Source organism: Nomascus leucogenys, chromosome 1a (assembly GCF_006542625.1).
Source record: "Nomascus leucogenys isolate Asia chromosome 1a, Asia_NLE_v1, whole genome shotgun sequence".
Taxonomy (NCBI): Eukaryota; Metazoa; Chordata; class Mammalia; order Primates; family Hylobatidae; genus Nomascus; species Nomascus leucogenys.
Window position 1 is genome coordinate 86,877,866 of NC_044381.1, and position 201,884 is coordinate 87,079,749.

Consider the following 201,884-nt stretch of genomic DNA (forward strand, 5'->3'; position numbering starts at 1 on the left):
CCCATTTTGTGAGAGTTGTGTTTACATTGTCAGAGGACATAACCATCACATGCTATCCTGTCTCACTTTTAATCCCCGTTTGGTCTTATTTGTATAGGCAAGTGCATCCTTAATGTCTACCATCAGTACTTACATAGGAAACCTTGCAGTCATTTTTTGTTTCCTGAAACTAATTTTCTAGTTGATTGCTCAGGAAGGGATTATGGCAGACATATTCCTGAATTCTTGCATGTTATTAAAAGTTTGTCTGTGGGCCAGGTGTGGTGGTTCATGCCTGTAATCCCAGCACTTTGGGAGACTGAGGTGGGTGGATTGCTTGAGCCCAGAAGTTCAAGACCAGCTTGGGCAACATGGCGAGACGCCCTACCCCAACCCCCATCTCTATTAAAAAAATAAAAAGTTTGCCTGTGGCCTTTGTGCTTAGAGATCATTTTGGCTTAATATAAAATCCACAGCTCATATTTTTTTCTTGAGTATCTTAAATATGTTATTCCATGTGTTTTGGCATAAAGCATTGCTGTAGAAAAGTCTGACGAGAATCTCGTTTTTTCCTCTTATAAGTGATTTGGTCTTTGATCTTGGATATTCAAGTGATCCTTTTCTGTTACTAATTTTTTTAAGTGAATTGGGTACTTTTGGAGAAGAGGGTTGAGTCAGGAGAGCTTTTCTAGCTTCTTGGCTCTAGAGCCTCCTCTTCTGTTTTTGCAAAGTGATAAAAATATGGTCTGGTGTTTTCTGAGATCTGTTTCATCTGTTCTACTCTCTTATTTTTATTTCACATTTCCTTTTTTTGAGATGGAGTCTCACTCACTCTTTTGCCCAGACTGGAGTGCAGTGGTGCAATTTCGGCTCACTGCAACCTCTGCCTCCCAGATTCAAGCGATTCTCCTGCCTCAGCCTCCCGAGTAGCTAGGACTATAGGTACACACCAGCACCACCACACCTGCCTAATTTTTGTATTTTTAGTAGAGACAGGGTTTTGCCATGTTGGCCAGGCTGGTCTTGAACTCCTGACCTCAGGTGATCCACACCCCTCAGCCTCCCAAAGTGTTGGGAGGATTACAGGCACGAGCACCCGGCCTTATTTTACATTTTTTATCCTTTACTCCTATTGTCTAATCCAGCTCCATGTGGGTACTATTTGCGGTACTTTCTCTTTAATGTGGGGCTTTTTTTTTGGAAATGAGCTTATGCTTGTCAGTCCTGAGAGTTTATAGGGCCCAGGCTACTCCAGCACCATGAGTCGTTATTGCGTGGTGGTCCTCCTGCCCTGACCCACAGATTGGATCTCACAGAAGCACCATTCTACTTCAGCTATTCTTCTTAGATTGACTCACCGTATTTTCCGGTGAATTTGGGGTTTTTCTGTTCTCAGAACCTTTCTTCTGCTCCTGCTCAAGCAGCAGATTGCAATACCATGCAAGTCTCATTCTTTTGAAGGCTCGTTCCCATGAACACGTACTTAGTGGTTTGTAGGGAGACTCTGTCACTTAATATCGTTGTAGATGTTGCCTGTGGGTCTTTGATTTTGCTATCTTGGTTGCTCTCTCCGTATTTGGGGGAGATTAAAAAACTATGCTGTTGCCATCATCTTTACAGAATCCACTTGCTTACCTCCACTTTTTAATAAACTTTATTATTTATTTTTTTATTTGTATTTATTTTTTGAGACAGGGTCTCACTCTGTCACCCAGGCTGGAGTGCAGTGGTGCGATCACGGCTCACTGCAGCCACAATCTCCTGGGCTCAAGTGATCTTCCCACTTCTTCCTCCTGAGTAGTTGGGACTACAGGCATGCACCACCACTCCTGGCCAATTTTTAAAATTTTTTGTAGAGACGAGGTCTCACTGTGTTGCCCAAGATGGTCTTGAACTCCTGGGCTCAAGTGATCTTCTTGTCTTGGTCTCCCACATTGCTGGAATTACAGGCCTAAGCCACTGCGCCTGGCCAACAAATTTTATTTTTAAAGACAGTTTTAAACTTATGGAAAAATTGCAAGGATAGTATAGAGTTCCTATACACTCTGCACCTAGGTTTCTCTATTATTAAAATTTTACATTAGCGTGCTATATTCAGTATAGTTAACAAATGATATTGATACACTATTATGAACTAAAGTTCACATTTTTTTCATATTTCCTTAGTTTTTACCTAATGTCCTTTTTCTGTTCTAAGATCTGATTGAGGATACTATACTTATTTATTTATTTCTGAGACAGAGTCTCACTCTGTCACCTAGGCTGGAGTGTAGTCACGTGATCTCAGCTCACTGCAGCCTCAACCTCCTGGGCTCAAGTGATCCTCCCACCTCAGCCTCCTGAGTAGATAGGACTACAGGCGCACGCCACCAGTGCCCAGCTAATTTTTGTATTGTTTTGTAGAGATGCGGTTTTGCCATGTTGCCCAGGCTGGTCTTGAACTCCTAGGCTCAAGTGATCCACCCACTTCGGCCTCCCAAAGTTCTTGGATTCCAGGTGTGAGGCACCGTGCCTGGCCTACGTTATATTTATTATATACAAATTATTATGTTTCCTTAGCTTCCTCTTGGCTGTGACAGTGTCTCAGACTTCCCTTGTTTCTGGTGACTTTGGCAGTTTGATTAGTACTGGTCAGGTATTTCAATTAAGGTCCCTTAATTGAAATTTGATGTTTTTCTCATGATGAGACTGGAACTGTGGGAGTTGGGGAGGAAGACCACAGAGGTAAAGTGCCACTCTCCTCTCCTTATATCAAGGGTGCATCCTGTCAGCATGACTTATCCCAGTTGCTGTTGACCTTGATCATCTGGCTGAAGTAGTGTCTGTCAGGTTTCTCCACTGTGAAGTTATTCTTTCTTCCCTTTCCATTCTGTCCACCTGGGAGGGAAGTCACTGTGTATAGCCCGCACTTGGAGAGTGACAGGTTAGTTATGCTCCACCTCCTGGAGGGTGGAGTGTCTACGTACATTACGAAAATTCTGCATGGGAGATGTGTCTCCTCTATCCCATTTATATGATTTATTTCATCATTTATTAACGTCAGAATGGAACCTGAATATTTATTATACTTTGGGTTTTAATTCAACACTGCTTTATTTATTTTGTTGCTTAAACTGTTTCAGCTCGGGGCATTGGAGCTCTTTCAGCTGGTTCCTGTGTCCCTTTGATATACCCCCATTATTATGTCTATGTGTGTGTGTGTGTGTGTGTATGTCTATGTGTCTGTGTGTCTCTCTGTGTGTGTATATATGTCTGTGTGTGTCTCTGTGTGTATGTGTATGTATGTGTCTGTGTATGTGTGTCTCTCTGTGTGTATGTGTATGTGTCTGTGTATGTGTTTCTCTCTGTGTCTGTCTGTGTGTATGTGTGTGTGTCTGTGTGTGTATGTGTCTCTGTGTGTATGTGTCTGTGTGTGTGTGCATGCGTCTTTGTGTGTGTATGTCTGTGTGTGTGTCTGTGTGTATGTGTGTGCATGTGTGTGTCTGTGTCTGTGTGTGTGTCTGTGTTTGTGTGTCTGTGTTTGTGCCTGTGTGTGTCTCTCTGTGTGTCTGTGTGTCTCTCTATGTGTCTGTGTATGTGTGTGTGTCTCAGTGTGTGTCTGTGTATGTGTGTCTCCGTGTGTGTATGTGTATGTGTCTGTATGTGCATTTCTGTGTGTGTGTGTGTGTGTATATGTATCTGTATGTGCGTTTCTGTGTGTGTCTGTGTGTGCATCTGTGTGTGTGTATGTGTCTGTATGTGCGTTTCTGTGTATGTGTGTCTGTGTGTGTCCGTGTGTGTGTGTGTGTGAGCACTTCCTTACTTTCTGGCACTACAAGATGCTCCAGGCTCATCATTTCCCAAGTCCTGAACCAACCATATTTTCCAAGGAGCCCTGGTTCCTTTGATTGGAGAACGGTATTAGAAATTAAAAGCTGGGTGCTAGGGATGCTTTCCCTCTCTTTTTACCCATAGTGGTGACCTCTATTTCTGGGCCTCCCCATTCCCTCAGGGCCCACTTCTTTCCTGCTTCGCTGCCTGTCTGGATTCTACAGCTGAGCTGCCCTCGACACTACCATCCCTTGTCCATGCAGTGTACTTGTCCTCCCAATTCACAATCTTGGACCTTGACTTTGGTCTTGTCCTGAGGTTGTGAGGTGCTGGGAGGTCTGCGGAGCTCTCTGTGTCGCTTGGAAAACTTACCACTCTCTAAGACGGCCGTTCCCCGCCCCTGCCCTGTGTTCCGTCCTACCTACTGCATGGGTAGCAGGGGCCATAGCCTCCTACTTCACCATGAAAATGGAGACCAATAGGGGTTCAGACCCTAAATTTCCCTCCCTACAATTCCAAACTTAGCTGACTCTTATATCCACCTGCTCACCTTTTGTTTTTCCCTTCCTTTCTGTTTTCCTTCTGTCATCTCAGAGAGTGTGTGTTTTTCCTGCCTTCCTTCCAGGCCAGTCTTTTCATTAGCTCAGATCACCAGGAGGTTTCTCTTTCCTCTAATCTTCTCTAGAATTTTGCTCCATCAGTGATCTAATTTTGTGTGTCCTGAAATGCCCCTTCAACACTGCTTTTTTCTCTCTGCCTACGAACATGTGTAAATGTCCCTCATCCTAAACCCCCCCCTCCCCTTTTTACATGACCGCTCCCCTTCACCGTTTTGCTACTTCTCTCCTCTTCCCTTTCTCCATTGCACTTTCGGAGAAAGACAACTCTGAAAACTGTATTGGCGGCTGCCCTTCCTCCTTTGTGCCCACAAACTTGTTTCTGCCTTATCTGCCACTTTCCTGGAACTCTTCTCTGAAAGAATCACCATAACCGGTGGTCTCTTCTTCACTGTCCTATATGACCCGTCTTAGGACAGCATTTCCCCTTTGGTTCTCTCCTTCCCTCTTGGCCTTTCCTGTACCTCTGGCTTCAGGGAGGGATGCTCTTCTATCCTGGCTCTCCATTTTCCTCCCTCCCTGCTCTGTCTTGGCTCCTTTCACTGGCTCCTCTTTCTCCCTTCCCTTCACCTCCACTTCCTACCTGGGGGATACTGTCAACCTTCAAGATGTAGCACCTGCCCATCCATGGTTCTCGTCCATGGCTGTGCATCAGAATCACCTGGGGGGCTTCCAAAAAGTATTGACTTCCAGGCCCCTCCCTTAACTCATTAAATCAGATTCCCTAAATATGCAATCTGGGTGTCTCTGTTGATCAAAGCTCCACAGAGGCTCTGGTGAGCAGTCAGGATGGAGACCTTTAATTTCCGTGTTAATGATTCCCCAGGGGATCTCTCCACTTGTGTCCCTCCACTGAGCCCCACGCGCATATTTCCATCTGCTTACTGGAAGGCCACACACAGAAACTCCAGATCAACAGGGCCGAAGTAGAACTCATGTTTCCCCTGTCCCTCTGCTTTGCTGCAAGCCTCACTCTTCTCTCTTCCCCTCTCTAGGGCTACTTCCATCTGCCCACTCAGGCTAAACAGAAGACTCATGTTTGGCTTTTCCCCCACTCTCATATCCGTTGGTGAGTGTGCCCTGCTGACGCTGAGATGTTGCTCTTCCTTCCCAGCCTCCCTGCCACTGCTTTAGTTCAGGTCCTTGCCATCTGGCATCTGAACTGTAGCATTAGATTCCTAATTGTTCTGTTGGCCTCCAGTTTCTCCCACTCCCTAATTCAACCGTCCCTAATTTTCTTTCTAGAAGGCAAATCTAATAATCTTCCACTGTGAAAATCCTAGCACGGTCTTTCAACACCTGGCTATGCTTCTCCACGTGGCTTCTTTAGCCCTGTGCATCAGAATCACCTGTGATGCTTGTTAAACTGCAGATTCCAGGGGTAACCCAAGACCTATGAAATCAGAAAACAGAAAATGGGAGTCTGTATTTTTGAATGTGCTCCCTAGTAGGTCCTGATGTGTAGTGATGTTTGCAAACCCTGGCTCCAAGCCCTGTAGCTGGCACCTAATTCCTTTCTACCCCTACCTCTACCCCGTCTCCAGACAATGTGACCTTCATGAATCTCCACGGTCACCAGATTATCAAACCCAAGTATCACCTGAGAAAGATTAACGTCTAGCCCTTCTGATCTGCTTCCCTTCGTCTAAAAATGCCTCTCCCTTTGCTGCCTCTGTTTCCTTGCTTGTTCCGATCCCTCTGTCCAGCTCAGAGAAACCAAGACTCAGGGTGGTTATTCTTGAGTAAGATCCCAGAGTCAGAAAGTGGCAGAGCCAGGAATCAAACATAGGTCTGCCTTACCTCAGAGCCTGTACCCTTAACCACTCTGCTGTGCTGGTTCTAGGGGCTGATTAATGAATTTAGCAAAGGCCCCACACCACCCTCTTTGTTCTAGTTCCAGCACTGTCCCCTCCCTCCAGAGCCCCTCTCACCAAGGGGTCACGTATCCCCTTTCATCCTTGTTTGAAATGGAAGACAGCTACTCTTCCTCCCTGTCCAGAGGCCAGGCCATTTCCCCCTTGCTCACCTCCCCCCATCAAGCTGCAAAGAGGCCCAGTGATGAATGGGAGGGGAAAGCGGAAGGTAGGGAGGAGGAGGAGGAGGTGGAGGAGGTGGAGGAGGTGGCAGTGGCGGCAGAAGCAAGGCAGAGTGGGATGGAGTGTAAGCAGAGTGCCAGAGCCACAAACCTTAATTTAATCACAGGGCCCCATGCTCAATTTAACAGACACAAGGGCTCAGAATGGGGTCCCTGTGCGGCAGTGGGGCAATCAGCCCGCTGCAGTTCCTGGGAAAGCATTAATTGCGGATGACAATGTGTAAACAGTGGGGATGAATGGAGTGTGCAGGTGTGAGCACTGGGGCCAGCCCAGGCTGTTTTCACACGAGCTGCGGCCCCTCCACTGCTGACCTGCTCCCCAGAACAGGATTAGTGGAAACAGTTGGGAAACCGTTGATGGTGCTGGAGCTTGGCATACAGCAGGTGGCCGAGAGCAGAGTGGAAGCGGGGCAGGGGCTGGAAGGCAGAGGCCTGGGAGATGAGCTGTGGGGTGCGCATGTGTGTTGTGGACTGCCTGCGTGCAGCCTAGCCCCCAGCCAAGCCACGGACTCTCTGGAAAGGAAGGCTGGATTTTCAATAACAATGAAGGGGGTCAGACCTGTGCAGCTCGGGACTGCGCTTGGGCTTGCCATCCACCTGGGCAAAGCCAGGTCATAGGGAAACTGAGAGATGCTCCAGAGCCCTTGTCTTCTCTCTCCCAACAGAGCCCCAAGATGTGCCTGGGGAAGGCCAGGCAATGTTGAACCAGCCCCGGGGGCCCCAGCCTGATCTGAGTGGGAGAGGAGTCAGGGCAGGGTGATGGGGGTGGTGAGGAATTGGAAGAGTGCTGAGACAAGTCCAGAAAAGCCGAGATATCTGAAGATCTTTCATCTGAGAATCTCAAAGCTGCTTTCCAAAGCTGTTTCCTATATTTCTCTTGTCTTTTCAGTCCTGTTGTGACTCTGAGGATAAGGGCAATGCCCCTTTTTCTCGTCTCTTTCCCACGATCCCTAGAATGAGCTGGGCCCTCGGGAATCCCAGGAGTTCGGGCTTTATCCTGCAGGCAGTGGGAGCCCATGTACTGTTTTAGGTAAGTGATCATCATAGGGTTTCAGGAGGATAATACCGGCCACAGGGTGATGGCTGAGCTATGGAGCAAGGCCTGGGAGGTGGAGGGGTTTGACGGAGTTGCAACAAACCAGGTGAGGAGAGTCTGACCTGTGACCGACCGGCAGTGGAGCTGGGGAAGAGAAGGCACATTTGAGAGCCATCAAGGAGATGAATTTGCAGGACTTTAGGACTGGTTGGCTCTGGGGTATGCAGGCACAAGGTTCCGGTCTGAGCAACCTACTTGATGGTGGCAGCAGTGTCTGTGTGCCCAGTGGGGAACACAGATGGGGGAGCACTTTCACAGTAGAGGATAATGAGTTGGATTTGGAATGACTTTCTTTCTGATGATTACTGTGGACTCAAGGCTATAACGCTGAAGAAGTGAGGGCCAAAAAAAAGAAAAAAAAAAAAAAGTCCTATGGCGATTTCCTGAAAGAGGGTCAGGATACTGGGTCCCCACATCTACTGTTGGCCAAGAACCCTGGGCCAGGCTGCGTGTCCCTGCAGGGAGTGCTCCCGCCTGGCAATGCCAAGCTCATCCTGAACACCCATGGGGGCTCAGCCCTGGAAGCAGGCAGTGTGAACTGGCCATGCAAACAGGTGACAGGTCAGAAGAGGAAAAAGTCAAGTTGGCACTTGAAAATTTCATGCATAAGCCGGGAAAAAATAACATACAGATGCAAATTGAACCCACTACCTCGAATCTGTGTTTCCTTCGGATCCCAGTTCAGTCTCTCCTGCTGGCTTGTTTTTATTTTCTGTTTAGAGAGGGAGATTATTTCTTTTTTCCCTGCAGGATTTAGGCACTTGAAGTAAAGTTAAAAGCTTAAGTGACTTTCCCATCAAAGGAAAGTTAATGGTAACCTGGATTTAAAAAGTGGGGTGAGACCAGGCCTAGTGGCTCACTCCTGTAATCTCAGCACATTGGGAGGCTGAGGCAGGCAGATTACTTGATGCCAGGAGTTTGAGACCAGCCTGGCCAACATGGTGACACCTTGTCTCTACTAAAAATACGAAAAAATTAGCCAGGTGTTGTGGTGCACACCTGTAGTTCCAGCTACTGGGGAGGCTGAGGCAGGAGAATCACTCGAACCCGGGAGACAGAGGTTGCAGTGAGCCGAGATTGTGCCACTGCGCTCTAGCCTGGGCGACAGAGCGAGACTCTGTCTCAAAAACAAAACAACAACAACAAAAAAAACTGGGGTGAGAAGCTGGGTATTAAACACTATCTGTATTTTGGGGTCATTTTCCTATTTTATTTCTTGATAATGGTTTCTAGTATAGTTCTGGATCCAGAGCCTGGGATCAGATCCCAGCTCAATCATTTGCCAGCTGTGTGACTTTGGGAAAATTTACTTAAGCCCTCTCTGCCTCAGTCTCCTCACCTGTCAAATGGGGATAATAATACCTAGAACATGGCACTATGGTGGGGATCAGATGGGTTCATGCATGCACTTGCCTTGGAGAGTGTCTGGCTCATAGCCAGCATGACCATATATTATTACGACAACAGGTGTTTCCCTAACCCTTCCTGCTTCAGTCGTGGAGCTCTTTGGGGGAGCCCTGTGGGTTTTCTGCTCTATTGGTCCTTGTCTAGGCTGTCAGATCAGTTTCTTGGGCCCTCATGACGAAGCCCTAAAGAGAGGTCTGGATGGTTTTGCAATTCACTGTTCCTGCTCTTTCACCTGCCATGCTTTAGCTCCACAGCCAGACTTGAACAGTGGTTCCTTTATGCTGCCATTTCTTGAATCAGATTTAAAAATTGATGCCTACAGAGTAGCTAACGATTTTGGCAAGTAAGGATATTAAAGAGTCATCATCAGCATTTCATATATGGACATACTAGTGCTACAAGTGTTGAAGCGGGTATTGGACGTCGATTGTTTTTTGCCACCTGACATCCATTCACCTGCTTCAGGTGACAGCCCCCAATTTTTTGGTGCATCCATCGCTCCCTCACAATCAGGCCCCAACTTAGAGCTGAAGCAGGTGGCAGGTGGAAGCCAGTCAGGGCTTCTCATTCCTCTGGCTCCAGTAATTGAGTATGTGGCTCAGCCAGAAGCAGTGAGGCACACAGAGTCTGGCAGAAATTCTGGGAAAGACATGGCGGCTCCTCCTGCTGAACTCTAACCAGAGAGGATGTAGTGGTGGAGGTGCTCCTGCCGGGCTGCTGTCACATGGAGCCTGAGGCAGCACGGAGGAAGGCAGAGTCAAACAATGAGGTCATCTGAACTCGAAGTCCAATCACCCTTGAAGCCCCTGGCTTTTTTTTTTTTTTTCTAAATAAACTTTTTGTTTTATAATAGTTTTAGATTTACAAAAAATTGTGAAAATATTAGAGTTCCCAGACTCCATACCCACTTTCTCCTATTATTAATATCTTTTTTTTTTTTTTTTTTTTGAGACAGAGTCTCGCTCTGTCACCCAGGATGGAGTACAGTGGTGTGATCTCACCTCACTGCAACCTCCACCTCCCAGGCTCAAGCGATCCTCCCACATCAGTTTCCTGAGTAGCTGGGACTAAAGGTGTGTGCCACCACACCTGGCTAAATTTTGTATATTTTGTAGAGACAGGGTTTCGCCATGTTGCCCAGGCTGGTCTCAAACTCCTGAGCTCAAGCAGTCTGCCTGCCTCAGCCTCCCAAAGTGCTGGGATTATACGCATGAGCCACTGTGCTCAGCCCTATTATTAATATCTTCTATCAGCATGGCACATTCATCACAATTAATGAGCTGATATTGGTACATTATTATGAAATGAAGTCCATATTTCATTCAGGCTTTCTTAGTTTTCCCCAATGCCCTTTTCTGACTCAGGATCCCATCCAGGACACCATGTTACATTTAATCCTTATGTCTCCATAGGCTTCTCTTGGCTGTGGTGGTTTCTCAGACTTTTCTTGTTTTTGGTGACCTTGACAGTTTTGAGGAGTCCTGGTCAGGTATTTTGTAGAACGCTCCTCAGTTGGGATTTTCTGGTGTTTTTCTCACAATTAGACTGGGTTATATGTTTTTGGAGGAAGGCCACAAAGTGCCACTCTCATGACATATTCAGGGTCCCTCTTGTCCGCATGACTTATCACTGTCGATGTTGACCTTAATCACCTGGCAAATGCAGGGCTTGTCAGGTTTCACCACCATGAATGTGTTCTTTTTATGGCTCTTTTCATCCTTTCCATGCTGTAGTTTTTTTTTTTTTTTTTGTATTTTTAGTAGACAGGGGTTTCACTGTGTAGGCCAGGCTGGTCTCAAACTCCTGACCCCAAGTGATCTGCCCGCCTCGGCCTCCCAAAGTGCTGGGATTACAAGCGTGAGCCACTGTACCCAGCCTCCATGCTGTACCTTCTGGAAGGAAGTCACTATGTGGAGCCCACGCTTAAGGAGTGGGAGTTATGTTCCCTCCCCTTGAGGGTGCAATATCTACATAAATTGCTTGAAATTCTTCTGCATGGAAGATTTGTCTCTTCCTCTCACATTTATTTATTCAATTGTTTATTTTTGTAAGTATGGATTCCTGGCTATTGATTTTATACTTCGGGTTATTATCCAATACTACTTTATTTTGTTGCTGAATTTGTTCCATCTTTGAGCATTGGGAGATCTTTCAGTTGGCTCCTGTGTCCCTTTGACAAACCCCCATCAGTGTGGTCATCTGGATGTTTCGGTTGACATGAGCTATCAATTTCTTTCTAGTCTAAGTCAGTTTAGTTCAAAGGTTTTGTCATGTGTAACCAAAAGATTATCAACAAATCTTGGGAGTCCTTAGGTTGCATTATCTGTTGAAACTTTCAGATGTCGTCCACATTTTTCTTGTGTCAATGCAGTTGAATGAGAATTTTACCCTGGAAAGCACAGATCCTCCCTGGGGCTGCGGTGGTCACTTTGCTGGGCACTGTATTGGGGACTTGGGATCGTGGGCCTGGGTGCGATTCAAGGGCCAGTCTTGTGATCTTAGACAAGTCACTTAACCTCTGAGCTATAAAAGGGGTGCAGAGATGGGAGGGGATTAGGTGACACCACATCATTGTGATGTGACCCAGACGCCAAGACTGTACCTCTGATCTGCTGAACCAGTTGCTGGGGAGTGTAATGAAGCCTCCAAATTAGGGTTGCCAGATAAAATATAGGACACCCAGTTAACTTTGAATTTCAGATAACTACTGAAAAATTTTATTATATGTATGTCTCAAATATTACATGGGGATATACTTACACTAAAAAATCATTTGTTGTTTATCTGGAATTCAAAGTTAACTGGGTGTCCTGTATTTTTATTTACTAAACCTGGCAATGTTACCCCAAATGCCCTCTCATTTTTAGGTTTCTCAGGGCATACACTCCAGAAAAGGTGACTCTGCCACTTCAATTTCAATGATAAAGGAACCTGAGCCATGTAGTGTCCTGGGATGAACAGGACTTTGTGGTCAGAGTCTCATGAGGTCAAATCTCTGCTCCATGGCTTTGGGAAACTTGTTTGATCATTCTGAGGTCAGTCTCCATCCTCTGTTGTACAATGGGTTGATAATTCACAGACGCCATCACAACATGTTGCAGGGTCTGACATCTGGGACTCGGTCAATGGTGGCCACTGCTATTGATGTTACTCTTATTTGGATGAATGAACAGAAAGTCCTGAGAGAGGAGATCGAAAGCCATGACAAGGCAGCCCCCTCACTCCCACCCAGTCCCCTTCTCTGAGCCGGGGAGACTGCTAATGCCAGAAGCAGAGGCTGGGGGTATGGAGGGGGTTTGGGGTGCTCTGTGAGGATCTCTTTGGGGCCTGGGCTTTTTGCTCGAGCTCAGTATCTCATCTGGGATCCTGTTTTCTGAGGGCTTAGGATTCCTCCAGTGGAGCTGGGCCTGAGGTTGGAAGGAGAACCTGTACTGATAGGGTTTGGAATGGGCTAGTTGTGGGAGATTAAAGAGAAAACTAGTTGGGGTGGGGGAGCTGACCTTACTCTTCACAGGCAGGGCAGGTAGGTGCACAATAATGATAGCTAAATTTACTGAGTTCTTACTGTGTGCTAGGCATAGTTTTTTGTTTTTTTAATGTATTACTTCATTTAATCCTCGCAACTCCCCATTTTATAGGTGGGGAAATTGAGGCGCAGAGGGACTAGGAAACTTGCCCAAGGTCACACAGTGAGTAAGTGGGACAGCCTGGCAGCTGTGTCCTAGTCACATGCTCAGCACATTGTGAATCTTGTTTCATTTAGTTCTCACAAGAGCCTTCTGAGGTCAGAGTGATTGTATCTTCATTGTGTAGCTGAGGGCACTGAGGGTTATACAATTTGCTGAAGGCCATAATTTACAGGGGCCATGATTCAAATGTGAATTTCCAACTTGCAGGTGCCTGGAGGTGTCAGGCAGGGGAGGAGGAGGCCAGTGATGACCTTTCCCCTCATGCCAGCCCTCAGAAGAGGTGGAAGTGCCTGCCGTATGCCTTTGATTTACAGTGGGGCAGGGGTTTAGATCCAGCTGTCAACTTGGGAAGCCACGTGAGCATTCTATTTTTAAAAATGGCCTTGTAATTATAATAGTGGGGTAAAAACCACCACCACCATCCAAGCAAACAGGAAAACAACCTGAATGTCCAACAGTGGGGGAACCAGTTAAATCATTTATGGTACAAGCCCATGATGGCATATTTGGCAGTTGTTTAAGAATCTCACATTTTCAGAGACTCTTAGCATAGGATAATGCCTCCAGATATAACCAAAAGCAGGATATAAAACTGCATAACAACCTGATCCCAATTGAAAGGTAATTTTGTATATGACTTCTTATACAGAGAAAACGACTAGAAGAAAATAGAAAGTTGATGGTGGTCATCTTCAGCAAAATTAAAGACAATTAAAATTTTCTGAATTATTCTATTATGTACTTGCCACATGCTTTACAAATCAGTTCGTTGACTCACAGACCATTAATCAGGTGGCATGCAATCATGGCGTTTTGAAGATGGGGAAACTGAGGCCCAGGCCAGGGAACGCGGTTCAGGCTGGCCATGAAGCCACGTGTGTTTGCCCAGCTCGGACGTGTGGCCCTGCCAGGTGTAGGGGGTACACCCATGCCTCCAACACGCGTAAGGGGGTGACTGTGTGGGGGTCGTGGGGCTCCCTCCCCCAAGGGGCACAGCTAGAGCAAAGCAAAGAAAGGAGGGGGTGAATGAAGGTGGGGTGGGGGCTGGGTGGAAGGGAAGGGTTGGGGAACCTTTCAAAAATGGAAACCAGATGAGCCGTTCAAAGAGGAGCAAATTCTCCACGGCGCGCTCCTTTGTTGCGAGCGTGTGAGGCGGCAGCAGCTGCGTGCCTCGCCCCCAGCCCACGGCCCGATGAGGCGGACACGGATAACTGCATTAGATGCACTCAGCTCTTTTCAATAAAACGCCCTTGTTGGAGGCACAATAGGGGGAACAGGGCAGCAACCCCAGGTCGGGCCAGGGGCGCCCTGCCCTCCTCCCGGAGAGCGCAGACCGCACTCATTTTTCAGGGCTCGGCTAATTGACGTTTGGCGCTGCGTGGTTCAAAAGAAAAGGCCGAACTCAAGTCCACTTCCACCGGAAACCAGGCGGCCCCTCCCCTGCCGTCCTGCCACGGCTGGGTCTCTGGGGGCGCAGCCAGGGACCACAGTGCAGCTGGCCGCAGGCGGCGCGGAGGCTGCTGTGACTCAGAATAGGTGTCCTGAAGGCTTCTCCCAAAAAGACTCCGTGCGCAGGCTTCTAGTTTCTGTGTGAGAAGAAGACAGGTGACAGCAGCAAGAGCAAAGGGCAATTTCAGGGCTGGAAGACTTCATTAGTGATTACCCAAATGCCACATGCTTTTAGTGATTCTAGTAAAGATAGTCCAGAACATTCTTTTAAGTTAAAAAAAAAAAAAAAGGAAAGATTACTATTTCTTGAACCCCTCCAGTGAGTTAACTGTGAGCTAGGTTTTTACCATCCCTGGTTTACAGATGTGGAAACCAGGACTTAGATTACTGGCCCTCTAAAATCGCGCAGCTAGGAAGTGGTAGAGCTGGAATTTGAGCCCAGGTCTGTTTAACTTTAAAGCAGGGTTTTTCAACCTTGGCACTATTGACATTTTAGCCTGGATAATTCTTTGTCGTGGGGCCTGTCCTGTGCCTTGTGGGATGTTTGTAGCATCCCTGGCGCTATCCTCCAGATAGGATCACCTAAAATGTGGCCAGACATTGCCAAATGTTCCCTGGGGAGCAAATTTGCCCCCTGTTGGAACCACTGTTTTAAAGCATCCCTGTCATGCTACACGTGCTGGCATGCTTATCTTTGCTGGGCTCAGGAATTTAATCTTTTGGGAAAACCAATTGACTGGCCATGTGGGATTCTTTTCTTAAAGTTCGGCCCCACATGGTTCCTGTGGGTGAGGCAGGAGAAAAGTTGGCTGCATCAGACAAGGTTAACCTCTGTGTACCAGCACCTGAGGGTCTGTGGAGTGCTTGAGGCATTTTAAACCGGGTGTCTGTTTGTCTACATTTCTTGGGCCCCACTGGGTTGGGAGTGGTTCTAGTTTCTTCAACTATGCTTCCCATTTCTCTCTGCCAAGACTGTCCCACAGAGGGTGAGCCGACACCCTGCCCCCTTCCCCCCGCCCCGCCGTTTCACTATGCCAGGTGGCAAGAGTAGCCTTGGCCACTGGAATTGCTAAAACATCAGGGAAAACAGCTGGTGAAGGAAGGGGATGTTGCCTATGCAAAAATGGAGCAGGAGCCTCATCTTGGAATGAGGAGGGAAGGGCTTTGTTGCAGGCAGCTGGCCCCACCACTGGCCCGCAGTGCTGGGGAGGTGGCTTCACCTCATTTTCATTTTTGGCTGCAACTTGTGCATGATCCTGCCTCTGCCTTCACAGCATACTGTGGCCTTTTGCTGCTTTGGCTTATGAAATGGTTCCACTCCCCAGTCCCCAAAGTTCAGAGGCCACCCAAATCCAGCCTCAGGCTCTGGGGACACACTGAACGGAGGCCTGTTTCAGTTCAACTGCCTCCTTCTCACATAGACAGAGTTGATTTATAACTGGGCTCCATCATATTTGTTTTTCCAATTCTGGCCTTCTTACTCCCCAGATTGACTTTTTACTAGAAATGACTTTTACCAAAGGTACCTCTTGGAAGAGTGTCAGGTCCATAGGGAAGTTAGAGGCATCAGGGCCTGCTGGACTTCAGGCCTGTCCCCAGCACTGTCCTGGGTTGCACTTTATTGGACGTGCTCATGGGTGGGGGGCTCAGAGACTTGGGGATGGGGCTTATCTTTTTTAATGGAGCCCGCTCAAGAGAACATAGAGGATAAGGGCTTGAGGAGCTCAAAGAGAGGAACAGACATCTGGAAAGAAAGGAAATAGGAAACTGGGACAGTAAAAAGCAAACAGCATCTCAGAGGATGACGGATTAGGACTTTTGATAACTGAAGTTTGTCTCATCTCTCTTTTCCTTTAATATGCTCATAAGCTTTTGAGGGGTTAGCATAGAAACATACATGTGCATGCACACATCCTCAGTTTAGTTCGGTATAGCATACACGTTTTTTCTGCTTTCCCTCTTAGCCAGTGATACATATTTGGTGGCCACAACTTCCTTCTAAAAGTACCATTTAAGAAAAGGAAGATATGAAAGTAAGCATGTGTGTGAATATGTTTGTGCCTCCACCATATGTAACTGCTTTCTTTTCATTTCTTTCCTTTGAGTGTCTCCCCGTCCCCTGGGTGGTTTACATTTGCCCTCCTTTTGCTGAGATAATTTGCACTCTCCAACTTCATTAGCTGCAACCCCCTCCTGCCCTGGGACAAAAAATAGGGCCAAACTCTTCAAAAGAACACATGGAGACCCCATTAATGCTGGCCCTAATTGTGCCAATTCAAACCCCTCAATAACTCTAATTAAAACCTGTCTTGTGCAAGGCGCTGAGTGGCAACACAGCTGTCATCCCAGACAATCACATAACAGCTATGAGAAAAAGGGTCTCTCTGTGCAATTTTTGGTGGTGGTTGTTATGGAAAGGGTCAATGCAGGAGGATTAAGACAGGGGTGCAGTCAGAGTGGGGAACCTTGAAAAAGCCTTCGATGTCAGATCACAGTTTGAAATCGGAAGACCTTTAGCTTTTTTCCTTTAGCTGCCCCCCCCTTTTTCCCCCCTGCCCCAGGCAGGAACACCTGCAAACTGCCTGGAAGGGGCCATGACCACCAGACACATGGATACCACAAGTTGACTGAAACATCTGAAAGAAAAGGAGCCCCTCCCCTCCCCCGCAAGAGCGCGACCAGCAAAACCACACACCAAAAGCTGAGACAAAGTTTTTCCCCTGCTTCCAACTTTGTCTTTCAGGATCCAGCTGCACTTTGCTGGGCACCATAAATAACTCTGCAATTATATTAATTGGTTGCATATTTGTTGACACTGAAAGGGAAGCCTTAAGGTTGGGGGAGGTGGGTTTCAGCTGCAATTTTCCACTCTTTCCCTTTGCCGTCTCTCCATGTCTGACTTCCAACCACCTTGCTTAGTTTTCCGGAATGGAGGGAAGTGGTGGGCTGATAGGCTGTTTTCAGAATAAGCTTTGATGGCTTTCAATCAGACTTATCTCTCTTCTCTTGGCTGTCCCTGGATCTGTTAATCCACTGGGTTTAGAAGTTATGTCCCACTGTGGGAGAACTTGAGATGGGTTCCTGGCAACACTCGATGGAGTTTGATTTCCTCTGGAGGCAGGGTGTGGGGTGGGCTTCTTTTCAGGCTTATTGTTTGGATCAAAGGAGAACTGGCTAGACTTTTGCCTGAATCCCCAAACCCATCTTGGATTCTTCCAAAAGCTTGGCCCACCTTGGAGAGTGTCTTGAATTCATTCCTTGGGAAGCTACGGGATCTTAGTACCTCATTCACTCTACCTCAGTCAATGGGCAAGACCTGGAGTGTTCAGGTTGAAAACCAGCCCATTGGCTGGAGGACTTTGCAGAGTGGAAGGTGACAGGGGGTGGGCAGCAGACTCTGAGTCCCAGCTGACAGCTCAAAGTAGGCTGATGACCCGGGACTCAGAATTCATTTTCCCTCAGAGCTGAGCCTGGAGGAATTCTTCTGGGTCCTGGCCTAGGGCTGGAGGGGGGAATGACAGCGCATGGAACATGCCTTGGAAGCTGCCCCACCACTGGCCCTGCTGAGTGGGCAGAGCCATCCTTGGGAGGAGGGGCCATGCCTGCTTTGCTATCACTGTTCCCTCACAGTACCCAACATGAGCCTGGCACACACGGGAGGCTCCCAGCTAATGTCTGATCGGGGGGATGGCTGAGGACCTGGTGTCCAGGTGCTCTGAGCTCTTAAAAAAGGAAGGAATTACCTCAATATGAAATCAGATGGTTCCCTTCCACATGGTGTGGTGGAAAGAGCGTAGACTTTGAGGCCCACAGACTGTAACTTTAACATACCGACTTTTCAGAGCATCATAAGGATAAATGCACTTATGTAAGTAAACACAAGAAAAGTGACTTCCTTTTCCTTTCTCTGTGAAACCAGTGAGAAGAATAACTTTCAGAATATAAGCTGATTTCCTCACGCCAAAATAAGGACAACACAGTCCTGCAAATTAGCAAAGGGAGAAGCAGACTTGAGAACCTAAAAGCTTGAGCGAGACCGAGTTCCAGGCTGGCTCTCACGCTTACTGCCTTGCATTTGCTGTTCCCTCTGCCTGGAACGTTATTCTCCCAGATTGTTGCATGTCCCTCACTCCTTTAGGCCTCTGCTCAAATATCACTTCATCAGAGTGGGCTTCCTTGAGCACCCTATCCAAAATGGCAACCTCCCCTCCCCATCTCTGTCTCCCTCACCTGCTTTATTTTTCCTTATGGTACATGTCATCCCCCAACATATTATAAATGAGTTGATTTGTTTGTTATCTATCTTCTTTATTACATTCTGAGTTTATGAGAACAGGAACTTGTTTTGTTCATTTTGTATCCACAGCACTGAGAACAGTGCCTGACACGTAGCAGATGCTCAATTAGTATTTATTGAATGAATGGGTTCGGGGATGGCAACACCTTCTCATCAGCTAACAGGAAGAGAATACCTGCTCCTAAATATTTGTCAGGTCAAGTTACTCCATAATAAACATGTTGTAAAAGAGTGGCCCTTCTCTCATTTCCAACCTGCGGCTCCTAGAGTAGGAATTAAAGTCATGGCCTTTGGAGCCAGATAGTCTTGGCTGTACCCTCCCACAGCAAGGGGAACTGGGGATAATTGCTGAGCACCTCTGAACTGCAGTTTCCTCATCTGAAGGTAATAATGATTGTTACCTCATAGGACTCCTGAGTGAATTGAGATAATGTTTGAAAAGTGTTTATGGGGGTTTTTGGCACAAAGTATGTGTACATCAAAAAGTGGATGCCATTGCTGTTGTGATCATTGTCATCCTCATGATCTTGAGGCTGAGACCACCCCCCCTCCATCCTTAACTGAGAGTGGGGCTGATCTAAGGACTGGCAATGCCATGAGGCAAGCGTAGACTTTTATTTTGAAATAACCTCCCCCAACTAATCATACTTAGGGAGGGGAGAGCTAAGCCCTGTTTTACTGCTTTTATTCCTTTGCTTTTTTGTTTTTGAAACTTGCCCTTGGTTGCTCATCACATAGTCTTGTAGATAAGAAGGATCACAAATTCCTCATTGAGTTTATTTCCTCAAGCTTGGACAGCTGATGCAGAAGGTCCCCAAATGGTATTTGGGTCATTATCACCTTAACAAGGAATCTGATTTCTTTTCAAACCAGAAGAGGTTTCTAAGACCAGAGTAAATATCATCCCTTCAAAGAGACCAAACAGATGAGTCACAAGTAGACAAATCTGAGTCTTTTTTTCAGTGTTGCTAGGATGTTGTGAGTGGGCATACCCTCATTCTCTTTCCAGGCACCAAGAGTCGGTGTTAGGTGTTGGCAGAGTGACTGCCCGCTCCAGGGGCTCTCAACTTGTCTGCCCGTGTTTGGACCTAGGACTTTTCTGGGGCCGTCAGCCTTAACCTATTGCAGTTGTTTATCTACTCAAGTGCCCTGTATTCAACCATATTGTATGACGGTATATATGTATGTTTATGTGCACATATGCAAACACGTGATACACATACAAACCATACTTATTCCCTGCCTTTGGAAAGTTGGAAACAGTATGAGATTTGGAATCATCTAGACCTCAGCTTTAAATTCTGGCTTTGTCCTGTAGTTGCTTTTTGACCAGGTCCAATGTGGTCCCCGCTATGTGAACACCCTATGCACACCAATAGGAGCCTTTCTTCTTCTTTCTCCAGGCAGGAGAATAAGGGTTGGCTGGGCAAAGACTGCGTTCCTGGTAGGGAAAGGGAAGGGGACACATGTTTGGAGAAGGGAGGGACCAATTAAGGATGGAGAGTGGTTGTGCAGTGAGAGAGCAGTGGAGAAAGAGATCTCCATGTGCTCTGGCCCGCTGTGTGAGGCTGGAGTCTGGGGCCCATCTATGTCCAAGGGCACTAAGTGCTGCTCACCCCATATGCACAGCCCTTCACAGTTTGTAGACCTCAGTGCAAGTCATTGCTTATATTGTCTTTGCTTACTTCACGAGTCGGGAGTGCTGACCAGCAGCAGGTGAAATGAAGAGCCCAGAAAGATTCCAGCTACAGAGACATTGGAGAATCAAAGAATGACTGATGAGGGATCCTAGAGTGGTGGTCACTAAAGGGTGGCCTCAGGGCAATCCTCTGGATGGTGGCAAAAGAATGGTTAGAATCCATTTCTATTTGTAATCTACTAAAAACAAGAAACAAAAGTGCTTATTAATGTCTACTCACAGACTGGCTCTTATTCCCCAACTCAGTCCATTCATCAGACAGCACGACCACAGCGGACGTAGGAGTGGGAGTCCCTGGATCAGGGGTAGGGGGTGGGGTGCCCTCATTCTGTCCTGTGCTTTGAGCATATTGTAATGTATTACTCAGTATATTTGTGCCTGTTGGTATATCGTTTAGTTGAATGCCTAGCCTCACAAAATAGACAGCCTAAAAAGTTCATTTTAAAAGCAAAAAAATGGTTTTGTAGACAGTATTAAAACTGCAAAATATTAAAACAACAATGATGGCTGAGTTACCACCTCCAATTTCTTATATGAACTCTCTTTTTCCCACACTGTGAGGTACAACAATGATCTGGTAAGAAATCAGCGACTAAAGCAAATTGAAGTGATTTTGAAATCTACTAGACATATTGATTGATAGATTGATTGATTTTTTGAGGCACAGTCTCACTCTATTGCCCAGGCTGGAGTACAATGGTGCGATCTTGGCTTCCTGCAACCTCCACCTCCTGGATTCAAGTGATTCTCCTGTCTCAGCTTACCAAGTAGCTGGGACTACAAGGCATGCACCACCACACCTGGCTAATTTTTGTAGTTTTAGTAGAGACCAGGTTTCACCATGTTGGCCAGGCTGGTCTCAAACTCCTGACCTCAAGTGATCTGCCCACCTTGGCCTCCCAAGCTACTGGGATTACAGGTGTGAGCCACCGCACCTGGCCTGACATGTGGATTTACAGCAATAATCATTAATGATGTCTTGCTTTACATAAATATTTTGCCTTTAAATATCAGCGAGTGATAAATTCAAACTGCCATGATTAATAACATAAAATATCATTTATTTTGTTTGTTTTTATTTATTTATTTATTTTTTGAGATGAGTTCTGGCTGTGTCACCCAGGCTGGAGTGCAGTGGTGTGATCACAGCTCACTGCAGCCTCACCTGCCAGGGCTCAAGCAATTTTCCCACCTCAGCCTCCTGAGTGGTTGGGACTACAGGTAAGCACCACTGCATCTGGCTAATTTTAAAAATTATTTGTTGAGATGGGATCTTGCTATGTTGCCCAGGCTGGTCTAGAACTCCTAGGCTCTAATGATCCTTCCACCTTGGCCTCCCAAAGTACTAGGATTACAGGTGTGAGCCACTGCACCCAGCCAATGTTTATTTTAGCCTTTAAATTTTCTAGACATTGTGTATATTATATGCACCCAGGTAGCGCACTGTAACTAGTTTTACATACAGTAGGGATGAATGCTCAAAACCTTTTGCTGTTAGAGGCATACAATAAAAAAAGTTGGAGTCCACTGATTGAGTAACCTTCTAATTGTATAGATGAAGTAAGTGAGGATAGAGAAATAAACCGTGTGTCCAGGGTCTCAATGTGAATTAGCCTTGGGGCAGAGAGCAGGCACCAGGACTCAGGTGACTGCCTGTCCGGAGCTTTTAGTGATATGGGATTTTGTTGTTGTTATTAAGGATACAGCGTCTCCCTGCCCCAAAGCATTGACTTTGGATCATGGGAACAGCTCTGAGGGTGTCATTCCCCCACTGTGTATTTTAGCTATATCTGTAAACAAAATGGAGCGGGAGTGTCAAGGCCAGGATTATGTCTGAGAAATGTTAGTCACCTCAAGAATGAAGGCCTTTAATGGTAACACTTGCCCACTAATAACCAATATATAAATTATACTTGATTGGTACCTTTTAAAGACTTTTAATGCTGTTATCCATTACCTCTCTTAGTAGGTAGTATGTATTTCCAGAGCCTAAGAAAATAGAATTGCTTTTTTTTTTTTTTTTTTTGAGATGGAGTCTCACTCTGTCACCAGGCTGGAGTGCAGTGGCACGATCTTGGCTCACTGCAACTTCTGCCTCCCCAGTTCAAGTGGTTCTCCTGCCTCAGCCTCCTGAGTAGCTGGGACTACAGGTGCATGCCACCACATCCAGGTAATTTTTGTATTTTTAATAGAGATGGGGGTTTCACCATGTTGGCTAGGCTGGTCTCAAACTCCTGATCTCAAGTGATCCGCCTGCCTTGTTCCCCCAAAGTGCTAGGATTATAGGCATGAGCCACCGCACCCAGCCGAAAAGAGAATTTCTTTAAAACTATTCCATTCATCAGGATTTTCAGTAATTAGCCCGCTCTTCCTTGAATTAGGGAAGATGGAGAATTTTACTAGTGCTCAGAAAGTGCTGGGAACAGAGAGGAGGCTGCTGGCAGGAGGGCGAGAGGGGAGAGATGGACTGGAGAATAGCAGGGAGTGCGGAGAGGAGAGAGCTGAGCTCCGAGGTGAAGGGGGCAGGTGGGAGGAGGGGCATCCCGGGAAGAAGGGCTGTGGTGCTCTCCACTCCCTGCTTCTATTAATCCAATTAAAGTGTTGAAAATCAGATCTCATGTAAAGCTTTGAACATGAACTTTTCATTACAGCACCGGGGTGGAGGTGGGGGTCGGGGTGGAGGAGGAAGAGAGGAGCAAGGAGGCACGGGGAGTCATGAGGTGGGGGTGGAAAAGCCTCCCAGTCTTCCCCAGAACAGAGGTGCAGATGTGACGCTGCTGGGCCTAGGCCCGCTCTTCTGGGGCCCAGAAGACCAGAAGCTTGAGCTTCCTCCTCATGCACCTTCTGACTGATTTTTATTATCTTTACCTCCTGACAACCCCATTCTTTGGTGCTTGGCAGGTGAGGTCAGAAAGAGGGTGCCTTGAAGGCCCCCTTCTGTGGCCTCAGAAACGACACCCCTGCAGTCCCCAGGCTCCCCTCAGCATGAGGACACTGGATCCAAAGGCAAAGGAGAAGAGTAAGAAGCTGGGGGCCGATGCCGTGCAATTAACCCCCAAGTTTGCTTCAAAACTTGGTGTAAGAAAAAAACTGAGGAACCCCAAGCACTAAAAAGTATCCCTTTCCGACCCCGAGAAAACGGGTCGCCAGGGACGGAAAAGGTGTGCTCCGGTGGGAAGGACAGCCTCATTCCCTGCAGCGCTTCCTCCCTCCCTCCCTCCCGCGCATTGTCCATGCTCAACTCATTCGTTGAAACAGTATTCAGGGCTCCCTGAGCCGACGCCTGGCTCTGTGCCAGCTGCTGGGTATCCAGTCTGACTTTCTGGTGTGGGTGAGACAGACAATGAACAAGTCAGCAAAGAAACGTGCTCCCTGCAGATTGTTCTAAGTAGGACAAGGGAAAGAACCCAATCACACATCGTCTCTGCCTTTTCCGTCTTGGTCTGTGGCCTCTCTGATTGGAAAGCAAGGCAGATGGCCCAGCTGTGGCTCAGCAAAATCGGCTAAGCTCGCCGGTTTAGCTGGTAGGTCTGGGAGGAAAACCCAAAGTGTGCCTCCTTTCTGTCACCCCCACTCCCCCTCAGACTTCCCCTGCAAATTAAATTTGTTATGTGGCCAATACATTGGTTTAGATTTTAAAAAAGTAGAAGGGGAAGGCACATTTCACTGCATTCAAGATTGTGTGCTGCTTCCCCCCTGCAGCCTGGTCTTTGACCTGCTTGCTGGGCTGACTGTGATGGACAAGACTCTGGGCTCTGGGTGGATAGGAATTAGGGGCGCAGGGCGGCTCTCTCCTTGAACTCCCCTCTCCGTGCTCAGCTCCTCTTCTACACCGGGGTTTCCCTGGGCCGTCCATTCCCAAGAAGGGGGCCCTCCCCTGCCGCCTGGGGTTTAATCTCCGCCAGGCCTGTGCACCGCTGGGCTGCTGGTGTGTGGTCCTTCTCACTCATGTGCCTCAGCAGCTGGAAATAGTGAGGCGGGAAGGGGGACCTCGAGAGCATAAAACCCTAACACTTCTCAAAACAAAACGAACAACTCCAGCTTTTAATCAGCGTAGGGCAGGGGCGGGAGAATTGTGTTTGATTTGACATAGACAAAGCCCTTTTTAGGTCTCTGCTTTCCGAGGAATCTGTGACTGCCCTTTCTGCAAATGGCTGCAGAGCCCTGGGCTGGAGACCCTGGGCTGTTCAGCAGGGCCTGGGGAAGAGACTGGACCCGCTTGGCGCAGGGTAGGGATTTGGCGTTTATTAGCCAGACCCCTCTGCAATGGGAATGGTATCTATTAGCCTCCTCTTCTGCTCTTGGAAGCCGGAAGAACCATAGCTTTTGGGAATGTGGTCTGTCCTGCCTTGAGCTTTGACAGGTGGGCTCCTTCAAAGATGAGACTGCGAATTTGAGTTTTAAAAATGAATGTCTATGTTATGGTTAGGGGAACTTGCTATGTATAGGACCCCAACTGTGAAAGAATAAATTTGCAAAGTGAAGAATCCTATCCCATTCCTGCTCCCATCCACTGCCCTGACCAGATTTTTAGATACCAGGTTATTCTAGAGTCTGCATCATCCTAAAGTGACTTAGTATAAAGTCCTGAAGGATGAGGCATGCCTCTGGCCTAGGATCACCAGATTTAGCAAATAAACATACAGGATGCCTAGCTGAATTTGAATTTCAGATAAACAATAAATACATTATTAGCATAATCCATGCAATAAGGCAGGGTTATGCAATATTTGGGGTGTACTTGTACTAAATATTTTGTTGTTTATCTGACATTCAGATTTAACAAGGCATCCTGTGTTTTACCCAGCAGGTGTGCTCCGGCCCTTTTCCATGCAGGTCTTGGTCCCTCTTCATCTCCATTAGGCCCTCCTCTTTTCTTCCTGGGTGCTTTCTGGACTTAGGTCTCTCTGGGGCCCTGTACTCCATCCTTCTGTCTTGTTATAATCCCCTCACTTCTCAGTCTGGGATAGCTCTCCTCATCTGCTCTCCATTTTCTCCTGGTCCAATCTTACTTGTCGGCCCTGGGTTTGTCAAGATTCAGCCACTGTGTCTGAGGACTAAGAACAGTGGTGGTACCTTGTCTACAGTTTTGTCACTCCCTGGCTTCCCATGTGCCAGGCCCTGTTGGTTGCTTTACCAATGTTAATCATTTAACACTTACAACAAAACTATAAGGAAGACTTTTTTTTTTTTTTTTTTTTTTTTTTACTGTGGTGAAATATACATAACATAAAATTTACCATTTTAACCACATTTTAGGTGTATAGTTTGGTGGTGTTTAGTATATTCACATTGTTGTACTACCATCACCATAATCTGTCTCCAGAACTTTTTCTTCTTCCCAAACTGAAACTCTGTACGCGTTAAACCCATTCTCCTCTCCCTCCAGGCCCTGACAACCACTATTCTATTTTCTGTGATGAATTTGACTACCTAGATGCCTCATGTAAGTGGAATTATACAATATATCCTTTAAAATGTGTCTTATTTCACCTAGCATGATGTCTTCAAGGTTCATTCACATTGTAGCATGTGTCAGAGTCTTCTTCCTTTTAAAGGCTGAATCATATTGTTTGTATGTAGACACCACATTTTGTTTATCCATTCATCCATCAATGAACCCTTGGATTGTTTTCATCTTCTGGCTATTGTGAATAAGGCTGCTATGAAGATTTAGTGTACAAATATCTGCTTGAGTTCCTGATTTCAGGTCTTTTGAGTACATACCCAGAAGTGGAATTGCTGGGTCGTATGGTAATTCTATGTTTAATTTTTCGAGGAACTGCCATACTGTTTTCCATAGCAGCTGTATCATTTTACATTCCAACCAGCTACACACAGGGTTCCAATTTCTCCACATCCTTGCCAGCACTTAAAAAAATATAATAGCCATCCTAATGGGTGTAAACAAGGAAGGCACGTTTAATTATAATTACTATTTCACAAATGAGAAAACTGAAAACCGAGGCTCAGAGAGGTGGAGAGACATGTCCATGGTCAGCCAGCAAGTCACAGAGGTGGAATTTGAATCAAGGGCTAACTCCCAATCTAGGACTCTTAACTATTATGTTATATTTCCTGCCTCTGATACAAGCATCCAAATGCAAATTTTTCTGTCTTTGAACACATGTCTAATTGTGCAAGACATCTGGTAAAGGCCCAAACCTAGGAACAAAATATGTCGAAGGAGTTTTTACATGTTCTTATTCAAACTATACCTCTCACATGGGAAAAGAGCGATTACAATTTCCCCTTAATTTGCATTTCATCCTAGTTATTGAAAAATAATAGATTCAATTTGGCCTCCCTGTAATCTTTCACCCCGATATCATCTGGCTATTTTAATGGCCTAGCAAGTGGGTTTGGGTATGGCCTTTGACCTTGTTGGAGAGTGGGAGGATAGAGAAGCTAGATGATAGAAGATAAGGACTTTAATCTCGACATGTTTGAGGTTTAAGTGGCCAGAGAGATGTGGCCATCTAAGAGGCGTTATCCAGCCACAGATGCATGGACCGCGGGAAACACTGGGTTGCTAGAAAGATGAGCAGAGGGGCTAAGGCCAAGGGGCAGAGAGCAGCAATTGCAGTGCATTTGTGACTAGTGGAGCGTTCTCCTGGCTGAGGGCGATGCTGCCTCTTTGGCTGGGTGCAAGGCCTGGCATGACTCCATGAAGTGCAACCTGGAGAAGGAGGCTGCTATTGGTATTGCCCTACCTCTTAGACTCTAGCTCCTTTCTGAGTGCCACTTTGCCCAAGGCCAGAGCCCTCAGATTGAACCACTGACTTTGAACTGTGATCCCATGGAAATGGCCTGGCTCCGGCCTCTGGTGCCAGCTGAGCCTTTACATTGATTCTTACGATAAGCTCCAAAATCTGGTAGTCCAATTGTTCTAACACAGGGTGGCAGCAAAGAATGTGGACTTGCTGTCAGACGTGTTCAGGTTGGAAAACAACTCTGCCACTGGGGCTTGTGGGACCATAGGAAAGTTTCTTAGCCTCTCTGAGCTTCAGTTTCCTCATTTGAAGTATGGCAATAATATGGGAGATAATATGGTTGTCATGAGGATGGAAGGAGACATTTATGAAGTGCTTAGCGTGTAGTAAGTGCTCAATAAGTAGTAGCTATTAAAAACTCATTTTCCTATGAGTTTTTTTCAAGCTACTGCTAAAGAGCTACTCTCTCTCTTTAGTAGTAGCTTAAAAAGACTCTTAGGAAAACCTACTAGATTTGTATTTATTTCTCCTCTTTGTGGAGCAGTTTGTCAATTTGGCTATATTATCATGCTTAACCTCTGCAGAAGGAGGTCAGTTTCCTTGTTGAGCAGGAGAGAAGATGAACTAGGAAGGATGGATGCTGAATTCTGCAATGTGTGTGCCTTGCTTAGAGCAGGTGCTCACTCATGTTGTTGGATGAATCAATATGTCAGTTGTAATGGGGGGTTCCTGATGGGGAGCCATGAGAATGAGGGGTATGGAATTTAAAGGCTCAGTGTGCAGTGGGAAGGCAGAGGGGCAGAGGAGACTGGATTTGATCATTCCTTCCTATATTTTAAATGACAGTTCTCACCTTATCACAAATATAATGTATGGACATTTAGAAAAAATAAAAATTATAGATAATTAGAGATCTTTGAACAGGAAAATGATACAATGGAGAGAATGTTTGATGATTTTTTTTCCCCCAGGAAACCGTTGAACCTTGGGAAAACCATGTAGCAGAGCGGGGACCACAAACATGGTAACTGCAAATCCAAGGAAAAGTGGTAGGATTTGGAAGAGGTGGGGTGGGAGCGCTTCTGAGCCTGGAAGAGCAAGTGTCTGGAGGCACTGTGGGTGGTGGTCCAGGCATGGGGGTGAGGTGAGACTCTGAGGGGGTGAGGAGATCCCGCACTCTCTGCATATGCAAGCTGAAACCAAAGAGGGCCATAAAAAGAATAGGATTGAAGAGTGGAGGAGGTGCATGGGCTGCAGGCATTAGTTTGAGCATCACCAAAGCACAAGAAGTTACTGAGGCTGTGACAGTAATAGAGCCTCCAGGTAAAGGGATTCCATGTTGGTGAAGACGGGCAAGGCCAGGAGCTGGTGACACTCCAGTGAAAGGAGAAAGAGCAGGAGGCAGTCAGAAAGGAATGAGGTGTGAAGGAGGGCAGCAGGCTTAATAACACCCTCACTAAAGATGTCCACAACTTAATCTCTGAAATTTGTGAATATGCTACCTTACATGGCCAAAGGGACTCTTTGTGTGTGATTAGATTAATAATCTTGTAATGGGAGATTATCCTGGGTTATCTGGTGTGCCAATGTAATCATAAGGGGACTTAAAAGAGAGAGGCAAGAGCATCAGAGTCACAGAGAGATTGGACGATGCTATGTTGCTGGCTTTGAAGACGGAGGATGAGGCTGCAAGCCAAGGAATGCAGGAGGTCTCCAGAGAAAAGGCAAGAAAATAGACTTTCCTAGAGCTTATGGAAGTAATGCAGCCCTGCCAATAGCTTGATTTTAGCCCACTCAGACAGATTTAGACCTTCTGACTTCCATAACTCTCATATAATAAATGTGTGTTGTTTTAAGCCACTAGGTTTGGGGTAATATGTTATAGCAGCAATAGGAAACTAACACATGGATGGAACTGACCAGGCACAGTGACGACGCACAGTGTGGGGGATTCACCAGGTTACTGAGATGTGTTAGTACAGTTTGGGGTATAGAGACTGTATCAGTCAGAGTTCTCCAGAGCTAGAGACCCAGGAGAGCCACTGGTGTAGTTTCAGTCATCTTCAGGCCAACAGGTTTGAGACCCAGGCAAAGCCAATGTTTCATTTCAAATCCAAAAGCTGAGGTCCCAGTTCTAATGCCCTGAGGCAGAAAGGAATCTCTTTATTCTGGGGAGGGTCAGCCTTTATGGTCTATTCAAGTCTTCAACAGATTGGATGAAGCCCACTCACATCAGGGAGGGCAAGCCACTTTACTCGGTCTACCAATTTAAATGTTAATTGCATCCAAAAACACCTTCATAGAAACACTCAGAACAACCTTTGACCAAATATTGGGGCATGCCATGGCTTAATCCAGTTGACACATAAAATTAACTCTTCTATGCTTGAGGCTGTGATGCACAAGCCCTCGCCTGCTGGACATGGATGTAAGACTCCAGATGAGGCCTCCCTCTTCTTTCCCACTATGCACCCAGGGATCCCTTGGTGCTTGTGACCTTCACATGGGGAGGAGTCATATTTGCCTCTTATGCTTCTCCATGGCTGACAGTGATCAACTGGCCAGGGTGGCCAGGACCAACGCTGGTAAGAGGGTAACCCTAGTGCTCTCATGGGTCAAGTCCCTAGAATGCTGGCCTGTGAGCAGGAAGGTCAGGTGCTGTTGGCCATGGATGGCAAGGCATCAGAGTGCTGTTTGTGGGTGAAGTAGGCAGCTAGTGGACAAGGCAGTGGCTTCCTCTCTGTAGCAGCCAGAGGGAAGGGACATACCAGCTGAGCTGGTGAAGGAGTCCTCTAAGGTGAAAGGCAGGGCCTGGGTGCTGGTGAGTCTAATCTTGCTGCTGCTGTGTGTATGGAAACACCTCCATGGAAGGCGCCTACTTCCCCAGCCATGCACAATGTGGTGGGGCTGACCCTTAGAACTGAGTTCCGGTATTCCAGCTCTTCAAGCTCTGGTTCCATCATGCAGCCAATCCCAGGGTGCAAGCAGCTCCAGGAGGACTGCAAGTCAGAATGTCCCCAGCTCGGCCACTGCACAGGCCCAGAACCAGGGTCCTTCTTCCTCTCCAGGGATAAAATTCTTCTAAAGGAGGCAGACAATTTTAAAAAGCTGCTTACTGTACAAAAAAGTTGTTATACCCTTCTCCCAGGACACAAAGGCCTGCTTACTGACCCTTCACTTACAAATTGATGGATTTTTCCAAAACAAAGAAGACCTGCCTTGAGGGTCCTTTTTTTCTTCTGTCTATACCCTAAGGTAGCTGGAAAATTATGTTGCCAAAGATTAAAAACACAAGTTTAAAAGGTGATAGGGCATTCTACTGTAACCCATGATTGATTTCATTTAGTACTCTCCGCAACTTCGGGAAGTCTTTATTATCTCCCTTTGGTAGAAGTGGCAATTGATGTCAGAGGCCTGGATTGGAATTCAAGTCTCCCATCTGCAAGCCCAGGGTTATTTCAGTGCCTTGGGCAGTTTCTTAAATAAGATCAAACTGTCCATCTCCCCATCACCAAGTCCATTCCAACTTTTGTTTTCGAATGGGTAAAGGATTTCTGATGGTTTTTGGCAGCTCCTCATTTCGATGACCTCTAAAAACCTGAAAAGCATTCTTTCTTCTAAATTGCCATCTACCCTACTTGCTGTTTTGCTTGCATCTGCCTACTTTGCTCTGCTCTGAGTTGATGGTGTCTATGGTGAGGTCTCCTGATAAACAAGGATAGCCCTACCAATGATGTTTGAAGCTGTGGCTGCTTTATCATGATGTGGGCTTTCACTGTGTGTCTTGGTTTAGGTACTTCCAATAGCAAATTCTGAGACAAGCAATTCTAGTGCAGGTAGTTTATTTGGAGGTGACCCAAGGAAGTAGAGTAAGGGAGTGGGGAAGTGTAATAGGGAAGGGAGAAAAGCCGATGAGTGGTTCATTAATGAGAGGGCTACCTCTGTGGGTGACTGGGGCTCAATCCTGATGGGAACCCACTGAGAGACTGTGTGAGACACACCTTAGAAGTGCCTTGCGGAGGAGTGAGGAAGCTGGGGAATTTATCTGTGAATTCTGGTTCTCCAGTGGTTGAGGTCGTTTCTGAGGTTATCACCTTTGAGGCACTTCTGGCCTGCCCATGCATATGGTCAGCATGCACCAGTGGCCAGATGAAGCTGTCAGGCAGAAGGAGGGAGGTATGTGAGGTTAGAAGCCACTAGAGAACTCTTGGTCTGAGGGATCTGAGTCTCCTTCAGGTCATGCCAGTGCTATCATTTCTCCCAAATCCTTAGACTAATTATGTTAATACCATTACGATCCCTTGGACCCAATTTTAGTTAATTTTTAAAAGCATTTCTCACAATATTTTTTGACATTTTTCTTTCTTAGATATCTTTCAAAAAGTATGACTATAAAATTTACTCATTTTTTAAAAGAGAAGAAAACTCATTCTAACTTGTAATTGTGATATTGGACCCTTTCATAAATGTAAGATACATTATGAGATTTTAGTGATATTATTCTTTCCTGTATCTTGAAACATGTAATTGAAACCACCTTTGAAAAATTATGACAGTAAGAGAAATCTGACATGGTTGACTCTACCTTGCTTCTGACATCAAAGCTGTCCGTGGTCATCTCTGGGCATAGGCCAAGCTAACTTTGGGAGGAATTTAGTTTATAGTTTAAAATTAAAGCAAGGATGATGATGGTCCTTCCCAAAACTAAACCACCCTTGGAAAACTAATGAAAGGCCACAAGGTTAGGATTTTGAGAGGTGCCTGAATTCTGCTAAAATGTAAGCATAGTTAAATGATAACCAGCCATTGTGCTGGAGGTCAGAAGATTTGTAACTTCTCCAGTTGCTCCTATAGATAACATGACTATTGTAGAACCTAAGATCAGCCTTTTGATGTTTTTGCAGGCTTTTGCATTCTGGCAACTGATGGACCCCACTGGGACTCATGACCAATGACTCAGCTGGTCCTGTGGACCCCCATCAAGAGGTAGACTCAGCAAATTAGGACCATTTTCCACACCCCTATGATGGCATCCCCAACCAATCAGCAGCACCCATTTCCTAGTCCCCTGCCCACCAAACTATCCTTGAAAACCCTAGCCTCCAAGTCTCTGGGGAGACTCATTTGGGTAATAACTCTATCTCCTGCGTGGCTGGCCTCATGTCAATTACACTGTTTCTTTACTACAATACCATGGTCTCAGTGAACTGGTTTTGTTTGTGGAGTGGGCAGGAAGAACCCATGGGTGATTATGTAGTTAGTTTGTCATCTTAGGAATCATTTCATCATTACTTATCAATTAATCCCAAAATGCTAAAAAAAGACTAAAATAAGAACACTGAAGAATGATAGCATCATCTAGAAAGATGATGCAATGTAGTGTAATAAATCATCAGAATCTCATCATCCTTCAGTTTTCTTGCTTCATTGCTTAAAATGTTACATTATCTTTAGAAACATATAAGACTGAGGATACTTTGTTGTCTGCTTTTAGTTTTTATTAAGAAGTTCAGAAATACGGATTTTTCACTTTCTGTCTGTTATGACAGAGAGGAAAAATGATAGGGAAGAGGTTACATAATTATTAGATAAACAGAAGATGAATTCATAGAGACAGTAGAGTCCAGACAAATGCTGGCAAAATTGATTATGTGAGACATAACCTAGCCTATGAGTCTTCAGATGACAGTAGCCTAGAAGATTTTTCTCAAACTTGAGAGTTAATGAATTTAAAAAATACATACTTCTTTCAAAAGTTTCAGAGGGTACATGTGCATGTTTGTTACAAAGGTGTATTGCATGATGCTGCGGTTTGGAGTACAATTGAACCTGTCACCAGGTAGTGAGCATAATTCCCAATTGGTTGTTTTTCAACCCTTGGCTACCTCCCAACTTTTGTATTTCCCAGTGTCTATTGTTCCCGTCTTTATGTCCATGTGTACCCAAGGTTTAGCTCCCCCTTATAAATAAATGAGAACATGGAGTATTTGCTTTTCTGTTTCTGCATTAGTTTGCTTAGGATAATGGCCTCTAGCTGCATCTATGTTGCTGCGAAGGATATGATTTCATTTGTTTTTATGTCTGAATAGTATTCCATGGTGTATATGTGCCATATTTTCTTTAGCCAATCCACCACTGATGGGCACCTGAGCTGATTCTATGTTTTTGCTATTGTGAATAGTGCTGCGATGAACATATGGGTACATGTGTCTTTTTGGTAGAAGGATTTATTTTCCTTTGGGTATATACCCTGTAGTGGGATTGCCGGGTTGAATGGTAGTTCTATTTTGTAGTTCTTTGAGAAATCTCTAAACTTCCTTCCACAGTGGCTGAATGAATTTACGTTCTCATCAACAGTGTATAAGCATTCCCTTTTCTCCATAGTCCTGCTAATATCTGTTATTTTTTGACTTTTTAATAAAAGCCAAGGAACGTATTTTTAAAGACAAAAAGGAAATATGGTATTTTCATCCAGTTTGTCACTCAACATGATGAACTTAATTACACAATATTTTAGGAAAAATCCTAGGTCTTCCAATTTTGCTAAAAAGATATATGGTAATACTCTAATTTTTAAGTTTTTTGTGGAAAATTTACTTGAAATGGACAAATGCTGTAGGCAGGTGTGTACATAAGGAGGAAATAGTGTAGAAAGGAAACTATTAATTGGATTGAAGATTCAAAATTGTGTTTGTAGACCTAAGAAAGAAAAAAATGAAAATGTTTTGCAATCATTAGGGAAAGAAGATGAGCATTCTCTCTTCAACAAAGTTATGAGCCACTAAAGCTTTCAAAAGTATTGTGTGTTGATTATTCAATTACAAACAGAAGAACCGTAAGGAATAAGTTAGAACCAATTAGAGATACATTTGAAATCTGGAATCAGTAGTTATAAGATGAATATGTTTCAGGTTTATGACACTGGATGAATGAATGATTTTAGTCAAAGTTTGCTTTCTATTTCAGGTATGCTATATTCTTTATTATTATTATTTTATTTTATTTTTTGTAGAGATGGGGGTCTCACTATGTTCCCCGGTCTAGTCTTGAACTCCTGGCCTCAAGTGATCCTCCTGCCTCAGCCTCCTAAAGTGCTGGGATTACAAGTGTGAGCTGCCACCATGCCCAGCCTCAGGTATACTATCTTCAAAAGTAGGAAAATGAATACAATTTGTGTTTATTATATTTAAATTCTTATTAACATTTCTAACAAAGCTGGCTTTCATTGTCTGTGGTAGTCAGCCTCCAAGATGGCCCTACATGATCCTAGCCTCCTGCTACTCACACCTTGCGCAGTCTCCTTCTACATTGTACCAAGGTTTGTCAGTGTGACCAACAGAATATGGCAGAAGTAATGTGCCATGGTTTGAATGTTTGCCTCCTTCAAGGCTCATGTTAAAATTTAACCACCATGAAACAGTATGAAGAGTTGGGACATTTAAGAAGTGATTAGGCCATTAGGATTCCCCCTTCATGGGTGGGATTGGTGTAGTTATGAAAGAGTGAGTTTGTCTCCCTTTAACCTTGCCCGTCCTACTTCCACTATGGGATGACATATCCAGAAGGCTCCCACTAGTTGCTGGCCCATTGATCCTGGACTTCACAGCCTCTAGAGCTGTAAGCCAATAAATTTCTGCTCATTATATATGACCCAATCTCAGGTATTCTGTCACAGCAGCAAGAATGGGCTAAGACATGATGCTACATCACTCTTGAGATTAGGTTATAAAAGACAGGTGGGCTTTCTCTTTCACCATTCCCTCTGGGCAGGAAGTGAGCTATCCTGTTGTGAGACTCATGTGGAGAGGAATGGAGTAACCATCCAACAGCTGGTGAGGAACCAAGGCCTGCTAATGACCATGTGAGTGAGCTTGGAAGAAGATCCTCCAGCCCTAGATGACTGTAATACTGGCTGACAGCTTGAGTGCAACCAGGACTGGCTACATAATTTTAAACTGTGACCCAGTGCAAAATGAAAATTGGGGCTCCTTTTTCAAAAATTACTAAAAAAATCAAGACAGCAACAGCAGAGTATTAAGCCAAGTATGGTGCCTTTTGTGCTTGTACCGTTTGCCTGCCCATGAAGCTGGCCCTGACTGCAATCTCATGAGAGACCGCAAGCCAGAACCACCAAACTAAGCCACTCCAAGATTCCTGCCACAGATACCATGAGATGAGAAATGTTTGCTGTTTTAAGCTGCTAAGTTTTGGGAGTAATTTGTTATGTAGTAATAGGTAACTAATATACTATCCCTTTATTACTACTTCTATAAATTATTTGTAAAAGGATTTTAAAATACCCATATGGTGAGATGAATTTTAAAACTATTCTCAGTAAGAAACTTTCTACTCACACAGATCACCAGGGGCGTATGTGATTTATCTAAAAGAAAAAAAATGCCAAGAAAGATGGAATTTTACTTCCCATTTTCTCCTGGGTCCTATTTAATAAATGGATTTTCAGCTTGTTCTTGGATATTGTGACTATAGACAGAACCTCGTTTCAAAGTGGTGAAATCAATTTACCTCCTAATCTTTTACAAGGCCCTAATTCTTCTCTTTATATATAGTTTCCTATGAGCAACCATGAAAATGAAAAGAGAACAGCTATATAAAGAAAGTCATTTTGAAGAGAAGGAGACTATGAAACCTCAAAGCACCCTCTCTTTGTATTGTGAAAGTTGTCAGATTCAAAATGGAATCGCGAATGTTAAGAAAACCCTGACAAAGCCAAGGAAGGCCACGAGGAGTGGGTTTTTATATTTGTATGTCTGATCATAAAAGCTATAATAAAAGACCATAAAAAGAATGACCTTGTATAAAGGCCACATTTTTGTGAGGACATCTGTCCAGTAACTGTCTGTTTAACCTTGAACTGGTGTTATCTTTGTTACTGATCTTTATAGTCAAAGATAATTATTTCAGAGCAATTATGTAATCAAAATTTAAAAAATACTCAGATGGTAAATGGTTATAACTATTTTTCCTGAGCTACTAAGGGTTAAAGGGGTAAGAGTGATTTAGTTAGTCACAGACGTAGTTTCATATTCTCTCCTACCTCAATGCCTTTGCATATGCTGTTTGCTATGCCTAGTATACTCTTCCCCTCATGCTTTATCCAGCTTAAATCAGACAGCCTTCAGGTCTTGACTTAAACATCACTTTGGCAGGGCACAGTGCTCATGCCTGTAATCCCAGCACTTTGGGAGGCCAAGCAGGGAGGATTGCTTGAGCCCAGGAGTTCGAGACAAGCCTGGGCAACATAGGGAGATCCTGTCTTTACAAAATAAAAAGTTAGCCAAGTGTGGTGGCGTACACCTGTGGTCCCAACTACTTGGTGGGCTGATGTGGAAAGATTGCTTGAGTCCAGGATGTTGAGGCTTCAGTGAGCCGTGATTGTGCCACTGCAGTCGAGCCTGGGCAACAGAGTGAGATCCCTATTTCAAAAAACGCCCCCCAGGACATCATTTCCAGAGGAAAATTATTACTGACTCTCCAGACTGGGTTACATACCTTTTAAAATAAAGTCCCCAAACACCTGTGCCTCCTTGCAGTACTGTGGATACTTGTAATTAGTGAATTAATTGTTGATAATTAGTTGCTTAATATCTGTCTTCCCACTAGACTATAAGTTCCTTGATGTCATTTGCCTTTTGTCTTTGTTCACACTGCATACCTAGACTCTGGTGCGGTGCTTGGCACTCAGTAGGAATGCAGTAAAATTTGTCTGATTGACTGGTTTGCCTCTATGTCAATGGATTAGGACCACATGATGATGATTTATGATAGAGTATTAAACCACAGGCCGAATGAAGTCGTTGCGGTAATGCTTTCTCTGAAGCATCTAAACATGGTGGTTCTGGTCCTGAATACAAGGGTAATGCCCCTTTCCAACTGGACTCTTGTATAAATAACACAGACTATTAAAGCAGGTGAATGGGGAAAATTCATACCCATGGATATTGAAGTTAGCCTTCAGCAATGAACAAAATAGCATGCACAAAAACAGTATGTGCTTCTGACTCTTAGGGGTGAGAGATTTAACCCATTTATGCTGGAGATTGCAATTTTTTGAACTGCATAATCAGACCTTGGCGATGACCTTGAGAAGTAGGATATAAATAACCCTGACATGCTCAGCATTCCAATAATGGAACACTAGGCATAAGTGGGTTAAGAGGATGCCAAATTTTTGGATGTGAATGCGAAATTTAAGAACTGCCCTTGGTAAATTTGACCTTTGTGGTTAAGCCTCAGTTCCTCATCTATCCAACGGGACCAATAATAATGACCTCATAAGTTGGGTCTGAGGATATGAGATAAAGTAGGGAAAGTGCTTAGCAAAAGGTTAGCTTTTAGGACCCTCCACCCTCATAACAAGGTGGATTGGGGTTTGGTTCTTATTCTGCTCTTTGTTTCTGGCTATGTGAGTTATTTAACCTCCCATAGTCTCAGTGTCTTCATTAGTGAAATGGAGAAAATAATGCTTCCTACCTCGTAGAGTAAGTGCAAGAGTGTACACTAAGGTCTTCATTTTTGGCATTTGCTAAGCCCTCATAGTTACTACCACTATTATTATTAATTTTGAAACTAGGTTACAGAAAAACAACTCAGTGAAGAGAAAGATCCCTTTATAGGTGGAAGAGGGAGGGGAAATAAATAAAAACAGAAGAATATAGACAATTGCCAAAAATATTTTCACAAGATGTGCATTATTCCCAGTGACCATAACTGACCACTGGTCTCTTTAGGGGCTTATTTCTTGCCAGCCTTGCACCACATGGCTTGAGCTTCATTCCAGTATGTTCTCAGTTCCTCCCACTTGAATGTGCCTAAGGGAAATACCAGAAGGAAATTTTTGTGGCCATGAAGAGTCTGGGTGTCTGGCAGTAAGGCCAATGTCTTGGTCAGCTCAGGCTGCCTTAACGTAGACTGAGTGGCTTGCAAACAATAGAAATGTATTTATTACAGTTCTGGAGGCTGGAAGTCCAAGATCAGGGTGCTGGCATGGTTGGGTTCTGGTGAGGCCAGATGGCCAACTTCTCTTTGTATCTTTGCATGGCAGAGAGCAGAGAGAGTAAGCAAACTCTCTTGTGACTCTTATAAGGGCACTAATCTCATTCATGAGGGTTTCACCCTCATGACCTCACCTAATCCTTTTTTTCTTGACTGCATATCATCATCATCTAATCATAATTACCTCCCAAAGGACTCACCTCCTAAGGCCATCACATGGAGCTGGTAGACTCTCAACATATGAATTTCAGGGAGACATATTCAGTCCATAAGGGCCATTAATATTTTTGAGTACCAGGGAGCTGGGTCTGCAGAACTAGAGGTAAACCACAGCTTGGATGCTGTAGTATTCTTTTGTTTGGCAACTCAAGGATGACTCATGAGGATGGCCTCTACTTCTAATTGTGTCCCAGAATTGTATCCTTTCTTAGTAACATAAACTTTGATTTTTAGCTGTACACATGTGGTCACCTCCAATTAGGATTACATTTTTTAAAGCCCTTTTTTGCTGAATGTGGTCATATGACCAAGTTCTAGCCAATGAGACAAAATGAAACGTGACTTCTGGGAGGTGTCCTTAAAAAGAGGAGCATGCTCTTCTTTCCTCGTTTTCCTTCCTGTTGGCTGGAAAATAGATATGATGACTGGGGCTTAAGCAATCATCTTGTACCACCAGCTAGAGCTGCTTATTATGACAGAGAAATAATAGAAGGAGCCTGGGTTGGAGGAAGCTGCCTAAAACTTTGAATGGAGTTTGTGTACCAAAGACAGAACTAAATTTCTAAATTGTTTGTCACTCGAATTATTTTTGTCATGTGTATTTAAAGCTTAAGGAGTGACTTTGGTAAGGTTAAATGTCTGCGGGTAAACTTCATTTGCACAGTGGGACTAATAATACTTACCTTAGCCTAATGCTAAGGTTACAGCAAGTTAGTCATAAATCTAAAAGCAGAACCCAGGAATCTTAATGTCTCAGGCTTCTAAGCTCACTAGTGTTTTTGACAAAAGTCTTGGACCTTAGATACAGTGTACCTCTTTCTGTTGGTAGCTGTTGTAACAAATGAAGCAAATATAAATCAGGATATATTTATATTATAGAAGCACTCTGCTCCAGAGCCTCATCCAGAATCTACCTCCATCATGAGACCTTCCTGCCCATTAGGCCTACAGTGGGTCATCTCACTCTGAGTTCCTACAACACATTGCAGGCTTTACTTTTTTTTTTTTTTTTTGAGACGGAGTCTCACTCTGTCACCCAGGCTGGAGTGCAGTGGCGCCAACTTGGCTCACTGCCACCTCCGCCTCCCAGGTTCACGCCATTCTCCTGCCTCAGCCTCCCCAGTAGCTGGGACTACAGGTGCCCGCCACCACGCCCGGCTAATTTTTTGTATTTTTAGTAGCGATGGGGTTTCACCGTGTTTGCCAGAATGGTCTCCATCTCCTGACCTTGTGATCCGCCTGCCTCGGCCTCCCAAAGTGCTGGGATTACAGGCATGAACCACCGTGCCCAGCCATATTTACTCTTAAATATGGTCTCCAGGTATCTCTCTGGTCTGTGTCTTAAATTAGATGGTAACCTCTCAGAGGGCTGGGTGTGCATCCAAAGATCCCTCATAATAATGAACATTGTGCAAGGCATAGAAGGAGATGCATCAAAGGGCTTATTAAAAATGAATGAAAAGATTCTATTCTGAATATGAAATGAGGAAAGAATCCTCTGGATTGTATAGAAACACAGATATATATATATATTTCTTTTTTTCTAGATGGAGTCTCGCTCTGTTGCCCAGACTGGAGGACAGTGGTACGATCTTGACTCACTGCAACCTCCGTCTCCCAAGCAATTCTCCTGCCTCAGCCTCCTGAGTAGCTGGGATTACAGGCGCACACCACTGCACCCAGCTAATTTTTCTATTTTTAGTGGAGATGAGGTTTTGCCATGTTGGCCAGTCTGGTCTCAAACTCCTGGCCTCAAGTGATCTGCCCACATCAGGCTCTCAAAGTGCTGGGATTACAGGGGTGAGCCACCACGCCTGACCAGAAACACAGATATATTTGAAACTGGCATTTCTAGTTAGTACTAAACATTTGAGGTCTTCAGACCTCAATCTGTGATACAAAGTATTAATTTTCATCTACTGAAATATCCCATTGCAAATACAAGTCCCGCAAGACAAGGAGTATGACTGAAACTGGACAAACCAGATGCCAAGATAGTTAGATTTATTTTTGGACCATGAGTCTGGCCTCCAGGGAAAGAAGAAACTTGTCAATTTTACTTTTTTTGCTTGGATCAGAAGATTAAGCCTGGCAGAGAGATACTGTTTGGGACTAGTGGTTCTCTGGAATTCCTAACCTTCTCTGGGCTTGGGAGGAGTTGGGAGAAGAAAATGCATCATCTGAATGATGGCCATGGTTACAACAGGCCTCGTATGCCAACCAGAGGGAAAGAAAATACTTGCTGAGCAAAGTAACTGGAAAGCGGTTGCTCATAGTTTGAACTAAGCTACATGATTGAAATCCAGAATAATGTAGATTTTTGGACCAGTGAACACTTGGAAATAAGCTTTCTGGCTGGAAAGCAGCATTTGGTGTTAGGGATGGAAAGGGCTATTGCAATGCTTTTTCCCTGGGCACTTTGTGCTGCCAGATACTCAGGGCCAGCTGAAGCATATTTACTTATTCCAGCAGATTTCTCAATAGTTCCAGCAATAGGAAGGAGTTGACCAGCTTGATAGGTGCATGTAGCCAGGTGGTACAGTCAGGAAAAGCCTGTCACGCTGCTGAGCCCGATGGTAACAGTTCCATCCTGTTGAGCCCCTGGAGGGTGAACACTTAGGCGGACACATGGATATTGATGTCAGTGCTGCACAGGGCACAGTACTGGACAAGTGTCACAAGTCCAGCTGGGCAAACTCCAGGATGCCAGATCACAAGGGCTGTTTCCAGGAAGGGCTGACCCCTGATGTTTACATCCTTTTCCTCTGAAGCTCAGTGGAGCTCACCAGTCTCAGTTCACCTTGTAGGCCACTGAAGAAATTCTCAATTAGCACATAGGAACGTCCAACCCTATGGGATTTGAGACTGGAGATTGCAGCCATCACATGACGGAAGCAGAATTAGACTCCAAAAACCTTGCCTTGAGTCTTGGCTCTGTCATTTGCCAGCCAAATGAGGCCAGGCAAGTCACAATCTCATGGAGTATTCATTTATCTACCTGTAAAGTAGGGAATGTCTGACCTATTTCAGAAGATTGTTCTGAGGATAAAATGAGATGAGGCATTTGTCCTGTCCTCTTCAAATGCCATATTGTGATACGTTTCACTTAATTATTTTAAGGGCTTTAAAGACTCCATCTCCTTTAATCTTGACAACATCTCATGGCAGGGGATACTATTTTTATCCCCATTTTACAGAGAGAAAAACGGGACCCTGGATGAGTCAAGTGACTTGTTCAAGCTTATACCACTAGGTGGCAGACCCAGGATTTGAACCCTGCTGTCCAGCTCCAGAGTCTGACCAAAGCACTCATTCCCAGTGGAGGAAAAGATAGACCATTCTTTTAGAAGTGCTCTTCATTTTTGTTTGGAGAACCACAAGTACTTTGTTATTGTTCCAGCATCCAGTCTGAGCTTTCTTGTCTGAGGGCACTGGGGAGAGGGGAAGTCGTTTAAGCAGGGAATGGTGAGTTCCGGTTTGCTGCTTAAAAGGATCACTGGCTTCTAAATAGCAAATAGACACACTGGCTGCCGTGTGGAGGCTGGATGGGGCCAGTGTGGAGAGAGGGCAAAACTGAATTCAGGAGTCAGGTGGGAGGCTGGTTCATGGAATCCAGGAGAGAAGCCCTGAGGGAGCAGAGCTAATCTTAGGACCTCTCAGACCAGATAGGGAGGAGGAGTGTGGCACTGATGCTTACAATCAAATTATAGAAAAGAATCCCTCCCTGCGAAGTAGCCCATACTGATGGAAGTAAGCACTAAAGGTTGTTCTCCACATAAGGAGATCGCTCTGGGTTTCATTTTGCCCCCCTCATCCCTGTGATTTCCTGGAGATGTCAGTCTCATTGAAGGCAGCAGAGCACCTTGCTCTATTGAGGAGCCAGTGTGATGCAGCTGTGACCATTCCCAAGATGGCCCTCCGGGGATGGCCCTGGGCAGAGCCCCCAACATCTGACTGAAGCTCCATTGAGCTGTCCTCTCCAAGTGGGTCGGGCACTCGGGAGAGATCTCCTCTCCTTTTTCTACCCCATCTCTGGGATCTCTGCATCCTCAGACTGCCTCCTCCTCATCCATGCTTTTCCTCCTTGTCTCCCATCAGGGGACCAGGGCCTCTCTGCCCGCCTCTGCCAGAGCTGCTGGGCTATAGAGAGGCTGCCCCTTGCCCTCCAGTTCAGAGTGGGAAGGTAGGATGCCTGAGTTCCAATCCTGGATCACACGGACCGTAGGGCTGGGAGGTGTGTGTGTAGGGGGTTACCGTACCCAAGAGGCCCTCCCCAGCGGCCAATGCCCAGCACACGCTTCACCTTGTCCCTTGCGACTTCTCCCGGGGCAGCTGCTGTGAGACTCAGGATGTCACCTCCCAGGGAGGTCTTTGAAAGAAGTGGATGCTCCCATTCCCCACTCCAACGCCACAGCCCACCCCGTGCGGGTCATCCGGCGACTTCCCAGTTGCTCTTCCCAGATGGAGCAGAGAGGCAGATCTCTCGGCGCCTTTGTGTCACAGCATTCTCGTCTGATAAATGGGGCTAGGAGTATTTTCCCTGCCTACTTCACCGGGCTGTTGGGACAATCACGAGATTGAGCTAAGAAATATACATGCTTAAGGCATTATTATTAGCCAGGTGAGCCTTCTGGTGGGTGTCGGCTGCTGGGCTCTCTCAGGCTTCCTCCGGCAGGAGTGCCACGAGAAAGTTACTCTTTATTCCAGTCTCTCCCGGGGCGCACTCCCGCGGAGCTCCTCGGCAGGGGGTTGACCACGAGCGGCTCCTCTTGCCCCTCTCCCATTGGCTTTCACCTGCCAGAGGGTCGGCTTCAACAGGCCTCTTGGCCCGTCAATCAGGCCCGCCGTGCTCCGCCCCGCCCCTCCCGGGGGTTTATAACGGGAATTCCCATGGCCCGGGCTCAGGCGTCCAACCTGCTGCCGCCTGGGCCCCGCCGAGCGGAGCTAGCGCCGCGCGCAGAGCACACGCTCCCGCTCCAGCTCCCCTCCTGCGCGGTTCATGACTGTGTCCCCTGACCGCAGCCTCTGCGAGCCCCCGCCGCAGGACCGCGGCCCGCTCCCCGCCGCCGCGAGGGCCCCGAGCGAAGGAAGGAAAGAAGGCGCGCTGTGCGCCCCGCGGAGCCCGCGAACCCCGCTTGCTGCCGGCTGCCCAGCCTGGCTGGCACCATGCTGCCCGCGCGCTGCGCCCGCCTGCTCACGCCCCATTTGCTGCTAGTGTTGGTGCAGCTGTCCCCGGCTCGCGGCCACCGCACCACAGGCCCCAGGGTAAGTGCGCCCCCAGCTTTGCGCCCACCTGCGGAGGGAGGCGAGGTCGCTTCGCCCCTCATCCCTGGGGGCAGGAAGAGGGGGAAGAGAGATGTCAGAGACCTGTTGTCCTCTGTCTACTACCAGGTCCCCTGCGGGCTTGGTGAAGTTGCTGAAATATTTTTTTTCTCCTATTGGAGCCACCACCACTCCCTTTCTTGCCCCACCATCCCTCCCCTGCCCCCGAACTGTCACTGGTGGGTTTTCTTTCCCAATCTCTTCTCCCCTGCATTTTGCTCAAGACCCTCAGAGGTGCCTCTTGCGTCGGAGAGAAGTTTGCTCTCCACTCATGTAGGGCTTCCCTGTGGTCTCACGCTTCGCCCGGTCCAGCGCGCTGGCGTTGTTGGCAGGCGGCGGGGGTTCGGACGCAGGCGGGTGCAGCTCTGCCTGGAGAGTTTTAGGTTACCCGCGAGCCACACAAGGACCTTGTGTTGTTGTTTTAAAAAGCGATCATTGCTTGTAAAACCCACAGCAGATAATTTTAATGTCCCCTCCTGCCGGGCAGGCACTAGAAGAGGGTCAGAGGTGGGGTACTGTAGAGAGGTGGGAGGGGAGAGTTGCGCAATGTTCAGGGGTCTCTTCCCCTGGGTTCAGTGCTGGGAGGTTGAATAACTTGTTGAACCTTGGTCTGATTGGAGTTTCTGAACTACATGAAACCTGCCAATTCTGTGCACAGGACAGACTGTCCAGGGCATTGTAAAATCTCCTGGAACCGACAGTATTGTGTTCATTTCTGGTCTAGATTATCCCCGCAACGCCCCCCACCAATTGGTCTAATAAAGAATTTCACTGCCTTAAAACATGTACTATTAAACCACCTAGTGGTTCTTTTGACCAAACTTAATCCAGGCAATCTCTGGCCAAGCATCAGTTTATGTCAGGGCAATTGCCTCTTAACTGGCAGCCTGAGAGTCCATGTGAAAGTAGTTAGGATCTTTGCGAAAACGAGGTTGGCTCAACCCACTCGTGCTTTCTTTCTTGAACATCCTTGGGCCTAGCCCTTTACCACCTGTTCAGATTGCAGGTTGTTTATTCATAGCTTTTGCTATATGAGAATCATCTTTATAGCTGTCGTGTGGAAGAAAAGTCTTGCAATGCTTGACAAGTCTTAATGATTGCCCAGATGCTGGGTTGATTACATCCAAGCCCAGCTATCACTGTGAGATCAGATTTGCAGCCACTTAGGAAAGAAAAGTGTTTGTCCCCGTGTTGGGCCAGCCCTTGCTTTTATGACCAGATGTGCAACAGCAGCAGTTAAAGTGTGGCAGATTAGATCCAGGGAGTGTCATAAATCCTCGACAACAGGCATTCCCAAAGCTGGGGCAAGTAAGGGCTCTGGGAGTGACTTTTATGGATGCAGATGAGGATGCCTTTTAAATGAAGCTGCTTGGTTTGATATTAGGACACAGAGCTCTTAAACTCTGAGGTCAGGCGAGCCATGCGTTCCCTCCAATAATTAGGAACAGTCAAGACAGAGATGCAGACCAGAGCACCCCGACTGAAATCTGGATGGCCGCCCACAGGAGGGTCGAAAGGAGAGAGGCCCTGAGACAAATGGTGGGGGGCTCGTTTGTTTGCTGCTGGGCTTGTCTAGAGTCTCAAGCCATATGGCTCTCTTTCCTGGCCTCCTGGAATCAGAGGAAGCAACCTTTAGGGGAAAGCTAGGGACTTGAGGGGAAATCAGGCAAGGTGGTTAGGTTCCTTCCAGCTCCTCTAGTTTATTAATTTGATAGAAGTGATGGAACGTAAGCAGGAATTGTAAATAGGCTGGTGTATGTCCAAGCTGCTTCACACTCTCTCTCCTTCTTTCTTTTTTTTCCTATTTCTCTCTCTCACTCAAATACACACGCTTACAAACACACACACACATGCGCACACACATCTTGGTGTGTTTAGAAAGTACCAAGGAGAAGGTGCTGTCTCGAGCATGTGGTTACCTGGTTGTGTTTATAGATAGTAATAAGAGCTACCACTTATGAACATCTGGGCTGGGCACTTTACATGATCTCTTATTCGAACGAGAACAAGAAGGTGGGTCTTTTAAAAGCCATTTTACAGATGACAAAGTGAGACTCAGCGTGGCCAATCGACTTGCCTGAGCTTCCAGTTTATATGGATTGGAAGGTTGTGTGCGCCCCCCCCCCCCACCAGCTGTAGTGAGTGTTCATCCAAGTGATGCTGTTTCTGTGAAAGAAAGAGATGGCTCCATGAGAAATACAGAACCGGATACATCAGGGGAGTCTGCAGAGAAATTATTAATAGTTTTTTGGTGTCTGTATCACTTAAGGTAAATGACTGAATTTCAACCTATCCTCAAAGACTCCAGTTCTTTCCTATGGCTTATTGGGGGCCTCAAAAGTGTAGCTCTGGTTGTTGAGAGCGGCATCATCCGAGGAGCAGAAACATCTGGCTTGTTGCATTATTCCCTGTGGGTGCTCCTAAGTCTCTTCTGTTAATCTTTTGAGTGACAGAGGCTTAAGGATTGGCATCTTTTCCAGCTGGCTTTCTAGGAAACCAAGAGCATGCCCTTTCAGTTTAACTTTATCTGGCTCACTAATTGAGCTCCCCTGAGGCCTAGACCCCAGTCCTTGCCCCCTTATTTGCTTCCTGCCTTCCTTCATAAAATTCTTGACATTTGTTTGACTCTGGAAACCAGCGGCTATCAAGTATCAGATTGGAGGCTATTATGTAGGAAGCACCTGATTTTGGGATCTCTCAAGTCTGAGTGGCCAATTGGCTAGCTGGGACGTTGGTCAGGATTCTTTTAATTACTGAGGAGGCAGCCGTTTCTTTAATCCTGCACAATTTACTGAAAAGGTTTCAGGGGAGGATGGGATGGGGGAGGGGCTCTCCCTGGCTGATGGCGTGTGGCCGATGGTCAAGCCAACTGCCTGTCTTTGTTAAATTCTGTGTCTCCCTTGAAGATGGAAAGCTGGGTGAAGGCAGCAACTGTTTCTGTCTTGTCCAGGGATTTATCTCTGGAGCTCAGCAAGGGGCCAGACACCTGTCGGGGGGGGGGGGGGGGGGGGGGGGGGGGGGGGGGGGGGGGGGGGGGGGGGGGGGGGGGGGGGGGGGGGGGGGGGGGGCTGCAGTGGCGAGATTCGATGATCAGTGGGGAGAGAGATGTAAAAAAAAAAAAAAAAAAAAAAAAAAAAAAAAAAAAAAAAAATTATTCGTTGGTGTGGTGAATGAACAAATAAATGCAGATAATGTGTGTTTGAGAGTGATTACAGGTTCCACTTTGACTGGAGGCAGGAACTAGATTTAAGAAATGTGAGAAATAGGAGATGATGCGAAGATCAAGAGGTCTGAGTCAGAAATGGATTTTTATTTTTTAAATTTGACAGCATTGTATGTATTTATGGTGTACAACATGATGTTTTGAAGTATATATACATTGTGAAATAGTCAAATCTAGCTAATTAATGATGGCATTACCTCGCATAATTATCATTTTTGTGGTGAGAGCACTTAACATCCACTCTTTGCATTTTTCAAGGATACAATAACTTGTCATTAACTATAGTCACTTTGCTATACAATATATCTCTTGAATTTATTCCTCCTCTCTAACTATAATTATGTACCCTTTGACCAACCTCTCTCCTTCCCCCCTCCCCTCTTCCTTCCTCAGCCTCTGGTAACCACTGTTCTACTTTCTACTTCTATGAGACCAATTTTTTTAGATTCCACATATGAGTGAGATTATGTGGTACCTGTCCTTCTGTGGCTGGCTTACTCTTCTTAACGTCCTCCAGGTTCATCCACATTGTTGCAAATGATAGGACTTCATTCTTTTCTATGGCTGAATAGTATTCCTTGTGTATATATACCGTATTTTCTCTATCCATTCATCCACTGATAGACAATTAGGTTGATTTCATAACTTGGCTATTGTGAGCAATGCTGCAATAAACATGGGAGAACAGGTATTTCTTCAACATACTGATTTCATTTCCTTTGGATAAATGTCCAGCAGTGAGATTCCTGGATCATATGCTAGTTCTGTTTTAAATTTGAGGAATGTTTTTACTGTTTCTCATAATGGCTGTACTAATTTACATCCCCACCAACAGCGTTTAAGAACCCCCTGTTCTCCATATCCTTACCAGCACTTGTTTTTTGTCTTTTTGATAATAGCCATTCTAACTGGAGTGAGGTGGTATCTCATTGTGGTTTGAATGCATTTCCCTGATGATTAGTGATGTTGAGCATTTTTAAATATACTTGTTGCCCATTTCTATGTCTTCTTTTGAGAAATACTATTCAGATCTTTTGCCCATTTTTTCATTGCATTGTTTTTTGTTTTTTTTGGCTATTGAGTGATTTGAGTTCTCTGTGTACTTTGCATATTAACTTCTTATCAGATATACAGTTTGTGAATATGTTCTCCCATTCTCTAGGTTATCTCTTTACTTGGTTAATTGTTTTCCTTGCTGTGCAGAAGCTTTTTAGTTTGGTATAATTTCGTTTGTCTATTTTTGCTTTTGTTGCTTATGCTTTCGAGGTCCCCAAACCAAAGTCATGGAGCTTTCCCCCTATGTTTTCTTTTAATAGTATCATAGTTTTGGATCTTACATTTAAGTCTTTAATTCATTTGAGTCAATTTTTGTATATGGTGAGAGATGAGGGTCTAATTTCATTCTTCTGCATGTGGATATCTAGTTTTCCTAACACCATTTATTGAAGATTTTCCTTTCCCCATTGTGTGTTTTTGGTACCTTTGTTGAAATCAGTTGGCTGTAAATGTGCGGATTTATTTTTGGGCTCTGTCTTCTGTTCCGTTGGTCTATGTGTCTGTTTTTATGCCAGTACCATGCTGTCTTGGTTCTATAGCTTTGTAGTTTATTTTGAAGTCATATAGTGTGATGCCTCCAGCTTTGTTCTTGTTACTTTTTACTTTGCTTTGGCTATTCAGGGTCTTTTGTGGTTCTACAAAAATTTTAGGGTTGTTTTTTCTATTTCTATGAAGAACATCTTAGTATTTTTATAGGGATTGCACTGAATCTGTAGATTGCTTTGGGAAGTATAGACATTTTCACAACATTTGCTCTTCCAGTTCATGAACATGATGTCTCTTTCCATTCATTTGTGTATTCTTCAACCTGAAACTTATTTCTTAAATGTTTTAGGTATTTGTTATTTCTTCTCTTGCCTCTTGATCACTTGATTCATCCTTCAAAACCCCGTTCCAACATTACTGTCTAGGAACTTTTCTACAGAGCATTCTTTTTGCTTAGGAACGATTACTCTCTCCTTTGAACAACTTCTATATCTGGTCCACTTGTATTCTAACTTGTATTAATCCTCCTGCAGTGAGCATCTTAATATCAGGCCAACATCTTCCTCTTCTTAGCATGAAGCTACCCCTTTAGCACTCCATGCATGATCTGTTTTGTTAAATGAACAAATCTGCAAGCCCCTTGAAGGCAGAATAGAGACCTCATTCTTCAGGTTGCTTGTCACATTGTAAAGCATTCTGTAAATATATATTGAAATGAAGTGGACTGAATAATGATGTCCAACCTGGACTCCTGCTGTTTTTTAACTCTGAAATTGGTTACTTACCAACTGGCTTTTCCATTTTTGGGTTTTTGTTCTTTGTTTAAAAATAAGCGTGTTTCGTAGTTACAGGAAGGTTGGGGGAAGAGAGACTGAACAGGCAAATTTGAATAGGGAAACTGGCTTTATAGCTCCTCCCCAGTCCTTTTTTGTATCTTGCATTTGCCAAGAGTGAAACAGCTTCTAAACTGTTTCCTTCCATTTGACTAGCCCACCCCAGCATCTGGTCCAGGGTGGGTCCTTGTGTCTGCTTAGATGCTTTTCCTATTATCTGTGCCCCTGACAAGAATCCTTTTCCATATGGGGGGATTTAGCTGAAGTGCTACTCAAGTGTTAGGCCGAGGACCAGATTTAAACATTTTGGTAGAGCTGACATGTGAAATTTATAGAAACAAAATTGAGGAGGACAGGAAGAGGAAAAATCATCTTAGAATCTCTAGGAAATGCAATCAAAATAGAAAAGAATTGATATGATCTAATTATCTTCTGAAGTTGAGTATTCACATTTCTTATGGCCCAGCAATTCCACTCTATGTGCCCAGGAGAAACTCATGTCCTGTGCAACTATGTTTATAATATCACATGCCTGGAAAGAGCCCAGATGCTCATCAGTGGGAGGGCAGATGAGTAAACTGTGATGAATTCACAGTGTAAAATTATACTCAGCCAAAACAAGGGAACAACAGTGACATGCAAAAATATGGATAAATCCTGGCAATATGACATTAAGTGAAAGAAAATTACCAAAAGATACAGCATGACGTTTAAAAAATAAACTCATAAATAACTAAACTTTAAACAACTTTTTAGGAATACATACAGCTATAACAAAATGCTATGAAAAGCAAAGTAAAGTAATGATGGATACAGATTCAGGGTGAAGTTAGGGTGAGGCAGGGGGATAGAATGGGTAAAACCATATGGTTGGTGTGGGTTGGTGTTGATACTCTGCCTTTTTGGGGGAGAGGGAGGATGGGCCTAAAAGCATTTGTTCATTATTCAAGATCTAATAGCTGATAAAAAAGTGAGCCCTGCATAAACCAATGTTGAGTGTATCATGAGCCAAAGGTTAAAATTAATTCAATTCTTTGCATGTGAGGTCAAACAAAAGTTCCCAGAGTAAGGGACTCCTTTCTTGCCACCTTCTGCTTCCTCCCCCCTCTTTCAAGATGTGCATGTGGCTCTATCTAAAATAACCCCACTGGGGAGTGATTTTGGCTTCTAGACCCAGAGCAGACCCAGGCCCTGGCATAAACGTCTGCATCAGGTGGCCTAAGGGCTCATTTGTAAAGCTAAGCTGGCAGTGGGCAGTCTTCCCTTTTCCTTGCTCGGGGTGATTCACCCTGCGGAGTGGGAAGTGTTCATGAGCTGATGCTCGGGTCAGAAACTTTATTTGCCAGTGAGGCCTGTGGGTGGAGGTAGTGTCTGTGCTAGGGGAAGGCCTGTTTCTAGTTTGATGCCTGTTTTCCTTCCAACCTCCCCTCACCGCCTTTTGCAGGAGCTGGGGGTGGGACGCATGATCCTGCTTAGCAGGTACAGGGCACCCTTTCTCTCTGGGCCACATAGAGATTTACAGTTTAGGCAGCCAAGTTCTGGTATTGCGGCTAGTGGTGGAGGATGTCAGTGTGGAGGGCCCCCTCCTTCCATATTTGGGGAGGACAAAGGTTGAGTTGCAGATGAGAAATCAATCGGAGCTGCTTGTGAGGCTGCCAAACAGGGTTAGATTTGTACAGTACGTGCTCTGCGTGGATCATGAGTCACTGAGAGGTTCAGAGATTGGATTGCCATGAACCCTTCCAACTGTCCCCATGAAGACCCCAAAGCAACACAGGTGACTATAGGGTTTTCTTTTGCATCCAACATCATTCGGAATTCAGTTGCTAGATCACAAAATAATCTTACCTTCGGCCACATCTAAGCTTGTTAGGTATGGAGCTCTGCATACTTCCTGGACGTCACCTTGGTTGATTTCAGCATCCTTTTTTTGAGTCAGAATGGGGCAGCCTCTCTAAGACAGGGAAGGTAGTTCTCATCTCAGTAGAGCCTTTCCCACCACCAGGGAGCACTGGGACTGAGCAAAGTTCCATGAGGTCAGGTGTAATGTGTTTTGAAACCTGACAAATTATCTAGAGATTTGAACAACTGTGCCTCGCCTCCTTAAAAACTATTTTACACTACAGTGTTGATTGGATTCTATAAGATAAGGGCTGAAAGCCTTTTTTTTTCTTTTAAAGTATTGACAGTGGGGAAAAATTGGACCTACTTCCCAGAGTGGTTTATTTTTAGAACTAGATATGCATTCTAAGGCAGTGTTGGGAGTTTTAAATAATTTTTATGGATGTTCATTAGGCATTTATTCTTGAAACTTCTGCCAAGCCCCTGGGGAGAGGACACATTGTAGATAACAAATAAAAGAGTGAGATAGGGAGTGTTACAAAAGGACATGTATTACTCCTTCACTTCTTCCTTCCAAAGTGCCAGTGACCTGCTTAAAAACAATGATGCCTGTGATTTCCCTTCATCCACAGAACTTTATACAAGGATGGACATGTTTTATAACTGCACTGTCCAATATTAGCCACATGTGGCTATTGAACATTTGAAATGTGGTTAGTACACTGAGGACCTGAATTTTAAATTAAATTAAATTAATGTAAATATGTTCATAGCCACATGTGGTTGGTGGCTATCATATTGGACAGTGCCGGACTCTGACCAGTGTGTCCAACCTTACCTTCTGCTGGATACCCCCATGTGCCCTAGACCTCAGCGGGGCTGAACCACTGTACTTCTTGATCTCTCCTTCCTTTCCCATTTCTGTCAGAATCCTGCCCATCAATCAAAAGGTTCAGATGTTACCTCCACGCAGTCCTTCTAGATTGGTCCCAGGAAGAATTCTCTCAGTTTCCTTTAAGCAAAGAATCATTTGCTTACCCCATGATGGCATGTGTCACCATCTTCCCTGTATCCCAGCCAACCAGGAGCAGCCTCAGCATAGGCTAAGAGGCAGACAGACTTAAGTGTGAGTCTCGCTCTGCTGTTGGGCACCTGGGCTAGTAATCCGGCCTCTTCAGTCCTCTGTTCCCTGATTTGTCCAATGGAGGTCACAGCACCTCTTTTCCAGGGTGGTGGGGAAAATGGATGATGTGCCTTGTATTAGCTTCCCATTGCTGCCATGACAAATGAACACAAACTTAGTGACTTAAACAACACAAATTTCTAGAGATCAGAAGTCTGACACGGCTCTTAATGGGCTAAAAAAATCAGCAGGACTGAGTTCCTTTCTGGAGCTCTAGGAGAGAATCTGTTTTCATGCCTTTTCCAGCCTCTAGAATCTGCCTGCATTCCTCAGCTTGTGGCCCCTTCCACCTTTAAAGCTAGCAATCGTTGGCCAAATCTTTCCTTATGCTGCCAGGGTCTCTCTGGTTCTGAATTTTCTGTGTCCCTCTTGCAATTTAAGGACTCTTGTGATTACACTGGGCCCACTCAGATAATTCAGACTAATCTCCTTATTTTAAGTTTAGCTGATTAGAACAAACCTCCTTGCCCTGTAACATAGCATTATTAGGATTAGCACATGGACATCTTTGTGGGGAGTGTGATTCTGCCTACCACATTCATTAAGGGCCTGGTACAGTGCCTGGCTCATAGAAAGTGCTTTACAATTGAGGCCATCATTATGACCAGCATCTGTTAGTTTCTTTCCTTTAGGGTAGGAGCCTCTTAATGATGAAGTTGCTTAATTTTCTTTATAGACTCCATCCTGCCCGAAAGCAGGTGCTTAATAAATGTTTATTGAATAATAGAATTTTCAATAAAGGTAGATGATGTCTTTTCTTATGAAGATATATTGGATAGTAAAAAGAAGTAATACGCAAAAAAGGGAATAGATGATCCCTTTTAGGCAAAAAAGAAAGTTGGTTTATGTGTTAAAAAATTAGGTAGATTATATGTCATGCTGTTGGTGGTGGTGATCATGGGGATGTTCAATTTCCAAGAGATGCATTTTGGTAACTATTAACACAATTTTGTTTACAATGAGCATCTTTTAATCTTAGAGCAAAATAATAAAGATTCAAACATGCATGACTGAAAAATGCCCCTAAACCTGCTTCAGTCCAGCCTGATTCCTGAGTCACCCTGGGATTCAGTCTACATCTGACACAATTGGCCTGTATTCATGTTGGGCTAACTTTTAGGGCTAGTAACTATTAGTGCCAGGGCTGCTCATTTTCAGCATGCTTTGAGCTCAGACTGCTTTAAAGGAGAGTTTTCAATTAACCTCAGCAGGACATAACTGTAAAAAATATATTTATTGCTGCTGGTGGGAATATAAATTAGTATAACTTTGTAGAATTACAGTTGAGCTTGTACACACTGTTTGACCTTGTAATTCTGCTCTGGTACATACCCTGGAGAAACTCTAATGTATATGGAGAGATAAGTTCAAGACTGTTCATAGCAGCATTTTCTGGTGGTAGTAAAACATTGGAAATTAGCTAAATGACCACCAACAGAAGAACAGAAAAATAAAATATATACAAATAATGGACTATTACACAGTACTGAAAACAACTAATCTAAAGCTATACTCATTATTGCAGATTAATTTCACCAATGTTGCATGAAAAAGGCAAATTGCAGAATAATACATAATGCTATTATTTACATAAAGGTTGAAAGCATGCAAAAGCTATATTGTTTAGATGTAAACAATGTAAAATAAAATTAAGAGCAGTGATGAATGCTGTGTGGAGCTCACGTTAATGGTTAAGTAGGGCAAACTGGAATATGTCAGAGGGGACACATAGAAGGCTTGGATTGAATGGTAATATTGTTTGTCTTTAAATTGGGTGGTGAATACATAGATTCTTAAATTCCTTTTTGTATATATTAAGGAGTACATTATACATTTTTCATAAGATATTAAAATGCATTTACATAGAGCACAAACAGGGTTTAAGAACAAATATTAAAAGTGATGCTTCTGGAAGGGGTTCTCAGCTGCATGAAGCTGAGCATGCCTTTCCTTTCGTCTGAAGGACAGGCTCAGGGGTGTTTAACCAAAGTTGCAATCCCTCTTCCGTCCCTATGCCCTGAATTGCATCTGCTGGCCTCTCCCTCTTACCCTCCTCAGGGCCAGGAGGGGCTGCTGCTCCCTTCTCCCGGCCTGTGCCTGCCAGCATTAGTGCTCCTCTCTGCCCTCCCCAGGCCTCTGCTTGCCTGTCGTCCTTGCCCTCCCTGGATGATCATGAATGAGGTTCTTCTTCATCTTCTCCAAGTTATTCACCATCAGTTTAAGATTTCCAAAGTTGGAAAATAAAAATACAGAATGCCCAGGTAAATTGGAATTTCAGATAAACAACAAATTATGTTTTAGTGTAAGTATGACCCACATAAAAATTATTCATCGTTTATCTGAAATTGAAATTGAACTGAGTATCTTGTATCTGCCAATCCTAAATTAGTTCCTTTCTTTTGTAAATTACCTGCCCAGGGTTTCTGCTAGTTTAAAAAATAGGGATGGTAGGTTTTTAAAAAAATACTGAAGATATTAATCTGTTTTTCTGTCAAGTCTGGCAAATGCCTGTCTCAATATGTTATATGAAAGGACGAGGGTTTCAATCCACTGAACTTTTACATGTTTATGTGGCTAATCTATTGTTATGGTTTCTGTCTTTGGTGTCAGGCTGAGAAAGGCCTTCTACTAAGATTATAGAAATTAGGGTGAATAAATTTCTAGAGACTTGGGTTGCACGAGCAGCAACAAATGCACGACACACAGGTCACCAATTAATGTTTGCTGTAAGTTTCTCTAGTATGTTCTGAATGGAACTTCTTAATGTAATCCTTTGGAGAGCATACTTGTTCCATGCTTCAGAAATTCCAGTAACATTTGGAAAGAAGATATGCCAACTGGAAGATTCTGTGAAGGTAATTGGGGAAATTTATGTAAAACGTGTTGGTAAGCAAGCTGTATCGGAAATGACACTAGAACTTTGGCAAAGGACTTAGACTCTCCTTCATCTTTGGGTCCTATCTAGTCATTAAATTTTTTTTTGTTGTTATGAAAACTTCCAAATATACACAAAAGGAGAGAATAGTACAGTAGTACATTCGACCATGAACCACTCATGGCCAATCTTGTTTCTTCTACCAGTCTCCCTATTCCCCTGCTCAGATTATTTTGAAGCAAATCTGATATTGTGTCTTATCATCTGTACATTTTCATATATATCTGTAAAAGTTTAGGATTCACTAAAAAACCTAGCCATGATACCATACCACAACCAAAAAATATTAGCAATAATTCTGTAATATAATACAATCAAATAATCAACATTCAGATTTCCTTGATGATCCCCTAAATATGCTATTCCATTTCTTTGAATCAAGGTCCAAATAAGGTCCACATATTGCAATTGGTTGATTTGTCTCCTAAGTCTCTTTTACTCTATGAGTTTCTCCTCTACCTGTTTTTTACTTTGTAATTTATTTGTTGAGTAAACAGGTCTTCTGGGGTTTCCACACTAGATTTTGCTGCCTGCATTTCTGTTGCATTTTGTAACATGTCCCTCTATCCTTTATATTTCTCACAAAATGATAGTTAAATCAATAGGTTTGATCAGATATAGGTTTGATATATATATTTTAAAGTATATTTCATGGGAGTTGGTGTCTGTTTCTTTCAGGAGACATACAACATCTGTGATGTTGGCACCCACTGATAATCATTGCTGGACCTGCTAATTCACTGATTTTTAAACAAGTAGCAGGCTGTACTGAAAAGAGATTCTAAGTTTTGGGAGGCATTGCCATTATTTACCTTGTCTCTGGTGTTGCCATAGAGGGATAGAGAAGTGGGTTTGGTGCTAAAGTTCCCTTCTCAAGGCTCTCTCAGTGGGGAGGCTGCATGCGATTGCAAAGCTCTGAGGGGGAAACTATGCCCTGAGTTCTTGGTTGGTGGCCTTGGGAGGGGAACCACCTTGGTTTCTGGTTGAAGTGGTAAGAGCATAAGGGAGCTGGTTTTACTTTTTAGTGCTAATTGGGAGGTTTTTTGGATGTAACTATAGATTTGCTTTTTGTGTGATCTTTGGTATATTTATATCAGTTGGGTATTTATATTACAAGAAACAGATAATGCATTTTGAACTGGCTTATACAGTGAAGGCGATTCATTGGCTCAAGTAGCAGAAGGTACAGAGGTAAGACAGGTGCCATGGGCTGAATTCTATCTCCTCCAAATTCATATGAAGTCTTAACCCCCAGTACTCCAGAATGTGATTGTATTTGGAGATAGGGCCTTGATGAAACAATTAAGTTAAAATGAGTCTGTTAGGGTGGGCCCTTAATCCATTCTGACTGGTGTCCATATAAGAAGAGGAGATTAGAACACACAGAGAAAAACTAGGGACATGATTGCCATGTGATGAGGCAGCAAGAGGGTGGCCATCTTCAAGCTAAGGAGAGAGGCCTCAGAGGAGACCAACCCTGCCAGCATCTTGATCTTGAACTTCCAGCCTCCAGAACTGTGAGAAAATAAATTTCTGTGGTTTAAGCTACTCAGTGTGTGGTATTTTATTATGGCAGCCCTCGCAAACTAATACAGTGACTTTCAGAAGTGGTTTGATTCAGTGGCTCAGTAGCATCATCAAATATACAGTGCCTTTATGTAGCTCCCCTCTGCCTTGTATGGTGCATGTTTTATCCCAAGTCCAGCTTTTGTCATGGGGGCAAATGGCTGTAGTGGTTCCATCCTTCCTATCTAAACATCATCCTTTCTAGAAGAGGGAAAAGAGAATTGGCTTTCAGTAGCTGTCTCAGAAGGTGGAGAGTCTTCATTCCTAGATGGTCTCAGGAAACTTACCATTCTTTTAACAATCTCTTTGGCCAGGAGAATGCCATGGTCGGCTTGGGCCCAGGTTTCTTAGACCAATCACTATGGCAGGGGTGGGAGATAGGATTACCCATTTCTGGGACAAGGGGTCAGGTTAATCCTGTTAGCTTCTCCTGACCACATGGCTACTGGACAAGGTAAGAGAGTGGAAGGGACGCTGGAGCAACAACCACAGGGTTTGTGTTGGGATCTGTGACATTTGGAGACAAGTGGAATGGTGGGGTGGGCTGTGTGGTGAGAAAGGTGGTGGACATGGATGGTCAGAGCCCAGAGAGGGGGCTTCCCTCTTACTGGGTGATCAGTTGCTTCATCTATTAAGGGGATTAAATAATTTTCCAGGGTCCTCCCAGTGCAGATGTTCCAAGAGTTGGAGCTGACAGGAAAAAGGGAACATAGAAAGAGTTTGGAAAATTTCAGAATAGAATAGATAGGCCATGTGAAGATGATTCCAGAAAGCCCAAAATGAGGATAATAGGCCCACAGTTGAAAGATTCCCACAGATACCTTCATTTTACAGATGTTTAAGGACTATCCCCAGTGCACTTGGCCAGCTAGTGGCAGAGCCAGAGCCAGATTCTAGATATGTCCCTTTATTGCTCTGTGCATGCCTTTTCCGTTCAAAGATGCCCTGGAACATTTGGAAAAGTGGCACAATTCCAGCTGTGGGGAGGAAATAGCTTGAATTTTTGTAGAGGATTTTGTTTCTAAGTTGGCTTTGGCCAATTCACCAATTTCCAGCAGTTGGGAAAGGTGACCAAAACCTCAGGACGTGTGGAATCTTCCCCGTCCTTGCCACCTGACTATGCATGCATTTCATAGCATTCTCATTTCCTGAAAAGGGGTGAGTTTCTGGTTTCCACCAGTGTTGAAGGTTTCAGTTAGGAAATGTGAAGTAGAGCTGATAGAACAAGTAGCCAGCGATTCTGTTTGAAGAAGTAAAGGTAGATCTTGATGTAGGACTCTTGATGCTGGTTAAGAGCAATGAGATCAATGTAAACATCCACCCAACTGAATGGCAAATGATCTGGAGCAGTGAGAGCATGTTTGATCTGATGGTCGGCATGGTAGTTTCCTGGGTGGGTTTTAAAATCAATATCTGTCTTGAGAGTAGAAGTATAAACCCTTTGTTTTTGTTGAGGAGGGTCTGAAAGTGGCCAGGGCCCTCCTTCTTTGGATACTTTCTCCCGCCAGTGACTTCAGAAAGCCTTAGGGAAGATTGACAGCCTGAATGAACAGAGGTCAGGATGCATCAGTCTTCTCCCTGGCTTTGAGGACCATGTAACTTTTCCTGGTGGTATGGCATTATACATTCTTTCCCCCCATCAAGGTAGAGCCTTAGGAAAAGACTGGGCTCACAGCCTTGGTCCCAATATTGCTGATTGCCAGTTTGTGCCCTTTTATTTTCCTTCCTTCCTTCCTTCCTTTTCTTTTCTTTTTCTTTTTTTTTTTTTTTGGAGACAGGGTCTTGTTCTGTCACCTAGGCTAGAGTGCAGTGATGCAGTTGAACTCTTGGGGCTCACATGATCCTAATGCCTTAGCCTCCTGAGTAGCCTGAACTAAGGTGTGCCTCCACACCTGGCTAATTTTTAAATTTTTGAACAGACACAGTCTTGCTATATTGTCTAGGCTGGTCTTGAATGCTTGAGGTCAAGCAATCTTCCTACTTCACCCTCCCAAAGGGCTGGAATTACAGGTATGAGCCAGTGTACTTGGCCCCCAGTGTGTACCTTTCTTTTCTTAAAGCTGCATCTACTTTGTGAATGAAATTCACCTCCCATCTCAATGCTGGAGGATAGAAGGCTGAGCCAATACCATTTGACTAGCTGCCTGCTTTCTTGCCTACCTAGAGGGCAGTGTAGCATAGTGGCTTGGGGTCAAAGAGACCTGAGATTAGGTATCTTTCTCAGAAAAGCCACTTTCTAGCTCTGCCACTTTCTAGCTGTGTGTTCTCGGGCAAATGAACTAAGCTCCATGCTTCAGCTTCCTCTTCAAGAAAAGAAAGATACTGTTTAACTCATTGGGTAATTGAGGAGCTTAAATGAAGTAATGGCAGGAAGCTCAATAAATGTTAACTATTCATAAAAATAATAGCTGTAACAAGAAAATATGAGAGATCCATGTAAGAACCCAAAATTAGATTTCTGCCTTGGAATTAAAGCTAAAAGAGTACCCTCAATACATTGAAGATTTATAATCTGTGGTTTTATTCCCTTTTGTTTAAAAATAAAGCTCATTTTTTTGTGTGCAATAAATCAAATTCCTTCACTTTCCCAATCTGATATAGGTCAGGAGGATCCTCTTAAATGGAAGTCAGTGGAGGGAGGATGCTCCTTGGCATGGTCTTCCTCCATGTGCCATGTGGCTATGGCTTCTCTTCCAGGCAACTGGATGCTCTGTCTTTCTTGAAGTCTTCTTTCGTTTTCCCCTTTTCCTGGCATGGTAGGCTGTTTTCCTGACTTTAGCGTCTAAAGGAAGCTTGAGTAGTCCTGATCACCTTTTCCATATTTCTCTAAGACTGTGAGGAATCATAGGAAGTCTGTAAGACTGTGAGAAACAGTTTTGCCATTAGGAGGTAAGTGGAAGGTCCTGCTGATTGATGTGCCCTCCTCATGATTTCTGGGGTCAGGGGTCAGGCTAGTACTGTCCAATATGTTCCCAGTTGTGATCCAGGAACATTCCATGGAGCTGGAGGGGCAGTGCCTGGCTTTTCTGGCCCCCTCCTCCTCTTGTCTGGGGGTTGGAAAGCCAATAAAGGCAGAGCCTGTTGTGTAACCACACACCATCCCCCCAGGTCTCTTTCAGAACTGCAGTTCAGAAACAATAACTCCTTGCTGTTAGCATGACTTCCTGGAGGAATATTTCCAGATAAGGTGGCTTGGGCCAGCCACACCTACTTTTTTTTTTCTTCTAAGTACTTTTAATTTGTATATTTGGACCATTTATATTTAAAATGATAATTGATGTACTTGAATTAATATCTACTGTATTTGCTACTGTTTTCTACTTATTGCTCTTGTTCTTTGTGCCTATTTTTGTCTTCAACTGATTTTTCTGCCAGTTGTGTTTTTAATTGAGCATTTTTAATGATATCATTTTCTCTTTTCTTAGTGTAGCAATTATACTTAAAAGAAAAAAAAAACTTTTCAAAGTGGTTGCCCCAGAGTTTACAATAAACATTTACAGCTAATCCAAGTCCTCTTTCAAGTAACACTATACTACTTCATGGGTAGTGCAAATACCTTATAATAAAGTATTCCTAATTCCTCTCTCCTGTCCCTTGTATCATGCTGTCATTTATTTAACTTATATGTAAGCTATACTCATGGACTACATTGTTGCTATTATTATTTTGAAAAAACTATTATCTGTTAAATTAATTGAGAATATAATAAATACAAGTTTTAATTTTGCCTCCACTTATTCTTCTTCTAATGCTCTTTATGTAGATCTGAGTTTCTGAGCTATGTTTTTTTTTCTTCTCTGAATAACTTCCTTTAACACTTCTTACAAGGCAGGTCTACTGGCAACAAGTTTCTTCAGTTTTTATTTGCCTCAGAGTCTGTTTCTCTGTCACTTTTAAAGGATAATTTTGCAAAATACAGAATTCTAGGTTGGTGACTTTTTCCCTCAACATTTTAAGTATCTCACCACACTCCATACTTCCTTGCATGGGTTCTGAGGATAAGTTGGATATAATTCTTATCTTTGCTCCTCTATACGTAAGGTGTATTTTCCTTTGGCTTCTTTCAAGACTTTTTCTTTATCTTTGATTTTTTTTGCAGTTTGAATATGATATGACTAGGGTTTTTGTTTTTTGCAATTACCTGGCTTGGTGTTCTCTCTGAGCTTTCTGGATCTGTGGTCTGGTGTCTGGCATGAATTTTGGGGAAATTCTCAGTCACTATTGCTTCAAATAATTCTTCTGTTTCTTTCTTTCTTCTCCTTTTAGTATTCCCATTATACATGTTATACCTTTCGTGGTTGTCCCAAAGTTCTTGTATATTCAATTCTGTTTTGTTTTTTTTCCAGTCTTTTTTCTCTTTGCTTTTCAGTTTTGGAAGTTTCTATTGCCATATCCTCAAGCTCAGAGATTCTTTCCTCTGCCATGTCCAGTCTACTAATGAGCCCATCAAAGGAATGCTTCATTTCTGTTCTAGTGTTTTTGATCTCTTGCATTTCTTTTTGATTATTTCTCAGAATTTCCATTTCTCTGTTTATATTACCTATCTGTTCTTGTATGTTGTTTACGTTTTCCATTAGAGCCCTTAGCATATTAATCATAGTTTTAAAAAAATTCCTGATCTAATAATTCCAACATCTCAGCCATGTTTGTCTGGTACTCATGCTTGCTTTATCTCTTCAAACTGTGTTTTTTGTTTGTTTGCCTTCTAGTATGCCTTGTGATTTTTTGTTGAAAGCCAGCCATGATGTATTGGGCAAAAGGACTTGTGGTAAATAGGCCTTTAGTGATGTGGTGGTAAGATGTGGGGGGAGGAGAAGCATTCAATAGTCCTATGATTAGGTCTCAGTTTTTTGGTGAGCCTGTGCCCTTGGACTGTGAACTTCATAAGTGCTTCTCAGTGTTTCCCCCTACCTTAGGTGGAACATGATGGCTAGCGTGGGCTGGAGTTTATTTCCCTTCTCCCAGGTAGGTTAGGCTCTGATAAAATCCCAACAGATTAGGCTCTGGTAAAATAGTTTCTCCTGATGGCAAAGGCCTTGTTATGGGAACAGAATGCTCTGCTGTATTTCAGAATGGCTGCCTTCTACCTCTTCTGCTGGAAGGGTTGGGATCTGTGTCTCTACCCAAGTTTCATGTTCATTTGTAATCCCCGGGGTTGGAGGTGGGGCCTGGTGGGAGGTGATTGGATCATGGGGTTGGATCCTTCATGAATGATTTAGCATCATCCCTTTGGTACTATTCTCGTGACAGAGTTCTCATGAGATCTGGTTGTTTAAAAGTGTGTGGCACCTCCCCCCTCTGGCTCTCTTCCTTCTGTTCCAACTTTGTAAGACGTTCCTGCTTCCCTTTTGCCTTCCGCTATGATCGTAAGTTGTCTGAGGCCTCCCCAGAAGTAGATACCACTATACTTCCTGTAGAACTGTGAGACAATTAAACATTTTTCTTCATGAATTGTCCAATCCCCAGGCATTTCCTTATAGCAATGTGAGAACGGACTAATACAAATGGCAAGGAGATTTTTCTCTGATATTCACTGTGAGAACCAGGTAGGGCTCCTGGAGGTAAAACTCACTAAAACGTGGGGGTCCCCCTAAGTCTAGGTGCCCTTGCAGTTTTTGACTCTCAGACTTGTTCCTACTGAGCCTCTGGCAGGTTGTCAGTTACAGTTTAGGCTTTCCTACCTAAACTGTTGAGGTTTAGATACTGGTTTAGGTTTTCTTACCACACTGGTTCCTGTGGAGATTTCTGCCCTGGTAAGCTGTGATTCTCTGTATCTGCCTATCTCTCCAATTTTGGGGGCAGTGGTTTGCCATGTGAAATGAGAATTGTTGATTTTCAGTTTGTTCAGTTTTTCACTTCTTGTTAGGATGGACTGGAGGCTACCAAGCTTCTTACATACTCGCCATACCCATTTCTATTCACTCCAGACACACACAAACAGAGTGTGCTCAGTGGTGGATTATGGAAACTTTTTCACAGTTCCTGCTCAGGTGGCTGTGCTTTGCTAAAGTTGTCAATGCAGAGGGAGGCCTAGGAAGAGAGGAGGAAGGCCCACCTGTGCCTCCTAGAGCCAGCCATGTGGGAAGCAGCCACCCAGCTACCTAGTCCTTATGGGATGTGGCTGAGGGTAGGGAGTGTGTGTGCCACTTATTTATTTTTTTCACGTTGAAGCTCCTAGCGAAGAGCCTGGCACAGAGCTAGTGTTTTCTGCTATTCAAATCAATATGTTCTACAAATATTTATTGAGCTACTACTATGTGCCAGCTAGTGTTCTAGGCACTGGGAAACAAAATGCAACAGGGAACGAGATAGTCCCTTGTTTATGGAGCAGTACGTAATGGACAACACTTGTAACACTTATCTGGCTCTTATGTGCCAGGTACTTTTCTAAGCCCTTTGCACATACTAATCCATCTTATTCTGATGACAAAGACATTGTTATCATCCCATTTTACAGAGGAGGAAACTGAGACACACAGAGGTTCATTGACCTGAGATGCTTACTTCAGGCGCAGGGTGTTTACTCATAGCTTAATAATGTGCTGGAAGGTGTCAAGAAAACAAACATGTTCTTGCCTGTCCCCAACACCCAAAGGCTCTCGTCTTGTGTTAATTATGAAAAACCTGATAACCAGGCATTCCCTGTTGCTAAAACAACGTGAATTGCACTTCTCCATCATTGTGCTTGCCACAGCTGATTAAACTCATGGCCACATGCCACAATGGCCTGGTTTAGCATGACCTTTAGTCATGCCAGCTTGTAACTGGCCCTTATTAGCAAAATCTTATCCTCTTCTTCGAGGACAGATTTTTCTTACCCTCTTCTTGTTTTTGGGTTGGAGCTGCTCCTCTACTGACATGAAATTGGGAATCTCAACTGGGCAGCTGCAGTTCTAGAAAGATGATGTCCAATTCCATGGAAGACCAAGTCTTAAAGGTCACATGCAACTGCTATACCATGTGATGAAATTTAAAATGAGAGATATCTTTTCTCAGCTCCTTCTCCCATACTCAGGAGATGTCCAGGAAGATGAAGAGAAGTGCTACAGCATAAATTAGTAATAGTCCACGAGGGTCCAAAGAGAAGGGCTGCTTGAATTGCTAAAGTACATTTGTCCTCTGACCATCTTTGCTCAGGGCCTGAAGCACGGCTCTACCCAGGAGGTGCATTTTGACTCATTTCCTCACTCCTTTGTTCAGCCTTTGACTCATTCATTCATTCACTTGTTGTGGATATCCTAATTTCTGCAGTTTAAACTGTAAATATTCTTGGGGATGGGACTATCTGAGGTGGTCTGGGAATTATTAATTTACTGATGGCACACATCTTCACATTGTCCCTCAGCCTTCATGTAGTGCTGACCCAGTTGCTTCCATGATTTTATGAGTTGGCCTATGATGGGGCTGTGGAAAGCAAGGGGGATGTTGTGTTTGCATGTTCCAGAAAAAAACTCTGAGTTAAAAGTATTCTGATTCCTATTAGGGTAGGACATCTTAGGGAGGAATTTGACAAATGTCTGAGAAAGAATATCTTTTGCCAGACTGAAGAATTGTGCAAGTGCATATTGCAAAAGGCTTTGTCCTATGTCTTTGTTTTTCAAATGCACAACAAGCACAAGAAGCTGTTCAGTGGTGCACACACCACCCCGCTGGGAAACAGGGACTTGTCAGCTGGCAAAATTCTGTGATGCATTGGGAGAGGGAAATTCAGTGCATTCTGTGGTGGCTCTTTGCCTTGTCACCATCTTGAGACGCCTATTGTAGGAAACATCTGTTGTTTTGGTCTGCCCAGCCTCTACTCTGTCTTTTCTGGCAATAGAATCTCTACTTTCCTTTGGGGAACACCCATCCCTCACTCTTACTCTTCATAACTCAAGTGGACTGATCCCACCTCCCAATTCTAGGATGAATGCATGACCCAGGCCTGATCAGTGTATGCCCTCCTCTGGTTTAGGAATGGTCATGTGACTTATGCTGGACCAGTGGATTTAATCTGGAGACTTTTTATTGAAACTCTGGAGAAAGAGAAGCCCTGGGGTTGGTATGCTCTAAAGATGTAGGCCTGTAGTGGTTGGTAGTTATTTGGTCACTATGAAGGAAAAGCTTGCTTCAAAATAAATCCAACACAGAGCAAAAGAAAGCTGAGAGAGGAAAGAGACAGGTTTCTTATAATATATTGTGAACACCTGGATCCCACTCTGCTGAAAGCTTCCTTGAATCTCTTGTTTATATGAGCCAGTAGCTTCCTACAGTAGATTAAATATGGCCACAATTTCTTTATGGCTCCTTTCATTAGGAGATGGGGTCTATTTCCACACCTTTTGAATCTGGGCTGGCCTTGTGACTTGCTTGGACTCTTGAAGGTGGTGGGAGTGACACTGATGTGAGTTGTGGAGACTAGGCCTTGGGGTCCTTGCAGCTTCTGCCTTCACCCGCTGGGATCTCAGCCCTGAGACCACCCTTTAAGAAAACCATCTAACCTACTGGAGGAGGAGAGATCACGTGGAGCAGAACCGAAGTCCCCTAGCTGCCCCACATGTCAGTGAGGTAATCTCGGACCTCAGCCTTGCTGACCTTCCAGCTGAATGCAGCTGCACTGGGGGGCCCAGGTGAAACCAGCAGGTGGACGGCCCCATCAGCCCACAGAATCAGAGTTTTTATTTTAGGCCACAAGGTCTTGGGAGTGGCTTGTTATACATCAATAAATTAGCCGATAATTTTTTTTATTTGCTTGAGTCAGTTTGATTTTATATTCTGTCATTCACAATAGAGAGTTAGGACTGATACACTTCTGTAATGAACTAAACCTTATCAGAAATGCACCTCTGTGGAACTTCTCCCCACCTATGAGTGAAACCAGCTGCCTCAATCTGGAGCTTCACTTGCCAAGCATGCGTGTGTGAATTCTCTTGCTGGTGGGATCTAGTTCTTGCTCATGTTTGTGTAACTTATCTGAACAATGGTGCCACTGTCTCCGAAGGGATAGATTTCTCCAGCACATGCCCCTAAGGGAAGACCTTTCAACAGCTCCTTCTCTACTGGTCACTTATGGGGTTTAACACTTGGCATTCCTCAGCCTTGTTGGTGGCTCCTCTTCATAGGCTCTCGCACATGTGACTTCTGGGGTTACTGATCTGTCCTGAAAATGCCCAGGAGAGGTGAAGCATCAGCTACTTGAGACTAAGGAAAGTAGTAGAGACAGTGCAATAGCATAGGCCCTGGAGTCAGACCTTCGTGGGCTCGAAGGCTGGTTCTGCCACCTGCTGCTGAGGGCCTTGTGCTCATCATGGAGCCTGTCTGAAACTCGGTCTCATAGGTGAAATGGGAGGTAATCATACTTCCTTCATGGGATTGTGGTGACCAAAACATGAGGAGATGTCTCCCATGCAGTGTTGGTAGCCCAGATTTAGCATTTATCCTTCAACATTGTTCCTCTTGAAGGTGGTAGGATATCACAGAACACCACCCCGCCACTGCTCATCATGGTTATTTCATTCTTAACACTAGACAGAATCATGTCTTCTTTGATTCGTTATCAAGTTTCTAATGGGTTGCCTGTAATGAAGAGGGTGTTTTCTGATAGCATTCCTTTCAAATACAGACTCATATGGTCATGGTGGTCAGAATGGTGATGATAATACAAACAAATGATAACATCATGTGAAAATGTTATGTGTAAGAACAATATGATGATGTTGGGAAGAGGTGCTATGGCAACACATAGGACATAGGAGCTGAGAGTCTTCTGAAGGCAGAGTCAAAGCAATCCCATCTGATGTAGGTATTTGATACCGAGTAGGAATTTCTAAGGCAGGAGTTGGAGAGGAACGTCCAAGCAGAGGGAATGCATGTGTAAAGGCACAGAAATATGAGAAAGTATGTTCTAGAGACTGCAAGAAGTTCAGGATGCTGTGATGTAGGTTGATTGTGAGGGAATAGAAGGAGGGTAGCTAGAAAGGGAGGTGGTGACCCATCATGAGGGACAAGGCACCTACACACAAAGGAATGTCAACTTGTTGCCGTAGGCAGTGAGCATCATTACAGAATTTTAAGCAGGAGAGTAACATGAATAATGTTTTCGAAAGATCAAGCAGTGAGTAGTTTGGAGGGGGTGCAAGACTGCAGGGTGGGAGACCAGTTATGAATTAATTACAAAAACCCACCTAGACACAATGCGCATCTGAGTTAAGGTCAATGAGATGATAGTGGGGTTGAAGAAAAGAAGAACTGAAAATATCAAGCAGGCAGTATTGTTGAAAGATGGCAGCCAGTTGGATGTGGAAGGGTGAAGGTGAAAGGGAGAAATCAAAGATGCCTACTTGTTTTCTTACTTAGGTGACTTCAGAAATTAGGTGGTGTCATGAATCACATTGGGTAGTACAGAAAGAGAAGCAGACTTAATGAGGGGCCAAGAAGGATTGTTTTGGATGTGTTGAATTTGAGCCACCTTAAGAAATCTAAGTGAAGATATTTGCACATTCTAGATCAGATGTAGACCCAGTAGTCACCAATGTGTAGATGAGAGTTGGTGTGGATAAAATTGACCAGGGAAAAGTGTGATATCAGTCAGTGATCAAACTCTGGATGATGCTACCATTAAGTTGGACATAGGAAGAAAAATCATGGAAGAGGATTGTAGCAGATTGCATTTTCCAAAGATGGCTGGAAGAATCTCCTCTATCCCACATGCCCTTCTTACCATGGGATTTTGACACTCCTCCCAGAGAGACAAGGCCTATGTTCCTTTCCCATGGTCTGGGAAAGTTTGACTCCAGTGGAGGTGCTGCTAGGAGACTTCCAAGGCTAGGTAATAAAAGAAGATACAGCTTTTGCTGGTTTTCCTAGGACATTCACCTTTGGAGCTCTGAGCCACTGTGTAAGAATCAGAGGCTGCCATGATTTGAAGGACTCAGGTTACAGGGAGAATCCATGTGTAGGTCTTCTGGCCAACAGCCTCAGCTGATGTCCCACTGACAGCCAGCATCAACTGCCAGGTGTGAGTGAAGACATCAGCAGATGATTCCTGCCCCCAGCCATAAATTCAACCCCAGCCTTTGAGTCCTCTGTGGAGCAGAGACAAACCATGCCCTCTGTGTGCTTTCTGAATTCCTGACCTGTAGAATCTGTGAGCATTATAAAATTCTTACTTTAAGTTGCTAAGTTTTGGGAAAATTTGCTATACAAATAGATAACCAGAACAAGGACAAAAAGGAGGAGTCAAGAGAAGCTGGAAGCCAACTGAGAGAGAGGGAACGCTTGAAGTGGTCAGGACAGTGAACACCTAAGAGACCTCCACTGAATTTGCCCACTAGGAAGCCATTAGTGACTTCAATAGGAACATCTTCAGTGCATCATGAAGGCCAAAGATTGCCATGAAAGAGAGGAATGGAAATGGAGTGTGGGCCACTTTTTCAATAAGCTTGGCCATGAAACAAGGGACAGAAACAGTGGAAATTAGATGGAGACGCAAAGTCAAAATTTTTCTTTAAAAGATGTTAGAGATTTGAGAAGAGAAAGAGGCTGGAGATGCAGAAAGAAAAAAATACCAGAGGAATGTCTTAAGGGAAATAGGAGGAATTAGATGGAAACAGTCATATTTCTGAGAAAATGTTCTTGAACAACCTCTGGTGTAGAGGGAAGGAGGTTTAATGGGTGGTGGAGGGGACAATTTCTGAGGCTGGGGGCCATGACTGTTTTAAGTTCTGGGCTGCCAGAACTTAAAACTAGTCTAGGGATTAACAACCACGGAAGCAGCACTATGGCATTTAATGTCTTATATGGAGGAATTATTATTTTGATAGCAAAAATTAGTTAACTTCACTGTCTATTTATAAAAAAGATGGAATCTTGATATCATCTTTTTGCCTCTACTCTGAGAATTTTTTTCTGTAACATGCTTACTGATTATCTGTTTTCTTGCTTAAATATATAGTGATTTCTTTGCCTATTAAATATAATTTTACCTTTCTGAGTCTTCTACCCATTGATCCTAGTTCTCCCTTTGGAGTTACACAAAAGAGAAGAATACCAGATCCCACTTTATCTTGTAATGAACAAGGGTAGAGAGAACAAAGGTGTGGGCCCAGAATTTAAGGTAACTGCTATTTTAGCTCTAAGGGTAATGTGCCTCTCATTTGCCGACATCCAGTAAGACAGAAAATGAAAGAGAAGTATTAAGAATGAACCCAAGTAGAGTAGGTATCTTAGTCCATTTGAGCTGCTCTAGCAAAATACCATAGACTGGGTAAGCTTATAAATAGCAGAAATTTATTTCTCACAGTTCTGGAGGCCCAAAGTCCAAGATCAAGGTGCCAACAAGTGTCTCGTGAGGTTCCTTATCTATAAAGTTCCTTATACAGAGCTTATTTATAGATAACCATCTTCTCACTCTAATCTTACATAGCAGAAGGGGTGAGGGGTCTCACTCTGGCCTCCTTTATAAAGGCACTAATGCCATTCATGAGGGCTCTTCCCCTGTGACCTAATCACCTCCCAAAGGCCCTGCCTCCTAATACTATTGGGGGTGGAGATTTAACATATGAGTTTTGGAGGGACATACACTTTCAGACCACAGCAATAGGTGAATCAATTGTGACACAGATCTATGTCGCAAAAATCTATAAAAATTGTGTTGTGTTTTTGACATGTATAAGTTCACAATGGATTCAGTGTGGGGAAAAAAGTAGGTGTAAAACATCATATTGTAGAGACCCATTTTGTAAATGACCAATATGCACAGAAAAAAGAGTACACACCAAAACATTGATCTGGGTGTTTTCTCTGGGTGGCAGTATTATGGAGACTTTCATTTCCCTCGTGTAAAAGGAACATGTATTTCTTGTGTGTATAAATAGAATTAATAAAACCAAAGCAACCACTGAATCTGCATGTGTGTTCACTTCAAATGTGAAAGCTGACTATAATATTGCACAGTTACCTGTATGCAGGTAAGTGAGCCTGTGGGTGACCCTTTCCTAATGTTTCACACCCTTGGATGAGGTCTTGCATCTTCTTGGTGGCTGCTGTGCTAGAGGGTAGTGGGAACACGGACAGACTCTGGCCGCAGGATAGGCTGTGTTTAGACAAAGAATAGGAAAGAACACAGTAGACTTCTGGGAATCTGCTAGCCAGCTCTGGGAGGCCCTGGGCCTCAGCATCCTCTTTGCTTTCCTTATCTGGCCTTCTGACAGTGCCTTGGGTTCTGTGGGTGCCGTGCTGGCCTTCCAGTGCTCTCTCACAGGTCTTCCTGTTAGTGTTGGAGGCTGGATGAGGAGACCATTCCAGTTTATTGTGGTAACCTCCTTAGGTACAATTAGGACTTGGGGCAGGCTGGGCTCAAAACAGTGCAGGGGAGTTGTTTTTCAGTTTTGTTTCTCTTTCCTTGCCTCTTTTCCCTTTTTAATCTTAGGTATTGGGGTGTGGGCGTGTGTGTGTGAGACGAATCTATTTGGAAGAATTGTATTCTCTCAATTGTTTCTTTGAAATGTCCCTCTCTTCTTCTTCTCTGCCTCCCAGCACTTTATACTCACCTCTCCTAAAGCCCTCTATGGTGATGGATTGGCTTGTTCACTGTAGATTTATCTCTTTGCTCCACTAGACTATGGGTGGACTCCTTCAGAGCAGGGACTCCATATTTCCAACTATATTGAAAGAACTCAGAAGACAGGGACTGTCTTAAATCTCCATACTCCTAGGGCTCAGCACTGTATCAAGTGCTGAAAAATTATCTATTGGTGATGGCATCAAGCAGCATATCGTCATAAATATGTGAGTTTTTGGTGTCCCTGAATCATGGCGCATATTCACTCTATATGCTTTGTTATTTTACTTTAGCATGTGAAATGTTGCCTTATGACCTGAACATGTAATACGCTGTGTCTGATAGCAGGAATTGGCTGAGCTCTTCTTTATTTTTTTGTGGTAGACTTCTCTAAGCAAATACATTTCCTCTGATGGACTTCACTTTGAGTTTACAGGCAGGTACCTCCAATGCTGACCTCCAAAGTTCCCACTGCAGTGTCTAGGTGGTGGAAAGTTTGGCATGGCAGGGAGACAGCTTTAAGCTCAGAGGGTAGCATTGGGAAAGGATGATTTCTGGCAAGGATTTATGTAAAAGCTTTTCAAAATTGTGACTGTATCTTAAATGAATATTCAGTTTCTTGTTTTTGTAAAGAGCTATTTTCCATTGGAGAATGGAAAATTAGATTTTAAGTTGTGCTGTGTAAAAAGTTTCCAGAAAATGTCAGGGTATTTTCCAAAGGTACCCTAGGAGGTAGAAGCAATGAAAACACTTGAAAAATCTGTATTCTCATGGATATTGGCCATTTAATTTATCATTGATTCTTCGGCCAAAAATAATTCTAACCGGGTGAGAATGAGGATTGGGGAGTGAGGGAGCAGAGGTTTTTGGGTCTAGCACTCCCCAGGACAGGACTCCATTGATTATTAGTCAAGAGGACATGATTGGAGACCAAATTTCTTTTTCTTTGCTCACATGTCATTCACTCCTTTGAACTATGTTTCCTAGCCTGGAGCAGATGGTCTCCTCCTGGTGACAGATCATCTGCCTCTGCTTTCTGTGTTAGCTTATGTTTTCAGGTTTATGTGGAACAATTCTAGATAGAGGAAATTACTTAGGGGAAAAAAGATTTAATACGATGAACATGTTTTATGGATCAAGTCCCACGTTAGGTGTTTTACATAGACTCTCATTTATTTCTGTCAACTGGTTCTGCAAAAGGAACCGATTTTCTTTCCCGCTTATGATTGAGCAAACCGAGGTGCAGATAATTCAAGAAAAGTACTTAGGCCCCTGGAAAGAGTCTGGATTTGAATCCTACTCTGTCTAGTTGCAAAGTCCTGTGCTTTCCAATGTGCCATACTGCCTTAATAGCACAGCACAGCAAGATTCAGGTCACCCACACAGGTGGGTGGGAAGAAACGGTTGGGAAGAAACCTTTCTGTGCAGGTTTTTATTATATTTTGAACATCTAAGGTGGAGTATACGATGGCCAGGCAGGAGGCATGAAGCTGGCAAAGCCACTCTGGCACCTTCTGCCTACAAGACAGCCTCTGTTTATTTCATGCCAGAGAATGTGGAGGGTAGCTTAAATGATTTATGTTTGAAAGATTTTTTTTTTGGTTGACAAAAATGCCCCTATTGCAATAAGCCTTGGATACTCAATTTTTAATAAACTGGGCTCAGCAGCTGCATAAGGTCAAGAGAGACAGACTGTGTTTATGCCGAGGAGGTGTCAAGTCAAATGCACCCCTGGTCAGGATCCCTCCTGAGCAGACGGATTTTCCATGGCCTGACTTGTAGGGATTAACCCTGGATATTCAGGACTTGAGGGTATGCTGTCCTCTGGGAGGCCATCAAGGACAGCTGTTTGGAAGCCTGAGACTGGGGACTTTAGTGGGAGCGGGTCTGTTGTCTGTGTTATTACCAGGGAGTTTCCAAGGACGGAGACTGTTATAAGCTATAGATTTAAGACTGACACATTGAACTGTATCCAGACTCCATGTTACCCTGGGCAGATCCTCAAGTCCTGGGAGTTGGACAGCTGCAAAGGCCAGTAGCAGGGAGTCACCATGGAACTTGTTGCTAATGTTTATGCAGTGGCCTGTATGGCGCAGCATACAATATAGCTATTGTTCTGTGTTTCAGGAGTGTCAGTTAGTGGCTGGTGTTAAAATGTGTCCAGGATTTGGATGGAGAATCCTCTCTGTCTACCACTGTATTAGATTTTGGAGGTATATCCAGACTGTGCCTGGGGGTAAAGGCTGGAGATGGAATAGATTAGGGCAGATACTGAGACTGGGCCCAAGGTAGAAGGCCCAGGAGAGCCCTGTGGCCCAGGGATCACATATTTAAACTTTCAAAGTTTATTTCAAAATTAATATACAGTAAATGCAACACAGTTTTTGGTGAACAGTTCCATGAATTTTGAAAATGCATACAGTTGTGTAACCACCACAATGAAGACACAGAGCAGTTCCATCCTTGCTCCCCACCTCAATTCTCTTGTTTGCTCCTTTTCATTTACTCCCTCTACCTTAACCCTTGACAACCAGTGGTCTGTTTTCTGTCTCTATAGTTTCACCTTTTCTAGAAGGATGTTACATAAGTGGAATTATGTAGTATTTTGAGTCTGGCTGCTTTCATGTACTATAATGCATTTGCCATTCATCCATGTTCTTGCATATATTGGAATTCCTTTTTATTGGCTGAGTAGTATTCTATGATGTGAATGTATCATGGTTTGTTCATGCATTCACCAGTTGAAGGACATTTGGGTTGTTTCCAGTTTTTGGCAATTATGAGTAAAGCTGTTAGAAACATTAACGTATAGGTTTTTGTACGAACATAAGTGTTCACTTCTGTTCAGTGGACACTTTGAGTGGGATTGCTGGGTCATATGGTAAATGTACGGCTAACTTTATGAGAAACTGCTACACTGTTTTCCTGAGTGACTGTACAATTTCGCATCCCCACCATCAATGTGTGAGGGGTCTAGTTGCTCTGCATCCTTGTCAGCACTTGGTATTGTTGATATTTTTTAGGTATTTATATTTATTTTTAGCATTCTAATAGTATGTGGTATCTCATTATGATTTTAATTTGCATTTCTATTTAAATGTTTTGGACATTGTTTCCAAATGAGGTCATGTGTATGGTCACTATTGTCAGGATTGAAAGAAGTAAATAGCACAAGTATATTGAACTGTATTTTTGACTGCTGTTAACAGATGCTAAACCATAGTTGAGGCACAATTTCCTTTTTCTTTAAATTTTAGACATGGTCTTGCTCTGTCACTCATGCTGGAGTGTAGTTGCATGATCATAGCTCACTGCAACCTTGAACTCCTGGCTTCAAGCAATCCTCCTGTCTCAGCCTCCTGAGTAGCTGGGACTACAGGCATGCACCACTACACCCAGCTAATTGAAAATTTTTTTTTATAGAGCCGGTGTTTTGCTATGTTGCCTGGGCCGGTCTCTAACTACTGACCTCATGCAGTCCTCCTGTGTTCAGCCTCCTAAAGTGCTGAGATTACAGGCATGAGTCACTGTACCCAGCCAAGGCATAATTATACATGATTCACATAAAGGAATTCCAGCTGTAGACTATTCAGAGGTGATAGGTGGCCAGGGACCCAGCTTCTCACTTTCTGTGTCATCATCCTTCGGTTGTGGCTTGCTTTCTCAAGGTTGCAAGATGGTTGCTGGAGCTCCAGCCATAACACTTGCTTTCCAGGCAGAAGAGAGGAAAAGGAAAAGGCCCTCTCAGTTTTTTTTTCCTCGTGGTAGAAGAGGCTTGCATTCTTTCACCCTCCTGGTTGCGTTCCTCCTCAGGCTGCAGTTTGTCTTTAACCTTCAGTTTGTGTGGCTACTTTCTGCTTAGGAGAAATTGTCAGGCTTTCCCTTATTTCACTAGGAAATATCCAGGCCTGTTTATTTTTCACTTTAAACACAATTTGAATAAGCCTATTACTTTCAATTCCTTTGAAAGTTGGAAGCATCAAATTAGAAAGTGGGAGGAACGATGGCTAATGGCTGGCAAGTGGAGACACAGATCATGCACAGTTTGACAATGAAGAAGGGTAGAAAAACCCAGACGATAGCTTAAGGCCAGCGAGTGTGGGGACAAACAGCTCTGCACGGCTTCAAAGCCTTTGGCACCTTGATTTTGCGGTTCTATCTGTAGGGTTTTCTTGCTGGGTAACAAAGTCATTCCTCTATTTTTTTCCGCTCTGCTAGACTGTATGTCTTCTCCTGTGGGTGGGAACATGGTACATTTTCCACTGATACCCAGTGTTCTATGTACTCTTATACATGTGAATTGTGTACTCCTTACCAGCTTCCTAGGAAGACAAAATAAGCAAAATATGATTGGATGTTTCAGGGAACCTTAGCATTAGGGCTGCCAGATAAAATACAGGGCACCTAGTTAAATTTGAATTTCAGATAAACAATGAATTTGTGTGTGTGTGTGTGTGTGTGTGTGTGTGTGTTCCAAACAGTACATGGGACACACTTATACTAAACAATATATTCCTTGCTTTTCTGAAATTCAGAGTAACTAGTCATTGTGTACTTTTATTTGCTAAATCTGGCCAAGCTACTTGGAATACATGAGTGTCAGGAGAAGGCCCTGCGGTTGGTGGGGTAGAATTGATTTAAATGAAATAGCCTTGGCACAGTGGTGGGAATATTTGTTGATCTGATTTTGCTTTTGAGTGTGGGACTTCTGATGCTCTTCTGAAGCAAGAGGAAATGAGTTTCTTTTCATGGCTGCTAATAAGCTAGCTCAATACAGCAGCCCTGAGAGAAACCCTGGCTAGGGTTTTAAGAGTTCTAGGGAATGACATGACGTTTATGTTTCCTTATCTCCTTGGCTCATTCCTTGCCTGTTTGGAGAAGCTTTTTAGAGTGTATGTCTTCTGTCTGTTTATACATTGGAACCTAGAGTTAGAGTGGAAATGCTCAAGTTCACTGTAGAGTCATGAATAAGATCCTGATCATGTGGCATAATGGGCTTCCTAAAGCAGTGGTTCTCAAATTATGGTCACTAGACCAGCAGCATCAGTATCACCAAGGAACTTGGAAGATGTGCAAATTTGATCCCCAGCAAAGACCTCTTGAATCAGAAAGTCTAGGCATGGGGCCCAGCAGTCTGTCATTAACAAGACCTTGGCGTGATTCTGATGCTCCCAAAGTTTGAGAACCACTGCTATAAATTAGGTGTCTGTAAACTTTTTCTGTAAAGGACCAGATGGTAAATATTTTAGGCTTTGTGGGGTATAGGGTCTCTGTTGCAAATACTAAACTCTGCCACTATAGTGCAAAAGCAGCCACAGATACTATGTAAAAGAAAAGAATGGGCATAGCTAAGTTATAAAGTAAATAAAGCCTTATATTTACAAAATTGGGGAGCTGGGCCAGATTTGTGCACCCGTTTCCCCACAGTAGTTTGCAGACCCCTGAAAAAACTAAAAGGCATCTTCAGAGTAGTCAGACTTGCTTGTTACTTGCCTCTTCTATTTAGTGATGCATTCAAAATGCTCCTTAACACCCAAACGATCAGAAGTGGGAGACACCAGTAGGAAGGAAACAAACAAACACACACAAAGCTGCCTAGGTCTGGTGAAGTAGCCATTATCATGCGAGAAGATGCCCAGTGACCAGAGATGTCTGTCCCTCTCTAAGTCTTACCTGGTTTCCAACTGTAATGCTTATTAATGAGACCATTCTGACTGTTTTCACTAGAAACCTGTTCTTACTTATTCCAAGCGCTGCCTGACAGTTCTGTTCTCTTCCTCTAGTCCATTCATGTTTCGGGTGTGCTGGAAGACTAGTTTACGTATTCTTTTTCCTAATTTATTTTATTCATTCGTTCGTTCATTCATTCATTCATTCATTCACTCATTCTGTTGCCCAGGCTGGAGTGCAATTGCATGATCTTGGCTCGCTGCAACCTCTGCCTCCTGGGTTCAAGTGATTCTCCTGCCTCAGCCTCCCAAGTAGCTGGGATTATAGCCGCCCACCACCACGCCCGGCTAATTTTTTGTATTTTTAGTAAAGATGGGGTTTCACCATGTTGGCCAGGCTGGTCTCCAACTCCTGACCTCAGGTAATCCACCCGCTTCAGCCTCCTAAAGTGCTGGGATTGCAGGCGTGAGCCACCGCACCCAGCCAGTTTACACATTCTGTCCTCAAACTTCCAACACATTGGTCCTCCTTCTTCAATCTCAGCCTTGCTTCCTCTTTCACTGAGAAATCCAGGCAATGAAAGATAGTTTCTTCAGGTTACCATTACTGTATCTCTGAATCTACCCATGTCTGTGCCCTGAACCTTCTGTCACTGTGGATGAACTGCTGTTGCATCTGTACGGGGCAAACTCCTCAATTTTGTGCTAGGTCATATCTCGTACTTACTCAAGGACATTACTGTAGCCACTGTCTCCTGTCTTTTGTGTCACTATCCACCACCTCCCACTAGATCATTTCCTTGTTGTCAAACCTATTATAATTTCTACCTTGTCACCTTTTTGTTAGCATCCCATGTCTCTGCTGTCCTTGGCAGCAAAACCCTCTGTAATGGTCTATACATGCTTTCCCTGATCCCTTGCCTCTGTCTCCTCTTGAACTTACACCTGTCAGGCTTGTGTCTCCACTACATCCCTGAAACAACTTGTCAGTGTCACCAATGACCTCCAAGCTGGCTAATGTGCAGATACAGGCAATGTTCAGACCTCATTGTACTGGGTTTTTAGCAGCTCTTGACACAGTTAATCACTGCCTCCGTCATGGGACACTTTCCTCAGTTTCTGGGACATTACTTGGTTCTCTTCCTACTTGCCCAGATGCTCCCAGTTAGTCTTATCTCCTGGCTCCCCCTCATCTCTCTCACCTGTAATGGTATAGGTCCTCAGGGCTCAGCCCTAGGAACACTCTCTGTTCTCATTCCTTTGCTGATCTTGTCTATTTTTATGGTTTAAATAGCATCTGTATGCAGATATATCTCAAATCTATGTCTCTAGTCTGGATAGAGCCATACCAACATATCTGCCTTCTTGCTCAACATCTCTATGTGGGCATCTGATAGGCATCTGAAACCAACATGAAACCAAAACCCCAGATTTTCCCCACCAACCTTACCAAACCCATTTACCCATTCCTCAACTCAATAAATGACAGCTCCATCTTTAGAGGTGCGACGAAAGCTTCAGGGTCATCCTTGACCCTCCTCTTTCTCTCACATCCCAGATCATATCCATCAGCACATCCTAGTGATTCTACTCTAAAAATGTGTCCAGAATCTACCTGCTTCTTGCCACCTCTGCTGCTATAGCCTGGTCCAGGCCATTAGGCTTTCTCTTCAGGATTACTGCGGTAGCTGCCACACTAGTCTTCTCTTTTCAGCCTTTGGTTGGGACCTACCCTCTAAGAGCAGCATGGCAGCAGAGGGAGCTTTCTTGAATGTAGATCAGATCATTCACTCCTCTGCTGCCCACTTTACAGCGGCTTCCAGGCCCCATGTAATTTGCTCCTCAGCTGCCTCTCTGATCTGACCTGAAGCTGCCCTCTTTGCCCCAGCTGCTCCACCTCTTTGCTGTTCCCTGAGCACTTGGGTACATTTCCTCCTTAGGGCCTTTGCCCTTGCTGTTCCCTCTGTGTGGAATGTTCTCTCCCTAGAAAACTGCATGGCTCACTTGTTTACTTCCTTCAGCTTTTGGTCAAATGTCACCTTCTCAGAGACTCTTTCCTGGCCAACTTATGGGTAAGAACTGCCATCTCCACCCTCCTTACACCCTTTACATTCCCTTTGTCTTGGCTTATTTTTCTCAGCAGGGCATACCACCACCTGCTAGATTATCACGTACTTGTCAGTTGGTTCTGTCCTCCTGCTGGAATGAAAACTTCATGAGAGCCAGAAGCCCAGTGCCTAGAACAGTGCCTGAGATTTAGAACATGCTGGAAGCATGTTGAGTGAATGAATTCTCACTTCTCAGACCGACCATGCATTATAATACGGTGGTGGTTTTCATACTTTTAAACAGCAGGACAACTCTTTTTCCAAACAAATTCAGAAGGAGCCTCAATTTGTAGGACAGATAATGATATTTGATCAGCTTGAATGTATCTCATTTCATCTTGTTTTTGTTGTGTTTTTGCAAAGTGTGAGAAAGTCCTGATTTACATTGCAAATGGTAACAGCTCACTTTGCAATAGCAGAATGTTCTTCAGTTAAACAGGGCCGGAACTTTGAAGGAAGGGTAGTAAGATAATTTTATTTCAAAGTGGAACATTCACGAGTTCTTACACAGTTGGCCCAAACACCTTGCTGACAATGCACGGAGCCTGTGTGCCTGAGCCCTGCCCAGCGTTTGCCTATAGTGCACATGGGCCATTGTGGTGAACTTTACTTGCTTCTAGAATTTCATGTGAACGGACATGTGTAGCTTGCGTTAAAAGCAAAACAAAACACTTAGAGGTACGGCTTCTTAATCAATGAATGACACATTTAGAAAACATTTAAATAAACATACAGTGTGATGGCCTGGGAGAAGCTTTGTTAGTGAGTGTTGTGTAAATACCTTGAGAACACAAGACAGTGTGTGTGCTGGTGGTCTTCAGCGGGTTACACTACGGATGATAACACATCGGTTGTTCATTTAAAAATGGTTTTAAAGACAGTCATGCTGTTCTTTTCCTCTTTCTTCACATTCTTTTCAAAAACGGCAAACGTTGTTTTTCAGGTTTCTACATGAACAAAATCTGCTGAGGGGCTTGCAGCAGGCCAGTGATCTTTGGTGTCTTTCCAAAGGGCCTTCAGGGATGATTCCAAAGACAGTTTCTAGTCACATAGTGGACCTGCCATTAATGAATGTTGGATGCTGAATGAACACAGCAGCAGGCAGAATGGGAGGCAACACACAGTGTCCTCTTTAAAAAAAAAAATACAACCTGCTTCATCTCCCTTCCTGCCTCTAGTAATGTGGTCCCCAGCTCTCCCTCCCTGGCCTTATTAAGGTCTAATTAACAAAAATGTATATATGCATTGATCTATGTACACATCGTGAAATGCTTAAATCAAGCTAATTAACATATCTATCATCTCACATGCTATCATCTTTTTGTGGTGAGAATACTTAAGATCTACTCTCTTGGTAACGTTCAAGTATACAAGATGTTATAATTAACTAGAGTTGCTGTGCTGTATAATAAGTCCCCAGAACTTACCCTATTTTTTTTTTTTTTTTTTGAGACAGGGTCTCACTCTGTTGCCCAGGCTGGAGTGTAGTGGTGCAATTGCGGCTCACTGCACCCTTGACCTCCTGGTCTCAGGTGATCCTCCTGCCTCCGCCTCCTGAGCAGCTGGGATTGTAGGTGTGCACCACCATGCTTAGCTAAGTTTTGTATTTTTTTTGTAGAGACAGGGTTTCACCATGCTGCCCAGGCTGGTCTTGAACTCCTGGATTCAAGCAATCTGCCCACCTTGGCCTCCCCAAGTGCTGGGATTACAGGGGTGAGCCACCATGCTCGGCTGATCCTGTCTATTTTGACCATGAACCCTAGGGTCAGATTGGCTGGATTCAATTCCTGGCTCCATCACTTACCAGCTGGTGACCATGGCTAAGTAACGGAATTTCCGTGTGCCTTGGTTTCTTCATCTTTGAAATCTGTAGAAGGCACTTATTTCACAGGACTGTTTTAAGGTTTAAATGGATTAACATGTTAGACACCTAGAACCTGGCAAAAAACTTGCCATTATTATTATTGTTATTATTCTGAGAGGTAACACTTTTCATAGCTGCCCAGCTGCCACAGAATATTGAGCCAAGAACAAAGCTTCTATGTCCCTTCTGACTTGTAGTGTCCTAAAATGCTTCAGGTAGCCCTTACAAGATCACATACAACCCAGGCAAATGGTGCAGGGAAAAGGAAATAGCCTCTTTCTATTTATGTGGATAATGGAGGAGTGGTGATCGTGGGTTTTTTTGTTTGTTTGTTTTTGATTCCTGCTTCTCTGGAGTTTTCCTGTGTGTTTTCTTTGCTGCTGTCTCTGAGAATGCACACACTTGAGGGTGGGTTTGTTGAGAAGTTCTGACTTAAGGTTACTTTTTACAGAAGAGGGTAGAGTCTTCTTTCCCATGCGGCTGGTATTTCACTTTGGGAATTCCTGTTGCTGCCTTATATAGCCAGGTCAAGCCCATAAAAGAGCTACACCAAGCAACCCTCTCATATTCTGGGACAGAGAGCATGCTCAGAAACTCAGATATTCCCCATGGAGATGAAAAATAAAGCCCTGGGCTGCTCTCACAGCCCCTTTCCCTTGATTTAGACTCTACCTTTCCAGCCCTGTGTCTTGTTCAGCCTGTGTTGCAGCCAAGGGGGAAGTTACTCTATTTCCCACATATACCCTGAACCTTTCCACTTCTGTACTTAAAAAATAATAGTTAAAATTTTAACCACTTCAATTATCACTACTAATATTTACCAAGACCTAGAATGTAGCAGGCACATGTAATATCGTAACACATCTGTGATGATTTTACTAGTTATGGACCCGCAGAAGAAATGGGGGTATTAAACTTGACAAAACCCATAATTGCTAGCCTTGTGAATGTGAAGCTGGGCCTCAAGCTTGGCCCAGTGGGACTCAGATCTCATGCTCTCAACTCGCAATCATCAAAGCTGCAGTGGGAGTTGGGTGGGCCTAAGATCTATAGGAAATCCTGCCTCATTCACTCTCCTGGCTGTGATGAAATCAGTGGAAACCTTCCAGAGGTAGACTTTTCAAAAAAATGTATTTTAACTATACAATTAGCCAATATAATTTTGGATAACTTATATTGGGTAAGGATTATCCAATATGAAATTAATACAACCATCTGGACTAAATCATCCTATGAACACAAATACCCCCCACCCTTCCTTCTCCCCTGGAGTAGGGATAAAAGGCACATACATTGCATCTTAACATGGAGGTGGGTGCCTGCCATCATCCATTAGTCTCCCGAGAGGCATGGATGCATGCTGTCTCTCCTTGGCAGTTGCCTAGGCTGTTGCTATGGACTGGATTTAGTAAAGGGATGTCTTCAGAGCGAGGCCCAGAGCCTCTATCGGGAACTGGATCTGCAGACAGAAGGACAGCATGTGCCCCTGCACTGGGGACAAAAGCCAGTGAAGCTCAAAAGCCTAGAGCCCCTTCTATTTGACAGTAGAAAACTCCTTCCGTGATATGTAGGTCTTTGCTATGGCTGACCTTGTAAGAACGAGTGAACCCCAAAATGCTGATCCTAGATAGAATTAGTGCCAGTGCTGGGTATGTTACTGCCACTTACCTCTGTAGGTTTTATGGATATGTAAATTAGGCAATGCAGATGAGATGTGGGGCTCTCCCTGGCAGCAGACAGCCCTCATATTATTATTAAGGGGCTATTGCCAGAACTAGGACTTAGAATCATAATTTATGTACTCATACATCTCAACGGCTTCCTGTCATATTCAAATGGTTCTGTCCTCCCCAATTGTCATGGCTCTGTCCTCCCATCCCAATGCAAACATTCCTTCAGCACACTTATTTTGAGCTTCTGTTTTGTGCCAGACACAGCGCCAGGTGAGGATATAACGACAACTGCAAAAACAGTTGCTGCCATCATGGAGTTTACAGTCTAGTGGGGGGAGGCAATAAAATAATCATGCAAATAAAATAAAACTTTACCTGGGGTGAGAGCTACAAAGGAGGATCTGCTTTGCCTCGGGCTTTGTCTGGAAGGTCAGAGAGGGCTGGCTTGAGGATTCCATGCCTGAGGTATGGTCTGGAGGAAGAGGACTTGCCCAGTGAAGAGGGAGGGAGATGTTCTAGGCAGAGGGCACAGCACAGCGAAAGGCCTGGTGGCTGGAGGTGAAATTCTTCTCATTGTTTAAGCTAGTTCACAGTCACCATTAGATGGGGAACCTTGCTCTGCGTTCCCTAGCCCTGGATTTCTTAGGGTGCAAAAACTCCCTGGTCCCTCACTCCATTCCTTGTGGGTGATGACCCATAGTTGGTCGCCCAAAGCCCATGGTCCTCCTGGGTGTCCTGAGAGCTTTTCAGTGCACCTGGGCCATGAACCTTCTCTTGCACAGACTTCCAGCTGCAGGGCTGGCCAGATGCCTCCTGAGCATCTCCTCAGCTGTGACTCACAGCCCAGGGAGGCCATGGTCGGAGTGAGCTAGACTCCACAGCCCCCAGCGCCGCAGACTTCCGCCTTGGTCATTACATCATGGGCAAGATCTCGCAGGCTGGTGGAGAGACAGGGTGCCTGGGGGGGGGCCTGACCAACCCCTCGTGTCTCACGCAGTAGGCCTGGACCTTCCCAGGGGAGGCTGTTGGGACATGAGTCTCACAGACTGCACTGGTTTTCATTTCCACTGACTCACTATGAAATTGAATGTTGAGTTCTTCCCTATTCTGGGCCAAGTTTTTCAGTAGGGCAGAAGGGGACATCAATTCATTCAACAAACAGTTGTACATCCCTGATGTGTCACATGCTGAGTTCCTGGGCTCTGGGTCCTGGGGCCTCACAGGTGAGTGGACTAATCTGCAAGAGACGTGAAAGAAATCCCTGGTCTGTGCGGGGTTTTGTATTCTGGGGAGGGTGAGGGCTGACATAAACATTAGGAGAATCTTATTAGTCTTCCATTTTTAACATAAGAGCATTCCCAGGGCTTGGGCTGGGCCCTAACTTGGGTGGCCTCACTGCATCGTCAGCTGGAGAACAAACCGATGTTTCTTATGTGTTCCTTTCCTTTTATAAAATGGCTCAGAGGGTCTGGAAGTAACTGGTGTTTTGCAATAGGAACCAGAAACAGCAGGTTAGAAATCAAGATGGAGAAAGTTACCTGAGGGAAGGGGCCCCCTTTCCACCCCTGGATCCCTGAAGTTCTCTGGATGAATTGGGCTGGCCGTGATTTTGGGGTGCCTCACCTGGGTGAACTGCTCCTGCCTGCCCAACCTCCTCCCTCTCCGGGATCCAGCCATCAGTTAAGAATCAGGCAGTGCCCCAGGTCACAGTGAGTGGGCTTCAGACTCCATTAGCTCACTGAAGAGGCAGCTCAGTGGTCATGATACAGAGCTCGGGCTTCAAAGTAGGACTGCCCGGGTTTTGGCTGTGCCATCCCGGGCTAGTAATATAACCTCTGGAGCTTTCTCATTGGTAAAATAAAAGTGCAAATACTGCAGGCTGGGAGGATACACTGAAAAATGCACTTAATGTTCTTAGCACAGTGCCTGGCATAAAGTCAGCGATCCTAATAAACAGTGGTGATGTCGTTATCTGCTTTTTTTGTCTCTCTTCATCATGCTTCAGGCGTAAAGGTCTTGTGCATTATTAAATGCTTGGGCACAGTACGTGCTGCTGCTTGAAGTGTTGGAGTGTGGTCCAAGGCTAGCTGAACCCTTTCTGCTACAAGAACTGGCTTTCCTGGGGAAAGTCGCGGTTCAGGTTGACTTTGACTATTGCAGTCCAGTGTCATGTGTCCTCTTTGCCATGGGTGCTCAAAGTGTGGGCCACTGCCCAGCATCGTTGGCATCACATAGAAATGCAGCCTCCAGCATCCTCCTTAGAAAGGCAGCATCCTGGGCCCCCTCCAGACCTGGTGAATGATAACCTGTATGCTGCCAAGATCTCTAGGTGATCATATGCACCCAAACTTTGAGAAGTGCCTTGACATTGTATCAGTTTATTGGGATAGAGCCCTTGTGTTGGGTGTCTATGGTGTGTGTGTAAGGAAAAGGAGGGGAAGGATGAACAGATGAGATAACTGAAAACCAACTGAAGTTAACCTGTGACTTTGTGCATCCCATCAGTTGTCACATTGACTCTTATCACCTGTTGACTTCTCTTCTCCCAGGGGAGCTCCTAGGGCAGGGTCTCAGCCCTCTTTACTGTAAACCCTCCACACCAGCTCCCTCCCTGGCTCACAGGACTGAATACATGTTTGAGTAAATGCAGCAAAATTATTTAAATTATTTATTTCTACATAAATGTGAGTTCCCTCTCATTGATTCTGAAACCCAGGCACACATAGGAGTTGGGGTGGTGGGAGCACAGGGGGTAACATTATGGACCAGAAGGAAAGAGAGATCTGTTTGGTTCCCTTTATCTCACTGGATGTTCCTTCTCAATCTCCTCTCCTGCCTTGTCCTGCTCTGTTCTCTTCCAGTGCGGGACAACCCCATGCCTTCATCTTGGATCCTCTGTTGCCAGCTGTGCTCTTTCCCCAGATAATTTCATCGAGTCCCTTGGCTGTAGATCCATACCCTGGTGACTCTCACTGTATCTCTAGCCCTTACTCTAGACTCCTATGACCTGCTGTCGATTTGACATCTTCATTTAGCTGTGGTCTCAGTTGGGTTTTCTAGCTGCAGACAGTACCCGAGGCAGGGGACATACCTATCCTGCCCTTTCTCCTGAGAGTGTGCCCTCAATCAATCCTACGTAGGAGGGAGGCAGAATAGGGCAGGAGAAGAGGCTAAGTAAAGATGTGGTGCCTGGCAATGTCCTGCCTTGGCCTGAGCCACTGGTGGGGTGGGCAGCTGGCAGTGTAACCTCCCTGGGGTCCCCTGGTCGGGCTACCTTCACCAAGGCGGTTCTCTAGAGAGAAGATTCACAGTACTTTCAGCAACTGAGCTGCACCAACCAGAAAAAGGGGATCTCGGTGGAGTGTCAACAGCATCCACTACAGATATCCAAGAAGCCTCTAGAATTTAATATGCCTCTGGTTGCTCTTCCCTCACAAACTGGGTCCTCCCACAGACTTTCCTGTCTCAGCAAATGGCAACTCCCCCTCATCCATGCACTCAGGCCCCAGCCTAGAGATCACTCTTTGTCCTTCCTTCCTTCAGCCCCTGCATCTGGTCCATCGGCAGATCCTGTTGACCTCACCTTCCAAATGCATTGGCTGCGTGCACACTGTCTGCACTGCTGTCTCTCCAGCAAGCTAATTAACACATGCATGAACTCACATACTTGTCATTTTTTGTGGTGAGAACATTTACAATCTACTCAGCCCTGGAAATCACTGGTCCACACTTCTCATTCCTTTTGTGATCCTTCTTCACAGAGCAGCTGGGGTGAACCTCTTTAGAAGTGGATATCAAATCCCACATTCCCTAATGGGAAACCCTCCAGTGCCCGCTCATGGCACCCGGGAATGAAATTTAGACTCCTCACCATGGCCTGGGTGGAATCCTACATGATCTGACCTCTGCCCCTCTCCCCTCCCCCACATTCTCCTCCCTGCCTTGTACAGGGGAGGTGGAGGAGCTAGGGAGGTAGGGGAGCTAGGGAGGGTAAGGGAGAGGGGAGGTAAGGGAGCTAGGAGAGGTAGGGGAGGAGGAGAGCTAGGGGAGCTGGGAGAGGTTAGGGAGGCAGGGGAGGTAGGGATGTAGAGGAGCTAGGGGAACTAGGGGAGGAAGGGGAGGAAGGGGAGGCAGAGAGGTAGGGGAGGAGGAAAGCTAGGGGAGCGAGGAGAGGTAAGGGAGGTAGGGGAGCTAGGGGAGGCAGGGGGAGGTAGGGGAGGTAGGGGATGGAGGGGAGATAGGGGAGGCAGGGGAGCTAGGGGAGGCAGGGGAGGTAGGGGAGCTAGGGGAGGTAGGGAGGGGGAGGTAGGGGAGGTAGGGAGGTAGGGGATCTAGGGGAGGTAGAGGAGCTAGGGAAGTTGGGGGAGGTAGGGGAGCTAGGGGAGGTAGGGAGTAGGGAGGTAGGAGGTAGGGAAGGAGGAGAAGTAGGGGAAGTAGGGGAGGTAAAGGGAGGTAGGGGAGCTAGGGGAGGTAGAGGAGGAGGAGAGGTAGGGGAGGTAGAGGAGGAGGAGAGGTAGGGGAGGTAGGGGAGCTCGGGGAGGTAGAGGAGAAGGGGAGGTAAGGGAGGTAGGGGAGCTGGGGGGGAGGGGAGCTAGAGAAGGAGGGGAGGTAGGGGAGGAGTGAGAGGAGGGGAGTTAGGGGAGGTAGGAGAGGAGGAGAGGTAGGAGAGGTAGGGGAGGTAGGGGGAGCTAGGGGGAGAGGGGAACTAGAGGAGGAGGGGCGGTAAGGGAGGTGGGGAGGCAGGGGAAGGGGGGAGGTAGGGGAGGAAAAGAGGTAGGGGAGCTAGGGGAGGTAGGGGAGGTAGGCTGTGACTCTCACATGTGTGTCCATCTTTTTTCCTTTAGTAGATTGGAGGGCTCTTGAGGGGAGGAACCATGATTGTCCCTAGATTTTGTGTGGGCAGCACCCAAGGTTGACATTCAAGTGTGTGCTCAAATGTCACCTCCTCCCCTATAGTCTCTTTGCAATCACAGGATCCAGTCCCTTGCTGTGCTGTCACCCCATTTTATTTTCTTCAGAGCACAGATTACCACCCGACATTGTTTTATCCATTTATGTGTGTGCTTGTCGCGACCCCCTTAAATGTAAAGCCCATGGGGCTGGGGCTTGTGTGTCTTACTCCCTGTGTCTCCATCTCCGGCACTAAGAAGAGTGCTGGGCACATAGTAGGTTCAAATATTTTTTGGCCGAAAGACTGAACACTGGAGGAAGTGAACAGAGAGATGTGAATCAGGGCTGCTGGCTCTCTGGAACATGGAGGGGTTCACTGTAGACCAGGTAGTCTCCACCCAGAAAGTTCATTGTAGGTTAGAGGTTGTTCTTTTTCCAATTTTCTTATCAGAATGAGCAGAGCAGGAAATCAAACCCTGTTTCCTGCTTATATCTCAGACCACCACGAAAGACAGACACATCTGGAGAAGACTGCGCACACCCTGGAGAGGAGTCTTAGCTCTTCCTGACCCCACCAGAGACTTACTCAGCTTCCCCCAGGAACTCTCTGTCACTGAGGCCCAAGGAGCTGGTTAATATCAGAAGCTGCTTTTTTTTTTTTTTTCAGTCTCCTGAATTGGCTCCTGACTTGGTATTACCAAAATCCTGACAAAGTCTGGGAGTTGCACGTCCAGGGAACAGACACAAATATGTTCTCTCCTGGATGATGACTTTGTTTGAAGAACAAGAAGCAGGATTTTCCTGATTGGAGATTCTGTGGGCAGTGATGAAGTTAAGCCACTCAGATCTCTGAATTCTGTTCTGATTTTGGCAAGTTTTGCAAGGAGAAGGCTCAATACCAGGGCCAATCAATCAGCTGCCGCCTGCTAGATTGGATTTTTGCATTTAATTTGGTACCAAGGGACCAGGGAGGAGTAAGCCTCTCTGGGTTCAAGCTTTGGGTTAGGCTATGGGGCAGGACAGACCGCCAGTCCTGTAAACTTTCAGAGCTGGGGAAGGGAAAGTGGAAAAATTAGTGTTTAAGGGGCTAGGTGGCAGATGCAGGAGAGGTTTGGATTCCTCCTCATGCTAAAGCGCTTCTCTCTTGTGGCCTCAGGTCCTAGGGGCTCTGCAGAGGATCAAGTGGTCTTTTGTTCAGTGGCAGCAGAACCCCACTTTCTGTCCTGTGGCCAGCATCTCTAACCAATCCTGTCAAATTGCTGAGAAACTTTGTTCCTCCCCTCACACTCTCTGCCCTTCATTGGGGCCCCATCAGGGATGAAGCTTGCCTGGCTCCCTGTTGTAGCCAAATGGCACATAGGCTCCAAAGAGCCATAATTGGGTACGGAATGGTGGAAAGTATGTTGGAGTCAGCAGACCTCATTGAAAGCCATGTTTTAGCACTTCTTTACATGGTGACCTTGAGGAAGTCACTTGACCTCTCTGAACCTCAGTTAATTTGCCCAGGATTGCTTATAGGTTGCTGTGAAAACCTGAACATGGTGATGATGATGATAATGACAACAATGGCTCACATTAACTGATTACTCAACCCGTGCCAGGCCCAATTCTAAATTCTTCATGTGTCTTCACTTGCACTTCACTTTCCTTAGAACATCCTTATGTGGTGGTTCCATTATCATGCCATTTTACATATGTGGGAACTGAGGCACAGAGAAGTTAAACAACATGCCCAAGGGCAAAAACTAGAGCTAAGGATTTATTGAGGTAACATATGTGGAACATGCTTCATGTCGTGCTGACTGACTTCCAGTTGTTCCAGCATGCAAGGAGGCTTCAAAAAGTCTGGGCTTTGGGTTTGGTTTTGCAGGTCATCAACTTCTGAGCATTGGCTGTGTGTCTGTGCTGGGGCCTACAAGTGCTGGACAGGAAAGGCTTTATAATTGCTTGAGAATGTGAGGGGATGGAGGAGAGGGAGTAGGGCTAAATAAGAGGAGCCGGGCGTGGTGGCTCACACCTGTAATCCCAGCACTTTGAGGGGCCGAGGTGGGCGGATTGATTGAGCTCAGGAGTTTGAGACCAGCCTGGGCACATGAAAACCTGTCTCTGGCTAATATAAAAAATTAGCTGGGTATGGTGGTGAGCACCTGTGGTCCCTGCTACTTGGGAGGCTGAGGTGGGAGGATTGCCTGAGCTCCAGAGGCAGAGGCTGCAGTGAGCCAAGATTGTGCCACTGCACTCCAGCTTGGATGACAGAGTCAGATTCCATCTCAACCACCACAACAAAAAGGTGGTAGCAGGGAAACCTCTGAGGAGGGGCAGGATTGCTTGGGGGTGGAGACACTTCTCCAGCCATTGCTCTGCTTTTCTGAAGGGAGGCTAGCAGGGCCTGGTGCTGGTACTTGACTCCTCACTTCTGAACCAAGTACTTGGCAAGACTGAGCGTTCCGCAGGGACTTTCAGGTCACCTCCTCCAGGGGTAATGGATCCGAGTTCCTTTGTGTCCTGTAACGTGAAGCTAAGAGGGACCCCTTTAGGAAACTAGAAGGGGAATAAACAGAGGGGTGAAGGGGTCAGTGCAGGGAAGAGAAGGCAGTGATGAACTGGGCAAGTAGGGAAAGGAGGGATGCTGGGCATGATGCAGTGTGATTCCTGCCAAAGAGAAAAGGTGCCTTGAATGAAGTCCAGGAAGCTTCAGATCTGAGGCCCAGCGAGGAGAAGGGACTTGCCCAAGGCCAGGCCTGGAGGAGGATCTGTGTATCTGAATGCTTCAGGCTGGCACCCAGATGGCTGGTGCTGGTCACTGGCTTGCCAGGCTGGGAAGCAGGAGGTTGGGCTTACCTTGAGTCAGCCCTCCTCCTCCAGGAAGCAGGCAGGCTTCCTTAGCTGTGCCGGGCCTGTGTGCAGCTCTGATTTATTTCGAGATTTTCCTTGTCTGAACCAGAGATCATTTTTCTTGGCAAATTGCAACTTTTTCAGAAGGCAAAAATGCAGTCTCCTCGTAGTCTGGGTCAGCGTAATCCCCTGTTTGTTTATCCAGGCTCAGTGTGTTTGAGGCTAGAGCCAGAGCCAGCCAGGGGTGAGGGTCCGGCCCAGCCCAGACAGCTTTATAGCTGGATTTGCAAACTGCAGCGAGGTTCCAGCTCTGGATCTTCCTGATCTTTGGTGTGGTGTGGCTGGGTGCCTTGGGGTTTCTATGTGTACTACTTTAGAGGTGCTCTTTAGGGGGTCCCTTTTCTGCTTCCCAGGACTTTATTTCACAGTGCAAGTGAAACAAGAGCCTGCCTCACATATCAATTTGGGAGGAAAGTCTAGATTAATGGAGAATTCTTTGAACTCCATTTTGCCTAATTAATGTCCCCATCTGAGTAGAGTTATTAGTATTATGTATCTTCAAAGCCAGAATAGTTAAAGCATGCATATATTACATATAATGCTTCCTCTGCTTATGTATGTTCTTCTTTTCTACACTTGTCATAAATTTAACAGTTGGGGTCAAGCCCCCAACTGTTAGGTGGTGTTGATGCTGGGATATTGGACAGGGAAAGATACCTTTCTGGAGAAGGAATGGCCATCTGGAAGTCTCTGTACACTGGAGTGAAACTCTCTGGAGGGTCCCGATCCCTCAGGAAGGTCTCTTCCAGGAGCTGGGAGCCTCCCCGGGGTGGCAAGCTTGCAAGCTGCATAGGAAGAGACCTTCTTGAGGTGGCATCTCGTGTCTTTATAGTGACTGTCCAGCATCTGCCACATCAGAGATCCCTGGAGGCTCTATGCTCACCCATTATGGAAGGAAGAGGGAGGAGGCACCCCATTTGCTGAAGGCTTTCCCTTCCATTCCCTACTCCATCTGCCTCCCCCAAAACAATTTCAGCCTGAGGGCTGTGGAATAGTCCTAATAGACATAGCTACCATTTATCGAGTATTTACAGTGTGCCAGGCTACGAGCTTTATATGCATCATCTCACTATTCCTCATGACCAATCCATGGAATGAGCATTCTTATTTCACAAATGAAGAAGCTGAGGCTCAGAGAGGTTAAGTGACTTGCCTAAGGTCATGCAGCAAGTCAGTCGTGGAGCTGGGATTTGAAATCCTGGTCTGTCTGATTCTAAAGGCCATACTCTTAACTACTGTGCTACGTTGGCCACAGAGATGCCTGAGAAACCAAGTGCTTTCTAAGACATTGGGGTGTTTTAGAGACATGTCCTGGAAGCTGTGTGAGAGGGAAGCCTGGGGCTCAGGGAAGCCAGAGTATTGAATCTTGGAGGCTTCTTTGGGAATCCAAGCCCCTGGAGAAGAAGGGAGGAATATGATCTCCCCAGGGAAAAGTACAACTCAATAAAGAGCTTCTTGGTTCTGGATTAAACACAGGTGGAACTGCTTCTTACTGCTAATTAGGAGTTTGGCCAGACTGTGGGGCTTGTTTCTTGGTCGGACAAGGAAGGAGGCAGCCCCAGAGGCGTTAGGCTGACGGAGGAAAAGAGAGGCCTTCTTACTCGGAGACATTTTCCTAGTGTCTGGGCCAAGCTAGGATCAGTCTCTTTCCTGGAGATGCAAGTAGGGTCTGGTACAGGACTTGAGAGTTCGGCCCCCCATCTGTGGTGACCCTCCCCTAGGGAGGCAGAGACGTGGCTGGGGGAGCAGCCCCAACCCCTCTATCTACTTCAGAGATGGGCTGTGGAATCCACATGTGCTTCTGCTGCTTGGCTTCTGGATCATTCCTGATTCTGTTCCCACCACTGCTCTCACTCCTTTTGTCCCCAGTGACTGTACCCCTGACAGCACCCTTCCCACTCCCCTGACAGCACCCTTCCCACCCCCCTGACAGCACCCCTCCCACCTCTGCACCTCTCCAGCCAGTTACCGAGGGACCTCACTGCCCATCCCACCACATTGCCCGTCCCAGCAGCCCGTGAGCTGCTGGGTCACCTCACTTGAGAGGTCTGTAGGGGCACTTGTGTTGTGCCAAAAACCTTGCTCAGGATAGATGGATGTGCTCTTGGCATGAGGGTGAGCGGAAACCGAGTCCTCTTTTGTGCAACATTATGTTTAAATTGCTCGAACCAAACTGTGCCTTTGGGGCAGGCCTGTTTTTCCCCTTAGCAGCTGACTGGGTGCAGATAGAACAACACCCAGTCAGTTCCAGCCACATTTTTCTGGGTAAATGACGGCAGCCAGGTCACTGGGCTGGGGTTTCAGGAATAGGAGGTCTGAGGGAGGGCCCCTGGGTATGCAAGAGAAAGGGTCAGGAAGTGGGAGTTCCTGGGCCTTAGGGCTTAGGCCTCAGAAAAGCTCTGTCAAGGGAGGACCTTGAGAGCCTGGCCAGCTAGTGGCTTCTGAAGCCGGCTTCCCAGGCAAGGACACTCGCACCCCAGTGCCTGACGCAGCTGTTGGCCTGGAGCTGGGAATGCAGGGGGTGACCTGATTCCATTGCATTTACTGAAGTAGGCTGGAACCAGAGTTGGTGACAGCTGCTTCCAGAATCTTCCTCTAAACCATCTCCTGTGTTGATTCTTCTTTTCCATCCCCACTGCCACAGCGTGTCAACACCTCATGGTTGCATTTGTGCCAGTGCCTCTTAACTGTCCATTTTGCATTTATTCTCTTTCTCCTTCATTCTGTTCTGCCCTCTGTGGCCAGAACAAGCAGCTGAAAACATCAGTTTTATGGAGTGACTTTCCTACCCAAGCTTCCACGGGTTCTTTCTGGGCCACAGAACTGAGGCCCGGCTGTCTTGAGGGAGCCATCCCACCTTCACACAGACATCTGGCAGCAGCCACATGGGTGTCTCCTCTGTCCCCTGTGCACGCATGGCCATTTTATTCAGGGTGCTCTCCTCTGCCTGACATGCCTTTCCTTGTCTCAGCCATGAGGCCAAATGTTATTTATCCTTCAAGGGGCAGCCTGAGTTCCGCTCCCTCCGGGCAGTCTTCCCAGCTGCCCCAACTCCTCCTTCTCCAAGACCTTCAGCTCCACTCGCTGTCAGTCCTCTGGACAATTCCATGACAGGCGGGCAGTCTATAGCTCTTCCTTGTTTGTTGGTCTTTTCTCTTGACCCAGAGCATTGGCTTTTGGAGGAAGGAGCCAGATCATGTTCTTTGGGAGCCCACAGCAGGCGCTGGGTCAAGCCTCTAATGAGCACTCAAGAAATAATTGTTGAATTGATCAACAGGAAATAAGCTTAGATTGCAGCATAAGGGATTTAGGTTGGATTTAAGGAAGGATTTCTAGAGAGCCATTAGATGTTTAGAAAGGATGGCTTAGGGAGACTATGGCAGTACCAGGTCTTACCACAATTATGAAAAATAAGAGAAGATTCTCCTGAAAATCAGGGGATGTGGCAATGGCAGCAGTCAAGGTTTACATGGAGAAAGGTGGGGAAGGAGAGAAAGAAATGGCCACGCTTTAGTGTCCAGTTAAAGGACTACAGACTTTTGGCTGGAATCTGCCTTTCTACTTCTGATTTTTGTCATTGGCTGGGGGTTTTCTTCACTTTTCCCTCCTGTGACGCAGCTTGAGCCAAGCTATACCTCAAGGCGTGGGATGAGAAGTGGAGCAGGTGTCGCGCAGGGAGCGGGGCACTGACCTCACCGGTGCCAAAGCCCCGGAGCATCCGCCTGTTCTGGCAGTCCAAAGAGTGGCTTTGCCATCCCGTTCCTCAGAACCCGAGCTGTTCCTCAACCCTCCACCTGGTGCGCGGTGCGTTGTATGGTGAAGGCGTGCTCAAGGGAATGCGAACACCCTTCTTCACCACTGCCCTCCGTGTTTCGCAAAACACGAGTCCACCAGCGGGGGTGCTTTGTTTTGCCTGCAGATGTGTGAAGCCACAGGCACAGCCCCTGAACAGGAACAGCTTCCTGAAGGGCTCAGGGAGGGAGTCAGTGGCTTTATAGTAAACTTGCTGTTTTGCTGTAGAATGCACGACTACGGCTATGTTACAGGTGATGAGCTTCCTCTGCTGCACTGGGGCCTTCCGGGACTTTACTACCACGCCACCCTCAGCCCCACATGCCTCCTCCTGTCCCTGGGGCTGGGGGTGTGCTGAGTGAAAGGAGTGGTGGAAGTGAGGAACAAAGCCGCCACAAAGGCATCAGGAGGAATGGGGGCAGTGGGAGCTGGAGGAACCTTTTGGTGCCATTTGGGCTTCAGATGCAGCATTGTTCATACAGGTGCAGCCCTCTCCTCCCGCTCTCAAAGGCCGGATTAGGCACATTCAGTCTTTGTTCTGATATCACAGCCGGCCTCTGCTCTATTCATTCAAAGGCGGCTTTGTGGTCCTGGGGACCGACCCTTGTGCTTTGGGAGCCCCTGTGCCGGAAGATGGAGAGACGCTGGCAGGGCGGTGCAGCTTTTTCCTGGTGACCACTTACAGGAGCTGTGATGGGGCGGGTGGGGGGTGCAGAGCAAAGGCAGCTCTGGCAGGGCTGAAATTATTTTGGGGATGCTGGCAGCAGTTCTTCTGTCACCTTCCGTAAGCCCATGAGACATTCTGAGCAATTCTGACGGAAGCTGTGCAAGACTACACCAACCTAGGGCAGCAGTTTTAAAATTTCTTGAAGACATGGAATTCTTCTTATATCACATCAGACTGTATCCTCAGAGGCCAGACCACTGAGAGAGTTTTAATGATGAGTATACATAGGGTGACATACATTATGGGGTGCAGAGCAAAAGTTTAAACTGATCGGTTCTCTGAGTTTTACCCATAGCAAGCGCAGGTGAAAAAGGGTAAAGTTTTCTTACAAAATACATCTTTACAATATAGTTTTTATCTTACTCTTTTACTACAACCCAGTGGCCCTTCTGGGAAAGGTCTAAATAAAAAGTAGATGTTTAGTGTACTAGTATTTTACTTATTTTCAGAAACAGGATGGCAGTTGTAGGCTTGTAATAACATCGTTCTCTCATTTAAAATATTCATTATTTTTAAAAATTCATTATGGCTATTTCTGAAAAACAAAAGACTTTTTTTCACTACAGTTAGTAACACATGTACTGTTTCTGAATTTAAAACTCAAAATATCATCCACCTCTTTTTGTCATGGTTCTTTATACAGCTGTGTGTTGAAAATCACTGTAATATAAAATTAGAAAGAAATGAGCTAACACAAATGTAAAAGACAGTTTTTTTCTTTGTTTTTTAGACAGAGTCCTGCTCTGTTGCCCAGGCTGGGGTGCAGTGGTGTGATCTCGACTCACTGCAACCTCCACCTCTTGGGTTCAAGCGATTCTCGTGTCTCAGCCTCCCGAGTGGCTGGGACTACAGGTGCGCACCACCGCGCCTGGCTTATTTTTGAATTTTTAGTAGACACAGGGTGTCACTATGTTGGCCAGGCTGGTCTTGAACTCCTGACCTCAAGTGATCTGCCTGCCTCAGCCTCCCATAGTGCTGGAATTACAGGCATGAGCCACCACGCCTGGCCAGAAAATTGGCTATTTCACAAAATATACAAACTTTCACTTTGTTTGCAAACCAATATCTAGAATCCTTGCTAACTTCAGTGAAAATATGTTGAAACCATCGAATGTAGTTTAAGAAACTGATTTAGTCAATAATAGAAGTATTAATGTAGTAACATCTAAGATTTATCAAACAGTTTTTATGTGCCAACCCACTCTTTTATTCTCAGAACATCTTTGATACTGTAACTGCCATATTTCCCTGCCTTAACAGATGAGGAAACTGAGGCTCATAGAGGTAAGTATCTTGATCAAGGACCAAGGACTGGGTCCCAGGTGTGTCTCACTGGAAGTCCATGTTTTTACCACCTGCCTTGCATTTTCTGCCCAGTACAGAGGACCTTCCCAAGCAGCACCCCTTTCTTTGCTGTGTCCCGTTGAAGGCTCACATCTCGTTTCTGCTAGAAGCATCACACCTGGTTGACGACTGGGGTATTGTCATTGGCCCAGGACTTTGATACTGAGTTAGTCTGGCATCCATCTCCACCCACCAAGGCATACGTGAGGACGGCCCCTTCCCGCACATCAGAAATAGAATGGCATTGATTCTGCATTTTGTCCCTCCTATTTTCATCCTGCTGTGTTAGAGAGCAGTTCCCCGGGAGAGGGACAGAGCAATCTCCAATCTAGCCAGGTGGGGCAGGAAGGATGGGGTGGGACTGAACCACAGGGGAGAAGTGTTGGGTCCTAGAAAAATTGCTGCTAAGGTCCAGGTGTTATGGCCTTTGAAGGACTCAGCGTCTTTGTTTAGTCCTACTCCTCTCCTTTTTAACGGACTAGATGGGAGGAGGTAAGAATGTGGTGGTAGGATCTTAGAAGTCTACATCTTCTTTACTAAATTATGCAAAAACATCACAACATTGGACTTAATTTTTTAATTTGCTGAGCCTTTACGTAGTCCAAGGCTGGACTGAGGGTTTAGCTCCTTTGGATCTTCACACAGTTCCTTGGTCCTTGTTGGCTGACATATAATGGAGCCATAGGTCTGGGTTTGAATTCTGATTATATGGCCTTGATCAATTGCTCAACTTTTCTGAGCCTCAGTTTTTCCATCCGCAAAGTGGGATGCAGAAGATTCACCTCTTGGGTGGTTGTCAGGATCAATTAAAATAATTTATTTAAAATTCTTAGCCCTGCGCCTGGCACATAGAAGGCATACAATAAATGAGAATCCCCTGGAAACTTATTTCTATTCTACTACAACTTCTTCCTCTCTAATTCCCTCTTAGAATGCTGTAAAATTTCAGCAGTGCAATTGGGTGCTTTATAGTCTAGGTTTTAGATAAATGTAGTCTTCTTTCTTGGAACTTCCATACTAAAATATAATTTTTAAGGCAGTTTTCTGGTGGAGACAGGGACCCCAAATAGATTTAGATCTGGCATGGGGAATCTGTTTAAAGTAAAGCAACCTCATTTTAAGTGTCTCCTTCAGAGATGCTTTTAAATGCACCAAAAGTTGGGGAGACATACTCTATCGAGGTAAAAAGGAGAAAATTTAAAATTGTCTTTTTCTGCTTTCTCTAGAAGAAATAGTTTCTTATACAAGACCAAACACTCCGGCACAAGTCATCCTTAGCCCTATCTTTTCAGAGGCCAATCAGGAGGCAGTCAGCCCTGTATTTTAACCTAGGCTAAGTACTCTGATTAGCTTGAGCAAACTTCAGAAGTTGGCCTGTGGCCTCCTGAGCCCCTCTTCCAGCTAGTTTGCTGGGGTCTCTTTAGAGTTGATATGTTTTTCTGGATCAGGTCAGGAATGGAATTAGCTTTTAAAGAGGCACCCGTGTTGTGACCCAGACCAAGAAGAACCTCCTCCAAGGAGCTTGCTACATGTGGGTGGCAGCACAGGGGTGGTTGTGCTTTGGTGTATCCCCACTCTGAAGTCTGTGCCTGGGACCTGACTCTGTAGTCAAGGGTACCAAGGCCCTAGAAGGATGTGAAATAGCAACAGTGAGGATTGCATCCACAAGACCATGAGGGGCAGGAACTATGGCAGTGTGCTCCTCCCTGCAGATCCTGTGCCTAGCACAGTGGCTGACCTTAGAGGGGGGTTAGTAAATATTTATGGAATGAATGAATGTGGCAAGTTGTGGAGCTAGTGTATGAAACTACCTTCAGGTTTTGAATTGTTTTGCAAGGAAATGAATGCCAGGGGAGTTTTGTTCTAAGGGCATCTTTCAGCAATGATGGGAGAGCCAATGTCCCTCCACATCCCTCCCCTACCTGAAGCTAGAGCTGCATGTCTTGCAAGGTCTTATTTTTGGCCCTGTGATTTTCATTTCTCTCCCATTCTCCCAGCTGATGACATATCACCACTGTTTGTCACCTTCTAGTCTGAGGGCCCATACAGGTTACATGTGTGCCCTAGAGAGGCTGCTGAGTGCTGCTGGCAGCCCCTATCACAGCACCACTTTGGCTTGGGACATTAGAGTTCATCCCAACTGGTGAGATTCAGAGCTGCATCATAGGGAAGGCTGAAGACTGCCTGTCCGTGTCATCTGAGCTGAAGAGGGAGACTACGTGGTGAGGATGCAGTTGCCTGGGTAGACGCTGCCCGAGAGGGCGTCTGGGCCTGTAATGCTAATGACACTGTTGAGAAAGGACACTGAGTTGTTCTGTGCTGAACTGAGAACCGTAGGTGTGACACAGAGGAACAGGTAACCCCATCAAACTTCCAGAGATCAAGAAGCCGAAAAGGCATCCTTCCACCTTCCCCTCCCACTGCGAGTCTGAGCAAGCTTCGCTCCGTCCCTGGCCTTGTGTGGGCCATTGCTGGCCACTGTTGGATGCTTTTGAGGTGACAGCAGAATTTGGTGTAGAACTTTGGGTGCAACTTGGCTAAAGGCAGGTCTGGGTCAATCTGTTTGGATTCTGTGTGTGCCTCACTCTCATCCCTTTAAAACAGGTGTTTTGTAGGAAACTTAGAAACTAAAGAAAAGTGCCAAGAAAAAAGCCAAACCCATCTATAACCCATCTGTATTCCTACCATTCAGAGACAGCCACTATTAACATTTCGGTATATTTCCTATCTTTTGTCTTTCTCTTTTTCTGTCTGGAGTGGGAGGAAGATTACTTACATATGTACACCCATAAGTATGTATTATATGTATGTATGTTTATATACATGTTTGACATTCTGCTTTGGCTTTAGTTAATTTTATATTGTGAGCATTTCCCTGGTCAATAAAAAGTCTTGAGAACTGCTTTGAGGGCTGGGTGAAAAGTCATTAGTACCGAGTCTTTTGGGTGCTATCCTTCGCATCAGAAAAGCCTGTGGAGTTCCCATTCTTTGAGAGTGTGCAGGCTTTGCTTGGTGTGCCCTGCATGCTCTCTGGGAGTAGCTCCACCCACCCCTTGCTATCTTGTTTCTACAAGACTGCTTAACACATGGGATCTGCTAAGTGCAAAGGCAAGGGTCCTCTCAATCAGTTTGCCTAATCCCATGTTTGAGGGAAATCTGACCTTAAGGGTTATAAATGTCTGGACTAATAGAAAAAGATCCTCGTAGTCAAATACAGGTTTTTATCCTTAAAAGAAAGATCTTTGCTCTGCCCTGGAACTGAAAGGGTTAGTACGTGGAAGAACCATTCTTTCTCTCCCTCAGGAGTGGGTTTGCTTTGGTTTTCCACTGATCTCCCATTCCTGCCTGTAGAATTTGACATGGTTTTATTTACTTTTCCTTGGCCCAGTTCGTGTCAACAGGATTTCTCTCCCGCTCAGAACAGCCTCACAGTTGTGCGAAGTCAGACGTGAGCCTGGAGCCTGGGCAGTGGTCATCAATCCTTGTCCGAGCGACGCAGTGGGGATTTTCAGCTCGAGATGGTCTGACCCGCCAGCGCCAGTCCCACACGGGCAAAGCTATTTCTTCTCCTCTTTTGCCTGTGACTTTGAAAGCATTTTGTGTGTGTGTTTGGGGGTGTGCACACATGCATGCTCACATGTGTGCATGTATGTGCTTGTGTGTTTGGTGATCTGAAGCCAGGCACCAATCAGTACAGCAGGATCTCAAATGACAGTGGAAATAGCAATGAAAGGAAGCACACGAGTTAAACACACACAGCCCCAACAGAATTCGATGATATAGCAAGACTGGGATTTCCTCTTCTGTTTGTTTTAGTCTGCACTTGCTCAGCTTCATTCCCAGGGCTTAGTGCTGTAAGGGAGTGGATTTCCTCAAGTGCTGTGGATAAAGTATTTCTTCCTCTGTTATCTCCCTTGTCAGTGTAAATCTCTCCACTGTGTAAGTGGAAATGAAGATGAGCCTGTGTGTATGCCATAGAATTTCACCCAAATTAAACAGGCACTTAAATGACATTTTCCTTCATGATAATCCTATGACACTGAAATATACCAGTTCTCCATTTAGTTATTACAGAGCCATGACATACTCCCCAGGGGCCAGGAGAGTATAATACTCTGCCTCTTCTTCCTGCTATGCTTAGAATTTGTGTGGAAGTCTTTTATCATGGGTGGGCTACAGTGAGGCTGTTTTGGGCCCTTTTGTATTGATAAGGGGAACAGTAGTTGGTAAAAGCACAATATGTGAGTGGATAAATATTTTCTAAGGCTAGAAAACGAACAGCAGCAACACCAAAAATCCCATGTAGTGGCGTCATGAGGGCTAACGGCAGCTCTGCAGCAGGATGAGAAAGGAGACCCAGACAAGAGGAGAGTCTGTATTGCAGGTTCAGTGGCTCAGGCCTGGAAGGTGGCTTTTGGGCTTCTTACCACTTAAGATGTTGTTGGGCTCTTGCTGTATTGGGGATGGAGCCGGAAGCACACTGTGTGGGGCTCACCTGGCTCATTTGGCCCATTGAAGGAGGGACAAGGAGTGTCCATGACTTCTGTCGGTGGCATGAGGGTCTCTTATAGGACACTGAGAAGGTCTTCATGCACCTCCTTTGGGGAACATACTGTGATATCGGAGGGCTTATGTCTGGTGGTGCAGAGCAGATCCAGAGGGGAAGAAAATGAAGACTTCCAGTGCTATTGTTTTTGCAAGTAACTTAGCTGGCAGCTTTCTTCTTCTACGTTCTTGGTCCTAGACTCTTGAACAAGAGCCAGTGATTGTGCCCTCCAAACGATGACTTCCTGAGGGCTCTTCTGAGTGTGAGGGTGTGTGCACGCATGTCCCTGTGTCCATCTGATGGACACACATATGCCTCAGCTCATGAACAGGTTCAGCTGATCAGCCCTTTTATTTAAAGCACTATCCAACTCCCACCACTTTCAAACTCTCTACCGGACTCTAGGCCAGGTTAGCTTCATTTCAGCCACATTGTGAGTTACTGCGTGTATTAGTCTGTTCTCACGCTGCTAATAAAGACATACCCAAGACTGGGTCATTTATAAAGGAAAGAGGTTTAATAGACTCACAGATGAGCAGGGCTGGGGAGGCCTTATAATCATGGTGGAAGGCAAAGGAAGAACAAAGGCACATCTTACATGGCAGCAGGCAACAGAGTGTGTGCAGGGGAACTGCCCTTTATAAAACCATCAGATCTTGTGAGATTTATTCACTATCATGAGAACAGCATGGGAGAAACCCACCCCCGTGATTCAATTACTTCACGCCAGGTCCCTCCTACCACATGTGAGGATTATGGGAGCTACAATTCAAGATGAGATTTGGGTGGCGAAATAACCAAACCATATTACTAAGGCATTTTGTCTCACAGCCAGTTCCAGTGTCATCTTTATGGAAAACCAATCTCTGGATCCACCACTGGCCTTTGCAAGTTCTCCCTAAGTTTGGGGCTGCCTGTTGGAATCCCACAGTCTGCTAAAGGGACCTAGTCTCCCCTTAGCTTCTATTCTTATAACTAGTATTTCCAGGTCTCTTCTGTCTGTGATTACACAATGGTGCCACATTCACATTTACTCCTAAATTACATTGACTCTAAGACCCTCATTTGCTCAAACAGTAACTCCCCTTAGCCCCCACTTTGGGGTGCCTTGGATACTTGCACAAATAAGTTATAATTTCCCCTTTGCCCAAAGGATGCTTATTGCTGGCTTTGCCCATGGTGAGAGCCAGGTCCAGGTGAGTGGGACTATCTCCCACTGCTGCCAAAGCTGTCGATTCAGGTGCCAGAGCAGGGATGGGCTTCATGCAGAAGTGGGAAGAAGGACTCACCTCATTTCTGTTTCTCTTTGCCATCTAGCTCTGTGAGTGCCCAGAATCTCTCAAGGGGAACTTGAATCTTTTGGATGCCACTTTCAGCTTCTGCATCTCCCACTTTGTCCAGAATCTCCACAAGTCTGTTGTGAAAACAATTCTGTCTGTTTTGGGATCTTGTCTTTCCAACCAGAGGGGTTCAGTCACTGCCCAGCACCCAGTTGTGTTGAGATCAACCCCAGCCATCTTCCCCACTCCCCACCGAACTTCTCCCTCAGTCCCCCAGTGGTAAAACACATCTCACATATCACTGGGTGCAAAGAGCTACCAGTGATGATGAGCTGAGGATGGTGGCCCAGGGTCAGGTGGCACAGGAGTATCCAGGGCTCACTGCCACAAGCCAGCAGGCTCAGTGACATGCTAGATATTTGTGTTCTTAGTAATGCTCAATGAAAACTTAGAGCATATTGCTGGTCAGAGCTCATAGGAGTGTTCAGGATAACTTTGTAAGGAGTTACTACCCTTGGCTGAATAAATTGTTCCTGCCAGGTGGAGAGATGGTGCTAATTTAACAAACCCTTCCTATAAGATGTGTGTGTCATTGGGAGGAAAGGCAGGACGCTTAGAACCAAACAGGCATGAAGAAACTCCTTCTTTGTCCTCTTTGCCTTTGCACCCCCACAAGTCTAAGTCCTCTCTTATAATCCATGGTCTCTTGGATGCACCCCAAGTATAAGACCATTTTGTGGCTCCTTGTTAATACCATCAGCTTAATCTCTATTTTTTTTCCCTCAATGCTAGTGGGCTGAGAGGATTAAAAAAATCTGGATCCTGGGTCCTGGAGAGCTCTCTGTTTATTTGATTTGGAGTGAGAGGAGTTTTTATTTGTGCTGGTGGCAGACTTTGAGGGATGAGGAGAGGGAATGCGCATGTGACTTTCTCCAGCCTCTGCTTCCCTAGTATTTAGTGACAGGGCAGGGGTGTGTGTGCACAAGCAGAAAATAAAAATAAATGCCTTCCGCCTCTGAGTAAAAGGTTTGATGCCCTGTTGGTGATCAAGGAGGACTAAAACCTAAAGGGCATTTAAGTTGTAGGACTCCCCTCATGAAAAGAAGTATTTTGATCTCCACTTGTCCTCCTTTCCCCTTCTTTATCACCAGGATGCATGCTTCTGGCATCCCGCCCTGCCCTACCTAGCCTCGTGGAAGTCCTGTAGGGCAGCGACGAAGCCCACTGATCTTCTCCATGGGCAGCAACCCTGTTGCATAAGACAGTGATAGGATTTGGTTCTTGGTGCTCTTATTTCATCCAGTTGGTCCAGATTCCACCTGGTGCATTTGCTTTTCAGCCTGGGATAACCACCTCTCAGGAGGAGGCAGCGTGCATGTAGATGCCTAGTGTAGGACTCAGAAACTCACATTTGCCTGTTACTAGGCTGTAGTTCTTGGGGGCCGCTGATGGGTTTGCTAAGCTCATCATCTACAGTGTGGCCACACTTATTACCCAGGGCACCCAGCCACTTCGTTGGCCCAAATATGCCCCTTCTTTTCCATCCCCACTGCTGCCTTATTCAAGCATAGTAACCTCCTAAGTGTCTTCTCTGTTGTCTCTCATACCCTCGCCAAAGATTTCCAAAGCTCGGGTCTGAGTTTGTGTTTTACTTCCTTCATTGGCTTTCAGTTTTTTAACAAAACAAAACAAAACACTAAAGACAGCTGGGAATTTTTAGGATCCTCTATGATCTCTCCCCAACCTGGCCCTAGGGGCTGATTTCTTCTATAAATGATCATTTCTAAACTCTATCTTGAAATTCCTTTACTTGTCTACTTAGGTGTACCTGTTGTGATTCTCTTAGCATGTCCTTTCGACGTCCCTTCCTACTTGTGAAAATCTTTTAAGATCCAGTTTATGGCTCCTTCCCTGAGAAATTCTCCTGGATCTTTTCAGTCTGAATTTACCTCTCCTTCTAGCCCCACAGAACACAGGGTCAGCTGCTCTGTCCAGCACTCAGCAGAGCCCTGAAGCATAATAGGTGCTCAGTGAGTCTGCCAAATGGATGGTTCTTTTTCCTTCCTCCCTGCCTCTCCTCTCCTCTCCTCTCTTTTCCTTTCTATGAGTTTGCTGTGACCATCTCACATCTTGGATTTTCTGGCATCCCATTTTCCCATATCCTATCTGTTTGTTTGTGACTTAGGCTTTGCTTCCTGGTTTCAAAAATGCAGCCCCAGTGGAGATACGTCCACATGTCAGTCTTTGCAACTAGATCAGCTTGTAGGGGCAGGGCCTGTGTTCTTGTTTGTTTTCATAATCCTCAATGTACCTAGCATGGTGGCTTATATTAAAGGGGGTGGGCGGAGAAATCACCAGAAACTTCTCTGAGTGCCTATGGTGGGGGGTCTGATGTGCCCTTCAAAGCAAACATTCTTTGGAATTTTTTCTTTAGTTTTGTGTTTATTGTTTTTATCTTGTTTGTTTGCTGAGTTGTACTTTACATGGGGTACAATTGACCCCTTTTAGGTGTATACTTTTATGAATTTTAACAAATTTATATAGTTGTGTAACCACTACCATAATCAAGATCTAGAATATTTCCATCACCCATAAACATTTTCTACTGCTTCTCTTCTTATCTCCAGTCCCTGGTAATCATTAATCCAATTTCTGTCACTTTGGTTTGGCCTTTTCCAGGATGTCACATAATGGAATTATATAGTATATAACTTTTCGAGTCTCGCTTCTTTCACTTAGAATAATGCTTTATTTTTATTGTTTTGGAAATTTGATGACTTGGGCCCTAACCCTCACTTTATGTGCACCTGCTTTTCTAAAAGATTGACAAGGAGCATGGGTTTGGGGCTGCAGACAGTCTGTGTGGGTTGGGAGCATGTAAGTTAACTCAGCCCCGTTTGCATTCTTGTTAGGGTCTCTTTAGATCCAGGGTCTCAGCTGCTTTGTCAAACCCATGGGTCCTCCTCTCTCCTGCCTTCCCACACAGTGGCACCTGGTGTAAGACAGCCTTCTCCCCTGGGCCCTGGCCCATCATCCCTGTGGCTGCTGGTGGTGGGGGGCACAGTGGAGGAAGGAGGTTGAGTGGGTGGGGTGAAGTGACCGCTAAATTCCTCCCTTGGGGAGGGGGTGGTGGCGGGGTGACAAAGGTCAGGCCTCTCCTGGCTAAAACAACAGAAGTGGCTCCAGCTGCCCAACAGCTGGAGGGGGTGTCTGCTTTCCCTCAGCAGCATGAAAAGCCCTTTAATCGGGCATGCTGCTGTCAGGCTCTGTCGCGGAGGTGTGCGGAGGAAGAGCAGATGCTGCTGTTGCTGGCAGGCCTCTCTTTCCCTTTGACCTCCCTTATCTTCCCTCCTCCATCTTCACCGAGCCCCACTCTGAAGCCAGCAGGTCGAGGCCCTTCTTTGCACCTGTGTAAATGCAGTGGTCATGGGGTCAGGGAAGGGTGAGAGCGAGATGGCAGATATAGGGATGTGGATTTTTAATGCAGATGATGAATTTGATAGTGGGTGGGTGAGTGATATTTTAATGGGAAACCACTCTCCATTCCCAAAGATGCAGGCCCCAGAGAAGAAGGCCAAAGTCCAGTTTTGCAGATGGTGAAGGATGTGGTGAGAGGCGAACAGTCCCTGGTTGGAGAGCAAGTGGCTGAGCCACAGCTAGACGTCTGGAATGTGATTCTCTGCTTTTTGTTCCAGGCATTGGCTCCGAGAGTGGCTTTTCCCCCCTTCAATATCAGGTTTACCTCCCAGAAATGCCTTTTAGTACTTGAGTTCTAAAAACTTGAGCTGGACCGTGATTTACAAACAAGACAGAAAAATATCCCCTCTCTTGGGAGAGCTCTTTTTGCTTCTGGTGCCCTTCTCCTCTTCTGTTCTCCTGGGGGCCACTACTATAGACCCAAACTACTGTTGCCAGAGCTGACAGCAAAGCCCTTTCTGCCCCTCAGCGGCATCTGGGGCATAGTGGCTGATATCCCTACACTGAGGAAGACAGTGTGGTGTGGGAGAAAGAATCTGGGCTGTGAGGATCAGACTTACAGGAGTGTTCTACCACTTACTGACCTAACCTTGCTCAGCCTCGGTTTTCTTCTCATTCATTCAAGCCATACATATTTATTAAATGCCTCATTTGGGCACTGGAGATGCATCAGTGTCACACCCAGATCTTGGTTTCTGCCCTCAGGGAGCTTACAGCCTGGTGGAGGGACATGGACAAGCAATGTAAAATTAAATGATGGGCCATTTTAATCACAATTATGGCACAGGCCATAGTGGACCATAGTGGGTGTTCTGGGGGCTCATCACAGGGATCCCGTCCTGTTTTGGAAGGCAGCAGCATTTACCCCAGAACTGGAGTTCATCGGTGGAAGCACATTCCAGGGAAAGAGGGCCGGCGTGTGCACAGTCCAGAGGCAAGAAGGAGCTGCAGAGCTGGGCTGTGGTTTCTGCCCTGCCGGTTACCACCCAGCAGGCATACATGTATGGATTGTTCTCCTTCCCTTTCCTTCCAAATAGGCATTTGCAGATTGGACATTTGCAGGTGGAGAAAACTCACCATTATTTACAATGTTGAGGCTATAGAAAAATGAATTTAGGGTGTCAAAAAATTGACTTATAACTGATTTTTTTTCCATCTGGCTATCGTTCTTACTCAAGTGCACACATATGGTAGCTGCCCGAAAAACTAGAGTGCTAATCACATTGGCCATTAAATTGTCAGAGTTTTCCACCTTGACATATATTAATTTCAGGCTCATCAATCTAGAGTCTCAGATACGGCCCGAGTTATGGGTGAGATGACATCTCTGGGATGGTGGAAAGGCTTCCTGGAGGCTAAGGCCAGGTTCACTGGGAATGAATTCCATGATGATTTAGTGATATATGGGTACTATCTCAGCCATACTGGTATATCCTCTTAGAGATTTTTTTTCATTTCCATTAATCCAAGGAAAAAATACCATGCTTAATATGTGACTTTTATTATCTAAGAGACAGATGTTCCTTTAAAGAAAAGAAAGGAACAAATACCTTTAATCACTATACATTTGAGAGCTTTAAGCTGTTGGTGGTAGTTGGACGAAGAATATTTCTTTTCACAGTAAGTGACAGAAAAAAGAGCTACTTCTTCATGATATATTTTAGGTAAGGTTTGATATTCATTCATTCATTCCTCAAACTTGTACTGAACAAACTTTTTTGGTAAGGTGCTGTGTTACGCCCTATGTATATAAGGAGGAATAAGACACAATCTTTTATAGATGTGTAAATAGATAAATGATAATGCAGTATATTGAGTGTTTTGATAGAAGTATAAACACAGTGCAGCAGGAGTGCCAAGGAAGCTAATGGTGGTGTTTAAAATATGAAAGTATTTGCTTTTTAGGATGATAACCTCAGTGGCAATGTGGAATTTGAACTTGGATTAGGGGTAGGGATGGGGGCGGAAGTTTGATGCCAAAGAATCAAACACCCAGGCAAGAGATAAAGGACTAAATGAAGTCATCATGGATAAGACAGGAAAGCCTGTTGGAGACAGAGCCCCAGCCAAGCTCCCAACTGAATGAAGTCAAATCTGTTACCTCAGGTGGTACCATGTGGAGTAGAAGAACCTCCTAGCTGAGCCCAGCCAACCCACATAATTATGAGAAATGATAAATTCTGGTTTGAAGCTGCTAAGTTTAGAGGTGATTTGTTTTGCTCCAATAGATAAGCGAAGCAAAAAGGTTGAAAGTGAGTACTTGAAGCTGTGTTATATATGAATTTATTAAAGAAAAACCTAAAATTAATTTGAGTTTGGCCCGTGATTTTTGAGTATGGTATCACAGAGAGAAATGTCACTTGCTGCTCCAAATTGTGGACTTCACTCTCCTAAATCCAGTGGATAGACCACTGACCTGGTTGTTTAGCATGGCTATTGTCTCCTCCTCTACACCCAGGAAAAAATACGAGTATGCATATTACCAGAAAAATACCTGTTCAGATTTTAGATATTGGTTAAGTCAGCATTATACTAACAGGCGGAAGTTAAGAGGGTGAGAACAGCTCTATATTATAAAGAATTAAACATCTCCTCCCAGATGGAACCTTAGGCTGGCTCTTTTATTCCCTATATTGTCATGGAAACTTGGCAGTCAGTCAAACCTAACACAGCTTGTGGTATTGGGGTGGTCTCCCTTAGCAAAAGCTGTGGCAGGGCTTGCATTCTACTCTGCTGGAGACTGAAGGGGAAGAATCAGCATGTGTGCATTTCAGATGGAGGGGATGACTAGTCCAAAATTGATTTCATCTGCCCTGATCTCCTCCATGGCAAAGGCAGCCCCCAGTCAGTAGCTTACTTTTCCAATAGGAAAAATGATTTGTTTATGTGTATATCAAGTATCCATCCTACTTTACAAATGTGAACAAAACACAGAGTGTTTGGAGTTATCCACTCTGCAAGGAGAGTGGGTGGGAGAGACAACTGCAGGATATACAATTATCCCAGCTCCTTTTGTTTGGTTTCTGTATTATGCAATCATATTTAACATTATTATTTTGTTTTTAGTGTCTTTTGGTTAGGAAGAAGGAAAGGAATATAAGTGAAGATTTCTGTAAAACTGCTATTTCCCTCTAGAAGGAAATGGCTCAGTGTTTGGCTTGTTGGAGAGATGGCTTGCCCCTGCCCAACCCCCCAAATTTCCACCAACCATGATTGCTCCTGAGCAACTCCAAACTCCTGGAATATCCTGGTTTTGACCCATAAATAGTGAACTCATTTTCTATCTGACATAGTTTGGAAATTTGTCCCCACCCAAATCTCATGTTGAAATGTAATCCCCAATGTTGGAGGTGGGCCCTGGTGGGAGGTGCTTTGGTCCTTGGGGTGCATCTCTCATGGCTTGGTGCTGTCCTTGCAATAGTGAGTACTTGTGAGATCTGGTTAAGTGTGTGACCCGCCCCTGTAGTCCTCTTGCTTCTGCTTTTGCCACGTGACATGCAAGCTCCTGCTTCACCTTCTGCCCTGAGTAAAAGCTTCCTGAGGCCTCCCCAGAAGCAGAGCAAATGCCAGTGTTATCCTTCCTGTACAGCCTACAGAACCATGAGCAATTAAATCTCTTTTCTTTATAAATTACCCAGTCTCAGGCCGGCCTGCCTGCCTGCCTTCCTTCCTTCCTTCCTTCCTTCCTTCCTTCCTTCCATCCCTCCTTCCTTCCTTCCCTCCCTCCTTGCCTCCCTTCCTTCTTCCTTCACTCCCTCTTTCTTTTCTTTTCTCTTTTCTTTTCTTTCATTCTTATTCTGTCACCCAGGCTGGAGTACAGTGGTACCGTCATGGCTCACTGCAGCCTTCACCTCCCAGCTCAAGTGATCCTCCCATCTCAGCCTCCCAAGTAACTAGGGCCATGGGCATGCATTACTATGCCTGGCTAATTTTAAAATATTTTGTAGAGACAGGATCCCTCTATGTTGCCCAGGTTGGTCTTGAACTCCTGGACTCAAGCAATCCCCCATCCTTGACCTCCCAAAGTGCTGGGATTACAGGTGTGAGCCACCATGCCCGGCCTCAGGTATTTCTTCATAGCAATGCAAGAATGGCCTAACATACTGTCTAATTTCAAAATGCAGAAATTATTCTCCAGATCAGCTTCTTTTTTCTTTTTCTTTTTCTTTTTTCTCTTTTTTGTTTTTCTCTCAATCAGTCTTCACCTGGCTCAACTGAGAAAAATTCAGTTGAAGACTACGCTCCCTCCTCTCTCTTCTCCTCTTGGTTTTTTTACTTTATAACTGGGCTGTTGCATACGGTAGCCACTAGCCACATGTGGTCATTTAAACTTAAATTAACTAAAATTAAACGTAACTAAATATTTGATTTCCCAGTTGCACTAGCTACATTGCAGTGCTTAATAGCCACATGTGGTTTGTGGCTGCTGTATTGGACAGCACAGATATAGAACATGTCCATCATGGTGAGAAGTTCTTTTGGACTGTGTGGCTTTGGAGCGTTCCAGAGTCTCTAGGATTAAGTCTTCTCTTATTGCCTCTATCTTAATAGCTCCATGGTGTCCTGTTAACATGCTCCTTGTCTCCACCCTAAATGGTAATCTCACTGAGGGTGGGTACCATGTTGGTTACGTGTTGCTTCCTATGCTGGTACAGTGTTGGGCTCACTGTTGGTGATCACTTATTGAGTACAGAGCAGATGAACAGATGAAGGAATGAACTGGAGGGTTTGTGGACACAGAGTAATCCCTTTGGGGTGCTGGAGCTTTGGGTGATCTTATTAGGGCGTAGTCATCTGGTTAAAGCTCCATTTTATAGAGCTCATTTTTTTATGTGTGTGAAAACAATCACAAATACACACAGTTCCTAAAACAGATGAAAATGTGACACCATAGTTGATTGAAGATTGTCAATGACCCCATGCTATCTCTGAACTTTTTATTTGGACTTAGGGACCAGTAATTTCTAGACAGGAATATTTTGGGTGCTCTTCTGAAGCTGAGAATGATCTCTGTGTGTTGGGATGGGTGGGGCCTCTGAAGTTCTTTAACCTGTCTGTTTGCAGACAGGGTATTCCCCTTGTTAGGAAGCTGGTCTCTGGCACAGCTGCTGTGGCCTCTCTCTCGGTGTAGAGCAATCCATTTTCAAACCGATTTTTTGGCCTGTAGTTCAACTTCACGGAGACGCTGGCAGCTCTCCTGTCCTGTGAGCTGCAGCACAGGCAACTAGGCAACCTCAGTGGGTTTGAAAAGAAACTGTCTTCCTCTCCCTCTTTTTTCTGTGTGTTCTCTTAAACCATGCCCCCCTTCAATTAAATTCCAAAGAAAGAAGATGAACAAGAATTTATACATGACTTAGGATATGTTAATAATTGAATCTTCACACCACCCTATGAGGCAAGGCTTGTTACTACTCTCATTTTACGAATGAGAAAACTAAAAGCCCAGAGAAGCTAGGCAACGTTCCCAAGGTTAAACAGCATGTGGGTGCTGTTGCTGGTACTGACATCCATGGCTGGGCTCCAGAGCCAAGCTTCTAATCACTAGGTCCCACTGCCTTTCATTGTAACAAACAGAAACACCGGCCCACCTGCAAAAAGGACTTCACAAAGTCAAAAACTGTTGACCAAGCACCTACTCTGTGTGCCAGACACCAGATGCTGAACATCCAGGTGAGACAGCCCTGCTCTCCAGGCAGGTCAGGCCCAGCGCGAGACACTCCTGATGAGAGTTCTTGTTCTGAGGTGGAGTAAAGATGGCAGGCTCTGGGCCACCTCTGCCCACGTGCAATGCAGAAGTGGGACGGGAGAACGTGGCTGAGGACAGCAAGGCTGAAAGCACGGGGGCATGAGAAGTGGCCCCAGCGATCCCCGGGGGTGGCAGGAGCCCGGAAAGCCAGGCCTGTGATGTCCCACTGGCAGGTGTTGCGGGAATAGCAGGCGGGAGATGCTGCTACAGGGCTGCACTCCTCCCACACATGACGGAGGGCCCCAGGATTGTGTTAGATGCTCGGGGGAGATGTTCACAGGCAAAGCAGACATCGTTCTCATCTTCATGGAGCTCGGAGTTGGGGATTCTATTGGTAACCAAATCACACATATGAATTCTTCATTACAAACTGTGTGAAGAGCCATGAAGGAAAAACGAATTGTGAGAGAGTATTACAAGAGATCGTCCTCACCTGGGGGAGTCAGGGAGGGCCTCCTGGAAGAGACTGCCTGAGCCAAAATCCGAAGCAGGGTGGGAGGGAATGGAGAAGGAACAACGTGCCTGAAGGCCTGGAGGTAGCAGCAGAGGTAGCTCATTTGATAAATGGGAAGCAGGCCCGTGTGCCCCACCAGCAGGGAGCAAGGGGGAGCAGGGAAGAGAGAGCAGAGGGCCAGAGAGGGGCCCCGGGTCTGATTCTCACCAGGCCTGGGAGACGATGTAAGGGTCCCGGAGCAGTGGGACACGGCTCACGGGTTTAAAGCAGGGGCAACTCGAGGGGGGTTGAGGCTGGGGATCATGTGCAGGGCTTGACTGAACAATGCTGTCCTCTCCCATTTCCCCCCGTCAGCTCACCCCTTTTCTGTGGGGCAGCCCTGGAGGCAGTGGGCTTCCTCTGGAGATGATGATCTGAGTTATTTATTTTTACCCCTGAGCACTGGACTCTATCAAATGCTGTGCTCATGAGAAACTATCTGGATATTTCCCTTTGGGCCCTGGGCAAGATTCAGGTGTGACCTGTGAGTGCGTGGGAGCCCAAGGTGTCTGAAGAGAAAGCACAATTTCACTGGTCCATTTGGACAAGGCCTGTGCAGTGGTTGCAGCCCTCAGCTGCTCTGTCCCTGTGCTAGGCAGCCAGCACCCAGGCATGTGGTCCAGTCCCAAGGAGGGACTGGCTTTATAGCTGGGATGTGGTCTGTGTATTTATGGACAGGTTCGGGCCCTATTTGAGTTTGGCCAGTGTGGGGTGTGTGTTTCCAGTATTCCCTTGAAGGGTGTGGTACTACCTCTGAAATTTTCTCTGCTGTTCTGGAAAAGGGTCAACAAGTTCTCATCTGTTTGCTTCACACAAAGGGCCCACAAATACCTTAGAGACAGAGCTTGTATTCACGCCTTCCCAAAACCTCTACGAGCTTGGTTTGATTATATAGTCAACTCTACCATTACCGATGGCCTGATTTGTGCTCATGACATTGCCATTCATTATTGTGGGGCATTCATTCCCTCAACCCAGTCTGATGAAGAGCCTCATTCTGTGTGCTCAGGACTCTGCTATATGGGAGTAGATAAGAGTGGACCCAGGTCTCAAGGCCTGTACAATCTAATCATGGGTTATGGAGCAGAAGCTCATGGATTGTGATAGCCCAATTGTTCTCCGGCTGTATTCTGTTGTTAACAGGGGGTTCCCTGATATAGGGGTTCATGGTTAAGTAACTTTGGAAGATGCTTCTTTGTATATGCCCCTTGATCTGGTTGATTGTTGTGTGACAAACGACCACAAAACTTAACAGCTTAAAACAATTTATTATTATAATCTCTCTCAGTTCTGTGGGTTAACTGGGCTCAGCTGGGTGGTTCTGACTTTGGGGTCTCTCATGCAATTATTTATTTTCATCTCTCTGAGTTGCAATTAGATGACAGCTGGGACTAGACTCACCTGAAGGCTTCTTCACTCAACATGTCTCTGTGCCTGGGTTGGTTGGGCATTTCTCTGTCTGCATGGTTTTGACATGTGTAAACTCGGGCTTCCTCATAGTATGGTGGTCTCAGGGTTGTTAGGCTTCTTACACGGCAGCCGGTTTCCTCAAGATTGAGTATTACAAGAGGCCAGGAAGGAGCTGCAAGACTTCGTGTAACCTAACTTTGAAGTCCCCAGACACCACTCCCATAGCATTTTCTTAGTCAAGCAAGTTTCTGAGGCCAGTCCAGATTCAAGGGAGAGGAAATTAGACTCCATAGCTCAATGGGAGGAGTAGCAAGTAATTTGTAGCTATCTTTAATTTACAATGCGTCTTGGAGGTTCACAATGCATAAGAATGTATCAGTCATCTGAGAAGCCCTTCACCAAGAAAATCTGCTTAACTCAGCATTTTCCAAGCTGATTATTGTTGTTATTTTAAAAATCAGGAAATCTGTTTCTCACAGAAAATTATTTAACTTCTGTATTCTGCTGGAGAGAGGTGGGCAAAAATTGGAGGGATGATAGATTTGGAGCTCACTATGATCTAATAAATAAAACTTTCCCGAGATGGAATTTGGAGATTTATGGTGTGTTCCTGATTTGAGGATACACCCAAATAGAGGCTGCATGGCCATCTGCATGGATGGAGAGGCTGGACATCCTAGAGGGTAAAGCTTTGATTTTACTTCTGACAGATTTAGGTTCTAATTCAGCCTCCACTGCTTATAGCTATGTGACACTGGGCGTTACGTCTCTGGGCTTTGGTTTCCTTGTCTACACAATAGAGTTCCTATTTCATAGGGTTGTTGTGAGGACCGAGATCCTGGATGTGAATTACTTGGCACAGTGCCTGTTAATGGTCAGTAATTGTTAGACATTATTGTTCTTATGATGCATAGAGGATGCCTTCCTTGGTTAGACTTTGTGGCTGCTCTGTTCCCTTCATCTTTAGGGTTTTATATGGGTTTACTAGGGACTTTCTAAAGGCAAGCAAGTACTGTAAGTCATGGACTCACCCCTACTTTTCTTGCAAAAGTAACCTCTGTACCCTTTCACTTTTTTCCAACCTAGTTTCTAATAAGTGACCGTGACCCTCAGTGCAACCTCCACTGCTCCAGGACTCAACCCAAACCCATCTGTGCCTCTGATGGCAGGTCCTACGAGTCCATGTGTGAGTACCAGCGAGCCAAGTGCCGAGACCCGACCCTGGGAGTGGTGCATCGAGGTAGATGCAAAGGTAAGTGTGTGCACCCCCTGCCCAGCCAAGGAGAGGTTCCTGGGCACCCCAGCTCCCTCATTGTGCATTTGCAGCAGGGGAGCTTGGAATAAGCCTGTCCACTCACTTTGCTTTCCTATCTCTCCACCCTTTCCACCAGGGCTGAGGGAAGAAAGCCTGGTCTACCTGAAGGAATGAGCATTTTTCTGTCTTTCAAACACTGCCCCCAGGCTAGGGCTTTAAGAGATGTGCTGCTATCTGGCCAGCGCTTTCCTTTTTCTTTTTTTGGAGATGCTTGAAATGGCAAGACATTATTGCTGGCTCCTGAAGAGTGATTCCAAATTGTTGGCCAACAGAGGTGTTTTGTTTGGTCTGTTTGCCTGTTTAAAAACAGCAAAAAACACTTGGGATAATATTTAAAAATTGGGAGATTCAATGAAAAAAAAAATCTGCCTTTTTGTTCTTCTGTTCCAAAATTGGAAAGTCTGGTAACATTAGGTCTGTGTTCCTACAAAGCAACACATGGCTAGAACTGCATAACAGCTACTGCTTTAAAGGGGAGCCTGTTGTCCAGTTTGCCACAGTCTTACAGCACTCCCTATAGTCTCTCAAAACTGAATGTCCTTCTCATATCCAGCTGGTTTCTCTAATTTATATCTTTTTCCTGAGTCCTGTACATATTTGAATTTGTGACCCCAGACTGCTTAGAGCCATCACAGGAATTGTAGGTGGCTAAGCAGGCTGCGCTAGAGCCTCTGATTTTCTAAAGAAAATGTTTGCAATTCTTGAACCATAAGACGTGGTTGAGCCCCTGTTAGGCTTACTACTTTTAGAATAAACCCAGTGAAAAATCATGGAAGTAAAACATTTTTTTTCTATGGGGCCAGGGTAGAGGTACTTGGGAGAAAAGACAGGCAGAACTTGTGATAAACACGACTCCTCTGCTTTTCTATGAATGACATATGGGGAAGGAGGGCAGCGCAGCAGTCACTAGCCACGGCCCTTTTAGGCTTGGACAAGCCAGTTGGTTGTGTGTGGGCTCCCGCACAGGTGGAGTGGTTTTCTCAGCCATTTTGTCCCTCGGCCCCAGTGTCGAATCCAAGTGAAATATGAAATCCGCTCCTCTCCTCTTTCAGACGCTGGCCAGAGCAAGTGTCGCCTGGAGCGGGCTCAAGCCCTGGAGCAAGCCAAGAAGCCTCAGGAAGCTGTTTTTGTCCCAGAGTGTGGCGAGGATGGCTCCTTTACCCAGGTGAGGCCTCGGACAACCCTCTTGGGTTCTTTCCTGGACGGAGGCAGAGGGGAGGTGTCCCGAGAGCACGAGGGCTGCTTGGCGCCTTCACTTTCTGGGAAACAGTTGAGTGAGTGGCTCTTCAACTCCCCTCTGTGCTGCCTTCCCCCTCCGCAGCCCTCGACGCCACCTCTTGCCAACTGGCAGTAGGTCCTGAAAAGATGCATGGAAGCCCAAGCCAGGAAACTGGCATTGCTTGGTCCCCATCCTCCCTGCCGGCTGTCTCCTTGGAGGGCCAGACCTGTGCTTTTCTCTTCTGTCAAATGTGGGCTGATTGTTTTTCTTATTACTGCCAGTTTCCATGGGCAACCCCGGTATTCCCTTCCCTGTTTATTGCTACCCCCTGCCCTCCCTGCTTTCTATCCCCAGTCCTTGAACGAAGCAGACCCTCTTTGAGCGCGAAGTGTACTATGGTTCTTGGAGTGTGTGAGTGTGTGTGTGTGTGTGTATACACATACGGGTATGTATATACTCAGATTTTAAAACCTAAGTCAGGCAGTCCTACCTCTCATCTTGCATGGTCTTCTGGTTAGTGTGTTGTCAAAGTAATGCTGACTGTGTTGATCTTGGCACAGACTATTTCTTTTTTCTTTTCTTTTTTTCAAGGCAGGGTCTCACTCTGTTGCAGACAGGGTCTCACTCCAGGCTGGAGTGCAGTGGCACAATCATAGTTCATTGTAGCCTTGAACTCCTGGGATCAAGCAATCCTTCCACCCAAGCCTCCGGAATAGCTGGGACTACAGGCACAAACCACCACACCCAGCTTATTTTTAAAATATTTTTTAGAGATGGGGATCTTGCTATGTTGCCCAGACTGGTCTCAAAGCCCTGGCCTCAAGTGATCCTCCTGCCTCAGCCTCCAAAAGTGCTAGGATTATAGTGTGAGCCATCACACCTGGCCTTGGCACAGACTATTTCTAAAACACAGGCAACAGTGGGACAGAAAGGTGCTTCTCAGGAAAGCTTCTGGGCTGCTTCCTCCTATGCAGGGGCTTGTGGCTGAGGTGGGAGGCAGCCTAGGCGGTGGGCAGCTTCTGTGAGAGTCAGATATGGTGCCAGCTGGGTGAAGGTGCTGTCCTGATGAAAGTGTGGAAGGTCACCGGACAAGGGTGAGCTTAGCCAAGTGGTTGGGAATGGTCCTGGCACCTGCAACTTCTTTGTCCAATCGAACAACATTTGGGGGAATCCTGTTGTCTTAGAGCCAGGGGCAGAGGCTCCAGGGGTTTAAAAGCTCCCCTGTAATTCTTGATCAATGTGGCAAAGGGTATATAGGCTGGTCTTTGGTCTGAGAGGCTTCAGGTTTCATTTCCAGGTGGGACACAGTGGATTACTGATTTGAGACTAACTTTCTGTTGAGGTGGAAATGTAGAGGGATGAGGAGGTTGGGGATTGGATATCAGCATTTTAAAAGTTTTCTGGTTGATTCAAATGGGCAGCCAGGCTTGATAGTCACTGGGTTAAACTGACCTTCGTTGCCGACCCTGGGAGAGGTGCTTTTAATTCATTTTGTCATTTAAGCCTCACCACAAACCTATGAGGTAGGTGTCATTATCCCCATGCATAGATGATGCAACAGGTATGGGATGTGCAGTGGCGGAGCTGGGGTTCAGACTCACAAATCCCTAAGTCCAGAGCCCCCAGAAGCCCTCCATACTCTGCTGGCTCTCTGAGCTGGCATCTTTAAAGGAGGCTCTGAGGTGTGCTCTGGAAGGAGGCAGTCTGGTGCTCTGGTTAGAGCGCAGCTCCTGGAGCCGACACCTGGGCACGAAGCTCAGCCCCCACCCCTCAGGTAAGTCCCCGAGCTTCTCTGGGGTCAGAATTTCCTTATCTGAAAAGTGGAGATTGATTATTATGGTTGCTTATCTGTTGTTATTCATTATTATTGTATGTAATAATAATTGTTATATATTCCTATAATTAGTATTGTTAATGATCATTATTATAGCTTCCCTCATTAGGTTGTGATGAAGACAAAATCAGTTAACACACATGAAACACTTGGAACACATAAATAATATATAAATTTTTGTCATTATCATCATGATTATTCCCATCTCTACTGTAGTTCTACTACTGAAATCTTTCTATCGTGTTGATACCACTATACTGCTTAAGAAAAAACCCACCAAACCTTTTGTTGAAAATCCCCAAGTTGGAAAATGGATGAACCCTTCCATCAATTTTTAAAAAACTGTTTATTCTGGTAAAAAGAATGTGGGTGATCTTTGTATATATTTAAAACTGCATTGCTAAGAATTCATGTCTGTGGGGAGGAATCAGACTTTTCTCAGATTAGTTTGGGGCTGAGACAGGTTGAAGGTAAAGAAGGAGAGTGGAGTTTGTGGCCATTGGCTTTTTCTCTCTCCAGGCTTGTGTGATCCTGGGTGTGTTGGTTATAGGAACGGCTGACCCCTGCCCTCCTGATTCTGAAGTGTTGGCTACCTCGTGACAGACAGCCCACTGGCCAGCTTTTATTTTGGTGAGGCCAGGCCACACCAGGTGGTGTTTACTGGGGGAAAGGAACTTTCAGATTAGTCCAGGCTAAATTGCTAAACAAGAGAGTCCCTGAAGTTCAGCAAGAGTTGTGTAGATAGTCAAGAACCCCCTCATTTGTTTGACATGCTAAGCACTGCCATGTGTCTGTAGGCTGAAGGCTAGCTCACTCTGGTGGGCAGCCAGACGGCCAGACAGCGGGCCCATCCCAGCTACAGTGATTGAAATGGATGTGCTTTCCCCGCTGATCAAAGACACTGCAATAACTTCACAAAATAAGGCTGCCTCTTTGAGTGTGCTTCAGTCACACTGACTGGCTGCCAAAATGCCGGGAGATGAATGCTTTCTCCTTTCTCCAACCTCCATCACTTAGCTGGGCTTTTTTTTTTTTTCTCCCAAGACCAAAACCCAGAGATAAACTACATTGCTTTAATATTCTTTAGAATATTGATATGCACGCATCCCGATATTAACATATTTTAGCCCTGGGAATTATTACACAGTAACCCTCTCTTGAAGTTTATGGGGGGAGTGATGGGACTCTAATGGGATTGGATTTGTCTGGCATGGGACACAGCTTGAGACCACATGACTGACTTGGCTTTAATGGGCTTCATGCGGGACTTGCTGGCCTCTGTTCTTTCCCTTTGTTTTCCCTTGTCCTCTTCCCTCCCTACCTCCAACCCCAACTCACACACAGGAGTGGTTCAGCTTTCTTCTACAGCAGCGACTCTAAAGCTGTACATTAGATCATGTTAGACTTTTAAAGGTCTTGAAACCTAGGCCATATCCAAGACCATTAAATCAATATCTGGGAATGGGACACAGACATTGTGTTTTTTTGAGCTCCTCAGGTGATGCCAATGTTTGATCAAAGTTTCAAACCACTTTTGTAAGGACTTCATCACTCTTGTTTCTCGATTGCATCCTTGAGATGTGGAATTTAGCCTCTTTGGTGACCTGTTGAGTAAGGTCAGGAGCTATAGGCTTTGTCCTTTGCTATGGTCTTATCTGTTTTCTGTTCTGGGTATCTGGAACACAATTCCTGACATCTGTTCTATCAAGTCCTCTGCCAAGCAGTTGCCTGGTGCCCAGACTGATTAACTGAAATCTCAGCTGCAGTGGAAGGGTGTTGGGCTGTCACCATCAGGCTGTGTTGGCTGGAGCTTGGCAAGTGTGTGCATCACTGAATGACAATGATGCCCACTTTTTATTGAGTGCTATCAGGTGCTAGGCCCTGTGTTTTACACCCATTAATCTTTACTACAACCTTTTGAGATAGTTATTAATACCCTTATATATAAAGAAAAATTGAGTTTCAGTGGGGTCGAAGAGCTGACTTGAGGTCCCTAAGCTTAAGACAATTTGTACTCAAGCCTGCCTAATATCGAGGGCTTAAGACAAGTTGTACTCAAGCCTGCCTAATATTGACGGCTGTGCTCTTAACTTTTTTGGGCTACAGAAGTGGCCTTGATACAAATGTATTCCATTTCTATCACCGTTGTTGTTGCAGAAGTTCTCTTTCTAATGCTATTGACCAAACAATGAAACAAACATTTAAAAAAACACAATCTTTTGATTACAGAAATTAAAAAAAGATACAAAAAAGTGGAAATAATAGTATAATGAACATATACCCATCACCCAGCTTCAACAATGATTAACAAATGGCCAATTCTGTTTCATCTTTACCTCATTTCCATCTCCTGCCCCCAAACTGGATTGCTTCAAAGCAAATCCCCAGGCACAATATCTTTTCATCCCAGACATTTTTGAGCTCCGCTATATTGTGGGCTGTGTGCTGGTTGCTAGGGAGGATTCAAAAAAATGTCATGACCTCTGCCTTCAAGGAGTTTACACGCAGAAAAGAGATTAAGACATATGATAAAGTAACTATATAAAAGACAATATACAAACAATAATATTTCAAAAGCTCATTTATAAGTCAGTGATTTGGAATCCTGAATGCCTTTTATTTTTAGGAAAATATATACAAATTTTAAATTTTTGGACACAAATACCTTAAAAGTAAAAGCAAAACTGAGCATGGTGGCACAAGCCTGTAGTCCCAGCTAATTGGGAGGCTGAGGCAGGAGGATTGCTTGAGCCCAGGAGTTCAAGGCTATATTGCTCTATGATTGCACCTGTGAATAGCCACTCCACTCCAGCCTGGATAACATAGTGAGACTCTGTTTCTAAAAAGAGAAAAACTAAACTAAAAGCAAACAACACACATTAGCCTTAACAACAAAGAGCTAATCTTATGTAAAGAACTCTTACAATTCAGAAAGAAAAAGATCCTAGTGAAAATGTGGGCAAGAGATAGCAATAAACCAGTCATATGATAATAATAAATAGTCAATAAGTGAATCTGAATGATGTTATCTTCTTTTGTCATTTTAGAAATAACAAATAAAAATGATGATGAATGCTTTTGCTTACTAAATTAGCAAAAACTGGGAAAAGATGATGATATTCAGGGTCAGATAAAGGGAAAAGGGTACCCTTCCATTGCAGTTTGGAAAGTAAACTGGCACTGACTTTTTAATGGGATTGTCTTGCAATATGGGTCAAAAGTCCTCAATCGTGTCCACATTTTGGGCCTGCAATTCCACTTCTAGGAATTTATTCTAAGGAAGTAACTAAAAATATGTGAAACTATTTAGCCGCAAGGATTACAATCCAAGTTCTGTTTATAGTGGCAAAAAATTGGAAACAACCTAAATATCCAATACTAGAAAATTGCTTAAACAAATGACATAGCCACACTATGCAACCTCTAAACGCATGTGTTGTAGAGGCTTATGTAATATATTTGTGTAGGTCTGTGTACTAGGGATTTAATTAACCAGATAATTAAGATGATAAATATTTTCATTTTCTTCTAAATAGAGAAGCTATACACATTCTGTTAAAAAAAATTCTGACAATACGGAAGTATATAAGGTAGAAAGATTAAGCCGGTGATTTCATGCCCCTGAAATAGCAACAGTTAAGTCTAACCCGCTAGATTTTTTTCCTTGTGTGTACTTTTTAGTACACATTTAGGACAAGAATGGTGTAATGTCATATATTGTTTTACAGTATTTTCTTAGCTAATTATATTATGGGCTTATTTTCCAGTAAGTTACTTACAACACTGTCTCATTTAAAAAATGTCTGCATTGTATTTTATTGTATGAATGTATCATGAATCCTAAAAATTTGGAGATTAACTTTCCAGCAGCTGTCTATTGTGTCAAAAGGCCATGCACTTTTTAAGGCATTTGATGCGTACTACCACGTCGTTTTCCATAAATGTTGAGCAACCATGTGGTTGATTATTGGCTGTTATCAGACTCATTCCCAAGACATTTTAATTTTTTGTGTAGATGGATTATAGTTCTAATAATATAGAATATAAAACTCTATTCATTATGTTACTTCTGTGTGGAAAAAAATGTGTTATGTTTCCTGTCTTTGAGCTCCATGGTCCAGGAACAATCTTTCTTGTTATAGCTGTATGGGCACCACCACTTTTCCCATTTTCTCGTTCTAACCACTGCTCCCCTCCGACAGTGCACACATGCACCTGATTTTTTTTATTTCCTGAGGTCATTGCATATAGGGATCTGTATGCATGGATCCCTTGCATATAGGGATCTGGGGAGATGTAACTTCTTCTTGATGATGCTTTGTTCTGAAGTTGGAAGCTTAAAAAATGTTCTGTGGCTTTTTGACAAAGGCATTGGGCTCTATTGTCATTTCCGTAGTTCTTACTGTTGTATTTCCTAAAACCTAGGGAAATGGACACTTGTTTTCTAAGTGCCTGGGGTTGAGCTATGAAGCAGATCTTATTATTCCTTTTTAGCTCCCCAGCCCCACAGTATAGAACCGCATCTTCCTGGCGTCACCCTGTAGACTCGAGTTGTGTGAACTAGCTTGCCTTGGGAACACCTTGGTTTACTGTCTGGTCTTTCTTCTTTCACATTCCCAGCAAGTACTGAAGGTCTGGATGCTTGACATGAACTGTGAAACTTTGTTGGCCTGGACTGATGAAACGTTGGCAGGCTGAACATCCTCATAGGGTGGAAGGGGTTTCTCCTATCTTTGATGAGCCTGGAGGCCTAATAGGAGTTCAGGGGCCAAGGGCCTTTTTGTCTTCATGTAGATAGATCTTGCCTAGAGCAACAGTGTGACTCTCTCAGGCAATGTAGAGGACTCTCTCGGTGAAGTACTGGGACCTGGGGTGCATCTGTGAGCTGGAATGTTTCCGAGCTTCTTCAGCCACAGTTGGCCCCTTTGGATGCTGCAGAAAAAGTGGGCTCTGTGTGTGTTTAGTGGATGGTGCCCTGCTTTATAAAGACCTCCTGACTTTTGGTCTGTGGACAATGCCAGCTTTTTTTTTTAAGCAGTCATACTGCTAAATATTCAAGCCCATCCTTTATGTACAGATGGCATAAATGGTAAATGGACCCCACTGTTGGGCACTTATTGCTTTTCTTTTTCCTTTTTTGTTACATGCTCAAAAAACATATTATTATTACAGTGTGAACATCTACTGTGTCCAGAGCATCTTACTACTTGTTTTACATGTGTTTTTCAGTGAATTGCTTTTGTTCCAAACAACCATTTAATGTACAGTGATAATTTATACAAAATGTCTTCTATTTAGCACATAATTGTTGCTTAGCAGATGTTACTTTTCTTCCTCTTTAGGTTCTTGGTTTACTCAACTGTAAACTGGAAGAGTTGAACTCGTTCAGAGGTTGGCAAACGGTGGTCTGTGGACCGGCCACCTGTTTTTATTTGTTCTTTAAAATAATAACCGTATTGACATATAATTTGTGCACCATAAAAGTTACCATTTAAAAATATGCTGTTGAGTGGTTCTTAGTAAATTCACAGAGTTGTGCAACCATCATCATTATCTAATGCCAGCACATTTTTATCACCCGAGAAGAAATCCTGTTCCCATTAGCATTCACGTCCCATTACCTCTCTCCTCAGTCCCTGGCAACCACTAATCTACTTTCTATTTCTATGATTTGCTTATTCTGGACATTTCATACAAATGGAATAATAATATGTGGTCCTTCTGTCTGGCTTATTTTAATCAGCATAATGTTTTCAAGGCTCAGCCTTGTTGTAGCATGAATCAGTACTTCATTCATTTTTATTGTCAAATAATATTCTATTGTATAGATATATCCCGTTTTATTTATTCATTCATCAGCTGATGGACATTTGGGTTGTTTCTATTTCTTATTTTTATTTTTTATTATTTTTTGAGATGGGGTCTTGCTCTGTTGCCCAGGCCAGAGTGCAGTGGCATGATCTGGACTCATTACAACTTCCACCTCCCGGGCTCAATTGATCCTCCTACCTCAGCCTCCCGAGTAGCTGGGACCACAGGTGTGCACCATCGTACTTGGCTAAATTTTTATATTTTTGGTAGAGATGGGGTTTTGCCATGTTGCCAAAGCTGTTCTTGAACTTCTGAGCTCAAGTGATATACCCACCTCAGCCTCCCAGAGGATTACAGGTGTGAGCCACCATGCCTGGCCTGTTTCCATTTTTTCGGCTGTTATAAATAGTACTACTGTGAACATTTGTGTACATTTTTTTGTGTTTATCTGTTTTCAATTCTCTTGGCATATACCTAGGAGTAGAATTGCTAGGTCATATGGTAACTATATGTTTATGCTTGGAAAACAGACTGTTTTCCAAGGTAGCTGAACCATTTTACATTCCCACCAGCAATGTATGAAGGTTCCAATTTCTCCACATCCTTGTCAACACTTGTTATTTTCCATCTTTCTTATTAGTATCTTTTCTAGTGGGTGTGAAGTCGTATCTCATGGTGTTTTGATTTGCATTTCCATAATGACTAATGATGTCAAGCATCTTTTCATGTGCTTTTTGGCCATTTCTATATCTTTGGAGAAATGTCTACTCAGATCCTTTTCCCATTTCTTAATTCAGTTACTTATCTTTTCATTATTGAGTTACAAGAGCTCTTTTATATTCTAGATACAAGACTCTCTCTCTCTCTCTTTTTTTTTTTTTATTTGAGATGGAGTCTGACTCACTCTGTCGCCCAGGCTGGAGTGCAGTGGCACCATCTTGGCTCACTGCAACCTCTGCCTCCTGCGTTAAAGTGATTCTCCTGACTCAGCCTCTGGAATTGCTGGGATTATAAGCGTGTGCCACAAAGCCCAGCTAATTTTTGTATTTTTATAGTAGAGACGGGGTTTCACCATGTTGGCCAGGCTGGTGTCAAACTCCTGACCTCAGTAATCTGCCTGCCTTAGCCTCCCACAGTGCTGGGATTACAGGTGTGAGCCACTGGGCATTAGATACAAGACTCATCAGATATATGATTCACAAATATTTTCTCCCATCCTGTGGGTTCTTTTTACGTTCTCAGTAATTTTCTTTGAAGCACAAAAGCTTCTTTTTTTTTCTTTTCTTTTTTTTTTTTGAGAGAAGGTCTCACTCTATCACCTAGGCTGGAATGTGGTGGTACCATCTTGGCTCACTGCAACCTCAGCCTCTTTGGCTCAAGCGATCCTCCCACCTCAGCCTCTTGAGTAGCTGGGACTACAGGTGCATGCCACTATGCAGAGCTAATTTTTATGTTTTCTGTAGAGATGATGTTTTGCCATGTTGCTCAGGCTGGTCTTGAACTCCTGAGCTCAAGCAATCTGCCTGTCTTGGTCTCCCAAAGTGCTGGGATTACAGGCGTGAGCCACTGCACCTGGCCAAAAAGCTTTAATTTTGAAGTTCAGTTTATCTTTTTTTCTCTTTTATTTCTTATAACTTCATTCCTTTTCATGCATATATTCCGTTATCTCAGGACTACTTGTTGAAAAGACTATTTTTCCATCTTGAATTGTCTTGGTCCTCTCATCAAAAATCAGCTTATTTCTGGATTCTCAATTCTATTCCATTAATCTATATATCTAGTCCTATGCCAGTACCACACTCTCCTGATTACTATAACCTTGTTGTAAGTTTTGAAATCTTATTTTTTCTTTGTAATTGGACAGCGAGATGAGTGTTGTTCTGCACCGTATGGGGTTGATGCTGGCTCCACTCACCAAGGCAGAGCATCTAGCAGGGGGAATGCACAGGAACCTGTAGCCTGTGCTGTGGTCCTAGGTTTGGGGACAATGTCAGTACCCTTGGCATGATATTTACAAGAAAAGGAAAAGGTTGGGAAAGAACGGTACCAACTGGGGGTAGGAAACTTTTTAGAATCACCAAAGATGAGCATTGTGTATCTCTAAGAGCTCTCAGTCTCTGACAGGCTAATACTTCTTTGAATCTACAAGCAGGAAAGGGAATTCCTTTTCAAATTAGAAACCCTGGGTTACAGGGATCCTTGAAGCTGTAGAGGAGAAATGCTACTGCCTGTCTGAGTAGCGCGGTGGGCTTGTGCTGGTCCCCCCCGCCCCTCCCCCACTGGCATATCCTCTGTGGGCATTGAGGTTCTCAGCACATCAAGATCGAGGAGAGGTAGAAGCTGGAGCCCCAGTGAGCAGCAGCCAGCAGCCAGCTTCCCAAGGGGACCCTACTTTTGCCTTCCTGTGGGAGGTCAAGGTGGCATATCATTTGCAGTGAGTAAACAGTCTCAGTTATGCAGTTATGAAATTTAATTTTTAACTTTGTCAATGATGGCAAGAGCAGGGCCTGACCAATTCATGTGCAGGAAGGACTTGTCTAGGAAGTGACAGGTCTAATCTCTTGCATGTGTTGGGAGCCTCTACTATCATGTTTTCAATGGCAGAACTGGTCCCCATGCCCCCATCACCCATCAGGTGCAAGGACGTGTGATAAGATGAGGGCGGATGGAGCACACTTTGTGCTCAGAACACTCTCCGTTGTGTTCTCTGGGGACTCGCCTATCCCACTCTCTGCTCTGTCCTGCTCTTCAATCTGCTGTTTTCTAGCTGAATGGCCACTGTGAGTCCTCTCTCAGATTGGCTGGCATCATTTGCTTTGGAGTAAGCATGCAAGGTTTGGGTGCTCCCAGCTGGACATCCGAGCTCCCTGTAGTCCTTGGTGATTCTGTGCCTACAATTTGTCTATTGTGGAAATGAAAGGAGTGAGCTCTGGGCGGTATCTGCGGCTGCTCTTCTGCAAAGCAGTGTACTTGGGAGGGAGGGAAAGATGGAAGCCTCCTGCTCTGGCTTTCCTGCTGTCTGTGGGAGAGGACAGGCTCGGTAATGAGAGGCTTCAGTCACTCTCTCTGGTATTCTTTTTTTTTTTTTTTTTGAGACGGAGTCTCACTCTGTTGCCCAGGCTGGAGTGCAGTGGCGCGATCTTGGCTCACTGCAAGCTCCACCTCCTGGGTTCATGCCATTCTCTTGCCTCAGCCTTCCAAGTAGCTGGGACTACAGGTGCTCACCACCACGCCCGGCTAATGTTTTTGTATTTTTAGTAGAGATGGGGTTTCACTGTGTTAGCCAAGATGGCCTCGATTTGCTGACCTCGTGATCCGCCCACCTTGGCCTCCCAAAGTGGTGGAATTACAGGAGCTGCTATTCTTTTTTAGATAATAATAATCATCATCAACAACACTACTTTCTTAACCTATACACAAGATGCCAGGCTGTTTTATATTTGCCTGACACATGTTAAGTTATTCAGTCCTCACTATAAGCACTATTACATTCCCATTTTATTGATGTGGAAACTGAACCACAGAGAAGCTGTGTAGCTTGCCCAGGGTCTCACAGTGTGCAAGTGGCAGAGTCAGAATTCAAACCCAAGTACCCTGGCTCCAGAGTTCTTGATCCTAACCATGATTCCACACTGCCCCTCTAAGAGACATTGCCGTCTTTTAAAGTGATATTGCCAAACTAGGGCATATCCAGGAGGGTGACTCAGGTGAGTAAAGTTGGGAAATGATGTCATGTGAGGAATATCCAACGGAGCCAGAGATAACAACCAAAGGATGGATAAAAAGATGACTAGGCCGGGCGCAGTAGCTCACGCCCTGTAACCCCAGCACTTTGGGAGGCTGAGGTTGGGTGAATCACCTGAGGTCAGGAGATCAAGACCAGCCTGGCTAACATGGTGAAACCCTGTCTCTACTAAAAACACACAAAAAATTAGCCAGGTGTGGTGGTACATGCCTGTAGTCCCAGCCACTTGGGAGGCTGAGGCAGGAGAATCTCTTGAACCCGGGAGGTGGAGGTTGCAGCGAGCCGAGCTGGCACCACTGCACTCCAGCCTGGGTGACAGAGCAAGACTCCATCTCAAAAAATAATAAAAAGATGACCAAAGGGATATCTGAGAGCTAGATCCAAACCTTTGTCTGTGAATGATAATAGTCTTTTATGTGTAGTCCCACAGAGCTGACCCAGGATCACAGAGTATAGTATATAAAAAGTAGGATTCTGACTCGAAATAGGGAAGAACTTTTGACAAGTAGAGTAGCTCACAGACGGAATGTCTGACTCAAAGAGGACTTAACTTCCCATCCCGGAAAGTGGGCAAGCAGAGACCAAGTGGATATCCATCAGCCATGCCGTGGGGATGGGAGGGAGTGTTCCTACATTGGGAAGGGGGTTCAATTGATCTCTGAGGAGGAAAACACCACTTTTTAGGGTTTCATGAGACAAGAGCTAATGGCCAATTAGGTGGCTAGGCACACAGTAGGCCCACAACAGACATTTACTCAGGAAACTTTCAGGCAGAGCCATTAAGACACACATTTAGGGCTTTTGCCACTGCTCTGTGTGTGCACGTAACATGCTGGGAGGTGACCCGGCAGGTCAGTCAACTAAACTCTTCTGCAAAATTGAAGAGATCAGAATTTTTTTTCATGTCAAAATAGGGAAGAATAATAGGAACTCAGGTGGGAGGTGTGAAGACAGAAAAGTTTTATTAAAAGTGAAGTCAGACAGGAGAACAAGGAAAGGCTCCACTCCTGCAGGCCACTTTTGTCTTCCCCACCAGCCAGCTTTCTCACAGTTCTCATCTGAATAAATTCTCCTGTTTATGAGGGACTTTCTTATTATGTGCTTTTTAAACATAAAAATATATTTGATACTTAACCCTCAAGATAGAAATAAAATTAAAGGAACAAGAGGTATCATATTTGCTGTTTACAAAACCTGGACCATTCTAGGCACCAGACAGAGGAACAGGAGTGAAGACAGTGAAGTTTCTTGGGTCCCCGGAGCCCTAACACTCGGGTGTTGCAAATGTCTTTATATGTCCATTGTGGGGGATGCTGTTCAAACTTTTTGGAAAATACAAAAAATATTCTTCACCATATAATTGGAATGGTGGTCTTAACACTGACAGTTAGGTACTAGTTTATAAATCTCCACTCCACTCTTCAGGAACAAAAGTTCACCTTATAGCAGGGTTGTGGAATTATGGACCTTCTGGATTAAAGGGGACCTCAGAGACATCTGGTTTATCTTCTCCTTCCTCTCCCTACCCCACTCCAATCCAGGGCTCAGGTTCCACTCACAGTCTCTCCCCAAGTAGTCTTCCACCTTCTGCTCGATTGCTCTCAGAGACAGGAAGCTTCCTCCCACAATGACAAAATCCATAATGCATTTTGGGACAATTTTGTTGGAAAGTCCTCCTTACCTTGACTTGAGAGCTGTCTTCCTATGACTTCCAAGAGATGACTTCAGTTCTAGCTATGGGAATTACAGAATCCACAGAAAGACTTGAAGATGGGCACCATTGTATCCTTGTGAAATCTTCTCTTTCAGCCAACAATTTATTTCCCCTGGCAGAAATCCTTAGTTCTAGCACTCATTCCCATATCATAGGGATTTATATATCTTTCCTTCTGGCCTCCTTCTTCTGAGTCTAATTTGCCAAGGCCCTTCTTATAGGGCCTTCCTTATAGCATCCTTCCTCACACTGGACACAAGATTTCAGATGTGGTCATGAGCAGGCTGGGGAAGAACAAGGCCATCTCTTGTTCTAAACACACCACTCCTAACTAATGCCATGTTGGCAGCCATATCACACATTCAACTCATAAAAAATGCAGTTGACAAAGACTCCCATATTTAGGAGGATTTGAAATGGAAGGATTAGCTTCCTTTCCTGCATCTCCTCTTAAATTCTGGCAGATGAGGTAAATACTCTTAAAGGAAAAATTCTTCATTCCCCAACAGGCAATCCTCCCTAGGAGGGAAACAATGTCTACAGCCAATAAGAATAGCAGTGCTTTCAGGCTATGGCCTAGATTAAGCTCGCCCATCCCATGGCCCGCAGGCCACATGCAGCCCAGGATTGCTTTGAATGAGGCCCAACACAAATTCGTAAACCTTCTTAAAACATTATGAGATTTTTTAAAGCTCATCAGCTATTGTTAGTGTTAGTGTATTTTATATGTAGCCCAAGACAGTTCTTCTTCCAGGGTGGCCCAGGGAAGCCAAAAGATTGGACACCCCTGGCCTAGATCCTCTGCAAAAGGTAGGGGAAAAGGATAAAATCAGCATGTGCTAAGCACATATCCTATATCTATACTGTTTTAGATGCTTTATATATCTTGTCTCGTTTTGTCTTCTTAATAATCTTCAAGGTGGTACCATGAATCCTGTTTCATAGATAGGCTCAGAGAGGTTAAGTGACTTTGCTGAAGTCACACAGCTAGTAGTGGAGATGGTATTTACACTCAGGTCTTTTTGTCTCCAAAACCATGTTTTCCCTTCTACTCCCGTTGCTTCTCAGCCAAACCTGACAAAAGATGAAGAGGAGGTTTGTGCAATAACCTATTCCAAACTGAGGAAAGGACAGCTCATGCTAGACAGACCAAAAGAATTATACCATCCCTTCCTTCTCTCCCCCTTACCCACTTCTCACTGCAGTCAAACTCTTGTCCGTGTGTGAAATCACCCAGAAGATTTAATACTGCAATTACTAGATTCATGCATTAAAATACCATGTCATTAAAACATTGGGAATATAAAAGCTTTGGAAAGAAATAGGGTCACAAGGCCCCTTGTTCCCAAATTCTCACCTAGAAAAGTACTTGTTTCTTGAGTATTTCATGATAAATGCCAGAAAGAGGGTGGGATGCTCCTTTGACACAGTGGCTCTTGAAGTGTGGTCCCTGGACCCAGCAGCAAGAGCATTGCCAGGGAACTTGTTAGAAATGCAAATACTCCAGATGACTCCAGACTCGATGAATGCAGAAGCTCTGTGGGTGAGGCCCAGCAATGTTTTCATAAGCCCTCCCGGTGACTCTTATCCATACCCAATAAACAATCTTCTCCAGCAGATTCTGATGGAGAGAGATGTTCTTGGGGGTGGGGACATAAGTGGCCATCTCAGGTGATCAGTCTTCCAGTCAGAGCCCATGGCACCCATGGAAAACCACAACTGCTCGGACATCCTGTAGGGAATGCAATCAAAAGGAAAACAGGGCAGCTGAAAATACTGCTCTGACGTGAAGCCATCAGTAGGATCAACAGCAAGATGTTTAAATTTCACTGTGCATTAGCTTAATCCAAAAACCCTGCTAACCGATTTGGAGTAATGGGCAGATTAAAAAGAAAAACCAGTCTCATATTCTCACTGCCAAAAGAGAGTTAGAAAAATACTCACATTCCTTTTACTTGTAGTTTAACCTTTTTCCACTAGGAAATGTTCATATACATGATAGCAGTCCTTTCATTACATGTTCTGTAGTTTCTACCAGGCATGCTGAATCAAGCCTGTCCCATTGCATATGGTTCATGATTTCTATTTTGCAAAAGAAGCACGAAGAGATAGATGGGGAGAAATGAAGCCACAGGGTGAGAAGGCGCTGTGCCTTCCATGGGATCCCAGTTGTCCTTGAAGTTCCCAGGCAATTCAGGATGGATTTCTTAGCAAATACATAGCTTGAGAAAGCATTACAAAAAGAGAGGAGGGGTTGTCACCAGAAGGAAATTATTTCAAGCATAGTAAACTGACAGCCTGATATCTAGACTGCAAAAAAGTAGGATGGGACAAAGTGAAAAAATACAGCAAGGCCTTGTAGTTCATTATACTGCTTTTCCCCTGACCCCAAGCATGTTTCAGAGAACACTAGTCCTGTCCAATGCTCCTTGTGTAAAAGTTAGTAGAGGGTCCCTGCATTTGTCCATTCTTGCATTGCTATAAAGAAATACTGGAGACTGGGTAATTTATAAAGAAAAGAGGTTTAATTGGCTCATGGTTCTGCAGGCTGTACAGGAAGCATGATGCTGGCATCTACTCTGTTTCTGGAAAGGCCTCAGGAAACTTACAATCATGGCGGAAGGGGAAGGGGAAGCAGGCAAATCACATGGCCAGAGCAGGAGCAGGATCAGGAGAGAGGGAGGGGAGGTGCCACACACTCTTAAACGACCAGATCTCATGAGAACTCATTCACTATCATGAAAAGCAAGGGGGTGGTGCTAAATATTCATGAGAAACCCAGCCCTATGATCCAGTCACCTCCCACCAGGCCCCACCTCCCACGTTGGGGATTACATTTCAACATGAGATTTGCGTGGGGACATGCATCCAAACTGTATCAGTCCCCTAGTTTAGTAAGTTTAGGAATTGCTGCAAATGGTATCTTCCTCTTAGGGATAAATCATTAATTGACGTAAAGCTAGGAGAAGTTCTGCAGTAAAGCAATCTTTTAACTTTGTTTAACCCAATATTTCCAAAGTGATTTGGCCAGCGGACACCTTTATCCCTCATTATTTCTATTCACGCCTCACAGAACACAAGCTGCATTCATTCATCAGTGTATCAAAGTGGAGAGAACAGGAGCCTCACATTTCTGGAAAAGAGAAGAAAGTGGGCACCTGCCGAGAGACTGGTTTCCTCTCTGGTTTCCTAGGAAAGCAGGGGTGATTTGTAGGAGAGTTAAAGAACAAGCAACAAAGAAGCGACTCTGGGAGGTGAGGCCTCACCCCACCATAGAAACCCCCAGAGAACATCCCAGGGGAAGCAGGGCAGCCCGCAGCAGGTGGAGGCCCCAGTGCTACTCCAGAAAAGGCCTCTCACTGAAACGGGAGCAAAAGACTCTCTTCCAGCTGCCTCCCTGGTGGGCATATTTACATGACCCCAAAGAGTTCTATTTTCCAGAAAATTACAAGGCTCAAAGAGACTCAGTGAGTTCCCTCAGACATCAGCGCTTGCGGACACTTCCTGTCTCCTCCTCCTTCCTCAAGATCTGAGAGCTTTCCATCTGCCGGGACAAGGTACTGGGAGCCAACTACTGCTCTGTCGCTGGGCCTCAGTTTCCTCATTTGTGAAGTGTTTGGGTTAGATTGGTGACCTCTAAGGCTTTTTCCAGTCCATCAGTTCTGAAATTTTATGATTGCTTGGATATTGGGATTCCAATGTCCTGTGCTGTTATTAACTAGCTTTGAACAAATAACTTCTGCTCTCTGTACCTCTCCTATAAAAGATTTGCACACAGGGTGGCTTTGAGGCCCAAGTGAGATAATGCATAGACCTTTGATGGTGACTGAGAAGCCATCATGAAAGTGGAAGGTGGTATTTTTTGCGTTGGACATGACGCCTGCGGGTGATAGTTGTCTATATGCGTTGTTCATCTGTCGGCCCCATTTCTCTCTCTGCTTTCTTCCCCATTGCTCCCTGACTTGCTTTACCCTCAGGAGCTGATGTTTCTCTGCTCATCGGTTGCTCACCTGCCTTGCTGGGAGTGCTAGCCTGCCACATCCTTCCAGGTGTTCAGAATTTGGGCTAATGTTGAAGATTAGCAGGATTAAAATAATTCAAATCTGTCTTTATTTGGATGGAGGTTGGCCTGAAATATACCACTAGGCTGTTTATGTAAAGGGCTTCTTGCCAAAAATATTAAAGTGTATAAGGCAGAGATGAAACTTACTTATCTAGGAACACACTGCCTTAAAGAACCTTTGAGACCCCTAGTTACATTCTTTTTTTTTTTTGAGACGGAATCTCACTTTATCGTCCAGGCTAGAGTGCAGTGGTGTGATCTTGGCTCACTGGAACCTCCAACTCCTGGCTTCAAGCAATTATCCTGCCTCAGCCTCCCGAGTAGCTGGGATTACAGGCATCTGCCACCACGCCTGCTAATTTTTGTATTTTTAGTAGATACGGGGTTTCACCATGTTGGCCAGGCTGGTCTCGAGCTCCTGACCTCCAGTGATCTGCCTGCCTCGGCCTCCCAAAGTGCTGGGCCCTCCCCAGTTACATTCTACAGTACAGTTACAATATAAGCAGAAGGTAACCTCACTTAGGTTGATGAGTAAACACTTTTTGTCCCTTAAGGAAGAGCCATCTGTTGACACTTCAGCCTTCCTAGGATGCTTTGAAGTGGGATAGGAGCAGATTTCACTGTTTGTATCTGTACATTTTGGGCCAGAACAACCCTGAGTTTTGAGAACTGCACAGGGAGTTATTTGAAATGGCCAATCGCCTCGTGGATCCTCTTGGTGTTGGGTTTTCTGAGATTAAGTCTGAAAGTTGACCAACTTGAGGCTCTTAGGGAAAAAGGAAGGGTATTACTTATTAATTTAAAAGATAAATTGCAAGGAGATTGGTAACAATGGGTTTAAATCATGCTATAAAAACATAATATTTATGCATATAAATAAAAGAGGAAAAAAAAAAATAGACTGATTAAAAATGGCAATAACATGAAATAGAGCATAAAATGATGAGTCTGTCCTGTAGGGACATGATGAAACTGAAAACATCATTCAAAAAAAAAAAAAAAAAAAAAAAAAAAAAAAAAAAAAAAAAAAAAAAAAAAAAAAAAAAAAAAAAAAAAAAAAAAAAAAAAAAAAAAAAAAAAAAAAAAAAAAAAAAAAAATCTGCAAGGGAGGAAGCTAAGCCAGGTAGAGTTTACATCTTGATCATGTATATAGAAACCATCAATTCAAAGAATTTACACCCTGATTGCTTTTCTGCAAGAAATGTTTCTCTCCTCTGCTGGCAATAGAACTATTTCTATGTGAAAACAAACGTCTCCTTCTTCCACCCAAACCTTTTCAAACGTTTTGCTGCCTTTAGACCGCCCCTTCCCCTCAGGCTGCTCAGAATAGGATGTTCTTTTGTCCTCATTAGATAATCTGGCTCTGGCATTTTTGAGTGTACAGATAGTTTGCTAAAATATAACACAATGAAAATAAAAATAAATAGCCGAAAGTTAACTGGGCACTTATCGTGTGAGCTAAGTGCTTTATTTACATTATCAAATTGAATTCTCTTAACAACTAAGATGGGTATTATTGTCATGATTATCTTCCCTTTTTAAAAAGATACAGACAGGCCCCAGGCTTAGTGTGATTAAAAAGCTTTTTAAGGCTGCAGAAGGAGTTAAGTGGCGGAGCTGGGAAGTGCTGGAAGGCCGGCTGCAGACTGTCTCCATGTAACTTCTTTTGCTGCAAGAAGTCACCTTGAAAACTCCCTAGACAACTTAGAAACAACCTCTCATTGTAGAATCATGGGCTGATTCACTCGGGGCTCCTTCAGCTAAGAGCTTGTGCTCAGCCACTTCCCTCAGCTCCTGGATCTGAGACCTTGCTCGGGTCTTCTGTGCCGCCTTTTGCCCACGGCTGTCCCCACCCCTACGGCACACCTGGGGCAGATGTGCCCATTATTGTATACCCCAGCCCTCACAGGCACGTGCCAACAATTCCTCATTTGATTTTAGTTTTATAGGACTTGGAAGGAGCTCCCAGCCTGGGATTTTGTAATCTGGGCTCTCTTCTTTGGAGCCTGGACTGAGAAAAATGCTGAGGGCTCTGGGGAGAAAGGAGCTGTGTTTGGGCCTCTGGGCCAGCCAGGGGCTGGGAGACAGTATTCATGTGCCCACTGGGATACAATGGGCACACTCAGTGAGAATGTGGCCCTTGGGCCCCCCTGAGCCCAGAGGTCAAATTATATCCCCAGAAACAAAGCTTTGGGCTTAGCCTCTTACTCATGAATTTGCTTCTGTCCCCACTAGCCTTGGCTGGGACTCTGTGCATGCTTGAGAGGGGGCAGCTTTCGAACCAGCCCGTTCTCTGCAGCCTGCTTAACTGCAGTGCCCAGCTCCCGCAGCGCAGCACCGGGCCAGAGACACAGCCTCGGGCGATGGACTTGAGAGCACAGTCTTCATGGAGGCAGAGGCCTGCCTTGGCCATGGGAGTCAAGGGCCCTGGGAGTGAGTCAGTGTGGCCATTCAGCTCCTGGGACATGTTTCCCCAGAGGTGATTATTGGCCAAGGAGGAGAAAGCAGCCTGCCAGGCTCCAGTAAATTGCTGCCACTGGCGAGGAACTGTCTCTAGGAAATGTCCCCTGTAGGGTGGATGGAGTCTGAAGGGATCAACTCCACAATTCCAGCTGCATTTCCCACCCAAGTCTGTGGAGGTTACTAGAGGAGATCTGGCCCTGGAAAAGGCCGGCTTGCCAGGCGTTTCTGGCACAGCTGAGAACAATCCTCACCACCGCCACTCCATATCCAGCCTTCGCTGGGTGCCAATCAATGGACTTCCTTACCTTCGGGTTTGACATTGTTATCCCCATTTTATAGATGGGGCTCAAAGAGCTGAGTGATGTATCTAGTTCATAACTGGCTGGACCAGGATTCAAATCCAGGTCTGTCTGGATTTTTTCCATTCCACCATTAAGGCTCCTCAGAAAGTAGCGTTGACCTGACCCCAAGATATTGCTCTTGGATGAACATTTAGGGTAGCAACCATGGCCATGAGATGAAGTGGGTGTGGGACGTGGTACTGGGGTAAGGGCATTGATCAGAAGATCCGAGCAGGGTCTCAGATGCAGGAGCTGTGGGAAATGCCTCATTTATACAGCATGCACCTTCGTGGTAGGAACAAGGGTCCCCCTATCTTGTCTTATCCTTAATTTCTGTCGATAGGTCCATAGTGAAACAACTTGTCTTGGGGAAAATGACGGTGTTTGGTGCCCACACGAGAGCAGAAGCCTTTCTATAGCTTTTCTGCCTTTGTGATAACTTTTGGATTTCACCAAGGCTGTCAGATCTCTCCTCTCACTGCTCCCTTCCATCCCTTACCACTCAATTTGTATGCTATTACTGTCTAGCCTTGATTCCAATATGTCCTTGATTTCAAGAAGCACATTTTCTTCACACTTTAATATCTTTGCAATTGGCACACGTCTTGTAATTGAGATCTACATTTAATGTAGTGGGGTTGTTTAAATTCGCATTGCATTTTTATAATTGATGGAGACCAAGAATTGAGGAAATATGATAATGGATGCCTTTATTCAACCCGTCAATCACCTATAATGAATGTCAGGCATTATGTTAGATTCTGGGAATGTAGAAATAACTAGCATGCAGTCCTTGAGGTCACAATCTTGAGAGGGGGGAATGGACTGGATGAATCAACAGCTAGAGCTCCCAGTGATAAGGGCTCTGATTTTGGGGGCCCCAGGGTGTGTGGGAGGATCAGAGGAAGGAGGCAGGAAAGGCTAGGACTGCTTTGAGGAGGTGTATCACAAAGGAGGAGGGAAATACAAGGGATTAGGAGTGGGTGGGAGATGGGTTGGGGAAGGGCATTCCAGACAAATGGAATGGTTGGAGCAAACAAAGGCTCAGAATGAGGAGAAACTAGAATGTGTTTGGGAGCATTAAAGGGTTCTGTGGCCAGAGTGGAGGGTGTGTACTGGGACGTGGGCATGAAATGAGGCTGCGGGAATAGATGGAGGCAGATCACAGAGGACCTTGTGCATAATGAGTTTCATTCCTATCCTAGGTCCCAACGCGAATCACTGAAGGATTCTAAGCAGGGAAGTAGGCCTCAATGTGTGTTTAGGAACTCCAGATTGAAAGCAGGATAGTGGGGTGGGGCGGGAGGTGGTGGGTAGGCTGACAGCTACTGGAAGAGAAAGCAGGGCTACCCCGAAGGATGAAAAAAGCCTCATTCCTTTTTGCTATTTCCAGGCAGGCAGACCTGATCTTGGAGCCTTGAGGAAGGTCACACAGTAGTGCAGCGGGGCATCTAGAAATAAAACATGCAGATTTTACCCTTGCCTTAATCCCATCATGTGTGCCCTCATCTCAAGAGAGCCACAAGATCAATAGGCAAGCTGATCTATGAATGGATGCTGGAAAAAGCTAGACAAAGAAGAAAAGCTTATCACTTGTCTCTGCTTGTTAAAGAAATGTCATTTCAATCTGCAGTAGTGACATTCCAACTTGTACTTGCCAAATTAGTTCAAGGGTTAGAAGTTTTGACTGGGTGCGGTGGCTCATGCCTGTAATCCCAGCACTTTGGGAGGCCGAGGCAGGTGAATCACTTGAGATGAGGAGCTCAAGACTACCCTGGCTAACATGGCGAAACCCATCTCTACTAAAAATACAAAAATTAGCTGGGTGTGGTGGTGCATACTTGTAATCCCAGCTACTTGGGAGGCTGAGGCAGGAGAATCGCTTGAACCCAGGAGGCAGAGGTTGCAGTGAGCCGAGATCATGCCACTGCACTCCAGCCTAGGTGACAGAGTGAAACTGTGTCTCAAAAATAGGGTGGGTTAGAATTTTTTACAATTGGATGGGAGCGTATGCCAGTGCTAGGGAAAACAAATGTACAGGTATTGGTGAGAACCATCTCGGGAAAAACACAGTATGATACAGGTATTAAGTGTGAAGAGGAATAAGAGAGAAGTGGGTAATCTGCTGTGGTTTGTGTGAGAGTCCCACAGCAAACATGTACCCAGTGCTGTTCACTGACTGAACCACCCATGAGAGACACTCTGGAGACAGATGTGGGGATGAGAGGTGGAAGATGCTCTTTCACCATATGGGTGATGCTTTGAAAGGGGTTGGAGATGAGTCTTGATATTGTGACCGAGACTTACGGTTTTCTTCCCTTTTCACTTCCCTGAACAGGTGCAGTGCCATACTTACACTGGGTACTGCTGGTGTGTCACCCCGGATGGGAAGCCCATCAGTGGCTCTTCTGTGCAGAATAAAACTCCTGTATGTTCAGGTACCGTAGGGAAGGGTGGGAAGAATGAAAAGGGTTGGAGAGAGACCCATTGGTTGGTCTCCTGCATCTTGTGGGAGAACCTTTAGAAGGCTGGTGGTGGTGATGAACCTTTTTCTAGGTCAGGGAGGATTCTACTCTAACATGCTTGCGCGGAAGTCAGCAAATGATAAGGCATGACAGTGTATGCCGTGTGTGTATTTACGGATTTTGAGTTTGGATTTTTGGTTCAATGCTCTCCTTCTAAGCACTGGCTGTAACCTCATAGAGCTGTGGTGGCGTATAAGTTACTAGCTTGTGTGTCGATTCTGATTGGTAATGACTCTTGAAGTGCTTTATTGAGATGGATTTTGAGACCACCTGGGAGCTCAGCATCAAAGGCTGTAGTTATCAATTAGTGATGTCTGTCATGGGAGCAGGAGAGGAGAATGGTGGCTTCTGTGTCATATACTCACCACCCCTGAAGAATGTAATGTAGAGAAATGGAAAATTTTCATAACAGTGGCCCTTAAATCTGACTGATCACCAGCAGTGTCTGCGAAATTAAAGAGAACCCAGATATGGAGGCTTCCTCTTGTATATTCTGATCCAGGAGGCCTGGAGGGAGACCTGAGGTCCTTGTTTTTATGAAGTCTCTCAGGTGATTCTGATGATTAGACAAGTTAGCAAGCTATTGCTTCATAGTGATCCATTGGGTTAGTCCATAGCAAAAATTAAGTCCTTTCTATTCCCAACTTAATAAACATAGAGAAATTGTGCTTTTAGCTCCATTTCATGGGATTGTGGATTAGGGATTTCTACAAGCCTCACAGCGTCCACCTCCATTCAGATGGTAAAGGACTCTGAGTCTCTCCCTTAATTCACTGTGTGGCTCAGCTCTCTCAAAAACGCCTGTCCCACCCATCAGCTGATTCATATTTCTGCATATCTGGGTGCATAGGGTTCTATTGATTTACTTATTTTTCATTTTAAGTGCAAAGTATAAAACATTATGCTAAAACCTATGGGAAATTCCAAAGGCTGACAGTCTTGCTATCATAGCTTTTTCTACTTGCTCTGTTACATGAAGGAAAAAGAAAGTGGAAAGGGCTATAAGAATCTACATCAGGAAACCCAAATTTACAGGTTGAAAAGGGAAGTTTACTTTATTTGTGGTTTACATGGAAACTAGAAACCTTAATTGGGGTTGGGGTAGGGAGGTACAGGAATTAGCCCTCCTTTCAAATGACCTGGAAAGTTTCATTTAAAGCAAACAAACGACTAGAAACAAGCCATGCAGGATAATATGTTTGAGTTCTCACAAAACTGGTATATGGAGAAGGAGTATGACATGGATTAGGGAAATAGAGATTCTTTTCTTTTGGCGGGACTCCACAGATGCCCTTCTGTGCATGTGCTGGTTGTACCCTGCCTGTGTGAGGCTGGACCTCAGCAGAAGACAGGTGCCACAGGGTCAGGGCTGGAGGAGGGGATGCACAGAGCACCCTAGTATATGCAGGGCAAATGCTTGGGCAGACATACCTGCTACCCACTCCTGGAGGAACAGGCTGTGTCTAGAAAATTGTTTCCATGCCTTAGACTATTTTGGCCCATTCAGTACAATTGAGCCAACAATTTTCTACTTAATGCACATGGAAAATCGCTGATTTCCTGTCCTAACCAGCAAGGGATGTCAATCATTGCCTTTGCAGTAAAAAGGAGTTCCTTTTCAGTTGGCCTTGCTGACTGAATATGGCTCCGAACATGGAACTGGTGAGAAGCTGGGGAGATGGGTGTGTAAAGGTGAGGGGCAGATATTGGAATGTTCAACAAGGGAGTTATATGAGTGTGGAATTTTGTAAAAATGTGGTCAAGACTGTTACCAGGGGACCTAGAAAATCATAGTTCATCTTAACAGTGCTGGGTTATCAGTGACATTGATGTTAAACAAACCCCACTCAACATGTGTATATGTACTAACATTGTATATAATATCCTTAGATGTGTATACAATACATATATACATGACCATATGCTCATAACATCAGGTTTTGCCAACTCTTTGAAAGAAACCAACCGCAATGCATTCTGAGTGGCTATGTTTTTGTTTCCCTTCTCACCCAAGGTTCAGTCACCGACAAGCCCTTGAGCCAGGGTAACTCAGGAAGGAAAGGTGAGTGGAGTTTTATGCTTTATCTAAATGTTTGCTTCCAAAGATGGTCCAAGCAGGATTTCTTAGATGAGATAGAAGGAGCCTGGGGTGAAAGCCTAAGGTGTCCCACAGAACATCTTCTCCATTCTTATTCTGTGTTTCCTCTCTGAAGCACCCGAGGTAAGGCTTATACAGTGATGGACACCAAGCTCCCAGAATTCCTGAGGGAGGTGAGTGAGTATAGAGCCCAGAGCTGAGAAGCACCTTTAGAACGTGAGCCCTGGGAATATTGGTTCCCTGGGGAGCTCGGTCAATCAACTACCAGTGTAGCCAGCATTAAACCAGAGAGGATGAGGAAGGTAGGGTGCCCAAGTCTGCCCTTGGCTCTCTTGTTGTGTAAGCACATTTGGGCATTTTTCCCCCCTCGCTGATTTTCCTTCATAATTGTCCCAGCACATCCAGATTCTCTTCACTGAGGCGAGGCTGGCTTTGTGGGCGTGTGACCTGTGCAGTTGTTATCCTGAAATTCTGAATAATTCTGTCTTTGAGTCCAATGGGACAGTGAAGATGCAAGTGAGTGGAGGAGAGACATGTCATATGAGTGTCTGCTGAGCTTTGTCACCTCATTAGCACAGCTTTTGTGAGGTGTACTATATGGCTTCCACAGCATGCTTAAAATTTTAATTTTTCTTTATCTGGGACAATACTAAGTAGCAAATTAAAATAACACCATGACAAGGTAAGAGAGAGAGACTGTGGAATAAGGGACAAAGTTTTGTATTTTAGTGCCTTTAATGGCACTTCTCCCTGCTTTTTGAATGAAAGGTCCTGCATTTTTACTTTACACTGGGCCCCACAAGTGGCGTAGCTGGCATCTGTCTGAGGGCTGTTTATTGGACCAGCCAACATGAGCCGTAGGTCCCTGGAATATGCTGACCATAGTTTTTAACATGGAAGACAGTTGGAGGCTTAAGATTCACTGCCACTGACCTCCAGGACAGCATATGTGCAGAGCTGGTAGTTGAATGGAAAGCAAGTGTGCATTTCATCTCATGTGCAGCCTCTCCAGAACTCCCATCTCAGGCTGAGTTTGAGGCTTCCCACCTGCATCTAGGCCTTGGAAACTACATGCTCATCAGGGCCCACGTGGAGCCTTGAGCTTGCTGAGGGTCATTGTGAAGTTCACAGGCTTCTCCTGCACACATAGTTGCAGGGAGACCAAGGTAAAGCCCTGGGCCCTGCCTCCAGTGCTTATGCCATGGATGGGAAGAAGAGGCGAAGTCATCCACTCTGAATGCAGGAGATAAGGATCTGGAGAACCTGCTGCCCCCAAATGCAGGTGCTCCAAGAAGATGTGGAAGTGGAACAGGTGATACCACCACCCACCAGAAAACAGGGACCAGTGGGCCAGATGGGCTACTGCTCTTACCCTGGGCAAAAATGAGAAAGTGGTTGGAAAGGGGAGTAAGTGCTTCTTCAGGTCCTTCCCAGGGCATGAGGAGACTACCATAAGTGTGGGTGGTTCCCTCCTAGATGGGAAAGTGGGGAGAGAATCTACAAAGACCTGAAATCACCAATGCTGTGAGTAGTGTGTGTTTACTGGGATTGGAAAAGGAAGATGCCTTCAGGTTTTCTATTGCATGTGTGTGTGTGTTGTTTTTTTTTAGCAGAGCATTTTTAATTTTTATCTTTTAGAGACAAGATCTGACTGTGTTGCCTAGGCTTGCCTCAAACTCCTGGGCTCAAGCAGTCCTCCCACCTCAGCCTCCCAGGTATCTGGGACTACAGGCATGCACTGCTTTTAGTTTTGCTTGTTGCAATGGAAATCTTCAAGAACATCACCTTTATTCCTGGGCATGAGGTCCTGGTAGTAGGAAAGAAAAATTGGCAATCGTGCAAAACTGACCACCCAGATTCCCCTCCTCCAAAGGGAGCTGATTGTATGATGCTGAATAAAGTGCACACACACTAAACAACTGCCAGCCATGGGATTCTGGTTCTTAAACTGGACAAGAAGTGCTTTCCAGGGGGATGTGGCTTTGTACCCTGTGGACAACAATGAGAGACAGACCCATGGTCATCCCAGGCTCTCATTGGTCCAGCTAGAAGTGGGGGAGTGAGGAGGGCTTGGGATGTCAGTTTACAGTCAACAGTGAGCACCCTTTGTTCCCTTTTACAGCCAAGCAGTGAATATCAGTTGTTCCTTTTTAGCTCTAGGGTCAGCTTCCAGAGCCAAAAGAGGGTAGAGGAGCCCGATTCCTCCAGGGGCGATGCAGGAAATGGGGGATAGAATCTGAAGCCTTCATCTCAGAGGGATAAGCTGCTCTCAGTTCCCAGCTCTTTACTCCCTTGCCCTGGATGGGTCCCTTCCTCCAAGATGGCTCTGCAGAGGCTTCCTCTTTGGTGCAAAGGTCAGGACAAGGCTCTGGTGGGGAATGCTGGGACTCATTCTCCCCTGGAGTCTTAAATTCTATTTAGTGGCCTCTCTTTCCCTGTGCTTTGAAGGATCCAATTAGGTGTTGGATACTCTTCTCTTTGTCTGCTGTGGGCAGCGCAGTGAAGAGCAGGTTCGGGCCACCTGTAGGACGCCACACCTGAAGCCACACCTGTCCAGGAAGCTGGGGTTTGAATGGGGACAGGGTGCGAGAGGGCATTAGTAATATCCTGTGTCAGCCAGCCAAGGTTCCTCTTTCAGCTGCCACTTAAGAATGGAATGTGCTCTGGAAGGCAGCAGGTGGGAAGACACAAAGGCCCCTTGTCTGAGCTTGCTCCTGCACATGGCTTCTCCTAGGAGGCATCTATTTCCCTGAGGCCTGCTGCAAAGAGGTGCTGGGTCTGCACCCTTGTGCAGGGTGAGGGGTATGGCCAGAAAAGAGGTGGGGCCAGAGGTCTGGAGGTGTGAGTGGTGGGGGACGGCAGGGCAAGGATGGGACCCAGCCTTCTCTTTCCCTAGCCTCTTGCCTTTTTGAATATCTTCCACTGACCGGACTGGGAGGGATCGGCTGTCCCTCCCAGGCTGGAAGGAATGAAAAGATGTATTGTGTGACCACGGAGAGTCTGGTTGCCAGCCAGAAATTAGTTCTCTGAAGGAGAGGAGGAGAAAGGCAGAGCATGAAGGAGGCTGGGGGAGGAGGCCCAGAGAGATAGCACGAGGAAGGGGAGGTGGGAGAGAGGCTGGGTGGTAACAGGTCACAGCCGTTTGGTCCGAGACAGGAGGCCTGAGTGGCTGTGGCTCCTGGATCCACAGGTGTGGGGCCCCAGGGAAGAAGTGGGGGAAGGAGGGGGAGGCACTGTTATCTTACCTAGATGCACGTGCTCCAGGAGGGGAGGAGGGTCAGAACTTCAGACTATTTACTTAATCCCTTGGAATGTCCTTTCCTCACTCTGTTCTTTGGGCCCCTTGTGTTTAACGAACTCCTTTATGGGCACATGTGTGGTAATTAACACGTGCAGTGTAGGTCCTGGACCATGTGTTTGAGTTTCAAATATCCATTGATCTGGGGCAATCCCATCCTGGCTGTCCCCTCCCCTTCTTCTCCTTTGGTCCTGGCCCTTAAAGAGAGACGCGTGTGTGTGTGTGTGTGTGTGTGTGTGTGTGTGTGTGTGTGTGTGTTGTGTGTGTGTGTGTGTGTGAGGGGGACGGTGCACATGTGCATTCACACGTGTTTTATGGATGCTACAGAGGAATATCAGAAGAGAGGAAGAGAGCCCCAAACAGCCCCTTAAGCTCTGAAAATGCGCTGCTAAAACAGTTGAAGGCTGAAGAAGTAGAGATACAGGTAAAGTTTTGGTTTTCTCTGGAGTCATCCAAAGGAAAGTAGATGGGAAGCAGAATGGTTTCAGAGAAGTTTCAAGAACTTATCCTGCAGCAGTTTTACCTGGCTGTACCAAGGCCTGTGGATTTTTCTGATGTGACTCTTTTTGGGGTCTCAATGCTAATTACCATAGGTGATTTGAGGAGCTTCCAGGATAACTGAACACAGGTTCAGGGGCTGGCCCTGCTCTTCATTGCTTGTGAAGTGCAAGGAGGGAAGGAAGTTCTTAGCCTCTGGTGGGGTGAAGGGGGGCAGTGGTGAAGAGTGATTAAATGAAAGGATATGGAAAAGCACTTGTGAAATGATTTCTGGCAGCTCTCTGCGAGCTTTTGACTTCTGAGTGCCCAGAACATCGCAGGCCGTGGGGTGATGCTGTGATAAATGGCAAGTGAAAGTTTAGAGTCACCAGGAATTTTCTGCAGTTTGCATTTTTCCCATAAGAAGTCTGGGAGTTAGTTGTTTAAGGAAAGTAAGAGAAAAATAAAAACACTAATAAACTCTGCTAAACTTTTCTGCATGGGCTTCTGTACTTGTCAAGCTAGTCTTGGAGAGGGGCAGAACTTCAAAAATCCAACCCACCTTTAATTTGCAGAGCTTAAAAAGAAAATCTCCCACTGGCTGTTCCATAGTATGTGCTCCAAGTAAAGAGTGAGTCATATTTATTTCTCCAAGGTCCCTGTCTGTATCTATTTTTAGAGCTGGGTCTACAGGTTGTTGCCAACTTGGAGACCTTGTCACTCAAGCAATGGATGGAGCAGCTCTGACGGGCAGGCTTAGGACAGGGGCAATGGCTAGCAAATATCCCAGATGAAGGGGACTGGGTGGCCCTCAGCCTCAGCCCTCATGAGGTGTTAACACACCTGAAGGAGGGGTGCTTCATTGCCCTGAGCCTGGCAGAGCCGTGTTGGGCTGGCTGTCGAGGGACATTCCACATGTGAAACGTCACTCCTGCTCACATGACTTAAATCTCTTTCCTACTACCTCTTTTTTCTCTTCCCCTAGCAACCACAGGGGTGTGGGAGGCTGAATCTGTAGCTGATCTCTTAGCATTGCCATCAGATGGGCTGGGCTGGGTTTGGATGGAGATGGGCAGCTGACGACCTCCATGCTGTTGGCTTCTGCTCACATGGCTTTTCCTGGAGAAGGATTCGCTCTGATTCTGTGTCTGAGCAGCTCCAAGCCTGAGAGAGGCAGCTCTTTTGCCTTCTGGTTCTCCAAGCCGCCTCCACCAAGCCTGGAATGTTCATATACTAGCTTCGCAGAGGTCAGTTTTAGAAGGGGTGTGCTTGCATGCTCACACATGTACCACGTCTCCCTCCTTCCCACAGCTAACTGCTCCGCCAGCTTGGCTCCAGCTACTCAACCCCCTCCATTTTGGCCCATATTCCAGGGTCTCTGAAGAGAAGTTTATGCATGAACAGCACTAGACTGAGAGTTTGATTTCCTGCCATATCCTCATCTCCAAGGATTGGAGAGAAAATAAGACTTAGGGATCTGGAAAAAGCCTCTTAGACATAGATTCATTTGAATCCCTGGTGGTATTAGTAACCATTGATATTTTACGCTTGGTGCTTTTACTTAGCAAATATTTATGGAGAACTTACTAAACGTCAGGCTTGTTATCGTCACTGAGGACCCAGGGATGAGTATGACAGTACGAGTCCAGCCTCACCTCCTGGAGCTCACATTCTAATGGTTCTTAGCCTTTTATGATGGAGGTTATTCATCTTCAGGTGGAGGAAAACCTCCAGGGGAGCAACAGGCTTCTGTAAGCTCTAGGAAGCTGCCACCTCTGCAGGGGAGGGAAGGCAGGTGGCCCCTCCAAACAACCCTGTGTGGTAGCTCCTGTAGCCAGAGCCTCTAGGGAAAGCCCCTTGGAGGGCGTGGCCTGAGCTGAGCAAAGCCCTCTGCCAAGGTTCCTGAGCCCTCTGACTAGTGCCTTTGTGGGGCCACTGAAGTCCAGGTGAGAGGGCTCAGAGCTTGTCAGGCCAATGAGAATCTGTTCATTTGCTCCCTGCTCCTGGCCTAAGTTCCAGTGTGGCACAGCAGCTTGCAGAGAGGTAGGGATATGGGCACACAGGTGGACAAGCCTTGGGCCTGCTTCTGACCCCTGGTCTCCAGCTCGGAGGGCCACAGAACTTGTGTGGTAAAAGCCGAGGAAGTGTCGCTCTCAGGTTCCATTGCAGTGATCCTGTGCTTGCAGAAAGAAAGACGTGAGATTCAAGGGCTGCTTATTCTCAAGTTTCTTCGGAAAGGCAATGGAACTAGAATAGCTGAAACAATTTTTAAAAAGAAAACTAAAGTGGGAGGAAGCATTTTACCTGATTTTAAGATGAATAAAGCTAGAGTTCTAGAGATAGTATGGTATTTGTGGAGTAACAGATGCATAAATCAATGGAACAGAATAGAGGACCCAGAAACAGATCCACAAACAAATGGTGCTCTAGCAATTGGACATCCACAGACCAAACAAATAAAATTAACAAATCAACCCCAAAGCCTCAACCTAAACCTCAGACCTGCTATGAAAATTAATTCAAAATGGATCATAGACTTAAATGTAAAATGTGAAGCTATTAAAACTTTTAGAAGAAAACAAGAGAAAATCTTCACCACCAAAAACATGATCTGGAAGATAATATATATAAATTGAACTTTAAAATTTGCTCTGCAAAAAGTGCTGTTAGAGAAAAAAAAAAACTACAGCCTAGGAAAAAATATTTGCAAACCGTCTATCCAACATAGGACTCATATCTAGAATATATAAACAACTCTTAAAGCTCAGCAGTTAAAAAACAGTTTAGTTACAAAATGGTGGCCTGGCATGATGGCTCACACCTGTAATCCCAGCACTTCGGGAGGCTAAGGTGGATGAACCACTTGAGGCCAGGAGTTCAAGACCAGCCTACCCAACATGGTGAAACCCCATCTCTACTAAAAAAACAAACACAAAAATTAGCCAGGCATGGTGGCACACGCCTGTAATCCCAGCTACTCAGGAGGCCGAGGCAAGAGAATCACTTGAACCCAGGAGGTGGAGGTTGCAGTGAGCCAAGATCGTGCCACTGCACTCCAGCCTGGACGACAGAGCGAGATTCCATCTCAAACAAACAAAAACAAAAAATTAGCCAGGCATGGTGGTATGCACCTGTAATCCCAGCTACTCAGAAGGCTGAGGCAGAAGAATCACTTGAACCCAGGAGATGGAGGTTGCAGCAAGCGAGATCATCACTCCAGCCTTGGTGATGGAGTGAGACCCTGTCTCAAAAAAAACAAAAAGAAAACAAAACAAAAAAGTTGGCGAAATGCACAAATAGACATTTCACCAAGGCAGACAAACAGGGCAAATATGCACACAAGAAGAGGCTCAGCATCATTAGCCGCAGGAAATGCAAAATAAGTCCACAGCAAGATGTCACTACATATCTATTAGGAGAGCTAAAAGAAAAAGTAGTGTCAACACCAAGTGATAGTGAGGCTGCCTAGAAACTGGACCTCTCATACATCGCTGGCAAGAATGTAACATGGTACAGACACACTGGAAAAATGCTTTGGAAGTTTCTGAAAAACAACTAAACGTACATTTACCATATAATCCAGCAGTTGCACTCCTGAGCATTTCCAGAGAAATGAAAATTTATGGCTACACACAAAACCTGTACACGAACAAGAAGCAGCTTTATCTGTAATAGCCGAAAGTAGAAAAAAAATCCCAAATGTCCTTCACTGGGTGAAACAAACTGTGGCACAGTAGTACTGCCCTACCCACGGTCAACCATAGTCTGAAAATATTCAATGGAAAATTTCAGAAATAAACAATTTGTAAGTTTTAAGTTGTGAGCCATTCTGAGTAGAGTGATGCAATCTCGCACTGTCCTGCTCCCTCCCATCTGGGATGTGAATCATGACTTTGTCTAGCATACCCATGCTGTGTACCCTCCCTGTGACTTGGGGCCAGCTCTGTTATCAAGTGGATAGATTGCAAAAGGAAGAAGGATGAATACAGTAAAATCAGATATTCTGAAAGATAGACAATATTCATATAACCTTTATAAAAGTACGTTGTTATAGTTGTTCTATTTTATTATTAGTTATTATTGTTCATCTATACTGTGCCTAATTTATAAATAAACCTTTATCATAGGTATGTATGGGAAAAAAACAGGGTGTATAGGGTTCGGTACTGTCCGTGGTTGAAGGCATCCACTGGGGGTCTTGGAAGGTATCTGCTGTGAGTAAGGGGGGATCCCCTATCCATCTATACCATGGAAAAATACTCAGCAATAAAAAGGAATGAATTGTTGATATATGCAACCACAACTTGAATGGATCTCAAGGGCATTATGCAACATGAAAAAAAGCCCATTTCAAAAGGTTGTATATTGCATGATTCCATTTATATAACAGTGTAGAAATGACAGCATTATAGAGATGGAGAACAGATTAGTGGTTGCCAGGTGTGAGGAATGGGGTGGAGGAGGGAAAGTGTGACAGTAAAAGTGGCACAAGGGAGATCTTTGCGCTAATGGAATAGTTTTAGGCTGATGGTGGTGGTGGTTACCTGAGTCTACACATGGATAAAATTGCAGAGAATGATACACACAAATGAGTGCATTTAAAACTGGCAGAATCTGAATAAGGTCCATGGATTATATGAATATCAGTGTCCTGATTTTGATTTTGTACTAATTATGCCACCTAGATGATTAAAGGGCTTACCCATATCATTATGTTAACTGTAAAGCCGTTACCATTGGGGGAAACTGGGTGACGGGTACACAGGACCTCTCTGTATTATCTTTGCAACTTCCTGTGAATCTATAATCATTTCAAAATAAAAAGTTAAAAAAACATTAGCCGAGTCTTCTGTGTGAACCCAGCCCGGACCAGACTCCTCTGCTGCCAGTGCTTCCTCTTCCTCTTCTGCCCCAGTTTGCCTTTTCCCCAGCCTTCTGTTTTTGCTCTTCTTCAGCTCGAGGATGTGAGAACTGCCTGCAAAAAGGCAGCTTTCAGCTTGTTTTCACTTCTTTTGGGAGGGAACATGCAGGTAGGTATACGGAATATAAAACACTGACCTCCTGCTTTGGAAAGAACCTGACATGCCCGACCACTTCTGGTCCTACAGATCAGAATCAGGACAGTTCACCATCCATTTCTGAGCCTCGCTGCTCATGGCGCATGCATCTCAGGAAATGTTGAGGTGGCCTAGCATTCCATCCTCCTCCGGGTCTGATTCAGGGCAGGCTTTTAAGGGACTTTTGCAAACAGACACTGTTGTCTCCTTACAATGCCCAGAATGAGTTGTCTCCACTTCCACATTGAGCCTCAGAATCACATGTGGAGGGGGATGGTGGCTCTGACATAAATGTGGTCCCTTCAAAGCAAGAACCTTCCAGCACTTCTACCAGGCTGAAGTTTATCCCCATGTCTTTTTCAAAGATGGACAATGGCAGCCTGAAAGAATATGAGGGAGGGTCACCAGTGATGGACATGGTTTGGGGAGAGCCCAAGAATTGAAGGGGACTTGGGATTGTTGAGAGACCTTCCACATCTCAGGATGGGGGAAATGGTTTCTTTTTTCCTCATTCTCCAAGGCTTCTCAGTCTCAGAGACCCCAAGAGATGCCATTAATACAGATTCCTCCTCTGGCCCCTTTGAGACATTTGCTTTTGAAGGACCTGGAAGAGAAAGCTCTTTGTATGTGGCCAGAATAAACTCATTGTACACCCAGACAATTAACTCCTCAATGGACTTGCCAGCCCCTTGAAAGGCCTGGCCCTGCATCCCTGGACCTCTTGGCTCTATTCAGTCCCTTAAGCACACCAATGTTTTTGGGTTTTTGTTTTGTTTTGTTTGTTATTCTGAAAAGTCTTTCCCTGAGAATAGTCCGAGCGGATCAACATTGTCCTCAGCCCGGCATTTATCTCTCCTCGCCAGCGAATGTCAATCAGGAATCAAAAAGCCAAACAGAGGAGGCTTTGAACGGTGTCATCGGGGGTCGAAGTGACTTCCAGCTGTCAGTGCGTGGGCCAGGCCTTCTCACAGGGCAAGGAATTGTGCTGTCACACAAACCCACTGTCTGTATAGGCTCGCAGAGCCCATGCGGGGGCTGCAACTTTCTGGGGCTGCACCTGCAAGGACAAGGCGTGACTGGGGGTTGGGGAATCTCCAGAGGCCAAATGCCAGGGCTCTGGGACCAGGCAGTTTCCAAAGCTGTTTGCTGCCTCTGGGACCTTGATCAAATCACTTACTTGCATCGTTACTCAATTCTCTTTTTATCTGCCTGGTTTCTCCCTCCACCCTGGCTGGTGGTGAGAATAGATGAGGAAAGCTACCTGCCAGGAACTGAGTGTTGCAAAGTGTGGTAATACTATTATTACCATTGCTCTCGACATCCTCCTTGAGAATTCTTTCAGTTTGCCTTATTTGTTGTTTGTTTTCATGTTTCCAAATTTGCCTTTTTTCTCCCTCCCTGTAAGAAAAAGGATAATCTTTGAATTGGCTTTTTTTTTTTTCAGTGTTTATCCTCTTCCTTTTAATCTGGAAGATTATTATAGTATTAAAGAGAAATACTCTCTGAGGTCCAAAAGAATCACGAAGAATATGCACCAAACATCATCACATGCATACACAGATTCAGATATATTTTTCTTTAAAACAGTGGAAGAGTCTTCCCCCAAATTAAGGACCACTCAAATAATCTAGCTGCTGCTGCCTCATGATTTATTTGTGATGATTTGGGCACACCTCCCTTTTTGTTTTAACAGCTTTATTGAAGTATAGTTTACGTATCATAAAATTCACTCATTGTAAATACACAACCCAATGAATTTAATAAATTCATAGTGTTGTACAATTGTCACCAGAGAACATCTCCATCACCCCAAAAAGCAACCTTGAACCCATTCACAGGTATTTTCTACTCCTACCTGTAGCCCTAGGCACCCCCAGATCTGTTTTCTGTGTCTATAGATTTAGCCTTACTAGACATTTCATATAAATGGAATCATACAACATGTGATATTTACATCTGGATTTTTATACTTAGCATAATGTCTTTGAGATTCTTCATCTATATTGTCACATGTATTATTCATTCCTTTTAATTGCTGAATAGTATTCTATCATATGGATATATCACAATTTATTCACCGGTTGACAGACATTTGGATTGTTATCAGTTTGAAGCTTTAATGAATAATGCTGCGGTGAATATTTCTATACATGTCTTTGTGTGGGTATGTTTTTATTCTCCTAGATGGATTCTAGGAGTGGAATTTTGGGGTTAAAAGTTGATGTTTAGCTTTTTAAAGAGACTGTCAAACTGTTTTCCAAAGTGGATGCCCAGTTGTGCATTCTCATCAGCAATGAACAAGGGTTCCATTTCCTCCACATCCTTACCAACACTTAATATTGTCTATGTTTTTATTTTAGCCATTGTAGTGGCTGTTTAGAAGTATCTTGTTGTGGTTTTAATTTGTACCTTCCTAATGATTAATGATGTTGGGTATCTTTTCATGTATGTATTAGCCATCTGTATCTCTTTGGTGAAATGTCTGTTAAAATATGTTGTCCATATTTAAATAAGGTTGCTTGTTATTGAGTTGTAAGGTTTACTTATTTTCAATTTAAAAACTTTGATAGGATTTTAATTTTTTAAACCCAATTTTAAAAGTAAGCAGTTGAATATGATGGTTTGCACTCATGGAATTATAGATGCCCTTTAGTAGGCCTTTAATGTGTTTTACACCTACACAAAAAAGTGTCCCAAGATTTTGTAGGCAGATATCCTTCAATTTTAGAAGAGGATATTGCTCTCCAGAGAAGTAAAAGGAGGGGGCTCAACTTATCCAGAATAAACTTATTAGATGTGAAGGGGGAATTGGAGTGTGACTCCCCTTGAGACTGGGAGGCAGGAGCACATATAGAAACCTTGTTCTCTCCCCAGGGCCCAGTGTGGGGCCTGGTGTTGCTCCAGGGCTTGCCTGGAAGCAGAACTGATGTAGACCTTGGACCTAGGCCTTGGACTTGTGTTTGGTAGATGAGGTGCTCTTATTTGCTGGGTCAGAAGCCAGGAGCCCAGGTGCCCGGAGATGATGGTTAGAGGGTGCTGTTCGCTTTGGCTTGGCTTCCCAGCCTTTGAGCATGCTGGATTTCACAGGTGGTTCCTGGCAGCAGGGCATCTTGTCTTTTCTCACTTCATAAAGATTTCCACTTAGGACCTCCCCGTGGCAGAGCAGCTGTATCTCTTCACCCTCAGTGACCCTACCCTGCAGGAAGATTCCTTCCCTGTACGTGGCTTTATGCCTCATGGGCTTCTCTGACTACATCTGGGAAATCTGTGGAAGTCCTTGACCTGCAAAAGGGCAAAGCTTTCCCAGAAAACCTTTTTGCCCTCCTTGAGTGTAGACCTTCTTTGCTGATGGCTGGGCCAGATGGGCAGTCCAAGATTTTCATCTGGATGATGGGAGAAATAAACAGAATGTTTTCAGTTATCTTGCTCCAGAGAAGAGATACAGCTCTTGTAATATGGGAGGATTTTAATACCTACATTGAATATTAAAATATTACATAAGCAATATGCACTTGAGTTCTCACTATCATCCCTCCTGGAATGTTTGATTTTTCACTTTCCCTGTGTTAGCCTGTAAGACTCCTAAAATGAAGCCACTCCGTGTGGAAGGGCTGAGCACACTGTGCTGGACTGTTTAGACTGTGAACTCTGTATCCGGCAGGCACGACCAAATGTTCGTTGCAGCTGCCAAAAGATTCAATTCAGTGGCTCATTTAATTCAATGGAAAGAGGTGTTAATAGAGTCAGGGGAAGTGATGCTATTAAAAAAATGACATTGTGTGGCTCTGTTCTGTATTTATTCTCCCTCAATGACTTCCAGATCAAACTCACACAGTTTGGCATCAAAAGATGCCTGTTTTGGACTCCAGTTTGAGGCAAATAATATATCCAGCATAGATACTCTTCTCTTCCTGCTACACCTCATTTCTTGGGATGATCGTCAGATAATTCAGGATCACTTTGGCTTCTGCAAGAGTTGGGTCTTGGTGTCAGTACATGAGAATAATAGCAGGGTCAGGTGTCACCCGACTGTCAGCTCAGCTGCTGGCCTCAGCCTCTAGCAAGGGTTAGAGTCTCCATAGCTCTTGAATCTTAAGCTCCCAAGGGTGAGATGTTGATGCAAAAAAGAGATCAGGACTCTGTATCCTCTCTCCCTCCCCCAGTAAGATGCAGGAAAGTCGGCCAAAGTTACTGAGAGCTCCAAATGGTAAAGGGTTGTTATTATTGATGACCTGACTGGCGTCACAGAGACTATCTGAGAACTTGCAATCTGCATAAATAGTTAATGCTCAGAGAATATAGTGTTCCATCCTAAAAGACCTCTAAGGGGTCTTGAGAAGAGATGGATGGTGTAATCATCAAACCACCTGAGACAACAGTGCTCTCCTTCCCTCCCCCTGTGGAGAGAAATCTCTTAAACTATATAGCCTTAAGAGGCACAAAGATACCCTCTCCCAGCCTTCTCTAAGGAGGTAAAAGTATTTCTTAGGGGATGAAAAACACTCATTTTACATATGAAACACAAATATATATACAGTTTCTTTGCATTATTAAAATTTCATTAGGGAGATGATTAGGAAAAAATTACCTAAAAATGCTCCTTAGACGAGTGATCATGGAAAAAAGGTTGAGAAATACTGCGCTAAGCTAAGGTTTTTGGGGCCCTGGTGAAAGAACTCAGAGTCCTGGAAGGTAAATAAACAAAGTCTGCACTAACTCCCGACCTGCAGAGGTTCTTGCTGTGCAGAGAGGACTGCCAACACTATTAGAATGATAAGCATTAGGACTTTGTTACTGGGAGCTCCCTGCTCCAATCATCTATGTTAGAAATTTCAAAGCAAGTCTAGGGTGATTTCTGCAAAGTCCCATGTCCTCTCCCACTTTGCTTGCCCTCCCTCTTATTGGGAATTGGGGTGTTTGCTATTTCCCAGCTAGAAGCATTCTAATGATTCCTGATTCTCTTCAGTTCCGTGTGCTGGAGAGAGAATGGTTCTTCCTGCCTTTTTATCTGTTTTAGGTGAGAGTGGAGAAACAGCGAGGAGATTGGAAGGGAACAGCACACAGGTCTCTTGTTTTCCTTGAACTCTTTAATCAGGGCCACTGAGCTGGTAGCTTTAGGGCAGGAAAGGAGCTGGGGACACCATAATTTGATGCCATAAGGATTGCCAACCTTATCCTAACATGCCTGGCCATAACTCAGGGCTGAGGGGGAGATACTGCCTCCCAGTTTTCCTGCGGGAACAAGGGCCAGCAGAGTCATACTGGTATCCTCAGATCTGTGAGAAATGGTCCCCCAAAGCCATGAAGCTTTAGCTCCTTTCGTCCATGCCTTGGGATGGTGAACACACACCTGGATTCGTTTTGTTGTTTTGTCTCTCTATGGTTCTCTTTTCCTTCTTGCCCTTTTCTTCTTTTGTTTCTTTTTCTTTGTTCTCTTCACTGGGACTTGGCCGGGCCTTGTACAAACCCCAACCATTCAACAGTGCTGGAGAGTAGATAGTATTTACCTCAATAATGGTAGTCTCCTTTCGATTCTTTTTAACCCTCAATTCAGATGACGGGTCTAAGCCGACGCCCACGATGGAGACCCAGCCGGTGTTCGATGGAGATGGTAAGCTCTTGCATTACTTCTGATGTTCATTCTCCCACTCATTTTCAGGTTTGGGAAAAGTCTTAACGTTGGATGTTTGTTTAAGTTTTATTATTATTATTTTCTTTTTTAATTTTAATTTTTCCCAGTGTAAGCTGGGTTGTTTTAACCTTTTTAAAAAATGCAAATCCTCCCAGGAACTGGTACACTCTCCAATTCTGGAAGGGCCCTCTGTTCTCTCAGGCTTCCTGCCTGTCTCCTGGTGTCCAACAATAACACAGGCTGGACAGACCCTTGGAGCTGCCAAGATCCAGGAATCACAGCTGAGAAAGATAGTCAGGCCGCAGTGTCCCTTCAGTAAATTAATTGGCAGTTACAAGTGTCCACTCTGTGCCTGGCACTGTGTGAGCCCCTTTCGGGGGATGAAAAGGAGGTTTGGAGATGTAAGCCTTTGCTCTCAAGACAGCTGCACTCTTAGAGTGCTCTATGTGTTAAATTACGTGGTCTCCGTTCTTATTGTCATAGACATTTATGGAGGAAAGAGATCACCATGGTCTGGGAAAAGCTTTTGTGAAGAGCCAGGACTTGAGCTGGATCTTGAAAGTGGAGGGGAGGAGTCTGGGTGTTGCAGGCAGGGTGCTGGCATGGACAAGAGGGGAATGAGGTAGGGATGGGATACGGTGAGGAAAGTCGCAGGAAGGAGATTGGCCAGTGGGACTGGTTTGTGTAGGTTGTAGAGACGTTGAGAGTTGAGGCGGGACATTTTGGAGAGGAGAAATTCTAGGTCAAGAGAAATTGTGGCTGGTGGCAAAAGAGAGGCTGGAAGTCTCTGGAGGCATAGAGAGAGGATAGGAGTGCGGGGTGCAGAAGGTTCAAGTTGGAGGTGCTCAGGGCCTGTACTCTTCAGTGTACTGTACTGAGTACTCCATATTCCGCTGATGAGGAACTGGAAGTTTGGCAGAGTGAAGTCTCTAAAATATGACAATAAGGTTGGGATTTTAGTGCAATATGTAGCAAACTTTGAGTAGCTCCTAGCTAAGTGTATCCAGCCCTGGATCATGAGACTGGGCAGAGGGACAGAAGAATAAAAAGAAACCATGCCATGGGTTAACACTGTGGCTATGGATGTCCCTAGCACAAGCTGAGCTCTGAGGAGGATTGAAATGTGCAATATCCTTTGCGATCAGCTCACTTATGGGAAGATTTGTATGTTCATGTCTAAAAGTTTAGGTGTAGATGTCTCTGTGATCCACAAAGGTCCTGGACCATTGACAAGTCTGGGACCCTGGGGGGTCAGGTGAGGGATGAAGACTGTCTCATCTTGGGAGACCTCCCCAATACCCTCATTGAAGGTCACTCCACAGTGTGCTCAGGGTCACTTTAGGATTCCCGCCTGTCCACTGGGTGACCAAATCCTGGAGAGGCTGGAGGCACCCTGGCACTCTCTGGATGGAGGAATTCAGCCTCTGCGCATGAGAAGCCATTAGAAAGGGGATTGAAGCACACATGAGACACACTCCTTTCTTTCCCATCTGGAGCAATCTTGGCTCAGCCGTTTCCCCTAGAATGGTCTCTGTGGTTTGTTTGGCGTTCGTTTGTTGATTTATCCCCTTTAAATCTTCTCCCAGGGAAGCAGCTGAGAGGGACTTGGCTTGGCCCATGTTCCTCGCCTCCTGGGATAATATTTTTATTCCTGGATGGAGTGCTCAGCGCCTCTGCATTCTGACCACTCTGCTTCCCAGCACAGGATGCCCCTGATCAGCTCTTATGAGCTGTTGGGGAGAGGAGCTTCCGTTGTGAGGAAGGGAGGGGAACTGGGAGGAGTGGATGTGGGAGAGAGCTGAAGCCTCAATGCCTCAGGCTTTGAAAAATGACTATTAAGAAGTCTGAGGTTACACTTCCACTCACATAGTCTCTTTGCCCAGACTTTTTCTCTCTCCTTTTCCTCACCCCTAGAAATCACAGCTCCAACTCTATGGATTAAACACTTGGTGATCAAGGACTCCAAACTGAACAACACCAATATAAGAAATTCAGGTAAATAACCTTCCTTGGATTACATATGTACCTAGTCCATCCTTCTTTGCCCCGTGGTTCTGTGACTACTTACTGTGTGAGTTTGGAAAAGTCATTTAATCTGTCTGGTTGTCAATTTCTACAGCTATAAAATAAAGAGATTGGATGAGTTAATCCCTTCCAGCTTTAATTTTCTTCAATTATCATCTCAGGGATCATCTTTCTTAGGTCGTTGATCCTCTTAACAATTTTTTTTTGACTGTATATTGTAATATTTTGATTAACTTTCCATATGCCATGCAGAAGAATTTGAAAGAAGAATGACTGGACATATAGAAGTTGGACTTCAAACCTGGAGGGAGTTGATTCTGTGTGTTTCAAAGGCTCTAAATAGCTGCTTACAGTCATGTCTTTTCTGGTCTGATCTTTTGGTAGGGGGTCTTGTGAGTGGTCAAGTTTGAACACTGGCTGAACCCTCTGTAGAAAGGTGATAATTTTTGAAGGGTGATCATATTTGTAGGATTTTTTTGTAGACTCTATTTAATATCAATAAAGACCAGAGGCAGTAAAGTCTATTTACTATCAATAAAGACTAAATATTCATCAACAGGAGAATGTATTCACAAGCGAAATCTGTATCTCTATCAAGGAGGATCATCTTTTCAACCGAAGACTTCATTATGTGAAATACCACTCTGCATAATTTATGCCTGGTTGTTGAATTTAGCCATATCTTCTTTTCCTTATAGGTGGCAAGACTATGAACAAAAGATATATGACTTTGAACCAGCAGGCAGAATTTTACATGACCATCAATTAATGAGTGTCCTGTCACTGGTCCCCTTCAAGTTGACCTGTTCACCAGCTCTGTCCTAATGGTGGCGATGTGGCATTAGAATGCAAGGAATTATATAGGCCAGGAGGTGAATTCACATGCCATCAGTTGAGTTCCTCTGTGACTTGGGCTGGTCATTGCCTTTTCATGTGTCTGTTCACTGATAAAAGTTGGAGATACGGGATGGTGGAGTGAAAGGAGACTATGAACTCCCTTGGGTCAGTCTTTGACAGAATAGTGCAGTGGTTAAAGCACAGGGTTTGGAATTAGTGAAACCTGGGTTCACATTGTAGCTCCAACACTTAGTGACCCCAGTCAAGTCACATGATTCCTTTGAGCCTCAATTCTCATTCATAAAATGGGAATCACAATCTCTCCCTCAAAGGACTATGGTTAAAAGTTAACTAAGATAATGTCTATATGGCACTCAACTGATGCCTGGCTAACTGATAAATTGTAAGTACATGTATTTATTATTATCATTATTATTGGTATGAATAATGGGAATAGTAATGATGGTGCTTATTTTGAAAATTCTTCAATCACAAAGAGTTTATGATTGTCACCTTAAGCAAAGGCATCTATTAGGCTTCTTCTTAGGACCACCTCTAGTCCCCTTTCCCTGTTAGGCAAATATAAATCAAATAGAAGTGGTTTGGGTGCCTGTAGTACCTGGTGCTGGAAGTAACATTTGCAACTGGTCTCCTAGTCCCTGAGGCCCTGGAAGGTCTGCAAGACCCCCATGAGTTAATTCTCATTCTGTGACCAAGTGGAAGATATGAAGGTGAGCTCTCTGAATTATAATATACAGCACTTTTTTGCCTGAAACACTCACTTGGCCCGTAACAATTGCTTCCTTGAATTTCTTTTTTCACTTACCCGTGCATTTGATTGCTTTGGGGAACGATGGAGGAGAAAAGATCATCATCATCATCATTATCAGTAAAATTAGAATAGCACTGTCATAATAGCTACTTTGTATCAGGTCCTGTGGAACTTTACATTTGTCATCTCACTTGAGCTTCACCATAACCCTATGAGATAGCTATTGTTCTTGTCTCCATCTTGCAGATGAAGAGTCAGAGACTGAGACAGAGGAAGTAACTTGTCCTGAGTCATAGCTAGGGAGTGGTTGGGCTGGAGAAAACTAGTTATCCTTGGGAATAGAATGCCTGTCTTCTTGGGCTGTATTCTCTGTGTGTAGTAAAGTGGTGAGGTCAGTCAGTTGATAATCTTTGCTTCCGCTGAAGTTCTTCTGCTTTCATTCCTACTCTCCAATTAGATGAGAATAGGGTCATGTTGAGAAATGGATTCTGGGCAGGTCCCTCCACCTTCCTTTTGTTGGGGTGGCCTGGCCACCTTTATTTTTCTCTGGCTGACCCCAGTTATATCTGTAAGGTTAGTGTATGTGACAGGATAGTTGGGAGCGACCTAACAGTTCTCTGGGAGAAACTGAGAGCAGGGCTAACTGTTAGAGATTGATAACTTAGGAATCTCCTGCTCAACTGGGACTTCTTCCATCGTGATCAACTGGTAATATTGACTGAATGCCTATCAATCTGACATAATTATGTATAAAATATATGGTGCCACAAAGGCCTATAACAGGGGTTGTCAAATGGTCGCTTGCCTGTTTTTGAAAATAAAGTTGGGTTGGATCACAGCCACAGCCATATATTTGTATAGTGTCTGTGACCATTTTCATCTAAATAGTAGAGTGGAATAGTTGTGACAGACCCTGTATGGCCTGCAAAGCCTAAAATATTTATTATCTGACCCTTTACAGAAAAGCTTTCTTGCGTCTGGCATATATGATTGAAATAGAAGCATTTGGATGGGAGTGTGTGTATGGGGATGTCTTACTAAGTTTTCTGGCCCCTCTCATAGACCAGGCAGGAGGATGCTTCCTGACACGCCCAGGTAAGCCTTCATCAGCACAGGAGCTCTGAGGCAGCTCACAAGGCTCTTCACCATCTCACACAAACCTTTTCCAAGCTTTTATGTCTGGTTCTGGTGCATGCTCCCACAAACGGGTTGCCAAAAAAGCATCTTGAGGTTTGGCTCTCTTAGGCAGGGGGTAGGGAATCTTTTGGATGTAGCAGAGATAAACCACGTAATGGCAAAAGCATGGGCTTTGGTGTCAGAGAAACCTATAACCTGGTTTCCAATGCTAGCTTCCCACTGAGAGGCTTGGTGAGCTTGGGAAAGTTAATTAACTTCCCTGAGTCTTGATTTCCTTATATGTAAAACAAAGTTTTAGTGCCTTGCAGGATTTCTTTGTGAGGACTCAAGAGCATCTGTGTAATGCCTGGCACATAGTAGGTACACCATAAATGATTTTTCAAACCCAACAAAACACTGGTGAGTCTTGGTGGAACATCTTTATGTCTTCTGCTAGCCACTTGTTACATGTTATATTTGGTTTAATGAGAAGTCAGATATACCTTAATGATAACTTATGTCTGGATATTTGGCTCTGGTAGGGACTGGAGCCTCTTGGCCAAACACCTGAGACAATTTTTCATTAGAGTTTGATGGATGATCCTGGGTTCAGGTGTGCTTCAGCCTGCATCCCCGGGGAGGTTGCCATGGGACTCCGTGAAGCCCATCGGGGTGAGAGCTCTTCTTCTCAGCTGTCTCTCAGAGGCAAAAAGGCTATCCCAGTTTCTTTTACACCCCATACATCCTTTTTTCACACTCAGACCCTGTGACGCCAGGTTTGTTTTCTGGCCTGGGGACTGTTGATGTTGGAAAGGTTCCACTGGGCAGCTGAAGTTTTGCAATAACGTGACACATATGCCTACAGACTCTCCTAGTCTCCTTCTCTGCTCCTGGAAGTTTTGGTCCTTGTTTTTAAGGCTTTGTCATGTGTTCACTATAGTCAGTGTCGCCTTTTGAGTACTTGGCAGGTTCAGCATTGACAGATTTGCTTCTTTGCTCTTCTCTTCAGTTCTCGCCTCCATTGAACCTCTCCTCCATTGCATCTCCAGTGCACCAGGAATTCCTTTTGCATTCAGGAAGACAATGTACCTGGCCAGCTAATACCCTAGAACTTGAGAACAGCATCTTCCCATAGATGAGTGTTGGATGGAGCCTCTGTTCTGCTTTTATAAGGAAATATGAACTCTTGCTAAGTTTTTTTTTTTTTTTTTGAATCAGGGGTTGGCTACCAAGGCATTTCTTAATATACCTAGTGTTTAAAATATTTTTTAACCATCTACATGTTACAGATGATAAAGATATGAAATAAGCGACAAGAATTAGGTTTCTTCTAATTCTTCACCTCATCTTCTCATGTTTCTAATTTGACTATGTGCAGGCACTTTCCTATGGCTCTGATTTATGTCTTTGTTTCTATATGACGAACTTCTACCCTTTCTCCTCTGGGCAAGTATAATCTCTCAGGAAATATGTTCATGCAGCTCTTCTCTGTGCAGCAGAGTAATGCTCCCAAGGCCCCACCACTCATTTCCTTCTGCCCTGGGGGCTTGACTCTGTGGCCTCAAGTGGAGTGGAGTGGTGTGACTTCCCTCTTCGTTTTGTCATCTCTTTCTTTCCTTTGTCCCTGTTTTTTTCCAGTTAACTTCTTCCATGATCTGATCAAGGACCTCCAGGAGGCCCTAGACCCTGGCCCTGTGAGTTAAATCTGAAAGGGCCATGCCTTTCCTCCCTTGCCTCTTAGACCCACAGCACTTCCTTCTCTACATCATTGAATGGAGCAGCTCATGGTGACTCTGCTCCCTGGAGATACAGCCATCAGCACAGACACAAGGTGGAAATGCATTTCTTTTAAGTTTTACCATGAAAGTGACACCCTGGCCTCCTCGTGCATGACTGTGACTGTGTTTGCTCACGTCACCTTACCTGTCACAGGTAAGCTGTTCACAGTATCAGAGTGCTGCTCTTCTAGGCCTGCTTCAGGCCACTTGGCCACGTCTTGGATTGCTCCTTCCTCACCCAGGAAGTTCCTGCTGGGATAGCTGCTATGACTGGGACTTGGGGTCACTGAGGCAACTGCACCTCCTGGCTGGATTCCCCCACCCCCCAAGCCAGCACTCTTGGCCCGCCTAGAAACCACCGGCTGATGTAATGACTTGAGGCCTGGAAAAATAAACAGCTCGCGGGGGAAACCAGCGGTAGCCATCGTAAGCAAATACCCCGTGGCCACCTGGAATCTCACACATGACGTGATTGGGAGGAAGAATGAGTAATCCACTAACGTTAGCAGCCGAGGATGGGTCTGGGCTTGTGTGCATTTAAAATATCTATATAAAAACACACCCTGGATATTTATTTCCATAACTGGCCTTCTGGATGTCTGCCCATCTCTCTGATGCAGGTGCCTTGGTCAATCATGGCCAGTAGAATTGAGCTGGGGATGGGGGATGGGTGGTCATCCCTATGGCTTTCTCCATGGCAACAAAGGCCTTGTTCTTTCTTAAAATTTCCCTTTGCGGAGAGAAGCAATGAACACACTTGGAGGCCCCAGGGAGCCTAGCCGCACAGTCCATTTTTACCTTGTTTTAAAATTAGCTTTCCTGGTCGCCTTGCTCCTTCGCCCCACGTTGTCTGCTTGGAACACAAAGGTGTGGGAGGGTGGAGGGATGTGCTGCAGGACCCAGCACTGGGATGATGTGCTGCACCAGCAAGGGTTCTGTTTCTGTTTCTGGAGGTGAGTGTGTCTGCTTTTTAATGTTTGATAGCAAAACTACGTGCCCTGGTATTTTCCTTTTGGCCTCTGCTGCTAAGACTGAAATTAAAGATCTTGCCCAGGTATTGTCATTGGCTCATTCCAATTTTCTGGAAGTCAACTACAGTCTCTGCTTAGATCTGAGGGTCCTTGTTCCGTGTTTATTTGTAAAGTGGCTTTGGAAGTAGTTGGGGTCTACATCTCATAAACACACTCACACAGGCAACACTCATGTTTTGGGGAGTAAAGAGTGAAGTTATGATACTTTATTTTGATAAATTTAAATAGCTTTTCCATCTTCCACCTTTGTCTGTGCCTTCTCCTCCCTTTCTGTCTAAATTTTTATTTGCTAGAACTTGCTCTTAAAAGTACAGAGACTGTCAGTTTAAGGCCAATGAAAGTACAGAGACTGTCAGGTTAAAGCCAATGAAGTTACTGAGAAAAATTAGAAAAAAGGCAGCTTGCTATTTCTCAGTACTTGTCATTGCAAAAATACTGTGAGGTATTTCATATTCTTTTTGGTGGAAGGGTCATATCTGCTCACTTAATGCCATGAGTCAATAGAGATGGGAACTTTTCTAAAATCTGAGCAGATGCGAGTCAGTGATGCCTTGGGGGAAAAGTTAAAAAGAAAAATGCCTCCATACTATATTGGGACAATCTATCCTGGATGAAATATCCTCTGTAGAATTTCGATCTTGTTCTTCCCTACCCTGTAGGAACTCAGTCTCTGCGTGGGAAGGAAGCGGTCACCACTTCAGACCATGGTGAGCCATGCATGACCATTTTGGGTTACACAGAGAGAAACTATTTAGACAGGCTGGTTGGTTTGTAATTTTCCCTTACACCTCCTCACCCATGACACTTCATCCCAGCAGCATGCCCTACTTATAGTGCCAACTGTAAACATCCCTGTGAGGAGGTGGCCTCGGCCAACGTCAGGGATATGGGGTGGATGGTGTTACTTTTGTGCTGAAGATGGGATCTCCGAGACATAGCAGGTCAGGTGTGGCTCACAGGCCACATAGCAGGGCTGTGGAAAGAGGTATGAGGTACGAGGGAGAACCTGAGAGCACCGAGCAGCCTTCCCCTTAACCCAGCCCCTTCCTGGTGCTCTGAGTTCCATTGGGACTTGGGAAGCTAAGTTTGGATCTGGCCCCTGAGTCATGGGGAAGTGCACTTGATTTTGTTTAATTGTAAGACTGTGGGCTGTTAGAGTGAGAAGGGCCTGAGAGTCATCTAGCATTGCCACTTAATTTTAAATGAGAAAACAGGAGCCCAGACTTGCTAAGGGCCTTGTCCAAGGTCATAGATCCATCAAGAACTATCATGTGCTAAGGCCTCTGTTTGCCGCTGAGGGTTCAAAGGATGGAATACAAGGAACATTTACGGCAGGAGCTGACCATTGGGCAGTGGTGCACCAAAGGGATGGGGGGCGATGGTGTGGTCCCTACCAGTGGGGAGGAGTATTTTATCACTGACATTGTTTTGAATTGCTGGCATAGTGATTATAAAAAGCAGATAAACTCTTAGCTATATGTGCATATTTTTTTTTAGTTTACCTACAGACCTAACATCCCTTTATTGCCTGCCTCTGGAGCATACTGCTCCATTCCCCTGCCCTTGGGCAGCTACTGGAGTCCTGTTGAGGAGACTGGTCATTCACAGGGATAGGGCAGGAAGACCATGTTTGCTCCACACTGCTACCTTAGACAAGCTAATAGGAATAGTAGCTACCATTTAGCAACTTACTATGCCACCAGGTTTAATGTTTTTCACATATGGTTGCATTTAATCTTCACAATGACCCTATGAGGCATGTGCAAGAGTTACCTTACTTTTACACCTAAGGAACCTGAACTGGCCAAGGTCACATAGCGAACAAGGGGTAGAGCCTGAATCATTGACTACAAAGCCCATGCTCTTGACTGCCTATACTGCCTCTATTCCAACTGTTGCTGACTTCAGAACCTTCTAACATGCCGGACCCTTGGATAGGAGTATGCAGGAGGAGTGATAGGCACTTACTACTGCTTTTAGCCTTGCCAAGGAAGCCCTAGTATTCCCTCATTCCCTACCTCTAGTTCCCTCTGACTGCCCTGAGTTCTCTCTGGCAGTTGAGCTTTTAGACCAAATTCACATCTCCATCTGGGCTGGAGCTGGAGACAGTTCTTCTCTTGGCCAGTGAGTTAATCAGAAGGGTGCTCCCTCCAGGGAGTTCTCCCGGGTCCCTTTGTAGGTTACAATTGAGGGATGATGTTGGATTTTTGCTTTCTTTTGCTGCCTATTCTGTGGGGGGAAAGGGCTTTTTAGCTTAAAGGGGATGAAAAACCCATGCCAACAGAAGTGTGACTTTAATTTGTGCTAATTCTGTTTCTATTCTCCCCATACCCTCCCTCTACCTGATACAAACACAAGCACAATTTCAGCGGCTGACTTTGTTCTGTTTGCCAGCGACGTTTGCTTTTTCCTTGCCCTGGTAGGGCCTTTCCTTTTCTGGGCCAGTTGTCTGCCCTCTCTTTGGAAAGGAGCCCTGAGCAATGGTTCTGTGGGCTCTCCCCCTCCTCAGGGGCTCCCAGAGCCCCTGCATAACTCTGAGTCGCATAGATGTTGAGAAATTGGGAATTGGGAATTGGCGATGGCCAAGTGGCACTGAGTGGTGTGCGTGATGGAAAGCCATGGTGGCAGGGCAGAGTTGGCCCAGCAAATGGTGCTTGGAAAAATGATCCCCTGGGGGCCACTCAGCCCCTCCTGTGAAAAAGTGCAAAGTCCACAAATAAGAAAAATAACCTGTTCACATAGTTGGCTTGAAACCATAGGTGCTAAAACCCCATGTGGCTAAATAAACAGCAAGGGCCTGCTCAGTGATGTCCCATAAATCATGGAGTCCAGCAACCCTTCCCCGGGGTACCACATCTCGTCCCTGTGCTAACCCTTCTGAAACAGCAAAGTCAGTTCCTTACAACCTGGTCCTATCTTTCTCTCTTTTACTCCCGCAGTGCCTTCCTCTGCCAAATTCTCAGCCACCCGACAGTTCTGGAACGCTCCCGACACCACACTCTCACATGCTCGCACGCTGACCTAGAGAATCCTGAGGCTGGGACCATGTGGTTTCTTATGCCTCTGGAATTTCATGTTGTAATTTAGAAAGGTTGTTTTCAACACACAGTTTGATATTTTGGGTTATCTTTCAGCATTTCATTCATTTTTGATAAGAGACTAGGTGGGTGTGAAGTATTTGAAGGGGTTTCAGGGTCACTGTAGGTGACACAATGCTAATTTTTTCTTTAATATTCTTGGCTCAGTGGGACAACTCCTTTTGCAATGAAACCTAAGTAAGTGCCTCTCATTTTTCAGTCTGGGTAACATTTTAATTGATTTTTCCCCTAAGAAAATCCAGTGCTTGATGGTCTGAGGATTGAGTGTAGCATTTCCCAGGATGTGTCAAAGGGATAGTTATTCTTTTTGCAGCCTCTGTGGTCTCATCCCTGCGGTTTATTCAACAGTGGGCAGCCCCATCTCTGAAGTGTCAGACTAGAATTCTGTGAGAGGGGTGACATAATGGGGACTCAAACAATAGAAGGGTTCTTGGACCAAGTACCCTTTATGAATCTTGTACACCAGAGATTCCATGGCTCTCCTATGGCCACCAGAGATGGGTGTGGCGAAGGCTAAGGAAGGATGTGCAGAGTTCTAGTTTCCAGGAACTTGCATCCAGTGAAGTCAGGGTACCGAGGACAAGGGGCCCACGAGGGCAGATCCTCCACCACGGCCACACTGCTTCTAGCCTTGTTCTGGGCGGGGCCTCAGGGAAAGCTTCAGGGATGGAGGATGGCCTAGAATGAGGGTAGGCAAAGATCTCATGGCTTATTCTTTCTGCTTGCTACATCTTAGAGGATTTTTCTGGCCTCTCCAGCACCTGACATGATGCCAGCACCCGACATGATGCCAGCACCCAGTACATATACAACCAGTAACATCCTGGGTGAGAACCTGGGTCTACAAGGTCCCAGTCCTTTTTTATGTCCTTTTCCTGGGCCCTAATCTCATTTGCTACTCAGGATCCTGCTTTAGGTCCTCCTCTCTCAGGACAATGTCAGCTTACTTTTCCTGTAGTGTAAGGAACTCCCTGTCCGGATGGCCAGAGTAGCCACCTTGGTTACCAACCGAGCCTCCACTGGGAGAGCTTCTGATTCTTTCTCTGGGAAGACTGCATCATTCATCAAGGCATCTTCCCAGTCCATGTTTTTATGGCTTGTGACTCTTCTTCAGTTCTTCTGCATATGGTTCTCTGTAAGATTAGCCTTTTTTCTTGCACTTATTTTTCAGATGGACTTCACGATGCTTCATGTTATAGGTCAATTTGGCTAGGCCATCCTGCCCAGTTGTTTGGTCAAACACTCATCTAGATATTGGTGTGAAGGTATTTTGTGGATGTGGTCAATATTTACAGTCAATTGACTTCAAATAAAACAGATTGCCCTTCATAATGTGGGTGGGTCCCATCCAATCAGTGGAAGGGCTTAAGAACAAAGACTGAGGTGTCCCCAAAAAGAAGGAATTCCCTCTCCAGACTGTAACATGGAAATACTGCTTGAGTTTCCAGTCTGCTGACCTGACCTATTGATTTTGGACTCAAGACTGCCCCATCACTCTTACCTGAATTTCTAGACTATTGGCCTGCCCAACATATTTTAGATTTGCCAGCCCCTATAATTACATAGCCAATTCCTTAAAATATCACTCTCTCTGTCTTGTGTATCTATAATCTGTAGATATCTAGCACTTGTCCCTGTGCTAGCCCTTCCAAAACCAATAGATATAAAGATACACACACACACACACACATATACACCTGTCTCTGTCTTCTGTTGGTTCTCTTTCTCTGCAGAACCCTGAGTGACACAGACCTTCTGTCTACTGTCTGCCCTCTCCACCCATCTCTCCCTTCACCCTCTGCTTCCTCCATCACCGTGAGGTTCCCATGTTCTTTCTCCAAAAAGCTTACAGCATAGCTGGCCTACCAATAACTGCTGACTGCATGTGCAGAAGGTGCTTTGGGGTTGGGTTACCCAGGATCTCAGCTTTTCTGTCTGCTCCTTTCTTCAGCAGTTCCTCCTCTGGAAGGCAGTGTCTAGAAAGAAAGGCCAGCCCAAAGATCTGAAACTCAAATCTTGTAATGTTTATGTTTTTTGGCCATTTTTGCTTTAAACAAAAAAAGAAGAGAAGGGAAAAAGATGATGAAGAAGAAAAGGTTTCTGGGATAAAAGACTAAACTCTGGGCTAAAATCAAGACTGGGGATTAGCTGAGGATTTAGGTTATCCATGCTTTCCTTTGTTCCTAATCACCACGAGTAATTGAGAGGCACAGAGGCCTGGGCTAGTCCTAGCCGACAGAGCTGTGCTCCAGGCTTATCCTCTCTTAGTGGGATGTGAAAGAACCCGTGCCCTGGGCCTGGAGACTGGGTTCATGTTTGTCTGGTCCAACCTCTTTTTTCCTCTCCTGTCTCCTGCCCTGCCCACTCCTGCTGGACTTTGGTCCTTCTTTGCTATGTGCAATTAGTGGTGGACAGGGTTGTGTGCTTTCTGGTGACAAGGGGTGGACATGGTTTCACTTCTATTTGAGTATTTACCATGTGCCAGACTTGGTACTGGGCAGTTTGCTTGGATGTTTTTTCTATTGCGTTTCTTCTCTTAGGCAGTCAGAGGTTTGTCAGTGAAACTTTAACCACTCATTGCCAAGTGCGGAATGACCTGACTCTCACTTCTTCTCTGCACCATCTGAGGGACAGGATTATAGGGGCAGGCATGTGAAGTGTGTGGCCACGCATTTCCATGCCCCCACCCCTGCCCACAGCCCTGATTGTTCCCTCTCCCCTTCCGTTTATGACTTCCAGGTGTTTACAGATGGTCCTGGCCCATTCTCATAGATACCTAACCAGACCTTCTAATCTTGCCATCTCTCCCTCAATGTTCCTGAGCAGAGATTATTTTAGAACAGTGTGTGTTCACTTCTGGGGAGCTCCTTCTCTGAACCCATGATCATGAAGAGACCCACGAAATAGGCCCCCTGTCTTGCATTCTGGAAGGGGACTTCTTGGTACCTAAGAAAACTGATAGATGTGAATTTTAAGATGCATTTGAGATCTAGGTAACTGAGAAGGACAGAGGATGATAGTGGCCCCATGGGTGGGCTGGCTTTTTGGGTCTGCTACTTCCTAGTTCTGTGATCTTGATCCAATGACTCTGCCAGTCTGTGTTTCTGCATCTTCCTGTATTCAGTGAGGATAAGAAGAACACTATTTTAGAGGCTTGTTTAAGTTTGAAGTGAGTTAATACAAGCAAACTGCCCAGTACCAAGTCTGGCACATGGTAAATACTCAAATAAATCTTAGCTATTGTTATTCATTTTAGAGTTCTGCAATGCTGGATGAGTTACAAATTTGGGTCCTCACATATGGAATAAGCTTATGTCCTGTGGTACTTACTGATTAGCATCTGCATGACCCATAACCTCTAGAGAAGCCCTTCAAGAATAATTGATTGGTTGATTGAAGGGCTTACAGGGCTACAAAAATACATGTGGGGTAAATTGATGAGTAGTTGAGGAGGTCTAGATGTTTCAGTTATCTGTTGCTGTGTAACAGACTGCTCCAAAATGTACTGGCTTACCATAAAAATAATTTATTCTTTCTAATGTGTCTGTGGGTTGGCCGGGTACTTGTTTTACCTGAATTTACTCCTGGACTCATCCAGGTGGGGGAGGATCAGCTGGGCTGGAATGTACAAGGTGACCTCCCTCTCACATCTGCTGTTGGTACTCGCTGTTGGTACTTGCTGTGACCTGAGCTGCTTCCCTTTCCTCTCTGTGGCCTCTTGTTCTCCAGTAGGCGAGACCAGCTTCCTTGTGATGATCTCAGGGCAGCTTCCACAAAAGTGAAAGCGAGAGCTGCGAGTCCTCTTGAGGCCTCGGCCTGACACACAACATCAGCATTGCCTCTAACACTCTATTGGTCCACGTGGAGGGGTCCACACAAGTGCATGATCACAGGGAGGCACAGTTCAGTGGGGACTGTTTTGTAATGAGGTGACCTATACTGAGTAAAAGAAAAATGTAGGTTAGGATAAAAATCAGATTAGCCTGTGGCAAGAAGATGATCTTGCAGAGGTGAAGCACCCAGCCAGTGCTGAAATGTCAGCTCTGCCACTTCCTAGTTCTATGATCATCCAATTTCTCAGCCAGTCTGTGTTTCTGCTTCCTTTTCTGTTCAATAAGGATAACAACACTGCCCTTAAAGGCTTGTAATGAGTTTGAAGTGAGTTAATACAAATAGTGCACCTAATTCCAAGTCTGGCCCATGGTAAATACTCAAATAGATGTTAGCTATTGTTATTCATTTTAGAGTTCTGCAATGGTGGATGAGTTAAATTTGGTTTTAAGTTTTCCGCTTCTGAGGCAAAGAGAGAAAAATATCCAGGTACAAGATTTGTAGCGTGCTTAGGTCGAGAAGACATCATTGGTCAGAAGAAGCTGTGCTGTGTCCAGCACATTTGGTTTTGAATGCAGCAGATTTGGGATAGTCTGCAAAGACACTGACATAGAAGAGCTCACTGTAAAAATAAAGTTATTCGTCTCCTAGAGCAAATGGTTAGAGGCAACACTGTCTAGAGGTTAGCAAGTCAAGCCTGACTGTCAGGATCCCTGGCCTTTCTCTCTCCCGGCTGAGTGAACTTGGGAAAATCCATTAATTTCTCCAACGTTCAGCTTCCTTGTCTATAAAATGGGCGTAATAATAGTGCCTACCTCACATGGGCAAAGGGATTCATCTGGTAAAGCCCTTAGTCTATTGCCTGGCACATATCACTCAATGAATGTTTGTTTTTATTGTTATTAGTTGTAAAGATGATTTTAAGGGAGATTTTCTCTTTGCTGTAAGACAAACTCTCTGTGTACTCTTCACAGAGGGTTAGTGTTATTATGATAAATCACTCCTGTCTCTTTCTTAGAGGCACCTGGACTTGCAGATACTGTAATGAAGTAGTAAATCAATAATAAAAATAATAAAATAAAAAAGTAATAAACCTTGCATTCAGGCTTTTAAAAAATTCTTTGCTATCCCCCATTTTTCCAAATTAGTGAGCTTTATCATTTATTTTATTTTATTTTATTTTATTTTATTTTATTTTATTTTATTTTATTGAGACAGGGTCTTACTCTGTGGCCCAGGCTGTAGTGCAGTGGCATGATCATGGCTCACTACAGCTTCAACCTCCTGGACTCAGGTGGCCCTCTCACCTCAGCCTCCTGGGTAGCTAGGACTACAGGCATGCGCCATCACACACACTGGCTACTTTTTGTGTTTTTTTTTTTTTTTTGTAAAGACCGAGTCTTGCTATGTTACCCAGGCTGGTCTCAAACTCCTGGGGTAAGCAATCTGCCTGCCTCAGCCTTCCCAAATGCTGGGATTATAGGCATGAGCCACTGAGCCTGGCATTTTAATGATTTTATTCTCCATGGAACTTCATAGACACTGACTATAAACAGCTCAGAACAGCCTTCAAGGACTTCCAGAAATCCATCAACAGGGCCCAAACCACGAGTCTGTGCCTCTTCTTAGATGTCTCCTGTCCACATTTCCGAGGGTCTCGGGACCCCCAGTGGTGTGAAGTCAGGTTCATTATTCGCTCTGCCCCTGGGGAAGTTCCCCCCTTCTCTCTTTGCCTCTTGCTTTCAGTCTGATTTATGGCTTTAGAAGGTTGGCCTGGAGAGTCTTAATTTAAAGCCTCTGTCAGAGGTTGTTACATGAACGTGGTGCCAGTAAAAAGCTGTTTTCCTTTGGTTTTGCTCCTCTATTGCCTCTTTCATGGCATGAAATACGAGGTAGGAAAATAAGGCTACCAAATTGGGGTTGGGGGAGCTATTGAAAAATTCTTGCATAATCCCCTTGAAGTTGCCATGGCACCTTCCCAGCCAGGGGCTGAAGTCAAAATGCTGGATCTTCAAGCCAGGTTTCCCCAGGCCCCTCTCCCTGCTCAGTTCCTGTCTCTTTGCTGCCTCTAGATGCTGTTGTGGTGGTAGTCACAGTTGGAGGCAGAATCCCAAGTCTGAAGTCTGTCAGCTGTTTTAAACTCCTCTTCTTCTAGCCAAGGAGATTCTGTTTAGCTTTTCTATATTTGCATTATGAAAACAGTAGTTTTTTTTCACTTCCCAAATTCAAAATAACATTTTCTATTTTAATAGTGAATATGCTATATGTGCCTGCCTCCTGGCCCTCAGATATTTTTATGCCCCTAAGGAAATATTTTTACCCTGCAATGAGAATCACCAGGCTATTGTTTTCAAGCATTTTCCTAGCAGTGAGACATAGCATTGTTTTTCTATCATCTGACTTATCTGTAAAACTGCACTGAGCTACTTTGTGTCTCTGTGTACTCCTATGGTTTGTTTAAACACGCGTGTTTTACCTATATGTGTGTCATTAACACAGCCATTATTTCAAGGAAGCTGGCTTCTTTACAGTGGAGTTGAGTGTCTGTTATTTTGATTACTTGTGCTGTTGTTCAGTGCACAGCATGGTTCTCCGGGTTGCTGATACCAAGTTCCTTGCTCTTAAGAAGGGTATTTTTGTAACGATCTGTAAACATTCAGTAGGATGCCCAAGACTGCATTCCTGTCAACTTCTTCAAGAGAAGAGTTGTAGAATAGTGGTATGAAAGAAATATAGTAGGTAAATAAACAAGTAAATGAAAAATAAAGTAATAGTACAGGTTTATGATGTGATTCTTTTGTTATCAAAAAAGTAGATGTGTGCACCCGTATTTCCATGTATGTATGTACATAAAATCTAGGGAAGGTACAGTGTTTAACTTTGGCAGGATTATAGGTTTTTCCAAAGTTTCTTTTTCTAAACTTCTTTATAATAAGAAACCCAACACTATTTATTTTTAATAATTAAAAAAAAAAAAAACAGAAAAAAAAAAACAAAAAGGGAAGCCAGGCAGGCTAAGTGGTTGATTGGGAAGAATTTTCAGGTAAGTGGCTGTGCAGATGTGAGATGCCCTGGAGCTGGCCATGCTGGACACAGGGTACCATGCACTGTCTCAGCCGGGGACTGGCTCGGGGGAAACCAGGTTTGGCGGTTCAGACACGCTCATGTGTTCCTGAGGCTGAGTGCAGACACCATCCGCCTGGGCCTGTTTTCTCTCCAATTGGATGGATGCAGCATTGTGTAATTCACTGAAATTCACTCGGCCTGCTTTTTCCAGAAGCGTTGGAGGGTGGGGAGAAGCCAAGGCTGGACCTTGTTTCTGCTCCTCTTGGGTGCTGAGCATCACTCCACATGAGGCTGATGGCCACGGCTCCATCCTGCTGTGTCTGGGCTTGGAAGGGTCTACACACACAGGCATTCCTGCATCAGCTTACAGGGTAGCCAGGCTCCTGCACCCACCTCTCCTGAAGCCCATAGACAGAGCATCAGCAGGAGCCACTCTGAAAACAGTGAGATATTCCACCCTTGGGACAAGCTGCCACTCTGAGAAGGGGCATCCCTGGAGTCCCTGTCTGGCTTGTTGCTGCAGTTGAACCTATTTGGTGGGAATGCTAATGAATGCTGGCAGCAGAGATGGCCACAGGGAGGTTCTGAACCTCCAGCCCCCTCAGCATGCGCTGGCGTGGGAGACAGCTCTCTGTGGTAATTCATCAACGGGGCAGCTCATCAGTTCCTTGGGTCCAGGCCTGGTCCTTGCTACTTACTTTGGATGCTGGGCACAGAAGACAGGAATGTTAAATCACAGGAGTGATAGTCACCACAGGCTGTGTCTTTTGCAGAGAAAGTCTACTCATGTGACCAGGAGAGGCAGAGTGCCCTGGAAGAGGCCCGACAGAATCCCCGTGAGGGTATTGTCATCCCTGAGTGTGCCCCTGGGGGACTCTATAAGCCAGTGCAATGCCACCAGTCCACTGGCTACTGCTGGTGTGTGCTGGTGGACACAGGGCGCCCGCTACCTGGGACCTCCACACGGTAAGCTCCCCAGGCTGGGTCCTGGGAAAAACGCACCTGCTGGCTGTTATCCATGCTGGCATCTCCCAGTGTTCCTGCCCTGGTTTGGTGGGAGTTGAGTGCCTGGGAGAGCAATGTTTTCAATGAGTAGAAGAGTTTCAGTTAGAAAGACCCTAGGACCTGGATTCTGGTCACAGGCCTGTCTCTTTCTAACTTAAGACCTTGGAACAGTACTTAACCTCTCTGGACGTCAGTTTCCTGGTGAGATTATTGCCCTTTCTAAGCCACTAGGTTCCATGGGTCAATAAAGATACTGTGTGAAGCTCAAGTGGCATTGTTATTATGCTTGAGTGGTTGAAATGACATGCCTGAACATGTCTCAATGGGAACACTGATGCTAAGATTGCCTTGTAGCTGCCGGACAGTGCAAGAGATATCGTGCTGCCTACCCTCGGTGCTTTAGGCCTGGTGACAACATAGATCATTGCTGGGCAGTAGTGACTGAAGTAGGCTCAGTTGCCAGCCCCTCCCAACCCCCCCATATCTCTCTTTTCCCAGCTACGTGATGCCCAGTTGTGAGAGCGACGCCAGGGCCAAGAGTACAGAGGCGGATGACCCCTTCAAGGACAGGGAGCTACCAGGTGGGAGACGATGCTGCCCTGCTGGCGCCGTCACCTCCTTCTGTTCCTCCACCCTCTTATTATGCAGAAGAAGCTGTCTCCTCTTTGTCTGTTTCCCCATGTGTAAGGTGGAACCAGGAGCCGTGGGATCTGCATCCCAGTCTGGGATTTATCCCTAATTAGCTCTGTGCTCTTGTGCACGTTGCTTCTCTTCCTTGTGCCTCTTCGTCTTTATAATGTAGTCATCAGGCTAAAATCCCGTCTGCAACTCCACAATGCGTTGTCCATCTGAGGTCCATGAGGACAATGTTTTGAGCACTGTGAGTTATTTTTTCCAGGGCTGTGAGGATAAGATAGCTCACAGGGAGGGGCTGTCCTGAGCGATGTGGACAGTGTCTGTTGCTTGCTCTGAAGAGGCAGATGACCCCTGGTGACACAGGACGACCATGGAGTGTGACACAAGACACATAGGCAGGGCCCTGGTACCGCCAAATGGCTGATGTGCATGTTTCCCCTTATTTATAGCAATCTCTGCCTGCAAGTTACAGTAAAATTACTAAATATTGGTGGCTTGGAATCTTATTGTCTTTACACAGCACAAAGTCAGATTAGTGCTGGTGGGAAATGGGCCACCTTCCCATGACCTATCAGGACTCCAAGTGAGAACTGAAAGCAGAGAGTTCTAAAAGTCAGGGAGTTCCACACGAGATTTGTAGAAATCACCCCATCACAAGAGTGGAGTCATGGTGGCCAGGGTACCCCTTTAGGCTAACCCCTCAACAAATGTGAATTGAGATTCTACTATGTGCCAAGCACTGGGTATAATCTAGTGGTCAAAGTTGACATGAGACTTACAGAGTGGAGGAGACAGATTGGATGCGAATAAATGAGTACAGGCATTTATAGATAGTCGTGGTGGGTGCTCTGAAGGAAAAGCAGAACGTGCTGTGAGAATGGCAGGGAGAACCTGCTTTAGATTCCACAGCTTCTCTGAGAAGCAAGTGTTGAACCTGAGACCTGGAGGATTTGGGGACAGAAGAGAATGAGCTAGTTGCTAATTTCTGTGTGGAGCTGCTTTGGAGAGGAGCACTGGGAGTAGTGTAGAGGGCCCATTTGGTGCTGGTGATCGTGACTTTACAGGACACCCATTTATCCAGTCGTGTGGTGGTGTTTTCCCCAGCTATGTGGTGTAGACATGGAAAAGGCGTATCTATAGAAGGTTCATCTGTGCTTTACTGTGTTTTCCTGGAATAATACAAGGAGGAAAAAAGGAACAAGGACTTGGGAGTATTTACAAGAGAGATGCTGTAGTTATAATCTAAGATGGATGAGGAGGGAAGTGAAAAAAGGAGGAGGCTCTTGGATGGATCCGGTGGTAGGTGTACTTAAGTCAACTTTGACCACTGGGGGTTCTCTCCCTCCCTTGTGTTCCCACAGCCCCTAGTTCTTACCCCTAGCACAGTATTTTTCTCACTTTAGTATGACTGCTTGGCTATTAGGTTGAGTTCCCCTGTAGATGTGAACTTTACAAGGATAAGGACCTTCTGTATTGTTCACTCTGTATCTCTAGCATTTAACATGGTGCCTGAGTTGATGTCTAGCAAAGATGTGTGGAATGGAAGAAAATTGAAAGCATTATTTGGTCTGATGGCCCTTTGTGGGGTATGGGTAAAGGAACTATGGAAGTTTATGAGACTCATCTGATCAGTAAACAAATCACTAAAGTGGATTTGGCTGGACAAGAAGGGCTTTGAGAAGTTTAGGAAAGGATGGTAGTTGAGAAAGCTGTTGACTTGATTTTTACCTGGCATCTACCTTCAAATCTCATTTTATCTTTTAGGCTGTCCAGAAGGGAAGAAAATGGAGTTTATCACCAGCCTACTGGATGCTCTCACCACTGACATGGTTCAGGCCATTAACTCAGCAGCGCCCACTGGAGGTGGGAGGTGAGAATGTGAGCAGGAATCAGGCCCAGGAGAAAAATGTGGGGCCCCTGACTTTTCAGATGCGGAGGGAGGGTGGGAGAGTGGGCAGGGTTTGGGGAGGGCAAGGGCTGGAAGTTGATCTTTTTCCTGAAACCATGTGCCCATAGCTTTGACCCGCCTTCTGTCAAAAATCTTCCTGCCCCTCTACCTTCCCTATTCTTTGGGAGCTGCTTGTCGCTAGCTTTTAGTTACCTCATTTATAGGAAAGTCCAGGGCTGTCTGGGACTTCCAGCTGTTTAATCTCAGAAGGTGATGGGTTGGAGTGAGAGTTCTGAATGGCAGGAAGGGTGATGGATATGTCATGGGGACAGGGGGGCAGAGAGGGAGCACAAAGCACTTTGCAATTTTCTTCTCTCTTAGAAGGCAGGAACCAAATGCCTTTTTGGCATCCTGAGAATTCCAAAGAGCTCTTGGCAATGGAATTGGACACTCATATAGCCAAATACAGCTCAGGTCAGGAATTGAGGTGGTAGCTGAGGCAGTCCTGACGTGAAGCTGAAATGCACATGCTCCCCAGTAACCAGCATTGCTGGACCTCATGAGTTTGGGCCCATTAGGCCAGTTGGTTGGAGATGCATGCATGCATTCATCCATCCGCTTACTACCTTTTGAACATGGAAGACACAGCAAACACTGGGCTAACGATGAGGTATCTGGGGATAGAGGCATGTCCCACCTTCAAAGGGTACAGCTTAGTGGGGATACTAGCCCATAGACAGATATTTACAAAATCTGTGGTGAGTGCTAGGACAGAGGTGGAAGAATGGAGAATGGTTGTCTAACTCAGTCTGGAGGAGTCAGAGAAGGCTTCCTGGAGAAGGTGATATCTGAGCTGAGTTTTAAAGGATAGGTAGGACTTAGCCGGTCGAAGAAAAGAGAAAGCCATTCCAGAGAGAAGGAAAGGATACTGTGGCTCCAAGAAAGTACATGTCTGTGGTTCAGTTAGGTTGGGCTGGGGTGGATAGGCGGAGGAGGAGGAAGCGGAGGAGGTAAGAGTGGTAATCGTGAGATGGAAGAGGTGGGCAGGACTCAGATCCCGAAAGTTCTGTGAGACATGCTGAGTAAGAATTCTGCTCATGAAGCCAGAGGGGGAAGCACAGCAGAGACTGGCGGAGACAAGTGGGGGAGTGTCTAGGCTCCTTACAGCAGGAGGGGAGGTACTCTAGGTTTGGCAGGGATGGGCAGCCTGCCTCTGAACTTATATGGCTCACTGAGGAGGGAGCGCTAGTCCCCCGGCATCTGCCCAGAGGCAGAGCTGTTATCCATAAGGCAAGGAATGCCACAAAGAGAACAAGCCTAGGCCTTGGAAGGACCCCAGCATAGCTCCTTCAGTGGTGATTGGCAGGACCGTGTGGTATGTGTTTAGGGTAGGAGTTTAGGGCTCCAAGCAGAGCTGTCGACGTTTCTGCATCCTGAGGCAGACAAAGGCAGCCATTTTGAAAGCCCAATTTTATATCAAATCAAAGTGAGTACACACAATAGCCAAGACATGGAAACAACCTCAATGCCCATCAATGGATGACTAGATAAAGAACATGTGGTATATGTATATAGTGGAGTAATATTCAGTCTTAAAAGGGAGAGAAATCCTGTTATATTGGGGGCATTATGCTAAGTGAAATGAGCCAGTCACAAGCACAAATGCTACATGATTCCACGTACAAGAGGTACCTGAAACAGTCAGACGTGTAGAAGCAGAGAGCAGAATGGTGGTTGCCAGGGGTTTGGGGAGTTGCTAACCAATGGGTGTCAAGTTTCAGCAAAGCAAGATGAATGAGTCCCAGAAATCTGCTATCCAACATTGTCCTTATAGTTAACAGCACGATGCTATACACTTAGATGTTTGTTAACAGGCTAGATCTCCTGTTTAGTGTTCTTACCACAATAAAATTAACAACAACAACAAAAAAACAAAAGGAGAAAAAAGAAAAAAGTGAGTGCAGTGGTTGCCCGTCTTGGAAACTGCTTGTCGGGGTGCTTGCCCTGAGCCCCTCATGGTCCCATGAGCTCTGAGGCTGGTTTCTGGCTGTGGCTCTGTTTCTGCCACCCCTGTGGGCAGGGGCCAGGCCTCCTCCAGGAGGAGCACAGCACTAAGTCTGAGAAAGATGAAGACAGGGTTCGACAGGCCCACAGACGGGAGCTGCTGGAGGCGGCCCATCGCACTCAGCTGCTCAGTCTCCGAGACAGAGAGGACGGCATTCAGATCTCCAAGAAGAGGGGAGAGGGTGAATTTTGAAAAGGCAGTATTGTTGGCCTGGATGTTACTTGTGTTTAGAATACGAAAAAAATACCTGTTGTTTCATGCAAAAACAGGCATGAAAGATTTATGTTTTATGTTTATATTTATGTTTAGAAGAGAGGAAAAAAGGAAAAAAAGGCTTGAAAGTTCCTGGTCTGGGGGCTCCCCACTTACACCTTCCTGCAGGCTCCTGGCATTGCCCCCCAGCTCAGGGGTCCCACCTGCAGTTCTGCCTGAGTCCTAAGGAGGCAGGACTTCAAGCTCCCCTTGGTTGCTTTACCAAGAGCAATGCGTGGTCTCCGCTGCAGGTGGGGGACGCAGATGGGCCCTGCTGCCAGGGGAAGGTAGGATTTGTGCCTTATCCTCAAATGACAGACAGTAGGGATTTTTATAGGCAATGAAAGCTAAGAAATTTATAATTTTTTAATATCAGTGTGTCTTTAGGGAAGAGGATCTTTTTTCCGTTCTGTTTTAAGTGTCATTTAGAGTTGGAAGAGGTTTTTCAAAAAAATTGTTTTCAAAACATGTTTTTCATTTTAAGCTCATATTAGCTTGACCATACTTGGTTTTGATGGGAATGAAAGATTTGAACTGCCTTTGGTAGTTATGTTACCTAGAGGAGGGACTTTAATCAAAAGACAGACAAGATGCTTCAAGAAATAGTTTAGAAATCAAGGAAGTGGGTGGGGAAAGGGAGAAGAAAGAGAAACTGCTATCCAGGAAGGTAGCTGTCAGGGTTACCAGTGTAGTAACAGGGTTTAAGGCTGTCAAGGCCAGATCTTCCCACTGTATTCAGCATAAGCCCTAACTCTGACCTGGGCTGGCCCTTCAGGACAACTTTGCCGGCCCCACCTCTCCTCACATATTCCTTTCCTTCCCACCATTATGTTCCAGGTACTAGTTCTCCTTAGTTCTGGTTCCTCAAACAAGTCAAACTCTTGCCTGTTCCAGGATCTCTATGTCAGTTGCTCCTAGAATTCAGTTCCCCATCTTTCAATGACTGGCCCCTGCTTGTCTATTTAAATGTCACCTTCTCAAGGACCACTCAATCTATAGGAGTTGCCTGTTCACCCTGTACCTCAGCACCCCTTTTTAACTCTCAGCCTAGCGTATATCACGGTCTGATATTTTGCTGGCTTGTTGATATATTATCTGTCTCCCTAAACCCAAGGAGAATTTAAGTTCTATGAGAGAAGAAACATTTTCTGTTTTCTTCCCTCCTGTATTCCCAGAGCTTAGACTAGTGCCTGTAACATAGTAGGTGCCCAATAAAATATGTTAAAAGAATAAATAGCTAGAGGGACAGGGGATAGATGGATGGATCCCTGTCTTGATAAGACCTCTTTCTGGCACACATCAGAGGGTCAACCGACCACCACAAGACCAAGTGTAAGGCTGGAGCCAGCTGTCAAGTTTACTGTAGTGTATTTTGTAACCAGAGCCCAAGGGTACCCTGGCCAGGACCCAGGGACTTGGAGCGCCATGCAGACAGACCCTGGCCAGTTGTCCCTCTTGTTTGATGGAGGAGCAGAGGTATGGGGCAGCTGGAGGTCAGGTAGCATGTCTGGAACAGGACTGACAAAGACAATTAGGAAATCCAGGCGCTCTGGGTTTTGGCCTTGGCTGTGGAATTCAGGCAGAGTTGGGGCTGCAGGCATGAAGTTAAGGAAGCCGTATCTGATCCCTCCTTTATCCTCTCAGACTCTAGTAGTTAAAGCTGGACATCAGCTGAGGCCAGGGAAACAGTCTCACCTGGGGACAGTGGGAAAAAGGGATAGAAGATGTTTGGACAGTGCAGAAAAAAGGTGCCTTCCTCCCAGTCTACTTCCTGTCAGGCATGGAGGCGGTGACTTTGCAGCAGCTCTCATGTTGCAACCCGCCCCTGGTATGAACTCCATGCTAGGTTCTGGGGCATCTGAAGAAAAGGGGATAGTTTCTGGCCTGGAGGGGAGATACAGAACAACCATATGACTGCAGTATAAAGTCAGTGGGATAATAGAGGCTGAAAAAGTGTTGCAGGGACCCTGGGGAGCCAGAGCATGTGAGGGAAGGCTTTCCATGGGAGCAACAGTGGAGCCCCATCTTCCCTTACGAATGGGAAAATGCCTGACCTAGATGGACCAGGGGTAAAGGCCTTCCAGCAGAGGGGACCATGTGGGTAGTGAGGTGTGAACAGGGTAGGAAGTGTGGAAGGAATTGTAAGAAGTAGTATGGTTTATGTTTGGGAGTCAGGTTGGGGACAGGTAGGAGATGAGGCTGCAGAGTTGGGCAGAGCCCAGCTGGTGCCAGGCCCTGGGAGTCAAGATGCAGGGCAGAAGGGAGCTGCAGGGTTAGGTGGGCATTTTTGCAGAGTCATCCTGATGGCACTATGCAAGTGGGATTGGAGGGGCGCAAGGCAGGCAGGAAGATGACAGCAAGTGTCAGCATGAAGGGTGATGAGGGCATGGACCATGGGAAAGGGATGATTTGCTGAAGCTTTTGTAAAGAAATCAATAGGATTTCAAGACTTGCTACATGCAGGGAGTGGAAGAGTGGGAGGCATCTGCTCCCTTTTCTGGCCTGATTCATTAGCAAAAAACAGTGCTACAAAGATCTAAAAATAGGCAGAGTAGAATGGGGTGTCTGAAAACTCTATGGCAGGTGCATGGGAGGGTGTGCATTGCAAATATCAATGGATGATAGTCCCTCTTGGTGAATGTTTTCTGTGTAAGTGAGTTATCCCTTTGGCCCCTCTGGCCAGGGCTCCAGGAGGCAGTGTTCCCCCTTAGATCAGCCTTCCTACAGCACCCATTAGCATTTATCAGTCCCAAAGGAAGATTTCTGAGATCTCAGCTGGCAGAGTCTTCTAGAGCAGGGGAACCCTCTCCTGGCTCCACCCTCCCCTAGGGAAAGTCAACTTTGAGGGGAGGTGGGAAGGGCTGTGTGAGCCTCTTGGCCCTTCACGTGGTCCCCCGAGGGGAGACTGTACTGTGGCTTCCTCCTTCCTGCCCAGTGTGGTTGCCTGTTGATGGCTTTGCAAGGAAGAGGCTGGAATGTGGCTGACTTGGCATTTCCCAGCCGCACCCGCACAGCTGGCGGGGCCTGGACCCAACTCCAGACGGGGCTCAGTTGGTCTGCTTGGCTTGGCTAGTGCCTCCAGGCTGTCCCGCCTTACCTTCTCTAAAACTGCTTAGGACAGCAGAACGGGGCCCGAGATCTTGGCCAAAGCAGGTTTCCTTGTGGTAAACGGAGCTGGCTCTCCAGCTGTGCGTTGCAGCCAAGGCCTGGCGGGGCTGAGGCTGCAGAAGCAAAACTGAAAGTGCTGTGGGAGAAGGGTAGCCTATGCCACCTCTAAAACTGGGAGAAGGCTCCGTGGGGCCAGTTTGGGGAGGAACTTGGCTCTAGTGGGTTTCCTCATCCCTGGAGGCTGAAGTCAACAGGACAGCCACAAAAACAGCCCAGAGGTAGGGCAGACACCAGCATTGTTTGGCTCATGTTGTCTGAACCATAGTCTTCTAAAATCTGGAATCTGGTATCACTTGGGTGTGTCTTTTCATACCATATCCAAGGAAACTTGGATATCGTACCTACCCAGTGAGCCCTTTTAGTAGAAGTAGAACTTTACCCACTGAGAAGTCTGCAGTGTGGACAAGTGAGTGCTGTTACACTGCTCCTAAGGAGCTCTTGCTCCCTCTAACTTAGGTCCCCAGCCTTTGCCTGATGAGCAGCTTTGAATTCAGCAGTCCTGACCTCCAGTGGAATATATGTGTGCGTGTGTGAGACAGGTTGGGAGCCTGAGGCCAGTGTAAGCCTGGAGCTGGGAGGGGAAGGGGCAAGGCTTTGGGCTTTCTTGGGCTATGGCTTTGTGGTTGAGGGGGTCTAACTGTGATGGAAAGTCTCCAGCAACGACTGCTTGAGAGATTCCTGAAGCTCTGGGGGAGGCCTCCCTGCTCCAGGCCTATCCAGCACTCCCCCAGGAAAAATCTCAGATTCTTTTCAGTTAACAGAGGCCTCTTGGGTCTTCTTTTGCACACACTTACTGCTACGCTAGGACTCCTGCTGGATCTAAGTCTTAGCCAAGAGCTTGTATAAAGCATAGTGGGTACCTGCTGTCAACCTCATCTGTGACTTAAGGCTGTTGCCAGGCCAGAAACTTGATTTACAGGGTTTTTAAATCCACTGCCTTCAATTCTTTTGTTGGAAGTAGGGAAACTATCCCCAAACCCCTCCAGCTACTGTCTTTTGTCTCACTCCATCTTCTTCTTTAAGCATCATGCTTAAATACCCTTCTTGGGCCATGGCTAGAGCCTCCATTCCTCTAGATCAAGGGTTTTGTTTTGTTTTGTTCTTGTCTTTTTTTTTAACCTGAGTCCATGGACTTTGAATGGGATTTAGGGAGTCCATTAATCTCCTAAAATCTGTAGACTTCTCTGTATATGTCCATTTCTCTAGAGAGAGAGCTCATATCTTTGTGTAGGCTCTCAGAGGGTTCACAATCCCTCATGGACTCAAAGCTGAGATTTTCTGCTATTAATGTACTTGGAGTTTGGCCTGGCCAAAGTGTTGGATTCTAAAGATGACCCTAGGGCTACCCAGCTTATAGGTAGAGGTAGGGCTCTCTTATTTAGGGGTTTGAGGGTGTTTTGGCAGCCGAAGGAGTTCAGAAGCAGAGAATATCATGCTAGCTGGGAAGGAGGAAGGAAGGCAGCAGGACCCTCAGGCCTCACAGGGCAGGCTGTGAGTCATGCCAGTGTTAGAGGGAGCCCAGAGGCACTGCCTGGAGGGGCTCAGAGGATCTCTCCTGAGGAAGTGAACGCTGCACATCTCAGCCCAGTGGCTCAGCTGGGAGCCAGGCGGGGTGGGGGGCAGCAATCAGAAGTCGTGGCTGCCCTGCACTGGGAGGCCTTGATGGGAGTGAAGAGAGTCAAAATGTTGTTCTTCTGGCAAGGAGGTGTCAGGAAGGGAAAATCAGAAGAAACGCAGGGAAAGAGGCAGGAGTCAGATGATGGTCAGTCTCAGGCATGGAAGGAAACTCTTGGAGGTTGTGAAGTCAGAAGAAGAACTGCTTCTTGCTGCAAAATAGCCCAAAGGAGGGTGGCAGAGCTCTATCAATGGAGTTGCTGAAAGCTGGACAGGCGGGAGCCCCAGAAACACGTGTTGGAGGGAGCGCGCCTCCCCTGGCAGGGCCTCTGGGTGGGATGACCTCATCCCTTCCCGTCTCAGCGACTGAGGCTTTATTATTCCAGCCTCTAGGTAGACATTACGCTATACTGAGCCTAAAGGTTAAAGGAAGAGCTGCCTTTGCCTTGGAACTCTCATGGCTCCCTGGCGGGAGGGGCTGAGCGGGAAGGTCCCTGACTGCCTCCCCCATTGCCTGAGAGAACTGAGTTCCTTCCATGGGGGCCTTCTGTCTCTCCTCCACAGCCTGTGTCCTCCCTGCTGTTTGGGAAAAGGCAGGGACGGGCAGGTCACTCCCCTACCTGCACCAATAGCATCCCAACAAAATTTTCTGCCTTTGCAGCTGGTATGCACTGCAGGGGCCATCTTAAGAGTGAATATTGCAGGTAAAATAGGGAAAGATGGAAAACACCAGAATACTGTGTATGCTGGCAGAGACAAAATCTGAGTTCTTCAATGAATAACTTCATGCCTGTTTCAAAGACCTCCTGAGCCTGGTTTCCATGACAAAGCAGATTTCCTAAGAGTTAGAGGCAGCTGGCAGCTCTCCATGGCTCCCTCACACCTTCCACCAGGTACTCTCTGAGTTAAACCTGTCATGAGGAGGTCCCCTTGGCAGATCCACTAATTTCATCCTCCTGGAATCAGTCCAGGATGCCCAGAGTACCTGCCCAAGACTGAAATTCAGCTAATTAGGAATAGGCATCTAACAGGGATGGGTGACTGGCTTTTTCCCCCCAATAATGGAACTTCTTTTTCCCTGAACTTGGACGTTACTTGGTGGGATGGAAGAGGAGGGAGTTTGCTGGCTTGTTCACAGGGGAGGTGTCAGAGATTATCTCCCTTCTGGAAAACTCAGCAAACCCCAGAGAAGAGAGAGTGGCATGACAAGTGCCTTGAACAGTTTTCCCACCAGGAACAGCTTCAGAATGTGCAGACAGGCCTTGGGCCCTGATCTAGGATCCCTGTGGAACAGTGAGCCCTCTGCCCCACTTCTGACCTCTGGTAGTCATGCGCTCTGTCCCAGTGCCCTGCACACTGAGGATGTGAATGCGTGGGACTCCCAATGTCAACCTTATTCTCCTTGCCCAGGGGAAGTTGCACAAGGGACTAGATCACATTCACTCAGTGCCAAGCCCTGGGAACAGGAGCCATGGGGCTCTTGGGGTTCCATTCTCCTGGTTAGTGATCCCAGGCAGCCCCTCTATAATAGACCCATTATTGGCTTTAAAAATTGTAAATAGTAGTTATGGCTCTGACTCCTTTTTGGGAGAAAATAGGACACAGTTAAGTAAATAACATAGATGAGTAGGCCCTTGCATACAGTTACATGTGCAGACGTAGATATTGGCCTTGTAACTTGATGAGGGGCTGTGTTAGACGTGTTTGTGACTCTCCATCTGGCTGCCAGAAAGTGTTCTTGGTGACTCTAGTCCAGCATTTCTCAGCAGACTCACCTGGCGGTGCTGGTGAATACGTGGTTTCCTGGGTCCACCCCAGACCCCCTGACTAAAACCTCACGCTGGAGAGACTCACCCCCAGTAGGTCCAGGCTTTTCCAGTTTTGGAACTTCTGTTTGTGTCTGACCCAGTTGCTTTCTTCTCTCAATTCCCACTGCATTGGATGTCCAGCAGTGATGGACCATGGGAACCTCACACCCCACATTCAGTCGTCATGACTGTTTTCACCTTTTGGCTCTGTCTCATAGAGACAGTGAGCCACTTGAGGCCAGGGGTGCACCCTCCAGGGCCCAGACTGGCACTGGGCGTACAGTGGATGCTCAGAGCACCTTCCCCACAGTCAGTCCGCCCCAGGGCACATGTTTACGTGTGATGAGCAGCTTGTCCGCAGTGAGTGCTAGGTCAGGGGAAGGACAATTTGGATTCCAGCTCTGGTTTATTCAGCGAATTAGATCAAGCCAATTTGTCTTGAGCACCCATCATGTACAAGAACATTTCTGGCTTTGGTAGAGGGTGCGGCATGTTTATATAATAAGGATTACCCACCTGGGGAGTCCTGAGAAAAGAATGGTCCAATCTTGGGATTTGAGTCGGAGAGGATGGCTTGATGCTGCCACAGGCTCAGCCGCTCTGGGTGGACTTTGGCTTGGAGGAGCCGTTTCTACCTGACTTTCTGGGGGCAGTCGTACCAGGGCTGATGGTTCCTGCAAGATCCTGAGTGGTGTTCTCTGGGGTGGGGGTGTTTGTCCATGGCCCAGGTTCTCAGAGCCAGACCCCAGCCACACCCTGGAGGAGCGGGTAGTGCACTGGTATTTCAGCCAGCTGGACAGCAATAGCAGCAACGACATTAACAAGCGGGAGATGAAGCCCTTCAAGCGCTATGTGAAGAAGAAAGCCAAGCCCAAGAAATGTGCCCGGCGTTTCACCGACTACTGTGACCTGAACAAAGACAAGGTCATTTCACTGCCTGAGCTGAAGGGCTGCCTGGGTGTTAGCAAAGAAGGTGAGTGCTCTCCCCTGCGCTCCTGGCCTTTCAATATTTGCCCCCCAACCAGGCATGGGACCAAGGGCTCTCTGATAAATGAGATCCCAGGTACTCATCTGTTCATCAATTATTTGCTGGAAGTGTGCTATGCTTCATGCTAGATGTTTGAGACAGTGGTGGAATTGACTGATAAGGTCTCTATCCTTGCACAGAAGGCAGAGCTTAAATAAGCACTCACATGAGCTTTGATACATGCTGTGAGAGTGTGCTAGGGTGGGCCAGGCTATAGTCACAAGTAGACCCATACATCATGGCTTGACACAGTGGAAAATTTTTCTTTCCCATATAATAGTTCGGCATGGTCGCAGGTTGTAGGGTGTGTGTGTGTGTGTGTGTGTGTGTGTGTGTGTGTGTGTGTGTGTGTAGGGGAAGGAGTAGGGGCAGGGATTGCTCTATGCAGTCACTCTGGGATCCAGGCTGAGAGTGACTCTGCCGTCTTCATCATGTGGCTTCTGAGGTTACTCTGGGGGTCATCTCCATCCTCAGTCAACCAGATGGAGTAGACATGAAGCAGCGCATGTGAGGGAGTTTCATGGGCCAGTCCTGGAAATGACACTCATTCCTGCTGGTATTTCACTGACCAGAGCTCGGTCACTAGGAAGGCTGGGCTTTATGGGCCAGCCCTGGAAATGACACACATTCCTGGTCATAATTCATTGGCTGGAACTCAGTCACTAGGGAAGGGAACCCAAGAAGAGAACAGCATGAATTCTGGTGAACACCTAGTAAGCTCTGTCACAGCAGGGCAAGTGCAGAGCATTGTAGCAACATATATAGGGGCACCCAAGACACTAAGGGACAGACAGCCTTGGAAAACTTTGTGAAGGAAGCGATGCCTAAACCAGGGCTCAGCAAACAATGGCCTGAATGCTCAATCTAGTCTGTGGCCTGTTTGTGTACAGCCTGTGAACTAAGAATGATTTTTGCATTTGTAAAGAACTGTAAGTTTGTTTTGAAAGAAGAATATATAAGAGGGACTGTACATGGCCCACAAAGCCTAAAATATTTACTATCTAGTCTCTTGCAGATAAATTTGCCAACCTATGGTCTAACCCATTACTGGAAACATAAGTAGGAGATGGCCAAGCAGAGAGGTCAGGAGAGGGAAGAGTGTTCTAAGCCGAGGCAAATGAGGAGTGAAGCTCTGGAGGCGAGGAAACAGTTTTCAATGAGCTGAAGGATGTTTGTGTGACTGAAGTGAATATTTTAACAGTGATAGGAAGAGCAGGGGTGGTGACAAGAGGCAAGGTGAAGTTGGAGAGTTTTTAAATTCAGGTGAAAGAGTTTAGACTTTATAAGGGTAGTGGAAAGCTGTTGAAGGGGTTCAGAGAATAGATAGTATCAGTTTTTCTTTAAAAAGTTTTCTGCTTTCAGGGTGGGACATGGATTGGAAATGAGCAAGTCAGGCTCACCCAATAGGAGGCGTGGCACAGTCCAGGCTAGAGTGATGGAGGGCCAAGTTATGAAAACATAACAGGGTAAGGGGGATGGAGAGAAGTGGGCGATTGGAGATCAAGTTGGGTATGGGACAAAGGTAGGTTTGTTCAGCTGGAGGCAGGGCTGCTCACTGAGACGGGCAACATGGAAGGAAGAGCAGGTTAGGTATAGAGGGATGTAGAGGGTGCCCAAGTATGATTTGGACACGTTGAGTTGGATGCACATGAAGGATGAGTGGCTCTGTAATGCAGGTGAAGGGTCTGAAGATGCAGATTTGGGTGATGCTGACTTATTTGAATTGGAAGCTTTGGAAAAGCTGAGATTTCCTAAGGAGAGAGTTTGGCAGAAGAAGACAAAAAGGCCTTTTCCTTGTTCCTCAGTTGTCAGAGTAAACCCAAAGAGTAGCATGGGAAATGGATGGGTTTCCATAGGAACCTGGGTTTGGGACCCGCTCCCCCACCGCCCGCCCCGCCATGGCTGGTTTCTGGCCTTGGTTCTGGGGCTTACTGGTGTGTGACTTCATTACTCTGGGCATGCCTGTCTGATGCGGGTGCTTCTCTGTTCCCATAGTACTCTGAGTCTGCAGGACTCAGCAATGAGTCAATGGTTCAAACCCTGCCTCTTTCACCACATGCGGCTTGAGTGTCCCTTATCTGAAATGTTTGGGACCAGAAGTGTTTGGAGCTTTTTCAGATTTTGTAATATTTGCATTACACTTACTGGTTGAGCATCCCAAATCCACAAAATCTGAAATGCGGTATGCTCCAGTGAGCATTTCCTTTGAGCATCATGTCAGCACTTAAAAGGTTTTGGATTTTGGAGCATTTTGGATTTCAGTTCAGTACAAATTACTGAACCATTCTGCATTTCAGTTTCTTCACCTGCTTAATGGGAATAATGCTATAGTCTATCTCATAGGACTGTTGTGCTGATTAAATGGGACAGTGAGTGAAAGCATTCCCAAAGTTCCTGAGAAATTGAAATAACTCAATAGAAGTTCAATATTACTATTCTTCTTCGTAAGATGAACTTACACTGTGTTGCAGTTTACTCTTCCGATTACCCCTTGAAGCCAAAAGGATTCTCTCTCTCAATTCCTAACCTCTAGCACAGTACATGGCACCTGGTAGTTCATTAAGTCCTTGTTAAATGAATGAATAAGTGAAGGAATGAGTGGATGAGGGGGTTGCCCCTTCCGGTGACATTATGCTCTGACACACTTGGAATTTGTGGTCCTTTCGCAGAGCACAGGCAGATGGCCAATGTCAGGAAGAGACCATCCAGTGGTAATGTAGACCCCAGGCCTACCGGGGCACTCCTAGGCTGAGTGATGATGCTCTGTACTGCCCCTGCCTTCGGCCCCCTTCCCGTGCTGGTAGTTCTGGTCTGCACAGCACGCGGAAGCCAAGCAATGGCTGAGTGTGGTGAGCTCAGATCCACCGAGCTCAGGGACTCCTCCTAGCCTTCCTCTGAAGCCTTTCCAGGCACTAGGTGTCTGCCCGTCCCAGCTGACATACAGGACCTGACAGAAGCATCCAGAGAAAACTGAAGTAGAATGTAGATTTAGGGATCCCTGGTCACCTGGATGTTCCTCCTCAATCCAGGCTCAGCCGCGGACAAGTGTTAGTTTCAGTTATCCTCATAGCTTTGCCCACAGAGGCCCCTAGGGTGCTTTGGAGTGCAACTGTCCTTCTTCTTGGCCCAATACACCCTCTTGAACCCCCCACCTCAAAGGTAGGACTATGGAGACCAGAGAGCTTTGGAATTACCGTTCACCCCTAAACACACTGCCTGGTTGAAAGTCTGGCCAGAAAGCCCGTGTCTGTGACATGTCTGTGAATGTATATACACATGTCTGTTTGTGCATGTCTCCGTGGGTAGGCCTGAGTGTGCACCTGTCTGTATTCAGGTCTGTGTCTGTTTGCACATGGTCTACACTTATGTCTTTAAGTATGGCTATGTGTGCATGTCTATATATATGTGTGCATGCATTGTGCATATGTCTGTGTATGTCTGTGCATGTGTCTGCATATGTGTGTATGAGTGTGATGGAGTGAGGGAGAGTAGAACATTGAGATAAGAGGAAGAGGGTATGTAGGATTAATCAATGGGGTGGGGTAAAGTGGAGGCTGAGTAGACTTAAAGCCTGTGCAGAGGCAGAAAGGATTCCTGTGTCCCCACTCTCCGTTTCAACACACACCACAGGACTCACTTCTCTGGACCCAAGCAGCCCGGAGCTAGAAGGCTCTGTGGGTCCTCTAGTCCATTTTGTAGTGTAGGAGTCAAGGTTAGCCCAGAGAGGAGTAGCGCTTTGCTCAAGGGTGCATGTGAGGTACCACCACTGCTGGCGCTTGGCCCAGCCTCAGGATTCCTGGGCCAGACAGCTGTCCCCTCCAGGAGAAGGACCCCAGTGTGTTTGAAGATGTCACCTTGTGTGAGCAGGCCAGTCTTGGTTGCCTGGTGAAGCCAAGGGAGTGGCCAGTGGGGGAGTCTGGGGAAGAGGGGGAGCAGACCAGCCTGGGGGCAGTGTGGGCAGGAGTAGAGGTGTTGCAGGGGGTGGAGGGTGCCACCAGCAACCTGAGCTGGGAAGCCCACAGTTTCCAGGCAGGCAGTGCCTGTGGGATGACAGACCACTATCGAGAGGCCCAGGAGCGGTGTGGGATACCATGATCAGGCACAGTCAGACGGGCCTGGCTTGATTTTAATCCCAGCTCTGACAATTGCCGGATCTTTAATCCTTGGCAAGTTACCTAAACTCTCTAAGGCTCCGTTTCCCCATTTGCAAAGTGGAGATTATAGTACCTACCTCAACGATTTGGTGAGGACGTAATCAGATAATGTGTGTGAAGAACTTAGCACGGTACCTGGTACATAGTGAAGGCACAAAAGAAATTGGTAGCGGTAGAGGAACATGTCCGGGAATGAAGGCATGAGTCTCAGAACTGCCCCCTCCATCCCTCTGCTCTGCAGGGCGGCAGAAAAGCCCCTGTGGTCAATGGCATGCAGGGGCTCCGGGAGCAGAGCCTATGCGTCGATCATCCATCCCGTGTCGTGCGGTGCCCCCTGGTGGGCTGCGAGGGGCTTGCATGCTAGGTGGGGGCAGAAGCTGGCTGGGGGAAGGATGCCGAGCTTGGGGACCAGTAGAGAGTTTTGGGTCCAAGGGACTGAATTTTTGGAAATTCCACTGGAACACAGATTTTTTACCAACCAGACTCCTCCCTGGAGAGCTGAATTCTCTGCATAACATGCCTCTTTCTTCACTTTCCCAATTTATAAAGCACCTTCACTGGGATCATTGTCATTGTCCTGTGAGGCAGGTGGGGTGGGGTCTAGTGCCTCCTTTTCTCAGAACTATCAGCTCTTTTTTTGCCTTGTCTGAGGATGCCAACTGCCTGGGGCTCAGGCTTCTTCTCTCCCATCCTCCCTGGTGGCTCAGAGCATGATGCTGGAGGCAGCTAGCTAGGTCGGAATTCGCTTTGCCACGTGGAAGCTGTGCCATCCTGGGTGGTTACTTGACATCTCCAAGCTTCAGTTTCATCATCCTAAGATGGAGATAATTTTATCACTCTCAAATAAAGTCACTCTGAGGATTAACTGATAGGACTTAGGTAACAGGATTAGCACATAAACCTCCATGAAAAAGAGCTGGTTACGGCTAGCTTTCCATTTTGCTTCACACATCTCAGCCTGGTGGGCAGGACTGCTGTGCACCTCCTTTTTAGATGTGCTGACCTTTCTACTCAGCAAGGAGAGAAGCAGCTGCTGGAGGGAGCGGAGGAAAGGTGGGATTTGAAGTCAGCAGCCTGGCTCTGCCGCTTCCCACCTGCCTGCCTGCCTTGGGGCTGTCACCTTCTTTTAGAGTTCGTGTCCTCTGTAAAATTGGATAAACCGATATCCACCCCACGCCCACTCCACTCCATGTCCGCTCTCCTTTCTTCAGTTGTAAGGAATATTGGCATAACCCAGGGGATGTGGAGCTGTGGCTCACATGACCAACGGGTGGGCTTGGGTTCTGCAGCGCTGTACACTCCTCAGAGCCTTTTCTCCTCCTCCATGAATTCAGTGGATCCTCAAGGCAATTCTGAGAGGGAGGCAGAGCAGAAGCCGTACAGCTGTGGTTCTAGCTCCCAGGCTGTAGACTGGTCCAGAGAGGTTTGGGGGCGTGCAGAGTCACGTGGCCCTAAGCATCTCGGGGGGCAGCTCTTGATGTGCTTGCCCCCAGCTCCTTGCTCCTCTTCAGGAGGCCAGGACCTGCTGGAGCAGGCATGGCAGTTTCCACAATGGCTCAGCCCCCCGTGGGGAGATGTGGGTGTCAGCAGAATGAGCCTGGGACTTTGTGTAAGTCGCTCCTCTGCTCTGAGCTGCTGCTGGATTCCTTCTACCTCTGACATTCTGTGACTCGGGGAACCAAGACCTGGGACAGTTCTGTCCAGGTGCATCAGCACCCAGAGCCCTTCTTATTGGAAAGCTGAGGGATTGCAAAGAGGTGCCCAGCAGGAGCCAGGCCTTATGGAAAAGGGACTTTGTGTGAAAGCGTTGGCCAGTAATAAGTTCACCTGAGCCATTGACACTCACAGAGCAAAAAGCAGGGCCAAACAACCTTTTTGCTCTTTCCCAAGTCTGCTCTTTATTCTGAGGGTCAGAGGGGACAGAGACCCAGCATACGGGAGAAGGTGCCAGTTCTCTGGGTCAAGGCCACTCAGTGTCACATGTTCCTGGCTTGTTGCAGATGGCAGCCTTGGCAGTTTCCCCCAGGGAAAATGAGCAGGCACAAACCCATTCAGTAAGTTGCCCCTTTCTGGGCTCCTCAGGGGTGAAGGGATTGGCCAGGTGACTTAAGCTCCCATTTTCAGGTTGTTTGCTGAGGACAGGAGAGAACTACTGGGTCAATGCCAAGGGGATTCTGCCATCCCCACCTGTCAACAAACCCCTGCCGTTTCCATCCCAGTCCCAGGTTGAAAAGCTGGCATGTGAGAGTAGTGTGATCTGAACAGAGTGCACACCCTGCAACCCACACTTCCCTAGGCCAAGCCTCGTTCTCTCCAATGCCAGACTTATTTCAGTCGCAGTGGTGCTGCCTCATAGTGGCAAAGGACAGGCTGGTAATAAAACATGCTCATCTGCAAGTCCTGAGCCCCACCTAGCCCATAGAGGACAGCAGGTGGAAAAGGCTGCACTTGTGGGGAAATTGATGGACATAGTTGGATTTCTCACAAACCCAACTCTAACTTCTTGCTTATATCTCCCCTCCGCCTTTTTTTTTTTTTTCCATTCTCCTTCCTTCTCTCAGTAGGACGCCTCGTCTAAGGAGCAGAAAACCCAAGGGCAGGTGGAGAGTCCAGGGAAGCAGGATGGACCACCAGACACCTAACCTTCAGCGCTGCCCGTGGCCCTGCCACATCCCGTGTAACATAAGTGGTGCCCACCATGTTTGCACTTTTAATAACTCTTATTTGCGTGTTTTGTTTTTGGTTTCATTTTAAAACACCAATATCTAATACCACAGGGGGAAAAGGAAAGGGAAGAAAGACTTTATTCTCTCTCTTATTGTAAGTTTTTGGATCTGCTACTGACAACTTTTAGGGGGTTTTGGGTGGGTGGGGGAGGGTGTTGTTGGGGCTGAGAAGAAAGAGATTTATATGCTGTATATAAATATATATGTAAATTGTATAGTTCTTTTGTACAGGCGTTGGCATTGCTGTTTGTTTATTTCTCTCCCTCTGCCTGCTGTGGGTGGTGGGCACTCTGGACACATAATCCAGCTTTCTAAAATCCAGGACTCTATCCTGGGCCTACTAAACTTCTGTTTGGAGACTGATCCTTGTGTATAAAGACGGGAGTCCTGCAATTGTACTGCGGACTCCACAAGTTCTTTTCTGGTGGGAGGACTATATTGCCCCATGCCATTAGTTGTCAAAATTGATAAGTCACTTGGCTCTCGGCCTTGTCCAGGGAGGTTGGGCTAAGGAGAGATGGAAACTGCTCTTGTAGAGGAAGGGAGTCCAGATCCCACGAATAGCCCACACAGGTACTGGCTCTCACAGGGTCCATGCGTTCCTGCTCTCCAGACCCCCAAAGGGCCCAGCATTGGTGGGAGCACCAGTATCTTAGTGACCCTCTGAGCAAATTATCCACAAAGGATTTGCATTACGTCACTAGAAACGTTTTCATCCATGGTTAGCATCTACTCTGTATAACGCACGAGAGGGGAGGCAAAGAAGAAAAAGACACAGAAGGGCCTTTTAAAAAGTAGATATTTAATATCTAAGCAGGGGAGGGGACAGGACAGAAAGTCTGCACTGCGGGGCGCGGTGCCAACAGGGAAACTCTTCACCTCCCTACAAACCTACCAGTGAGGCTCCCAGAGACGCAGCTGTCTCAGTGCCAGGGGCAGATTGGGTGCGACCTCTCCACTCCTCCATCTCCCTCTGTTGTCCTAGTGGCTATCACAGGCCTGGGTGTGTGGGTTGGGGGAGGTGTCAGTCACCTTGTTGGTAACACTAAAGTTGTTTTGTTGGTTTTTGGTTTTTTAAAAACCCAATACTGAGGTTCTTCATGTTCCCTCAAGTTTTCTTATGGGTTTCCAGGCTTTAAGCTAATTCCAGAAGTAAAACTGATCTTGGGTTTCCTATTCTGCCTGCCCTAGAAGGGCAGGGGTGATAACCCAGCTACGGGGAAATCCCGGCCCATCTTTCCACAGGCATCACAGGCTTCTTCCCGGGATTCCAGGGTGGGCTGCCCAGCCTTCTGGTCCGAGGCGCAGCTCCCTCTGCCCAGGTGCTGTGCCTATTCAAGTGGCCTTCAGGCAGAGCAGCAAGTGACCCTTAGTGCCCCTTCCCGTAAGCAGCTGTGGTGGCAGTGAGGGAGGTTGGGTAGCCCTGGACTGGTGCCCTCCTCAGATCACCCTTGCAAATCTGGCCACATCTTGTATTCCAACCCGACATCCCTAAAAGTACCTCCACCCGTTCCGGGTCTGGAAGGCGTTGGCACCACAAGCACTGTCCCTGTGGGAGGAGCACAGCCTTCTTGGGACAAGATCTGATGGGGTCTTGGGCTAAAGGAGGTCCCTGCTGTCCCGGAGGAAGTCCTAGAAGTTATCTCACGAATGACTTGTGGCCCTGCCCCAACGTGGAAATGTGGGAAGGAAGCCTCCTCCCGTTAGCCCCAATGAGAGAACTCAACGTGCCGGAGCTGAGTGGGCCTTGCACCCTGGCCCCACTTCCGGGCCTGGAGGAGGCATGCACACATGGAGACGGTGCCTGCCTGTAGATGTTTGGATCTTCCAGATCTCCCCAGGCATCTTGTCTCCCACAGGATCGTGTGTGTAGGCGGTGTTGTGTGGTTTTCCTTTGTGAAGGAGAGAGGGAAACTGTTTGTAGCTTGTTTTATAAAAAATAAAAAATGGGTAAACCTTGGCGGCTGTTGCCTCTTTGGGTGGCTTCCTTTAATGAAAAGGCTTTATTTCCTAGAAAGCTTAGTTCGTTTCCCTGGCCTGGGTGCTCCACTTCCATCCAAGGACATCTGGGGTGCTGCCAATGATGGAACCTAGCAGGGGGACCCGGAAGTGGCCAGTGTGGTACTGCACCCAGAGAGGGGACTCCCTTGCTAAAGGTGTTTGTGCACGCTCTGTAATTCTTCCTCTTACCTCCACCCACATATCTGCCCCACGGATGCCTCTCCGTGACTGCCATTCCCTCGCTCTCCCTGGAATGTAGGGAATGTTGCCGGCAGAGCTTTGGGGGCAGGGCTTGGGGAGGAGCCTATTCCATGGCTTCAGGCTGTTGAAGGTGGGTACATTGCCATCATCCAGATGACAAGACGCCAGGCTGAGATGTAGCCATAGGTGGGGAGCGGACCTCCAGTGGAGTTTTTCAGCCTGTGCCCCAGTTTTGTGGGGTATCTATTCCGGCTGAGGCTGCGGGTCTGGTTTGCAGAGCTGGAGAACTCCCGGATGAGGATTGGCAGCAGGGGTGGAGATTCTAGGTTTTCTCCAGCATGACCGGCCTCTTTGCCTTTTTCCTTCTGTGCACACACAGCTATCCCTGGAAATGACCTCCTCAACCATCCCCTTGAGAACCTTCTCCAGATTCCTTGTGCCACATTCTGCCGCCTTGTCTTTGCAGGTGAACAGAAGATAATTCCCTTTGTAAAACTCTCCTCCAGCCTTTGCTCCAGCTAGCCTTTCTTGGGACAGGGTCTAAGCCCCGGAATTTGATCACACAGGCCACTCCTTGTCCAGGGCTGGTCCTTCCTCGCAGCTCAGAAGAGGGGACAGGCAGTTCACGGCACACTTACCAAGTGCCAGACACCGCCTGCTACGTATACAGGCCCTGTCATACGTATGTAATACCACAACCCAGTGACACAGGCATCATTGTTCTTATTTCTCAAGTGTGGACTCAGACTCAAGAGTTCAGTGACTTGCTGGGGTCACCCAGCTGGAAAGGCAGAGCAGGAATCATACTTAGATTTTCTGACTGCAGGCCTGGAGCTCTGCCTACTCCTCAGCTGCCTTCCTTAAGGGTTAGAACTGCAACCGTCTCCTTCCTGTCCAGCTTGGGCCCTGGTGGGAGTTCCATCCAGCAGTCAGTGCATTTTTTCCCCAGAGCAGTTAAGGGTCTTATTAAAAGCCACTACTTTGCTGAGGCCTGTACAGGCTTTGGGGGTTTGGGGAAGAGAAATAAGGCAGGCACTTGTACCTGCAGGGAGGGACTTGTCCCTCACTGGGAGGTTTGTGGTTGACCTTGCCTCCAGCAGAGATCCCCAGCCTGGCATGGAAGGGGCAGGTCTGAGCTCACACTTGACTGCAGGGCAAGCTGCAGGCCCCTTCTGTCTTCCCCTGCATTCACTAAGGACAGTAGGACTAAGAGTCAAGGAAAAGTGCAAGATAGATCTATCCCGTTTCTTCCTCCACCTGGAGATTCCTGAGCTATGCTCAGCCTCTGTGGGGCGGGGAAGACTGGGGACATCTTTAGTCAGGATGCTGAGAAGTAATTCCTGCTGGGGCCAGGCATCTTTTCAGGGCTGCTGTGATGCCAAAAAAGAAGGGGCCCCAGGCCCATCCTTACTCCTGGTCCCCAAAAGGATCCAAGTGGGATGGGAAGCTGGCAGTACCAACCCCCTTGTAGATTAACAACAACAACAAAACACCAAAAAAAAAGCAAAACAACAACAACCAAACAAAAACCAAAAACTAAAAAACCAAACCAAAACCAAAAAAACCCTAGATCACCAGGCTGTTCATCTGGCTATTTACTCCCAAGTTCCTGAAAGACCTGCAAGGCCACAGTTGTGCCCACCAAGGAGGCTGAAGACCTTCCCAGGCACCATGACCTTCTGGTCTGTGGTGTTAGGCCTTTTTCTACTACACAGATGGAAATAGGTGAAGCTTGATCTTTTCATGCAGCACTGCCAAATCAAGCTCTCAACCCTAGGGCCTGGATCAACATTCCCCTTTGTGTGCCTTTCATGAGTTGATAAGGAAAAGGGCCATGACCTTGGTTTCATGCCTGCCTACTCCTGCAAGTGTCTTTGCTACGTATGGGGCACAAGTCTCTTGTCATTTCTTGTCAAGTCTTGCTGGGGTACTCTGGCCAATTCCTTCTACTCCTCTAACTCCTCTACGCCACCCCCAACCAACACCTCACCCAAGCAGCCCCTGCTCCCTCTCCTGCTCTGCACTGCCCCTTTTTCCTCTGTCAGGATGCACTCTGTGAAAGCTGTCTTGCCTGTATCCTCCTAGCCAGAGCGCTAACTCTAGCTACTGGTCGATGGTACTGTATGTGGCACCCCAGACCAGGCCTGTCTACAAGTCCAGGGCAACTCTGAGAATTCACACACTTGATGGTCACATGTACTGTATACTTGGATGTGGTCTCTCCACACAATGATGGACACGTTGCTCAACTGCTCCTAAGACTCAGTCAGGAGAGACCAGGATAAGCTGCAGTAAGTACACCCTTCCCAACCTCTCTGGCTCAAAACAGAAAGATGTTTTTCTCACTGCTGTGATACAGCAGTGAGATAACGAGAGTAATGTACTCAGCACAGTGCCTGGTACAAAACTGGAGCTCACTGTCAGTCATCCTCCTCCTCCTCCTCCTTATTTGTATCATCAGTGAGCTTTGGCAGTGGGAGGAGCCTGAAAAATCATCTATTCTAATGGTTATATGTGAAAAATCTAAAATCTCAATAGATAGGCGAAGTGGCCATCTCCAGGTCAAATACTTAGCTTGTGGTGGAGCCAGAATTAGAATTCACTTCTGCCAACTCCTAATTTAGCATTCTTAATAGCAATTATGTTGCTATACATTTAAAGAGGCATATAGCATATATAGATGAAAAATTCCATTAAATGATGGAAAGAAGTGTGTCTACTGAGATGTTGAGTAGTTCACTGTATCAGATTCTAAAAAATGAGTTGTTTAGGGAAAGGTACAATGAAATATACCTGATGAGGCAGTGAAATGAGGTAGAGATAGAGTGATGGGATGCACATGCCGTTGCAAAAAGCATTATGATGCGGGCTGCATGATGGAGTTGTAAGTTCTGGAGGAAAGCTAAAAATGGAGGAACAGATTAATAGCAGCAGCAAAATCACATGGTCTGGCAGGAAAGTCAGGGCCAGTGGAGAGAGCACCTACTACAGGAGTCTTCAGCCTGGTTTTGCTGTGAACTAGCTGTGTGTCCTTGAGCCATTGGCTTCACCTCTCTGGATCTCCTTGGTGTTTTTGTCCGGGAGTTCTCACTGTATGTCAGACATTTTGCTAAGCCTGTTATCTCATGAAATCATTGCAACAACTCTATATGGTGTGCAGAAATCTCCTGCCTGCCCCATCTGGAGCCATTCTTCCCCCTTCTTCACCTGCTGCGTGCTCTGCCTGGGGGACTAACTTTTATGCATGGCATCAATGGAGTTCTTGTGCTCTCTGGATGACCAGGAGTCCACTGGGAGATGGGAGAGTGGGAGGGGAGGGAGGACAGGGTGTTATTCCCTGTAAGGTTGCCTTGCGCTGGCTTTGTTTTTTGACTGAAAGGTATCACTCCTCTCTAAGAGGCCTATCTACCTGATTCTCTCTCCTTCTCAGTTCCTGAAACCTCTCCTCCCCTGCCACTTGGGCCTAGGAGGAAGCAAACTCATAAAGTGGAACTCTGGGTTTGGGCTGGTCATGAGCAGCTCAAGGATAACTTCCTTGATGAGGGCAAATAGGACCCAGTTAGTTCATGGTAAAGGGTGGCATCATGAATACTCAAATTATCACTGAATGGGGTAGAGAATAAAGTGGAGGGCAAGGTGCTGGGAGATCAAGCAGTTCTAATACTTTGTTACTAGAGCAGTTGCAGTATTTTCAAAACTTATGGCATCACCTGATTCTTTGCATGACCCTTGAGAACATACATGGGGGAAAAGGTCTAAGATTAGAAATCAGAATCTAAAGATTTGAGGTACCAGAATAGTTTACCTTGAGCTACACCTCCTTTCCAGATTTTTAAGAAAGAATGATGCAATCCCATTTCTGGGAATATATTCAAAGGAAATGAAATCAGCATCTCGAAGAGGTATCTGTATATGCATGTTCAATGCAGCATTCTTCACAATAGCCAAGATGTGGAAATAACCCAAGTGTCTGTCGATGGATGAATGAGTAGAGAAGTTGTAGTGTGTGTGTGTGTGTGTGTGTATGTGTGTGTGTATGTATGTGTATATGCACACGCACGATATGCATATAATGGAGTATTATTTGGCCTTAGAAAAGTCCGGCCACTTGGGACAACATGGATGAAACTGGAAGATATTATGCTACGTGAAATAAGCCAGGCACAGAAAACACAACTACAGCATGATTTCACTCATATGTGGAATCTACGAAAGTTGGAACTCATAGACACAGAGTGTAGAAGGGTGGTTACCAGGGGATGGGTAGGGGAGAGAGGAAGCTGTTGCTCAGAGTACACACCTGCAGTTATAAGAGGAGCAAGTTCTGGAGACCTAATGTCCAGCATGGTGACTGTAGTTAATGATAATGTGTTGAGTACTTGAAATTTGCTAAGAGAGTAGATCTTAAGTATTCTCATCACAAAAAAGGGCAACTATATGAGGTGACAGATATGCTAATCAGCTTGATTGTGGTGACTGTTTCACAATGTAAACAAATATCAAAACATTATTTTGTAGACCTCAAATATACATAATTTTTTATTTGTTGGTTACACTTCAGTAAAAGTGTAAGAAAAAAGAATAATGAATTACCTTCAAGTTTACTAATAAAGGCTGATCTTAATACAAAAAAAAAAAAAAAAAAAAAAAAAAAAAAAAAAAAAAAAAAAAAAAAAAAAAAAAAAAAAAAAAAAAAAAAAAAAAAAAAAAAAAAAAAAAAAAAAAAAAAAAAAGGCTGATCTTAGTTTTCATAAAGTCAGTTTGACTTCCCCTCTCCTTTGTTTCTTCCTGAAAATGCCACAAATGCCATATGACACACCTACCAGGGCTGTGTCCTAGGAGTCTATTTTGGATTCCCTTTCCCAAGAAGATGTCTTTTGAATCACCCCTTCCCTGGGGCCAGATGACTCTCCATCAGAAAATTGTAATCAGGCTCCTTAATCCAAATCACTTTATCACAGTTAAATTTCTCATTTGGAAATTTCCATCAGTCTGCCCTTGGCTTTTACTGGCACATCATCCATTCAGGTGCCCCCAGAGGAAGTGCCTCGCTTAGTAAGAATGGAGACAAAAGAGAGGAGAAGGGAACTGTGGGAGGGTGAGAGAACCAGTTGCTGACTGGCTTCTCTCACCTTCCCTCCCTGGACCCTGGCTGCCTCTCTAGGGAACTCTCTTTCGCCGGCTAGATCCAGCTTCCTCTAAGTCTCATTCTTTGTTCTGGTGTTTGTCACAAGGGTTCATAATATTCTGGGAAGAGCTTGAATTTGGAATCAGAAGACCTGTGTTTGTGTCTGCCTCTTACTCTCTGCGTTCTCCTGGGAAATCATCTAACCTCTCAGAACTTCGTTGATAAAATAAGAATATCTACCACTTGTGGTTCTTATCAGACTCAAACACATGTATATGAAAAGCTTTTTGTAAACCATGAAAACCCACATAGACATAGGTCAGATTGCTCTTGGCCATCAATAGTAAAAATATCTATCTTTAATCACAAAGGGAGTGTGGCAGAGGCAAACATTGAAACACATTTCATCCTTTTGTAGTATAGAATGGTCAATGGGAAGTGGCTGCCCCGCCAAGGATGATATCTCCCAGTCTCTTTTGCATGTGAGTGGGTTGAAGTGACCAGCTTTTACTAATACAAGAATACGAGTGAAAGTAATGAGGGTTACTTCAAAACCAAGGTAGTCAGAAGTGTGTGTGTGCTTTTTCTAATTTTTGTTCCATCTACTGCTAGATGAAGAACACTCCAGGGCCCCAGAGGCCGACAGAGTTACAAAATAGAAGGAAACTGAGTCCTTCTGAATCATCTGAATCATCACATGGAAGAAAGCCACCTGCTGTCCAAGAACATCTTTATTGAATTATTATGGGAGTGAGAAATAAACTTTTATTTTGCTAAGGTATTGAAATACTGGGGTTTATTTATTACAGCAGCTAACATTACCCTAATGATAAATGAGCCAAAGGGGTGGACATGTTGTGGCTCAATCAGTAAGAAGTGCTGAAAATGAACACGTGCACAGTGGCTAACAATGTCTTCTTCATATTGACTAATACACAGGCCATAGGGCCAAGGAGTTGCAAAGGGGCATCTGCAATGGTGTGTCAAGGTAGCCAGGTAGTTTGAGTGTGTGCATGCACGTGTGCATGCATGTGTGCACACGCACACACACTGCTTTTGTATATATTCTAGGATCACAATATTAAAGCTAGAAGTAATTGGCTTCAGAGGTCATTTATGAAAACCTCACTTATAGTTCATGAAATTGTGATCCAGAGAGAAGATGGATCCAAAGGGAAGATGGATTGTTAGTGGGGGCATCTAAACTAGTACCCAGGGCTTCAGATTCCTGGGATGCATTCCTCAACTCTCCTCCTATGGTTCATTCCAGCTTCTGTTTTGACAAAGCCTAACACCTGGATAACCCAGAAAGGACTCAGAAAATGGGAGCGATGATGGGCACAAATGGATTTTGTGATTTTGCATTTATTTAATCTGCTAAAAGGCTTTTTTTTTGTTTTGTTTTTAACATAATGAGTGGCAAAAAACTGAATGAGGCTTTTAGTCTAACTCTTTTTCCCTGCCTGCTTTTTGTGCTAATCTGCTTCACTCACAAATCCCATTGACATCTCGTTCTCAGCTTCCATGGCAGGAATTGTGTTCCTGATGCTGCTTTCTTAGCCCCATTTTTGGCCATAAGTTTAAGCCCAGGACCCTATCGCAGATAGCTTCTAAACCTCAGCAGAGGGCACAGTGGGGCCACAGTTAAGATCCACCTACCATTAGCTTTCCTCTTGACCTCTATCCTAGCCATGCTGACTGCTGCCATTCCATGACTATGCCATGTCATGCTTTACCCTTGTGCCTTTGAATGTGCTGTTCACTTTTTGTCCATCCTTCAATATAAAGCCCCTCACCAAAGTAAATCATGATTTCATCTTCCTTCAAGATCCTACTTACCTGTTACATTCTCTATGAAGTCTTTCCCAATTCATCCAGGCTGAGTTAATGTTTCCTTCCATTGTGGTCCCATGGCACTCTGTTTAAGTCACTCTTAGAGTGCTCAGTGCATAGGACTGCCATTAGCATCTGCACTTTGGTGTCCACATGTGTCATAAACTTCTTCCCATCACTTGGCTTTCAGAAGGGGCAATAGTACCTACAATGTGATCATCACCCTCCTCTCCACACCTGGGTTGTTTGTACCAGAAGTGAATATTTGACACAAAGCACCCAGTCCATAGGCACCCCAACACTGTGACTGCCTTCTACAAAGGATTCTGCCTTCTCAGAATGGCCCTCTGGAGACGGAGAGTTGGCCATATTCTCTCGATTGAGAATTTGCAGTCAGAGGAAAAGAGGGAAGTTCCAGTTCATTGTGGTGATCAAAGCTGTGAGGTCATGATATAGTGTCAGGGCTGGTGACTGTGCTGGGCTGTGTGTAAGAAAATAAATCAGAGGAAGCACCTTGGGAGATAAAGGAAGAGGATGGGCCCAGTGGGCAAGGAAAGCAAGAGTGAGAGAGGCCAGGTGGCTTGGGGGAGGTGGGGAGAGTGGGCTCAGTTCCTGAGGGCTTTCAGGCTCCTACGGCCTGGCTGTGCCTCCTGCCTTGGGTTCCACAGGATCCCCCCACCAGGCCTTCGCAGCATTGCCTCTGTTCTTTGAACAAGTTTAGTGGGCTTCAGGATCACTTCCCCCATGTAGACTGTGAGCTTTTTTGTTTGTTTGTTTTATTTTGTTTTGTTTTGTTTTAGACAGAGTCTTGCTCTGTCGCTTAGGCTGGAGTGCAGTGGCACAAACTTGGCTCACTGCAACCTCTGCCTCCTGGGTTCAAGCAATTATTGTGCCTCAGCCTCCTGAGTGACTGGGATTACAGGCATGTGCCACCATGCCTGGCTAACTTTTAAAAATTTTAGTAGAGCTGTTAGCCAGGCTTGTCTTGAACTTCTGGCCTCAAGTGATCCACCCACCTCGGCCTCCCAAAGTGCTGGGATTACAGGCATGAGCCACCATGCCCAGCCTAGACTGTGAGTTTCTTGAGGTCAGGAACTATGTCTTGCTCTTCTTTGTATCACCAGAGTGTCATTCAATATATTCAACATGCTCCTAAATTGTTTGTTGAATGAATGATGAGTAAATGAATGAGTGAAGACATGTCTGTTGGTAATAGGTGCAGGGTACTGTTTTCCTAGCTGGAGTC

General features: G+C 45.5%; 1 protein-coding gene across 8 annotated transcripts; it reads left to right on the forward strand.

Moving 5' to 3' along the window:
• The first annotated feature begins 42,961 nt into the window (after window positions 1-42,961).
• SMOC1 (SPARC related modular calcium binding 1) lies at window positions 42,962-199,690 on the forward strand. Of its 8 annotated transcripts, none has more exons than XM_030812646.1 (12): window positions 42,962-43,351; window positions 113,073-113,238; window positions 114,354-114,466; window positions 136,830-136,929; window positions 139,031-139,078; window positions 153,468-153,557; window positions 155,493-155,573; window positions 171,906-172,098; window positions 172,636-172,718; window positions 174,538-174,643; window positions 184,297-184,541; window positions 199,418-199,690. In XM_030812646.1, the coding sequence occupies exons 1-12, from the start codon at window positions 43,253-43,255 to the stop codon at window positions 199,462-199,464; spliced, it is 1,371 nt and encodes a 456-aa protein (XP_030668506.1). In that variant the 5' UTR covers window positions 42,962-43,252; the 3' UTR covers window positions 199,465-199,690. The 8 variants fall into 8 exon arrangements, with proteins under 8 accessions (XP_030668506.1, XP_030668513.1, XP_030668508.1 ...); XM_030812653.1 differs by having other exon boundaries at window positions 153,501-153,557; XM_030812648.1 differs by lacking the exon at window positions 199,418-199,690 and adding an exon at window positions 191,311-193,435.
• The last annotated feature ends 2,194 nt before the right edge of the window (window positions 199,691-201,884 follow it).

What these genes read in the sequence shown, in the direction of transcription:
- SMOC1 (XM_030812646.1), top strand. Translation starts at nt 43,253, where the DNA reads ATGCTGCCCGCGCGCTGCGCCCGCCTGCTCACGCCCCATTTGCTGCTA. An exon ending in ACCGCACCACAGGCCCCAGG is followed by an intron (nt 43,352 to 113,072) that starts GTAAGTGCGCCC and finishes TTTCCAACCTAG; the next exon opens with TTTCTAATAAGTGACCGTGA. An exon ending in CTACCTGGGACCTCCACACG is followed by an intron (nt 172,099 to 172,635) that starts GTAAGCTCCCCA and finishes CTCTTTTCCCAG; the next exon opens with CTACGTGATGCCCAGTTGTG.